The sequence below is a fragment of the Pristiophorus japonicus genome, chromosome 8 (assembly GCF_044704955.1).
Source record: "Pristiophorus japonicus isolate sPriJap1 chromosome 8, sPriJap1.hap1, whole genome shotgun sequence".
In the NCBI taxonomy this organism is placed as follows: Eukaryota; Metazoa; Chordata; class Chondrichthyes; family Pristiophoridae; genus Pristiophorus; species Pristiophorus japonicus.
Genome location: NC_091984.1, coordinates 179931455 through 180219812, shown reverse-complemented (window position 1 = coordinate 180219812; position 288358 = coordinate 179931455). Strand labels below are relative to the sequence as shown.

General features: G+C 45.0%; 4 protein-coding genes, 1 long non-coding RNA gene and 2 pseudogenes across 13 annotated transcripts; 4 read left to right on the top strand and 3 right to left on the bottom strand.

The window, feature by feature from the left end:
* Positions 1–53717: 53717 nt before the first annotated feature.
* lztr1 (leucine zipper like post translational regulator 1) lies at positions 53718–129314 on the top strand. Of its 3 annotated transcripts, none has more exons than XM_070887610.1 (21): positions 53718–53968; positions 58954–59016; positions 61153–61209; positions 62283–62362; positions 66578–66686; positions 69591–69674; positions 74377–74434; positions 78896–79035; positions 82547–82748; positions 85367–85411; positions 91794–91904; positions 92703–92795; positions 93065–93160; positions 94836–95001; positions 96740–96909; positions 97400–97556; positions 102714–102840; positions 114126–114275; positions 118072–118177; positions 120630–120710; positions 127373–129314. In XM_070887610.1, the coding sequence occupies exons 1-21, from the start codon at positions 53820–53822 to the stop codon at positions 127487–127489; spliced, it is 2361 nt and encodes a 786-aa protein (XP_070743711.1). In that variant the 5' UTR covers positions 53718–53819; the 3' UTR covers positions 127490–129314. The 3 variants fall into 3 exon arrangements, with proteins under 3 accessions (XP_070743711.1, XP_070743713.1, XP_070743712.1); XM_070887611.1 differs by lacking the exon at positions 53718–53968 and adding an exon at positions 59838–59906; XM_070887612.1 differs by lacking the exons at positions 114126–114275; positions 118072–118177; positions 120630–120710; positions 127373–129314 and adding an exon at positions 113753–114113.
* LOC139268851 (uncharacterized) lies at positions 90584–156172 on the bottom strand. The gene is made up of 3 exons (XR_011594126.1): positions 156129–156172; positions 134420–134513; positions 90584–90611 (listed from the first exon to the last, which is right to left on the bottom strand). It is a non-coding gene; the product is annotated as an uncharacterized lncRNA (long non-coding RNA).
* LOC139268849 (mitochondrial fission regulator 1-like) lies at positions 155772–216841 on the top strand. Of its 2 annotated transcripts, none has more exons than XM_070887618.1 (7): positions 155772–156166; positions 161464–161692; positions 162337–162460; positions 204107–204309; positions 204666–204742; positions 212756–212872; positions 216353–216841. In XM_070887618.1, the coding sequence occupies exons 2-7, from the start codon at positions 161471–161473 to the stop codon at positions 216552–216554; spliced, it is 945 nt and encodes a 314-aa protein (XP_070743719.1). In that variant the 5' UTR covers positions 155772–156166; positions 161464–161470; the 3' UTR covers positions 216555–216841. The 2 variants fall into 2 exon arrangements, with proteins under 2 accessions (XP_070743719.1, XP_070743718.1); XM_070887617.1 differs by having other exon boundaries at positions 155772–156170.
* On the bottom strand, positions 162809–180125 carry LOC139268850 (hydroxysteroid 11-beta-dehydrogenase 1-like protein A; annotated as a pseudogene).
* Positions 215742–237720, bottom strand: sirt4 (sirtuin 4). 4 transcript variants are annotated; one of them, XR_011594125.1, is made up of 4 exons: positions 237677–237720; positions 234915–235709; positions 231031–231364; positions 215742–215912 (listed from the first exon to the last, which is right to left on the bottom strand). XR_011594125.1 is itself a non-coding variant. In XM_070887614.1 (4 exons), exons 2-3 carry the CDS (start codon positions 235707–235709, stop codon positions 231212–231214), a joined length of 948 nt encoding a protein of 315 aa, XP_070743715.1. In that variant the 5' UTR covers positions 237677–237720; the 3' UTR covers positions 215742–215912; positions 231174–231211. The 4 variants fall into 4 exon arrangements, 3 of the variants coding, with proteins under 3 accessions (XP_070743715.1, XP_070743714.1, XP_070743716.1); XM_070887614.1 differs by having other exon boundaries at positions 231174–231364; XM_070887613.1 differs by lacking the exon at positions 215742–215912 and having other exon boundaries at positions 226457–231364; positions 234915–235948; positions 237677–237711.
* Positions 237721–237865: 145 nt separating this feature from the next.
* On the top strand, positions 237866–268928 carry ctu1 (cytosolic thiouridylase subunit 1 homolog (S. pombe)). 3 transcript variants are annotated; one of them, XM_070886298.1, is made up of 3 exons: positions 237866–237912; positions 257286–257793; positions 267442–268928. In XM_070886298.1, exons 2-3 carry the CDS (start codon positions 257298–257300, stop codon positions 267969–267971), a joined length of 1026 nt encoding a protein of 341 aa, XP_070742399.1. In that variant the 5' UTR covers positions 237866–237912; positions 257286–257297; the 3' UTR covers positions 267972–268928. The 3 variants fall into 3 exon arrangements, with proteins under 3 accessions (XP_070742399.1, XP_070742400.1, XP_070742401.1); XM_070886299.1 differs by lacking the exon at positions 237866–237912 and adding an exon at positions 237928–237970; XM_070886300.1 differs by lacking the exon at positions 237866–237912 and having other exon boundaries at positions 257238–257793.
* Positions 251094–251268, top strand: LOC139269854 (U1 spliceosomal RNA; annotated as a pseudogene).
* Positions 268929–288358: the final 19430 nt, after the last annotated feature.

Below are 288358 nucleotides of genomic sequence, written 5' to 3'. Positions count from 1 at the left end.
GAGTAGGCCATTCGGCCCTTCTAGCCTGCACCGCCATTCAATGAGTTCATGGCTGAACATTCAACTTCAGTACCCCATTCCTGCTTTCTCGCCATACCCCTTGATCCCCCTAGCAGTAAGGACCTCATCTAACTCCTTTTTGAATATATTTAGTGAATTGGCCTCAACAACTTTCTGTGGTAGAGAATTCCACAGGTTCACCACTCTCTGGGTGAAGAAGTTCCTCCGCATCTCGGTCCTAAATGGCTTACCCCTTATCCTTAGACTGTGACCCCTGCTTCTGGACTTCCCCAACATTGGGAACATTCTTCCTGCATCTAACCTGTCTAACCCCGTCAGAATTTTATATGTTTCTATGAGGTCCCCTCTCATTCTTCTGAACTCCAGTGAATACAAGCCCAGTTGATCCAGTCTTTCTTGATAGGTCAGTCCCGCCATCCCGGGAATCAGTCTGGTGAACCTTCGCTGCACTCCCTCAATAGCAAGAATGTCCTTCCTCAGGTTAGGAGACCAAAACTGTACACAATACTCCAGGTGTGGCCTCACCAATGCCCTGTACAACTGTAGCAACACCTCCCTGCCCCTGTACTCAAATCCCCTTGCTATGAAGGCCAACATGCCATTTGCTTTCTTAACCGCCTGCTGCACCTGCATGCCAACCTTCAATGACTGATGTACCATGACACCCAGGTCTCTTTGCACCTCCCCTTTTCCTAATCTGTCACCATTCAGATAATAGTCTGTCTCTCTGTTTTTACCACCAAAGTGGATAACCTCACATTTATCCACATTATACTTCATCTGCCATGCATTTGCCCACTCACCTAACCTATCCAAGTCGCTCTGCAGCCTCACAGCATCCTCCTCGCAGCTCACACTGCCACCCAACTTAGTGTCATCCGCAAACTTGGAGATACTACACTCAATCCCCTCATCTAAATCATTAATGTACAGTGTAAACAGCTGGGGCCCCAGCACAGAACCCTGCGGTACCCCACTAGTCACTGCCTGCCATTTTGAAAAGTACCCATTTACTCCTACTCTTTGCTTCCTGTCTGACAACCAGTTCTCAATCCATGTCAGTACACTACCCCCAATCCCATGTGCTCTAACTTTGCACATCAATCTCTTGTGTGGGACCTTGTCGAACGCCTTCTGAAAGTCCAAATATACCACATCAACTGGTTCTCCCTTATCCACTCTACTGGAAACATCCTCAAAAAATTCCAGAAGATTTGTCAAGCATGATTTCCCTTTCACAAATCCATGCTGACTTGGACCTATCATGTCACCTCTTTCCAAATGCACTGCTATGACATCCTTAATAATTGATTCCATCATTTTACCCACTACCGATGTCAGGCTGACCGGTCTATAATTCCCTGTTTTCTCTCTCCCTCCTTTTTTAAAAAGTGGGGTTACATTGGCTACCCTCCACTCCATAGGAACTGATCCAGAGTCAATGGAATGTTGGAAAATGACTGTCAACGCATCCACTATTTCCAAGGCCACCTCCTTAAGTACTCTGGGATGCAGTCCATCAGGCCCTGGGGATTTATCGGCCTTCAATCCCATCAATTTCCCCAACACAATTTCCCGGCTAATAAGGATTTCCCTCAGTTCCTCCTCCTTACTAGACCCCCCGACCCCTTTTATAACCGGAAGGTTGTTCGTGTCCTCCTTCGTGAATACCGAACCAAAGTACTTGTTCAATTGGTCCGCCATTTCTTTGTTCCCCGTTATGACTTCCCCTGATTCTGACTGCAGGGGACCTACGTTTGTCTTTACTAACCTTTTTCTCTTTACATATCTATAGAAACTTTTGCAATCCGTCTTAATGTTCCCTGCAAGCTTCTTCTCATACTCCATTTTCCCTGCCCTAATCAAACCCTTTGTCCTCCTCTGCTGAGTTCTAAATTTCTCCCAGTCCCCAGGTTCGCTGCTATTTCTGGCCAATTTGTATGCCACTTCCTTGGCTTTAATACTATCCCTGATTTCCCTTGATAGCCACGGTTGAGCCACCTTCCCTTTTTTATTTCTATGCCAGACAGGAATGTACAATTGTTGTAGTTCATCCATGCGGTCTCTAAATGTCTGCCATTGCCCATCCACAGTCAACCCCTTAAGTATCATTCGCCAATCCATCTCAGCCAATTCACGCCTCATACCTTCAAAGTTAGCCTTCTTTAAGTTCTGGACCATGGTCTCTGAATTAACTGTTTCATTCTCCATCCTAATGCAGAATTCCACCATATTATGGTCACTCTTCCCCAAGGGGCCTCGCACAACGAGATTGCTAATTAATCCTTTCTCATTACATAACACCCAGTCTAAGATGGCCTCCCCCCTAGTTGGTTCCTCGACATATTGGTCTAAAAAACCATCCCTTATGCACTCCAGAAAATCCTCCTCCACCGTATTGCTTCCAGTTTGGTTAGCCCAATCTATGTGCATATTAAAGTCACCCATTATAACTGCTGCACCTTTATTGCACGCACCCCTAATTTCCTGTTTGATGCCCTCCCCAACATCACTACTACTGTTTGGAGGTCTGTACACAACTCCCACTAACGTTTTTTGCCCTTTGGTGTTCTGCAGCTCTACCCATATAGATTCCACATCATCCAAGCTAATGTCCTTCCTAACTATTGCCTTAATCTCCTCCTTAACCAGCAATGCTACCCCACCTCCTTTTCCTTTTATTCTATCCTTCCTGAATGTTGAATACCCCTGGATGTTGAGTTCCCAGCCCTGCTCATCCTGGAGCCACGTCTCCGTAATCCCAATCACATCATATTTGTTAACATCTATTTGCACAGTTAATTCATCCACCTTATTGCGGATACTCCTTGCATTAAGACACAAAGCCTTTAGGCTTGTTTTTTTAACACCCTCTGTCCTTTTAGAATTTTGCTGTACAATGGCCCTTTTTGTTCTTTGCCTTGGGTTTCTCTGCCCTCCACTTTTCCTCATCTCCTTTCTGTCTTTTGTTTTTGCCTCCTTTTTGTTTCCCTCTATCTCCCTGCATTGGTTCCCATCCCCCTGCCATATTAGTTTAACTCCTCCCCAACAGCACTAGCAAACACTCCCCCGAGGACATTGGTTCCGATTCTGCCCAGGTGCAGACCGTCCGGATTGTACTGGTCCCACCTCCCCCAGAACCGGTTCCAATGCCCCAGGAATTTGAATCCCTCCCTGCTGCACCATTGCTCAAGCCACGTATTCATCTGAGCTATCCTGCGATTCCTACTCTGACTAGCACGTGGCACTGGTAGCAATCCCGAGATTACTACTTTTGAGGTCCTACTTTTTAATTTAGCTCCTAGCTCCTTAAATTCATTTCGTAGTTCATGTGGAGCACATAATAATATGTCCTTACTATACAGTACAAATGCACACAAGGCCCATACTAGAGAGAAGGTCACTCTGTGACCAGTAACCTTTGTCAGCACTGAAGAGGAGAAGATGAGTGGAGCTTCCCCTTTTATATCTGAAAATCCAGGTTAGGAGTGTCTCCCACAAGTTCACCACCTAGTGGTCAGTGTTCTCACGGTGTACAACTTAGGTCAGCTTATACATGAATTACAATGACAGTAGAATACATGACATCACCTCCCCCCAAAGTCTTATTGCGATCACAGGTTAAGTCTCTCTGGTGGTTTACGCTCTCTTGTAGAGCGCCTGAGTTGGGGCTCTGGTTGTTGGCCACTGGCCTGAGTGTCTGCGGTGCCTCAGGGATGTCCAGACTGCCCACAGTGACTGGGCTCTCCTCCACTTGGTTCCGGTGTTCGGTCACCTGTGGTGGAGTAAACTCTACATCGTGTTCTTCCTCTGCTTCTTCTATGGGGTTGCTGAACCTTCTTTTTGTTTGATCCACGTGTTTGCGGCAGATTTGTCCATTGGTAAGTTTAACTACCAGAATCATATTCCCCTCTTTGGCAATCACAGTGTCTGCGATTTGGGCCCTGCAGCGTAGTTGAGGACAAAGACAGGGTCATTGACATCAATACATCGCACGCTCGCATTCCCGTCATGGTAGTCACATTGTGACCGGCGCCTGCTCTCAACAATTTCTTTCATGTTGGGGTGTATAAGGGAGAACCTGGTTTTGAGCGTCCTTTTCATTAGCAGCTCTGCGGGTGGAACCCCTGTGAGTGAGTGTGGTCGGGATCTATTGGCCAACAGGAGGCGTGATAAGCGGCTTTGTAGGGAACCCCCTTAGATTCTGAGCATCCCCTGTTTGATTATCTGCACTGCTCGTTCCGCCTGGCCATTTGAGGCCGGTTTGAACTGTGCCGTTCTGACATGGTTGATACCATTTCCTGCCATGAAGTCCTGGAATTCAATGCTTGCAAAGCATGGGCCATTGTCGCTGACCAAGACGTCCGGTAGACCATGGGCGGCGAACATTGCCCATAGACTTTCTACCGTGGCAGAGGATGTGCTTGAATTGAGAATGTCACACTCAATCCATTTGGAGTAGGCGTCTACTACAACCAAAAACATTTTTCCCATGAAAGGACCTGCGTAGTCCACATGGATGTGTGACCATGGCTTGGCGGGCCAGGACCAGGGGCTAAGGGGGTTTCCCTGGGCGCATTGCCCATCTGGACACACGTGTTGCACCTGCGAACACAAAATTCCAGGTCTGCATCTATCCCTGGCCACCAAACGTGTGACCTGGCACTTGCCTTCATCATGACAATGCCCGGGTGCTCATTGTGGAGTTCTTGGATGAACGCCTCTCTGCCCATCTGGGGCATGACTACTCGGTTACCCCATAGTAGGCAATCGGCCTGAATCGAGAGTTCATCCTTGCGCCTGTGAAATGGTTTAAATTCCTCACTATTAGTCCAGACTTTGATTTGACGGGCTGTCACAGGTGAGCCTTCACTTTCGAAAGCTTCAACGGCCATGACCATCTCAGCAGCATGCTCGGTTGCCCCCTTGGTGGTGGCTAGTGGGAGCCTGCTGAGTGCATCGACGCAGTTTTCAGTGCCTGGTCTGTGTCGAATTGTATAGTCATAGGCAGCTAACGTGAGTGCCCACCTCTGTATGCGGGCCAGCGTATTTGCATTTATGGCCTTGTTGTCAGCCAAAAGGGACGTTAGGGGTTTGTGATCTGTTTCCAGCTCAAATTTCCTGCCAAACAGGTACTGGTGCATTTTTCTTACTGCATATACACATGCAAGCGCTTCCTTTTCTACCATCCTGTAGCCCCTTTCTGCCTGGGACAGACTTCTGAAGGTAACTGACCCTTGGCATTAACATGCTGCAACACACACTCGACCCCATAGGACGACGCATCGCACGTTAAAACAAGTTTCTTACATGGGTCATATAGCATTAACAGATTGTTGGAGCATAACAAATTGCGTGCTCTATCAAAAGCCCTTTCCTGGCTGTCCCCCCAGACCCATTTGCGACCTTTGCGTAGGAGCACGTGTAGCGGCTCTAACAGCGTGCTCAATTTGGGAAGAAAGTTACCAAAATAGTTCAGGAGCCCCAGGAACGAACGCAGCTTCGTCGTGTTATGGGGTTTGGGTGCTCTTGACCACCTACCGCCTGGCGGTGACCCCTTTTCTGCCCTGCGGCAGCGTGGCCCCCGCCGGTCGATGCCCTCGACAGCTTTGCGAGGCAGGAAACCGCCAGTGGCTAGTCGCTGAGGCCGCACTCAAATAGTGAAAGACGGCACCTCTGACAGTGAGGCGCACCCTCAATACTGCACTGGAGTGGTACCAGAACTTCAGTTATGTGGAGAGACTAGAGAACTGGGGTTGTTCAACTTATAGCATAGGAGGTAAAGAGAGATATAATAGAGGTGTTCCAAATTATGAAGCGTTTTGATAGAGTAAATAAGGAGAAACAGTTTCTAGTAACGTAGGGTTGGAAACATGAGGACACAGGTTTAAGGTAATTGGCAAAAGAACCAGAAGGGCCTTGAGGAGAATGTTTTTACACAGTGAGTTGTTATGATCTAGAATGCACTACCTGAAGGAGTGATCGAAGCAAATTTAATAGTAACTTTCAAAAAGGTATTGGTTATATAGTTAAAAACTAAACATTTGAAAGGCTATGGGGAAAGAACAGGTGAGTGGGACTAATTGGATAGTTCTTTCAAAGAGCCGACACGGGCACGATGGCTTCAATCTGTGTTGTATCATTCTATTATTGGAACTGGGAAACTGCATTTCCCAATGCAGTTTCCCTGCATTGCACAACTGGGCCAGAAAACATGGCTGATGGAGCCGCCAGCATTCCTGCCTCAGGAGGATCCTGGAAAAATCACCTCTTGTGCTTTCTTCCCCACTCCACCACAGGTGGTAATGTCACCTCATTGACTTTACACTGCTGCTGCTGAAGCCAGGACATAAAAACATAAGAACATAAGCAATAGGAGCAGGAGTAGGCCATTTTGCCCTTGAGCCTGCTCCGCCATTCAATTAGATCATGGCTGATCTGATCCTGGCCTCAACTCCAGTTTCCCGACCGCTCCCCATAACCCTTGATGCACTCATCATTCAAAAATCTGTCGATCTCCACCTTAAATATATTCAAAGACCCAGCCTCCACAGCTCTCTGGAGCAGAGAATGCCAAAGATTCACAATCCTCTGAGAGAAGAAATTCCTCCTCATTTCTATTTTAAATGGGCGACCCCTTCTTCTGAACCTATGCCCCTCAGATCTAGCTTCCCCCATGAGGGGCAACATCCTCTCTGCATCTACCCTGTCAAGCTCCCTCAGAATCTGATATGTTTCAATAAGATCACCTCTCATTCTTCTAAACTCGAAGGAGTATAGGCCCAACCTGCTCAACCGTTCTTCATATGACAACCCCTTCATCTTAGGAATCAACCGAGTGAACCTTCTCTGAACTGCCTCCAATGCAAGTATATCCTTCCTTAAATAAGGAAACCAAAACCATATGCAGTACTCCAGGTGTGGTCTTACCAATGCCCTGTACAGTTACAGCAGGACTTCCCTACTTTTATACGCCTTTGCAATAAAGGCCAACATTCCATTTGCCTACCTGATTACTTGCTGTACCTGCATACTAACATTTTGCGTTTTATGCACAAGAACCCCCAGATCCATCTGAACTACAGCATTTTGTAATCATTCCCCATTTAAATAATAATTTGCTTTTTTATTTTTCCTATCAAAATGGATATCCTCACATTTTCCCACATTATAGTCCATCTTGCCCACTCACTGAGCCTATCGATACCCCTTTGTAGATTTTGTGCATCATCCTCACAACTTGCTTTCCAAGCTATCTTTATATCATCAGCAAATTTGGCTACGTTACACTCGGTCCCTTCATCCAAGTCATTAATATAAATTGTAAATAGTTCAGGCACCAGCACTAATCCCTGTGGCACCCCACTAGTTACTGTTTGCCAACGTGAAAATTATCCATTTATCCTGACTCTCTGTTTTCTGTTAGTTAGCCAATCCTCTATCCATAGAAACATAGAAAATAGGTGTAGGATAGGCCATTCGGCCCTTCGAGCCTGCACCACCATTTAATAAGATCATGGCTGATCATCACCTCAGTACCCCTTTCCTGCTTTCCCTCCACACCCCTTGATCCCTTTAGCCGTAAGGGCCATATCTAACTCCCTCTTGAATATATCCAACGAACTGGCATCAACAACTCTCTGTTGTAGAGAATTCCACAAGTTAACAACTCTCTGAGTGAAGAAGTTTCTCCTCATCTCGGTCCTAAATAGCTTACCCCTTATCTTTAGACTGTGTCCCCTGGTTCTGGACGTCCCCAACATCGGGAACATTCTTCCTGCATCTAACCTGTCCAGGCCCAGTCGATCCAGTCTCTCCTCATATGTCAGTCCTGCCTTCTCAGGAATCAGTCTGGTGAACCTTTGCTGCACTCCCTCATTAGCAAGAACGTCCTTCCTCAGATTAGGAAACCAAAATTGAACACAATATTCTAGGTGAGGCCTCACCAAGACCCTGTACAACTGCAGTAAGACCTCCCTGCTCCTATAGTTAAATCCCCTAGCTATGAAGGCCAACTTGCCATTTGCCTTCTTCACCGCCTGCTGTACCTGCATGCCAACTTTCAATGACTGATGTACCATGACACCCAGGTCTCGTTGCACCTCCCCTTTTCCTAATCTGCCGCCATTCAGATAATATTCTGCCTTCGTGTTTTTGCCACCAAAGTGGATAACCTCACAATTATCGACATTATACTGCATCTGCCATTCATTTGCCCACTCACCTAACCTGTCCAAGTCATCCTGCAGCCTCTTAGCATCCTCCTCACAGCTCACACCACCACCCAGCATAGTGTCATCTGCAAACTTGAAGATATTACACTCAATTCCTTCATCTAAATCATTGATGTATATTGTAAATAGCTGGGGGCCCAGCACTGAGCCCTGTGGCACCCCACCAGTCACTGCCTGCCATTCTGAAAAAGACCCGTTTATCCCAACTCTCTGCTTCCTGTTGGCTTCCTGTCTGCCAACCACTTCTCTATCCATGTCAATACATTACCCCCAATACCATGTGCCTTAATTTTGCACACCAATCTCTCGTGTGGGACCTTGTCAAAAGCCTTTTGAAACTCCAAATACACCACATCCACTGGTTCTCCCTTGTCCACTCTACTAGTTACATCCTCAAAAAATTCCAGAAGATTTGTCAAGCATGATTTTCCTTTCATAAATCCATGCTGACTTTGACCGATCCTGTCACTGCTTTTCAAATGTGCTGCTACTTCATCTTTAATAATTGATTCCAACATTTTCCCCACTACTGATGTCAGGCTAACCGGTCTATAATTCATTGTTTTCTCTCTCCCTCCTTTCTTAAAAAGTGGTGTTACATTAGCTACCCTCCATTCTATAGGAACTGATCCAGAGTCAATAGACTGCTGGAAAATGATCACCAATGTATCCACTATTTCTAGGGCCACTTCCTTAAGTACTCTGGGATGCAGACTATCAGACCCCGGGATTTATTGGCCTTCAATCCCATCAATTTCCCTAACACAATTTCCTGACTAATAAGGATTTTCTTCAATTCAATTAGTCCTTTCTCATTACACATCACCCAGTCTAGGATGGCCAGCCCTCTAGTTGGTTCCTCGACATATTGGTCTAGAAAACCATCCCTAATACACTTCAGGAAATCCTCCTCCACCGTATTGCTACCAGTTTGGTTAGCCCAATCTATATGTAGATTAAAGTCACCCATGATAACTGCTGTACCTTTATTGCATGCATCCCTAATTTCTTGTTTGATGCTGTCCCCAACCTCACTACTACTGTTTGGTGGTCTGTACACAACTCCCACTCGCGTTTTCTGACCTTTGGTATTCTGCAGCTCTACCCATACAGATTCCACATCATCCAAGCTAATATCCTTCCTTACCATGGTGTTAATTTCCTCTTTAACTAGCAATTTTAACCCACCTCCTTTTCCTTTCTGTCTATCCTTCCTGAATGTTTAATACCCCTGGATGTTGAGTTCCCATCCTTTTCTCCGTAACCTCCTTGTCTGGAGCCATGTCTCCGTAATTATATCATATTCATTAATAGCTGCCTGCGCAGTTAATTGTTCCACCCTATTACGAATACTCCTCGCATTGAGGCACAGAGCCTTCAGGCTTGTCTTTTTGTCCCTTTAGAATTTTGCTGTAATGTGGCCCTTTTTGATTTTTGCCTTGGGATTCTCTGCCCTCCACTTTTACTTTTCTTCTTTCTATCTTTTGCTTCTGCCCCCATTCTACTTCCCTCTGTCTCCCTGCATAGGTTCCCATCCCCCTGCCATATTAGTTTAACCCCTCCCCAACAGCACTAGCAAACACTCACCCTAGGACATTGGTTCCGGTCCTGCCCAGGTGCAGACTGTCCGGTCTGTACTGGTTCTACCTCCCCCAGAACCGGTTCCAATATCCCAGGAATTTGAATCCCACCCTCCTGCACCACTCTTCAAGCCATGTATTCACCTTAGCTATCCTGAAATTGCTACTCTGACTAGCATGTGACACTGGTAGCATCCTGAGATTACTACCTTTTAGGTCCTACTTTTTAATTTAACTTCTAGCTCCCTAAATTCAGCTTGTAGGACCTCATCCCGTTTTTTACCTATATCGTTGGTACCTATATGCACCACGACAACTGGCTGTTCACCCTCCCCCTCCAAAATGTCCTGCAGCGGTTTCAAGACATCCTTGACCTTTGCACCAGGGAGGCAACATACCATCCTGGAATCTCAATTGCGGCCGCAGAAATGTCTATCTATTCCCCTTACAAGAGAATCTCCTACCACTATAGCTCTCCCACTCTTTTTCCTGCCCTCCTGTGCAGCAGAGCCACCCATGGAGCCATAAACTTGGCTGCTGCTGCCCTCCCCTGGTGAGTCATCCCCCCCAACAGCACCCAAGGCATTGTATCTGTTTTGGAGAGGGATGACCACAGGGGATCCCTGCACTTCCTTCCATCCACTGCTCTGCCTGATGGTCACCCATTCCCTATCTACCTGAGTAACCTTTACCTGCGCTGTGACCAACTCACTAAAGGTGCTATTCACGACATCCTCAGCATCGTGGATGCTCCAGAGTGAATCCATGCGCAGCTGCAGTGCCGCAATGTGGTCTGTCAGGAGCTGCAGCTGGATACACTTCCCGCACATGTAGTCGCCAGGGAGACTGGAAGCGTCCCTGGCTTCCCACATAGCACAGGAGGAGCATGACATGGATCTGGGCTCTCCTGCCATGGTTTAACCCTTAATTAATTTAATTTGGCAGCAATGCCAAAGGTTTCTTACTGATAAAGGAAAAGAAAAAGAAGAAAAACTACTCACCAATCACCAATCACTTACCCTCTTGGCTGTGACGTCACCCTTCGATTTCTTTTTACTTCTTTTTTGCCTTCTCTCCCTGCTGCAGCTACACCAGCTGGCTGCTTGGGCTGCCGCTCTTCCTCGACGTTGGGCCTTTTATAGGCTTCCCCCAGATTCCCGCTGCTCGGACTGCCGCTCCTCCTCGACATTGGGCCTTTTATAGGCCTCCCCCAGATTCCCGCTGCTCAAACTGCCACTCTTCCTCGACATTGGGCCTTTTATAGGCCTCCCCCGGATTCCCGCTGCTCAAACTGCCGCTCTTCCTCGGTGTTGGGCCTTTTATAGGCCTCCCCCAGATTCCCGCTGCTCGGACTGCCGCTCCTCCTCGACGTTGGGCCTTTTATAGGCCTCCCCCGGACTCCCGCTGCTCTATGCTAATATATTACCCCCAACCCCATGAGCTTTTATCTTGTGCAGTAACCTTTTGTGTGGCACCTTATCGAATACTTTTTGGAAATCCAAATATACGGCATCAACTGGTTCTCCTTTATCCACTCTGCTAATTACTCTAGCAGATTTGTCAAAGATGATTTCACTTTCTTAATGCTTGACTGCATTATGATTTTCTAAATGTCCTGCTACTACTTCCTTAATGATGGACTCCAGCATTTTCCCAATGACAGATGTTAGGCTAACTGGTCTATAGTTTCCTGTTTTCTGTCTCCCTCCTTTCTTGAATAGGCGCGCTAAATTTGCAGTTTTCAGGTCCGCTGGGGCCTCCCCAGAATCCAGGGAATTTTGGTAGATTACAACCAATGCATCCAGCATCTCTGCAGCCACTTCTTTTAAGACCCTAGGATGCAAGCCATCAGGTCCAGGGTACTTGACAACCTTTAGTCCCATTAATTTGCCTAGTACTTTATCTCTAGTGATAGTGATAAAGTACCCCCTCCTCCCGCAATAGCTCCTTGATTATTAATTATTGGGATATTTTTAGTGTCCTCTACTGTGAAGACCGATACAAAATATTTGTTCAAAGTGTCTGCTAATGGCAGTATAGAATGGCTATTAACATCTCTGTGTGAGCCAATGAGTTATATTGTGTCAGCCGCCGGGTTGGATGATGGCGGGACTTATGACAGGACTCACAGCAAACAGTATATTTTACAGCAAACTCGGCAAACAGAGTCTGTTTAACACCACACTAAAGAAAGTCTTTCATGGTTTCAGGACGTCCTAAAGCACTTTACAGCCTTTTGAAGTGCAGTCACTGTTATAATGTCGGAAATGCGCCAGCTCCCACAAACAGCAATGTGATAATGACCAGATAATCTGTTTTAGTGATGTTGATTGAGGGATAAATATTGGCTAGGACGCTGGGGATAACTCCCTGTTAGTCTTTGAAATAGGGTCATGGGATCTTTTATGTTCACCTGCGAGGGCAGATGGGGCCTTGGTTTAATGTCTCATCTGAAAAATGGCATCTCCAACAGTGTAGCGCTCCCTCAGAGTTTCAGCCGAGATTTTTGTGCTCAAGTCCCTGGAGTGGGACTTGTACCTACAACTTTGCGACTCAGAGGCAAGAGTGCTACCAATTGAGCCATGGCTGACACACTAGGCGCTGTGTGTGCACTAGGTCCATGCAGCAGAACAGGTCTCCAGTCGTCTTGGGTAATCCTTGCCACTGGACAAAGACCTAGCTCTGTCAAGCCCGTGTGGTGGCTGGTGTACAAGGGCCACCACACGTTAAAAAAATCCACAAACAAGCATCTTCCACCCTTCAGAATGTAGTTCAGGACCTGGAATTTTAGTTCCTCCATTGCAACACCTGTGAACTTATCCTTTTTTGGCGTGGAAGCAAGTCATCCTCGTTTCGAGGGACTAACTATGATGATGGCTGACACATTACCACAGCAAGCAGGCTACAGAGTCTCCACAAACTCATGACCGAAACTGCAGTAAAGTCTTCCTATAAAAGCAGGGTGATTTCTCCAACAAAATGCAGTGAGTGGAGGACATTTACGTACAATTTATGCATGTAAAATCAATCCCAGTCACTACAGGCATGATTGACAGGGGAATTAACCAATCACCTTCATTCAGGCTAGGAATAGTGGTGTCACTACATGCAACCATAAAGTAATGGGCATATTAATTGCCAGCAATTTTGGCTTTGTGACAATGTAATCACCGTCGCCAACGGAAGTGATCAGAATTCCAGTCTCACCACAAGTAATGGCCCTGAAATTCCGGTTTGGCCTTCCCATGGGCATTTTAGAGAAAAAATACGCACCTACCTTAAGCTGGTGCCCACGTTGGACCTTCCGATGCTGTGGCCTCCTTCGACTGCGATTTACAGCGCATGCATGTCGACGCGTGCGCAGGCCTCGAGCAGGACTCACATAGCACTGGGCAGCCAATCAGGTAAGGTATCACAGTAATAGGAGTTCCGCAGGGTCCTAAACTCATATTACTATGATTGTAATAGAGCCCAAAACACCCAAAACACAGCCCCAAAAACCCAATACAAAATAAAAAATAGAAAATAATTACACTATATTCATTTAACTTAAAGTTATTAATGTCTTAAAAAAAATAATTTCCCGATTTTTAAAAAAGTTTTTTAAAATAAACTTACCATTGTGGGGAGGCTTTTTAATGATAAAATATGTTTTAATAACTTTATTTTTATATGATTTTGTGTTTTTTTAAAACACTTGCACCTGCAAAAGTAGGCTATGCACCTGCTTTTTCAGGCGCAAGATGTTTGAGAACATTTGTAAGCGTAAATATCGGAAATTTCCACTTACAAATGTCCTCGCTCCCAAGATGCGGCCATCTGTCAAGCCAGAAACTTGACAGATCGGAAGTGCCGGTTCCCAGCGCATGCGCATTGCGCACTGGAAACCAGCATTTCCGATGCCTTCCCAGGTCCGTAGGAACTCTGTACGGACCCGGGGAGGCCGGAATTTCAGGGCCAATATCTTTACAGTTCATTGTGATATTTGGGGAGGATATTGAGGGAGAGTGGCACGATTGGAAGTGCCGTCTTTCAGATGAGACATTAAACCGATGCCTCGTCTCCGATATGAGGTGGACATAAAAGATCCCGTGGCACTATTTCGAAGAAGAACAAGTGGAGTTCTCCCCAGTGACCTGGCCAATATTTATCCCTCAGCCAACACTTAAGAAAGATTATCTGGTCAACTATTTCACAACCATTTGTGGGGCCTTGCTCTATGCAAATTTGCTGCTGCATTTGCCACATTGCAACTTCATTGGCTGTAAAATGCTTCGGAATGTTCTAAGATCATGAATGGCGCTATATAAAATCGGGTTGTTTCTTTTCTTTTTAGTAATAAGGCCACTGGCCTAGAATTTCTGTTGGGCGAATGTCAGTGGGGAGGGGGGGGGAAGTTCTTCCAATGTTCTGCTGAAACGTTGGTGGGAGAGCAGCGTAACTCCCAGGGCCGGCCTTTTATGCTGTTTCTCTGGGGCTCCCACCCATCTGCCGCTGAAGTTACAGTAGGAGGTCCGGAGAACTCCTCGTGCAATTTTGCCTGGCCATTCGGATCTCCATTGGCAGGAGAGCAGCAGAAACTCTGGACAAACGGTGTAAGCAATTGTCTTTATGTGTTTACGCTGTTTCTCCAGGGGGGGGGGGGGGTGGGAGGGGTGCTGGTCTCCCGCCAGGGAAAATGCCCGAGAAATTTCCAGGTGTGACTACTTGCACTGGATGGAAACTTAAATTGCAGTTTCAATGTACACCTAAGAGGCTCTTCTATGTTCTCGCACTCCCTCCCCCGACATATCAGAGCTCCAGCGATGAATTATCGCACTCTTCACTGATTGGGTAGTGGGGTCTTAAATGCATCCCCAGAATGATCTTAAGTAACACACACACATACAAAATTAAATCAAGTGCTATTAATTTCTGTCTTTCTTATAGCAGTCTCTTGTGCTGAAAGTTGCTTGTTTTTTCCCTTCCTTCATCCTAGTCAGCAAAGAGTAACTTTAAAAAAATGAACACAAATAACTCGGTCCAAAGTAAACAGATTAAATGTTCAACTTGTGTAAGTCCCCAAGAAGCCCAGTTCCCACTCCTGCAGACAACTCCCAGCCCTGTGTAGTCGTCTGTCACTATCCTCAGACGCAAACTATTTTCGGGAGTTAGGACTAAAAATTGTAGTGGACCGCAAAGAATCCTGGGCTATAAATCGTGGGAAAGAACTACAAATAGAACAGTTTTGTTAACAGAACCTATATACAGTACTTAAAGGTGGAAAATATGTGGTTCAATAACAATCTTTGGAATGTTGGAGTTCTTGTGAAACATGCTGGCTTTAGTTTTCCATACCAAGTCGGAGATGCCATATTTAAACATTTTTTCCAGACTGACTGGGCCATAGGCAGTGGCAGCTATATACAAAGTTCAGCAGTGAGGGTGGAGTGCATTACATTCATAAGAATTAGGAGCAGGAGTAGGCCACACAGCCTCTCAAGCCTGCTCGCCATTCAATAAGATCACGGCTGATCTTCGACCTCAACTCCACCTTCTTGCCCGATCGCCGAGAATCCAAAAGTCTATCTATCTCAGCCTTAAATATACCCAATGACTGAGCATCCACAGCCCTTTGGTGTAGAGAATTCCAAAGATTCACAACCCTCTGAATGAAGAAATTTCACCTCATCTCAGTCGGTCTCCTGACCAATATCTATACCTCAATCAACATAACAAAAATAGATTAGCTGTTTTTTATTGCATTGCTGTTTGTGGGAGTTTGCTGTGTGCAAGTTGTCTGCCGCGTTTCTTACATTACAACAGTGAATACACTTCAAAAAATACTTCATTTGCTGTAAAGCGCTTTAAGACGTCCGTTGGTTGTGAAAGGCGCTATAGAAATGCAAGTCTTTCTTTCCAGTCTTTTAAATGGTCGATCCCTTATCTTGAGTCCATGATCCCTAGTTTTAGACTCTCCAGCCAGGGAAAACAGCCTCGCAACATCTACACTGTCAAGCCTTCTAAGAGTTTTATATGTTTCAATGAGATCACCTCTCATCTTCTAAAGTCCAGAGAATATAGGTCCATTCTACTCAATCTCTCCTCATAGGACAGCTCTTCCATCCCAGGAAACAAGCTCATGAAACTTTGTTGCACTGCGACTAAAGCAAGTATATCCTTCCTTAGGTAAGGAGAAGAATCTGTACACAGTACTCCAAGTGTGATCTCACCAAAGCCTATATAAAAGCAACAAGACTTCCTTAAACTTATATTCGAACCGTATTGCAATAAAAGCCATCATACTATTTGCCTTCCTAATTGCTTGCTGTACCTGCATGTTAATTTCCTGTGATTCATGTACAAGGACAACCAAATCCCTTTGCACAACAACATTTGCTAGTCTCTCAACTTTTAAAAAATATTCTGCTTTTCTATTCTTCCTACTAAATTGGATAATTTCACATTTCCCCACATTATGTGCCATCTTCTTGCCCACTCACTTAACCTATCTACATCCCTATGCAGCCTCTTTGTGTCTTCCTCACAGCTTACTTTCCCACCTAGCTTTGTATCATCTGCAAACTTGGATGCATTACACTCAATACCCTAATTCAAGTCATTGGTACAGATTGTAAATAGCTGAAGCCCAAGCATCCCTGTGGTACCCCATTAGTTACAAACCTGAAAATGACCCGTTTATTCCTACTCTCTGTTTTCTGTCCATTGACCATTCCTCAGTCCCAGCTAATATATTACCACATTCCAATGAGCCTTAATCTTGTGTAACAACCTCTGTGTGGCACCTTATTGAATGCCTTTTGAAAATCTAAATATACTACATCCACTGGTTCCCCCTTATCCACGCTGCTAGTTAAACCTTCAAAAAACTCTGATAGATTTGTCAATCACAATTTCCCTTTCATAAAATTATGTTGACTCTGCCTAATCATATTATGATTTTCTAAGTGCCCTGTTACCATCATCATCATCATCATCATCATAGGCAGTCCCTTGAATTCCACTCTAAAAGTGAGTTCTCAGGTGACTGTACAGTCCAATACGGGAATTACAGTCTCTGTCACAGGTGGGGCAGACAGTGGTTGAATGAAACGGTGGGTGGGGAGTCTGGTTTGCTGCATGCTCCTTCCGCTGTCTGCGCTTGATTTCTGCATGCTCTCAGCACTGAGACTCGAGGTGCTCAGTGTCCTCCCAGATGTACTTCCTCCACTTAGGGCGGTCTTGGGCCAGGGATTCCCAGGTGCTGGTGGGGATGTTGCATTTTATCAAGGAGGCTTTGAGGGTGCCTTTGAAACGTTTCCTCTGCCCACCTGGGGCTCACTTGTCGTGTAGGAGTGCCAAGTATAGCGCTTGCTTTGGGAGTCTTGTGTCGGGCATGTGGATGATGTGGCCCACCCAACGGAGCTGGTCGAGTGTGGTCAGTGCTTCGATGCTGGGATGTTGGCCTGATCGAGAACACTGATGTTGGTGCATCTATCCTCCCAGTGGATTTGCAGGATCTTGCGGAGGCAGCGCTGGTGGTACTTCTCCAGTGCTTTGAGGTGACTACTGTATATGGTCCACGTTTCTGAGGCATATAGGAGGGTGGGTATCACTACTACCCGTAGACCATAAGCTGAGTGCCAGATTTGAGGTTCTGGTCTTCAAACACTCTCTTCCTCAGGCGACCGAAGGCTGCGCTGGAGCACTGGAGGCGGTGTTGGACCTCATCGTCGATGTCTGCCCTTGCTGATAGTAGGCTCCCAAGGTTTGTAAAAAGGACCACGTTGACCAAGGCCGTGCCATGGATTTTGATGACCGGGGGGCAGTGCTGTGAGGCGGGGTCAGGTTGCTGGAGGACCTTTGTCTTACGGATGTTTAGTTTCAGGCCCATGCTTTTGTACGCCTCGGTGAGACAGACCAGGAGATCAGGAGCTAATAAACCGCAAGCGCAGTACATTTCTGAACTTAAAGCAGCCCTGTTACCATGTCGCTAATAATAGATTCTAGCATTCAGGATAATGCACAAGATTATGCTCCCAGCCATCAAAGCAATGCCCCTGTGCACTAGTGGGCACTACTTTAAACTCAAGGAAGCTTGAGGAATAGCACCAAATCTCTCCAGTCGGCACTTTACAGCCATCTGGCCGTAACATTGACTTTAATGGCTTCAGGCCTTAACCACTGCTCAGATTTTCTCTCCCACAGTAGATGTTGGTAATGTAGGATGGCACAGCAGAGCAACTGGGAATGAGAGAGGTTGTCGGCTAGTGGTTGGGATGGAGATCCACTATCAATACACTGCCAGTGGGTGGTCCGCACCCTTGGCGTCCACCTGTCTTTCTTCCGCTGCATTCCTGGGCTACAAGAGCTTTCTCCATATTGCCAGATTTTCCCTGCTTCCCTCTACTTCTGCTAATCTGCAGTAACCATTCACACATCCTCTGGACACATCTCTCATTATCACCCCACTTTGCCTTGCATCATCATCACTTCTGTCGCTTCGTCATCAGCTGTTCTCCACTCAATCATGGAAACATAGAAACATAGAAATTTACAGCGCAGAAGGAAGCCATTTCGGCCCATCGTGTCTACGCCGGCCGACAAAGAGCCCCACGGCCCTTCGTCAGCAGCCCTAAAGGTTACATACAAACCCATGAACAATGACGGAAAGGCAAAGAGCACCCAGCCCAATCAGTCTGCCCCACACCACTGCAACACCCTTTATAGTAAAAACATCTACAATCCACCCCAACTGGAGCCATGTGATAGAAACATAGAAAATAGTTGCAGGAGTAGGCCATTCGGCCCTTCGAGCCTGCACCGCCATTCAATATGATCATGGCTGATCATGTAACCTCAGTACCCCACCCCTGCCTTCTCTCCATACCCACTGATCCTTTTAGCCGTAAGGGACAAATCTTCTAGAATTTTTTGAGGATGTAACTAGTAGAGTGGACAAGGGAGAACCAGTGGATGTGGTGTATTTGGACTTTCAAAAGGCTTTTGACAAGGTACCACATAAGAGATTTGTATGCAAAATTAAAGCACATGGTATTGCGGGTAATGTATTGACATGGATAGAGAACTGGTTGGCAGACAGGAAGCAAAGACTAGGAATAAATGGGTCCTTTTCCGAATGGCAGTCAGTGATTAGTAGGGTACCGCAAGGTTCAGTGCTGGGCCCGCAGCTATTTACAATATACATTAATGATTTGGACGAAGGAATTGAATGTAATATCTCCAAGTTTGCAGATGACACCAAGCTGGGTGGCAGTGTGAGCTGTGAGGAGGATGCTAAGAGGCTGCAGGGTGACTTGGACAGGTTAGGTGAGTGGGCAACTGCATGGCAGATGCAGTATAATGTAGACAAATGTGAGGTTATCCATTTTGGTGGCAAAAACGGAGGCAAAATATTATCTGAATGGTGACAGATTAGTAAAAGGGGAGGTGTAACGAGACCTGGGTGTCATGGTACATCAGTCATTGAAAGTTGGCATGCAGGTACAGCAGGCGGTGAAGAAGGCAAATGGCATGTTGGCCTTCATAGCGAGAGAATTTGAGTATAGGAGCAGGGAGGTTTTACTGCAGTTGTACATGGCCTTGGTGAGGCCTCGCCTTGAATATTGTGTACAGTTTTGGTCTCCTAATCTGAGGTAGGACATTCTTGCTATTGAGGGAGTGCAGCGAATGTTCACCAGACTGATTCCCGGGATGGCAGGACTGACATATGAAGAAAGACTGGATCGATAAGGCTTATATTCACTGGAATTTAGAAGAATGAGAGGGGATCGCATAGAAACATATAAAATTCTGATAGGATTGGACAGATTAGATGCAGGAAGAATGTTTCTGATGTTGGGGAAGTCCAGAACCAGGGGTCACAGTCTAAGGATAAGGGGTAAGCCATTTAGTAAAGTTGTTAAGGCCAGTTTGTTAGATATATTCAAAAGGGAGTTAGATGTGGCCCTTACGGCTAACGGGATCAAAGGGTATGGAGAGAAAGCAGGAATGGGGTACTTAAATTGCATGATCAGCCATGATCATATTGAATGGTGGTACAGGCTCGAAGGACCGAATGGCCTACTGCTGCATCTATTTTCTATGTTTCTATGTTTCTAACTCCCTTTTGAATATGTCTAATGAACTGGACTCAACAACTTTCTGTGGCAGAGAATTCCACAGGTTCACAACTCTCTGGGTGAAAATGACCACCAATGCATCTACTATTTCTAGGGCCACTTCCTTAAGTACTCTGGGTTGCAGACTATCAGGCCCTGGGGGTTTATCAGCTTTCAGTCCCTTCAATTTAACTAACACCATTTCCTGACTAATCGGGATTTCCCTCAGTTCCCCCTTCTCGCTAGACCCTTGGTCCCCTAATATTTTCGGGAGGTTACTTGTGTCTTTCTTACTGAAGACAAAACCAAAGTATTTGTTCAGCTAGTCTGCCATTTCCTTGTTCCCCATTATGAATTCACCTGAATCTGACTGCAAGGGACCTACATTAGTCTTCACTAATCTTTATCTCTTCACATACCTAGAGAAGTTTTTGCAGTCAGTTTTTATGTTCCTGCAAGCTTATCTCATACTCTATTTTTCCCCTCCTAATTAGATCCTTTGTCCTCCTCTGCTGAATTCTAAATTTCTCCCAGTCTTCAGGTTTGCTGCTTTTTCTGGCCAATTTATATGCCGCTTCCTTGGATTTAACACTTTCGCTAATTTCCCTTGTTAGCCACGGTTGAGCCACTTTCCCTTTTTTATTCTTACGCCACACAGGGATGTACAATTGTTGTAGTTCATCCATGTGATCTTTAAATGTCTGCCATTGCCTATCCACTATCAACCCTTCAAGTATCATTCGCCAGTCTATCCTAGCCAGTTCACATCTCATACCGTCGAAGTTTCCTTTCTTTAAGTTCAGAACCCTAATCTCTGAATTAACTGTGTCACTCTCCATCTTAATGAAGAATTCTACCATATTATGGTCACTCTTCCCCAAGGGGACCCGCAAGACCAGACTGCTAATTAATCCTCTCTCGTTACACAAGACCCAGTCTAGTTTGGCCTGCTCTCTAGTTGGTTCCTCGAAATATTGGTCAAGAAAACCATCCCTTATACACTCCAGGAAATCCTCCTCCACAATATTGCTACCAGTTTGGTTAGCCCAATCAATATGTAGATTAAAGTCACCCATGATAACTGCTGTACCCTTATTGCACGCGTCCCTAATATCCTGTTTGATGCCATCCCCAAGCTCCCTACTACTGTTTGGTGGTCTGTACACAACTCCCACTAATGTTTTCTGCCCTTTGGTATTTTGCAGCTTTACCCATATAGATTCCACATCATCTACGCTAATGTCCTTCCTTACTATTGCGTTAATCTCCTCTTTAACCAGTAATGCTACCCCACTTCCTTTTCCTTCCTGTCTGTCCTTCCTGAATATTGAATACCCCTGGATGTTGAGTTCCCAGCCTTGGTTACCCTGCAGCCATGTCTACATAATCCCAATTACATCATATCCGTTAACAGCTATCTGCGCAGTCAATTCATCCATCTTATTATGAATGCTCCTCGCATTGAGACTCAGAACCTCCTGGGAGAGGCAAAAACCAGATAATAACCCAGGCCAATTTAGGGAGAAAAAATCTGGGAAAATTCCCCTCCAACCCATTCAGGCGATCGAAACTGGCCGTGTTATATTCCCTGCGCGACCAACAAAAGATCATCTAGTCTGATCCCAAATACCAACTCTAGGTCCATAACCCTGCAGGTTACTGCACTTTAAGTGCCCATCCAACCATCTCTTAAAAGTGGTGAGGGTTTCTGCATTCACCACTCTTCCAGGCAGTGCGTTCCAGATCCCCACAACCCTCTGCGTAAAGAAGCCCCCCCTCAAATCTCCTCTAAACCTTCCACCAACCACCATAAAACTATGCCCCCTCATAATAGCCCCCTCCACCAATGGAAATAGACCCTTACTATCCACTATATCCAGGCCCCTAAATATTTTGTACAGCTCGATGAGGTCTCCTCTCAACCTCCTCTGTTCCAATGAGAACAAACTCAGCCTATCCAATCCGTCCTCATAACTAAGATTCTCCATTCCAGGCAGCATCACCGACCTCTCCATTTTTCTTTCCCTGCCCCCTTTTTCCCTAGCTCTATTCCTCTTTATAAGCTGTTCATTTCCAACATCTTGTCGTTCTGACCTGAAACGTTAACCATACCTTCTCCTCGCCAGTGATGCTGCCTGACCTGCTGCGTGTTTCCAGCACTTTCTCTTTGTATTTCAGATTTCCAGTGTTTTGCTTGCTGTCTGCTACTTTACAGGGGAATCTCGCTGGGTTGGAGTCAGTGCAGGTTCTGCACCTGTCAGTCTCTGTGAGCGGTGAGCGTGAATTTCTGTTGTCAGGCTCATTCAAATATTTTGGCCAGGCCCCCAGGAGTATTGTTGCTGTGCTGGTGTGGGGTGGGGTGGGGGTGGGAGAAGAACAGGGTAAGGGCTACAGCACCTCTTATCGTATCGCATGACCGCAGGAAGACCTAGCCCATTGTGATTTTAAAAATTACAATTCGAACCTTGCTTAGTCCAATCAATCATTCTGAAATTGATTTCAATTGCAAATTGGCTCTTTAACTTTCAATCACCCTCCCCTGCCACCTGAGCAATGCTGGATACCAGGAGGACAACCAGTACCAGCCTGTAGATGCCAGGTGGCCAATTTGCATCTCCAGGCTAATGCCTATTATTTTCTGCTATGTTCTTCTCTCCCACCCCTACCAATTTAATGAGTTTCATCACAGTCAGGCTTTCCTGACACCCAGCATTGCTCAGATGCTGATGCTGGAAAATACATTGGATGATGTATCATTTGAAGGCACCCGCTGAAATAGGGGCAGACATCCACTATCACTTCTGGAGGTGGACTTCGGAAGGATCAGCAGAATCACTTCCTGTTACTATTCCCTCTCCAGACCGTCCTGCTACTGCCCAAAATTGGGTGAAAAGTCCAGGCCTTAAGGTGTTCAATGTGGAAAAAAAGCCTGGTGCTGATATGAGGGGAAATTTTCTGCTCAAGCTGCAATAGAAGTGAACCAGCCACAGGTGCAAGGAAAAGACCTCCTGGTATTTCTCAAGTTCCACTCAATTAATTCGTTATGCAGGGCTCTCAATGCTGATTGGGCCATGTGCTGGGTGTATGAAAGCCATGCGGGGCCACAGCAAAACACAGCAACTGCTACCTCTTAAAGAGGTACCTGCGCTTCCTGTTGTGGTGAAACATTCACTATTTAGGTTTTTTTTCCCGGAGGGGTCTAGACAGAATAGAGAGAAACTGTTCTCATTGGTGGAAGGGTGGAGAACCAAAGTACACAGATTTAAGGTGATTGGCAGAAGAACCAAAGGCGACATGAGGAAAAAGTTTTTTTACGCGGCGAAGGGTTAGGATCTGGAATGCACAGCCTGAAAGGGTGATGGAGGCAGATTCAATCTTGGCTTTCAAAAGAGAATTGGATAAGTATCGGAAGGAAAGAAAATTGCAGGGCTACGGGGATAGGGCAGGGGGAGTGGGACTAGCTGAAATGCTCTTACAGAGAGCCGGCACAGGCTCGATGGGCCGAATGGCCTCCTTCTGTGCTGTAAACATTCTATGATTCTATGATTCAGATCGTTCAGGGTATCTGAGGAGACAGCAAAGACTCTGGGGGGGAAGGGGGGACAGGCTCGGAGGGGGCATGATCTGCTCCCTTGTCTGCAAAGATAGGTGATCCAAAGGAGTTCTGCCATCCTTAGCTCAGAGAAAACACTCCTTCGAAGGCAGCTGTCCAGGCTTCTTCGGTGGATTTCCAGAGCAGGTCAATGAGATAGACAATCCATGATGTGAAAAATATTCAACACCTTGAAGAAGTTTTCCAAGGTAAGCGTATGCTGAAGTTCTCGCTTTCCAGTCTTCTGGAATGGCATGGTAGCAACAGACGTTTTCACCTCTATCACCTGCATACTGACATGGGAGGCTTTGCTTATCTTTAGCTCACCCTTTTGACCCGTCAAGCACCATCACTAAGCAACTCACATTCATGCATGACACATCTTTCACATTCCAAGCAAACCTTTTAGTGATGGTGGGAAGGGCCAGAAAGATTCCCATCAACAACTGTTGTATTTTCTTGCACTATTATTTTGGGAGGCACAGAAGCCAATTGCATGGCGATGGCAGGGCTCAGGAAACAGCTAACATTCAACAATCACTTTATCTGAGAGAAAGAGCTTACTGAAGGGAGAGACTAATAAAGGAAAGAACTTTCATTTATACAGCACCTTTCACACCTTCAGTATGTTCCAAAGCCCTTCACAGCCAATGAAGTACTTTTGAAGTGCAGTCACTATTGCAAAGTAGGCAAATACAGTCGCCAATATGTGCACAGCAAGGACCTGCAAACAGCAATGAGATAGATACATGACCAAAACATCTATTTTCATTATGTTAGTTGAGGGATAAATGTTGGCTTGGACAACTCAACAACAAAACTTGCATTTATATAGCACCTTTAACATAGTAAAACATCTCAAGGCACTTCACAAGCACCAAGCCACAGAAATAAATATTAGGACAGGTGAACAAAGGCTTGGTCAAAGAGGTAGGTGTTAAGGAGCATCTTAAAGAAGGAGAGAGAGATACAGAGGTACAGAGGTGCAGAGGTTTAGGAATGGAATTCCAGAGATTAGCGCCGAGGCTGCTGGAGGGACAGCCGTCAATGGTGGAGCGATGAAAATTTAGGATCCACAAGAGGCCAGAATAGCAGGAGCGCAGGATCTTGGAGCATCGTAGGACTGGAGGAGGTTACAGAGGAGGTGACTCCTCTGCTGTTCTTCAAATAGTGCCAGGGGATCTTTTACTCCCACTTGAGAGGGCAGATAGAGCACCTCATACAATTCCCTCAGTACTGCACTGAAGTGTCAGCCTATATATGGTCCAATTCTGGATAAGAGCTGTCGAGCAGTGATTCAGCTCTTTTTTTTCCCCTGTTAATTCAATAATTGACTAGCTGAGTAGTTCTGTATATATCAAATAGGGAATCAATGCGAGGGATCTACAGCTTCCTCGATTAGCACTGGCCACTTAACTTATGAGTATTGTGAGTTATGCTCGGCAGACAGGTCATTTGTTTTGCCCAAAACACTGGTTATTTGATTTTTTTTTTCTAGAGATTTAGGTCCTGAAATTCTAAGCCATTTTCAGCAGTCCTCCAATGTCAAATCGCGGGCAGTCTGACCAGAAAATTGTGATGGAAGCAGTTTCTGTTGGCTTTCTGTCCACAAATCGATTCCCCTCGAACCTCCTACTGCAACTTAGTCCTTCACGCTGAAGATCCGTGCACTGAATTAAAATAAGTGAGGCCCAATGGTGCTGTAGCCCATAATTTCCTGGATTTAAATTCGCAATGCACTGAGGATAAGTTAGAATGAGAAATATAAAGGCACAGCTATTGCCAGGATCAGCGGAGACTGGCAGAATGAGGAGTTTTCTGGCAGGAGGCTGTAGCTGGGAATGGTAGCAGCAGTTTTCTTCGCATTCAGTCTCGACAGCCTTGTACTTGTTTCTGACTGCCTGTGGGAGTGCAAGACCACTGGGTGACTTTGACCCACTCCACCCCCACCCCCGACCATCTCCACCACACCCACAATGAGGGCTCCTCAGGAGAATATATGGCATCTCCTATGGGCCCAGCTTTTATGCTATCAAGGCTGAGGAGCAGGAGAAGGTGGACAAAAGAAGAGTGAGGCATCACTAAAGGAAGATGCACCCCACCAGATATTACCCCTCCATCAAAACAATGTATTGGAAGAATGCGCTTCGCCAAAGATGCAAAAGGGGACCTCTGCCACTACTGCATGAGGACCTGTAGCCATAGTCAATCTGCCCAAACTTCTTTAACTGTGGCTATGAAGACAATGATTGCATACAACTTTCATGGCACTGGGTCATTTTAGGCAGCCGTGGGAGATCTCTGTACTATCAGCCAGGGAGCAGTATGGACATGGGCTCATCAGCTGATGGACTTTTTAGGACATATGAGGAATTCACGCAGTTTGGCATCACAGCAAGGCAACAGCGAAACAGGGGCCATCCATTTTCATGAGCTTGCTGGCTTTCCCACGGTCCAGGGTGCAACAGATGACACCCATGTTACTTTGTGAGCTTAGTGTACAGATTGTTGTGTGACAACATGCAAACGATCTGGCATGTCAGTACAAGATTAGCTGAAAGTTGTCATGACACATTCATCATTTTAGTGTCCAAAGCACCAAGGCAAGAAAATAGAGTGGCTAGTGTATTACCTTGCCTGGTCAGGTTATTGTATGTTTTGTGGCACTAGTCTGTAGTTTTGAGGGTAACATAGTTAGCACTCAATGCCAGTACCATCTCCCTCCACATGGCATGAGAACACTTTTAGTGCGTTCCTCTCATGGAGATCATGCATTCTTACTCCTGAAGTTAGGGTCTTGAGCCCATAAATCTAGGCGGACACTCCAGTGCAGTGCTGCACTGTCGGAGGTGCTGACTTTCAGATGCGACATTAAACCGAGGCCCCGCTGCTCTCTCAGGTGGACGTAAAAGATCCCATGGCACTATTTCGAATAAGAGCAGGGGAGTTATCCCAGGTGTCCTGGCTAATATTTATTCTTCAATCAACATAACAAAAAAAACAGATTATCTGGTCATTTATCATAATGCTCTATGTGGGAGCTTGATGTGCACAAATTGGCTGCCGCATTTCCCACATTACAACAGTGACTACACTCCAAAAAGTACTTCATCGGCTGTAAAGCACTTTGAGACGTCTGGTGGTCATGAAAGGCACTATATAAATGTAAGTCATTCTTTCTTTCTTCCTCACCTTTTCAATCTCCACAAGGATGGTTTGGAGATTGGCCTCACTGAAGTTATGAGCTTTAATCCCACCTGATCCTGCAATGGAAGACATTCTTGCAAAGTGGGTCAAAAATCACACACGAGCCATCCAGAGCAGCTACCCAACAGCAAACTCAGTGATCCAAATACTTTCCTATTACCCCAGCCTGCTCCTCCAATCTTCAACCAAACACAGCTTTTTAAAGACTGCACTCTAATTTCTAAGCACTCCCACAGGCTTGTTATTCTCATTTTACAATTGGAATCTACCAATGGATCTGTAAATCAGCTGACCGATGCGATTCTGACAGTGCATCAGAAGGTGCAACTCTAGACTCATTTGAGCAAATCTGACACAACTCACCATGTAGAATTTCTGGGTATTGAATTTTAGAAAGTTTCATTTGGTTGTTAACTTAGATTTTTATTGATTTAGGGCAAATCTATTGTGGAGGCTGTGCGGCAAGCTTGGTGAAGTCACTTGAAGCTGTCTGAACCTACTGAAATAGCATTATTCATTTAATGGAAGTTTTATTTGTGGTTATTCACCTCTTGGGAGGGGCTAAAAGGATTGCATAGACCAGGCTTTTATTCCCTTGAGTACAGAAGATTAAGGGTCGATCTAATTGAGGTGTTTAAGATGATTAAAGGATTTGATAGGGTACATAGAGAGGAAATACTTCCTCTTGTGGGGGAGTCCAGAATAAGGGGGCAGAACCTTAAAATTATAGCTAGGCCATTCGGGGGTAATGTCAGGAAGCATTTCTTCACACAGAGGGTATTGGAAATCTGGAACTCATGACCCAAAAAACTGTTGAGGCCGGGGTCAATTGAAAATTTCTAAACTGAGATAGATAGTTGTTTGTTAGGCAAGGGTAATGGAACCAAGGCAGGTAGATGGAGGTAAGGTACAGATAAGCCAGGATCTAATTGAATGGTGGAACAGATTCAATGATCTATTCCTGTTTCTATGGGAGATTTAACAGGTTTGACAGAATCAAGAGCAATAATACTGTGTGAAGGTGTTGCTAGATGGTCAACTGGAATTATCTCATTCTATACATTCCAATGACCTTACTTCAAATATTTTCTCATGGTTGTGAAGCCACAGAAATATCATCCTACTAAATGTTGGTCAGTAATCATGAAGAGCTATCAGGCAGAATCAAATATACTCTTCCACTCAGCTTGGTAAAGAGGGGGCAGTGTATTTTACAACTTAATCACAAAGTCTAGGGGTGAGAGGAGCGGATTTGGTATCAAACAGCGAGAGCAGAGGCGCTATAAAGAGAGAAGCAGTGCGAGCAGGAAGTGCAGCGGCGGCGGAACCTTCGATGATTTCCAAAAAAACAAGGAGTGATCTCACAGAAGGTAGGTGATTGGTTGGTGAGTATTAAGGCTTTTTCTCTCTAGCCTAGGACAGTGGTTTAAACTATAACGTACTATATTAAATTTATAGTTTAACTAGATAAACTAATTAATATAGCTATAACTAATCTTTGAACTAATGAAATAAATAAAATATGGCTAGACTGAGATATGGCAGGGTAGGTTGTGTGTCCGGACTGCAGTATGTGGGAGCTTGTGGACAGTGAGACTGTACGAGCAAACACATCTGCAGGAGATGTCTCCATCTCGAATCTCTCCGGCTCAGAGTCATTGAGCTGGAGTGCGAGTTGGAGACATTCTGACACATAATGGTGGGATGCTTGAAGCTGGCCACCTGGGCGGTAAGCATTTTGAGCCCCATTACTGCCCCTCTGGGATGTTAACAGGGGCACAATCCAAATGAAAATCCAGCCCCAGGAGTCTAAAAAGATGGTTAAACATAAAGTGAGAGGAAATCCTATAAAAAATATGAGTTAAACTGTTTCTACAGCAACCTACACAGTGTCCGTAATAAACCAGGGGAGCTGGAAGCAATCATGTGTTGTGAGGAACCAGACATAGTAGGGATTACTGAGACATGGCTACAGAACAATCAGGACTGGAAACATTGCAGGGTATAACATATTTAGAAAAGATAGACAGGGAAAAAGGTGGCGTGGAGTAGCTGCACTTATCAGGGATAACATAATGGCAGTAGAAAAAAGAGACGCAGCTATCAGCAAGACAAAAATAGAATCCATGTGGATAGAGATAAAAGATAATAAAGGATGAGATCGATTTAGACTTTGGAATCAAAAACACAATTTCTAAATTTGCAGATGACACCGAATTGGGGGGAAAGCGGACAGTCAGTACTGAGGAGGACTGCAACAAATTACAGGAGGACATTAATAGAAACATAGACATAGAAAATAGGTGCAGGAGTAGGCCATTCGGCCCTCGAGCCCGCACCGCCATTCAATAAGATCATGGCTGATCTTTCCCTCAGTACCCCTTTCCTGCTTTCTCTCCATACCCCTTGATCCCCTTAGCCGTAAGGGCCATATCTACCTCCCTCTTGAATATATCCAATGAACTGGCATCAACAACTTTCTGCGGTTCATTTGATATATTCAAGAGAGAGGGGGAGACATGGGGTGGGGTGGGGCGGGGGGACAGGGAGGGGGAGACATGAGGGGGAGAGGGAGGGGGAGACATGGGGGGGAGAGGGAGGGGGAGACATTGGGGGGGAAGAGGGAGGGGGAGACATGGGGGGGAGAGGGGGGGAGACATGGGGGGGAGAGGGAGGAGGAGACATGGGGGGGGAGAGGGAGGGGGAGACATGGGGGGGGGGGAGGGAGATTGAAAACGAACTGGACCGGCTTCTGCGGTAAAGCATAATTTCTCCCGTGGAATTCAGCAACTGGGCAAGTCCCATCGTCCCCGTCATGAAGCCTGATGGATCAGTGCGAATCTGTGGGGATTACAAGTCTACCATAAACAGAGTCTCCCTACAGGACCAATACCCGCTGCCCAGAGCGGAGGACCTATTTGCCACGTTGGCTGGAGGAAAACTTTTCTCGAAACTTGACCTCACATCTGCGTATATGACGCAAGAACTGACCGAAGAGTCTAAGCTACTCACCACCATCAACACACATCAAGGCCTTTTTGTGTACAATCGATGCCCGTGCTGCATCAGGTCGGCAGCTGCTATATTCCAGTGCAACATGGAAAGTCTGCTCAAGTCCATCCTGGGGACGGTTGTATTTCAAGATGACATACTCATCACGGGCAGGGACACCGACTCTCATCTCCGCAATCTTGAGGAAGTACTAAGTCGATTGGATCGGGTAGGCCTAAGAGTTAAGAAATCTAAGTGTCTGTTTCTCGCACCTGAGGTTGAATTTTTGGGCAGAAGGATTGCCGCTGATGGAATCTGCCCAACCGAATCCAAAACCGAAGCAATTCGCCTGGCATCCAGGCTCCGTAATGTCTCGGAACTGCGCGCCTTTCTCGGGCTACTCAATTACTTTGGGAACTTTATGCAGAACTTGAGCATGCTGCTGGAGCCTCTCCACGTGCTACTCAGAAAGGGGTGCGATTGGTTTTGGGGGGACGCCCAAGAATGCGCCTTCAATAAGGCACGCAACCTTCTATGTTCCAAGAGTGTTTTAGCCTTTTTTGACCCAGGTAAAAAGTTAGTCCTTACGTGTGATGCGTCAGCGTGCGGGGTCGGGTGCATTTTACAGCACGTCAATGATGTGGGTAAATTGCAGCCTGTTGCTTATGCCTCCAGGTCACTTTCGCGGGCGGAGCGCGGGTACGGTATGGTTGAGAAGGAGGCGCTCGCGTGCGTGTACGGTGTCAAAAAGATGCACCAATACCTTTTCAGGGCCAAGTTTGCGTTAGAAACCGACCACAAACCCCTCACGTCCCTACTATCCGAGTGCAAGGCAATCAACGCCAATGCCTCGGCGCGCATTCAGCACTCATGCTGGCGGCTTACGACTACATGATAAGGCACAGACCAGGCACAGACAACTGTGCCGACGCGCTTAGCAGGCTACCCCTGGCGACCACAGAAGGGTCCGACGAACAGGACTGTGAGATGGTCATGGCAATCAATGCCTTTGAATCCATAGGTTCGCCCATGACGGCTTGCCAAATCAGGGCCTGGACGACCAGGGACCCCACGTTATCTCTCGTTAAAAGATGCGTTTTAACCAGTGACTGGGCAGAGGCTCACGATGCCTGCCCCAAGGAGGTCAAACGCTTCCATAGGCGCATGCATGAACTCTCACTACAGGCAGACTGCCTGATGTGGGGCAACCAAGTAGTTACGAGGCAGGGAGGCGTTTGTCCAGGAGCTCCATCGCGAGCACCCGGGGATTGTCCTTATGAAGGCCATAGCCAGATCTCATGTCTGGTGGCCTGGCATTGACGCGGACTTGGAGCTCTGCGTCCGTCGGTGCACCATTTGTGCCCAACTCAGTAATGCCCCCAGGGAGGCCCCCCCTAAGCCCCTGGCCCACCAAACCGTGGTCACGTGTGTATGTAGACTATGCGGGCCCATTCATGGGCAAAATGTTCCTCATAGTCGTTGATGCATTTTCAAAATGGATCGAGTGCATCATTTTAAACTCGAGCACCACCTCCACCACTGTGGAGAGCCTTAGAACCATGTTTGCAACACACGGCATTCCTGACATATTGGTCAGTGATAATGGTTCGTGCTTCACCAGCGCAGAATTTCACGATTTTATGTTGACCATGGTATAAATCACGTTAAGACGGCATCTTTCAAGCCGGCCTCCAATGGCCAGGAGGAGCGAGTAGTGCAGATCATTAAACAAGGCATGCTCAGAATCCAAGGTCCCACGCTGCAGAGCCGCCTGTCGCGACTGCTGCTGGCATACAGATCTCGTCCGCATTCGTTGACTGGGGTTCCCCCTGTGCAACTATTGATGAAACGAACCTTAAAGACTAGGCTCTCGTTAATCCTCCCAGACATGCATGAAATTGTTGAGGCTAAACGTCAAAAGCTAACTGAGTACCATGACCGAAATTCGAGGGGGAGGTGGAATGAGATAGGGAACAAAGTGTTTGTGCTAAACTATGGCCGGGGTCCCAATGGCTTGCAGGGACAAAAACAGACAAAGAGGGAAACAGGCTACTGGTTGTACAAATGGACAATGGCCAAACCTGCCGGAGGCATGTAGACCAAGTAAAAAGTAGATTCACTGATAACACTGAAGAATCAGAGGCAGACTACAATGTGGAACTCACACCACACCTGGTGGACAGACAGGTGGAACAACCTGAGGAAAGGGCAGTCTCAACAGACAGCCCAGGCGAGATACCAGCAATCACACCGAACGAAACAGACAGCCCAGGCGAGATACCAGCAATCACACCGAACGAAAAACAGGCACCAAGGCAAACAACTGAACCACAACTAAGACGCTCCACGTGAGAGCGCAGACCACCTGAGAGACTGAATCTATAAAGGCAATAAGACCTTAGGGGAGGGTGATGTCATGTATCTCACATTACTCTATATAACTGTATCTTACCATGCTATACATGACTGTAACTGGATATGACCTGTAACAATAAGCATACCTTACCACCAGGGGTGCACTTGCAGGAGATACTCCATACCTGTCCCACTATGGTATATAAAGGGAGGTCTCAGGCAAGTGCGGGACTGGAGAGCTGTGAATTAAAAGGTGCAGGTCCTGAGTGACCTTGACTTCAGCATGTGTCTCGTGTAAGTCAGTACATTAGAGTCAGGACTTAACAGGTATACATATTATAAAAGGCTGAACAGGCTGGGTCTCTTTTCTCTTGCAAAAATAAGGCTGAAGGGTGACCTAATAGAGGTCTTTAAAATTATGAAAGGTTTTAAAAGAGTGAATACAAAGAGAATATTTCCACTTGTGGTGAAGAGCATAACTAGAGGCCATCAATATAAGATAGTCACCAAGGGAATTCAGAAGAAACTTATTTCTCCAACGAGTGATGAGAATGTGGAACTCGCTACCACAGGGAGTGGTTGAAGTGAATAGTATAGATGCATTTAAACGGAGGCTAGACAAATATGAGGGAGAAGAGAATAGAGGATTATGCTGATAGATTTAGATGAGGAAAGATGGGAGGAGGCTCGAGTGAAGCAGAAACGTGGCATGGAATGCTTGGGCTGAAAGGCCTGTTTCTGTGCCATATATCCTTTGTAATCCTATGTAAAAATTGCGTGGCACTCCATTTGGGGCGATAACTTTTCAGGGAGCGCGAAAGTATCACTGGGCAAAAAAGATTTACTGGTGCCCGGAACTTACGCTTTACAGGCTCCTTCCCTCCCTTAAAGGGACGGGCCATTGCTGAGATAAATGAATCTTCAGACTCTGTCTGTTGGGCCATGGCATTTGCGTTATGTGCATGGCAGCCCCAAGCACTCTAAGAGAGTACAGGGCTGAGCAATCGCGGGGGCAAAAGAAATCAGGAGGCACCAGAATGGGGAGATAAATAAATTTTACCCTACCTGACCACCACTGCCTTTAAATGTCGCTCCCCAGGCGGCCAGCTGAGGTGACAATGCCTCCTGCAGCTGCCTTTGTTGATGCTCGGCGATGCTGCAGGGGGCGGGAGCGAATATTACATCTGGAGCACTAACGGGACGTTGTGCACCAGATGACGTCACGATCTACGGGGTGCAAAAGAGTGAGGCAGTAAGTGTTAGCGGGGAAGTTCGCGGGAGTCGATGATTTCGCCGCGCCCGGTCGGTAACCCCTTAGTGCCCTGTTACCGTCCCCTTCAGGTTCTAACGGGAGGCGCAAATCAGGCCAATTTCTCCCCCTGGGTCCTAAAGATGAATGTATAGTATTCTACCACAACACAGAGAATCTTTTTCAGCACTCAATATATCGTAATGGTTTTTGTCTCTTTAGGACAAACCATGTTGCTTCCAGATAAACACCTCATTTGTTATTCGAAAAATGTTTTGCTTCAGATAAAAATACTTCAGATAAGAAAAGATAGTAAATTATTTTTCGACTGCCATTGAAACATACATTCAGCAACTCAGTCAAAACATGCTGAGAGCACACTTAACAAAAACATCTATTTTACACAACCCGATTCGGCTCTAAATAGCCCCCAGGCTATTTCCATCGTCTTGTGAGATGCTCAAGCTATTTTTGAAGAATGTTCAACATGTCACACAAATGTAGCTGTTTAATAAGCTTCAGCTCACAGATGAGACCATTTGTCAATATTTTTTGATATTTACTTTAAAAACTGTATCAAATTCTGACAGATATAAAAAAGAACTATGCTTCCTATGTGTGGCTTACACTCAATGCTCTCACACATCTCCGAGCAGCCAATAGGGATACGTATTGTCCTGGGAACAGGTTCTTAAGTATGTGGTGGTGCAAGGGGAAAAATTCTATAAGAAAGGAGTGAATGGGCAGAAGTTTTGTCCACTTAGATTCTAAGCAATGCAAGTGAATGGAAGGCATTTGTTGCAATAGGATTCTTTATAAAGGAGTACACATTGTTCACAAAAAGAACTGGGAGGAGTTTTGTCCATTGGACATATATTCAATGGGGATAGATTTGAAGAGGTTTGGTTCACTGGAAATGTATACAGAGGGATTGACTGGGGTGTACTTAGTCCATTGGAAATTTATACAATGGAAATGGAGGGAAGAGGTTTGATCTTGAAATTACAAATCTATCCTTCGATCAGAAGAACTACAATGGGAGCCCCAGTTTATGACAGTTATTATTGGCCAAATGGAAATGTTGCTGTACTCTTTACACTTGTGCCATCTTGTGGTCAACATTTGATAGCTTCACTATGATCTCTCTCTCATTCTCAGAGTTATTGTGTTTGTGACAAAGTGACAAATAACATCTGTTGTTTCAAAAGTGTTAATGAGGCGGTGTTTCCATATAAAAGAAACAATGTGACCATAACAATGAAGCTACATTAAAAGTTTCAAATTATCCAATCTTCTTGAGTGCATTTTTCATACTCTGCCATTGGTTTATTAAAAATATGAGGTCAAAATAATGCAGCTTTAGCACCAGGCAGATCTGGTAATATGATGATGCAGTGCTGTCTGAAATTGTGTCAATCTCTGTGTTTAAAGTCCCTTTTGTGATTTGTTGCTTTAATGAACATCAAGAGCACTCTTTAACTGGAGAGAGAACAGGAGAGAGAGAGAAGCAAAGTGACGAGAAGAAAGAAAGAGACGACGAAGGGGGAGAGAGAGACGAAAAGGGGGAGAGAAAGAGAAAGTGAGAGAACAAAAGAGAAAGAAAAAGAGAAACAAAGAGAAAGAGAGAAAGAGAGAAAGAGAGAAAGAGAGAAAGAGAAAGATAGCTAAGGTACTGCTCTTCAGGCAATGCTGGCTGGAACAGTAGATCCTATGGGTAACTGCATAATTTCTATGCAACTTGAAATTCTTTCTCCTGAAGTAGCAAAATCACAAAAGACAAATGAAATGAAGGTACACAGGAAGGTAGAAGATTCAGGGTTGATCTTATTGAGTTGATTTAAATGATAAAGACATTCAATGGGGTAGATGCAGAGAAGCTATTTCCACTAGTGGGGAAATCCAGAACAAGGGGGCATAACCTTAAAATTAGAGCGAGGCCATTTAGGAGTGAAATCAGGAAGCACTTTTACACACACAGGGTAGTGAAAATGTGGAACACTCTTCCACAAAAGGCTGTTGCTGCTGCGTCAATTGAAATTTGAAAGACTGAGATGGATATTAAGAGTATCACTTGATACATAGAAACATAGAAACATAGAAAAATAGGTGCAGGAGTAGGCCATTCGGCCCTTCGATATGGAACAACTGCGGGTACATGGAGTTCAGATGCAGATCAGCCATGATCTAATTGAATGGCGGAGCTGGCTTGAGGCACTGAATGAACTACTCCTGTTCCTATGTACAGAATTAGCAAACTTCCCTAGCTTTCATCGAGTCCTCCCCCATGGTCACTCTAAGATCAGCTGAGTTCGGACTGGGCATAAGGGAGACACACTCTCCCCAATGCTTTTGGAAGCTAAAATAACTCAAGATGAATATGTTCATTCCCTAAACACATAAAATGGAAAAATTGGCAATCCAACTCCAACTCTTTAGCTGTCAAGATCAGAAAACTGTTTGGACTAGGATTTACATGAGTGAAAAAAGTGGAACTGATTGCAAGCAGTGAAACACACTGAGTTAAGTTCATGTTGTGAATTAGCTGATCTCCCATGACATTGCTCATAGGTAGTCTGCAGCATAGTTATGATGTTTAGCTGTCAAAATGGATATATGTTTAACCTGGCCTGCCCCATTAAGTTTACTGCTCAGCTATCCCTGTAGGAAAATGTTCTAAATGGCCATATCCTAAAGTGAAATAAACACTAACTGCTGGAGAAAGTTTTAATAGATTGCAACTGCTTGTAAATCCCCAGTTCTTACCCCTGAGAAGAGACCAGATTATCAAGGTCAGAAAAACCAGCATGAAAAGACCAACTTTCTTTCTATCTTTTTATATTTTTTGACACTTTAGGATGCGATATCAAAGCATGATGTCATAACAGAGGAGATTACAGGGTGATTTCATAGAGGTGTTTAAAATTATGAAGGGATATGACAAGAGTAGATAGTGATTGAGGGGTCTGGAATGAGGGGACATAGATACAGGATTAAATGAAAGACATTTGGGACACAGAGCAACAACAACTTGTATTAACATAGAAAAACATCCAGGATGCTTCACAAAGGCGCAATCAGGCAAAAGTGTGGAAGAAATCTTTTTAGACAGGGATGTGTGTGTGTTGCTGTGTAATTCACTCCTGGAATTAGTCATTGATGCAGGGAGCATGTCAACTTTTAACAGGTTAAATAGATGTTTGAAGGAAAGGGAGATTGACACTGTCAGAGGGATTAACAGGCGAACCGGCCAGGAACATGGTTATGTGAGGGTTATAGTGGACAATATCAATCACATATTGGCCTGCATAACCACCTACCATGAACTTACGCTCCCTTCTTTGTTGACACCATCATCTTCGAGTACAACAGGAACACTATTAATGGGATAATGGGAAAAGTGCAGGCACATGGGATTAGGACTACAGCTCACATGGAGAATAAACACCAACATAGACTGGCCACACAACTTGTTTCCATGCTGTAATTTCTATGCAAGTGTGTTGGATGTGCACTAGATGCCAGATGTATATACATAGATAGATGACATATCAAAATAGGCTACATTTTGAAACCAAGCTAGAGTGAGGGTCACTCCAAATGAGTGAGACTTAACAGGTCTGTTAAAGGTGGCAAGGGAAACATGCACCTAGAGGGCTTAGAAAAGGCTATATAATTGCGAAGCATTTAAAAATAATTGGATAAATATCTGATTAGCAATGGGATTATAAGAAGTTGGCAAATTTGGGAGGCAAATTTGTGTGTAACATGATTGTTCCTTAAGTACCAAGGTGTGGAAATTGGGTTGTCCAACGCCTCAGTTAGCGGCCAGGAGGGGCGTTAATGCATACTTATTAGCTTACTGACCGGGCGTGCAGCTTGCAGCGCCCTACCAGAAAATTTAGTTGAGGTTTAACGGCGGCGCCAAATGCTAGCGAATGACTGCTGATTATCAGTCAGATCATGACTTCGGTCCTGGTGCAATGACCACACTTGCGACCCGCTCGCTAAATTAGGTGCGGCTGCCTCATTTAGCGACCGCCACTAATCACGTCTGAAAAATCAGTTGGTACAACCTTCCATAGTCGTTAACTGGTGGCTACTTAGTGCTTCCCTCTGAGGTCACAGTCAGTGCAATGTTTACACAATGCATGGTGCATGAAACTCCAAGTTTGCAGTGGCAGACAGATCTAACAGTACAGCTTGATAACAAGTGAAGTTGAAAACTTTAATAGGTGCATTACTATCCCGCTGGCCTGGCCAAGCCCCCCTGGCCAAACCCCTCCCTGGTGCCTCAGTGGGTGCCAAGGCAGCCTCACTAGACCTCGTAGTGTCCCTCTCCTCTAAGTGAAGGAGAGGGACGTTGCTACGCTTCAGTGTGATGCGGCACATCCACATCGTGGTGATGGACATCACCCCGTTCTCAACGTAAACCCGCCTCACACAGCAGCCCAAAGCGGTGGGAGACGGTGATAACGTTATTGATCAGAATTTCCTGCCTCTTTCCTCCGACTCCCCGTGGACGGTCATAATTCAAATTACCTGCTTCAAACAGGGCGGAGGGCAATTTCCAGCCCACAGATTCAGCATCACTTCCAGGGGTTTCAACTCAAATGCTTTGGCATTGAAATCCTGTTCACCTCAGGCTGTGGATATGGTGAGCAACAATTCAGCCAACATCCCTCATGGCAGATCCCATCCCACCGATAGAATACACATGCCTCCAACATTTGCTTTCAATATATCACAGTACCTTGCATTTGTCCATAATCCAACGTCATTTACAACCAATCAGTTCCGACAAGCTCTTTGCTTTCCCTTCCACAATGTGTACTCCTGTCTGCGTTGAGAATGCAAATCCAGTTTATGTAAGAGGATGGAAGGTAAATGGGGTAATCTGTAGCTTTGTTTTTAATTTAACTTTCGGAGAAAAAGAAAAAATTTTTCATAACAAGTTACACTTACAGGGTGCCTTCAACATAGCAAAACATGTCAAGGAGGTGAGTGGAACTTGGACAATGAGTAGAAATTGGGAGAAGGTGAGAGTTAAAGACAAGCGGCTGAATTTTCGGCTTTGATGATTTTGGGGGTGGTAATGGCGGCGGGGTGATAAAGTTTGCGCCCGGGAACAGTTTGCACCTCAGTAATTAAAATTGGGCAGCTGGGCTGAGAGTCAGGTGGCGCAGCACTAAGACGTTGTACACCTCTCTTGGGCGCTAGTATGGGAAATTCCCAAGCTAAAGAGCCGGGCCAGGAGCGCTCCAAGAGACTTCTGGGGAGTAAAAAAATCTAAAAAGAAACCCACAAAAACATTCCCAAAACATTGCCCACGCCACTACAATTCCAGATAAATTGCAAAAAAAATTAAAAGGAAAAACAATCACACTTAGCTTAGGAGTCCATTACTTACCTCTCTGCAGTCGGTATCGTTGGACCGTCTGATTTCCCAGGCGTTCATTGCGGGGCGCGCTACAGAACAACGGGTTCAGCTGAAGTCAAAATATGCGCCAGTGTTGCAACCAGAGGCATTGCAGACGGGTGCAGCTCTTCCGGGCGGTGCTGCTGTGCACCATCACAAAACCGGACCCGAGGAGCGCTACAGGGCACTGGAGGTTGACCGCCCACCCAGAAGACCTCACCGCCACCATTGCCGCCGCTTTTGGGTGAAAAACGGAGCGCAAAAGACCCGTAAATCTGCCCCTTAGGTTTTAATAGGATTGTCAACTCTGGAGGTTTGATCACATAACATTCTGACTACATGACATGTACAAAAGCTATTGTATTTACCTTATAAAGGTTGGGTCCCCTGTAGTTGAGTATCTTTGTTTGTGGTTTTGCGCCAGTAGCTGTTGTGTGAGATGTTCCAAGAACGAGGAAGACATCCGCGAGCAGGTGAAGAAGGAAACCAAAGGTGAGGGAGTGATTCGCAGAGGGGAAATCAGAAGTGGGAGCATCTAATGGTAATTCACTGAAATTACACTGATAACTAATAGTTATACTGGTACTCAGATTTCCCTCTTAACCAACCAACCTATAGCTAGTAGTATTCCTACAGTGCACCATTAGTCACCCTGAAACAACAATCAGAATATCTCTGCGCTGCACAAGGCGTGGTCAGGCTCCCAGTCAATGGCATTTTTCATAGGCCCCATCTCTCCCCCTATGTTTGTGGACTCGGGTTCCATGTGAAGGTGACAACTTTGAACTGGGATCCTCAATCGGAGCCGATCTATACTTGGACTTCACATGTCAAAACCAACCGGCACAGACCAACCAGCATCAAATGGAGAGATCGCACAAAGGGCAGTGGGCTTGGCGTTTGGTGCACTTCTCACAAGGCAAGTCATCCTAAATTTAGCTCAGGACCAACATTACTAAACCACTTGTTGGGCTCGAACTCAATAAGGGAGAGTTTTCATAGAATGATATAAATTACAGCACAGGAGGAGGCCATTCAGCCTTCGGTACCTGTACCTGTACTGGCGATCTCTCCTGCAACCGTATTTCCCTCATATCTTTTTACAAACCTCCTTTTTAAATATTTATCCCATTGAATTTTAAGTGTTGTTGTAGTCTCTACCTCAATAGTCACTTGTGGTGAAGGATCCAATGGCCTAATAGCCTTCAATTCAAGTACCTTCCTCCTTGGTTCTTCCAATCAGAATCCTTGGTGTCCATCCATTTCCATGTTCCCCACTTGCTCACCAATGGAAACCATCTTTTACTGTTTCCCCACAGTAACATCCCCAGGTTTCCCTCTGCCCTTTACTGGCACCTCCTCTATTGGTACTGCTCCTACTTATCCCATTGCTGCTGCTCCCAGCCCTCCAAGGAATGCTGGCCTCCACAGCCACCTCATTCCCCAGTCTCCCTCTCGTCACCCTCCGCCGACTCCACAGTCTCCCTCTCTCTCTCCCCCCGACCCATGCTCCGCAACCCACAGTCTCCCCCTGCCTGAGCACCCAATACCCTCGACCCACACCCCCCCTCCCCCGAGTCCGACCCTCAGTATCCCTCTCTCCCCATGCCCAAGCACCCACTACCACCCGACGCCCCCCCCCTCCCCGAGTCCGACCCTCAGTCTCCCTCTCTCCCCCTGCCCGAGCACCAGTCTCCCCGGGCCCTAATCCCTTTCTCCTCTTAGCGCCCTAGTCCCTTTCTCTTCACTGGCCCCCATCCTCCAGTCTGCCATATTGCCATCCGGCCTAGGTGGGTGACCCCAATGGGAGGCTCTCTATGAAGGAGTCCTTCCCTGCAACATCGGGGATAGAATCATAGAAATTTATGCACAGAAGGAGGCCATTTGGCCCATCGTATCTGAGTCGGCCAAAAAAGAGCTATCCAGCCTAATCCCACCTTCCAGGTCTTGGTCCGTAGCCTTGTAGATTACGCCACTTTAAGAGCATATCTAAGAAGTGATGAGGGCTTCTACCTCTACTACCCTTTCAGGCAGCGAGTTCCAGACCCCCACCACCTTCTGGATGAAAAAAGTTCTCCTCAACTTCCCTCTAATCCTTCTTCCAGTTACTTTAAAATCTGGGCTGGAGAGTGTTGGAGAGTTTTTAAGCACCTTCACGGACTCCTAAGTTGTGTGTGATTTTTGCGGCCCATGGAGTCCACAGCCCATGTCCACTTGCAGTGTGAGAGGCTGCAGCTCTTGTAATGTTACCTGAAGGGGCTGCTCCTCAATCTTTGGTTACACTTTAGCCCCACTCTGCTAATCTTTGGCCGCCCGGTGCGGAGGAGGAATGGGTAAGTTGAGGCATCCTCTTGTGGGCTTGTTCCTGGGTTTGGCTAAAACTGAAATTTGTAGATCCAGGACTAGCGGGGCCTTCTTGGGAGCGGGAGGGTTATCGCTCTGGCCGCCTTGGTCTGATCCGTGCCCGGGAGGCCCTGGAGTGGGAGCATGTGGTGTCCACGAGTGCACTTGATGCCTTCCGCAACCAATGGGCACCGCAGGGTATAGAGCATCTTGTAGACATCAATAATAGTATTGCGAACCCCACCGCTTCATAAATCAGGAGACAAACTCTTAAAAATCATGAGACCTGGTATAGAAATCATGAGTTGCTATTTTTTTCAAACATAAACCAATATAGGTTGACAGTTCATTTATAAACCTCATTAGGGGTTTTATTTAATCTCTAACAGGTCACAGCTCTTTACAAAAACTCTCTTACTGCATCAGAAAATGCTTTCCAAAATTCTAAACAAAAATTTAAGACTTTGTAATGCTCGTTTTTTCAGTCTCACCGAAGCGTGACAGTGTGAATGATATTGATGTGGGGTCTGACGGTGGGTGAGATTTGGGCTCAGGCTGCTGTGGGCTCGGTACACAGGACTGTCCCTGGAGTGACGGCCACAGTCCTGCTCCCCAGCTCACGGTCTGCCCTATTGGCTGTTTACTATTCCCATCACAGCACCATCAGCTGCCTGTGCCGTCTTCAATGAACGAAGTGATACGATGTAAGATGCTCACTGACCTGCTGAGCATGCTTAGTATTTCCTGAGCGTTTCAGACCATGTGCTCTGAAGCTGCAGAATAAGTTCGACAAAGCCGCCAAGGAGTTTGTGAAACAGTCCAATGTTTTGAGCTCCCAGTTATTATATTTATATATTTCTACCATTTTGATTCACATTCCTGATGTTCACAATGTCTCCTTAATGTAGGCAAAAGTAAGGTCAAAAGTGTGGACCTAAAACGGATAGAACAGGGTACTTTGTAAGTGGTGAAAAGCTAAAAACAGTGGAGGTCCAAAGAGACTTAGGGTTCCAGATACATAGATCATTAAAATTCATGAACAAGTACAGAAAATAATCAAATAGGCTAATGGAATGCTGGCCTTTATATCTAGGGGACTAGAGTACAAGGGTGAAGAAGTTATAAGAACATAACAGAAGAAAAAGGAACAGGAGTAGGCGATATGGCCCCTCGAGCCTGCTCCGCCATTTAATACGATCATGGCTGATCCAAACATGGACTCAGGTCCACTTCCCTGCCCGGTCCCCATAACTCTTATTCGCTTATTGTTTAAGAAAATGTCTATTTCTGTCTTAAATGTATTCAATGTCCCAGCTTCCACAGCTCTCTGAGGTAGCGAATTCCACAGATCCACAATCCTCTGAGAGAAGAAATTTCTCCTCATCTCTGTTTTAAATGGGCGGCCCATTATTCTAAGATTATGCCCTCTAGTTCTAGTCTCCCCCATCAGTGGAAACATCCTCTCTGCATCCACCTTGTCAAGCCCCCTCATAATCTTATACGTTTCGATAAGATCACCTCTCATTCTTCCGAATTCCAATGAGTAGAGACCCAACCTACTCAACCTTTCATCATAAGTTAACCCCCTCATCTCTGGAATCAACCATGTGAACCTTCTCTAAACTGCCTCCAAAGCAAGTATATCCTTTCGTAAATATGGAAACCAAAACTACGCGCAGTATTCCAGGTGTGGCCTCACCAATACCCTGTACAACTGTAGCAAGGCTTCCCTGCTTTTATACTCCATCCACTTTGCAATAAATGTTATATATGCAGACTATAGATATACTCTCTGTGTAGTCACTGTATAGTTGCATAAGATGGTGACATGTTACCTGATGTACTATCAATAAGGTTTACACTGTGTATATACTATGCTGTCACCACTAGAGGTTGCAACTGATGGAGACCGGGGTTTCCTGCCCCTGTTGCAGAGGCTGTCCACCAGAGGGCACTGCGGTGGGAGACCTGAGGGTCACCTGCATAGTTGTGCAGGGCCTAGTATAAAAGGCTGCCCACCATGCTTGTGCCTCACTCTGGAGTTATGAATAAAGGACCAAGGTCACTACAGTTTGAGTACAACACATTGCCTCGTGGAGTCATTCATAAGTGCATTACAGACATAACAATAAAGGCCAAGATTCCACTGGCCTTCCTGATCACTTGCTGTACCTGCATACTAACCTTTTGTGTTTCATGCACAAGTACCCCCAGGTCCCGCTGTACTGCAGCACTTTGCAATCTTTCTCCATTGAAATAATAATTTGCTCTTTGATGTTTTCTGCCAAAGTGCATAACCTCACACTTTCCAACATTATACTCCATCTGCCAAATTTTTGCTCACTCACTTAGCTTGCCTATGTCCTTTTGCATATTTTTTGTGTCCTCCTCACACATTTGCTTTTCCTCCCATCTTTGTATCGTCAGCAAACTTGGCTACGTTACACTCGGTCCCTTCCTCCAAGTCGTTAATATAGATTGTAAATAGCTGGGGTCCCAGCACTGATCCCTGCAGCACCCCACTGATTGTCAACCCGAGAATGAACCATTTATCCCTACTCTCTGTTTTCTGTTCATTAGCCAATCCTCTATCCATGCTAATATATTACCCCCAACCCCGTGAACTTTTATCTTGTGCAGTAACCTTTTATGTAGCACCTGCAGCTATAAAAAAAAACTCTGGTTCGACCACACCTGGAGTACTGTGAGCAGTTCTGGGCACCACTACTTGGGAAGGATGTATTGGCCTTGGAGGGAGTGCAGCGTAGGTTTACCAGAATGATACCTGGATTTCAAGGGTTAAATTATGAGGAGAAATTACACAAATTAGGGTTGTATTCCCTAGAATTTAGAAGGTTAAGGGGTGATCTGATCAAAGTTTTCAGGATATAAAGGGGAACAGAGAGGTAGATAGAGAGAAACTATATTATTAGTTTGGGGATTCTAGGACGAGGGGGCATAGTCTAAAAGTTTGAGCCAAACCTTTCAGGAGTGAAATTTGGAAACACTTCTACACACAAAGGGTGGTATAAGTTTGGAACTCTCTTCCACAAATGTCAATTGGTGCTAGATCAATTGTTAATTTTACTTTTTGTTAACTAAAGCTTGTCAGAGATATGGGGCAAAGGCAGGTATATGGAGTTCGGTTTCAGATCAGCCGTGATCTCATTGAATGGCGGAACAGGCTCGAGGGGTTCCTATGTTCCTATATTCCTTTCATCTCTGAATGAGTGGCAGTTCTCGCTCGTATCATCTCACTCCTGATAATGCTTCCAGCCCTTGAAGCACATTCCACGCTCTTTCATTTACATGATTTGAATTGAAGTGGTATGGGAAAGCAGCCCATGAAGTGCTGCCTCTGGCCGGGTCCCCAGCAACATGAGCCACGAGTCGGGAGAGCGCGGGGTGCACGCGCCGCATAAATGCAACACCCGCTACTGAAGGATCCAATCCCTGTGTGCATGCCCTCCCTAGGGAGCATTCCAATCTCCGTGGTCCATGTTGAGCGGCGCTGCCAGGCACTGACCAATCTAAGTACTGTCGGGCTGTTCAACATTCGCCTAGCGTCATTGCATTGTTCCCCGAGGGGAAAAAACATGATATCTCGCGGTTGGATCGCGAGTTGGGTTAAATTTTCAATAAAAATTGCGTGTCTTGCGATTAATCTGTGAGAGTTGTGATTTTGACTTAGTTGGAGTGGTATCCCTTTGTTTTTAGGGGCACATGACGCTTAGTTTGGCATCTTTTAGTTTGATTTTTGTTATGTATGCAATAAAGGTACAAACTGAGTACTGTTCTGCTTTATTATGGCCCAAAGTGCCTGACTCACAAAATGGCTGTCCTTTTATACCAGAGCAGCACCATGTGCATGGTTGCTCAGTGGCCTCCAACAATGACACCATCTGGTGGCTACAAGCAGCATGTACATATATGACAATTCTACCATCCTATAATTAGTGGGGCCTTGAAAGAGGCACTTGTTGTGATGATTCTGGTTTGGTGACTCTGGGGCAACCCAGTGTCGCCCTTATTAGTCCGCCCCTCCAGTCCCTCTCTCCCCAGTACAGATTCCCTGCTCCCGAGCTCCCTGCAGACTCGATGACATCATTGAGCCGCTAGCTTAGGAGCAGCGGCCGGTGACATCATGGAGCTGGGGGTGGGACGGGGCTACTACGGCAGGAAATTCAAAGTGTGAACATCTCCCACGCTGCGAGCTCCAGGCTTCATTCCAGGAGACTCACAGGCCATCCTAGCTGTTCAGAAAGTTTCTGAAGATGGATGGGGTGGGGTGGGGTGGGGGGGTGGGAGAGAGGGAGAGAGAGATAAAGCAAGATTGTGGAGTTTTAAAGAGAGAAATTCCAGCTTGCAAGGCTCTGATGACTTAATAGGGAAAACTTGGGCTGCCCCAGGTTTATTGCACCTGACACTATTTGATCGATGTAACTATTTGTACTGCAGTTTTTTTGACAGACAGGTTTATGTCAGGCACCCCTCCCCGGCCCCCCATGCCCGTACTGTTCTTTTTTGACAGACATGCGGCAAGCCCCGCCCACTGTCAAGCTCGGTCCCCCACCGACCCCCCCCCCACCCCGCCTCCTGGCCCGAATCATTACCTCCACGTGGTGTCGAGAAGCAGGACCTGTGGCTCCGACTCTCTCTCCCCGCCCCCACCCCCACTCCCCCCCGCCACCCCCAGCCAGCGTGGGGCTGAGAGCGCGAGAGAGGCTGGGGGGGGGGGGTTGGGGAGCGAGGGAGACTGGAGGAGAGTGAGAGAGGCTGGGAGGAGAGAGAGAGAGAGAGAGAGAGAGAGATACTGGGGGGAGAGAGAGAGACTGGGGGAGAGGGAGACTGGGGGAGAGGGAGAGAGGCTGGGGGAGAGGGAGACTGGGGGAGAGGGAGGGAGGCTAGGGGGAGAGTGAGAGAGGCTGGGGGAGAGAGGGAGACTGGTGGAGAGAGGGAGACTACGGGAGAGGGAGAGAGGCTGGGAGGAGAGAGAGAGATACTGGGGGTAAAGAGAGATACTGGGGGGAGAGAGAGACTGGGGCAGAGGGAGACTGAGGGAGAGTGAACGAGACGGGGGAGAGGGAGAGAGGCTGGGAGGAGAGAGAGAGATACTGGGGGGAAAGAGAGATACTGGGGGGAAAGTGAGAGAGGCTGGGGGAAGAGGGAGACTGGGGGAGGGGGAGGCTGGGGGATGAGTGAGAGAGGCTGGGGGAGAGAGGGTGACTGGGTGGAGAGAGAGGAGACTGGGGGGAGAGAGAGGAGACTGGGGGGAGAGAGAGAGAGACTGGGGGGAGAGAGAGAGAGTCTGGGAGGAGAATGAGAGAGGCTGGAAGGAGAGTGAGAGAGGCTGGGGGAAGAAGGAGACTGGGGGAGGGGGAGGCTGGGGGATGAGTGAGAGAGGCTGGGGGGAGAGAGGGAGACTGGGGGAGAGGGAGAGAGGCTGGGAGGAGAGAGAGAGACTGGGGGGAGAGAGAGAGACTGGGGGGAGAGAGAGAGACTTGGGGAGAGGGAGGCTGGGGGAAGAGTGAGAGAGGCTGGGAGGAGAGTGAGAAAGGCTGGGAGGAGAGTGAGAGAGGCTGGGAGGAGAGTGAGAGAGGCTGGGAGAGAGTGAGAGAGGCTGGGAGGAGAATGAGAGAGGCTGGAAGGAGAGTGAGAGAGGCTGGGGGAGAGAGAGAGACAGGGGTGGGGGGAGAGTGAGAGAGGCTGGGGGGAGAGACACGGGTGGGAGGAAGATGGATCACATCAGGAATGAGTGACCATAACATGGTTGAATTTCAAATTCAGTTGGAGGGTGAGAAAATTGGATCTCAAGCCAGTGTCCGAAGCTTAAATAAAGGAGACTACAAAGTCTCGTGTCTGGCGAACTATGTGGCCTGCCCAGCGGAGCTGATCAAGTGTGGTCAGTGCTTCAATGCTGGGGATGTTGGCCTGATTGAGGACGATACTGTTGGTGTGTCTGTCCTCCCAGGGGATTTGTAGGATCATGCGGAGACATCGTTGGTGGTATTTCTACAGCGACTTGATGTGTCTACTGTATATGGTCAATGTTTCTGAGCCATACAGGAGGGCAGGTATTACTACAGCTCTGTAGACCATGAGCTTGGTGGCAGTTTTGAGAACCTAGTCTTCAAACACTCTTCCTCAGGCGACCAAAGACTGCGCTGGCACACTGGAGGTGGTGTTGGATCTCGTCGTCAATGCCTGCCCTTGTTGATAGGAGGCTCCCGAGATATGGGAAGTAATCCACGTTATCTAGGGCTGCGCCGTGATGACTGGGGGACAGTGCTGTGCGATAAGGACAGGCTGGTGGAGGACCTTTGACTTGCTGGTGTTTAGCGTAAGGCCCATGCTTTCGTACGCCTCAGTAAATACATCGACTATGTCTTGGAGTTCAGCCTCCGAATGTGCGCAGACGCAGGCGTCGTCCGCGTGCTGCAGCTTGACGACAGAGGTTGGGGTGATCTTGGACCTGGCCTGGAGACGCCGAAGGTTGAACAGCTTCCCACTGGTTCTGTAATTTAGTTCCACTCCAGCGGAGAGCTTGTCGACTGTGAAGTGGAGCATGGCAGCGAGGAAGATTGAGAAGAGGGTTGGGGTGATGACGCAGCCATGTTTGACCCTGGTCCGGACGTGGATTGGTTCTGTAATGAATCCGTTGATAAGGATCACAGCCTGCATATCGTCGTGGAGCAGGTGGAGGATGGTGACGAACTTTTGGGGGCATCCGAAACGGAGGAGAACGCTCCATAGACCCTTGCGGTTGAGTGTCAAAGGCCTTTGGTAAGGTCGAAGGAGGCCATGTGTGAGGGCTGGTGCTGTTCCCTGCATTTTTCCTGCAACTGTCGCGCTGCAAAAATCATGTCCGTTGTGCCCCGAAGGGGACGAAATCTGCACTGCGACTCTGGGAGGAGCTCCTCAGCCACCGGGAGAAAAAGGTTGAGGAGGATTCTGGCGATGACCTTCCCAGTGGCTGATAACAGGGAGATTCCTCTGTAGTTGCCACAGTCGGACTTGTCCCCTTTTTTAAAGATGGTCACGATCACTGCATCTCTGAGATCTCCCGGCATGCTCTCCTCCCTCCAGATGAGAGAGATGAGGACAGGTATTCACGCCAGTAGTGCCTCTCCACCATACTTCAGTGCCTTAGCAGGGATTCTATCCGCTCCCGAAGCCTTGTTGTTCTTAAGCTGCCTTATGGCTTTTCCTATCTCGTGCAGTGTTGGGGTTTTAATGAGGTGGTGGCGAGTAGCAGCTGCGGGATGGAGTCGAGTACACTCCATCCCGTCAAAGGCAGAGTCTCGGTTGAGGAGATCTTCGAAGTGCTCCTTCCAACGGGCCCTGACTGCCTCGGTGTCTTTGATGAGTGTTTCCCCATTCTTGGCCCACAGTGGAGTGGGGCCTTGAGTGTTTGGGCCGTAGGTGGCCTTGACTGCGATGAAGAATCCACACACACATCATGGCTGTCAGTCAGCTGCTGTATCTCCTGTGCTTTCTCCATCCACCATCTGTTCTTTAGGTCCCAGGTTTTTTGTTGAATCTCAGCCTTGAGCCGCCTGTAATGTTGCTTTGCTGCTCCGGAGTTGGGTTGTTGCTTAAGGCTCAGAATTGCACTGTGTTTGCAATCTATTAGCTCTTGGATCTCCTGATCATTCTCATCAAACCAGTCCTGGTGTTTTCTGGTTGAGTGACCGAGCATCTCTTTGCAGGCAGTGGTTATGAAGACCTGGAGGGTAGACCAAGCGCTGTGGGCATTCTGCATCTCGGGGTCATCAAGGCATGCCAGGTTAGCTGTGAAGCGCTGACTGTATAGGGCTCTCTTAGTTGGGTCTTTAAGTGCCCCGTCATTGACTTTTTTTGCGGCACTGCTTCTGCTGCCACCTCCGCTTTGGGGCTATGATGTCAATGATGCATCGGATTAGGCGGTGGTCCATCCAGCATTCGCCAGCTCCTGTCATGGCGCGGGTGATGCGCACATCCTTGCGATCCTTGGCTCAGATGATGACATAGTCGAGCATGTGCCAGTGTTTGGAGCGAGGGTGTTACCACGATGTCTTGTATTTGTCCCTCTGGCGGAACAAGGTGTTGGTGATGACAAGTTTATGTTCTAGACATTTTGTCAGTTGAGTACAGCTGGAGTTGGCTTTCCCTACCCCCTCTCTGCCAATCACGCCTCCCCAGAGGACTGTGTCCTTTCCAACCCTGACATTGAAGTCAACGAGGAGGATCAGTTTGTCATCCTTGGGGAGGCAGGACAGGGGTTTTTCGAGGTTGGAGTAGAAACCCTCTTTGGTCTCATCTGGTGCATCGAGTGTTGGGGCGTACGCACTAATGACTGTGGTGCATTGATTCCGGGATAGGGTGAGTCGAAGAGTCATGAAGCGTTCGGTAACCCCACAGCGGGAGTCTTTGAGGCGGTCGACCAGCTCGTTTTTGATGGTAAAGCCGACTCCGTGGGGGCGCCGTTCTTCCTCTGGTTTCCCTTTCTAGAAGAAGGTGTAACCTCCACCTTATTCCTTGAGCAGGCCTTCCCCTGCCCGGCGGGTCTTGCTTAGGGCAGCGATGTCGATATCAAAGCGTATAAGTACCCGGGCAACTATAGGGTGCGGCATCCCGGCCTGTCGCTATTGGGGTTGCGCCGAGCTTGCGGCCAACATCTCGCCATAGGCAATTAGGCTCATACAGCAGAGCCTGGTCTCCAGTCGTCTTGGACCCACTTGCTACTGGATCAAAACCTTGCTCAGCTAAGCCTGTGTGGTAGCCGGTGTGCAACGGCCACCCCACATTAAAAGAACTCACGCACAGGCAACTTCCACTCCTCTAACATGAAGTTCGGGACCTGGAACATCACGACCCTCATGGACACAAACAATATCCCAACAGTGGATAATAAAGGGCTATAGGGAGGGAGGAACTTAATACAATCACTAAATCGGTAAAATAATGGGACTAAAGGCGGACAAGTCCCCTGGACCTGATGTCTTACATCCTCGGTTACTTTTAAGAAGTGGCTGCAGAGGTAGTGGATGTATTGGTTGTAATCTACCAAAATTCCCTGGATTCTAGGGCGTTCCCAGCGGATTGAAAAACCACAAATGTAACGCCCCTATTTAAAAAAGGAGGCAGACAAAAAGCAAGAAACAATAGACCAATAGATCAGGAAGGCGAATGGAATGTTGGTCTTCATTGCTAGAAGGATGGAGTACAAAAGCAGGGAGGTCCTTCTGCAACTATACTAGCATCTGGAGTACTGCGTGCAGTTTTGGTCACCTTACTTAAAGAAGGATATACTAGCTTTGGAGCGGGTACAGAGACGATTCACTAGGCTGATTCCGGAGATGAGGGGGTTACCTTATGATGATAGATTGAGTAGACTGGATCTTTACTCATTGGAGTTCAGAAGGATGAGGGGTGATCTTATAAAAACATTTAAAATAATGAAAGGAATAGACAAGATAGAGGCAGAGAGGTTGTTTCCACTAGTCGGGGAGACTAGAACTAGTGGGCACAGCCTCAAAATACGGGGGAGCCAAATTTAAAACCGAGTTGAGAAGGAATTTCTTCTCCCAGAGGGTTGTGAATCTGTGGAATTCTCTGCCCAAGGAAGCAGTTGAGGCTAGCTCATTGAATGTATTCAAGTCACAGATAGATAGATTTTTAATCAATAAGGGAATTAAGGGTTATAGGGAGCGGGCGGGTAAGTGGAGCTGAGTCCACGGCCAGATCAGCCATGATCTTGTTGAATGGCGGAGCAGGCTCGAGGGGCTAGATGGCCTACTCCTGTTCCTAATTCTTATGTTCTTATGTTCTTATGTAGCCTTACATCTGTCGTTGGGAAAATGCTGCAGTCCATTATTAAAGAAGCAGTAGCAGGACATTTGGAAAAGCATAATTCAATCAAGCAGAGTCAGCATGGTTTTATGAAAGGGAAATCATGTTTAACAAATTTGCTGGAGTTCTTTGAGGATGTAACAAGCAGGGTGGATAAGGGGGAACCAGTGGATATGGTTTATTTGGATTTCCAGAAGGCATTCGATAAGATGCCACATAAAATGTTACTGACAAGATAAAAGTTCACGGGGCTGGGGGTAATATATTACCATGGATAGAGGATTGGCTAACTAACAGAAAACAGAGAGTCGGGATAAATGGGTCATTTTCTGGTTGGCAAACCGTAACTAGTGGATTGCTGGGGCCTCAACTATTTACAATCTATATTAATGACTTGGATGAAGGGATCGAGTGTAATGTAGCCAAGTTTGCTGATGATGCAAAGATGGGTGGGAAAGCAATTTGTGAGGAGGACACAAAAAATCTGCAAAGGGATATAGACAGGCTAAGTGAGTGGGCAAACATTTGGCAGATGGAGTATAATGTAGAAAAATATGAGGTTATCCACTTTGACAGAAAAACTAGAAAAACAAATTATAATTTAAATAGAGAAAAATTGCAAAGTGCTTCAGTACAGTGGGACCTGGGGTCCTTGTGCATGAAAAACAAAAAGTGAGCATGCAGGTACAGCAAGTAATCAGGAAGGCAAATGGAATGTTGGCCTTTATTGCAAAGGGGATAGAGTAAAAAGCAGAGAAGTCCTGCTACAATTGTACAGGGTATTGGTGAGGCCATATCTGGAGTACTGCGTACAGTTTTGGTCTTTGTATTTAAGAACAGATACACTTCCACTGGAGGCTGTTCAGAGAAGGTTCACTAGGTTGATTCTGGAGATGAGGGGGTTGACTTATGAAGATAGGTTGAGTAGGTTGGGTCTATTGCAGTTCAAAAGAATGAGAAGTGATCTTATCGAAACATATAAGATAATGAGGGGGCTCGATAAGGTGGATGCAGAGAGGATATTTTCACTCATAGGGCAAACTAAAACTAGGGGACATCATCTCAGATTAAGGGGCCGCCCATTTAAAACTGAGATGAGGAGGAATTTCTTCTCTCAGAGGGTTGTAAATCTATGGAATTCTCTGCCCCAGAGAGCTGTGGAGGCTGGGTCATTGAATATACTTAAGGCCGCTATAGACAGATTTTTGAGCGATATGGGAGTAAAGAGTTATGAGGAGGAGGCAGGGAAGTGGAGCTGAGTCCTCGATCAGATCAACCATGATCTTATTGAATGGCGGAGCAGGCTCGAGGGGCCGGGTGGCCTACTCCTCCTCCTATTTTTTATGTTCTTCCAACCCCCTACAAGGAACATCGTTGGAATGGATGATATCCAGAAGTCACGACATTGTCACTATTCACTTCATACCCAATAGACCTGTTAACAATCCGTACACAATGCCTGCCCTATCTATGATGGGGTGGGGCGGGAAGGATGCACTTGCACTGGTGTAAGGCACTTGGGCTGGGGGAGGCATGCACTTGGACTGGGGTAAGGCACTTTGGTTGGCCCTTGCTGTCTTTTGGGGAGCTCTGCCCTCTGTCACTTCAGATCAGCCATGATCATAATAAATGGCGGAGCAGGCTCGAGGGGCCGTATGGCCTACTCCTGCTCCTATTTCTTGTGTTCTTATGAAGTCAAAGTGGATCAAGTTACAATTTGCAAAGTCAGTGAAACCTTGGGATGGGCGGTTCCAGTTACACATTCCTGTGAAACTTCAGCATGTGGCTTATCCTCCAGGTTCACTAGGTTGATTCCAGAAATGAGGGAGTTGACTTATGAAGTTAGGTTGAGTAGGTTGGGCCTATACACATTGGAGTTCAGAAAAATGAGAGGTGATCTTATTGAAACATATAAGATAATGAGGGGGCTCGACAAGGTGGATACAGAGAGGATATTTCCACTTATAGGGGAAACTAAAACCAGGGGACATAGTCTCAGACTAAGAGGCCGCCCATTTAAAACAGAGACGAGGAAAAGTTTCTTCTTTCAGAGGGTTGTAATTCTATGGAATTCTCTGCCCCAGAGAACTGTGGAGGCTGGGTCGCTGAATATATTTAAGGCGGAGATAGAAAGATTTTTGAGCAATAAGGGAGTAAAGGGTTATGGGGAGTGGGCAGGGAAGTGGAGCTGAGTCCATCATCAGATCGGCCATGATCTTATTGAATGGTGGAGCAGGCTCAAGGGGCCAATGGTCTACTCCTGCTCCTATTTCTTGTGTTCTTATGGGACCAATCATAGACAAAGGGTGGAGCATGGTGGCCATTTTGACAGTACAAATAAGCACATCCCTATCTGATCTATTGCAAAAGCAAAATACTAAGGATGCTGGAAACTGAAATAAAGAATGAAAATGCTGGAAATCTCAGCGGGTCAGGCAGCATCTGTGGAAAGAAATAGAGTTAACATTTCAGGTCAATGACCCTTCATCAGAAGTGGCAAAAGTTCGAAATGTAACAGATTCTTAAGGAAGTGTAAGGGGGAGTGGAAAAAAGAACAAAAGGGAAGTTCTCTCCTCCCTTCCACCCCATTACAGACCTTCCCACGCGGTGCACTGTGGGAGTTGCAGTTCCTTGTCTCTCGGGGCCATCTTTCGATCCCGACAGTCCGCGCGGCGCTAGATGCACTGTGGGTGTTGTAGTCCTTTATCCACACGCATCCCATTGGTTTACGGCACGCGTGGCCCAATGGGACTCCATCTCCCGGCCAGCCCTGCGATCTGGCGGCTTGAGACGGCCGCTGGCGATGATGGCGGCGGGATTGTTGCTGCGGGCTCCGGTATTTCTCTGAAAGGAAATCGGAAGTGGCGGCGACAGAGACTCTGGCCGTTGTCTCCGGGGCCATGGAGGGGAAGTCGAAGGTGGCCCCAAGCGTGGATTTCGATCACAGTTGCTCGGACAGTGTCGAATATTTGACCCTGAACTTCGGGCCTTTCGAGACGGTGCACCGCTGGCGGAGGCTGCCGCCCTGCGATGAGTTTGTGGGAGCCAGGTAACGAGAGCCGACGGCAGCGGCTTCAATCCATCCAGTCGGGAGCTTCTTCCACTTACTCGTCCCCTTTAATGTGTCCTTTTCCCCCAAACCACCCGTTAGGATCACCATAAAGCCCTCTCACCATGACCTCTTCTGATCCCGTATAAACGCCTTACTGCACCCACATACCTCAATAACCCCACACTAAAGGAACAATAGAGCAGCTATTGTGCTGCTGAGTGTACATTACAGGCCACCAAGTGGGAGGAAATAGAAGAGCAAATTTGCAGGCACATTTTTGAAAAATGTGGGGAAATTTCAATTATCTTAATATAGACTAGAAAAATTACAATGTAAAGGTCATTGGGGAAGTCATAACGGGGAACAAAGAAATGGCAGACCAATTGAACAAGTACTTTGGTTCGGTATTCACTAAGGAGGACACAAACAACCTTGCGGATATAAAAGGGGTCGGAGGGTCTAGTAAGAAGGAGGAACTGAGGGAAATCCTTATTAGTCGGGAAGTTGTGTTGGGGAAATTGATGGAATTGAAGGCCGATAAATCCCCAGGGCCTGATGGATTGCATCCCAGAGTACTTAAGGAGGTGGCCTTGGAAATAGCGAATGCATTGACAGTCATTTTCCAACATTCCATTGACTCTGGATCAGTTCCTATCGAGTGGAGGGTAGCCACTTTTTAAAAAAGGAGGGAGAGAGAAAACAGAGAATTATAGACCGGTCAGCCTGACCTCAGTAGTGGGTAAAATGATGGAATCAATTATTAAGGATGTCATAGCAGCGCATTTGGAAAGAGGTGACATGATAGGTCCAAGTCAGCATGGATTTGTGAAAGGGAAATCATGCTTGACAAATCTTCTGGAATTTTTTGAGGATGTTTCCAGTAGAGTGGACAAGGGAGAACCAGTTGATGTGGTATATTTGGACTTTCAGAAGGCTTTCGACAAGGTCCCACACAGATTAATGTGCAAAGTTAAAGCACATGGGATTGGGGGTAGTGTGCTGACATGGATTGAGAACTGGTTGTCAGACAGGAAGCAAAGAGTAGGAGTAAATGGGTACTTTTCAGAATGGCAGGCAGTGACTAGTGGAGTACCGCAAGGTTCTGTGCTGGGGCCCCAGCTGTTTACATTGTACATTAATGATTTGGACGAGGGGATTAAATGTAGTATCTCCAAATTTGCAGATGACACGAAGTTGGGTGGTAGTGTGAGCTGCGAGGAGGATGCTATGAGGCTGCAGAGTGACTTGGATAGGTTAGGTGAGTGGGCAAATGCATAGCAGATGAAATATAATGTGGATAAATGTGAGGTTACCCACTTTGGTGGTAAAAACAGAGAGACAGACTATTATCTGAATGGTGACAGATTAGGAAAAGGGGAGGTGCAACGATACCTGGGTGTCATGGTACATCAGTCATTGAAGGTTGGCATGAAGGTACAGCGGGCGGTAAAGAAAGAAAATGGCATGTTGGCCTTCATAGTGAGGGGATTTGAGTACAGGGTCAGGGAGGTGTTGTTACAGTTGTACAGGGCCTTGGTGAGGCCACACCTGGAGTATTGTGTACAGTTTTGGTCTCCGAACTTGAGGAAGGACATTCTTGCTATTGAGGGAGTGCAGCGAAGGTTCACCAGACTGATTCCCGGGATGGAGGGACTGACATATCAAAAAAGACTGGATCAACTGGGCTTGTATTCACTGGAGTTCAGAAGAATGAGAGGGGATCTCATAGAAACGTTTAAAATTCTGACGATTTTAGACAGGTTAGATGCAGGAAGAATGTTCCCAATGTTGGGGAAGTCCAGAACCAGGGGTCACAGTCTAAGGATAAGGGGGAAGCCATTTAGGACCGAGATGAGGAGAGACATCTTCATCCAGAGAGTGGTGAACCTGTGGAATTCTCTACCACAAAGTTGTTGAGGCCAATTCACTAAATATATTCAAAAAGGAGTTAGATGTAGTCCTTACTACTAGGGGGATCAAGGGGTATGGCAAGAAAGCAGGAATGGGGTACTGAAGTTGCATGTTCAGCCATGAACTCATTGAATGGCGGTGCAGGCTCGAAGGGCCGAATGGCCTACTCCTGCACCTATTTTCTATGTTTCTATGTCAAAGAGGGGTAAGAATTCCTGGCGTGTCCACAAGAAGTTTCTTGATCAGTATGTTTTCAGCCCAACGAGGAAGGATGCAGTGCTAGATCTCTTCTGGGGAATGAATTGGGGCAAATGGATCATATTTCAGTAGCGAAACACTTGGGGAAACAGTGATCACGATAACATTAGGTTTAGAGTAGTTATGGACTACTGGAGGAGGACTACTCAACTGGAGGAGGACTAATTTCAATGAGTTGGAGATCTGGGCCAGATGGATTGGAGTCTTAAGATTTGCAGGTAAAACAGTAAATAAGCAATGGGAGGCCTTCACAAAGAAGATAGTTCAGGTGCAGACTAAACACGTTCCTATGAGTGGAAAATGAAGGGCATCCACAGCTAGAGCTCCTCGGATGACTAAAGGTATAGAGAATAAATGAAATTGAAAAAGGAGGCTTTTGATAAATGTCAGGCTCATAATACAGTAGAGATCCAAGCTGAATGCAAAGTACAGAGGAGAACTGGAAAAGGTAATGAGGGACAGAGAGAGTGTCTGAGAATAGATTAGTGGGTAACATAAAAGCGAACCCAGAAGTATTTTATAAACCTACAAGTAGTAAAAGCTGGTCAAAGGGATGGTGGGACTGATGTGGGACCAAAAGCAGATCTTACTGTGGAGGCGGCAAAAGGCATGGCTGAAGTACTAAATGAATACTTTACATCTGTCATCACTAAAGGAAATGATGCTGCCAGTGTAACGGAAAAGGAGGAGGTGGTAGAGAAATTGGATATCATAGTGCAAGTACTTAAAACGTTTGCAGTGCTCAAAGTTGAAAAGTCCCTGGTTTGGGTAAAATGCATCCTAGGTTTCTGAGGGAAGTAAGGGTGGAGATAGTGGAGGCTCGGGCCACAATCTTCCAATTCTCCTTTGATATGGGAGTGGTGCCAGAGGATTGGAGGACTGCAAATGTTGCACTCCTGTTTTTAAAAAAAGGACAGGGCAACTACAGGCCAGTCAGCCTAACGGTGGTGGGTAACTTTTAGAGGCAATGACCTAAGACAAAATTAAATGTTGTTTGGAACAATATGAGTTAATAAATGACAGCAAGCATGGATTTATTAAAGGCAAATTGTGTTGACTAACTTGATTGAGTTCTTTTAATGAAGTGATGGGTAGGTTTATGAAGGTGTGGGTGGACTTTCAAAAGGTGTTTGATAAAGTACCAAACAATATATTTGTTAGCAAAATTGAAGGTTATGGGATGAACGGGGCAGTGGCACTGTGGGTACAAAATTGGCTAAGAGATAGAAAGCAGGTAGTACTGGTCAACGGTTGTTTCTCAGACTGGAGGGAAGTGTACAGTGATGTTCCCCAGGGGTCACAATTAGGACCATTGCTCCATATATTAATGTCTTGGATTTGGATAAATAGGGCATAATTTCAAAGTCTGCAGATGATACAAAACTTGGAAATGTTGTAAACAGTGAGGAGGATAGTAACAGACATCAGAGGGATATAGACAGACTGGTAAAATGGGCAGACATGTGGTGGATGCAAATTAACAGAGAAGTGTAAAGTGGTGCATTTTTACAGGAAGGATGAGAGGGAATATAAACTAAATGGTACAATTTTAAAAGGGGTGCAGGAACAGAGAGACCTGTGTGTGTGTGTACACAAATCTTTGGTGGCAGGACAAGTTGGGAAGGCTGTTAAAAATGGAATCCTTGGTTTTATTAATAGAGGCATAGAGCAAAAATTCAAGGAATTATGCTAAACCTTTTATAAAACACTGGTTAGGCGTCAGCTGGAGTATTGTGTTTAATTCTGGGCACCTTTAGGAAATGTCAAGGCCTTGCAGAGGGTGCAGAAGAGATTTACTGGAATGGTACCAGGGATGAGGAACTTTAGTTATGTTTGAATGGCTGGAGAAGCTGGGTTGTTATCCTTAGAGCAGAGAAGATTAATGGGAGATTTGATATATGTTCAAAATCATGAATGGTTTTGATGGAGTAAATAAGGCAAAACTGTTTTCAGTGGCAGTGGGGTCGGTAACCAGAGGATGCAGATTTATGGTGATTGGCTAAAGAACCAGCAACGACATGAGGAAATGTTTTTTACACAGCGAGTTGTGATCTGGAAAGGGTGGTGGAAGCAGATTCAATAGTAACATTCCAACGGGAATTGGATAAATACGTGAAGAGAAAAAAATCACTGAGCTATGGGGAAAGAGCAAAGGAGTGGGATTAATTGGATAGCTTTCAAAGAGTCGGCACAGGTATGATGGGCCCCATAGCCTCTTCTGTGTATCATTCATGATAATCCCTCAATAAACCCCATACTGTATACAAATCCATCAATAACCCCATATAATCATCTTACTGCATACAAAATCCCTCCAAATAAACCCCATACTACATATAACTCCCTTAATAATCCTCACACAAACCATTAGTAAGCCCAAACTCTTCAGTACATTCTCTCTCGCCTATGAATCCTTCAGTAACCCCCTCCTACATTACAACAGTGTCTATACAAAAATAATTAATTGGCTGTAAAAGGCTTTTGATCGTCCTGAGGCTGTGAAAAGTGCTTTGTAAATGCTTCTTACCACAAGTCCCTCAGTAATCCCGTGGGCTTCGTTAGTAACCAGTTCCCCTATAAATTTTGCTGTAACCCACTTCCCTTCACTGGCATTAATAAATAAACTCCCATTTCAGATCTGAGAGGTGGAAGGGGTGAGTTCCACTGTTGCAGCTGGTCCCCCTCAGAGTGACGTTCAATATGTGTTAGCTCAGTATTTAGGGACAATTATCTAGGATCTCCTTTTGTATGTGAAAATATTGAGACATTTACCCTGTGGAATTGTTATTGATGCTTGTGTTCTCTCTCTTCAGACGAAGCAAGCATACTGTTGTGGCCTATAAGGATGCAATCTATGTGTTTGGAGGGGACAACGGGTATGTACTGAACTAATCCCATTGAGGAACGTGAGCCAATAATTTTTAAAAATGCATCATGTAGATATAGAAACAATTCTAGAACCAAAGCTGATTTTTAAGTGTGTATGTATATTGAGTCAACCCAATATGATGCACCACAATTATAGACCTAATGAGCAGGGTAGCATTTGGTGCAGTGATATGTATTGTGCTTATCACTGGACCTTACAGAGACGGATGGGGCTGGCTGAGTTTGAGTTGCAGTTGCTGTTGCAACTATTTTCAGAATAGACGATTTGGATGTTAACAATTGAGCAGAGGTGCATGGAAGGAAGTACTCTCCTAGTGAAGATCTTTAGCAGTTCCAACCTATTAAATCTATAATGTAAAAAAAAATTGTGTACACATGAACAAAGGCAACCACTTGGAATGTACCGACAAACTCTCCAACAAAACAGAAAATAGTCCTGCCACAATATCTACTTTCTCTTAATTGGTCAGTGTATTAACTCAACCAATGTTTTCTTTGCATCCGTTTATAGTCACACATTTATCCTGCTGCTACAGCGTATAACATTGTTTTACATGGTGTACATATAAAACAGTGTGTACTTTGACTAATCTGGATCAGTGCCACAGGAGATTCACTAAACTAATAAACACATGACCATCATACTTGAGATGTCACACTTTGTTACAGATGCAAAGCAATCGTAAGAGAGAAATAACAGCCAGTCATTTCACACTGCCATTTTTTGACCTCTGGAAGGGGCGAGCGATTTACAACCTCTTAATTGAGAGAGAGAGAGAGCTATCACTTGCCTTCTAATTGACCCTAGGATGCCTGAAGAGGAATTGATCTCTGGATAATGTTCCTGTCCTTGTAGAGCAATTTCCTTTGACTTGCGGTAAGCAGCACCACAGGAGATGTACTAGAGTTTGTGAATCTACAATGAATATTGTGCAGTGACATGTCGGGTAATTTGCACTTATTCCATCGCAGCAGATAATGTAAATGGTGGCATGGAAACCAACAGTATTTGCAAGTTTAATCTTATATTTTTGGGATGCTCATGTTGAGAAATGGAACACTTTTCCTCCTTTTTGCCCCAGGTGTCAGTTTTCAGTCCTTTCAGGTTGGATATACCATGGGTTTCATGCAGAGTAAGTGGGCCGCTACACTGACCCATGGTCCAGTGGTTAAAGAACGTGAGATTGCCTGAGTTGTGTACTTTTTAAAGAGTAAAATTCGGTGTGCTGGGTTGCGTGCTTTTATTCAGGACGTTATTTTGAACATTAACTGCTGGGCTATCATCAGATACTTGCAGGCCAGTTACTGTTTAGGTTGTATGTAGGATAAAGTTTCATGTCACTTCCAGGAGAGCAATAATATGAGCTAGTTAGATGGTAAGCTCCCTCAACACTGCTCCACGTGATCTTCTGTTCTTTCTGAAAGAGATTGTACATTTTTGATGAATTGTTCTATAGATTTGCACCTACTCAGAATTGCTGAGTTGATTGTATCTCAAAATCATAAGAGGCCCTTTTCAAACTAGCAAAGAACATTTCACCCCTCAGTTTGGCTTGCATTCAAGCCTAGCAATAAATTAGCTTTTTGAAACTTTTAGTGCAGATGATTCTTCCATTGGCACAAATAATCTGTCAAATTTAAGTGTGCTAATCTGCATGAACTAAATAGAATAGCCCCATTCCGTTGAGATGAAAATATAACCATTTGTTTTCCAGTCTAATATAGCTGTAAAATACAGGACAAGAACATGATCAGGGTGTTCTTGTGCACTTGGGCATTATTGAATTTTACAGGATTTGAAGGACTCTAGAACACTGCGGACAATTTTTTTTTTGGCATCATTTGAAATCCTTTGAGCATTGGAAGTCAAGTACTTGCCAATAAAAAAAAAAAAGGCCAAGTTGGTAAGTATAATTTGTTAAAGATACCAAAAGGCATTTGCAGATTGCTGCACTGCTCTATAGCATAATTCAGCATCGATTTTAGTATTGTTGCAGCATGGGTGTAGGTGAATCCTTCAGATACACAAAAAAGTATTGCTTGAGGGGAAGGGAGGGAACCCAATGAAACCGAATTGACCTTCCACGTTGAATGATCTTTCAGCTCTCTTGTTTTTTTTTCAGAAAGAACATGTTAAATGACCTGTTAAGATTTGATGTGAAGGACTGCTCTTGGTGCAGGTTTGTACAGCGACAATATGCATTTATACAACGCTTTGAATGGAAATGAAAAGCCCAAGAGGCTTCACAAATCAGCATGAGGAAGTGGGATTCTGGCCCAGGAAGAGTGACCAAAAGATTTAATAGAATAAATGGGTTTTGGAGGGAGATCAGATAGTAAGATGAAGGTGGCTGAGGCCTCCACCATCAATGGTGTGGAAAAGTGGGGGGTCGGGGGTGATACATAATAGGACAGTAGGAGACCTGATGTATCGTATGATCCAGGATTGACTACTTGAATACTTTCTTTCTCCCTCTTGCTTTCTCTTTCCCTTTCCCTCTTGCTTTTTCTTTCTCTTTCTCACTTACTTGCTTTCCCTTCTAGCTCTCTTACTTTCTCTTTCCCTCTCGCTTTTTCTTTCTTTTTCTCTCTCGCTTTCTTTCTCTCTCTTTTTCTCTCTCGCTTTCTTTCTTTCTCTCTCACTTTCTCTCTTCCCATGATTTTATCTTTTCCTATGGTCCAATGTTAAGGGATCACTATTTCCTCTTGCTCTCTTCTGATGTCCAGAGTCGATGAGTGAAAGTTGGTGATATCCTACTCTGAAATAAGATCTTCACCAACACTGAAATTGCGACTGGATTAGGTCATTTTGGCTAACTGGAATCTGTATTCAGTCCAGCATTTAAGGACCATAATATAACTTAATTGTGCATTTGATGAAAAAAAAATCTTACTGCCAGTGGGGTCAGGTGAACCTTAATTGGCCACTACCAATGGGCACTTTAATGGTAGCCCATTATCTGCAAATAATCGGGACACTGGTTTGTGGTGGTTGAATAAATCAAATTTATTGCGTAGGATCCAGGACTTCTACCAGTCGATCCGTCAATTTTTGGTGAATATTGCAAGTCATTGATCTTGAAAATAATCAATACCAACTTGCTAGTGTGTTTCCAATGTTTACTCCACAGTGTGTAATATAAGAGCTTTGCTGTTATGCAACTAACTTTTGTTGTCTGTTGATTTTATTTTAAAGAGTAGTTCTTAGTAACATTGAAAACGATGTTGATTTGTTTCTGGCTTTCTTGGTCAGGGCTTTCACAACAGGGACTCCACCTGCACCTAGATACCATCACTCAGCTGTTGTGTACGGAAGCAGCATGTTTGTGTTTGGTAAGTCACGCTAATGGGCAGGGTTCTGGGGATACGTCATGGATTTCTGCTCTCGGGTGACTTATTTCATCTTTAACTTTAGATTCTGACAGTTGAATATATCTGGTCACTGTTCTAAAGCTAGAGAAAATGATCACACTAATCTAATCTTGAGGCCCTTTTTTATTCATCCCTCTTGCCTTTCCCCCTCATGCCTCACCCAGCATTAGCGAATGAGAGTCCTGACCGATCAGTGGAAAGTAACTGGCGCATGCTTATTATTGTCATTAAAATATTCTACACTGGCGGTGCTCCTAGACCTTGTCTTTTCTGTATATTTTTCCTGTATGTGTGAATTCTGATTCCGATCTAAATGTTCTGTACAATTGCACCACCAGAAGGATTCCAATAGCATTGCTGTTCTAGCCCTCTGTTGATTATTAATAATGAAAAATATGTCTTAAGCAATTTACTAAAGGCACCACATTGAAACATATAATCAAAGTAAGAGTTTGCAACCTGACCCCTTTTCTAGCAAAATGTTTTTCAGGTAACTGGGACTGGATTTTTGATAGATCTATAATGCAGGACAGCAGTGAATTGAAAAGACCAGGACATTAGTCAGATTAAGTTTGAAAAAAAACAGTACTTGGCTTCTACCATGCTTGTGTTTCACATGCCTGTAAATTGTCGAAGGGAAGATTTGTATAAGGAAGGAGTTTCAATTTTGAGGTCCTGTGTAAGAAAGTTAGACTAAAGGAGATCACTCCAGTCTTGATTTCAACATAACGATGCAGGGAGACTATGGGGCCAAGTTTCAGCCTGAGTTGCTCCTGTTTTTTTGGAGCAACTGGTTTAGGATGGAGTATCTTAGAAATTGCAATTCTCGGCATTTAGTTTGCTCCAGTTCTAGTCAGTTAAGAACAGTTTCAGTTTGGAACAGATTGTTTTTTTCAAAAGGGGGTGTGTCCGGTCACTTACGCCCGTTTTGAAAGTTTAGGCAGTGAAAACATACTCCAAACTAACTTAGAATGGAGTAAGTGTAGATTTTTGTACGCTCAGAAAAACCTTGTCAACACTTAGAAAATCAGGCGTAGGTTACAAATCAGGCATAGGGAATGGGGGGGTGGGGGTGGGGGTTTAAAGGGAAGTTTACAAACATTAAACACTTCAGTTTTACAAATAAAGAGCCATCATCAATAATAAATGATAAATACATCAATAAATCAACCAATAAATCAAGCAAAAAAATTTAATAAAAAATAAAAAAAAAATTAAAAATCAATAAATAAAAATTTTCTACTTACCGACTGCAGCACCGGGAGCCCTCCAACAGCGTGCTGAGATGCCGCCCTTAGTGTGTCTCTGTCAGTGTCTCTATCACTGTCTGTCTGTTTGTGTCTCACTCTCTGTCTGTCAGTGTCTGTGTTTCTGACAGCGAGAGGAGGGGGGCAGTGGGAGAGAGGGGGGGTAGAAGAGGGGGGGAGGAAGAGGGGGAGGGAGAGAAGGGAGAGGAGAAAGGAGAGGGAGGCTGAACGGGCCCGACCCAAGACTTCGGGCGGGGCCCGCCCCCAGCACTGGATTTACAGGTAGGTGGTGTCGAGTCGGGTCCGGGGTCCCGCGGGGGGGGCCGGTCCGGTCCGGAGGTCGGGTCGGGGGTGGGGAGTCGGGTCGGGTCCGGGGGAGGGGGGGGTCGTCCGGGGCAGGGGTCAGGTCCATTGGGGAGGGGGGGAGGGGTCCGGTCCGGGGGTCGGGTCCGGTCCGGGGTGGTGGGGAGGGGGGAGCGCGGGTCCGGTCGGAAGGAAGCAGGAGCTGGGCCTGCGAGGCAGCCTTATCCACGCAGCCCCAGTGAGGCCATTCGGCCAGGGCTAGGGGCTGCGTGCTTCGGGCCCCTCCCACACAGTTTTGGCTGCCTGGAGCTACTGCCCATGCCTGCCCACTGTAGCGCATGTGCAGAGGTTCCGGCACTGTTCTCAGCGCAGGGACCTGGCTCTGCCCCCCACAGCTCGTGCTGCGCCGCGCCCAGCTCCAGAGGACCTGCAGGGAGCCGAGAATCGGAAAGTATTTTTTAGGCGCACTTTGTGGCGCGAAAAACGGGTGTCCAGGTCGGGGCTGCGCTGTTCTAGGCGTGACCCGAAACTTGGGCCCTATAATAACATACTGTAATTTGTTCTAAACAAAAGCAACTACCAATGGAACAATGAAGGGTGCTCTGAATCCTGCCTTAATTTATGCTAACTTCCTGAAATTGTGATTTCGGACAGTAGATAAATTGTTTGTGCACTTGAGTAAATATCGTAGCTTTAATGTGAGGCAATGGGCTGATTCATTGGCATTGCAAGCGGATTTTCTCACTGGGAAGTTTACAGGTACTTGTGAATCTGTGGAATTCTCTGCCCAAGGAAGCAGTTGAGACTAGCTCATTGAATGTATTCAAATCACAGATAGATTTTTAACCAATAAGGGAATTAAGGTTATGGGGAGCGAACGGGTAAGTGGAGCTGAGTCCACGGCCAGATCAGCCATGATCTTTTTGAATGGCGGAGCAGGCTCGAGGGGCTAGATGGCCTACTCCTGTTCCTAATTCTTATGTTCTTATGTTCTTATGTTGCTGTGTTGAGGTTTTTATTAAATTAACATCAGATCTTGCAAAACCTGGAAAAAACCTATGCCAAGAAAAAGAACCTTAAATTATGTTGCTGTTATTTTAATACAGTTATAATGACTCTTTGGGCCCAACATTGCCCAAGCCGTTTTTTCGGCGTACTGACCTGAAGTGTGCTGACTTTGCGCGCTGGAAAGGGCGCCAGAAAAAAGGGGCCCCATCCTGACCGCTCTTCGGAGTCCCCAGAGTCGTGGCGTGGCGTGGAGACTGAAGGGGGGAGGGTGGGTGCGGAGCAACAGGCCAGCGCAGAAAGCACTGATGGCATCAGCGCACATGCTCCTGCCCTCCCAGCGTGTTCTGTAGGCTGTGAGCAGGACCTGATGCTCGCAGCCCCTATCCCCGGCCGAAGGGCTGCCCGTTCTCGCCGTACCCTATCCCTGGCCGAGTGGCCTCCCGCACCGGCCGGCCGGCCCGCTGAGTTCCCGGGCGAGGTAGGACTTTGGTTCTCTTTTTTATTTTGTGGCTGTGCTTGAGACTTTTGATTGGGGGAGGGGGAGGAGGAGGAGGAGGAGGAGAGTTTTGGGAGGGTTGTGGGAGAGAAAGATTGTTTTGTATACCAGCATCTCTCTCTCTCTCTCTCTCTGGCTACGCCCTCCTCCCTCCCCCCATGACATTGCGGCCAGTAGCTCGTATTTCTCCGGTAGGATTTACTTCATTTTTATTAGTATTTTAATTGTTTGAGCTTTTCCTTGCAATGTTTGGTGCTTGGTTGTTGAGGTCCTCTCCAGTTCCTTTCCCTGCCCTATAATGTCTGCCGAATGTGCATTGCTTTTTCTTCACTGCCTGCAAGGCTTTTCAGAGCTGGCCACATACACTGACCTAAGTGGATTTGGAGTAAGTTTTTGCTGGCCAAAGTGGCATAAATGTCCAAATCTGGCATAATTGTCTGGTTACGCCCCCTTATGAAAAAAAAACTGACCTAAAAAAAATTGTACCTAACTGACTTACTCTGGAGCAAATTTTGGGGGGAAAGTGGCATTTTTTAACTTAAGCCAGAAAAAACAACTTATTCCAAAAAAATTGATTCAAGTCATGGCCAATGTTGGGCCCATTGTAAGGGAGATAAGGATTTGTATAGTTAAAGAATTTGAATTTATACAGCGCCTTTCAGGATTTCTCGATCAATGAAGTACTTTAGAGTTGTAGTCATTGTTGTAATGGAGGGTGAACACAGTAGGGGTAAATAGTGGCCAGGAAATGAGGAGAGCACCCCTGTCCCTCTTCGAAATGTGCCATGGGATCTTTTACATCCACTTGAGAGGGCAGACAGAGCCTCGATTTAATGTTTCATCTGAAAGATGGCACCTCCGACAGTGCAGTACACCCTCCGTACAACACTGAAGTATCAGCCGAGATTATGCGCTCAAGGCTTTGGAGTTGGTCTTGGCCCACAACCCTCTGACTCAGGTGTGAGTGCTACAATTGAGCCAGAATAGTTAGATTCTGCAAATCGTGTTGAAAAATTAATGTGTAGTTCAAAGCTGGAAGCAATGTTCTGGTACAGGTAGAAGGGACCTGGGTTATGATGCCTACAGTTCAACAATGATCATGAGTTATCTTTCCCTGAATAGGTGGCTACACTGGAGACATTTATTCCAATTCCAACCTGCAGAACAAGAATGATCTGTTTGAGTACAAGTTTGCCACAGGCCAGTGGACAGAATGGAAAGTAGAGGGCAGGTGAGGTTTGTCAGTTATTGTGTTGATGCTGACCATTCTGAAGGAGAACATTTAGCACCATGATATATGTGAGTTTGGGGGTGTAGGGATAGGTGTGATAAGATGTTATAATGAAGCTTCTTCCTGTGCTGCAAGGATTTATGTTCTGGGTAAACTTCAAATCGCCTTTAATTGACTGAGACTGCTTGTCACCTGTTGGAAACCAGATATATAGGTGCATGTTTTACCACTCTAGCAACTTAATGACGTGGTGTGACTTTATCCAAATTTTGTAGCTGACTTACTTTCATTAGACAGGTTTAAAAAATAAATGGCAAAGCCTGTGTATATATGATTTAAAATTCCCATTTCTTAATTGTCCTCCACTGCATGCACGTTTGTCTGCAAGAAGGTCAGCACAAAACCCTCCCCAAGACTATTTTATTATGACCAGGAATGGGGAAGAGTGTTAATGTGCCACGGGGTGATTTATCTTTTGAATCCCTCACTCCCATCTCCACCCTTGAGATAGTGCACTCCTGTATAGAATGCAAGCCAAAACCTGTAAAATGTACTTCAATATATATTTGGTCATTTAACTGGATTATTACCTAATAAGTGTACATTTTATAGTAATTTATCCCTTCAATATGGATATCATTCTACATCAAATATATGGAACAGACTCATCATCATAGGCAGTCCCTTGAAATCGAGGAGGACTTGCTTCCACTCCCAAAGTGAGTTCTTTGATGGCTGAACAGTCCGATACGAGAGCCACAGACCCTGTTACAGGTGGGACAGACATTTGTCGGGGGAAGGGGTCGGTAGGGCTGGTTTGCCGCGTGCTCCTTCCACTGCCTGCGCCTGGCCTCTTCATACTCCTTGCTTCGAGCCTCAGAGAGCTCAACGCCCTCCCAGATGGACTTTCTCCACCTCGGGCGGTCTGCGGCCAGGGTCTCCCAGGTGTCAATGGTGATGTCGCACTTTACCAGGGAGGCTTTGAGAGTGTCCTTATAACGTTTCCGCTGTCCTCCTTTGGCTCGTTTACCATGAAGGAGCTCTGCATAAAGCATTTGCTTAGGGAGTCTCGTATCTGGCATGCGTACTATGTGGCCTGCCCAGCGAAGCTGATCGAATGTGGTCAGTGCTTCAATACTGGGGATGTTAGCCTGGTCGAGGGCACTTATGTTGGTGCGCCTGTCCTCCCAGAAGATTTGCAGGATCTTGCGGAGACATCGTTGGTGATATATCTCCAGTGACTTGAGGTGCCTCCTGTACATCGTCCATGCCTCAGACCCATACAGGAGGGCAGATATTATTACAGCCCTGTAGACCATGAGTTTGGTGGTAGATTTGAGGGCCTGGTCTTCAAACAATCTTCCGCATGTGGCCGAAGGCTGCACTGGCGCACTGGAGGCGATGCTGAATCTCCACATCAATGTCTGCCTTTGTTGATAAGAGGCTCCCGAGATATGGGAAATGGTCCACGTTGTCCAGGGCCACGCCGTGGATCTTGATGATTGGAGGGCAGTGCTGTGCGGCGATGACCGGCTGGTGAAGGACCTTTGTCTTACGGATGTTAGGCGTAAGGCCCATGCTTTCATATGCCTCAGTGAATACATTGACTATATCCTGGAGTTCAGCCTCTGAATGTGCACAGACGCAGGCATCGTTCGCATACTGCAGCTCAATGACAGAGGTTGGGGTGATCTTGGACCTGGCCTGGAGGCGGCGTAGGTTAAACAGCTTCCCACTGGTTCTGTAGTTTAATTCCACTCCAGCGGGGAGCTTGTTGACTGTGAGGTGGAGCATGGTGGCAAGGAAGATTGAGAAGAGGGTTGGAACGATAACGCAGCCCGTTTGACCCCGGTCTGGACGTGGATTGGGTCTGTAATGGATCAGTAGGTAAGGATCACGGCCTGCATGTCATCGTGAAGCAGGCGAAGGATGTAGACAAACTTTTGGGGGCATCCGAAATGGAGGAGGACACTCCATAGACCCTCATAGTTCACAGTGTCAAAGGCCTTTGTAAGATCGAAAAAGGCCATGTATAAGGGCTGGTGCTGCTCCCTGCATTTTTCCTGCAACCAGCGCGCTGTAACGATCATGTCTGTTGTGCCCCGTAGGGGACGAAATCCGCATTGTGATCAATCAAGATCTCCTCAATCAAGACTCTGCCTTTGACTCGAGTGTTCTCGATTCCATCCTGCAGCATGCCACCCGCCACCAACTCAGTGAAACTCCAACGTTGCACAAGGTTGGCAAAGGCATACAACAGCTTAAGAATAACAAGGCTACAGGTGTGGATGGAATCCCTGCTGAGGCACTAAAATATGGCGGAGAGGCGGATACATGACCTCATCTCTCTCATCTCGAGGGAGGAGAGCATGCTGGGAGATCTCAGATACAGTGATTGTGACCATTTTTTAAAAGGGGGAAAAGTCCAACTGCGGCAACTACAGGGATCTCCCTGCTTTCAGCCACTGGGAAAGTTGTCGCTCGAGTTCTCCTCAATCGTCTTCACCCTGTGGCCGAGGAGCTCCTCCCGGAATCACAATGCGAACAGACTAGTCATTCATGTCTGCCAGGACACACATCACTATCAAAACAATACAGCAACCCACAAGCATCTATGTATGAGTTATTTCTTTCAGATGATTGCTATAATCCATTAAAGCTTCATGCCATCATCTGCTCCTTAATTAGAATCCTAGCTTGTAGCCCACTCTTCAGGCACCTCTTTCATATGTAAACCATCTGAACTCCTCAACTGGATATGTGCTGTAACTCCTTGATGGTGGTCCATTGCTAGATGAATATATGTCTCATGCTCTGCAAATACTGCTGCATGTCTATAACAGTGAGTAATTTACTGATTTGTTACATAGAAATTTTCAGCTGGAAAATGTATTTTTAATGCAGGTTGCCAGTTGCAAGATCAGCTCATGGAGCCACAGTTTATAGCGACAAACTCTGGATCTTTGCGGGCTACGACGGTAATGCAAGGTAAGGTGGACACTAAATGAGAACAGTTTCTTAAAGTGCTAGCTTGTTGGTTTAAATTACAACATTGACCAGCAATTGGCACTCAAATATCCAATTATACTATATTCTTGTCAGGCATAAGATCACGATGGACTAAAACATTATACAGAACCAGGCACCATGTAATAAGGCTAACTGTGAGGACCATATCCAGCTTGGTTTTCCTTGTTACTGTGTGTGGACTGTAACCAGACATTATTTAACAATATGATTGCCTTCTATTTCTAGACCGACTGCTCATTGCAAATTTAAGACAGAAAATTGGGACTTGATAAAATTTACGTGGCATGGCTTTGCCATGAATTTGCTTGCATCAGGATTGCATATATTGCCTGAGGTCGAAGGGTAACGGCCAGTCCCTGGAAGCACTGAAGTGATGGGTTATTAGGCTGATCCCTAGTGTTAGAGAGCTGAGTTCCGTGAAAAGTAAGAACCAAAAAATTGGCTTTTTGGCCTTCAAAAAGGATGAATGAGCAAGTCTCTGTCTGGCGTAAAAATAAAAAAGGGAAGGTGGCTCAACTGTGGCTATCAAGGGAAATCAGGGATAGTATTAAAGCAGAGGAAGTGGCATACAAATTGGCCAGAAATAGCAGGGGGACTGGGAGAAATTTAGAATACATCAGAGGAGGACAAAGGGTTTGATTAGGGCAGGGAAAATAGAGTACGAGAGGAAGCTTGCAGGGAACATTAAGACGGACTGCAAAAGCTTCCATTGATATGTAAAGAGAAAAAGGTTAGTAAAGACAAACGTAGGTCCCCTGCAGTCAGAATCAGGGGAAGTCATAACGGGGAACAAGGAAATGGCAGACCAATTGAACAAGTACTTTGGTTCGGTATTCACTAAGGAGGACACAAACAACCTTCCGGATATAAAAGGGGTCAGAGGGTCTAGTAAGAAGGAGGAACTGAAGGAAATCCTTATTAGTCGGGAAATTGATGGGATTGAAGGCCGATAAATCCCCAGGGCCTGATGGACTGCATCCCAGAGTACTTAAGGAGGTGGCCTTGGAAATAGTGGATGCATTGACAGTCATTTTCCAACATTCCATAGACTCATGATCAGTTCCTATGGAGTGGAACCCCACTTTTTAAAAAAAAAAGGAAGGGGGAGAGAGAAAACGGAATTATAGACCGGCCTGACATCGGTAGTGGGTAAAATGATGGAATCAATTATTAAGGATGTCATCGCAGCGCATTTGGAAAGAGGTGACATGATAGGTGCAAGTCAGCATGGATTTGTGAAAGGGAAATCATGCTTGACAAATCTTCTGGAATTTTTTGAGGAGTTTCCAGTAGAGTGGACAAGGGAGAACCAGTTGATGTGGTGTATTTGGACTTTCAGAAGGCTTTCGACAAGGTCCCACACAAGAGGTTAATGTGCAAAGTTAAAGCACATGGGATTGGGGGTAGTGTGCTGACGTGGATTGAGAACTGGTTGGAAGACAGGAAGCAAAGAGTAGGAGTAAATGGGTACTTTTCAGAATGGCAGGCAGTGACTAGTGGGGTACCGCAAGGTTCTGTGCTGGAGCCCCAGCTGTTTACATTGAACCTTAATGATTTAGACGAGGGGATTAAAAATGTAATATCTCCAAATTTGCGGATGACTAAGTTGGGTGGCAGTGTGAGCTGCGAGGAGGATGCTATGAGGCTGCAGAGTGGCTTGGATAGGTTAGGTGAGTGGGCAAATGCATGGCAGGTGAAGTATAATGTGGATAAATGTGAGGTTATCCACTTTGGTGGTAAAAACAGAGAGACAGCCTATTATCTGAATGGTGACAGATTGGGAAAAGGGGAGGTGCAACGAGACCTGGGTGTCATGGTGCATCAGTCATTGAAGGTTGGCATGCAGGTACAGCAGGCAGTTAAGAAAGCAAATGGTATGTTGGCCTTCATAGCGAGGGGATTTGAGTACAGGGGCAGGGAGGTGTTACTACAGTTGTACAGGGCCTTGGTGAGGCCACACCTGGAGTATTGTGTACAGTTTTGGTCTCCGAACTTGAAGAAGGACATTCTTGCTATTGAGGGAGTGCAGCGAAGGTTCACCAGACTGATTCCCGGAATGGCGGGACTGGCATATCAAGAAAGACTGGATCAACTGGGCTTGTATTCACTGGAGTTCAGAAGAATGAGAGGGGATCTCATAGAAACATTTAAAATTCTGGCGGGTTTAGACAGTTTAGATGCAGGAAGAATGTTCCCAATGTTGGGGAAGTCCAGAACCAGGGGTCACAGTCTAAGGATAAGGGGTAAGCCATTTAGGACCGAGATGAGGAGAAACTTCTTCACCCAGAGAATGGTGAACCTGTGGAATTCTCTACCACAAAGTTGTTGAGGCCAATTCATTAAATATATTCAAAAAGGAGTTAGATGTAGTCCTTACTACTAGGGGGATCAAGGGGTAAGGAATGGGGTACTGAAGTTGCATGTTCAGCCATAAACTCATTGAATGGCGGTGCAGGCTCGAAGGGCTGAATGGCCTGCTCCTGCACCTGTTTTCTATGTTTCTATGTTTACTTTTTATAGAAGTATGTAAAATACTCAGTGGTGTAGAAAAGCTTAATCTTAAGCACTTGATTGCAGGACAGTTGCAAACTGGTAAGAGGCACGTTCAGGGCTGATGTCACGAAGCACTTGTCACAAAGAGCGAATAATACCTGGAATGTTCTTCAAGGAAGGGCATCAGAGGCAAAAACCCTGGAGTTATTCAGTCAATTAGATGCTGCAATTGGGGTTGGGAATCATTTTGTGGAAGAATGAGCAAGATGGACCTCATCTGTACTTGCCTTTAGTGATTCAACAGCCACCTATTTTATTGTATTTATTCCTTTTTGCAACTGCTCTCCTCTCGGCTAGAAACCAGGACAAGCAGAATGTGAGAAACTCCCAAAGATTCTGTTTCAGATGCTATTCTTTGCAGCTTCAGGAGCCACACCCGTGTGGAGTGTCTTGGTCCGAGCACAGTATTATACTGACCTATGCGAGTGTTCTTCCCGGTAGTGGAGAATCCAAAGCCCAGAAAATATAGTAAAGTAGAAAATAATAGAGTAAGTCCAGCACACTAATGTTGCAGTAGCTGTTTGGAAGTGAGACCTGTCTGTTTTTTTAAAAAGACTATTCTTTTAGTAGATGGTTAACTTTTGATTTTCTTGAACAAATTGATACACAGCAGAGCAAAAAAAGAGCCAAAAGTTAGTATATTTGACTCCTGATTCTCTTTCTCTTTGCCGCTCGCTTATGTTGCCACTGAGGACTGTGGAGTCGTCTGGGCTGTATTACTTCAAGTTTGGGTGTCTACAGGCCCCTGAAAATCCTTGGTGTTCTGTGTACACAAGAACATAAGAAAAGTCAAGTAAAAGGAAAACTCATCCCTCTCGTACCCAATCTCCTTGGTATCCAACTGTTTTTTGAACAACTTGAATGTTTTTTCTCTCTGATATTCTACCTAGAAGACTATTCCAACCCTTTACCTGTCTGAGGAAAGAAGTTCTTCCTGATGTATCTGTTTTATATTTACTTGTTAATTTGAATTCTCTAGTTCAACTTTCCTGTCTGTCTTTGAAGTAATATTCTGGCTTTATTTTGCTGATCACTTAATACTTCATATACCTTGAGATTCCTCCTGTCCCCTTAACCACCTTTTTAGCTCATCTAATCTTCCACATAACCTTTCCCTCGCACTTACAATCAATCTTCTCAATGCCTGTACATTTTTTGGCATGGTGACCTGAACGCAATAATCCCATGTATGATCTGACCAGTGCAGTGTGGAGCTTTAGCATAACCTCTAGAGACTGCACAAAATTACATTCTACTCTCCTGGCTATATATATCTCAAAATTCTACAGGATCATTTGATCAATGACCTCGCCAGTAAATTTGATAATATTACAGAAAGCAGAATAACTGCAAATGCTGGAAATCTGTTATAAAAACAGAAAATGCTGGAAACACTTAGCAGTTCAGATAGCATCTGTGGAGAGAGGAAGTTATGGGGTAGCATTTCAGGTCGATAACCTTTCATCATGGGTTAACCCTACCTTCCTTTCTCCACAAATGCTGCCTGACCTGCTGAGTGTTTCCAGCATTCTTTGTTTTTTTTTATAGATAATATTACAGTTACTTTTAGTGTGCAGATCATTTTTGTTAGCAACAGGGCTTCAAGTATCGACTGCAGTATTCAAGCCCATAGCGATATTCCACGGCTCGCAAGTAACCTTTCGTATGCTTCATTTTTAAAACAACCTCTTTTGCTAGATCCATCTCTTAGGCACTTTTGTACCTCTAAAACCGTTTTACCTGTTTTGGCAAGCCTTCACCCACAATTTGCTGCTCCTTTTTTCTCCTATATACTTTGTTGAGTTTATTTTTCTTCTTCCTATTTTAATTTCCCTACTCATTCATTCTGGGGACTTCATTTTCTTGGGAACATATCATTTGCATTTACTCAACACTAATGGAGCTTCCTCAATCTTGCAGCAGAACATCTCAGTTAATTTCTTTCAGTTCATCCCTCAGAAATTTGTCTTTTTTAAATCATTCCTGACTTCATACTCAAACTGGCAACAATTCACGCTGTGATGTGTGAAACTCATTTTAGATTAACAAGGTATTGCACATTAACAGGACTCTCAACACTGAAATCTACTTATTTTTCTTCCGTCAGGCTGAATGACATGTGGACCATTGGTCTCCAGGATAGAGAGATGGCATGCTGGGATGAAGTAAGAAGTTACAAACGTAGCAATTAAGTGGAATTACAACTATTTTTTAAAAGTTTGAAAACAAAAGGCTAAATACAATGAACCCCATAGAATATTGTTTTCTGTTTGATTTTTGAAATACATTTCCTGCCCTTTTGTATCTGGGAACTTTTTTGGTGGGGAGGGAGGGACTATGGCATACATGGTATCTTTGTATGAGAGTATACAGATGTAGTGTATTGTATTTGGAAGCAAATGTGCCTGTATTGTTTTAACACAAAGGCTGACTGAGAACTAAGGATTAATCTAGCAGGCTTCCTTTGGTGAGATGTGTCTCAAGTAAACTTCCCTTATAAACAAAAAAAATCTCATACATTTCTGGGTTTATTCCTCTCAGGGTTGTAACATTTGCAATGCTCCAGTACTGTGGCACCACCCTAATATCGAAGGAGGATTGGAAGATTGTGGCCAGAGCCATCACAATTTCCACCCTTCCCTCAGCAACCTAGGATACATCCCATCTGGACCAGGTGTCTTTTCTACTTTGAGCATGGCCAACCTTTTACCTACCTCCTCTTTATCTATTTTTATCCTATCCATTATGGCTAATAACTCCTCCTTTACTGCTACATTGGCAGCATTCTTTTTAGTGAAGACAGATGCAAAGTACTCATTTAGTACTTAAGCCATGCCCTTTGCCTCTACTGGAAGAACTCATTTTTAGTCCCTAATCATAAGAACATAAGAATTAGGAACAGGAGTAGGCCATCTAGCCCCTCGAGCCTGCTCCGCCATTCAACAAGATCATGGCTGATCTGGCCGTGGACTCAGCTCCACTTACCCGCCCGCTCCCCATAACCCTTAATTCCCTTATTGGTTAAAAATCTATCTATCTGTGACTTGAATACATTCGATGAGCTAGCCTCAACTGCTTCCTTGGGCAGAGAATTCCACAGATTCACAACCCTCTGGGAGAAGAAATTCCCTCTCAACTCAGTTTTAAATTGGCTCCCCCGTATTTTGAGGCTGTGCCCCCTAGTTCTAGTCTCCCCGACCAGTGGAAACAACCTCTCTGCCTCTATCTTGTCTATCCCTTTCATTATTTTAAATGTTTCTATAAGATCATCCCTTATCCTTCTGAACTCCAATGAGTAAAGACCCAGTCTACTCAATCTATCATCATAAGGTAACCCCCTCATCTCCGGAATCAGCCTAGTGAATCGTCTCTGTACCCCCTCCAAAGCCAGTATATCCTTCCTTAAGTAAGGCAACCAAAACTGCACGCAGTACTCCAGCTGCGGCCTCACCTATACCCTATACAGTTGCAGAAGGACCTCCCTGCTTTTGTACTCCATCCCTCTCGCAATGAAGGCCAACATTCCATTCGCCTTCCTGATTACCTGCTGCACCTGCAAACTAACTTTTTGGGTTTCATGCACAAGGACCCCCAGGTCCCTCTGCACTGCAGCATGTTGTAATTTCTCCCCATTCAAATAATATTCCCTTTTACTATTTTTTTTTCCCAAGGTGGATGACCTCACACTTTCCGACATTGTATTCCATCTGCCAAACCTTAGCCCATTCGCTTAACCTATCTAAATCTCTTTGCAGCCTCTCTGTGTCCTCTACACGACCCGCTTTCCCACTAATCTTTGTGTCATCTGCAAATTTTGTTACACTACTCTCTGTCCCCTCTTCCAGGTCATCTATGTATATTGTAAACAGTTGTGGTCCCAGCACCGATCCCTGTGGCACACCACTAATCACCGATTTCCAACCCGAAAAGGACCCATTTATCCCGACTCTCTGCTTTCTGTTGGCCAGCCAATTCTCGATCCATGCTAATACATTTCCTCTGACTCCGCGTACCTTTATCAATCCCACCCTTCCTTTGATTGCCCTTTTACTACTTATGTGTTTAGAAAAGACTTTTGGGTTCCCTATGTTAATCTATTCTCGTACTTTCTCTTTGCCCCCCCTTATTGCCATTTTTAAATCTCTGTACTTTCTGCATTTATTTTGGTTCTCTACTGTATTATGAACCTTACATTTGTAACAAAGCCTCCTTTTTCTGTTTCATTTTAATCTCCATATCTTTATAGACATACAAGGTGTTACAGCTTTGGATGCACTTCCTTTCCTCCTTGTAGCAATCTGTCTACTCTGTACCCGAACTATCTCCTCTGTTGTTCAATTACTGTTGCCTAATCACTTTTGATTCCAATCCACCTGGACCAGATCCCTTTTTAACTCACTGAAATTAACCCACCTTTTTGTTTGATTGGCTTGATCGTCTCTTTCCTTTTCCATAACTATTGTATTATGATCACTGTTCCCCAAATGTTCCCTGATTGAAACATGCACCACTTGCTCCATTTCATTCTCCAGAACTAGATCCATCACTCCTTCCTTCCTTTCTCATTGAGCTGGAAACACACTGATCAAGAAAGTTCTCTTGTACACGTTTCAGGAATTCCTCCCCTTTTCCCTTTACACTGTTATTATCCCAGTCTATATTAGGATAATTAAAGTTCCCCAGTATCATTACTCTGCAGTTTTGCATCTTTCTGAAATTTGCTCCTCCATCTCCTTCCCACTATTTGGTGGCCTAAAGTATACACCCAGTAGTGTAATAGCATCTCTATTGTTTCTTAATTCCAAACGAAATAGATTCTGTCTTTGACTCCTCAACTACATCATCCCTCTTCAGTTTTATTACAGTTTCTTTGATCAATATTGCCATCCTTCCCCCCCCCCCCCCCATCTTTTTTCCTTCCCTATCTTTCCTGGGTATAGTGTAGCCAGGAATATTACGTACCCAATCCTCTCCTCTTTTGAGCCTGGTCTCTGTTACTGCAACTATATCATAGTCCCATGTGGTGACGTGTGCCTGCAGCTCAGCAACCTTATTTACCACACCAAGTATATTTCAGCACATATACTCCAAACCCAGCTTAAATTGCAACTGTCTGATACCTCCTATTTCTGAACTATTTTCTACTGTACTGCTATTCGTGTCTCCCAGTCCTCTGTGCACCTTGTTTCCCCTCTCAAATGTTTCATCCTGGTGTCCATCCCCTGTCAAATTAATTTAAACCCTCCTTCACAGCACTAGTTAACCTCCCTGCGAGGACATTGGTCCCAGCCCTGTTGAGGTGCAACCCGTCCATCATGGTCCCCCAGATCTGATCCCATTGCTCCATAAATCTGAAGCCGTCCTCCTGCATCATGTCTCCAGCCACACGTTTACCTGTTTTATCCTACTATTCCTATACTCACTATCGTGTGGTGCTGGGAGTAATCCAGAGATTAATACCTTTTTTAGGTCCTGCTTTTTAACTTCCACCCCTAGTTCCTGAAACTTTGCGTGCAGGACCTTGACCCTTTTTCTTTCACATGGACCACGACTTCTGGTTGTCCTACTTATCCCTCCCCCCCCCGCCCAATGTTCTGCACCCTCTCTGATGTCCTTTACTTTGGCACTCGGGAGGCAATATACAGTGCAGGCCTCGCAGGAACTGCTAGTCCAATAACTATAGTGGCGATGGGAAAAGTCCTCTACGAAACATTACAGTGATACAATTGTCTTGCAGAGGAAACCTCCTCTCTTGGTACTGGTGTTCCATTTTGTGTATAGGTTAGGAAAATAAGCAAGTCTGAAAACGACTTGATAGTGAAGGAAGGGGTTTATTCAAACCCATCAGAGGTAATCAAGCTTCCTGGTGGGAACTGGGGATCAAAGTACTGTGGAATTGGTGGAGTTCTCCTCCTCTTCTAGGAGGTTGAGGACCTTGATTTGAGAGTAAGGGGAAAGTGTTTTATCCCCCATTTTTTCCACAACATTTTATTCCAAGTGCAGTAGAACTACTCTAGTGTGGTTTCCCTTAATATGTTTGAGGGTACACATGGTGGTTTATTGGGACAGGCAAATTCCATCTATCCAGTTCGGTGAGATGATTGCTCCTTGTGTACCAGTTATGACTTTGTTAGATGAGACAGTCAGTTCATTATAAAGAATTGGCTTCCATCGAGGTGTACTGACAAATGGATTCAAGTCCAGCATTTTTTGGTAGATCAGCCTGGTGTACATCAGAACCAGAGCTGAAAATATTGAGTAATCAATGAGGTAAACAGCTCTGTGGTCTATGGGAACTTCCTAAAGAGACACTTGTTATTGAGTGATATCCTAGACCCAGCAGCCTTTTATCGAATAAGAAAATCGATAACTTGCAGAAGGTATAGTTAACAGCAACGCCCCCCCCCTCAATAATAAAATAATCAGGTAGCAGGTTACTCATATCTAGTTTGTAAAGAAAGCAATAGTGTTTACCTTTTATTGGAGTAGGTTGCTGAAAGTCCTTAAGAGGAAAGTGGAAAAAGTCCAATTGAGAGGCAAAGGTTTACAGTGCTAGAAGAATTTGGGTTTGCAATACCGTTCAGTAGGCTGTATCTCAAATGAAATCTGCTGTGTCTTTGTTTTAGATCGAGCAGAGTGGAGAGATCCCTCCTTCATGCTGTAACTTTCCTGTGGCTGTCTGCAAGGACAAGATGTTTGTTTTCTCAGGACAGAGCGGAGCAAAGATCACCAATAATCTTTTTCAATTTGAATTCAAGGAAAAAGTGTACGTGCTCAATAATTATTCTTTCTAATCACTCTTGTCCTTAATAAACTAGTGAAATGGTTATTACATTGCCAGAGGCCCTGAGGAAAGGAAACTAGGTCAGGAAAGATGTGATTTGGGGGAGGAACTCTCTTGTTTTCTCATCAAACCGATGTAGAAATTACTCAGCAGCACATTTACTGCAATGCTGGTCACTTGGGAGATGTAAAAATGTCTTTATTGAATATAAGGAATGGTGCTTATATTTTGTAACTTAACATTAATGTATGATATAACTTGAGTAAAGAGTCCATTTCTTGATGTAGGCCCTTAGCCTACTCGCTATTGAATTGATTCCTGTGTCGGCTGCAGTCTAATCTTGTGTGTTCCTTAAAGACCAGAATATCTGTGCGCACGGTACCATTGCGAAAGCTGTTTGAGAACAAGTAGCGTGAACAAGAGTCTGTTCGCGACAGTACACATCAGTGCCGCAAAGCAATAGCTTACTAATATCCCAGTTCTCCTTCTCCCCTCTGAAATTTGCTGTTAATTGCGAGATAACCCGTACCCACGCCACTCACAATGCTGATTCGTGCAGTATAACGGAATTATTAACATTACCAGAAAACAGACAGAAAGGCAGAAGGCTCTTTGGAACATTTATCTGTGGTTCAGAAGAGTAAAAGGTTCTACTTTGATGGAACAAATGTTCTTATTTGTGGTTATTCTGCAAAGAGGCCCTCAAATTTTCATTGCAAGCACAAAGTCGCTAGTGTCCAACAAAAGGGTAAGGAATTAATTATGGTCTAACTTTGATTTTATTAATAAGGCGATGTGTCGAATGCTGCTCAGTACTGAAGGGACTTTAACTGGTTACTGCTCCTGACCTGCTGATTAATTCATGTGATTTATGACCATTTATTAAATAATCCTGCGGTTGCAATTTTTCTAATGGATTTCCCTGTACATCACAATAAGGCTTGGCAAACCACAGAAAGGAAACCGTTTTAGAAACAAGTTGCACAAAATATAAGAAAATATCTGACACAGAACAATGTTACTTTGCTTTCTTTTGTAAAAGCTACACAGCAAACTGAGAAATACAAATATGAAGGTTATTTGGTCATGTCTTGCGGCATCTGTACATTCTGCTGAACTTCCCCTTTACATTTAAATGAACAGCTGGAGCATACACACAATACTTAGGAACAATGATTGATGATTCCCTTGTCAGGGAAACCATAGCTGATGAATAACGTGGTCAATGACCACACAGCAAGTCTCCCTTCCTGTTCACACGGTGTCTCATTGTAGGTCTATCCTCCTCATTGCTCCCATTTACAGTGTATGATGCCAAGCTCCCTACAGATTTGTTGAACTTCAGATCTTGCGATCTGCAACCTCCCCACATACAAAGTAATACAGAGTGTACTGTATCTCTGCACCTGTTTCTAGGGATAGAATCTTAAAAAATCTGAAGATGTTGGTGCTGGTGAAGATAGTACTCTTGGTCCAAAGTGTTCTGGCAGAGTACAATCATTCCTAATTCAGATTGTTGCAGCAATTTGTTACAAAATGAACAGGGGAGAGAGTGGGGGGTGGGGGAGGAGAGAGAGACTGGGAGGGGAGAGAGAGAGACTGGGTGTTGGGGGTGGGGGGGGGGGGGGCGCAGAGAGAGAAAGAGAGAGAGAGACCTACCAGTTGTGTCATTGAAGTTGTTTGTTTTTAATGTTATTTTATGTTCCTTTTAATCTACCTCTGCATTTTTGTCATGTTGCTGTGTAATATATATCTGTTTCTGAACCCTTATTTATTAATGGCAAGATGTTCTGCTCGCCACGTTGACTTCTTCATCCAGTATGTGCAAATGGTTCTTTTTCAATTATATTGTTACCGGACCAGTAATCCAGAGAACATGAGTTCAAATCCCACCATGGTAGTTTGAGAATTTAAATTCAGTTTTGAAAATCTGGAAATAAAAAGATGCTATAAGTAAAAGTGACCATGAAGCTGTCAGATTGTTGTAAAAATCCAACTGGCTCACGAATGTGCTGTAGAGAAGGAACCCTATCGTCCTTACCTGGTCTGACCTATATGTGACTCCAGTCCCACATCACTGTGGCTGAATCTTAACTGCCCCCTGAAGTGGCCTAGCACACCATTCATCACCCCACCTTCTCTGGGCAGCTAGGGATAGGAAATAAATGCTGGTCTTGCCAGTGATGTCTACATCCCAAGATGGTGCAGTGGGTCAGATGCTGATCGTTTGCCTCCATCCTGGGTTTGAATCCAACCCAGCTTGATTGCATTAAAATCTTCTGATTATAATAGGCATGTGTGAACGGAGCTTTTGTTTGTATAAAAAAAAAAGAACATCCTAATTTGGTAATTATTTCTATAAAATTTGCAGTCTTACTGAAAGTATAAAGCTTGGGAAGTTTAAAAAAAGAAACACACACACACTGACTTCAAGGTTGGGGTTAGAACATGTTTTCGGTGACTAGCAAATGGCTTTACTGACTGAGTGATGGATGCATGGCATTCTCAACTGGCAGCATGTTTCTGGTGTTAGGTGGCTCCAGATCTGCCCCCATTCCAGTCCAAAGTCACATCCTTCATAAAAGTGAATGAAGCTGCCCATGGAAACAGGCAGCTCCTTGTTCGTGATGTCAATGGAGTTACCTGGAGAAAAATGAACCAAAATATTAGTGGGGTTATTTTTGTGAAAGGGTGAAAACAGGCGGTGACACGCAGCACCAGGTTTCATGATGGCTCAGGGACCGAGTGAGAGGGTATACAGGTTCAGAAGCGGCACTGGGCGTCCTGGTGGAGGAGGTCCAGAAGAGGAGGGACATCAAGTACCTGCAGGGTTGAAGAAGTTCACCGCGCCCTCCTGTCCCCTCTCCTGCGGCAGTTGGTGCTGCTCTGCCTGGCCTCGTATCTCATCCCTCCTGCAGACCCCGGGGCGCCTCTAGCAAGATACCCATGACTCCCTTTTACCTAGTGACTCCTATAAGGTAGAGTAGCACAGCACTCATACTTTTGGTGAAATCGTCAGGGAATTTCTAGATTAAATGTTGATCGAGTGTTAGTGAAGTTTTGACAAAGTGTCCCAGAAAGTCTCCCGATGTGTTTCAAAAGTCCTCTTCATACCTCCAGCCATAAGTGAACATTAAAAGATATAATATTCTTTTAAGTAGCGCTCAATCCTCAGCAACAACTTGTTTGCTCCCAATCAGCTGGTCGCTGCTAGGAGAGCGTGTTAAATCAAATGCTACACCAGAATGTCATGCAGCCTTGTTATTGAGTGCTAGGGGCAATTTAAGTGGCAATCATCATGGCAACGATCCTCCTGGCTGCTGTTGCTAGCACAAGCGGCAACCCCTTTACCAAGATGGCGTCTTGTGCTAAACAGGCTAAACGGTGTTTTGGTTCAAGACTCCACCTTGATCACATCAGAGGCTCTTTAATTTTGGATAGCAAGTTGTTATTAATTGCAAATAATTTAAATTTGTTTTGTGTTCTTGTGCAGCTGGGCAAGAATTCCTACTGAGCACTTACTCCGAGGCTCCCCTCCCCCTCCTCAAAGGCGGTATGGCCACACCATGGTGGCATTTGACCGACATCTCTACGTGTTTGGTGGTGCTGCAGATAACACATTGCCTAATGAGCTACATTGCTACGATGTGGACTCTCAGACGTGGGAGGTCATCCAACCCAGCCCAGACAGTGAGGTGAATTGAGTTGTGTACACTACTCAAATACATGGAGAAGAAATTGTCTCATTTTCATTGTGTTTTAAAATACACTATGATCTCATTTTTCAATTGTTCTTTACAGACCATGGGTAATTCAAGCAATTTTAAGTTGCAAAAGATGTTCTTCGAAAGCTCTCTGATATGTCGCGTGACTTCTCATAACAGTGATGTTTATATGGAACCCCCCTATCTTTTATTAATTCCTAGGATGTAGGCGCCGCGGACAAGGCCAGCATTTATTGCCCATCCCTAATTGCCCTTGAGAAGGAGGTGGTGAGTTGCCGCCTTGAACCGTTGCATTCCTTGTGGTGAAGGTACTCTGTCCCCCTCCCTTATCTCACCTCCCCTACCCATGGTCAATGTTGAGTTCTTTTCCTCTTGCCATTGGTTACTTTCATGCCTTTGCTGCAAGTGAGAGCATGAATGTTTGTGCCTTCGAGTTGGCTTTGCAATACATAAGAATGTAAGAAAGAGGAGCAGGACTAGGCCATTTGGCCCCTGGAGCCTGCTCTGCCAATCAAGATCATGGCTGATCTGATCTTGGGCTCAGCTCCGCTTCCCTGCCTGCTCCCCATAACCCTTCACTCCCTTATAGCTCAAAAGTCTTGTCGATCTCCACCTTAAATATATTCAATGACCCAGCTCACACAGCTCTCTGGGGCAGAGGATTCCATGGATTTACAGCCCCTCTGAGAAAAGAAATTCCTCCTCATTTCTGTTTTAAATGGGCGACCCCTCATTCTGAAACTATGCCCACGAGTTCTAGATTCCCCCACGAGGGAAAACATCCTCTCTGCATCTACCTCGTCGAGCCCCCTCAGTATCTTGTATGTTTCAATAAGATCACCGTTAAACTCCATATGAATATAGACCCAACATGCTCAACCTTTCTTCATGTCAACCCCTTCATCTCAGAAATCAACCTTGTGAACTGCCTCCAATGCAAGTATATCCCTCCTTAAATAAGGAGATCAAAACTGTACGCAGTACTCTAGGTGCAGTTTTCCACCCCCACTGTGCCTCTTGCTCCCCTTTCGGGGATGTGACTATTTTTTGACATCTCTTTTTAGCACAGAATCCTTTTTGTAACTCTTCTTAGCCTGTTTTCAGCATTTTTTTTTAAATTGACCGATCATAATTAATATGGATAGTTTATATTGGTTCATTATGTCACCTAAAAGAAGTTGACTATTGCAAGATCAATGTCTCTTGTATAGATTGATGCTCTGTTCAATTCTGTATTTGGTCGCCTAGGTTATTTGTAGTAGCTAAAGGTTATTCTCATTTTGCAAACGAGCACTGGACCTAAATTGAGTTATCTTGATATGTACATTTGTAAACGACCAATACATTTTGCTTACACAGTATCGCTTTTTGGAATCCATGTTATACCAGAACATACTGGCGATAATGTATTTATTTTAATGTAGCAGTGGAAATGTTGTTTTGTGTATTGCAGAATACACAACTGCGCAAAGAACATTTTGTTTTCCAAAGAGTGAGTTTACATGTAGTGTTGAATATTTTTGTATTTAACATATGAAAACGTCTCTTCATTTATTTCCCCCTCTCAAAAGTCTGTTCTTCATGCATGTAAAAATGTATCCCAGCTTCGAGATAATTTCATGTTTTCCTGACCCAACAATTGTTCACATCTATACAGGTATGGCACAGTACAGATACGAAACACATCTTCGTGCTACTAAAGGGGATATAGTTTACTCTTGAAATGCATATTTCACGTGTGCCTGACTACATTGGTCGATAGAAAGTGCTTGCCATTACATGTTCAGTAGGAGTATTAGTGCTTTGCTGAGATAGTGTAAGTGAGGGGATTTCTCCTATCTGACTGGCCAGGTTAGTGGAGGGAGTGAGATTATGCAAATAGTCCAACCAAGATTGTTATTTTGGGATTAAAAACAAAATGCAGGAAATGTACAAGTCGTTGACCTCCATGAAGAGATGAGACAGCTCATGACCTTTCAGGTGTGTGCCTTTCATCAGAAGACAGGTAGACACCTGAAACATCACAACCTGCCTTTCTCTTTGCAGATGTTGACTGATCTGTGTGTTTCCAGTATTTACAGTTTTTTTTTAATTTAAAGGTTATTTTGGGACTTTGAGTGTGCTTGTGCTGGGTCCAGGGTGTTCTCCGTCTCCATTTCACAGCACACCACTCAGTGGTATAATTGTTGAAACAGCAAAACTGAGTATCACACAGCGTTCCGCTCAGCAGCATTGTCCTTGGTTCTGTAAAGTAGAAACTCTTTGCTGTGATTGCAAGCCTGAGCACTTGTGTGTGTTGTGTTACAAGGTTGAAAAGATGTGAATTGCAGAAAAATAAATTTTCTGCAGCCTTGTATTGGGAAACTGCTGATCATAATATTACATAAAACTGCATAGAATACACAGCACCAATACAGGGCATTCAGCCCAGCTAGTCTGTACTGGTGTTTATAATCCACCCGAGTCTCCTCCCATTCCATCTATCTGTAATATTCTGTCTAATATGTTCCTATTTTTTTTTTACGTGCCATAATATTCCAGTGTATAATTCTCACCTTCGTGTATGTTTTACTGTCTTCAAAATACAGGGGAGCAACTTGTACACAGAGGCAACTTATGATCCAGATTTTATGGTAAGTTGCTTATTCCATCAGTGCTACACCATGTATGTGTAAAACACTACATTTTTGGAGTTGACTCATAGTTTCTAATGAAATGAATGAAAGATTTGGGGAGGAGGGAGGGGAGTTATTGTGTACGACCAGTTTGCAAAGTGCTCCAAGATTTAAACCAGTACATTGTGAAAGGTTTGACTTTTCACAATATAGTACCTGTTTCATAAGTATTGTGGTATTTCCTCTGGAAGAGGAAGAGGACCCATTATCTGTATACAGAGCTTTAAAGCCATTGTTTCGTGTTATCAGTCTCATTAACGATACACCTTCCCTTGTAAGTGGAGAGACAGCAGTCTTGCAAATTTGTTTGTTTTGGCATTAAGTCAGGGGTACAGCATTTAGTCACAGTACAGAATGTTCCTTCAGAGCTTTTGGGTTTAAGATAATGATTTCTTCCATTCGTTACTGTATTGTGGTGAGGCAGATGCAGTACATTTCTGCCAGACTTATTCATGAGTCTGACGCTTTTTATACATGACTTCAGTGTTTTTAGGAACATGCAGAGTTTGAAGGTGCGCCAATTGGAGGAGGGAAAATGAAGATGCATGTGAGGGGCACTGGGTACAAGCACGCAATTATTCAGGGTGTTTGCGTCAAAAAAATGTGCTAATCTATTTCCGCTTGTTCTGCTTGGCACTTGAAGTCAAAACATTTATTGCTACAATATGTTTGCTATTTTTTGTACTACATTTAATGTTTCTGTTCTGGTAAGTTAAAGCTAGCTCTGTATCAGAACTTGTGCTAGGGAGCCTGTCACAGTAACGTTGGCTCAAAAGCAAAAGCTGAGGTGGAACACTCAATGACTTCGGAAACCCTAGTCCAGACCACCAGTAGGTGTCATCAATACTGCAGGTATAGATTTTTCCATAAACCGAGTCTTGACAAAGGGTTTTCAATAAATTCTGAAATGGGGATATTATGAACCATTCGGCATGTTTAAAATATAACTAGTGGATCTCCGTTGACATTGCACACCAAGGCAATAAGGCAACAGTCCAGTTACTCTTGTGTCGTTCTCCATGCAAATGTGGGTACATTCAATCATGGCAGGGAATCTAGATGAATTATAATGCAGATTTCAATGGTGTGGCATTTTCCCTGTTGTAGACCTACACTAGCTTATTTTAAGCACCTAAAGTAAAAGCAGGAAAAATAAAACTTGAGAAACATTGTTTTTTTTAGCTTATCATTGTCTTCTCACACAGTTCAAGGTTAATCTCTAAATGTAACTGCCAAAGGCAACAGTTAGTAATGGGCTTCATAACATGTTGAGGCTGAACAAACTGCTTTATGACCATCTCTGGGAATAACATTGCTGTACTAATATGATTCATTTGGATTTGATTTACTTGTTTTGACGCAGTAAAGTTCACCTGACAAAACCTTGGACTACTGTCCAAGCTGTTAGCAACACTGATATCCGATGAATTTGTTACTTCCATAATGGAACGGCAAAAGTAATTAATCGGACACTAATATCCCCGAAACCGCATCCCCCCTTTGCCACAAATCCACCGTGCAGCTTAGTCCTGGACCTTGCGCGTGGTTCACAGGAATCCTTTACATTGTATGCCCATAACTTCTGAACCGTCTGTTTAGAGACTAGTCTTAATAAGTCTCAAGCTTAACCTCTATTGGGATTTTGCTGTCATTGCAGAAAGACCTAAACCTATTTCATCCCTGATCAGCTTAGTCTTCGAAGACTGTGCCCAGGCAAAAGTTGCCATTCACCACTTACTGATATGGAATTGGAACAGATGCCCCTTGAATTTTCCAATCAATACCTCGAGATCTCCCATTGAGCCATACAATGCTATAATTCTGCATTTGGGGCAGTAATATTCTACTAATTAGCCCATTGTCCAAGATGGTGAGTAGGGTGTCAGCAGCACTGTATCATTAGCAAAAAGGAACACTGCAATATTTTTGTAAAAGCCCGGGTCAGACACTTCCATGTCTGTTCCTTACAATGCCATTCAACATAATTGAATCGGATGTGTGGCAGTAAGCCTTATTCGTCTTTCAAGAGAGATGGGTTCAGTGGGTCTATCCTCTACTCTGTAATGGATCTTCGATCTGGAGTACACATCTTGGATAAAATGCAACACTTGGCTTCCAGTAATGCTTTAAAGGCCCTCTGCTTTCGCTTGACTGCTCCTTCCTTTTGCAGTTATCTTCACACTGTTTATTGGAATGGCTGAACATATACAATGCTTGCATGTGTGCATTTGCTTAGAAGTTATTGACACCAGGATTAAGATGGAGGACCAGGAGCAAGTATTGCCAATGACACTTTGCCATGGCACCCAGGAAACCTACCTCCTGGGGAAAGATTCAGTGCCTCTTGGCAGCATTGGTGCCAGATTGTCTTATTTATTTATTTGTGTACGGGATGTGGATGTCACTGGCACGGTCGTCATTTATTACCCATCCCAAATTGCACCTTGAGAAGGTGGTGGTGAGCCACCTTCTTGAACTGCTGCAGTCTATGTGGTGAAGGTACTCCCACAATGCTGATTTTGTTGTAGTGGTTTGGTATAACTGAGCTAGGGCATTTCAGAGGACAGTTAAAAGTCAATCACATTGCTGTGGGTCTGGAGTCACATATAGGCCAGACCGAGTAAGGGAGGCAGATATCCTTCCCTAAAAAGACATTGGTGAAACACTTGGGTTTTTCCGATAATCCGGTAGTTTTATAGTCATCGTGACTGATACTAACATTTTTTTAATTCCAGATTTATTTAATTAACCAAATTTAAATTCCCCAACTGCCATGGTGGGATTTGAACTCTCATCCAGAATATTAGTCCCGGAATATTAGCTGGATTACTAGTCCAGTAACATAACCACTTTGCTACTGTACACTATAGGGTTTACCTCTGGCAATTTTGCTTTCAATCCAGGGTATTAGAACTGCAAACTATCATTTTTGTGTCAGCAAAAATGTGTGTGCGCGCATGTGCGTGTGCTTCTGGTCATTTTCCTGATCTGCCGTAGTATCTAGGTGGTGGGCCGGGGACTATGATTTACATATTTTAGACAGCTATTTGCATATTACTCTGTGATTTTTGACAAAGTTTCCATATAACGAATGATTTTATACAGGCAGGATGGTGCTGCAGCCCAATGGAGTGCGAACGTGTTTACCATGGAGTGGTGGGGAGCAGGACAATATCTTTCATTCTCCACATGCTGAATTTCTGACCTTAACTGTGCTGTTGAGGGTAGATGCTAGATGCGTTCCCACAGGACGATGGTCCCATCAGGATCAGACGAGTGCTACTGCATCTCGCAATGCTTTCTTTGGAGTCATCTGATGCCTCTGCATCCACAATGAGAAAGAAAACAAAATGAGCGTGGAATACAATCTGCTGCTTGGCCTCTGGGCTGAGGGTGCTTCATGATGCTGTTTCATGGGGACTTAAAAGGGTAAAACAATTCTGAATTGATAAGTGCTTCTAGTTTGTTGTCTGGTATAGTTGAACAGCCATTCTTTTTAAATGAGGTGTTCGAAGCCTGTTGGACTTTTGTAGGACGAAGATACCCTTATCAAAGTAAAGTGAGCTTGACGAGGACATAAAACTCTAATCATGCTTGGGTGTTCTCAAATGTCTGTTTCATTTCCGCCCCCCCCCCCCCCCCCCCCTCTCCACTCGCCATCCCCTCGCATGACAGTTGGAAGTGAAAGGGTAAACTTATTGGTTGAGTTAGTGAAGATGATCTCGTCTCTGCTGTTTTGGTTAAGATCAAGTGAACAGTCCATGTGGGATTAAATGAGCTAGATGTAGATCAGTGGGTTGTACATTCAATCCCTAAGAGAAAAGCTTGTTGTTTTCCAGAGCGTGATTGTAATACAGTTCAGTACTTATCTGTGGAGGTGATTCATAATCACAGCCCCTCAATGTTTAGTATGAAGCTTGCTAGCACTATCCAGTGGCATAAAAGTAGCACTGCAGTCACATTATCACAAGGAGTAATCCACCTTTCAGCATTGTGCAGCTTCCATGCCATAATGGGCAACGGTTTTGACTTGAGAACACCTGAGGTGTTGTTGGATGGTGTTAAGCAGGCATAAAAGTTCAGCTATTGTAGGAGCAAATTCGGCAGATTAAAAAATAATGCAATTTGTTTTTCTTCCCTTTTTGGTATCCTGGGGCTGTAAATAATTTCCTGAATGAGAGGGCAGACAGACCTGTGACACTGCTGCTTTGTCAATTACCTGCCAATGTAGAGCAAAAGCAATCTGGTGTGATGCTATCGCTCACGTTTTCTCAATCTTTCTGGGCAAATGCTAAGCCTCCGAACAAAAGCATGGTTGAGATCAATACTTGGGCAGGCTTTTGTGATCAGATGCAAACATCCTTATACCACATTGCTCAAACCCATTGCTACTGTGCCTTTTTTTGTTTGCATTCGCTGCAACATGTAACCTTATCTGTTTCTTAACAGCTTTGGATTGGAGAACAGGGAACAAAAAAAGTAAACCACATTCTCATAGTTGAGCAAGTGCACAAGCTTGTAAGAATAGATCATTCTAGTTCCGGATATAAGTCGCTACTTTTGCAAATTGAGAATGTGAGCTAAAAGGAGGATAAAACCATCAGAGATGCACCGTTGGGATAAAAAGAAACCGAGCTTTGCTCCCAGAAAATCATTCCATATTTACTCTTACTAAAATGTGTGTAGTTCTTTTTATTTTTTATTTTATTTTCTCTCTTGTGGGTCAAGTGTTGTTCCATAGTTGATAAAAATGGGTGTGCAGATTGCTTGTTTCACAATTCTTTGCCAGTGAGAATTTTGAGGAAGTGCGGAAGACTCACCAGTTTGTCTCCATTTTTGTTCCTGCGATTTCCCTTGCCATCTTCTCTTCAATGCACGATTGAATTCCGAGAACTGTGTGGAGCATTGAGGGTGCAAATCCAAATCCTACCGCTCTGTGGCAGGTGTTGGGGTATACCAATGCACTGCTCCGCCATGCTGGCCTGTTGTAATTGTGCCCATAGTCCCAGGCTCAGATTGATATGGTCCCAATTTTTCACTTTTAGTGGCGGGGTGGTTGAGTGTTGAAGCTGTATATGTGTTTGTGTAGTCACCTCTCTTCATGTACAGCCTATAAATTATTTTTTGGAAGTCCTCACATCACATCAAGTGCGGCAAGCTGAAAGTTTAAAAAAAACGTAGCCATACATCCAGAAATTCCCAGCATACGCTCTTTTTAGAAAAAAAATCTCCTTTGCGTACTCCCAATTCCTGTGCTGGTTGCGAGGAGAAATATGAAGTAGTGTTGGGGATCAATCCCTGTTTGAATCTTCCTTTTCCCTGTGGGAAATGCTCTTTCTCCGAAAGCACAACTGAGATTGAAAGCTGGAGCCACAAGCTTATTATCTACAGCTTGATGGCTGAGAGCCCACACACGGTCATCTCACTGCCTTACTTGTGATTAATTTGGAAGCATTCTCACAATTATCAACTTAGTTTGCTACTTTTGTAGCTATTCGTATCAGCTAATCAAAGTGCTGCTTCAGAAAATTACTAGTTTCTCACAGAGCTCTTAATGTTCCCATTTAATTCTCTGCTCCTGAGCTCTATTGATCTATTACAAGGTTCCAGATTGCAGTGATGACCATGTTGTGTTTCACCACTGGTGTGAGTACTTTATAGCATTTTTTTTGGAAGGGCTTCCCCTAATTTTAATACTGATGATCAATAAATGGATGAGGACATCCATTAGCTGGGAATGCTAGCGGGAAAAACAGTAGGGTTGGGTTGCTGGAATTTCTGAGTGCATGTTCTCTCTTTCATCCCCCCTCCCCCGCCTCCATCTCCCACTGTCAATCCCTAATGGGTTCAAGCACTGGAGGTCGCATATTGTGGGGATTGGAAATAGTGAAGGGGTAAGGCGAGAGAGAAAAATTATTTAGTTTGGCATTGTCACAATGATATAAAAAATGAAACGTTAACACTTAGTGCAGTAGTGTACTTTCCTGAAATTGGGGTTGATGCACACTTATGGAGCAGAATAAAGAGATTTTTAAAATGCATTAAATTTGTGCTATATCCAACTCGCGTGCGAGTGCTTGATGTGACTGAATAGAGGAAGCTTTGCCTTTAACCAAACTCTTGGTTTACCTGACTTGAGAGCACTTTATATTGGCAGTGGGTATATAAATTAAAGTTCTTCCGATTCCAATCACAGCAACAATATCCCTATATCTTCCTCCTGCCCCCCCACCTCCCCCCTAGTAAAAGATTTTTCAATACCATTAGTGAAAGAAAGAGTAGACAAGTGACCTTAAAAGTTACTTCAGCCCTGAAATGCTTTCATCCTTTCAATTTTCAGATGCCAAGTGGAAGACTTTTCCATGCTGCAGCAGTTATTTCTGACGCTATGTATATCTTTGGTGGGACAGTGGACAACAATGTGAGGAGTGGAGAGATGTATCGGTTTCAGGTAGGCAATGAGCCAAATGTTTGCACACACACAGTTACACGCATTAGGCCCTATTGTATAAAACAAGTGGTGCCTGATGCAAATGATGAGCACTAAATCTCGAAGAATGGCTAGTTAGCAATGTGCGACAAGGCTGAAGTTAACTCATATCCTAAATTATAAAAGTGAAGCTGAAGATGGTTCAACATGTTCACTGGGCTTTAATGTATATCACTGCTTTCAAGTACACTTTAAGTAGTTATTCCTTGTATTAAACGTGTGAAGAAACCTAGAGGTCTTGAACATTTGCACAGCTCACTGTAGTTATACTGCACTATGTGACTTTGGCAAAATTACTATGCTGCATGATTTGCACTGCCATATTGTATGTTTTTTATTCAAAAGATTAATCATTGCAGTATTAAAGAACAAAAAAAAATGTAAGAATGTGAGTCATTGCTGGATTGTAGTGTGATAGGTTATGGACAATTGAGGCATCACACAAGCATAAATACAAGATGGTTACTAATAAATTCTAATGGGAAAAGAATGGGGAACTCGCTACCATTGGAAGTGATTGAGGAAAATGGCTCAGATGCTTTCAAAAGGAAACTAGACGAGTACATGAGAGAAAAGGGAATTGAAAGGCTGAGATGAGGTAGATGGAATGGGAGGAGACTCGTGTAGAGTAAAAACACAAGCACATACTAGTTGGGCCGATTGGCCTGTTTCCATGCTGTTTATTCCATGTAATTCTGTGCTGTCGGTGTGCAGCACCTACACACGTTGCATATTCAAATCTCTGACTTTCAATTCCAGTTTTCCTGTTATCCAAAATGCACTTTACATGAAGATTATGGGAGGCTGTGGGAGAACAGGCAGTTCTGTGATGTGGAATTCATCCTAGGAGAGGTAAGAGATTTTGTACTAATCTTGATTCACACCAATGTTTTCAGCCGTGTTGAAATTGGTTAATGTGGGAAGGGAAGATTGCTTTTAAAAGAAGATTGAGTGTTGCAATTTGAGAACTTTGTCCTTTCAGTACTGGAACTTGGCGTGATCCAGTGCAGTCAGATGATTCTTCAATTTGTTTTATCATTCTTTAAGACCTCATCTACCCTAGTTGATGATGTGTCCTAAGGATGGAGTATTAATCATCATTATGTCTAACCTGATACCAGAAAGAAGAGCGAGTTAAAGGGCATATAGCACTTGTCACAGCTCGAAGCAAGTGGTTACGAAAGAAAATTACCCAGGCCAGAGATCGGCTGAAGCAGGTAGGTAACCTATGAATTAATTAAAACACTCTAGGACTGTTGAATAGCCTTTACTGTGCTTTGCAGAGCTGGTCTCCCAAATGTTGCTGAAAATTGCACCATTTGAAAGAGAGAAATCCAGATGTCTGCATCATGTGTTAAACCCTGATTAACATTGAAGTCAGTGGCAAAGTAAAACTGGCTGCCGAATCACTCAACCTGTTTCACGCCACTGGGATAGACCAATTTCTCAATGAGTGGTTTAACCGATGCATTATGCATATCCTACCTTTATTAGTTGCTTTTCTACAATGTTTAGATACTGCTAGAGTCCATTATTACTCCTGGGTGTCTCTTTTTGAGTTACCCGGTACTAATTCTATTCCATTCATTTCTGTATTTATGTTGCACGTTACTTTGTCCTATTGAAGCATGGGTGGGACTGCACTCGCCTAGTTCCATTCTTATCTATCTAATCGCAGCCAGAAAATCTCCTCTTCTCACTCACATCGTTACCTCTGGTGTTCCCCAAGGATCTGTCCTTGGTCCCCTCTTATTTCTCATCTATATTCTGCCCCTTGGCGATATCATCTGAAAACACAGAGTCAGTTTCCACATCTACGCTGACGACACCCAGCTCTACCTCTCTACCACTTCTCTCGACCCCTCCACGGTCTCTAAATTGTCAGATTGCTTGTCCAACATAAAGTACTGGATGAGCAGAAATTTCTCCAGTTACATATTGGGAAGACCAAAGCCATTATCTTTGGTCCCCGACACAAACTGCATTCACTAACCACTGACTCCATCCCTCTCCCTAGCATCAATCTGAGGGTGAACAACACTATTCGCAATCTTGGTGTCATATTTGACCCTGAAATGAGTTTTCAGCCACATAACTAAAACCGTCTTTATCCACCTCCATAACATTGCCCTCCTCCGCCCCTGCCTCAGCTCTTCTGCTGAAACCCTCATTCATGTCTTTGTTACCTCTAGACTTGACTACTCCAACTCTCTCATGGCTGGTCTCCCACACTCTACACAACGTAAACTTCAAGTCATCCAAAACTCAGCAGTCCGAGTCCTAACTCGCATCAAGTCACGATCACCCATGACCCCTGTGCTTTCTGACCGACATTGGCTACCAGTTAAACAATGTCTCGATTTCAAAATTTTCATTCTTGTTTACAAATCCCTCCATGGCCTCGCTCCTCCCTATCTCTAATCTTTTTCAGCCTCAACCCCACGAAATGCCTGTGCTGCTCAAATTCTGGCCTCTTGAACATCCCTCATTATAACTGCTCAACCATCGGTGGCCGTGCCTTCAGTTGCCTGGGCCCTAAGCTCTGGAACTCCCTCCCTAAATCTCTCTACCTCTCTCTCCTCCTTTAAGTTGCTCCTTCAAACCTCCCTCTTTAACCAAGCTTTTGGTCATCTGCCTTAATTTCTTCTTTTGTGGCTCAGTATCAAATTTATCTGTTTTGTCATATAACACTGCTGTGAAGTGCCTTGGGATGTTTTACTACATTAAAGGCGCTATATAAATAAAAGTTATTATTATTGTTAATGGTGAAAATAATGACATTTGTGAATGTTCTCTTAATGTCAATTGGCAAATGGCCACTTTCTTCCTGCACTATGAATTTGACCTTGATTTTAATATTTTACCCCAATATATGTACCTCCTGGCCATCAGAAAGCCAAGCAGGAGACCGCAGTTGAAGAAGAAACAGCAGGCACTAACTTGAAACCAACACGGTCCCTCCTTCAGCTGGAGGTGGTGATCCGTGAAGCTGAGGCACAGCCGTTTGAGATCCTAATGCAGTTTCTCTACACAGACAAAATCAAGTACCCACGGAAAGGTAACGTTCAATTTTCTGCTGCCAAATAAAACCCCTCTAAATCCTATATTTTTAAAATTAGACCTCCCCTGCTTGTTTGTTTTCAGACATTATTGAGGGCACTCTGATTGCTTACTCCTTTCTAAACTCATTCAGAATTAGTTTTATCCACAGAATTGCTCAAACTTTTCCATTTTTATGGATGTACTTAATTATTTTCTGCAGTGACTCCATTAGTAGAAACAGCACGCAAAAGAGCCATGTAGTCAGGTTTGATTTGCAGTTTGTTATTTAGTTTTAACCAGGGTGGCACCAGGGACAGCACCTCTGGGCTAGTCGGGAAAATCAGCCAACATTCCCACTGCTGATCATTATCCATCAATCACCGCTGTTAACATAGAAACATAGAAAATAGGAGCAGTAGTAGGAGTCTGCACCGTCATTCAATATGATCATGGCTGATCCTCTACTAAGTGTGTGGGTGTGGATATCAAGGATAGGATCTGGCTCATTTGCAGTGCTGCCATGTTTGAATAACCAGCCAACATTTACTGGCTAAACTTGCACAAAGAAAATGACCACCTTCACATTACAGGAGGGCAGCAGCGCCAATGGAACTGCACCCTAACAGCAGTCGATATCTGCGGGGGTGGGGGGGGCGAGGGGAGAAATCTGACAGAAAATATTCCAAGAAAGGCTCTCAGAATTCATTTTTGTGGTTTTCCCTCATTTTGGGCTGATCTTATTTAAGCAGAATATAACTCTAATACTTCCTATGATGGTATATTTTTTGGATAGTAAATGACTGACATAAGTGTATCTGTTGCTCATTTCATGTTCTGCACTTTTAAATGACGTGGCTTTGCTGGATGCTGTCCATGTAGTTTTTGAGCTGAGCATTGACCACAAATCGAATGTGACAGTAAATTTGTGGATCTCCTGTGGCATTGCAGACTTCCGTGTAAATTGTAATTAGAAGATTCGCTGTAGAGCAGTTTGCGCAACACACTTAGATTTTTATTTGCTTGAACTTGTGTTTCCTATTGCTATGTGTGGTTTTCTAGTGGTATCAGTAAAAATGACCGTGAAGCTGTGGGATTGTCATTTAAAAACCTAACTAGTTCAATAATGTCCTTTTAGGGAAGGAAACCTCCCGTCCTTGCCCGTTCAGACCTCTATGTATCTCCAGTCCCACACCAACATGGTTGACTCTTATCTCCCCTCTGAAGTGGCTGAGCAAGCTTCTCAGTTACATCAAACTACATAGCAGTTTGAGAAGGCCCACCACCACCTCCTCAGGGCAATTAATGATGGGCAATAAATGGCCCACATCCCGAGAATGGGAAAAAAAAGGAACCAGAATGAAACTCGAGAGATAAGAATGTGCCCCTGTCTGTGTTCCAAGTAAGTAAGGATTTGTTTATATCCTTGTCTTAAATATTCCCATTTTTAAGTGCCTTTTCCTGTGCACATCATGGGCTGAGTACCTTACAATACATAGTATTATAGCTTTCTGCTCCTTTCACAGGTGCCAACAAAACTTTTATTTTTACTTATTTTAAAAAGAAAATTAGGTGAATATTCTGCTCATCAATATGAGCAATGATGGTGGGGAACGGAAATATTTCCACTTTCTACTTTCCTGTCAACATAAAGCACTTCCAGGTCAGATACTATATGGATTAAGCACCAAATCCTGCTCCTGAACAAATTGTCATGGCTGAAATATTTACACTGTGTTTTCTTCTATGTCATGTAGGTCACGTGCAGGATGTCTTGCTGATAATGGATGTTTACAAGCTGGCCCTGAGCTTTCACCTGGCTCGACTGGAACAGCTGTGCTTACAGTACATCGAGGCCTCCGTCGACCTTCAGAATGTGCTCACTGTGTGCGAGAATGCTAACAAATTACAGTTGGACCAGCTAAAGGTATGTGTCCCATGCGGTGAGGACAAAACAGCTAAATGGCTTCATATAAAAGTGATATTTGCCATTTACAATCTCACTGTTCCTACCACAGGGAGTTAACCTGTTTGCCCACTGTATTGCATATGCATTGAGCTATTGGGTAGTCTGTACCCAGCAGAGAGATTAATCGCTTCACTGTTTAATTAGCTTCTAAGCCAGCTGTTTCCAGCCTAGTGATTAACATTACAGCTGGACCGGTGACTGCTTGATGTTAGCACTTGCTACCAAAGGTACAAAGGTGTCCCATTCCCTAACACTGACTTCAGTTACCTGGGATGAATAGCATCTCTCTTAAGCAGCAAAAAAAATCAATGCCATTCTTGCAATATCAGCACTTCCAGGTTAGATATTATATGGATTAAGCACCAAATACTCTGTGTACACTGAATCATTTCAGGAACTGTTCCACTTTGCAGAGATGGGAATTGTTTCAATATCCTTTTTGTTTCAGGAGTACTGTCTGAATTTTGTGGTGAAAGAATCGCACTTTAACCAAGTGATAATGACCAAAGAATTTGAGCATCTTTCCACCTGCTTAATAGTGGAGATTGTAAGAAGGAAGCATCAGCCCCCGACACGAGTACATTCTGATCAGCCTGTTGATATAGGTAATATGTGTGAAATAAACATTTCTTGCACTCAATTCTATTTGATAGTTCAATGCAAGCGAGGGAATGGAAGACCAGCAGGAAGAGTAGTGCAAGGAAGGTAGTGCAGGGGTCCCCTGTGGTCATCCCACTGCAAAACAGATACACTGCTTTGAGTGCTGTTGAGGGGGATGACTCATCAGGAGTGGGCAGCAGCAGCCAAGTTCATGGCACCGTGGCTGGCTCTGTTGCACAGGAGGGCAGGAAAAAGAGTGGGCGAGCGATAGTGATAGGGGATTCAATTGTAAGGGGAATAGATAGGCGTTTCTGCGGCCGCAACCGAGACTCCAGGATGGTATGTTGCCTCCCTGGTGCAAGGGTCAAGGATGTCTCGGAGCGGGTGCAGGACATTCTAAAAAGGGAGGGAGAACAGCCAGTTGTCGTGGTGCACGTTGGTACCAATGACATAGGTAAAAAAAAGGGATGAATTCCTACGAAATGAATTTAAGGAGCTAGGAGCTAAATTAAAAAGTAGGACCTCAAAAGTAGTAATCTCGGGATTGCTACCAGTGCCACGTGCTAGTCAGAGTAGGAATCGCAGGATAGCTCAGATGAATACGTGGCTTGAGCAATGGTGCAGCAGGGAGGGATTCAAATTCCTGGGGCATTGGAACCGATTCTGGGGGAGGTGGGACCAGTACAATCCGGACGGTCTGCACCTGGGCAGAATCGGAACCAATGTCCTCGGGGGAGTGTTTGCTAGTGCTGTTGGGGAGGAGTTAAACTAATATGGCAGGGGGATGGGAACCAATGCAGGGAGATAGAGGGAAACAAAAAGGAGGCAAAAACAAAAGACAGAAAGGAGATGAGGAAAAGTGGAGGGCAGAGAAACCCAAGGCAAAGAACAAAAAGGGCCATTGTACAGCAAAATTCTAAAAGGACAGAGGGTGTTAAAAAAACAAGCCTAAAGGCTTTGTGTCTTAATGCAAGGGAGTATCCGCAATAAGGTGGATGAATTAACTGTGCAAATAGATGTTAACAAATATGATGTGATTGGGATTACGGAGACGTGGCTCCAGGATGAGCAGGGCTGGGAACTCAACATCCAGGGGTATTCAACATTCAGGAAGGATAGAATAAAAGGAAAAGGAGGTGGGGTAGCATTGCTGGTTAAGGAGGAGATTAAGGCAATAGTTAGGAAGGACATTAGCTTGGATGATGTGGAATCTATATGGGTAGAGCTGCAGAACACCAAAGGGCAAAAAACGTTAGTGGGAGTTGTGTACAGACCTCCAAACAGTAGTAGTGATGTTGGGGAGGGCATCAAACAGGAAATTAGGGATGCGTGCAATAAAGGTGCAGCAGTTATAATGGGTGACTTTAATATGCACATAGATTGGGCTAACCAAACTGGAAGCAATACGGTGGAGGAGGATTTTCTGGAGTGCATAAGGGATGGTTTTTTAGACCAATATGTCGAGGAACCAACTAGGGGGGAGGCCATCTTAGACTGGGTGTTATGTAATGAGAAAGGATTAATTAGCAATCTCGTTGTGCGAGGCCCCTTGGGGAAGAGTGACCATAATATGGTGGAATTCTGCATTAGGATGGAGAATGAAACAGTTAATTCAGAGACCATGGTCCAGAACTTAAAGAAGGCTAACTTTGAAGGTATGAGGCGTGAATTGGCTGAGATGGATTGGCGAATGATACTTAAGGGGTTGACTGTGGATGGGCAATGGCAGACATTTAGAGACCACATGGATGAACTACAACAATTGTACATTCCTGTCTGGCATAGAAATAAAAAAGGGAAGGTGGCTCAACCGTGGCTATCAAGGGAAATCAGGGATAGTATTAAAGCCAAGGAAGTGGCATACAAATTGGCCAGAAATAGCAGCGAACCTGGGGACTGGGAGAAATTTAGAACTCAGCAGAGGAGGACAAAGGGTTTGATTAGGGCAGGGAAAATGGAGTATGAGAAGAAGCTTGCAGGGAACATTAAGACGGATTGCAAAAGTTTCTATAGATATGTAAAGAGAAAAAGGTTAGTAAAGACAAACGTAGGTCCCCTGCAGTCAGAATCAGGGGAAGTCATAACGGGGAACAAAGAAATGGCGGACCAATTGAACAAGTACTTTGGTTCGGTATTCACGAAGGAGGACACGAACAACCTTCCGGTTATAAAAGGGGTCGGGGGGTCTAGTAAGGAGGAGGAACTGAGGGAAATCCTTATTAGCCGGGAAATTGTGTTGGGGAAATTGATGGGATTGAAGGCCGATAAATCCCCAGGGCCTGATGGACTGCATCCCAGAGTACTTAAGGAGGTGGCCTTGGAAATAGTGGATGCGTTGACAGTCATTTTCCAACATTCCATTGACTCTGGATCAGTTCCTATGGAGTGGAGGGTAGCCAATGTAACCCCACTTTTTAAAAAAGGAGGGAGAGAGAAAACAGGGAATTATAGACCGGTCAGCCTGACATCGGTAGTGGGTAAAATGATGGAATCAATTATTAAGGATGTCATAGCAGTGCATTTGGAAAGAGGTGACATGATAGGTCCAAGTCAGCATGGATTTGTGAAAGGGAAATCATGCTTGACAAATCTTCTGGAATTTTTTGAGGATGTTTCCAGTAGAGTGGATAAGGGAGAACCAGTTGATGTGGTATATTTGGACTTTCAGAAGGCGTTCGACAAGGTCCCACACAAGAGATTGATGTGCAAAGTTAGAGCACATGGGATTGGGGGTAGTGTACTGACATGGATTGAGAACTGGTTGTCAGACAGGAAGCAAAGAGTAGGAGTAAATGGGTACTTTTCAGAATGGCAGGCAGTGACTAGTGGGGTACCGCAAGGTTCTGTGCTGGGGCCCCAGCTGTTTACACTGTACATTAATGATTTAGATGAGGGGATTAAATGTAGTATCTCCAAATTTGCGGATGACACTAAGTTGGGTGGCAGTGTGAGCTGCGAGGAGGATGCTGTGAGGCTGCAGAGCGACTTGGATAGGTTAGGTGAGTGGGCAAATGCATGGCAGATGAAGTATAATGTGGATAAATGTGAGGTTATCCACTTTGGTGGTAAAAACAGAGAGACAGACTATTATCTGAATGGTGACAGATTAGGAAAAGGGGAGGTGCAAAGAGACCTGGGTGTCATGGTACATCAGTCATTGAAGGTTGGCATGCAGGTGCAGCAGGCGGTTAAGAAAGCAAATGGCATGTTGGCCTTCATAGCAAGGGGATTTGAGTACAGGGGCAGGGAGGTATTGCTACAGTTGTACAGGGCATTGGTGAGGCCACACCTGGAGTATTGTGTACAGTTTTGGTCTCCTAACCTGAGGAAGGACATTCTTGCTATTGAGGGAGTGCAGCGAAGGTTCACCAGACTGATTCCCGGGATGGCGGGACTGACCTATCAAGAAAGACTGGATCAACTGGGCTTGTATTCACTGGAGTTCAGAAGAATGAGAGGGGACCTCATAGAAACATATAAAATTCTGACGGGGTTAGACAGGTTAGATGCAGGAAGAATGTTCCCAATGTTGGGGAAGTCCAGAACCAGGGGTCACAGTCTAAGGATAAGGGGTAAGCCATTTAGGACCGAGATGCGGAGGAACTTCTTCACCCAGAGAGTGGTGAACCTGTGGAATTCTCTACCACAGAAAGTTGTTGAGGCCAATTCACTAAATATATTCAAAAAGGAGTTAGATGAGGTCCTTACTGCTAGGGGGATCAAGGGGTATGGCGAGAAAGCAGGAATGGGGTACTGAAGTTGAATGTTCAGCCATGAACTCATTGAATGGCGGTGCAGGCTGGAAGGGCCGAATGGCCTACTCCTGCACCTATTTTCTATGTTTCTATGTTTCTATAGTTTTCTGCCTTTCTGTTTTTCACTACTTCCACTATGTAAAGATATGCAAAATATTCCCCAATCTTGATTGCTGGCTTCTGCAACTCAATAACCTACTGATATAACTGGATCAAGACCTAGCTCTGTCAAGCCCGTGTAGTGACTGATGTGCATCGGCCACCCCACGTTAAAAGAATCCATGCACAGGCATCTTCCACCTTTCAGTATGTAGTTCCGGACTGAGATTGTCAGGTCCCTCATTGAAACACCTGTGAACTCATCTATTTTTGGTGTAGAAGCGGGTCATCCTCGATATGAGGGACTGCCTAATACTATATACTACTATAACTGGTCCTGGGTTATTCACCCCAACTGTTGCCCTCACGGTGGGGAGGTACTTGTTGCTTCTTAATATTTATTTCTGAAAGTCTGGTCAATATCAGAAATCAAGTTTGGCCACTCTTGTTTGGGATAGAAAAAGCAAGCCTGGGAGGAAATCGGAGATTTCTGGAAGAATGAGGTTTGACTGCAGGAGATGATGGGATGCAATGCAGTGGTCCAGGAGCAATGAAGCTTGAATCTGGCTCCATTTGGCCCAGACAAAGGTGTGACTGACTATAGTCTGTCCACTGCAAGTCCCAAAGCGTTTTACAGCCAATGACGTACTTTTTGAAGTGTAGTCACTGTTATAATGTAACAGTTCTATTCTCCATACTATAAGAAGGATATAGAGCCACTGAAGAAGGTGCAAAAAAGATTCACTGCGAGGTTAAACGAAAGATTGAACAGGCGGGGGCTCTTTGCTCTGGAAAAGAGAAGATCAGATTATGAAAGGGATTGATAAGGTTTCCACTTGCAGGGGAAACCAGAACTAGGGACCATAAATATAAGATAGTCACTAATAAATCCAGTAGAGAATTCAGGAGAAACTTCTTTACCCAGAGAGTGGTTAGAATTTGGATTGGCCTACCACAAGGAGTAGGTGAGGTAACTAGCATAGATGCTTGTAAGGAGAAGCTAGATAAACACATGAGGTCGAAAGGAATAGAAGGATATGTTGAAAGGGTTAGATGAAGAAAGTTTATGGAGGTACGTGCAGAGCGTAAACGTGGGCATGGACCTGTTGGGCCGAATGGTCTGCTTCTGTGCTGTAAATACTATGTATTCTCACTGCCCTCCGATTGCATGTCAGTGAACTTCAATGCTTGTGGTTTATTAAATCTATTGTCGATTTGCAAGGATTTTTTTTGAATTATGTTTGTTGGAATTGACCAGCAGGATACATTTTTCTTTTGACCTATAATTGTTTTTTATTTTACTGTCAGGCACCTCTCTGATCCAGGATATGAAGAGCTATCTGGAAGGAGCAGGCATGGAATTCTGTGACATAACCCTACTGTTGGATGGACATCCCAGGCCAGCCCACAAAGCAATCCTAGCTGCCCGTTCCAGGTCAGTAATAAATGAAACATTAACTCCTCTACCAATCACTTTGCAGATGACCACTGGACTTTCTCTTGGCAGTAACGTTGAATGCCGTTCGTAACTGAGGAAGTTGTGTCCTCCATGATTTTATGTCAGTGAGTTTTCAGACATTTGCCCGGAATTTGTGGTGGGTACTTTTGAAACTGACCGCAACTTCAGGATGTAGCGCATGTGCATCATAATGTGGAAATCCTGAAGTTGCGGTCAATCATTCACTGCTCCAATACTGGCCAATCCCGTGGAAAAGATGAATAGATGAAGCACATAAGAGTGCCAATAATGTCTGTTTTTAGGATTGCCTGTTACGGTTTTTATATGCGATGCAGTAGCTTTTTGTAGATTTGGAAACTGCTGTGTGTGTGACATGAGCAGCATAATATTTTAACTAGTATGTATCTCCAGAAGAAATACAAGATTTAAAATGGATGGCATAGTAAGATTTTCACTGATTAGGCTCATTCCTTTATTTCTATTTCCTTTTTAAAAGGTTTTGTTACAGGCATGCATACATTATTGGGCACCTTTTTAAAACAACCTTGTTTAAACCCACAGTGACTGCACAAGCTGGGATTAAGTATAATTGTAAATTTCACCATACTCCTATAATTCTACAATTGCTATTTAACTCCATTTTACAACATGTATGTTGCAGAGACTGATGTGCAAAATCCATCTCTTTCTGGCTTTATTTTGTATATTGCTCAATTTAAAGGAGCAATAGGTTTTATAACTGGCTCAAAAGTATTAACAATACCTTTTTATATGACATTAGCTCATTAAATTTCAACTTGTATTGGAATTGTATACATTTACAAAAATATTTTGATATTAATTATCAGAGTATTCATAACTTTATTTTTTTAAACTGAGTGCCTGCAGAGCTGCTGTTGCTAATGTGAACATGGGAATTCAGCCAGGAAATGAAAATTTAACGGCGCTGGGGCCCATGAGCATTCCATAAATTACTTCTGCATTGTGCACAGACTTAATGAAACTAAATTAAACAAACTAAAATCTCAGTACTTTTACTTGTCAGCTGTAGCAAAGATCTGGCATGGACATGATAGGTCAAATGGTCTCGATCTGCACTGTAAACTTTTATGGTTAAGCAGTGACATTGCCAGGGAATGTTATTCCCACTGGGAAAGCAATCACTTCGTATCACAGTAGTAATGCTCCTGAGGTTTTTAAAAAAAAAAACAGTTTACATTTATATAATTCTTCTCATGCACTTTACAAGACGGAGAAAATAAGTGGTCACTAGCAAGAGCAAGAAGTTATTCGTGGGATCGATCGCGCAGTTAGTGTTTTTTCATATGGCTTTTAAAATCGGAGAAGAAAATGGCAAGGTGGAGCGATCTGGGGAGGCAATTCCGTAGGGAAGGGGCGCAGTGGCTGAAGAAATAGCCACTAGCAGTGGAGTAAACATAGAAACATAGAAAATAGGTGCAGGAGTAGGCCATTTAGCCCTTCGAGCCTGCACCGCCATTCAATGAGTTCATGGCTGAACGTGCAACTTCAGTCCCACATTCCTGCTTTCTCGCCATACCCCTTGATCCCCCTAGTAGTAAGGACTTCATCTTTCTCCTTTTTGAATATATTTAGTGAATTGGCCTCAACAACTTTCTGTGGTAGAGAATTCCACAGGTTCACCACTCTGGGTGAAGAAGTTTCTCCTCATCTCGGTCCTAAATGGCTTACCCCTTATCCTTAGACTGTGACCCTTAGTTCTGGACTTCCCCAACATTGGGAATATTCTTCCTGCGTCTAACCTGTCTAAACCCGTCAGAATTTTAAATGTTTCTATGAGATCCCCTCTCATTCTTCTGAACTCCAGTGAATACAAGCCCAGTTGATCCAGTCTTTCTTGATATGTCAGTCCCGCCATCCCGGGAATCAGTCTGGTGAACCTTCGCTGTACTCCCTCAATAGCAAGAATGTCCTTCCTCAAGTTAGGAGACCAAAACTGTACACAATACTCCAGGTGTGGCCTCACCAAGGCCCTGTACAACTGTAGTAACACATCCCTGCCCCTGTACTCGAATCCCCTCGCTATGAAGGCCAACATGCCATTTGCCTTCTTAACTGTCTGCTGTACCTACATGCCAACCTTCAATGACTGATGTACCATGACACCCAGGTCTCGTTGCACCTCCCCTTTTCCTAATGTGTCACCATTCAGCTAATAGTCTGTCTCTCTGTTTTTACCACCAAAGTGGATAACCTCACATTTATCCACATTATACTTCATCTGCCATGCATTTGCCCACTCACCTAACCTATCCAAGTCACTCTTCAGCCTCATAGCATCCTCCTCGCAGCTCACACTGCCACCCAACTTAGTGTCATCCGCAAATTTGGAGATACTACATTTAATCCCTTCGTCTAAATCATTAATGTACAATGTAAACAGCTGGGGCCCCAGCACAGAACCTTGCGGTACCCCACTAGTCACTGCCTGCCATTCTGAAAAGTACCCATTTACTCCTACTCTTTGCTTCCTGTTTGCCAACCAGTTCTCAATCCACGTCAGCACACTACCCCCAATCCCATGTGCTTTAACTTTGTACATTAATCTCTTGTGTGGGACCTTGTCGAAAGCCTTCTGAAAATCCAAATACATCACATCAACTGGTTCTCCCTTGTCCACTCTACTGGAAACATCCTCAAAAAATTCCAGAAGATTTGTCAAGCATGATTTCCCTTTCACAAATCCATGCTGACTTGCACCTATCATGTCACCTCTTTCCAAATGCGCTGCTATGACATCCTTAATAATTGATTCCATCATTTTACCCACTACCGATATCAGGCTGACCGGTCTATAATTCCCTATTTTCTCTCTCCCTCCTTTTTTTAAAAGTGGGGTTACATTGGCTACCCTCCACTCCATAGGAACTGATCAAGAATCTATGGAATGTTGGAAAATGACTGTCAATGCATCTGCTATTTCCAAGGCCACCTCCTTAAGTACTCTGGGATGCAGACCATCAGGCCCTGGGGATTTATCGGCCTTCAATCCCATCAATTTCCCCAACACAATTTCCCGACTAATGAGGACTTCCCTCAGTTCCTCCTTCTTACTAGACCCTCTGACCCCTTTTATATCGGGAAGGTTGTTTCTGTCCTCCTTAGTGAATACTGAACCAAAGTACTTGTTCAATTGGTCTGCCATTTCTTTGTTCCCCGTTATGACTTCCCCTGATTCTGACTGCAGGGGACCTACGTTTGTCTTTACTAACCTTTTTCTCTTTACATATCTATAGAAGCTTATGCAGTCCGTTTTAATGTTACCTGCAAGCTTCCTCTCGTACTCTATTTTCCCTGCCCTAATCAAACCCTTTGTCCTCCTCTGCTGAGTTATAAATTTCTCCCAGTCCCTGGGTTCGCTGCTATTTCTGGCCAATTTGTATGCCACTTCCTTGGCTTTAATACTATCCCTGATTTCCCTTGATAGCCACGGTTGAGAGCCACCTTCCCTTTTTTATTTTTATGCCAGACAGGGATGCATAATTGTTGTAGTTCATCCATGCGGTCTCTAAATTGCCCATCCACTGTCAATCCCTTAAATATCATTCGCCAATCAATCCTAGCCAATTCACGCCTCATACCTTCAAAGTTACACTTCTTTAAGTTCTGGACCATGGTCCCTGAATTAACTGTTTCCATCTCCAGCCTAATGTAGAATTCCCCCATATTATGGTCACTGTTCCCCAAGTGGCCTCGCACAACGAGATTGCTAATTAATCCTCTCTCATTACACAACACCCAGTCTAAGATTGCCTCTCCCCTAGTTGATTCCTCGACATATTGGTCTAGAAAACCATCCCTTATGCACTCCAGGAAATCCTCCTCCACCGTATTGCTTCCAGTTTGGTTAGCCCAATCTATATGCATATTAAAGTCACCCATGATAACTGCTGCACCTTTATTGCATGCACCCCTAATTTCCTGATTGATGCCCTCCCCAACATCACTACTACTGTTTGGAAGTTTGTACACAACTCCCACTCGCGTTTTCTGCCCTTTGGTATTCCGTAGCTCCACCCATACCGATTCCACGTCACCCAAGCTAATGTCTTTCCTTACAATTGCATTAATTTCCTCTTTAACCAGCAACGCCACCCCGCCTCCTTTTCCTTAATATTTGTCTTTCCTAAATGTTGAATACTCTTGGATATTGAGTTCCGAGCCTTGGTCACCCTGGAGCCATGTCTCCGTGATGCTGTCTGCACAGTTAATTCGTCCACCTTATTCCGAATACTCCTCGCATTGAGGCACAGAGCCTTCAGGCTTGCCTTTTTAATACACTTTGACCCTTGAGAATTTTGCTGTAAAGTGGCCCTTTTTGTTTTTTGCCTTGGGTTTCTCTGCCTTCCCCTTTTACTCATCTCCTTTCTGTCTTTTGCTTCTGTCTCCATTTTGCTTCCCTCTGTCTCCCTGCATTGGTTCCCATCCCCCTGCCATATTAGTTTAATTCCTTCCCAACAGCATTAGCAAACACTCCCCCTAGGACATTGGTTCCGGTCCTGCCTAGGTGCAGACTGTCCGGTTTGTACTGGTCCCACCTCCCCCAGAACCGGTTCCAATGCCCCAGGAATTTGAATCCCTCCCTGCTGCACCACTGCTCAAGCCACGTATTCATCTGAGCTATCCTGCGATTCCTACTCTGACTAGCACGTGGCACTGGTAGCAATCCCGAGATTACTACTTTTGAGGTCCTACTTTTTAATTTAGCTCCTAGCTGGGAGTGGGAGTGGCAACAAGAGGTAATCTGATGTACATAACAGCGGGGTGATGTGGGGATGTATGGCTGCAGGAGGTTTCTGAGGTTGGCTGGAGTGATGCCATGGAGAGATTCGAAAGCGAGAATGAAGAACTTCAAATTAGTTTTTCAGGCCACGGAGATTTAAAAAAAAACTAATTACAGAAAAGTTAATTATTAGGGTTACGCTGAGCATGGGTTCATGGAACGAGAGGATACCGTCTCAGAACTGAGATGAGCAGGCAGGTGCCAAATTGAGGCTGTGATGTTTCCTGGTAAGGGAACAAAGTTCATCTCGATAGTCCAGCTTGAGTGATATCATGCCTTCTAGCAGTTATCTCAAGATGGTCTCATACAGCACAGAAGGAGGCCATTCGGCCCATTGTGCCTGTGCCGGCTCTTTGGTAGAGCTATCCAATTAATCCCACTCCTTTGCTCTTTCCCCATAGCCCTGTAATTTTTTTCCTTTCAAATATTTATTCAGTTCCCTTTTGAATGTTAATATTAAATCTGTTTCCTCCGTCCTTTCAGGCAGTGCTTTCCAGATCACAACAATTCGCTGTGTTTTTAAAAAAAAAAATGTTTCCTCATGTCACCTCTCATTTTGCCAATCACCTTAATTCTATGTCTGCTTGTTACTGACCGGCATTGAAACCAGTTTCTCTTTATTTACTCTTATCAAACCAGTTCATGATTTTGAACACCTCTATCAAATCTCTTAAACCTTCTCTGCTCTGTGGAGAACAACCGCAGCTTCTCCAGTCTCCACATAACTGAAGCCCCTCATTCCTGGTACCATTCTAGTAAATCTCTTCTGCACCCTCTCCAAGGCCTTGACATCCTTCCTAAAGTGTGGTGCCCATATTAGAACACAACACTTCAGCTGAGACCTGACCCCCAGCTCTCTCTGTTCCTGCACCTCTTAAAATTGTTCATATTGTCTCTCCTCATTCTTCCTACCAAAATGTATCACTTCACACTTCTCTGCGTTAAATTTCATCTGCCATATGTCTGCCCTTTCACCAGTCTGTCTATGTCCTGTGGAAGTCTGTTACTATCCACCTCATTGTTTATTACATTTCCGAGTTTCTTATGATCTGCAAACTTTGTAATTATGCCCTGTATACCCAAGTCCAGGTCATTTGTAAAAAATCAAAAAGAACAGTGGCCTAATATCTATCCCTGGGAAACACCACTGTATACTTTCCTCCAGTCTGAAAAACAACCGTTCACCACGACTATTTGCTTTCAGTCCTTTCGCCAATTTTGTATCCATGCTGCCACTGTCCCATTAATTCCCTGGGCTTTAATTTTACTTACAAGTCTTATTAAGTGGTACTTTGTCAAACACTTTTTGAAAGTCCATATAATGTAACAACAACCGCACTATACTCATCAACTCTCTCCGTTACTTCATCAAAGTACTGTATCACTTAGGCAAACACGATTTTCCTTTAACAAATCCATGCTGACTTTCATTTATCAGTCCATACTTTTCCAAATACCAGTTCATCTGGCCCTGGATTATTGTCTCAAGAAGTTTCCTCACACCGACGTTAGGCTGACTAGCCTATCGTTGCCAGGTTTATCCCCCTCCCCTTTTTTAAACAAGGGTGTAACATTTGCAATCTCCAGTCCTCTGACACCACTCCCCCTAGCCAAGGAGGATTGCATGATTGTGGCCAGAGCCTCTGCAATTTCCACCCTTACTTCCCTCAGTAACCTAGGCTGCATCCCATCCGGACTGGGTGACTTTTTCTACTTTGAGGACTGCCAATCTTTTAAGTACCTCCTTTTTATCTATTTTCATCCTACCCCATATTGTTACTGCATCTTCCTTCACTGCTACATTGGCAGAATCCTGTTTTCTAGTGAAGACAGTTGCAAAGTACTCATTTAGTACTTCAGCCATGCCTTCTGCCTCCATGAGATGATCTTTCTGGTCCCTAATTTGTCCCGCCCTTTAACCACCCTTTTACTATATATGTGTTTATAAAAGACTTTGGGGTTCCCTTTTATGCTCGCCATTAATCTATTCCCATTCTCTCTCTTTGCCTCTCTTATTTCCTTTTTTAGATCTGCTCCATATTTTCTATATTCATCGTGGTTCTACAATTGTCATAAGTCTCCTTTTTTCTGTCTCATTTTAACCTCTATATCTTTAGTCATCCAAGGAACTCTTTGGATGCCCTTCCTTTCCCCCTCGTAGGAATGTGTCTACTCTCACCGAATCATTTCCTCTTTCAAGGCCTCCCATTGTTCAATTACTGTTTAGTCTACCAATTTTTGATTCCATTCCACCTGGGCCAGATTTCTTTTCAACTCCCTGAAATTAGCCCTCCTTCAGTTAAGTATTTTTATGCTTGATTGTACCATGACCTGTTCCATCACTATTCAAAACTTAATGATATTATTGTCACTGTTATTGATAGGCGTCTCAGAGCAGGCTGTCTGCCTGCTCAAACATAGAGGCATATCCAGGTGAATGGGCATATGGGGATAATTTGCTTACCCTAGAAAAGTTACCAATTTAAGAAAACAGTTGTGCATTTTTTTTTTGTTTATCTTCCCTTTTTTCTGTTTCGCTGCCTATAGTTTAACTTATTTGAAGCATTCTTGCTATTTTCAGTAAAGCTTGACAGCTTTCTTCTGCTTCCTGCCAACCCATTGTCAATTTTTAAGTTGGATCCCACATGGTTTCTGAAATTGTCTGTGCTTGAAAACTGGTTCTAAAGCCAAGTTTTTCAGCTCGTCATATGATGAATTTTTAAAGTATAATAACTTTTTTTTAAAAAATGATTGGTCTGCCAAAATCAGGAAGCACAAAGTACCTGAGGTAAATGAGCAAGGCAAAACAAATTATTTCTCAACAGTGGTGCTTGGGAGGAGAGGTGGTTAAATAACTTAAAAGGAAATAAAATGTTACCCTCTCATAAATTGGCAGATACGTTCAGGGTAAATCTCACTGTACTCTATCTCACATTAAAAGAATGCTCCTACTGGACTAGCGTGACATTTTTCAGCCCTTTTCATCTTTGAGAACAGAAATATGGCCAATTTGATGCTGTTGACTTGCACCCTTTGAGTTGAGACTGCCAGCAGATCAAGGAGACTTCCATCACGTCCGTCTACACTGCATTCAAATCCGGGTTCCTGGGTGAATGGGTAGCAGAATATGTAGAGTACATGACAGTGCAAAGTACTCATGGCTATTGGAAAGCATGGGTTTGAAGGCCAATGGCCTTTTCCCTTTGCTCTTCAGTTTTTCTACCTCAAATGCTGTGAACATTTGTTGCTGACTTGTATGTTGCTTTTATAAATATTTAATTTTGATTTTGTTCCAAAGTCTGTGTTTTAAAAACTGTTGCTTTTAACAATCTATTTGGGTGTTGATTGCTTTTCCCCAATTGATTTGGTCTGTGAGAGCCATGTTGCTGTTAGTATGATCAGTCATGTAATTTCCATGAAACAATTACATGAGATCCACTTCCTGCTTGACCCTATTCCCACGAAACTGCTGACCACCCAACTTCCTTTTTTGGCTCCCATGATAGCTGACATTGTTAATGGTTCCCTCTCCTCGGGTACTGTCCCCCTCTCCTTCAAATCTGCCGTCATTACCCCTCTCCTCAAAAAAACAAACCCTTGACCCCATTGTGCTTGCAAGCTAACGTCCCACCTCCAACCTTCCTTTCCTCTCAAGCCCTTGAACGTGCTGTCGCCTCCCAAATCCGTGCCCATCTTTCCCGGAACTCCATGTTTGAATCCCTTCAATCCAGTTTCCACCCATGCCACAGTAATGAAATGGCTCTCATCAAAGTCACAAATTACATCCTTTGTGACTGTGGCAAAGGTAAACTATCCCCCCTCGTCCTTCTCGACCTGTCTGCAGCCTTTGACACAGCTGAGCACTCCATCCTTCTCCAACGCCTCTCCACCATCGTCCAGCTGGGTGGGACTGCACTCATCTGGTTCCATTCTTATCTATATAATTGTAGCCCGAAAATCACATGCAACGGCTTCTCTTCCCGGTCCCGCATCGTTACCTCTGGAATCCCCAAGGATCTATCCTTGGGCCCTCCTATTTCTCATCTATATGCTGCCTTTTGTCAACATCATCCGAAAACATGGCGTCAGTTTCCACATGCACGCTAACGACACCCAGCTCTACCTCACCACCACTTCTCTCGACCCCTCCATGGTCTCTAAATATCCAGTACTGGGTGAGCAGAAATTTTCTCCAATTGAATATTGGGAAAACTGAAGCCACAAACTCTGTTCCCGAGCTCCATCCCTCACCCCAACTTCTGTCTGAGGCTGAACCAGACTGTTCACAACCTTGGTGTCACATTTGACCCTGAAATTACCTATCGAACACATATCCGAAGCATAACTAAGACTGAATATTTCCACCTCCATAACATCAACCGTCTCTGCCTTTGCCTCTGCTCATCTACTGCTGAAGCCCTCATCCATGCCTTTGTTACCACTAGACTTGACTATTCCAATGCACTCCTGGCTGGCCTCCCACTTTCTACTCTGCGTAAGCTAGAGGTGATCCAAAACTCGGCTGCCCGTGTCCTAACTCATATCAAGTCCCGCTCACCCATCACCCCTGTGCTCGCTGACCTACATTGGCTCCTGGTTATGCAAGGCCTTGATTTCAATATTCTCATCCTTGTTTTCAAATGCCTCCAAAGCCTCGCCCCTCTCTATCTCTGTAATCTTCTCCAGCCCCACAACCCCCCAATATGTCTCCGCTCCTCTAATTCTGCCCTCTTCAGCATCCCTGATTATAATCACTCAATCATTGGTGGCCGTGCCTTCTGTTGCCTTGGCCCTAAGCTCTGGAATTCCCTCCCTAAACCTCTCTGCCTCTCTACCTCTCTTTCCTCATTCAAGATGCTCCTTAAAACCTACCTCTTTGACCAAGCTTTTGTTCACCTGCCCTAATGTTTCCTTATGCAGCTTGGTGTCAAATTTTTTGTTTCATAATACTCCTGTGAAGCGCCTTAAAACGTTGCACTACGTTAAAGGCGCTATATAAATACAAGTTGTTGTTGCAATATCATTTGCTACCCAGCTCCTGGTTCCCACAGATCTCCAAACCCCTCTTGACCTTGCCTCTCATGTGCACCAGAGTCTTCAGACTTGCCGCTTGCTCATGCCGTGCTCATTGACCTTCCTATATTTGCCTTTTGCCTTGGGGTGGGCACTACTCCTTGGGTAGCTCCAGCCTAAAGCCGCAACCCAAGTCTGCGTTGCTGCCACCTGGCTCCACCAGACTTGCACCCACCAGGTCTTCCACTTTCTTGACCTCAGTGCAGGGTTTGCTGCTTTCTTCCAGCAAAAGCAGCTGTTTCACACCCAGGAGCAGTTTGCAAATGAGGAGCAGCCACCTCCAAACAGCAGACTGAAGAGGAGTGTCGGAAGTCCAGGAAGGTGCCTGGATGGCTGCCGACTCCAGAGCAGAGGCTTAGAATTCTGTGATTTGGGGAAAAGAAGATATTGGAACCTCACCACAGCTAATTAATTGTATAATAAAATGGGGCCAGTTTTGGTGACAGTTTCAGTTTATAAGCAAGACAAGTGTTGTCCAAGCTGCATTCCAGGTTCATTAGTAAAGCCAAGGGAGATCCACTACCATTAATAAAAAATCTGGATGATAGTTTATTGTCTCAAAAGAGCCTTAAAATACAAGTCATGAAAGCTGCTACGGTATCCCTACCGCACCCCCTCGCCCCCAAAATAAATTACAACGTGACTTCCTCTATTAAAGATTTTTAGCTTTCGAAAATTATTTTCAAGCAAATTTTAACACGTCGTCTGAATGCTGCCCTTGAGCACATCTGATTCCACCACCTCTCCATGCTGTCTTCAGGTCGGGAACAACATCAGCCGCAATAGTGCGTGTATCAGCTCTCTGTACCATGTGATCCTGGGCTGGGTGGACTGCAAGTATTAAGGAATGTACTCTTAAGGTCCCTCTAACACAAGCAGTTCAGGTTTAATTAAGTTGTATCGAAATTAGATCATTTTACTTTTGTTTCTCATTTGGCAGATTTAATGACAGAATTGCAACATTAACAGGTTTCTTTTGCAAATCTATTTTAGTGATGTTGATTGAGGGATAAATATTGGCCAGGACACATGGGGTAACTCCCCTGCTCTTCTTCAAAATAGTGCCATGGAATCTTTTACGTCCACCTGAGAGAGCAAATGGGGCCTCGGTTTAACATCTCATCCGAAAGACGACATCTCTGACAGTGCAATGCTCCCTCAGTGGAGTGTCGGCCTAGATTTTTGTGCTCAAGTCTCTGGAGCGGAACACGAGCCCACAACCTTCTGACTCAGAGGCGAGGGCGCTATCAACTGAGCCACAGTTGACACTATTTATTGTATTATATTAGAGACTTTGACCTGATGGTAAATGTACACTAATGTGATCTTGCTTTGATTATTGGTTTCTGTCTGTGATGTTTCTTAGTTATTTTGAAGCAATGTTCCGATCTTTCATGCCTGAAGATGGGCAGGTTAATATCTCCATTGGCGAAATGGTACCAAGTCGACAAGCTTTCGAGTCACTCCTTCGTTATGTGTACTATGGTGAAGTCAACATGCCCCCAGAGGATTCACTGTATCCTTCTTTTGCACATGACTTACACAGCAACATTGCCATCTTTTCCCTACTAGGCTTGAACTTCTGAACAAATTAGTGGCACTGTGCATTAATGCTCTATCATGCTATACTGTGAGTAGTAAAGTACAGATTCTCACCTGTAGTTCATCGCAAGCTCATACTTCTGGTCATATTCTCAGTGGATGGAGCAAGTGGAGGCTAGTTGTTTTTCCAAAAGAACCAGGGGAAAAATCGAGTGAAAACTGGAATGTGGATCACCTTGGACCAGTCTTGGGAGCAGTGTAACCTTTTCCCCTTTGACTGGGAAATGCTGGCAGGGAGGAAAAAATACATGAAAAATAAGAACTAAAAGAGAATGATTTCAAAATGCATTGTAGACCTGTGAACCTTACGTTTTGTGACATTTCACTTTCAATGATGGCCATCCAGACCAATAGAAACAAATTAACTAATAGCTGATGTATGATGACATGATATGAATAAGTTAAAATATAAAGAAGTACAGTTGCGGGAAAACACCTTTGTTATCTCCGCCTGTAAGCCTTTGTTTAATATATTCTGGGATTGCCATCCTCCGACTGTGCTACTTCCTGAATTTATAAATGGAACGATGTGCCAAAATGTATGTGCTGAGTAGAATATTCACAGAATCAGAGAATGGTTATAGCACAGAAGAAGGTCATTTGGCCCGTTGAGCCCGTGCCTGCTCTCTGCAAGAGTACCTCAGCTAGTCCCACTCTCCACCCTTTCATCGTAGCCCTGCAAATTATTTTCTTTCAGGTACTTATCCAACTCTCTTTCGAAACAGTGATTCAGTCTGCCTCCACCTCCCTTTCAGGCAGTGCATTCCAGATCCTAACAACTCGCTGTGTAAAAAAAAAAAGTTATTTCTTATGTCGCCTTTGGTTCTTTTGTCAATCACCTGAAATCTGTGTCCTCTGGTTCTCGACCCTTCTGCCAATGTGAACAATTTCTCTCTCATACATTGTCCAGACCCCTCATGATTTTGAACATCTCTATCAAATCTCCTCCCCATCTTCTCTGCTCTAAGGAGAACAACCCCAGCTTCTGCAGTCTATCCACGTAATTGAAGTCCCTCATCCCTGGAATCATTCTTGTTGTGGAGTATTAAAAATATAACACTCGACACCGAAAGGTCTTTTATAGAGTAAAGCGTTGTTTATTAAAACCTGATTATTCAAGGGAGATTCGGCCTTATCAGTACCGTTACTGAGTGCTCTCAACGCCGATCTCATAGGACAAGCTACGCAGTTACATTTTTATACATTTCAAATACAGTCAAAATGGTGGAACTACGCGGGGAAGTATTTCATTGGTTATTTGCCACCAGTCCCCGCCCACCTGTTACTAATACATTGGTTAATACAGGTTACAGGCAATATCATTGGTTACAGTAATTTCTAATTCTATTGGTTACAGTGATTTCTAATTGGTACATCACTCTTGTTACGGGAAAAGCTCCCCTCCCCTATAGATTATGTGTTACTTTTCTGGGAACGTCTTCCCAGGCTAACTTCTGTCACCCATTTCAAAGAGGCCTTGTGTCTGTTATCCCGTGTGACTGGAACATTGCGGTCTTCTCTCATTATTACCGTGAGCTGACTACATAAATCCTGTGGGTGTTCTTATCTCCGAAGAGAATTTCTCTGACCTATGTTTTAACTTAATGGCTGCAATGTGGGATTCAGCTATTCTATCATGAATGCATTTAAACCTTTCTCTGCCTTTCTTACTTTGTATTTTAATTACACCGAATTACTTTACCCCGAATTAAGGTTTTTCGTTTTTACAATTCTCTTAATCTTTTCTGCAGCTTCTCTCAGACTTTCACATCCTTTTTAAAGTGTGGTGCCCAGAATTGGACACAATACTTCAGATAAGGCTGAAACAATGTTTTATACAGGTTCATCATAATTTCCACGCTTTTGTACTCTATACCTCTATTCATGAAGCCCAGGATCCCATAAGCTTTTTTAACTGCTTTCTCAACCTGCCCTGTCACTTTCAATGATTTGTGCACATATACCCCTCGGTCACTCTGTTCATTCATCCCGTTTACAATTGTACCCTTTAGTTTATATTTCCTCTCATTCTTTCTATCAAAATATATCACTTCACACTTTTCTGCGTTAAATTTCATCTGCCACATGTCCGTCCATTCCACCAGCCTGTCTATGTCCTCTTGAAATCTATCACTATCCTCCTCATTGTTCATTATACTTCCAAGTTTTGTGTCATCTATAAATTTTGAAATTGTGCCCTGTACACCCACATCCAAGTCATTAATAAAAGTCAAGAAAAGCAGTGGTCCTAGCACCAACCCCTGGGGAACACCACTGTGTTCCTTCCTCCAGTCCGAGAAACAACTGTTCACTGCTACTCTGTTTCCTGTCACTTAGCCAATTTTGTATCCATGCTGTCACTGTACCTTTTATTCCATGGGCTTCAACTTTGCTGGCAAGCCTATTATTTGGCACTTTGTCGAATGCCTTTTGGAAGTCTTATGTACACCATGTCAACCGCATTGTCCTCATCAACCCTCTCTATTAGCTCGTCACAAAACTCAATCAAGTTGGTCAAACACAATTTGCCTTGTTACTAAAAGCTTCCCCACTACCGACATTAAACTGGCTGGCCTGTAATTGCTGGATTTATCTTTACACCCTTTTTTGAACAAGAGTGTAACATTTGCAGTTCTCCAGTCCTCTGGCACCACCCCTGTTTCGAAGGAGGTTTGGAAGATTATGGCCCGTATCTCCATGATTTCTACCTTCACTTCACTCAGCGTCCTAGGATGCATCCCATCTGGTCTTGATGACTTTCAAGTACTGCCAGCCTTTCTAGTACCTTGTCTTTATTCATTCTTATCCTGTCCAGTATCTCCTCTACATCCTTCTTTACTATGTCTATGGCAGCATCTTCCTTGGTGAAGACAGATGCAAATTACTCAATTAGTACCTCAGCCATACCCTCTGCCTCCATACATAGATCTCCTTTTTTGGTCCCTAATCGGTCCAACCCCTCTTAGTACCCGTTTACTATTTATATGCCTATAGAAGACTTTTGGATTACCTTTTATGTTGGCTGCCATTCTATTCTCATACCCTCTCTTTACCGCTCTTATTTTCTTTTTCACTTCTCTGAACTTGCTATATTTAGCCTGATTCTCAGATGTATTCTCAACCTGACATCAGTCATATGTGTTCTTTTTCTGCTTCATCTTACTCTCTATTGCAGGAAATGCTACATGTAACACTGCTTCTGAAGTGACTGTATTCTCTCCCAGGTGGGTTGAGTAAGGTGCTGAAAAGATCAGACTATTTTGAACTGCCTGCACAGTGAGATATTGATTTGAACTGCTGTATCTGAGGGAGGAGAGGTGGAGTACAGATATCCTGCACTGAGGCAACAAAGTGGATTATCCAGACTATTCTCTTGCCTCTCCTAATGGTTGGTTACAGATAGCTGTTGGCAGAGGTCTCCGAGAGAGAATGGCACAGCTGGGGGTTGGGGGAGGAGGGAAGATAGACTCGAGAGGAAAACTGTAACTGGGTGATCGTTTTCAGCATGTATGTGGGGGGTGGGGGAGGAAGAGAAAGAAAGAAGGGCGGGGAATGCTGATATGTACCCTTACCCTTGCAGCTCCTTGTGTAATCAAAGTAGCAGGAACGGCTGTTTTCATTGTGCATGCGACTTTGAGTTGAGCTAAATTTGTACAGCCATTAATCCCATTTTCACTGTGAGACAGGTTTCTTTGACTTCTCTCTGACAGATACTTGTTTTCAGCGCCTTATTATTATGGCTTCACAAACAACAGACTGCAAGCCTATTGTAAGCAGAACCTGGAGATGAATGTGACGGTGGAGAATGTTCTGCAGGTGACTTGTCTTTTCTGCTTTCATTGTAAATATGCCACCAATTCTATTCAGACTATAACGTACATATTTCACATGACATTCTCACTGGGTTCCTGTTGCACATTAAAAAAATCAGAGGCAAATGACTGAATTCAAGGTTGTAAAGTGGGAGGTGGGTTTAAAGCAGTATATTTCCAATTCCAAAATACACCATTAAATCCAGTAGATGGCTGGATAAATTACAAATGTACTGCTGCAAAAGTTGCAGTACCTGAATTAGTTACATTAATAAAGTGTGTATGCATCAGATTTTGCAGCAAATCTAATATATTCAAATTTAGGAGAATGTAATAGTTTTTTTTTGCAGCAAAACCCTTTTCTACCTTCCCACAAGGATTAACTGCAGCTCAGAATTTCCATCCTGATAGTGCATCTGACAATTCTGCATGGAGTTAGTGCAAAGCATATCTATTAAGATATTATGCTAGAATTTATCCTTGCTCAGACTGTTCTTGTTTGCTGCCTTGCCTCATCGCAAGTCCCATGAAGGTGTTTCTGTCCAAAGAGCGCAAACTTGAGTGTATCTGGTGCAAGGCTGCTTTAACCATCCATCACCAGATGTGGCTGGACCATACCTAGGACTTATGAGTCTCATGGTCCTTTGCCAAAACCACACAAGATCATCCTGGAGAGCAAAAACTCTGCCAAAACCACACAAGATCATCCTGGAGAGCAAAAATAACTTCTGATTTTCTCATTAACCACTCTTCCCTACCCCTCCACCATTACCTGTAGCAACAAATGCAAGGAGCTCATGGATGTCATTTAGATTGAAATCTATTCAGTTGCCTCTGTTGTTTTTGCCCACCAAGCCATAGCTTCCTTCAGGCTAGCCCTGATCCAGTGCCTCCGTCTAGCTTCTCTCCCATCTCTCCTGTGTCATTGTCTAGTTCATCTTGTCTATGAAACCTCCTGCTTTCTTGATTCTATTCCCACTAAACTGTTGACCACTCAACTTCCCTTCCTGACCTCTATGCTAGCTAGTGTTGTAAATGGTTCCCTCTCCTAAGATGTTGTCCCTCTCCCTTTCAAAACATCAATCAACACGCCCCTCATCAAAAAAACATCCTCAACCCTGCTATCCATTAAACTCGCACATTCTCTAACCTCCCTTTCTCTGAAGTCCTTGAACATGTTGCCTCGTAAATCTGCCCGTCTCTCCTGCAGCTCCCTATTTGAATCTCTCCAATCAGGTTTCCACCTTTGCCACAGCATCAAAACGGCTCCAGCCAAAGAAATGCATGATATTTTTTATGACAGTGATCATGGTGCTTTGTCCTTCCTATCTGCGACCTTTGACATGGGTGACCATACCATCAGATCTAACTCCTCCCCTCCATTGACCAGCTCAGTGTGACTGCTCTCGCATGGTTTCACTCTAACCTATCCAATTGTAGCCAGAGCATTGCCAGCAATAGCTTCTCTTCCTGCCCCTCACCGTCACCTCTGGAGACCTGCAAAGATTTATCCCTAAACCCCCTTATCTATATTTTGCCTTTTGGCAAGATCATCCACATGCATGCTGACACCATCCAGCTCTACCTCCATCACCACTCGACCCCTTCGGTGACACTTTTGTCAGACTGCTTGTCCAACGTCAAGACTTGGATGAACAATCACTTCCTCTGTCTCAACATTGAGAAGACCGAAGCCATCATTATCAGCCCCTACCACAAACTCCAATTCCTTGCTGGCCACGCTCTGGCTGAACTGGACTGTTTGTAACCTTGGTGTCCTTTTCAACCCCAAGCTCAGCTTCCAACCCCATATCCTTTGTCACAAAGGCTCCCTACTTCTACTTCACCCAACTCTGCCCCATCCCTATCTCAGCCCATCTACTGCTGAAATCCCTATCATACATTTGTCATCTCCACAAGACTATTCCAATGCTCCACCGTCGGCCTTCCATCCTCTCAAATTCAGCTCATCTAAAACTCTGCTGCCCATATCCTGTCCTGCTTGCCATCTCCCGTTCCTGCTGATTTACATTGGCTCCCAGTTACCTGGTGTAACAAATTTTTAATTCTCATCCTTGTTTAAACTCCTTTGTGACCTCAATACTCCCTCTCTATAGCCTCTGCCATCCCTACAACTGCCCCCAAACTGTCCTTTCCTTTGATTCTGGCCTCTTGTCCATTCCCCTCTGCCGTTGCGCCACATTGGTGACTGCCTTCAGCTACCCAGGTCCTCGGCTCTGGAATTTTCTCCCTAAACTCCTCTGCTTTTCCATCTCCTTTAAGACACTCCTTTAACCACCTTTTGGCCATCCTCGATGGCTTTGGCTTTGACCATTTTTTATTACGCCAGCAAGTGCTGTGGATATTTTTTGACATTAAGGCACTATGCAAAATATTTAGTCAACAAAATTGTAAATAATGGTGCTAAATAATTTAGTGTTTCCCTGTCTCTTCAGATTCTGGAAGCAGCTGATAAGACTCAGGCCTTGGACATGAAGAAACATTGCCTCCATATTATTGTACATCATTTCACCAAGGTAGGTAGGATCCTGTTTGGCTCTGTGGGAGTCTGTTGTACTTTTATGCCATCTTGGCGACAGCAGTAAAGAGCCTATCCTTTCGATTCTGGCAGATCAAGATCTGCTTTCTTGGACAAATTTGGAATAGAAATGTTACAATGGGTTCAGAAAAATCTGACTAAAGATGTCTCACTGCTATGGTTGCTATATACATTACTTGTGTTCACAATATGGTTTTGAGTTTGTTTTTCTCCCCTCCCTCTTCCTGCTATACTTGTCTGACTGCCTGCCAAGGATCTATTGTTGAAACTTCCAACAGCTCAACATTAGCAAAACTGAGCCCTTCCCATTTAGCTCTCACCAGCACCTGTGTGCTTCTGGCACTGACTCTCCTCAATGTCCATGGCTGCCTACTTGGTTTGAGTCCATTTGTGCAAAATCTCAAAATTTTCTTTGACACTGAGCATTTTATTCCACCATCTTCAGGGTCCAGACGTTGCCTACATAACTTCTTCCCTCCCTTACTTTTGCCACTCCACTGTAAAAACCCACACCGTCATCAGCTCAAGGATTGATTGTTCCGGTGTGGTCCGTGCCGCTCTCTCTGCGTGTGCCGTTCACTAACTTCGGCTAATCCAGAGCTCTGTGACCCGAGTTCTTTTTCACACATCTGTCATCCTCATCCAGTTGCACTGGCTTCCGGTGCCCCATTTGAATCAACTTCAAGGTTCTTGTATTCAAACCCCTCGCATCTCAGCTGCCCTTCTGTGGGGAAGGATAATCTCGAAGGAGAGTCGCACTTGGGCTGCTCCAAAAGAACCTTCAAGCAACTGCTTCAAAACAATATTAGCAGAATTCTGAAGGCATGTTGCCTCCCTGCTTTTGTGCGCAGTTGGAGTACAGCCCAGGGAGAGTAAAGGCCTTTCATATTAGCAAAAATAATTGTGTATTGGATCACAAACATCTCTCTTATTTTACTCTGAATAAAGTAGCAAATATGTTTGGCTGTATTCATTTGGTATTATTTGGGGCCTGGAATTAGTTAATAGTCTTGTGGGCAGCTTTCTCAATGTCACTGAAACCACCCGAAGACTTCATCTAGGTTTGCCGTAACTAATAATCTTGACTTTGATTTACTCCTGGTAGATGTGCAGTAAAACAATTCACATTGCAGTGCCCTATTGGCATTGTTTCTGACCTAGATCAGGTCTGAACGTAGTAGTGAGCAACCAGTTTCCCCCCCACACATATTTTCCTTCCTGTGGAAAAGTCCCCAATGGTTTGTACCCAGCTCAGATCTGGAGTTCACCCAGTGACCAGTTCTATTCCACCAATGCTGCTCTGTAATAATTGGTAATTGAATCATATTGATAAGTGCACAATCATGTTGATTTTTCTCCTTTGCCCCTGTATAAATGCCTCACCTCTGGTCTGTCTCCCAGATACCTCGAGCAGAAATTGAGAGCTGACAGTTTGCAAAAGATCGAGTCCCAGTGCACTGGCAGCGCATTAGAGCCCTGGGACACTTGTGTTTATTATTGCCTGAAGAGAGGAGCCCTTAAAGATGTAACCCCACATAGCCCCATATTGTTAAAATCCAGAGATACCTGGTATGAACCATACTCTGTGTTAATACCAAGCAATTTAAAGATTTGACTTAAATTTTCAAATGGATTTACTACCATCACACTGGCATGCTAAAATGATCAATTATGTCACAGTATGCAACTGTGAAAGCTTTCAGCACAGGCTGTTTTGGTTGATGGGCTTATTCATGACTGGGGTTTAAATAATAAGAGTAATGACGCACTGCAGTTTATTCCATGTATTAAAGCCAAAAAGTAGCATAGCCATAATATTCTTTGTTTAGTGTGCTGGTAATTTGAACCTGCACCAAAGACAGCGGTAGCAAGACAAAGTGCTTTGAGAAAGTGGGCCCAAGAATTGCTTGATGACTACTCCATTCAGCAGTAGAGATATCACAATATGACTGATTATGATGTACCAAATATCGGGGTGGGGTAAGTGATGGTGTGCTTCAATATGAAATAGTGCAACATATTGAAGTTAAGATCTGATCATTAAGCATTAACTCGGATATGTACACTTTTTAAATTTGAAGTTAGTGGAATGGTATGTTTGAGAATGTGATAAACACACTTGGTGCAGGGTGCAAATATGCAACTGTGTTTGAGCACCAGAGTTTAATTAATACTGGAATTTCATAAGCTTTCTTTTTGTCCTGATCAGAGGACCTCATTGGGTTAGTGCGACGACAATGTATTATAGATATCTCAGCAAGTCAGCATAACATGATGTGACATCTGCACTTTAATGTGAAATAAAATATAAATTATTTTTAAAAACACTAACAAATGTGTTTATTCATGACCAGACCATCTGAATTTTTGACAGCTAAAATATACATTATACTTAAAAAAAAATAATAATAATAATTACTGCACCTTGTTCCCATGGTGTTTTAATGTGTTGATGTAAATCTTAAAATGTTTAAGCCAAAGTATTTGATTTTACAGCATTATATTTTGCCACAGTAGAAAAATGTATCTCTCAGCTCTTTGGCATCTCTGCAATCCTACAAAACTGATGAATGTAATATGCATGTATAACCTGATATTGCTGCAGTTGTTGCATCTTATTCTTTCCTATCAAAGTTAAACACATTTTCTGTGAGGCCTGTTGTTAGTTTGTTTGTTCTTCTGTGTCACTGAAAGCACTGTGCAGTGTTCTAGCAGAAGTATTTCAACTGCATGATGTGCTGAACTTGGTTGCCAGGTGAGCAGCCTGCTGCACCAAAGCACAATTGTTTTTTGTACAATTAGTCTCCTTCTCATTCCTTAACTCGAAGGTATATCAGTGTCCTTGCTCTTGGATGCTTACTGCTTAGATCAAGTGTCCTGTGGGTTGGGAATAAGAGCAAGAAGGGTATTCTAGGAATCTGAGACCGAATGTTACGCAGGTTAGGAAGATTCAAGGTTACATGGCTGGGTAGAGAGAAGGTTCTAAAAACTTTGTTTTGCTCCGCAAAAAGGATAATGTCTGTGTCCTGTGTGGAATATACAATATCTATGCTGCTGCTAGTCTCAAAACCACACTTGACCCCTTTGTCCTTGCAAACTACAGACACATCTTCAACCTCCCTTTCCTCTCCAAAGTCCTTGAACATGTTGTCGCCTCCCAAATCCGTGCCCATCTTTCCTGCAACATCATGTTTGAATCGCTCCAATCGGATTTCTGCCTCTGCCACAGTACTGAAATGGCCCATATCAAAGTCACAAAAGACATCTTATGTGTCTGTGACCATGATAAACTATCCCTCCTCATGACACATCTGCAGCCTTTGACCACGCCATCCTCCTCCAATGCCTCTCCTTTGTCATCCAGCTGCGTGGGATTGCACTCGCCTGATTCCATTCTTATCTATCCAACCATAGCCAGAGAATCACCTACAATGGCTTCTCTTCCCACCAAAACCGTTACCTCAGGTGTCCCTCAAGGATCTATCCTTGGGCTCCCTCCTATTTCTCATCTACATGCTGCCAGTTGGTGACATCATCCAAAAACATGTCATGCTCCACATGTACCCCATAGACACCCAGCTCTATCTCACTACCACCTCCCTCGACCCCTCCTCTCTGATTTGTCACATTACTTGTCTGACATCCAGTACTAGATAAGCAGACATTTCCTCCCAACTAAATATTGGGAAGACTTAAAAGCCATTGTCTTTGGTCCTTGCCGCAAAAGCCATTCGCTAGCCACCGACTCCATCCCTCTACCTGGCAACTGTCTGAGGCTGAACCAGACTGTTCACAACCTTGGTGACGTATTTGACCCCGAGATAAGATTTCGACCACACATCTGCTGCATCACCAGACCACTTGCTTCCATATTCGTAATATCCTCCACCACCTTAACTCATCTGCTGCTTAAACCCTCATCCATGCGTTTGTTACCTCTAGACTTGACAATTCCTGGCCGGCCTCCCATCATCCACCCTCCATAAACTTGAGCTCATCCAAAACTCTGTTGCTCTTTTCCTAATTCCTCAATTTTAAAATTCTCATCCTTGTTTTCAAATCTCTCGTGGCCTTGCCCATCCCTATTTCTGTTGCCTCCTCCAGCCTACAACCCTCAGATCTCTGCCCTCCTCCAATACTGGCCTGTTGTACGTATCCCCTATTTCAATCCCTCCATCATTGGTAGCCTTGCCTTCAGCTGTCGAAGTCCTACGCTCTGCAATTCCCTCCTTAAACCTCTCTGCCTCTCTCTCCTCCTCTAAGACATTCCTTAAAACCTATCTCTCTAACCAAGCTTTTGATCACCTGTTCTAATATCTCCCTATGTGGCTCAATGTCAAATTCTGTTTGATAACACTCTTGTGAAGCATCGTTGAATGTTTTACTACATTAAAGGCACTATATAAATGCAAGTTGTTGTTGTTGTTAGCCGCAGAATTTCAGTTTAACATCCTGTCACTGATTTCTGATGCTGTTCAGTTCACTTTGTTGTGTCGCGAATAGCCTTGTTAAACAAATTCTATGCAATAAAGATCTTGCAAATGTTGTAACAGTATGAATCTGAAAGAATTGTTTTTATGGTTGAATCCTTCAGTTAAATTAGTTCTTCATTGCAGATCGTTAGCAGCCACAAATGGCCATGTTTTGAATTTAGAATGCCGCCAAAGAAAATAACCAAGCATTGTCATCTTATTCTTCAAATAATGTCTTGAATCTTTATGAAACTTCATATACCTGTGCCTACTCTACAAATGCAGCTGTAAAACTGACTTGCACTCCTGTTTTCCCGAAGGGAGAGCACTAAGCAGGAATCACGTACCACCATGCTGTAGTGCAGGTGACTGCTACACACTATTTTGCTGCACCAAGAGCCATTGGATTCTCTGTTCATCATTTTATTCTATAGCTTTGTATATTCCTTGAATTGAAGCCCTCCTAACACCAAACAGTTTATACTAGCCTGTCAGTGTCTGCAAAATTTCATTTTGCTTCATATCATTCAGTATAAAATCTTACACAAAGTTACTTATGCAGTTGTCATGATGATTTTTAACACAATTCATACGAAACTAGAGGCTGCTCACGAACAATTTTTTTTTCATTAAGGTTTTGTTCTGAAAGCTTGAATTTGTCCCAAATCTTAATGTTAAGCTAGTTTTGTCATATCTTCATAACCAATTATTGCTGGTTTACATTTGCTGCACCAGATCATGTTGCAATTTCCTTCATATTTCGTGGTTAATGGTCCAGAGTAAACGTAGTCATTAAAGATTTGTAAGATACTTGCAGGAATTATTTTCCTCGAGCAAACTACATCCTAATGTATGACCTTTTCCCTTTATACAGTACCCATATGGCATCTGTCCTTAGTTTCTCCATTTGCATTCATAATTAGTGATTGAGAAGAAAACTGGAAAAACACATCTGCGTTTAATTTGCAGGAAGGATTTTCTTGTTTCTACTTGTCACTGATGTCAGCCAGTCAACTTTGAGTTTGCATTGTAATTTTCTACTAAAGGTTCCAAAGAAAATGCAGAACATCAGCCTGAAAGACAGAAATTGATCATAACCTTCTCCTCCCCACCACCAGTGCTTTTGGGATAAACAAAGAATGTCTTTAAGCCAGATTGATCACAAATCACTGCGTGGACAAACTCTGCAAATATTCCCCAAATCAGTATGAGGGTCCTGTGTGCTAACTCTGTGGCATACTACCAGGTGGAAACAAGAATCTCCTATGGACACTGGGTAAACCTAATACAAAACATGACCAGAAAAATGATTGGTTAATGAAATATGTCAGCTGCTATTCATAACTAGTGGGAAGAGAACGCTAATCACACTGCAAAATCTGCAGGTGTGGCATGGGCTGACTTTTAATCGTATTGTTTTTTAACAGGCATCTGCAAAACAGCCAGATGTAGTCAACTGTTTACAGTCACCAAATATTACATTTTGCACTTGGCTCCAGCTTCTGACATACAAAATGACAGAACCCTTCAGGTCTCTATATTGGTTCCTAGTTGGACAGCTTTTGGGAATGTACTCATAGGTACTGTATTTGGATACTGAATGAGACAAAAGATAGATGACTTCACTAAAGTAGTATTAGTTGTAATGTTCTGCAAGTCATTCCACAACCATTTCCCTGTGCACGTGGGTCTGGATGAGGAAGTGATGCCTGTTGATATAGGATTTTAATTTGTATAATTCCATGTTTCATAAAAGCTGAATGGCATTCATATATCTTGTGTTCCCCTTTTGATTGCTTAAGATACCTAGTGAATATTCAGTTTTAATAGGCATTTGTATTTGTGCTTTTTTTCCTCCGCTAAAATATACTGACCTGTTTTCTGCCAGACCAGAAGTTGTTTGGAGGTTAGTGGGGTGCAGCATGAAGGGCTCATGGGAGGTCCTGTAACCTACTCTGGTATTGGATCATTGCATGTTTCTGTTAATCTGGCACTTTGCTGTATCTCACTGATGCAGCTGAGATATTGTCTGTTGACCTTCATTGTTAAAAGAGATACAGATGGGACAGTCCAGATTTTGCTAAAAAGATTAATTCTGTATAAAATCCTGCTACATACCCCTCTTGTTGTTCCCTAATTTCTTAAATCCATTTTTTTCTTCCCTAAGGTCTCCAAGTTGCCCAACCTACGATCCCTAAGTCAAGCGCTGCTTCTCGACATCATCGAGTCATTAGCCAATCATATTTCAGACAAGCAGTGTGCAGAGCTGGGCTCTGATATGTGACAATTAATTTTAAACACTGATTCTCAAATTGTTTTAGAAACTTTGCTCTCTTGTGATCCAGATGAGTAGTATTTATTTATTAAATATATTAAGTAAAATAATTTTATGTAGGACAGTTAGGATACAAGGTTCAAGCTGTTTTGAAATCAGTGTTTGATTCATGTCCTTGGCTAATAGCTGGTGGAAAAAAGTATCGACGTCCCATCTTTTTGTTTGCTGGTTCAAACATAATATAGGTACAAGTAATTTTACTTTTTTTTTTTAAATTGACACATGGAGAAACTGTATCAGCCTTCACTCATAAGAGGACTTGCATAATTTAGTCATGACATTTAAAAAGAAGAAACCTATTTCACTTTTTGTCATGTATTTTCTTTTTGTCCTTCTAAAGTTATAAATGGAATGAATAAGACTGACATTCCAAGTGTGCATGTGAAGGGCACTATCAGTCTCACTGGCTCAATTGCCCAGTAGCTTTGAGTTTGTCTAATTCACTGTTACTGTTGTGCGATACGAGAGTGCCCAGAGTCAGTCATTGAGATTCCAGGATTGTATCTGGAGTCTTTTCAATTTATGTCAGCTTATGAATATATGTAAAGTATTCATTGATTAAGACTGTATGTAAATGAATGCAGATGGTTTTGTTCAGTGGGCTCTGATGTCATAAAGATCCCACTTGGTTCCCACCAGGCATCTCAATTGACAAGCTTTGTACAGTATCAAAATATAGAAATCGATAGAGCCATGGCATTGATTATCATGACTGTTGTAATAATGTTTACGGGAATTGTGTAAAGACTTGTTCATACCACATATGTAACTTGATGGCTGGTGTTCTGACAGTAAAAAAAAATCACACTATCAACAGATCCTACATATGAAAAGATTTGAAAACGAGGAACATTAATGTGGCTCCCATCTCCTCTCCTAGCAGCTAATTATGTTGAATCTTTTGCCTGGTTTTTATTTCTGTTGCTGTTTTGCATTGCATCTTGGTCCTGACTAGAAAAATTCCTGCAAAACATCTTTTTCACTGCTGGCTATGATAAAAGTTAGATGAAGAGATTACTTTATCGCTCGTCACTTAGAAGTGAGACATAATCTCCGTCAAGTGATAACTAATTAAAAAAATATGCCACAAAAAAGCACTCGCACGGAGCAAGCAGTTGGTGGCAGATGTTTAATTTGTTGGGCAGTCCACATATTCATCGGGCTGTGCACCGCATGGTGGATGTTCTCGGTGAATCATGGACTTCTCGCTTGTGTCTGACGTTAACTGCAATTCCTAGGACTTCAGTCACCAAAAGTAGTTTTTAAACATCCTTAACTGTCACCCTTGGAAAAATAACCAGAAGTAGTATGTATTGGTGATTATTTATATCAGTTGCTCTTGAATTGCATTTACAATTTGTCATTATGATATTATGTAGTTCTAAGTCAGACTCTGGATTAAACAAAGTAAAGCCAGTGACTGCAATCCTACACTGAGAAGGTGGTCATAACCTTTCCAATGTTATGTCCCTCTCAACACTTGGGTTAATTGCTGCACAATGTTTTTTTTGGGGGGGGCAGGGGAAGTTTGGGAAAAGGAGTTTAGACTGAGGCAAATGTATTCCAAAGCCTATTAAATAAAGTGATCAAAATTCACTTCAATATTATGTATGTTACAAAATGTTTAATTGTGTAACTGTAATGACATTGTGAAGATTAATCAATGTGTAAAGTAACTTGTACATATCATTAATGTTGCATTATTCTGTTTCTTGTGCCTAGTGTAGGCTCTGTTGTGTAGTAATCATAACAGTATAAAATAAGCTGTCGTGCATTTGTATTTATTTGTGGTCATTTTGTATGTAGAATAGTGGAGAATCTGGGATATGACGGGTATATCCTGTGCAGAGCTGTGGAAACCCAAGGAACTCGCCACATAAACAGCAGATAGGTTGTATTTGTAAAGGAGCAATGGAATGAACAAAAAAATAACCAATAATTTGGGATAAAAACCAACATTCAGCTTATTGCAGTCCAGTGATGTTCAGTCTATACTTGTAGCTTCCTCGTATGGTCTTATCTCAGCTGTGACTTTTTTAAGAGGTAGGACCAAGCAGAAGCCAGATTCTTTCCCAAAGGGAGGGTGGAAAAATGAGGCTGAGTCACCCTGGATTACTGTCACACCCCACTTGACGACAGAGGAGGAGAGAGGTCACAAATATATGAACCTATGGTACTGATGACTGCCTGTTGTCTTACAGCAGCTGGTAAATCCCACGTTGAAAGAGCAATACTAACCTCTCCTGCATCTTAAAGCAGAAGTTCCAGCATTGCCAGAACGTGGCATGCGGCGCAGATGGTTTATCGTTAATTGCTCCATCAGGGATTGGGACCCGTGAAGAAAACAGGTGAGTGGCAGGAGTATATAAACTATAAAATACAGCGGGACTTCCAGGCACTGGTGAAGTGATGGGAGTTAGAAATTCCAAGTTGTCAGCATGACGAGCAGATTCAGGTCTAGATCCGAGAATCGATGCTATGCTTCAGGTGGTACCAAGTGGGGACAGAGTTTAGTTGAGATTCGACTGCGTTTACAGATGCCTGATTGTGAACTGCCTTGAAGGATGGAGCTGGGAACTGCTTAAACCTGTGGCACTTCAGCTGCAGGGATTCCTTTAGCAAGGCAACAAATGGAGAGTGGCAAATTCAAAAGTAATCTTTCAGCTTGGTATCCTTCATGGCACACTGATGCTTTTGGGTTGAATAAGGAGTCACCGATGGCATCAGTTGGCACAGATGTTGATTCCAGTTAAAGGAACAATAGGATTAAAACCTTTCTTAAATTCAACCACTAGGGCGGAACGTGTAGGATGCTCTCTTTGGAGCATAAATTCAAGTTGACAGATGGTTTATGGAGAGAAAACAAAAGGCAAACTACTCTGCCACCTTATGCCTGAAAGTAAGGCATTGAAGGCATTTATTGTGTCCTGTGAAGGAAAATGGCATGTGAGCACTTACTGCAGGGATTTCAGCTATTCAAAGTCAATTTGAAGATTTAAAGTGTAAATATTTATCTCAATTAACAGTAATCAAAACACATTAACTGCTCATTTATCTCATTGCTGTTTGTGGAATCGTCCTGTGTTCAGACTGCTGTGTTTCACTACAATACAAGTGACTGCACTTCAGGAATAATTAATTGGCTATGAACAACATTAGGTGTCCTAAGGATGTGAAAGGTGCTACATAAATGTACGTCTTTTCATTCCTTCTTAACCCACTATTTAGGAAGTGGTTCATTCACACCATTCCAAATCAAAGGACCTGTAGTATTGCTTTTTTCCAGAAATAGAATCAATAGGAATAGAGCATGGAAGGAGGCCATGTGACCCATTGAGCCTGTACCAGCTCTCTGAAAGCTACCAATTACTCCATTGCATTTTCCCCATAGCCCTGCAAATTTTTCCTTTTTAAGTAGAGATCAAATTCCTTTTTGAACACAATAACTTGCATTTGTATAACGTAGTACAACATCCCAAGGCACATCACAGATGCATTATCAAACAAAATTTAACACTGGCTACATGAGATATTCGGGCGGATTACCAAAAGCTTGGTCAAAGAGGTAGGTTTTAAGACGAGAGAGGCAGAGGGATTTAGGGATGGAATTCCAGAGATTAGGGCCGAGGCAGCTCAAGGCTCTGCCGCCAATGGTGCCGCGATTAAAATTGGCAATGCGCATTAGGCCAGAATTGGAGGAGCTCTGATATCTCGGGTGGATGAGGTTATGGAGATAGGGAGAGGTGAGGTTATGGAAATAAGGGGTGAGGCCATGGAGAAATTTGAAAACAAGGATGAGAATTTTAAAATCGAAGTGTTGCTTAACCAGGAGCCATTGTAGGTCAGCGAGCACAGGGATGATGGGTGAATGGGACCTGATGTGAGTTAGGATACGGCCAGCAAAGTTTTGGATGAGCTCAAGTTTATGTGGGGTGGAAGATGGTGACTAGGGAACGTAGTTTGCGGCGGGACCTGAAGACAATGGCTTCGGTGTTCCCAATATTTAATTGGAGAAAATTTCTGTGCATCCAATACTGGATTTCTGACGAGCAGTGTGACAAATCGGAGACAGTGGAGGGTTCTAGAGAGTTACTATTGAATCTGATGCATTCCAGATCATAACCACTCGCTAAGTGAAAAATAAATTCTCTCCTCCCCTGGCTTTTTTGCCAATTATTTTAAACCTGTATCCTTTGATTACTGACCTGCCTGCCAGTGAAACATTTTCTCCCTATTTACTCCCATCGAGCTGAGGTCTAACCAGCGATTTGGGGTATGTTTAATTGATTCCCCAGTAGCAAACAAAAGTTTCTCCAGTATGTGGCCTTTCAAGATGCATAATCTTTTTCTTTTGATCAAATGAATGGATAAGAGCTTATAGGTGGGTACATTTGATTTAAAAGGAATCAAAATTGTTTTGAATTGTGTATGTGGTCTGAAATCAAATTGCTTTTCTTCAGATATCTGGCTATGTGATTTTGATATCATGTGGTTAGCTGGTACTTGATCTAGAATCATTGCACATCCTTGTGTGGTGTAAGAATAAAAAAGGGAAGGTGGCTCAACCGTGGCTAACAAGGGAAATTAGGGAAAGTGTTAAATCCAAGGAAGAGGCATATAAATTGGCCAGAAAAAGCAGCAAACCCAAGGACTGGGAGAAATTTAGAATTCAGCAGAGGAGGACTAAGGGTTTAATTAGGAGGGGGAAAATAGAGTATGAGAGTAAGCTTGCAGGGAACATAAAAACTGACTGCAAAAGCTCCTACAGATATGTGAAGAGAAAAGAATTAGTGAAGACTAATGTAGGTCCCTTGCAGTCAGAATCAGGAGAATTCATAATGGGAAACAAGGAAATGGCAGACCAATTGAACAAATACTTTGGTTCTGTTTTCATTAAGGAAGACACAAATAACCTCCCGAAAATACGAGGGGACCGAGGGTCTAGCGAGAAGGGGGAAGGAACTGAGGGAAATCCTTACTAGTCAGGAAATAGTGTTAGGGAAATTTAAGGGACTGAAGGCCGATAAATCCCCAGGGCCTGATAGTCTGCATTTCAGAGTACTTAAGGAAGTGGCCCTAGAAATAGTAGATGCATTGGTGGTCATTTTCCAACATTCCATGGACTCTGGTTCAGTTCTTATGGATTGGAGGGTAGCTAATGTAACCCCACTTTTTAAAAAAGGAGGGAGAGAGAAAACGGCATTATAGACCGGTTAACCTGATATCGGTGGTGGGGAAAATGCTGGAATCAATTATTAAAGATGTAATAGCGCATTTCGAAAGCAGTGACATGATCGGTCCAAGTCAGCATGGATTTATGAAAGGGAAATCATGCTTGACAAATCTAGAGTTTTTTGAGGATGTAACTAGTAGAGTGGATGTGGTGTATTTGGACTTTCAAAAGGCTTTTGACAAGGCCCCACACAAGAGATTAGTGTGCAAAATTAAGGCACACGGTATTGAGGGTAATGTATTGACATGGATAGAGAACTGGTTGGCAGACAGGAAGCAAAGAGTGGGAATAAACGGGCCCTTTTCAGAATGGCAGGCAGTGACTAGTGGTGTGCCACAGGGTTCAGTGCTGGGACCCCAGCTATTTACAATATACATTAATGATTTAGACGAAGAAATTGAATGTAATATCTCCAAGTTTGCAGATGACACTTAGCTGGGTGGCAGTACGAGCTGCGAGGAGGATGTTAGGAGGCTGCAGGGGAGACCTGGACAGGTTAGGCGAATGGGCAAATGCATGGCAGATGCAGTATAATTTGGGTAAGTGTGAGGTTATCCACTTTGGTGGCAAAAACACAAAGGCAGATTACCTGAATGATGACAGATTAGTAAAAGGGGAGGTGCAACGAGACCTGGGTACATCAGTCATTGAAGGTAGGCATGCAATTACAGCAGGCAGTAAAGAAAGCAAATGGCATGTTGGCCTTCATAGCGAGAGGATTTGAGTATAAGAGCAGGGAGGTCTTACTGCAGTTGTACAGGGCCTTGGTGAGACCACACCTTGAGTATTGTGTGCAGTTTTGGTCTCCTAACCTGAGGAAATACATTGTTTCTATTGAGGGAGTGCAGCGAAGGTTCACCAGACTGATTGCTGGGATGGCAGGACTGACATGAAGAAAGACTGAATTGACTAGGCTTGTATTCACTGGAATTTAGAAGAATGAGAGGGGATCTCATAGAAACATAAAATTCTGACAGGATTGGACAGGTTATATGCAGGAAGAATGTTCCTGATGTTGGAGAAGTCCAGAACCAGAGGTCACAGTCTAAGGATAAGGGGTAAGCCATTTAGGATCGAGGTGAGGAGAAACTTCTTCAGAGAATTGTGAACCTGTGGAATTCTCTATCACAGAAAGTTGTTGAGGCCAGTTCGTTAGATATATTCAAAAGGAAGTTAGATGTGGCTCTTGCGGCTAAAGGGATCAAGGGGTATGGAGAGAAAGCAGGAATGAGGTACTGAAGTTGCATGATCAGCCATGATCACATTGATTGGTGGTGCAGGCTCAAAGGGTCAAATGGCCTACTCCTGCATCTACTTTCTATGTTTCTATAGCACAGAAGGGGCCGTTGAGCAAGAACAGGGACTTGTCCAATTCCCTTTTGAAAGCCGCGATTGAAAATCGGAAATTTGACCTGTGACTTGAAATGTGAAGTGTAGCTCCCTCTGCTGATGTAACTTGGGACCAGACCTCAATTACTGGCGAAAATTCTCTTCCCTCAGAGCAGTTACATTAACATTAATAATTGTGTTCTAATTATTTATCTATCTAAATTATTCTTCAATTAGCAAGAAAATAAAGCATTTTTAAGTGCAGTTTAAAAGCAATATTTTTTTCAAGTCCTACTCGTTCAATTTACATTTCGTACCCGTTTCGTGCCAGCTTTTCCATGCAGAGGTTCTTGTCAGTTACCACCAATGTTCCTGCACCAATCGCTAGGTCCTGCGCAGGCCGCTCACCTGCTGGAAGAGATATGATTTAAATTTAAAATAAATGTAAAGGGACTGCACAACGGGAAAAAATTAGCGGAAACATACATTTTCATATTTTAATATGTTTAGGATCAATGTTGTTCACACACAGCTCACAGCAACTTTTGATTGCTGTTAATTTTCCTCAGAATATAAATAGTGTTGTTGGTAGAGGTTCATGCAGGTTGTCCCACTTAATTATTGTTGGTTATAAAAACGAATGCTGGAAATCTCAGCGGTTCAGGCAGCATCTGTGGAGAGAAAGACAAAGTTAATGTTTCGGGTCGATGACCCTTCGTCAGAATTGGCGAATGTTCGAAAAGATCACATTCTTAAGCACAAAGGGGGAGGGGAAAAAAGAACAAAAGGGAAGGTCTGTGATAGGGTGGAAGGCAGGAGAGATTAGAGAGACAAAAGGGATGGGCCAAATTGAACTGGTAATGACAGAAGTTAGAAAAAGGTTAATCTGGATAGGATGTGAATGGTGGTGTAATAACCAGCTGCCAATAGAGACAAACCAAAAAAAACAAACAAAAAACATAAGTTTGTGGTGGTCTGGCGGGGGTGAAGGGAGCCAAATATGGCCAGAGGTTATGCTCTGAAATTGTTGAACTCGATGTTGAGTCCAGAAGATGTTGCATTGTTGGTGGTGCTTTTGCAACGGGGTTGTTTCTTAACCAGACAGTCTTGCTTCAAATTTCATTGCGGATAACTGCTGAATTAGAGATACAACACACAACAAAAAATGCCCTGGCTGGCCACATTCATGCACTTGTTTATGTGCAATTTGGGTGACTCAAGTGCTTTTCTGAGTGCTGTAGCTCTGAATACTGCAGCTGTACAAATATTGCCGAGAGTAACTGACATACCTTTTGTTGCATGTTGGCTTTGGATGGAAATATCACTAGTGTATAATTTGCGTGAAGCATGTCGGACTGCCCTTTCCCAGTGTTATGTGCAACCAGAGTGTGTATGTTCTGTGGTACCTCACTTATACTGCTCCTGTTGGATTCTGGGCCCCCCTTGAGGAAGTCCTGATTGCTGATTAGCAAGTGATCAGGAAGGCCAATGGAATCTTGGCCTTTATTGCAAAGGGGTGGAGTATAAAAAGTAGGGCAGTCTTGCTACAGTTATACAGGGTATTGATGAGGCCACACTTAGAATACCATGCAGTTTTGGCTTCCATATTTATGAAAGGATATACTTGCTTTGGAGGCAGTTCAGAGAAGGTTCACTAGGTTGATTCCAGAGATGAGGGGGTTGACATGAGGAAAGGTTGAGTAGGTTGGGCCTCTACTCATTGGAATTCAGAAGAATGAGAGGTGATCTTATCGAAACATATAAGATTATGAGGGGGCTTGACAAGGTGGATGCAGAAAGGATGTTTCCACTGATAGGGGAGACTAGAACTAGGGGGCATAATCTTAGAATAAGGGGCCTCCCATTTAAAACTGAGATGAGGAGGAACAACTTTTTCGCAGAGGGTTGTAAATCTGGAACTCGCTGCCTCAGAGAGCTGTGGAAGCTGGGACATTGAATAATTTTAAGACAGAGAGATAGACAGTTTCTTAACTGATAAGGGGTTATGGGGAGCGGGCAGGGAAGTGGATCTGAGTCCATGATCGGATCAGCTATGATCATATTAAATGGCGGAGCAGGCTCGAGGGGCCGTATGGCCTACTCCTGCTCCTATTTCTTATGTCCCCTTGGAGGATAAGAGACACTCAGCCGTTTCTCTGGAATGTGTAATTCCCTGCCTATGTAATCAGTGACTTTGCAAAGTGTAATTCGAGCCATTTTGATTGCTGGGATCACCCTCGTGGCTTAAGACCTCCCCCGCCCCCAAACAAATTCCTGCCACCACCACCCAAGTTCCTGAATGTTGTAAACGGCTGTCTTGCTCTTTTCGCTTTGTTGCTTTTAACATCGAATCACCCGCACACACTCAGTTGTAGTAAAGGCCGGATCTTTATTTTGACATTCACAAGCCAACAACTCTGCTTGCAAAGGCAGCTCTTCCAGAAGTTACACACCTTTCGAGATTCCAGTGTCTCTACAGTCCATAAGAGTCTGTGACAAAAGCCAGTTCCATCTTTTATATCTAAAAAGCCTTTGTCTAAATGCAAAGAGTAAGAGTTCAATCATGGCTAACTGCTTTCTGGATCGTTTAACATACAGACTATTATTCCCACCGTAACAAGGTACTCAAATACTTAACATTACTTGTTTAACCTACAGATGTCATTAAATAGTAACAAAGTAACACTCAAATACTTAACATACAGACATCATCAAATCGCTTAGTCATGAATTTCCATTATATCCACCGTAACAAGGTATTCAAATATTTATCAAGACATGACACGTCACTCATCTCAATGGCTGGAAGGCATCACATTTTCTAACAGTCTCTTTTCGATCCAAACTTCCAATCTTGTTTTTTAATCCAAACTTCAGACCGTATGCTGAAGCAAAGAGTTCAGAAAGGCGGGACCCCGTGCTTCCACACTGAACTCCCTGCCCCGCTACAAGTTCTGAACCACCTCCCCGCCCCCAAGCCCAAGTTCCGGACCTTCCTCCACCCGCTAGTCTCCCTCTGCCCAAGTTCCACCTCCACGGATTCATGACCATCTACCCCCAACAAATTCTTGACCTTCTCCCCGCCCCCCCCCCCCCCCCCCATTGATGGGGCATTGTGTGTGGGTCACAGATTGTTAACCGGTTTATTAGGTATGAGGTGAATAGTGACAGTGTCGTGACTTCTGGATTTCATCCAGTCTTACCATCTGGATCACGTACTCGCTCTCAACTTCCTTCCACCGACCCCACCCCATCCCCACCCCCTTAGGCCTAGATCACGTTCTTCCGCTATCCCCACTGTGCTCTCTGCAATCTTTAAGCCCCCCCCCACTGCCCCCAATTCCTCTCCCTCCGATCCCCCTCTCTCCTCCAGTCCCCCTCTCTTCTCCAATCCACCTCTCTCTCTATCCCCCCTCTCTTTCCAAACCCCCGCCCACCCGCCTCAATCTCTCTCGCTCTCTCCAACCCCCCTTCTTTCTCTCCAAACCCCCCTTCTTTCTCTCCAAACCCCCCTCTCTCTTTCTCTCCAAACCCCCCTCTCTTTCTCTCCAAACCCCCCCCTCTCTTTCTCTCCAAACCCCCCCCCTCTCTCTTTCTCTCCAAATCCCCCTCTCTCTTTCTCTCCAAACCCCCTTCCCTCTCTCCAACTCCCCCCCCCCCTCCCTCTCTCCAACTCCCCCCCCTCCCTCTCTCCAACTCCCCCCCCTCCCTCTCTCCAACTCCCCCCCCCTCCCTCTCTCCAACTCCCCCCCCCTCCCTCTCTCCAACTCCCCCCCCCTCCCTCTCTCCAACTCCCCCCCCCCCCCTCTCTCCAACTCCCCCCCCCCTCCTCTCTCCAACTCCCCCCCCTCCCTCTCTCCAACTCCCCCCCCTCCCACTCTCCAACTCCCCCCACCCCACAACCCCCCCATCACCTCTCCAACCCCCCCTCCACCTCTCCAACCCACCCTGCTCTCTCCAAACCCCCCCTCACTCTCCAACCCCCCCTTCTGTCTCCAACCCATCCCCGCTTCTCTCGCCAACCCCCCCCACTCTCGCTCGCTCTCTCTCTCTCTCCAACCCCCCCTCCCTCTCTCCAACCCCCCTCCCTCTCTCCAACCCCCCTCCCTCTCTCCAACCCCCCCTCCCTCTCTCCAACCCCCCCTCCCTCTCTCCAACCCCCCCTCCCTCTCTCCAACCCCCTCTCCCTCTCTCCAACCCCCCCTCCCTCTCTCCAACCCCCCCTCCCTCTCTCCAACCCCCCCTCCCTCTCTCCAACCCCCCCTCCCTCTCTCCAACCCTCCCTCCCTCTCTCCAACCCCCCCTCCCTCTCTCCAACCCCCCCTCCCTCTCTCCAACCCCCCCTCCCTCTCTCTCCAACCCCCCCTCCCTCCCTCTCCAATCCCCCCTCCCCTCCCTCTCCAATCCCCCCTCCCTCCCTCCCTCTCCAATCCCCCTCCCTCTCCAATCCCCCCTCCCTCCCTCCCTCTCCAATCCCCCCTCCCTCCCTCCCTCTCCAATCCCCCTCCCTCCCTCCCTCCCTCTCCATTCCCCCCCCCTCCCCTCCCTCCCTCTCTCTCCAATCCCCCCCTCCCTCCCTCTCCAATCCCCCCCCCTCCCTCCCTCCCTCCCTCCCTCTCCAATCCCCCCCCCCCCTCCCTCCCTCCTCCTCCAATCCCCCCCCCTCCCTCCCTCTCCAATCCCCCCCCCTCCCTCCCTCTCCAATCCCCCCCCCCTCCCTCTCCAATCCCCCCCCCTCCCTCCCTCTCCAATCCCCCCCCCCCTCCCCCCTCCCTCCCTCTCCAGTCCCCCCTCCAACCACCCCCTCCCCTCTCCAATCCCCCCATCCCTTTCCAACCCCTCCTCCCTCCCCCTCTCCAACCCCCCCTCTCCAACCCCCCCTCTCTCCCTCCCCCCCTCCCCCCCGTCTCTCTCTCTCCCCCCCTCGCTCTCTCCAACCCACCCTTCTCTCTCCAACCCACCCCCGCTTCTCTCGCTAACCCCACCGCTCGCGCTCTCTCTCTCTCTCTCTCTCTCTCTCTCTCTCTCCAAACTCCCCTCTCTCCAAACTCCCCCCTCCCTCTCTCTCTCTCCAAACCCCCCCCTTCCTCTCTCTCTCTCCAAACCCCCCCCTCCCTCTCTCTCTCTCCAAACCCCCCCCTCCCTCTCTCTCTCTCTCTCTCCAAACCCCCCCTCCCTCCCTCCCCCTCTCCCTCCCTCCCCCTCTCCCTCCCCTCCCCCCCTCTCCCTCCCCTCCCCCTCCCCTCCCCTCCCCCCCCTCCCTCTCCTCCCCCTCCCTCTCCTCCCCCCTCTCCCTCCCTCCCCCCCTCTCCCTCTCTCCCTCCCCCCCCTCCCTCTCTAACCCTCCTTCCTCTCTAACCCTCCTTCTCTCTAACCCTCCTTCTCTCTCCAACCCCCCCTTCCTTCTCTCTCCACCCCCCCTTCCTTCTCTCTCCACCCCCCCTTCCTTCTCTCTCCAACCCCCCCTTCCTTCTCTCTCCAACCCCCCCTTCCTTCTCTCTCCAACCCCCCCTTCCTTCTCTCTCTCCGACCCCGCCCCCCTCGCTCTCCGACCCCACCCCCTCTCTCTCTCTCTCTCTCTCTCTCTCGCTCCGACCCCGCCCCCCTCTCTCTTCGACGCCCCCACCTTCTCTCTCTCCAATCTTGACCAGGGTCTTCTCCCGCGGAGTTGAACAAAGCATAGCCCACGCTGCACTGCAGCCAATACTGCACATCTGCGACTAGATCTCGGTGATAGCCCGCATACGCAGAAGGATACAAAAATGTTTGCAGATAATCACTTAAAATACTCTTTGTTTTATTCTTCTACTTTGAAAGAGGCTAGTTAGCCCATCAGGCCCATGCCAGCTCCCTGAAAGAGCTATCTATTCACATCTCTGCCCTTTTCCCTGTACCCTCTTAAATGCAAGAGTTTTTTGGGACTGCCTCAATCGACCTATTTTTTCATCATGCTCCTGTCGTACTGAACCTATTCTTTTTGACTTTCTTATCCGCCCTCCCCTCCCCTATTGTCCAGTTCTTGCCCACCTACATCTGTGACTCTTCTGACACCCTGTTGCACTTTTAACAAATTCCAGTTTTCTGGTCCTAAATGTCTCCCTTTTTCATTTCGGCATACAATCCCTTTACATCTCCATCCGTCACCAGGATGTCTTGCAGGCTTCTTCCTTGAACAGTGGCCCAACCAGTCTTCATCCACTACCTCTTCTGTCGGCTAAACTTATTTTCACATTCAACAACTTTTTCTTCAACTCTACTCACTTTCTGCAGATAAAAAGTTTCACTATGGGAACCCATATGAGTCATAGCCAAACCTGACTTTCTGTAGTAAATATTGAACACTTTGTTCAAGTCCTACTCAGATCGCCTTCCCTGTCCTCTTTCTGTTGCACTCAGTGCTGACTCCTGCTCGCGCCCTAATTGGGAGAATTTCATTCACTTTGCTTCAAATATCCACCTTTTGCCTTTTACATGGTTGACTCTTCTCTTCCTTTCCTCGGCTTCTCTCTCTCTCCTCGGCTTCTCTCTCTCCCTCTCTGAGATGAGCTTTCTACTGACATCCATTATGCAACTTCCCACAACAGAATTTCTGAAATGTTCAAGGATTTCCCTTCACTGAGAAGACCCTTGACTGAGTACACCTCACTTCCTATCCTTTCTATTCTCCTATTCGCCCCCGTTCCCCCCCCCCACCCGCCCAGACCCCCCGAAGCATGATAGGGGGGTCTCATTTTTCACCCCACCAGCCTCTGAATTTTGCTAGTCATTTTACACTATTGTCAACACATTCCCACCACCAAATACATTTGCCCTCCTGCTTTCTGAAATGACCATTCCCTCTTCCAACACTTTCTCCTGGCATCTTTCCATTCAAGTGTCGGAAGTGTAACACTTGCCTATTCATTTCCCTGTACACCACTGTGGAGTGGTCCCAAACACTCCTGGTTGAGACAGCAATTTACTTGTACTTTCTCCAACCTACTAATATATGGAGAGGTCAAATACAGGTGGCCGCTATGTTGAACACTTGTTCTGTCCACAAGTGTGACCCCTAAGCTCCCCGTCACCTGTCACTAATTTCTCATCCCACTCTGGCCGCCTACACTGTTACAATGAATTCAATGCAAGCTCAAGGAAAAGCACCTTATAGAAACATAGAAAATAGGTGCAGGAGTAGGCCATTCGGCCTTTCGAGCCTGCACCGCCATTCAATAAGATCATGGCTGATCATTCCCTCAGTACCCCTTTCCTGATTTCTCTCCATACCTTTGATCCCCTTAGCCATAAGGGCCATATCTACAAAGCACTTTACAGTCCTCTGGCCTTAACACGGACGTTAAAAACTTCATATCTTAACCATAGCTCCTACTTTCTCTTCAGCAGGAAGTGCTGGCAATGTAGGGTGGGCATGCTGGCCTTCTGGGGTTGAGAAGAAGTGGGTTGGTGCTTTGGGTGGGGACTTGCTGTTGGAAAACCATGCTGACATGGTCGTCTGCAACCTTGCTGGCAACCTGTTTTCTCTTGTACCAGTCTCCTGGGCTGCTGATATCTGATAGTTTTTCTTGCTTTTCTTTCTACCATCCCCATTCCCCCACTTCTTTCAGCTGCTTACGCAGTCTCTGTGTCTTGTATATTTCTTTGATTTTGCTCATGCCCCCTACTGTCTCATGCTAATGTTACTTCTGCATTTAACCAACTATTTTGCACTCTTAACAGTTTACAGGTCATTCTATTTTCTTGTATGTTTTTCTCTTCTCCCTTGCCTTTGTTCTGTTCCTTGCTAAATGTTGTTCATTGGTAATATCTACCAGTATTGACAAATAGTCTGCACCCAAACATTTGTCTGTTCTCAACTGATGCTGCCTGACCTGCTGCTTGTTGTCAGCAGGAGCAGTTTTTCAGCATCTGCTGTATTTTGCTTTTCATTTCATTTCATTGAAGCACCAAATGAATCAAAATCTTAATTGTCTTTTACTTTTGTCCATTTCTACTCCTTCCTTTTAGTTTTTCTATCTTTTCATTGTTTTGCTCTTTTTTTAATAATTCTTTTATAGTTGTCAATTTGTCAACTCTCTTTCTAGACATGAACAGTTTTAAGCTGTTTCCTTCTTGTACATTTGATTATCCTTCAGCATTTTTCATACTGTTTCAATTAACTGACTACTTCCATAACACAATGGAAGAGTTACCTTTCACTCCATTATTTTATTTGAGAATCACATTTTAGTAGTACATAATGAAGGTGTTGGTTCACTCCAGTTGTTCTGAAAGACAACACAATGAAACACAATTAAAATATATTAACACTTAAAAATAAACCCATGCATGTACAAATTGAAAGTATTTAAATGTGTGCACTTTGCTGTAGGCAGGTGAGGTGCAACAGGTTTGGTACTGGAGTTCAAAAGAATAAAACACAAACTTTACAGCCTCGTTCATTTTTAGATGGCAACAGTTACTCATTTAATGGAAAACTTTTGTTGATACTTTTTGTGCCCCAAAAAATGGCAGAGATTTTGGGTCAGATGTAGCTGCCCTTGCGAGTTCCGAGAGGTTGTGAGGTCGTGAGTTCCGAGAGGTCAGGAGGTCTGATGAGCAGGAGGCCCGAAGGTTGGTGAGGATTTCAATTCTGTCGAGTCAGGAGGTCGGCGAGTCAGTCAGTAAGGCCCTGTGATCGGCGAGTCGGTAAGGCCCCGAGGTCGGTGAGACGGGAGGTCAGCGAGTCGGTAAGGCCCTGTGGTCAGCAAGTCGGTAGTCGGGAGGTCGGCGAGTCGGTAAGGCCCTGAGGTCAGCGAGTTGGGAGGTCGGTGAATAGGTAGGCCCTGTGAGGTTGGCGAATAGGTCGGTCCTGTGAGGTCGGTGAGTTCGGAGACCGGGAGATCGGAGGTCAGTGAGGTGAGTTGGTAAGTAGCTCTCTTTTCTCTATTTCTTTTAGGTTTGGAGTTCGGAGGCCGAGAGATTGGGAGGCCACAGATGTCGGTGAGTTAGTAAGTAGCTCTCTTTTCTCTTAAGTAGATTGTAAACTAGATAAGGCTGACTAGAGGGATGGCAGTGCAGCTCAGTCCCATGGAGTGCACATTCTGAGGCATGTGGGAAGTCCTGGATGCTTTGCGCAGCCTGTACAACCATGTGTGCAGGAGGTGTCTACTGCTTCAACTGCTCGAGCTCCGCGTTTCGGAACTGGAGCAGCGGGTGGAGTCAATAAGGTGCATCCGCAAGGCTGTGAACTACGTGGATAGCATGTTTCAGGAGGTCGTCACCCCGCAGCTTAAAGGCGTGCAAGTAGAGGGGAAGCAGGTGACCACCAGACATAGTAAGTGTGCTAGGCAGGTAGCGCAGGAGCCCCCCGTGAGTCCATCTCGCTTTCAAACCAATATTCACTTCTGAGTATCGGTAAGGACGATGGTGCCTCTGGGGAGTGCAACCAGAGCCAATTCGAAGGCACCACGGGTGGCTCAGCTGCACAGGGGGGAGGGACGAAGAAATAAAGAGCCCTAATGATGGGGGATTCTATAGTTAGGAGAACAGACAGGCATTTCTGCGACCGTAGACGTGCCTCCCTGGTGCCAGGGTCAAGGATGTCACAGAGTGGACGCAGGGCATCCTGGGGGGGGGGGGGCGGTAAACAGCTAGAGGTCGTGGTCCATATCTGGACCAAATACATTGGTAAAATAAGAGATGAGGTCCAACGAAGAATTCAGGGAGCTAGGAAGAAAATTAAAGGGTAGGACCTCAAATGTAGTAATCTCCGGGTTACTACCGGTACCACGTGTTAATGAGTATAATAGAAGGATAGAGAGGATGAATACGTGGCTGGAAAGTTGGTGTAGGAGGGAGGGCTTTAAATTCTTGAGGCATTGGGACCACTTCTGGGGGAGATGGGACTTGTACAAACCGGACGGGTTGCACCTCAACCGTGCCGGGACCAATATGCTCGTGAGGAGTTTTGCTAGTGCTGTTGGGGAGAGTTTAAACTAGCTTGGCAGGAGGATGGGAACCTGAGAACTAATTCAAAAGGGAAGGAAGTAAAGCAGAAATTGGATAGAAAGAATCTAGAAAGCGAATCTGTAGGACAGAGGAAACAGGGCTTAGTATGTAGTAAGCAAGGCGGTCTTTCTATGCTGAATGGTATATACTTTAATGCAAGGAGTATCGTGAATAAGGCAGATGAGCTAAGAGCACAGGGAGTATGACATTATAGCCATTACAGAAACATGGCTGAAAGAGGGGCAGGTTTGGCAGATCAATATTCCTGGCTACAGGATTTTTAGACAAAACAGAGAGGGGGTTAAAAAGGGTGGGGGGGGGGGGGAGGGTTGCGGTACTGATTAAAGAAACTATTACAGAGGTGAGGAGGGATGATATGTTAGAGGGATCATCAAATGAGGCCATAAAGGTTGAATTGAAAAATAAAAAAGGGGCGATCACACTGCTGGGCGCGTATTATAGACCCCCAAACAGTGGGAGGGAGATAGAGGAGCAAATATGTAGGCAAATTGCTGTAAAGTCCAAAAACCATAGGGTAGTAATAGTAGGGGATTTTAACTATCTAAATATTGATTGGGACAAATTTAGTGTGAGGGGTATAGGGGGTGCGGAATTCTTGAAATGCATTCAAGATAACTTTTTTAGTCAGTATGTAGCAAGCCCAACTTGGGGAATGAAGCTGGGCAGGTTGAAGGGGTATTAATGGGAGAGCACTTGGGTGCCAGTGACCATAATTCAGTCAGATTCAAGTTGATTATAGATAAGGACAAGAATAGGCCTGGAATAAAATTTCCGAACTGGGGAAAAGTTAATTTTGCTAAGTTAAGGAGTGATTTGGCCATGGTGGACTGGAAACAGCTACTTGTGGGTAAATCAGTGTCGGAACAGTGGGAGGTATTCAAGGAGGAAATCCAGAAGGCTCAGGCCAAACATGTGCCCTTAAAGAATAAGGTTGGGAAAAATAATTCGAGAGACCTCTGGACGTCTAGGGACTGACAGGGGAGGATAAAGGAAAAAAAAGAGACGCTAATGTCATATACCAACGGCTAAATACAATAGAATCTTTAGAGGAATATAGAAAGTTAAGAGGCAAAATTAAAAAGATTAGGAATGCTAAGAGAGAGCATGAGAAATTCTTGGCCAGTAAAATTAAGAAAAACCCTAAGATGTTCTATAAATATATTAAGTTTAGGAGGGTAACTAAAGAAAGGGTAGGGCCTATTCGAGACCATGACAGTAATCTTTGTGTGGAGGTGGAAGATGTTGGGAGGGTTCTTAACGAATACTTTGCATCTGTTTTCACAAAGGAAAGGGGCAATGCAGATACTGCTATCGAGGAGGAGTGTGATATTCTGAATGAAATAAATATAGTGAGAGAGGAAGTATTAAGGGGTTTAGCAGCTTTGAAAGTAGATAAGTCCCCAGGCCCGGATGAAATGCATCCCAGGCGGTTGAGCGAAGTAAAAGAGGAAATAGCAAAGTCTTTGACCATCATTTTCCAGTCCTTTTTGGATCTGGGCATTGTGCCGGACAATTGGAGAACTGCTAATGCAGTACCCTTGTTTAACAAGTGAGAAAGGGATAGGCTGAGTAATTACAGGTCTGTCAGCCTAACCTCAGTGGTGGGAAAGTTATTGGAAAAAATCCTGAAAGATGGGATAAATCTCCATTTGGAAAGGCAAGGATTAATTAGGGACATTCAGCACATATTTGTTCAGGGAAGATCGTGTTTGACTAACCTGATTGAATTTTTTGAGGAGATAACCAAGAGGATTGATGAGGGTAGTGCGTATGATGTAGTATATATGGACTTTAGCAAAGCTTTTGATAAGGTCCCTCATGGTAGACTGGTCATGAAGGTTAAAGCCCATGGGATACAGGGCAAAGTGTCAAGTTGGATCCAAAATTGGCTTGGAGGGAGGAAGCAAAGGGTAATGATTGATGTTTTTGTGACTGGAAGGATGTTTCCAGTGGGGTTCCACAGGGCTCAGTACTGGGACCCTTGCTCTTTGTGGTATATATCAACGATTTAGATTTGAATATAGGGAGTACGAGTACGAGTAAGAAGTTTGCAGACGATACTAAAATTGGCTATGTGGTTGATAATGAAGAGGAAAGTCATGGGCTGCAGGAGGATATCAATCTACTGGTCAGGTGGGCAGAACAGTGGCAAATGGAATTTAATTCCGAGAAGTGTGAGGTGATGCGCTTTGAGAGGGCGAATAAGGAAGCGGTAGGCCACTTAATAGTGGGTGGATGAACAAAGGGACCTTGGAGTGCTTGTCCACAGAACTCTTTTGGGAGGAAACTAAAACATTAAATCTTTAAATCGTGCCCCCCCCCCCCCCCGATCTGGGGGATGCACCAAACATTTACAAGGACTTTTTTTTTGTTTTTGTTTTTTTGGGCACTAAAATCATTTTTTTTTCTCCTAGTGCCCCATATAAAAGGGGAGGGGGACACTAAAAACACCGGCAATTAAAACAAATGAAACTTTAAAACTTAAAATCAAATTAAAATTTGGTTGCCGGGGGTGACGATGCACTCCAGTCCCTCCGGCGCCCACCTCTCGCGGAAGGCCGCGAGCATACCGGTGGACACCGCGTACTCCATCTCCAAGGACACCCTGGCGCGGATGTACGCGCGGAAGAGAGGCAGGCAGTCAGGCTGAATGACCCCCTCGACCGCCCGCTGCCTGGATCGGCTGATGGCACCCTTGGCCGTGCCCAGGAGCAGTCCTATGAGGAGGCCCTCGGACCTACCCGCTCCCCTCCGCACAGGGTGCCCAAAGATCAGGAGTGTGGGACTGAAGTGCAGCCAGAATTTCAGGAGCAGCCCCTTTAAATAATAAAACAGGGGCTGCAATCTCATGCATTCAATAAAAACATGGAACACGGACTCTTCCAGACTGCAGAAATTGCAGGTGGCCTGGGAGCTCGTGAACCGGCTTAAAAATTTATTGCATGGCACTGCTCCGTGCACCACCCTCCAGGCCAAGTCCCCTATAAATAGTGGGAGGACTCCCGCGTAGAGTGCCCTCCATCGGGGACCCCCGCCTCCTCCGGACGGCAAGATGGTACGCCATGGCGTGTCCAGACGGCAGGCGAGGATGGCAAAGTTGACAGTGCGCAGGAGCAGCCCGTACAGGAAACCCCTCCGCGCGGAACTGAAAGGCACGGAGGGGATTTCCTCGAGGGGGCTCAAGTTGTGAGGCGCCGGCTCCCGAGGGAGGTTCCGGGGTTTGGCGCCGATGAGGAATTCTGTCCGGATTGGGGTCAGTTCGGACGGGATCTCCCCACGTGCTTGAGCCTCCTCGACACACCTGAGTCGGGGCCCAGAGCTGTTTTTAGCGACTCGATGGCATCGGCCGCGCGGCGGACGTTGGCGGAATTTAGGCGCCGCGCCAGCGTGTCTGGCGCCATCCAGCCCGCTCCTCTGCCATCGAGCAGGTCCCTGACCCTGGTCACCTCACCAGCCACAGCCCTCTCGTCCGACCGCCACCTGAAATCTCGGTCGTGGAGGTACGGATTCCCGAGCAGCGGCTCCTGCAGGACAGCTGCCACTCCAGCCGGTGGAGAGCTGCGCTTGGTGGAGACTTTGTTCCAGACCCTGGTGAGTTCCTTGTAAAAGACAGGCAGCTCCTGGAAGGCGGTCCTGACGCCCCCCCCCCCCAAGCTCACAAACAGGAGCTGCGTGTCGTAGTTGAGGCCGTGCTGCTGGCGGAAGAAATACGTCACCAGAGCACGCCACCTAGGAGGGGGCTCGACGTAAAGGTATCTCTGCAGGGTCTGAAGACGGAAAGTTGCGAGCTGGGTGCTGACGTACACCAACGACTGACCGCCCTCCCCAAGCGGGAGACTCAAGACCGCGGCAGAGACCCAGTGCTTCCTGTTGTTCCAGAAGAAGTCCACCAGCTTCTTCTGTATCTTGGTGACAAACGCAGGGGGAGGGGTCAAACTGACCAGCCGGTACCACAACATGGCGGCCACCAGCTGGTTTAGACTAGCGCTCGACCCCTGTAGGACAGCACTCGGAGCAGTCCTGTCCAGCGCCCTAGGCGAGCGGTGACCTTGGCCTCCAGCTCTTGCCAGTTCGCCGGCCAGGCTTCCTCGTCTGGGCTAAGGTAGACTCCCAGATAGACGAGATGGGTCGTGCTCCAGGCAAAAGGCCTGAGCTCCTCCGGCAGGGAGTCCACCCGCCACTGACCCACCAGGAGTCCGGAACATTTCTCCCAGTTGATCCTGGCGGAGGATGTGGCCGAGTAAATCTCCTGACACTCTCGCATCCTCCGCAGGTCAGCGGGATCCTCTACCGCGAGGAGCACATCATCGGCTAAGCCGAGAGGACGACCTCCACGCCCGGCCCTTGCAGAGCCAGTCCCGTCCGCAGGAGGCGCAGGAAAGGCTCCACACAGATGGCATATAACTGGCCGGACATGAGGCATCCCTGGCGCACTCCTCTCCCAAAGCGAAGGGGCGCCGTCAAGGACCCGTTAACCTTTATCAGACACTCCGCGGCTACAAAAGTCAGATCTGGGCGACGAAATGCGTCCCGAACCCGAAAGCGCGCAGAGTCCCGAACAGATAGTCGTGATCCACCCTGTCGAACGCCTTCTCTTGGTCGAGAGATAGGAAGGCGACCGACAGACCAGCCTCCTGGGAATGATGGATGAGGTCCCGGACCAGATGGATGTTATCGTGGATTGTCCGGCCCGGGACCGTGTAGGACTGGTCGGGGTGGATCATGTGGTCCAGCACGGCGCCAAGGCGAGCAGACATCGCCCTGGCGAAGATTTTGTAGTCCGTGCTGAGGAGGGAGACCGGGCACCAGTTCTTAAGGAGGCGGAGATCGCCCTTCTTCGGCAGCAGGATGATGACTGCCCTGCGCCAAGAGAGGGGTATCTCCCCGGTCACCAGACTTTCCCCCAGGACCCGCGCGTAGTCACCCCCCAGGACGTCCCAGAACGCCCTGTGGAACTCCACGGTCAGCCCATCCAGCCCCGGGGCTTTTCCCCTCGAGAGCCGGTTGGGGGCGTCGGTCAGCTCCGCCAGGCTTAGCGGAGCCTCCAGATTTTCGGCGCCCTCCGGGCTGACCTTCGACAGGTCCTCCCACAAAACTCTACGCGCTTCCTCGCTGGACGGCTCCGGAGAGAACAGAGCCACGTAATATTCACGGGCCCTGTTGTTGACGCCCTCCGGATCCGAGACGAGAGAGCTGTCGTCGGCCAGCAGCGTCAAGAGCTGCTTACGGACAATCTGTCTTTTTTCCAGCGAGTAGAAGAAGGGGGAGCCGCGGTCCAGATCTCGCAGGAACCGGATCCGCGACCTCACGAACGCGCCTCGGGACCCGACGAGCTGCAGGTCCTTCAGCACGTCCTTCTTCGCTTCGTACACCATCCGCAGGGCCGGGTCCTCGACGACTTGACCGAGACGGGATTCCAGGTCGAGCATCTCTTTTTCTAGGCACCCAACCCTGGCCGCCCGCCTCTTGGTCGACCCCCTCGCGTACTCTTGACAGAAGACGCGGACGTGAGCCTTGCCCACGTCCCACCATAGCCTCAAGGAGGGGAAGCCCCCCTGCTTCCTTCTCCAGTCGGCCCAGAAATGACGGAACGAGTCCTGGAACCGCACGTCCTCCAGCAGCTGGTTGTTAAAATGCCAGTACGCGGACCCCATCCTCGCGCGGAGCGAAGCGAGCTCCGCCCACACCAGGTGGTGGTCCAAACACGGCACCGGCCGCATGGAGGCCGCCGGGACACAGGAAACGTACGCCCGAGACACGTAAAGGCGGTCGACTCTGGACCATCCTACTCCAGGCCTCACCCAAGTAAAGGCGCTGGAGTCGGGATGGAGATTTCGCCAGACGTTCACCAAGTCGAAGGACCCGACCAGGTCCCTCAACTTCTCCATCACCGTTATGCTCTGCGGGGCACTGGAGCGGTCCCTCGCCTCGAGGGTGCATTTAAAATCCCCCCCGAGGACAATGCAGTCGACGGAGCCAAGAAGAGCAGACACTTCTTCGAAGAAGCGCGTTTGCTGCGGGCCGGGCTGAGGGGCGTACACGTTCACGAGATGGAGCGGCACATCCCCAAGGCGAACCGTCACATGCAGCAAGCGGCCTGGCATGGGCTCCTCGACCCCCAAGATCTCCGGCTGAAAATACGGGGCCAACAAGATGGCCACCCCACAAGAAGTGGTAGTGAGGTGGCTCATGCGGACCTCTCCTTGCCATTCCAGGAGCCACGTGGCTTCGTCTCCCGCAACGGTCTGGGTTTCTTGCAGGAAGCACACCGCATATTTCCCCTCCTGCAGGAGCGAAAAATTGTTAAATCTATGGTGTGCCTCTCTGCCACCGTTGATGTTGAGGCTGGCTATGGTTATCTTCATGACAAAAGCACAGTGCAATCTCTACCTAACCTATTGTGGGGGGTGGGGGGGTGGGGAAGAGAGAGTGGAGTCGTTTGTTGACCTCCACTCCTTCAGCAGCCCAGCGAGGAACCCTTTGAGGCGGCGCAGCTCAAGGCCTTGCGTCTTTGATAAGGGCCCGCCCGCGGCCATGGTTTTAGCGGCGGCGCGCACGGACGCGACGAGTAGCCCCGGCTCGGACCATCTTTCCCGGGCCAGATGAGTTCGGTTGCGGCGACCCTGGCTCTGGACCAAAAAGTCCCGGAGTTCCTTTGCAGGAATGAGGGGGGACTCAGCGGCGGGCACGAGGAGATCCACCGCCTCACTGGCGATAGTCTCGAGATTTTCTCCCTCATCCCCCACCGAGTCCCCGTCCCCCTCCGGGAGGTCGCCGCCAGCAGCCGGCCCGTCGACCGCACGAGGTACGGCAAATGGCCCAGCCGCTCCATCCGACCCTGGCTCTGCCCCGATCCCACCCCCAGGATCGTCGGCAGAGGAGTCTCCACTGGGCTCTTTTAAAAGTGGTGCTGGGTCAGGAAGTGACAGCGGAAGAGGTTCCTCCTCAGCCCCAGGAACCGGGGAACACGGAGAGACGTGGCCAAGTAATGTTCCAGGTCCTCCAAGTACCTCAGCTCCAAAGTCGGGGGCGAGGGTTGTTGTTCTTCCCCCTCCCCGCCGCCATCCCCCGGCCCAGCATGTACAGAATCGTTAAAATTATTCATAATTTCCGTTTCTTCCGGGCCGAGCGACACCCGGGGGAAGTTGGTTAATAGCTGGGCGGGCTCAGGTTCGGCCTTTTTGGCCCCGCCCGCCTCAGTCCCCGGGACGCTCGACCTGGCGGCAATGCATTCCTCCGCTGGCCCCACGCCCCCCCACGACAGGTAGATCTTCCACGCCATCCCCGGGAGGCAGAGGTTGGGCAGCCTTGACTGTCTCACCCTCCCCGGGGACAGATTCCTCCTGCCTACGGCGCAGTTTGGGGGCGCTGGTGGGGGACGCGGCGGGCACCGACTCCTCCGCGGAGGGATGTTGTTCCCCCTCCGCCTCATTGGAGCGGCGCCTCCTTTTGTTCCTGGGGGGGGCGCGCGGAGGCAGGGAGACCTCCATGTCTGCCGAGGCCTCCCGTTCCACCCCCCCCCCTTTTTCTTTTCTTGCCCGCGCCCGAGCCCCTGTGATACTGGTCAAGGGCTCGGGCACGGGCTCAGGGCACCCCGCGCTTGCCGATGTCAGGGTTGGGCTGAGCGCGGTGTTCAAGCTGTCTGGCGCACTGAGGGGACCCGCCTTGAGATGTTTCGCCTTCCTCCGCGCCTTCCTTCCGATCGGACGCTCTCCCTCCCCCCCGCCGGAGGCCGTGAAAACAAAGGCCCCCGACGATGCCCGCGCACCCACAGCTCCCGGCACGTGGACGCTACTAGGGGGAGGGGTGGCGGCGACGCCAGCCTTGGCCGCCTTTGGCGGTTTGGCGGCTTTGGAGGCAGGGCAGTTCTTGCGAACGTGCCCCACCTCCCTGCAGGCATGGCACCGCACGCCGTCCGACATCCAAAAGACGCGGTAGGCAGTCCCCTCGTGCACCACATTAAAATTGCCCTCCGTCGTCTCCTCCCGCGCCAGCCGGACAAAGAGCTGGCGGCGGAAGGAGAACACATGGCGCAGGCTGTTCTCCCTGAGGCCGAGCGGTATGGGGTTGATCCCCGACCTTTCCTCCCCCAGTTGGTGTAGGTGAGGGAGGAGGAGCTCAGCGGGAACAAAGGGCGGGACGTTTGAAATGATGACCCTCTGCGCGGTGGCCTCGAGAGGGTCCACCGGCAGGAATGTCCCGCCCACCGTGAGCCCCTTTTCAAGGGCTAGGGACACCACCCGCTCCGACCCCAGGAAGAACACGGCCTTCCCAGACATCTTGGAGGCTGCGACAATGGCCGAGGGGCCGACTACCCCAGCCATCGCCCGCACGCACTCCTCAATGCTCATTGTGGGGTGAGTGTAGCTCTTGACCCCGTGTTTTTTTGTTATCAGTCTGAATGGTGGCAGGGCAGCAGGAGGCGCCGTGGATGTGGACGCCGCCTGCGCATATGTCTTTGCTGGCCCTGCCACCGGCGTGGATGGGGTCGCCATCACGGGGTCCCTTTAAGGGCTACACCCACCCCAAAGTCACAGGCCTTAATGGTCTTTAATTGGCCTCGTTGGTTTTTTGAGCAGAGGGAGCTCTTAATGGGGCACACCTCTCCCCTAATTAACGAATGGGGAGGGGCCTTGCTCCCTCTGCTCAGTTGTCTTAATTGTTTTTAAAATTAGGAGGAAAGGGCTCAGAGAGGGGAGATACAGAGATAGAGAGGGAGAGATAGAGAGGGGGGGGTGGGAAAGAGGGAAGCTGTGAGGGCAGGTCTCCCCTCACAGCAATGGGTGGGTGTTTCTTGGGGTGCACTCCCCAGATGGCAAAAAACAGTCTTTGTAGAATGGTCTTCGGGTGGGGGGGAGAAGATGTCTTCACCTGGGGTAGCTGGAGCCACCCAGGCACACACTCCCAACGATGTTTAATAGGGTAATTAGTACTACTTCAGCCAGGTAGCTCCAGCTATCCCAGGCTAGGCAATGGGGGAGGGGTGCTTCAGTGATGTGTGGGGCCTAGCTGTAAGCAAGACCCCCACACACACTTCCACACACACACCCCGCGATGTTCCGGCCCTCAAGTTGTCTTCTTTCCTCCCCCCACCGATACAACAAAGTCTTTTGGGGAATGCACCAAAACACACCCACCTGTCGAAGATTGTAGAAACAACTCTCCCTCCTTCCACACTGAATGGTGTTTCCTCAGGTTGTTCTTTTCCCCCTCTCTCCAACTCTCTGTAGTTGTAATAAGTGATAAATTTTCTGCTCTCCTCCTCTCCCTCTGGACATTGAGTTGTAGTAAGCCAGCCCTCTCCTCCTCTTCCTGGGCTGGTCTCAGGGCTCACTCCAGGCCTTCCAGGCAGGAGCAAAGCAGGGAGTTCCTTCTCTCACAACAGCAGAGCTCCAACTGAATAGGCCACGCCTCTAAAGCTCCACCATTGGTCCACAGATTCCCTGAAAGTAGCAGGCCAGGTGGATAAGGTGGTTAAGAAGGCATACGGAATGCTTGCCTTTAAGGGAGGTTATGCTTAAATTGTATAATATTTTGGTTAGGCCACAGCTGGAGTATTGCGTGCAGTTCTCGTCGCCGTATTAGAGGAAGGACGTGATTGCATTAGAGAGGGTGCAGAGGAGATTTACTAAGATGCTGCCTGCAATGGAGAATCTTAGTTATGAGATATTGGATGGATAGGCTGGGTTTGTCCTCATTGAAACAGAGGAGGTTGAGAGGAGACCTCATTGAGGTGTACAAAATATTGAGGGGCCTGGACATAGTGGATAGTAAGGCTCTATTTCCATTGGTGGAGGGGTCTATTATGAGGGGGCATCGTTTTAAGATGGTTGGTGGAAGGATTTGGGGAGGGGGCCGCCTTTACGCAGAGGGTTGTGGGGATCTGGAACTCATTGCCTGGAAGAGTGGTGGATGCAGAAACCCTCACCACTTTTAAGAGGTGGTTGGATGGGCACTTAAAGTGCAGTAACCTGCAAGGTTACAGACCTAGAGCTGGTAATTGGGATTCGACTGGATGACCTTTTGTTGGACGGAGCAGATATAATGGTAAGTACTGCATGGAATAGAATATTGCCAGGGTGATCTCCTGGACTAGTTTTGATCGCCTGGATGGGTCGGAGAGGAATTTTCCCAGATTTTTTCTCCCTATATTGGCCTGGGTTTTTATCTGGTTTTTGTCTCTCCCAGGAAATCACATGGCTCCAGTTGGGTTGGGGTGTAGAATGTTTTAGTATAGGGGTGTCACAGTTGTGGTGAGGCGGACTGGTTGGGGTGGGTGCTCTTTGCCTTTCCGTCATTGTTCATGGGTTTATATGTTGCCTTTAGGGCTGCTGACCAAGGGCTGTGTGGCTCTTTGTCGGCCGGCACGGACACGATGGGTCGAAATGGCCTCCTTCTGCACTGTAAATTTCTATATTTCTATGGATGAATTACTAAGGAAAGGCAATTGCTTGAAGTCAAAAACGAAGTCCTCATATCCTCTCTCTCTGGTTTTAGGTTGGGTAAACCCTGGTACTAGGTAGAGTTGGTACCTTTTTGGCCCATGATTTCATATTCTGAAAATTCCCCAGCCCCAGACGGGACTTTGAACAGTGGGTAGAGCCTGGAGAATGAGTTTGCTGAACAAACTTTCCTGCCAGGTGAACCAACGATTTATTTGTTGTACTTGTAATTTAGTATACTGTATTCGCTACTCACGATGCAGTCTTCTCTACATTGGGGAGACCAAATGCAGATTAGGTGACCGCTTGTGGAACACCTCAATTCAGTCCATATGCGTGACCCCGAGCTTCAGGTTACCGATCGGTTTAATTCTTCGTTTCACTGCCACTCTGACCTCTCGGCCTTCAGCCTCCTCCACTGTTCCAACCAAGCTCACCGTAAACTTGAGGAGCAGAAGCTCATCTTTCGATTAGGCACTTTAGTGCTTTCTGGACTCAACATTGAATTCAACAATTTCAGATCCTAACCTGTGCCCCTATTTTTTTTTAAGATGGCAGCTGTTGATTTTGTCATTCCCATTTACACCTCTTCTCGACTTAACTTTTGTTTCTTTATCTGTCCCATTTGCTTTGCACGTTCATACTTTTTTGTCATTTAATCTCTCCTGTCTTCCATCCTATCACTGACCTTCCCTTTTGTCCTTTCCTCTCCTTCTCTTTCCCTGTCCCTACATTTGCTTAAAATCTATTATCGAACCGAAACGTTCAAAATAACTCTCTCTCTCTCTCCTCAGATGCTGCCTGACCTGCTGAATATTTCCAGCATTTTTTGTTTTTATTTCAGATTTCCAAAATCTGCAATATCTTGCTTTTGTACAAAACATGTCTACTTGGTCACGGATGCCACCACCAGCCGTCCGCCCAGTGTTTTAATTTCAGACTTTTGCCATCAGTGTTCAATTATCAAAACGATACAACCGCCATCCTGCTGTCAGATTGCACAACAGGCGAGGGCAGCACCAGCTTGCTGCAACCAGCCGCTTGCTGCAACCAGCATGCACCGTACCAGCATGCACCGTACCAGCCTGCAGTGACAACACACTCCATTACCAAGATGGCGACCAACCAACAGAGCCGTCCCAGGGACCCGGCAACGAAGTCTTTTCCGATTGGTAGTTGGAAGCCTGATTGGTCAGTTGGATTTCCGGTAGTACCCGATTGGTTCATTCCAAAAGGAGGGAGATTTGATTTTTGTGCCGTTTGAAGGAAGCAGAAAGTGCCCGAGAGAGAGACCGGGGCCCGCGGACCGAGAGAGAGAGAGAGACCGGGGCCCGCGGATCGATCGATCGACCAACCGACCGAGAGAGAGAGAGAGAGAGAGACCGGGGCCCGCGGATCGACCGACCGACCGAGAGAGAGAGAGAGAGACCGGGGCCCGCGGATCGACCGACCGACCGAGAGAGAGAGAGAGAGAGGGAGACCGGGGCCCGCGGACCGAGAGAGAGAGAGAGAGACCGGGGCCCGCGGATCGACCGACCGAGAGAGAGAGAGAGAGACCGGGGCCGGAGTTATTTACCCGATTTCCAAGAACGAGCGGCACTGGTCGCGGTTAAGGCAGGTGCTGATGATTCTCCGAGTCCCTAGCTTTTTAAGGCAGCCGGGTTGCGATGGGAACCGGCTATGGTTTGTTATCAATGCAGGGAGCCCAGATACCGGGGGTTGTCCCTGTGCTCCAGAAAACTGATCAACATAAACATAGAAACATAGAATATAGGTGCAGGCGTAGGCCATTCGGCCCTTCGAGCCTGCACCACCATTCAATAAGATCATGGCTGATCATTCCCTCAGTACTAATTTCCTGCTTTCTCTCCATACCCCTTGATCCCCTTAGCCGTAAGGGCCATATCTAACTTCCCTCTTGAACCCTAACAACCCTGTCTGGCCCTGATCTCTGCTTTTTACGCATTTACTGTGATTAACGATGGCTCTCTGTGCCATGGGGTTTATTATTGAGCAAAGTAGCATTATTGCAATGTCATTTAGCAACATATGGAACATTATTATATGTCCAGTAATGAGCTTGGAGCCCTGCACATCTCTTTAACCAGCAATGCCACCCCGCCTCCTTTTCCTTTCTGTCTATCCTTCCTAAATGTTGAATACCTCTGGATGTTGAGTTCCCAGCCTTGGTCACCCTGGAGCCATGTCTCTGTGATGCCAATTACATCATATCCATTAACTGCTATCTGCACAGTTAATTCGTCTACCTTATTCCGAATACTCCTCGCATTGAGGCACAGAGCCTTCAGGTTTGTCTTTTAACACATTTTGCCCCTTTAGAATTTTGCTGCAATGTGGCCCTTTTTGTTTTTTGCCTTGGTTTTCTCTGCCCTCCACTTTTACTATTCTCCTTTCTATCTTTTGCTTCTGCCTCCATTTTATTTCCCTCCGTCTCCCTGCATGGTTCCCATCCCCCTGCCATATTAGTTTAACTCCTCCCCAACAGCATGAGCAAACACTCCTCCTCAGACATTGGTTCCGTCTTGCCCAAGTGCAGACCGTCCGGGCTAGAATAGACTGGCAAATAATACTTAAAGGGTTGACGGTGGATAGGCAATGGCAAACATTTAAAGATCACATGGATGAACTTCAACAATTGTACATCACTGTCTGGAGTAAACTAAAACGGGGAAGGTGGCTCAACCATGGCTAACAAGGGAAATTAAGGATAGTGTTAAATCCAAGAAAGAGGCATATAAATTGGCCAGAAGAAGCAGCAAACCTGAGGACTGGGAGAAATTTAGAATTGAACAGAGGAGGACTAAGGGTTTAATTAAGAGGGGGAAAATAGAGTACGAGAGGAAGCTTGCCGGGAACTTTAAAACTGACTGCAAAAGCTTCTATAGATATGTGAAGAGAAAAAATTAGTGAAGACAAACGTAGGTCCCTTGCAGACGGATTCAGGTGAACTTATAATGGGCAACAAAGAAATGGCAGACCAATTGAACAAATACTTTGGTTCTGTCTTCACGAAGGAAGACACAAATAACCTTTTGGATGTACTAGGGGACCGAGGGTCTAGTGAGAAGGACGAACTGAAGGATATCCTTATTGGGCGGGAAATTGTGTTCGGGAAATTGATGGGATTGAAGGCCGAAAAATCCCCGGGGCCTGATAGTCTGCATCCCAGAGTACTTAAGAAAGTAGCCCTAGAAATAGTGGATGCATTGGTGATCATTTTCCAACAGTCTATCGACTGGATCAATTCTTATAGACTGGAGGGTTGCGAATGTAACACCACTTTTTTAAAAAAGGAGGGAGGGAGAAAACGGGTAATTATAGACCGGTGAGCCTGACATCAGTAGTGGGGAAAATGTTGGAATCAATCATTAAGGATGAAATAGCAGCGCATTTGAAAAGCAGTGACAGGATCGGTCCAAGTCAGCATGGATTTGTGAAAGGGAAATCATGCTTAACAAATCTTCTAGAATTCTTTGAGGATGTAACTAGTAGAGTGGATAAAGGAGAACCAGTGGATGTGGTGTATTTGGACTTTCAGAAGGCTTTTGACCAGGTCCCACCCAAGAGATTAGTGTGCAAAATTATGGCACATGAGATTGGGGGTAATGTATTGACGTGGATAGAGAACTGGTTGGCAGACAGGAATCAGAGAGTGGGAATAGACGGGTCCTTTTCAGAATGGCAGGCAGTGATTAGTGGGGTACCGCAAGGTTCAGTGCTTGGACCCCAGCTATTTACAATATAGATTAATGATTTGGATGAAGGAATTGAGTGTAATATCTCCAAGTTTGCAGGTGGCAGTGTGAGCTATGAAGAGGATGCTAAGAGGCTGCAGAGTGACTTGGACAGGTTAGGTGAGTGGGCAAATGCATGGCAGATGCAGTATAATGTGGATAAGTGTGAGGTTATCCACTTTGGTGGCAAAAACACGAAGGCAGATTATTATCTGAATGGTGACAGATTAGTAAAAGGGGAGGTGCAACGAGATCTGGGTGTCATGGTACATCAGTCATTGAAAGTAGCTGTACAGGTACAGCAGGCAGTAAAGAAAGCAAATAGCATGTTGGCCTTCATAGCGAGAGGATTTGCATATAGGAGTAGTGGGGTCTTGCTGCAGTTGTACAGGGCCTTGGTAAGTCCACACCTTGAGTATTGTGTGCAGTTTTGGTCTCCTAATCTGAGGAAGGACATTCTTGTTATTGAGGGAGTGTAGCGAAGGTTCACCAGACTGATTCCCGGGATGGCAGGACTGACATCTGAAGAAAGACTGGATCGACTAGGCTTATATTCACTGGAATTTAGAAGAATGAGAGGGGATCTCATAGAAGCATATAAAATTCTGACGGGATTGGACAGGTTAGAAACATAGAAAATAGGTGCAGGAGTAGGCCATTCGGCCCTTCGAGCCTGCACCGCCATTCAATGAGTCCATGGCTGAACATGCAACTTCAGTACCCCATTCCTGCTTTCTCGCCATACCCCTTGATCCCCCTAGTAGTAAGGACTACATCTAACTCCTTTTTGAATATTTTTAGTGAATTGGTCTCAACAACTTTCTGTGGTAGAGAATTCCACAGGTTCACCACTCTCTGGGTGAAGAAGTTTCTCCTCATCTCAGTCCTAAATGGCTTTCCCCTTATCCTTAGACTGTGACCCCTAGTTCTGGACTTCCCCAACATTGGGAACATTCTATAGTTTCCTGCTTTTTGTCTGCCTCCTTTTTTAAATCGTGGTGTTACATTTGCAGTTTTCCAATCTGCTGGGATCACCCCAGAATCCAGAAAACTTTAGTAAATTACAACCAATGCATCCATTATCCCTATCGCTACTTCTCTTAAGGCCCTAAGATGCAAGCCATCAGGTCCAGGGGATTTATCTGCCCTGTGTACCCCCTCCTTAGTGATTGTGATGGTGTAAAGTTCCTCTCCCCTACCATTAGCCCCTTGACTATCCACTATTGGGATATTGTTTGTGTAAAGACTGATACAAAATATTTGTTCAGAATTTCTGCCATCTCCATGTTCCCCATTACTAATTCCCTGGTCTCGTCCTCTAAGGGACCAACATTTACTTTAGCCATTCTTTTCCTTTTTATATACTTATAGAAACTCTTGCTATCTGTTTTTATATTTCGTGCTCGTTTACTTTCATAGTCTACCTTCCCTTTCTTAATCATTTTTTTAGTCATTCTTCGCTGGCTTTTAAAAGCTTCCCAATCTTCTGTCCTCCCACTAGTTTTGGCCACTTTATATGCCCTTGTTTTTAATTGGATACTGTCCTTTATTTCTTTAGTTAGCCACCAATGGCTATCTTTTCTTTTACACCCTTTTCTCCTCACTGGAATATATCTTTCTTGAGAGTTGTGAAATATCTCCTTAAATGTACGCCACTGTTCATCAACCGTCCTACACTTCAATCTATTTTCCCAGTCCACTTTAGCCAACTCTGCCCTCATAACCTTCATAGTCTCCTTTATTTAAGCTTAGTATCCTGGTTTGAGATCCAACTTTCTCACCTTCCATCTGAATTTGAAATTCAATTTTGCTATGATCATTCATTCCAAGGGGATCCTTTACTAGGAGATTGTTTATTAATCCTGTCTCATTACACAGGACCAGATCTAAGATAGCCTGCCCCTTGGTTGGTTCCGTTACATACTGCTCAAGGAACCCGTCCCTTACGCACTCTCTGAACTCTTCCTCAAGACTACCCTGACCAATTTGATTTGTCCAATCAATATGGAGGTTAAAATCACCCATGATTGTTGCTGTTCCTTTTCACAAGCCCCCACTATTTCCTGGTTTATACTCCAACCAACAGAGTTGCTACTGTTAGGGCTCCTATAGCCAACGCCCACCAGTGACATTTTCCCCTTATTATTCCTTATCTCCACCCAAACTGTTTCAACATCCTGATCATTTGAGCCAATATGTTTTCTCACTATTGCAGTGATTCCATCCCTTATCAATAGAGCTCCTATATTCCCTCCACCTCCCGTGTTGTCTTTGCCTCAAATCAAATTATTCAATATCTCAACAACAATGACAACATGTATTTATGTAGCACCTTTAATGTAGTAAAACATCCCAAGGTGCTTCACAGGAGTATTATGAGACAAAACAAAATGCTCTCTAGCCTCCACAGTTCACAAATTTCAGCGAATCAAGAACTCTGCTGCCCAAGTCCTTTTACTACACAAAGACCTGCTCACCTGTCACTCCTATCCTCCACCACATCCACTGACTTCCTGTAGGCCACCAATTAGATTTCAGTATTCTTATCCTTGATTTGAAATCCCTTCGGGTCTGATGACACTTTTTTTCTTGTAAATTCTTCTCTGGCAGGCCAGTCCAGATCTACACCTTCAGTTCTTTTGTTGCCAGGTTGCTTCCTGTCCTTTACCACCTTCATCCCACAGTTGGAGGACAATCTTTCAGCTCCACGCTCTGTTTCAAAGATTCTTCTAAAATGACGTTGTCTTATTATCTCTCTGTCTTAGGTCTTTCACTCTCAATTCCTTTACTTCCTACACACAAGCTCCTCTCCCCTTTTATAAGTGGTCTGATACTTTTTGTATTGACAAAAAATGAAAAGAAAATTGCTAGTTCTGTCCGAGGGGCACAGTTTTTCTTGAAAAGCACTGGGTCAGACAGACTCCTGCTTAAGGTATAAGGAAACCCTACAAAATTGAGTAATTTCTGCTCTAACTCTCCCTGTTCCTTGTCATTCCTCTAATGTGTTTGTATAATTTTGTATTCTTCCATACAGTCAAATGATACCCTTGAGAAGTTTGATGAGGAAATAGTCTCTGAGCATATGTAGAATGAATTGGTCACTAAAATAAACATCTGTAATTCCTCCCTCCCATGACCCCCCCCACCCCCCCATAGAGTTGAGATGGAAACCCTGGAGGAATTTGACCAAGAATATCCAATGAGCAAGATGTTCTGTAAGCGCATGACCAAAGAAGAATTTGAGGCTGAAGCACTGACCTGTACGGAAAAGGCACTGCAGGAATTATTTCACACTATGGATCAGAACCCATTATTGTGTGAGAAAGTGGTGCGCAAACGCAAACAGACCGAACTGGAGAAGGCTGGGTTGAAATCCTTTATTAAGGTACTGTAAGCAACATAAACCATAGAAATAGGGCTCATTGCACTGGAAACCACTCCTTTTTACATTTTCTAACCACAATTCAACTTGCTTTATCCTCTCTTCCATCCTCACTAGTGTTGCTGACAGTGTTGTGTATACAACTAGCCAAGGTAATGCATGCAACGATGGTTACCTGATCAACTCCTAGCAGCTTATGACTTAAAGAAAGACTTACATTTATATAGCGCCTTTCACAACGTCAGCACGTTCCAAAGCACTTTACAACCAATGAAGTACTTTTAGTAATTTAGGAACGTGCGATCGAACTTCGAAAAATGCATAAATCTTAGACTAGATGTCGTCTGCAACTTCTATCTTTGGGTCTTGCACTTTATGCTATTTACTGTTAGATGGAGCTCTCGTCTGGGGTGGCAGATAATATGAGTGAAAGATTACATGGACAAATGTAATAGAAAGAAAGTTATAAGGGCAGGGGTTCATTGCAGCGTGGAATCTGAGCCAGATGTTTAGAGCCCAGGCCTGTCTTGAGGGTAGAGCACCAAACTTACTTTGTGTGCTGGTTTGCCAAAGCTTAAACTATTCCCTTCCAAGCATTAATTGTGCGTCAGGTCAAAGACTGGTAAATGTGAGCACTTTCTTTGCAGGCTAAATTTTTCTCGGCCGTGGATGGTCAGATGAACCGCTGCAATGCTGTTAAAATGGATGAGTTACAAGAAAGACTCCGACATTTGAAGGACGAGATGAGAAAAGTGCAGACGTACGCTTGCGGTAAGACCACCATTCTTAAAGCATGGTCAAAGCGTGTCGGTTGAATGAGGAGACGGGCAGGCAATCGCGAAGCAACCTATGAGTGTATTTGAGGGGATGTGAGTAGTTTCCCTTGCAACTGGCATTTAAGGTTGTTACTTTCTTACTTGGGATCGACAACTGCTGACCTTACATCACTATATAGTAACGTGGAGTGTGAATGTACGGGCAGGATTGAGTTAGCATGCTGCAGATTTTCATGTAATGTGCTGTTACTCTATATTTAATATTCCTTTGTATGGCCAGCCTCCGGCAGTGCATGCAGCTGCTTGTACAGACAAAGGCAAGTATCTACGATGCAATGGGGGCTGTTTGTGAAAGCTGTGTTGAGAGGGTCTCCAGTTTATAACTGGGTGGACTGATATTTAGAATGGTGTATTTGCAATTTTATGAATTCTAAACGCAGTCATGATATAAACCAGTGGACTCCAATATATATATACATGATCCAAAAAATTTGCCATCAGTCCTGGGATAATGTCTCAGTAGATTGAGAATTTTTATTCTCCAGAATGGACAGAAAACTTCTGGCATTCGTAGGACACCTGCTTTCACCACTTCAAGGGCGCACTCTTCCTTTGGCGCAGCAGCAAGTTTTATTTTATTTCCCATTGCTTTGATTACATTGTCTGTTGAAAGAAACACAAACTGAAGTGGGAGCCATGTCGGTAGTCCAGAGTAGATCTCAATGATTGGTCTGCAATGTGCAGATAACCTATAACCATGTTTTAAATGTATATTTGTGCTGTGTATCTCTACGGAGAGCAAGTGTTCTGCTTTATGACCACACCCTTGCACTGATTTGGTGTAGCATTTTCTCTATGTATGGGCAAGGGTTGGCATTATTTGTGCTACTGTTGGGGCTATGCACAACATACTTCACCCTGGCTTGCTTTTTGGTGAATTTAGTGCCCTCTGAGTTTATTGCTAGGTAACGGAACACTTGATTTTGGGCATCTAGTGTCAGAAGCAAGTCACATCCATCAAAAACCCGTGTTTTTCCCTCCAAAATACATCGGGAATTTGGAGCTATACAAGACTTGAATGAAGTACTCGTGGTTGAAGCAACTTGAGGTGATGATTATTGAATAATAATTGTGTTGGTACTTAAACAAGTGAAGTGACAATATTCTTTGCTCGACCTCAGTCATTACTGCACCATTGTGACTAATTAGTCTCGTCTCAAATCAGCCATCCTATGGCCTCTCAATTAAATTAATTAGTTCCATATTAGGGACAGTTTTGTGCAATGGATTCTTGCCCGGTTGGGGCCGGACTGGGGGACTTCCCTCCGCTAACAATTTGTATCAGTCTAAACTGGATTAGAATTCAAGTCACTGAGGTGAACGACCATTCTCTAACCCCCTGCATTATCTAGTTCCCCACAATTTGGCACTTGTATAAAATAGAACGTGTACTAGTGTACAATGAACTGCCTGATATTTGTTGTGCTGAGAATCATAGTTACATGGTGATAAAACTTGCATTCAGAAATGGTTTCTGCATTGCAAGAATCAACCTGTCACATTATAAAGTCTAAAATGGCTATTTGCATAGATACGGCTTGTATTCCCTTGAGTACAGAAGATTATAGGGTAAGCGAATTGAGTTGTTTAAGATTATTAAAATAATTGGGAGGGTAGAGAAAGAGTAACTATTTCCTCTGGTGAGGGGGTCCAGAACAAGGGGGCATAACCTTAAAATTAGAGCTATGCTGTTCAGGAAGCACTTCTTGACACAAAGGGTAGTGGAAATCTGGAATTCTCTTTCCCACAAAAAAGCTGTTGAGGCTGGGAGGGAGGGGGGGGGGGGTGTCAATTGAAAATTTTAAAACTGAGATTGATTTTTTTTGTTCGGCAAGGATATTCAGGGTTACGGAACCAAGGCGGGTAAATTGATCTAATTGAATGGCGAAAAAGGCTCAAGAGGCAGAATGGCCTCCTCCTGTTCATACCCTTGGGGTACCACTGCAGGGAGCAGCACCTGCTGCTGCAGGAGGGTGACGGCTGATTGCAGTGCGGGCGGGTATAGCAGGAGCAGCAAGAGTTCGTAGAGGGATGTGATCGGGGCCCAGGAGAGGCGTGAGTTCGGGGTCCAGGGGCAGCATGGGCCAGCCCACACTGATATGTGTGCGCACTAGGTCCGTGCAGCAGAGCTGGTCTTCAGTCGTCTTGGTTAATTCTGGCTACTGGACCAAGACCTAGCTCTGTCAAGCCTGTGTGGTGGCTGGTGTGCAACGGCCACCACAAGTTAAAGAAATCCACGTACAGGCATCTTCCACCCTTCAACATGTAGTTCGGGATCCGGAATATTAGGTCCTTCATTGAAACACCTGTGAACTCATCCCTTTTTGGTGTGGAAGCAAGTCATCCTCGTTTCGAAGGACTGCCTATGAATGAACCCTTGGGGGGTGGGTGCAGAGTGAAGTGTTCACAAACTTCAGGCCAGTGTTTCTGATTCCAGCCCAAGTTCAGCTCACTATTCACAGTTCTTTTCTTGGTATTCTTGATAAGAACCTCTGCTCTTACCTGTATCGATGTAGCCTAAAATTGCTATAGTGATGGAAACGTTGACTTGTTGCGTTCTCTGCGCAACGAGCTATTGAAACCTTCCAACGCAAACTTGGATGCAGAATAGACTGCATTGAAGGGCCGACCAATCCTTCCTGTGGGATCACCAACGTGGTAAAGAACATGATTGCTAGATTCAATCGTAAAATTCATTTCAAATCTTTGCAGGAGTATAGTATTGTGTATTCTTGAGGTCATCCAAAACTCAGCAGCCCGTGTACTAGCTCGCGCCAAGTCACGATCACCCATCACCCCTGTGCTTTCTGACCTACATTGGCTCCCGGTTAAACAATGCCTCGATTTCAAAATTCTCATTCTTGTTTACAAATCCCTCCATGGCCTCGCCCCTCCCTATCTCTGTAATCTTTTTCAGCATCATAACCCCACGAGATGTCTGTGCTCCTCAAATTCTGGCCTCTTGAAAATCCCTCATTATAACTGCTCAACCATCGGTGGCCATGCATTTAGCTGTTTGGGCTCTAAGCTCTGGAACTCTCTCCCTACCTCTCTACCTCTCTTCGCTCCTTTAAGATGCTCCTTAAACCCTACCTCTTTAAATAAGCTTTTGGTCATCTGCCTGAACAACAACTTTTGTGGCTCAGTGTCAAATTTATCTTTTTTGTCTTGTAACATTGTTGTGAAGCGCCTTGGGACGTTTTATATAAATAGAAGTTATTATTCTCCCTTCCCTTTGCCCAATCATTGGCGGCCAAGCTATTAGTCACCTAAGACCCATGCTCTGGAATTCTGTGTCTAAATCACTCTGCCTCCCTCTCATCATTTTAAGGCCATCTTAAAGCCAACTCTTCCTACATTAAAGGTTATATAAATGTAAGATGTTGTTGGGGTGTCTATTATAGCAAGTGTATGAAGATCTAGATTCCATATGGTACAGTTCTAATGAGAAGAGTTTGTGTGGCCAGAGCGAATTTGAAAATACAAGCCATGACTGCTGCAAGGTTTTTGTTGTAGTCAGTCTGCCTGCAAGAGATAATACAACTGTCTTGCAAGCAATCTTTTTCTCAGATTAAAAAACCGTGAGGCCTATCTAGCCTGACCATTGTAAAACAATTGAAGGGAACTAGAACTAGAATGAAGTCCTAACGTTTCCTGGCGGGAGGATTTGAATTTGAATTCTGCTCTCAGCCTTGATTTCTAGCACATTGTGCTGCTTATTGTTTTCAGTGGATGTAGTGGGGTTTTGATGAGCTGAGGTTGTATCTCTTACCGCTCAGTGATGACATGACGATGCTGCCCTGAGATTCCTTTAGCATGGACATGGCTGCACTGCTCAGTTGGACATAGCTGAGAAAATTGACAGTCAGATCGGTGACCACATGTTGCATTTCGCCTTTAAAATAGCCAAACTTTCCCATTTGTCCCATGTGGTTTAACACCAGATAGTCGAGTCCTCCTGGAAGATGAGTAAATCAGCAAAACAGAATCTCTCAGGAACAGAGACCATGCAAATAATTTGCTGAGAGTTCATGAGATGAGATGAACATTGTCACCCAGTGCCCATGAGATCTGACAGTGCTGGCCCGGATTCGTGCCAGCCAAGGCTCGAAATCCAGTTTGAAATTGGTGAAGCGGTGATTAGTAATGTTGTAATCACTTGTAATATTTTGCAATGAAAACTGGAAGTGTCTTATGGGCATTGACACAGCTAGCGAGCCCCAGGTGGGCAGAGGAAACGTTTCAAAGACACCCTCAAAGCCTCCTTGATAAAGTGCAACATCCCCACCGACTCCTGGGAATCCCTGGCCCACAACCACCAAAAATGGAAGAAGAGCATCCGGGAGGGTGCTGAGCACCTAGAGTCCCATCACCAAGAACCAGCAGAAACCAAGCGTAGACAATGGAAGGAGCATGCATCAACCCAGGCTCCTCACCCACCCTTTCCTTCAACCACTGCCTGCCCCACCTGTGACAGAGACTGTAGGTCCCGCATTGGACTCTTCAGTCACCTGAGAACTCACTTTTAGAGTGGAAGCAAGTCATCCTCGACTCCGAGGGACTGCCTATGATGATGATGAAGATTATGATAATAGCCCCACATTATTTAATTTTAGTCAGCTGGGGTTATAATCTCCCTCCTGTACCACATGAGCAGCTAAACCTGTAGTCCCGCCCACTTTATTGACTGCACCATGGTGGCTGAGTTCTCAGCCATGTTTCACTTCTGCTTCACTTTCATGTCCTGTTTCGTTTCTACTGATGCTTGGATTTTCTGGTTTGGAACCCCTCAACAGAATCCTGGGAAGCCCCGAATGTTCAAAGATTGCGAAGGGAAATTTAAACATGCGACTGATTGGGACTAGCAGTGCAAGGGCTTAAATGAGCAAAACGCATCAGTTTTAATGTCTAACTGACCAATTAGAAATGTACGTGTCGTATCATTGATGCATGCATGCAGGCAAGTGCAATACTGATGAAGTGTACTAGACTATTGTCGCTTTGGTTTCCTGATTCTCAACCAGTATATGTGCAGCCAACAGTATACTCTAGATAGCTAACCTCTTTCTTGGCTTTACAAGATATTCCTGTGGAGACTTTCATTTAATATGAATATATAGCAGAATGACGACTGACCTAGTTTCTCCTGTGTTTCCTTAATGACATTCTCTGCTGATGACAAATCACTCATTTCGGAGAGGAGGTAATCTGCCGAGGCGGCACCCAGTTCCAGGCAGCGTTGTTTCACCTAGAGTAGAAGTGGGATGGATGCAAATGCTGAATAGCTGTACTTTGTGTTTGTTTTGTCATTCTCTGCCAAATTTAAAATATAACCAGAGGAAAAGGGGTTTCATGTCCAGGCAAATGTTGTTGACGGTAATTGCCGCCTAGTGCATGACAGACTGGAATAACCATCTCCTTGGTCGGCTGCACCCAGAATTTGTGAAGCTGGAAACTTATTTCCCAGCGTTGCAGCAGGCTGGAACATGTTTTCTTTTGCCTTTATACTGTTAAAGTTGCGTTGAAATTTGTTCTGTGTCCGGTGTCTAATCACATTGTTTTCTTTATCTCTAGTTAGAAATAGTACTGTGGCTTTGTGACAGACGGCACAGTTATGTAACACATCCCATCCTACTGTGATGTATGTGCTTGGGTTCTCTTGGCAGCATGTTGTGCAGTACACATTGTAACTGAGTGTGTTCTCCCCCGATACCCAATCTCAAACAGATTATCAAACTGAGGAGGGAGGTAGTATTTGGCCTCGGGAAGAGTTTCCTTGCTTGCCTTATTGTCACGAAGTGGTATTTGTTATGGGGGGTGGTTAAAAAGCTAGGTGAGATCTGAGAATATGTTAGCCTGGTATACTGGGTAACCTCTGCTCTTCGATTAAAGCCATAGGATCTTTAAATGTCCACCGGAACAGGCAGACAGGACCTTGGGTTACCATCTAGGGTCTCATCTGCTGGGCAGCACCTCTGAAAATAGAACATACCCTCAGTATTGCACGAGAGTGTCAGCTGAGATGACATGCTTCATTCTTGCGGTAGGACTTGAACCATGACCACCTGCAATTATTCTTGTTCAATTCCATTTTAAAGATTAGTTGAGAGTACTATGAGGATAGGATGGACACTGTGAACAAGAATTGCTCTTTAAAGGGACCACCTTATGGTGTCTGGAATCTGGATCTTGTATCAGTGCCTAGAATTCAGGGTAACATTGGCTGGAACCAGAATAGTTGCAAAATTGCAGATGAATCTCCCAGGCCATGGGTGCACTGTATGAGGAATTGGAATTATTTGGGAAGCAAATTTTTCTGAGGATCTGAATTCTCTTAACTACCAGGCATTAATAATCCACAGTTTTTAAAGGAATTTAGAATCATAGATTAGTTACTGCACGGAATAAGGCCATTTGGCCCGTCAAGCCCATGCCAGTTCTCTGCAAGATGTCTCAGCTAGTCCCACTCCACCACCCTTTCCTCATAGCCCTGCATTTTTTTTTTCTTTTAGGTCCTTATCCAACTCCCTTTTGAAAGCAGTGATTGAGTCTGCCTCCACCACCCTTTCAGGCAGTGCATTCCAGATCCTAACCACTCGCTGTGTTTTAAAAAAAAAAAAATGTTTTTTTAAATTCTAAGTCGCCTTTGGTTCTTTTGTCAGTCACCTTAAATCTGTGTCTTCTGGTTCTCGACATTTCTGCCAATGGGAACAGTTTCTCTCTATCTACTCTGTCCAGACGCCTCATGATTTTGAGTACCTGTCAAATCTCTTCTCAACCTTCTCTGCTTTAAAGAGAAAAACCCAGCTTCTCCAGTCTATCCACGTAACTGAAGTTCTTCATCCCTGGAACCATTCTTGTCAATCTTTTCTGCACCCTCTCTAAGGCCTTCACGTCCTTCCTAAAGTGCGATGCCCAAAATTGGACACAATACTCCAGTTGAAGCCGAACCAGTGTTTCATGCAGGTTCATAATAATTTCCAAGCCGAGGAGGCGGGAGCTCGGAGCAGCGCGAGTCCGGGGTCGGCGAGAGGCCTATAAAGGCCAGCGGGAGTCGAGCAGTTCGAGCAGTCAGTCGAGGAGGCGGGAGCTCGGAGCAGCGCGAGTCCGGGGTCGGCGAGAAGCCTATAAAGGCCAGCGGGAGTCGAGCAGTTCGAGCAGTCAGTCGAGGAGGCGGGAGCTCGGAGCAGCGCGAGTCCGGGGTCGGCGAGAGGCCTATAAAGGCCAGCGGGAGCTCGGAGCAGTCAGTCGAGGAGGCGGGAGCTCGGAGCAGCGCGAGTCCGGGGTCGGCGAGAGGCCTATAAAGGCCAGCGGGAGTCGAGCAGTCAGTCGAGGAGGCGGGAGCTCGGAGCAGCGCGAGTACGGGGTCGGCGAGAGGCGTGCCGGTGCAGCTACAGGGAGAAGGCAAAGATACAAAGGTGACGTCACAGCCTAGGGGGTAAGTGATTGGCTGGTGATTGGTGAGTAGCTTTTCTTTCTCTTCTTATATTGGTCAGTAACTTTTAACATTGTTATTACCAGTTTAAGTGTATCTAAGGGTTAAGACATGGCAGGAGAGCTCGGTCGGGTGTTATGCTCCTCCTGTACCATGTGGGAACTCAGGGACACTTCCGGTGTCCCTGACGACTACGTGTGCGGGAAGTGTATCCACCTCCAGCTCCTGACGGACCGTGTTGCGGAATTGGAGCTGAGGGTGGATTTACTCTGGAGCATCCACGATGCTGAGAATGACGTGAGTATCACGTGTAGTGAGTTGGTCTTACCGCAGGGAAAGGGTCCACAGCCAGATAGGGAATGGAAGACCAGCAGGAAGAGCAGTGCAAGGAAGGTAGTGCAGGGGTCCCCTGTGGTCATCCCCCTGCAAAACAGATACACCGCTTTGGGTACTGTTGAGGGGGATGACTCATCAGGGGAGGGCAGCAGCAGCCAAGTTCATGGCACCGTGGCTGGCTCTGCTGCACAGGAGGGCAAGAAAAAGAGTGGGAGAGCGATAGTGATAGGGGATTCAATTGTGAGGGGAATAGATAGGCGTTTCTGCGGCCGCAACCGAGACTCCAGGATGGTATGTTGCCTCCCTGGTGCAAGGGTCAAGGATGTCTCGGAGCGGGTGCAGGACATTCTGAAATGGGAGGGAGAACAGCCAGTTGTCGTGGTGCACATTGGTACCAACGACATAGGTAAAAAAAAAGGGATGAGGTCCTACGAAACGAATTTAAGGAGCTAGGAGCTAAATTAAAAAGTAGGACCTCAAAAGTAGTAATCTCGGGATTGCTACCAGTGCCACGTGATAGTCAGAGTAGGAATCGCAGGATAGCGCAGATGAATACGTGGCTTGAGCAGTGGTGCAGCAGGGAGGGATTCAAATTCCTGGGGCATTGGGACCGGTTCTGGGGGAGGTGGGACCAGTACAAACCGGACGGTCTGCACCTGGGCAGGACCGGAACCAATGTCCTAGGGGGAGTGTTTGCTAGTGCTGTTGGGGAGGATTTAAACTAATATGGCAGGGGGAAGGGAACCAATGCAGGGAGACAGAGGGAAACAAAAAGGAGACAAAAGCAAAAGACAGAAAGGAGATGAGGAAAAGTGGAGGGCAGAGAAACCCAAGGCAAAGAACAAAAAGGGCCACTGTACAGCAAAATTCTAAAAGGACAAAGGGTGTTAATAAAACAAGCCTGAAGGCTTTGTGTCTTAATGCAAGGAGTATCCGCAATAAGGTGGATGAATTAATTGTGCAAATAGATGTTAACAAATATGATGTGATTGGGATTACGGAGACGTGGCTCCAGGATGATCAGGGCTGGGAACTCAACATTCAGGGGTATTCAACATTCAGGAAGGATAGAATAAAAGGAAAAGGAGGTGGGGTAGCATTGCTGGTTAAAGAGGAGATTAATGCAATAGTTAGGAAAGACATTAGCTTGGATGATGTGGAATCTATATGGGTAGAGCTGCAGAACACCAAAGGGCAAAAAACGTTAGTAGGAGTTGTGTACAGACCTCCAAACAGTAATAGGGATGTTGGGGAGGGCATCAAACAGGAAATTAGGGGTGCATGCAATAAAGGTGTAGCAGTTATAATGGGTGACTTTAATATGCACATAGATTGGGCTAGCCAAACTGGAAGCAATACGGTGGAGGAGGATTTCCTGGAGTGCATAAGGGATGGTTTTCTAGACCAATATGTTGAGGAACCAACTAGGGGGGAGGCCATCTTAGACTGGGTGTTGTGTAATGAGAGAGGATTAATTAGCAATCTCATTGTGCGAGGCCCCTTGGGGAAGAGTGACCATAATATGGTGGAATTCTGCATTAGGATGGAGAATGAAACAGTAAATTCAGAGACCATGGTCCAGAACTTAAAGAAGGGTAACTTTGAAGGTATGAGGCGTGAATTGGCTCGGATAGATTGGCGAATGATACTTAGGGGGTTGACTGTGGATGGCCAATGGCAGACATTTAGAGACCGCATGGATGAATTACAACAATTGTACATTCCTGTCTGGCGTAAAAATAGAAAAGGGAAGGTGGCTCAACCGTGGCTATCTAGGGAAATCAGGGATAGTATTAAAGCCAAGGAAGTGGCATACAAATTGGCCAGAAATAGCAGCGAACCTGGGGACTGGGAGAAATTTAGAACTCAGCAGAGGAGGACAAAGGGTTTGATTAGGGCAGGGAAAATGGAGTACGAGAAGAAGCTTGCAGGGAACATTAAGGCGGATTGCAAAAGTTTCTATAGGTATGTAAAGAGAAAAAGGTTGGTGAAGACAAACGTAGGTCCCCTGCAGTCAGAATCAGGGGAAGTCATAACGGGGAACAAAGAAATGGCAGACCAATTGAACAAGTACTTTGGTTCGGTATTCACTAAGGAGGATACAAACAACCTTCCGGATATAAAAGGGGTCAGAGGGTCTAGTAAGGAGGGGGAACTGAGGGAAATCTTTATTAGTTGGTAAATTGTGTTGGGGAAATTGATGGGATTGAAGGCCGATAAATCCCCAGGGCCTGATGGACTGCATCCCAGAGTACTTAAGGAGGTGGCCTTGGAAATAGCGGATGCATTGACAGTCATTTTCCAACATTCCATTGACTCTGGATCAGTTCCTATGGAGTGGAGGGTAGCCAATGTAACCCCACTTTTTAAAAAAGGAGGGAGAGAGAAAACAGGGAATTATAGACCGGTCAGCCTGACCTCAGTAGTGGGTAAAATGATGGAATCAATTATTAAGGATGTCATAGCAGTGCATCTGGAAAATGGTGACATGATAGGTCCAAGTCAGCATGGATTTGTGAAAGGGAAATCATGCTTGACAAATCTTCTGGAATTTTTTGAGGATGTTTCCAGTAAAGTGGACAAAGGAGAACCAGTTGATGTGGTATATTTGGACTTTCAGAAGGCTTTCGACAAGGTCCCACACAAGAGATTAATGTGCAAAGTTAAAGCACATGGGATTGGGGGTAGTGTGCTGACGTGGATTGAGAACTGGTTGTCAGACAGGAAGCAAAGAGTAGGAGTAAACGGGTACTTTTCAGAATGGCAGGCAGTGACTAGTGGAGTGCCGCAAGGTTCTGTGCTGGGGCCCCAGCTGTTTACATTGTACATTAATGATTTAGACGAGGGGATTAAATGCAGTATCTCCAAATTTGCGGATGATACTAAGTTGGGTGGCAGTGTGAGCTGCGAGGAGGATGCTATTAGGCTGCAGAGTGACTTGGATAGGTTAGGTGAGTGGGCAAATGCATGGCAGATGAAGTATAATGTGGATAAATGTGAGGTTATCCACTTTGGTGGTAAAAACAGAGAGACAGACTATTATCTGAATGGTGACAGATTAGGAAAAGGGAAGGTGCAACGAGACCTGGTTGTCATGGTACATCAGTCATTGAAGGTTAGCATGCAGGTACAGCAGGCGGTTACGAAAGCAAATGGCATGTTGGCCTTCATAGCGAGGGGATTTGAATACAGGGGCAGGGAGGTGTTGCTACAGTTGTACAGGGCCTTGGTGAGGCCACACCTGGAGTATTGTGTACAGTTTTGGTCTCCTAACTTGAGGAAGGACATTCTTGCTATTGAGGGAGTGCAGCGAAGGTTCACCAGACTGATTCCCGGGATGGCGGGACTGACCTATCAAGAAAGATTGGATCAACTGGGCTTGTATTCATTGGAGTTCAGAAGAATGAGAGGGGACCTCATAGAAACGTTTAAAATTCTGACGGGTTTAGACAGGTTAGATGCAGAAAGAATGTTCCCAATGTTGGGGAAGTCCAGAACCAGGGGTCACAGTCTGAGGATAAGGGGTAAGCCATTTAGGACCGAGATGAGGAGAAACTTCTTCACCCAGAGAGTGGTGAACCTGTGGAATTCTCTACCACAGAAAGTAGTTGAGGCCAATTCACTAAATATATTCAAAAGGGAGTTAGATGAAGTCCTTACTACTCGGGGGATCAAGGGTTATGGCGAGAAAGCAGGAAGGGGGTACTGAAGTTTCATGTTCAGCCATGAACTCATTGAATGGCGGTGCAGGCTAGAAGGGCTGAATGGCCTGCTCCTGCACCTATTTTCTATGTTTCTATGTTTTATACTCTATACCTCTATTCATGAAGCCCAGGATCCCGTAAGCTTTTTTTAACCGCTTTCTCAACCTGCCCTGACACCTTAAACGATTTGTGCGTATGTACCCCTAGGTCTCTGTTCATGCACCCTGTTTAGGATTGTACCCTTTAGTTTATATTTCCTTACATTTTGGTAGAACGAGAATCACTTCGCATTTTTCTGTTAAATTTCATCTGCCATGTGTCTGCCCATTCCACCAGCCTGTCTATTTGCTTAATAACCTCTAATATCACTGGTACGAAACTAGACATGTCAGCAATTGTAACTTACGGAGTTGCTATTTTGCTCAGCTGCCCATAAATCTATCATGAAGCAGCAATTACACAGATCAAGGAACTGCAGTGGCAAGGTAGAGATTGAAGTATTTTAAATGAAGGGATGGATCTGAAATGTAGTACTGTATGACTGCTCCAAAAACAACTAGTTATAATTAACTGAAGTGAGATTAATTTTGACTCATTACTGAGTAGAGAGAAGTGAATCTTTAATTATTGTCGAGTTGATTTTTTGTGTTTGCCACTCGCAAATGAGCTGGTCAGTACTTCACTAGTTTTTGCTTGGTTTTTCTGTGGTGATTCTATATGTGAAGTCTTTGTCCAAAAGATGGGTATACCCTGCTAATTTGTGTCTGACTTTCTCAGATCCCATGAACAAGACGGTGGGTAGTTATACCATACTTTTGTCACTATTTTGAGATGAGTCTCCATTTTGTGCCAAAGACTGAATATTCTTGCTGCTTATGTTTCAGATTTTTCAGTATTGCAGTACTTTGAGATGATACCACTGCTGGTGGGGTGGAGTGGTCATTAGCACTGTACCTTCTGGCTTATTATTAATATGTGACTATACCTTCTGTAATCGTTCTCTCCTAACGGTCACAATGACGTGTGCTCCCATCCTGGAAAAGTGATAGGCAATTTGTTCTCCAATCCCAGTGCTCGAACCAGTCACAAGAACCCGTTTTCCACGAACCTTCTCTACAATACAACATTTTAGACAGAAGATTTGAGATTGTTGACATTTTTCTTGATGGAGAACGGAGGAAATTTGTGGTCAGCAGAATTAATTGCATTTATATAGCACATTTAACAACCTCTGGATGTTCCAAAGCACTTTACAGCCAATTATGTAGTTTTGAAGTGTAGTCCCTGTCGTAATGCAGGAAATGCAGCAGCCAATTTGTGCACACACACTGGATATGGCAAGTGCTAGGGAATTGTATACTTTTCCCCTCTGCACCAATATTCAGGTTCAAGCCGTCCCCAGGCCTTGAATACCACAGGTTATTTAAATTATAAAGTTTCTTCTCTTTCCCCAAGCTTTTATACATTGCTGTGCCACAGATATACCCTGTAGGGGCAAATGTCCTTATTTGCGAGTTGCAGACCAGAAGCTTAATTTGAAAGATTTGACCTTTTAATATGAACTGAAGAGCTATGGTGAAGCAAAAGCAAAAGATACATGTGAGAATCAAATCATTTCTTTATTTTAAATACTAACAGGCAAAGTTGTGGCAAACAAACACCTGTAGCAGGGAACTAGAGCTGGAAGGCATGGAACTGCCACATTGACTACAGGAAGGGGAAATCATATGGACAGGATAATGCAATGTACTCTTGAATGGGTCAAAACCCCTCAAGAAACTGGGATTTACTGATTTGAGAGATGGCCAATGTGAACAAATGAGGATATCTGTACTCTCAGTACTGTTCATTATAGGCTGTCACGATGTACAGTGTAGCAGTAACTGTAGAATCAAGGACTTAAACATTTTGTTGCAAAATGAACTGTTAAATAATTGCCAGAGAGTTGAGATTGTGATCACTTTCGTTTTTCTATTCTGCTACACTTCACAACCAGTCTGGTTTTGGACTTCCCCAACATTGGGAACATTCTTCCTGCATCTAACCTGTCCAGTTCCATCAGAATTTTATATGTTTCTATGAGATCCCCTCTCATCCTTCTAAACTCCAGTGAATACAGGCCCAGTCGATCCAGTCTCTCCTCCCATGTCAGTCCTGCCATCCCGGGAATCAGTCTGGTGAACCTTCGCTGCACTTCCTCAATAGCAAGAACGTCCTTCCTCAGATTAGGAGACGAAAACTGAACACACTATTCCAGGTGAGGCCTCTCCAAGGCCCTGTATAACTGCAAGACCTCCCTGCTCCTATACTCATCCCCTAGCTATGAAGGTCAACATGCCATTTGTCGCCTTCACCGCCTGCTGTACCTGCATGCCAACTTTCAATGACTGATGTACCATGACTCCCAGATCTCATTGCACCTCACCTTTTCCTAATCTGCTGCCATTCAGATAATCTAACTTCGTGTTTTTGCCCCAAAAGTGCATAACCTCACATTTATCCACATTATACTGCATCTGCCATGCATTTGCCCACTCACCTAACCTGTCCAAGTCACCCTGCAGCCTCTTGGCATCCTCCTCACAGCTCACACTGTCACCCAGCTTAGTGTCATCTGCAAACTTGGAGATATTACACTTAATTCCTTAATCTATAATCATTGATGTATATTGTAAATAGCTGGGGTCCCAGCACTGAGCTCTGCAGCACCCCACGAATCACTGCCTGCCATTCTGAAAAGGACACGTTTATCCCGACTCTGCTTCCTGTCTGCCAACTGGTTCTCTATCCACGTCAATACATTACCCCCAATACCATGTGCTTTAATTTTGCACACCCATCTCTTGTGCGGGACTTTGTCAAAAGCCTTTTGAAAGTCCAAATACATCACATCCACTGGTTCTCCCCTGTCCAATCTACTAGTTACATCCTCAAAAAATTCTAGAAGATTTGTCAAGCATAATTTTCCTTTCGTAAATCCATGCTGACTTGGACCGATCCTGTCACTGTTTTCCAAATGCGCTGCTATTTCATCTTTAATAATTGATTCCAACATTTTCCCCACAACTGGCCTATAATGCCCCGTTTTCTCTCTCCCTCCTTTCTTAAAAAGTGGTGTTATGTCAGCTACCCTCCAGTCCATAGGAATGGAACCAGAGTCGATAGACTGCTGGAAAATGATCACCAATGCATCCACTATTTCTAGGGGCACTTCCTTAAGTACTCTGGGATGCAGACTATCAGGCCCTGGGGATTTATCAGCCTTCAATCTCATCAATTTCCCTAATACAATTTCCTGACTAAAAAGGATTTCCTTCAGTTCCTCCTTCTCACTAGACCCTCGGTCCCCTAGTATTTCCAGAAGGTTATTTGTGTCTTGGTCTGCCATTTCTTTGTTCCCCATTATAAATTCACCTGATTCTGTCTGCAAGGGACCTACGTTTGTCTTCACTAATCTTTTTCTCGTCACACATCTATAGAAGCTTTTGCAATCAGTTTTTATGTTCCCAGCAAGCTTCCTCTCATACTCTATTTTCCCCCCTCTTAATTAAACCCTTTGTCCTCCTCTGCTGAATTCTAAATTTCTCCCAGTCCTCAGGTTTGCTGCTTTTTCTGGCCAATTTATATGCTTCTTCCTTGTTTTCTGCTGCAGCCTTGGTTATTGAGACTCGGATAATGGATTTACAACAACACCGTCAGAAATTAATTTGATATCCTGTGATGAAGTCACCAATTTGCAGTTCTTGCAGAAAAGGTGATAAAATTGATTTATACAATAGGATTCCCCATAACACCAGTATAAAAGCAGCCTAATATCAAATGGATGGTATTGCAGAATATAGTTGACAAAACACAGGTAAAAATCTGTCTTAAAAATAGAATTTGGCTACTTTAATACTGAAATAGTCAAACCAGTGTCCCTATGTAAGGCTGAGTAATCTCAAATTGCTGTGTGCAGATTACAGAATGAGTTTTAAAATCTTGGCAGTGTGAATTACCTCTTTCAGAGCTTTAGTGTAATATAATACTTTAGGTTTTTATTTGTTATATGGACATCAGCCTTTTCCATTCTGCATAAAATCTGCGAATTTTCTCACAAATCGTAGAGGAAATGGAGCTGAACAAAGTCCTAGAATTTAAACTATTGATTTGTAATCACAGTGAGCCTCTAATTGTTTGGTTAAAGTTGCAATTGCAAACATTGCTTAAATGCTCATCGTTCCACTTTAGTGGAAAGGGTTAAAGCAACCTCGAGGGGCATTTAAAGAAAGAAAGACGCATTTATATAGCTCCATTCATGACCACCGGACGTCTCAAAGTGTTTTACAGCCAATGAAGTACTTTTGGCGTGTAGTCACTGTTGTAATGTAGGAAAAGTGGCAGCCAATTAGCGCACAGCAAGCTCCCACAAACAGCAATGTGATAATGCCCAGGTAATCTCTTTTTTAGTGATGTTGGTTGAGGGATAAATATTGGCCAGGACACCGGGGATAACTCACCTGCTCTTCGTCGAAATAGCGACATGAAATCTTTTACGTTCACCTGGTTAAATGTCTCATCCGAAAGGCACCTCCGACAGTGAGGCACACCCTCAGCTCTGCACTGGAGCGTCAACCTAGATTTATGTGCTCAAGTCCCTGGAGTGGGACTTGACCCCACAACCTTCTGACTCTGAGGCAAGTGTGCTAGCCCCTGAGCCACAGCTGGCACAAACAAATCTGCTTATTGTTAGCAATATGCAGATTTAGCCACATCAGCGGGTGTTCTGCAATCTTTAGCTGCTGTTATATTGCTGTTTTTAAAAAGAATCTGGACAGTGAATCCCAGAAAGCTTACTTTCATCCCACATATCGGGGGCTAGCCCTTTTGTGCAGGTCTTAGCATAACATAGAAGCAGCTTTTCAGCTCACAGTATAGTACAGAACAAAGATTTTGAGGACTTGTGCTTTTTTGAAGGTTTCAGATCTAGTCATAACTTTGTCTGCCCTTGATGTCCTCAGAATGCTGAATTTGGCATTTTAATTAAGTCGACCTTGGCTCACTGGCAGCATTCTCACCTCTTGAGTACAGAAACTAGGCTGAAACTCCAGTGCAGTACTGAAGGAATGCCAAACTATCTGAAATGCTATCCTTTTGACGGTGCCCAGTCTGCTGGGTGAACATAAAGTACCCATGGCACTATTTGAAGAAGAGCAGGGGAGTTCTCCTGGAGAGATTTTCTTGTCATTATCTCATTGCTGTTTGTGAGACCTTGGTGTGCACAAATTGTCTGCTGCATTTTTCTAAATAACAGCACTGATTATACTGCTGCGGTGCAGGCGTTCCTCAGGTCCGTGCCCTTGACGCAACAATCTTCAGCTGCTTCATCAATGACTTTCCCTCCATCATAAGGTCAGAAGTGGGGATGTTCGCTGATGATTGTACAGTGTCCAGTTCCATTCAAAATTCCTCAGATAATGAAGCAGTCCATGTCCACATGCAGCAAGACCTGGACAACATTCAGGCTTGGGCTGATAAGTGGCAAGTAACATTTGTGCCACATAAGTGCCAGGCAATGACCATCGCCAACAAGAGAGTGTCTAACCACTTCCCCTTGACATTCAATGACATTACAATTGTTGAATCCGCCTCCATCAACAATGGGATTCACCATTGACCAGAGACTTAACTGGACAAGCCACATAAATACTGTGGCTACAAGAGCAGGTCAGAAGCTGGGTATTCTGCAGCGAGTGACTCGCCTCCTTAATCCCCAAAGCCTTTCCACTACCTAAAAAGCACAAGTCAGGAATGTGATGGGATACTCTCCACTTGCCTGGATGAGTGCAGCTCCAACAACACTCGAAGTTTAACAACACCCAGGACAAAGCAGACTGCTTGATTGGCACTCTCTCCACCACTGATGCAACGTGGCTGCAGTGTGTACCATCTACAAGATGCACAGCTCAGAGTCTAAAATTCACTGCAATAGTGTGTACTGAGAAATATCGGTGGAGCTATGCATTTCAGTACTCGTATAGATCTGATACAAGGGAATACAGCTACTTACCTGCACTGAAGGAGCCTGGCATGAAAAGATAATAAACAACCAGCAGAATCGCAGCAGGCAACAGCAAATTCTTTACTCCAGCCATGGTACAGGAAATCTGTGCTTCTCTGGATTCTGGACTGTGCAAGCGAATGCTGTGGGAAGTCTGTGCATTCTGGTTTGATAGGTTGAAAGAAGTGTTTCGAACAAGTCAAGGTCTTGCAAGGAGTCAGTTGGCAGGTAATCAAGAATTGTATCGCAATTAAATCTGACACGTTGTAACTTGTATGACAGGAGAACCTGGGAACAAAAGTTAACAGCAGCTTTTGCACACTGCAGAAGTCAAGCTGCCCCCATTTTGCACGCTTGTTGCATTTGTTCATTGAGAAAGAGCTGGTGAGCAATGTAATACACATCTTGCAGAGTTGGTTTTTTAAAAAAACCTCGCACAAGTCTGATTGCACTCGTGGAGAATCAAGTATCTTAATACAGTGAAAAAAAATGTGATGTACAGTGTCAATACTTAAATAACTTCCTCATGATTGTTGGTTGTGTATTATACCATTGGATCCACTACAAATCTATTGCACTTAGGTTATTTATACAGCTGGGATACCTGGTGGGGAGTATTATCTGGTTATATTTCGGGTACAGACTGGGTCATAGGAGTACTCTCAAATGTAAGGTTACTTCCCTCCCCAGACAAGAATGAAAGTATATGGAATGTATAAATATTCAATATTGCATTTATGTAGCGCTTTCCAAGCTTCACCCTACACAAATTTCAACTTTTAAAACCTTCGCTGCCCCCATTCTGTCGCCCACACAGTCCCATTAGCCCATAATGCGTCCTTCACGACCTCCACTGGCTCCCTGTCCTCCATTGTAATGAATTCAAAATCCTTGTCCTCATTTACAAACCAGAACCACAAAACCATTTGGTTATCTCAGGTTTTCCATCTTGCTCTGCATACAAAGGTTATCTGTTAATATATCTTCCTTCTACACAAAAGGACATGGGTTACTATCAGATACTCGCACTGACGTTCCAACTTCAGTAAACCTACCCTGATAACAGTAAAGGTTTTACTGGTGAAAATGATATAGATATAACAGTGCAATAACATACTGCCGAGCTCAATAGAACCTCAATGGTTTATAGCAAAACGTTTGACAAGACTGGAAGAACAGGGAGGGGGCAATGTGCTGGAAGCCAGAGTTTAAAGGTTATGCGGTAATACTAGGGCTGAAGGAGATTTGTGTGGGGAGGGGGGGGAGTTGACTTGGTTTTGGGGGGATTTGTGAATGAGAAGGGATTTTGAGGGTCAGAGGTCCAAATTTAGGTGAGTTGCAATGTGGGCAGCGAAGATTAGGATGATTTGGAGCTCATGTAGGTTGCAGTGTTCCCTCTAATTTTTGGGGCGGGCCGCATGGCTTCTTTAACGCATATGCGGAGGGACTCCGGATGGAAGCATAGTTTGTATCGTCGTATGTGCAAATTCACAGGATGCTGTCATTTCTGCTGAATTTCTGCCCCACTGCATTGCTTTAAAGGAACCAAATGCCCCAGGTGATCCTAGGATGCTGAGGGAGGTTAAGGACAAAATCGCGGATGTACTGGCCATAATATTCCAATTCTCCTTAGTGGTGGTGCCAGGGGACTCGAGAATTGCAAATGTTACACCCTTGTTCAAAAAAGGATGTAAGGATAAACCAAGCGACTACAGGCCAGTCATTTTAACCTCTGTAATAGGGAAGCTTTTAGAAACGATAATTTGGGACAAAATTAAGAGTCACTTGGGCAAGTGTAGATTAATTAAGGAATGCCAGCACGGATTTGTTTCAGGCAAATCGCATTTAACTAACTCTATTGAGTTTTTCAATGAGGTAACAGAGAGAGTTGATGATGGCAATGCACTTTACGTGTGTACATGGACTTCCAAAAGGTGTTTGATAATGTGAAAGAAAGACTTGCCTTTCACGACCACCAGATGTCTCAAAGTGCTTTACAGCCAATGAAGTATTTTTGGAGTGTAGTCACTGTTGTAATGTGGGAAACACGGCAGCCAATCTGCGCACAACAAGCTCCCACAAACAGCAGTGTGATACTGACCAAATAATCTATTTTTGTTGTGTTGATTGAGGGATAAATATAGGCCACCACACCAGCGATAACTCCCCTGCAGTTTTTCAAAATAGTGCCATAGGATCTTTTACGTCCACTGCAGAGAGCAGATGGGGCCTCCGTTTACATAAAAACATAAGAACATAAGAAATAGGAGTAGACCATACGGCCCCACGAGCCTGCTCCGCCATTTATTACGATCATGGCTGATCCGATCATGGACTCGGGTCCACTTCTCTACCCGCTCTCCATAACCTCTTATTTCCTTATCGTTTAAGAAACTGTCTATTTCTGTCTTAAATTTATTCAATGTCGCAGCTTCCACAGCTCTCTCAGGCAGCGAATTCCACAGATCCACAACCCTCAGAGAAGAAATTTCTCCTCATCTCAGTTTTAAATGGGTAGCCCCTTATTCTAAGATTGTGACCCTCTAGTTCTAGTCTCCCCCATCAGTGGAAACATCCTCTCTGCATCCACCCCGTCAAGCCCTCTCATTGGGGTCAAGTTTCAGCCTGAGTTGCTCCTATTTTTTTTGGAGCAACTAGTTTAGAATGGAGTATCTTAGAAATTGCAATTCTCGGCATTTAGTTTGCTCCAGTTCTAATGAGTTAGAACAGTTTCATTTTAGAACAGATTTTTTTTTTCAACAGGGGGCGTGTCCGGCTACTTACACCTGTTTTGCAAGTTTAGGCAGCGAAAACTTACTCCAAACTAACCTAGAATGGAGTAAGTGTAGATTTTTGTACACTCAGAAAAACTTTGCCTACGCTTAAAAATCAGGCATAAGGAAGAGAGATGGGGAGGGAAGTTTACAAACATGAAACACATCACTTTTACAAAAAGAGCCATCATCAATAATACATGATAGATAAATCAATAAATCAACCAATAAATCAATCCAAAAAAAATGTAAAATAATTTAAAAATCAATAAATAAAAAATTAAGTTTCTACTCCCCGACTGCAGCATCGGGCCCCCACCCCCAGTGTGTCTTTCTCTCTGTCTCTGTCAGTGTCTTGGTGTTTGTGACAGCGAGGGATGGAGGAAGGGGGGAGGAGAGGGAGTGAGGGGAGGAGAGAAGAGAAGGGAGAGGAGAGGGGGGGGGAGAGAAGGGAGAGGAGAGGGGGGGAGGGGAGAGGAGAGGGGGGGGAGAGAAGGGAGAGGAGAGGGGGGGAGAAGGGAGAGGGGAGAGGAGAGGGGGGGGGAGAAGGGAGAGGAGAGAGGGGGAGAAGGGAGAGGAGAGAGGGGGAGAAGGGAGAGGAGAGGAGAGGGGGGGAGAAGGGAGAGGAGAGGAGGGTGGGGGGAAGGGAGAGGAGAGGAGGGTGGGGGGAAGGGAGAGGAGAGGAGGGTGGGGGGAAGGGAGAGGAGAGGAGGGTGGGGGGAAGGGAGAGGAGAGGAGGGTGGGGGGAAGGGAGAGGAGAGGAGGGTGGGGGGAAGGGAGAGGAGAGGAGGGTGGGGGGAAGGGAGAGGAGAGGAGGGTGGGGGGAAGGGAGAGGAGAGGAGGGTGGGGGGAAGGGAGAGGAGAGGAGGGTGGGGGGAAGGGAGAGGAGAGGAGGGTGGGGGGAAGGGAGAGGAGAGGAGGGTGGGGGGAAGGGAGAGGAGAGGAGGGTGGGGGGAAGGGAGAGGAGAGGAGGGTGGTAGGGGGGGGGAGGGGAAGAGAGGGGTGGGGGGAAGGAGAGGAGAGGAGAGGAGGGTAGGGGGGGAGAGGAGGGAAGGGAGAGGAGAGGGGGGGAGAAAGGAGAGAAGAGGAGAGGAGGGGAAGAGGCGGGAGGGGGGGAAGGAGGAGGGCAGAGGAGAGGGAGGGGGGGCAGAGGAGGAGGGAGGGGGGGGAGGAGAGGGGAGGGGGGGCAGAGGAGAGGGGAGGGGGGGCAGAGGAGAGGGGAGGGGGGGCAGAGGAGAGGGGAGGGGGGCAGAGGAGAGGGGAAGGGGGCAGAGGAGAGGGGAAGGGGGCAGAGGAGAGGAGAGAGGGGGAAAGGGGGAGGGGGGATGGGAAGGAGGAGAGGAGGGGGGGGAGGAGAGGAGAGTGGGGGAAGGACGGTTGAACAGGTTCCCACTGGTTCTGTAGTTTAGTTCCATTCCAGCGGGGAACTTGAGTGTGAGGTGGAGCATTGCAGCGAGGAAGATCGAGAAGAGGGTTGGCGCCATATAATTTCAATATAGATAAGTGTGAGGTGGTGCATTTTGTTAGGAGGAATAAGGAGGTTACCTGCTCCTTGGAATATAAGAGTCTAAATGGAGTAGAGGTGCAAAGGGATCTGCGGTATAGATTCACAAATCATTAAAAGTAGCAACGCAGGTTAAAAAAGGCCATAAAAGTGCAAATAAAGCACTTTCTCGAAGAATAGAGTTCAAAAGCAGAAAATTTATGTGAAATCTGTATCAAACCTGTCTGTCTCATGATTTGAGATGGTGCGGTGGCATCATGGCATTACTGTACATATGCTTTTAAGTGATTGCTTTCGTTGTAAAAGTTGTAAAATTTGCCCACTGACGAAAAGGTCACGTTCAAACATGTTCATGGTCCACTCAGTACCAAAAATAACTAGGGGGAACATTGACCAGGAACACTGCTTTTCTTCTTGTATATTAATGACTTGAACTTGGGAGTACAGGGCACAATTTCAAAATTTGCAGATGACACAAAACTTGGAAATATAATGAACAGTGAGGAGGATAGCAATAGGCTTCAAGAAGACATAGACAGTGTGGTGAAATGGGTGGACACGTGGCAGATGAAATTTAACGCAGAAAAGTGAGAAGTGATACATTTAGGTAGGAAGACCAAGGAGAGGCAATATAAACTAAAGGGTACAATCTGAAAGGGGGTGCATGAATAGACAGACCTGGGGGTATATGTGTACAAATCATTGAAGGTGGTAGGGTAGGTTGAGAAAGCAGTTTAAAAAGCAAACTGTATACTGGGCTATATAAATAGAGGCAGAGTACAAAAGCAAGTAAGTTATGATGTATAAAACACTGGTTCAGCCTCAACTGGAGTATTGTGCCAAATTCTGGGCGCCGCACTTTGGGAGGCATGTGAAGGCCTTGGCGAGGGTGCAGAAAAGATTTACGAGAATAATTCCAGGGATGAGGGACTTCAGTTACATAGGTAGACTAGAGAAGCTGGGCTTGTTCGCCTTAAAGTGGAGAAAGTTGAGAGGAAATTTGATGGAAGTAGTCAAAATCATGAGGTGTCTAAACAGAGTAGATAGAGAAACTGTTCCCATGGGCAGAAGGGTTAAGAACCAGCAGACACAATTTAAGGTGAGTGGCAAAAGAACCAAAGGCGATGAGGTAAAACGTTTTTACGCAGCGAGTGGTTAGGATCTGGAATGTACTGCCTGAAAGGGTGGTGGAGGCAGACTCAATTGTGGCTTTCAAAAGGGAATTGGATAAGTACCTGAAGGATAAAGATTTGAAGGGTTATAGGGAAAGGACAGGGAAGTGGGATGAGCTGCAGTGCTCTTGCAGAGAGCCGGCACAGGCGCGACAGGCCAAATGGCGGCCTCCTGTGCTGTAACCATTCTATGATTAGATTTTCAACAAGATTCAGAATTGGGAGATTGAGAGGTACCTCTGGTCCAGCTGACTTCTTAGTTAATATGGAGATCTTCGCCTTCCCTCCTGCAGTGGCACTGGGCTTTGCTTGTGGTCCACCAGGCGCAGGGCAAATCACTTCCCAATGCACTGCCTTTTAAATATTTTTACTGAAGTCTGCTTGCAGAGAGTGAGTTCCAAGAGCCTGAGAAAGGGATATGCGCATAAATTATCATGTTTTTCTTCCTGCACAATATTCAATATTTGAGTTTAAAAAAAAATTGTTCATGGGATGTGGACGTCGCTGGCAAGGCCAGCATTTAATGCCCATCCATAATTGCCCTTGAGAAGGTGGTGATGAGCTGCCTTCTAGAACCGCTGCAGTCCTTGTGGTAAAGGTTCTCCCACAGTGCTGTTACAGAGGGAGTTCCAGGATTTTGACCCCGCGACGATGCAGGAATGCCCGATATACTTCCAAGTCAGGATGGTGTGTGAATTGGAGGGGGAGCTTGGAGGTGGTGATGTTCCCATGCACCTGCTGCCCTGGTCCTGCTAGGCAGTATAGGTCACAGGTTTGGGAGGTGCTGCTGAAGAAGCCTTGGCGATTTCCTGCAGTGCATCTTGTAGATGGGACACACTGCAACCATGGTGCGCCAGTGGTGAAGGGAATGAATGTTTAAGGTAGTGGATGGGGTGCCAATCAAGCGAGCTGCCTTGTTCTGGATGATGTCGAGCTTCTTGAGTGTTGTTGGAGCTGCACTCATCCAGGCCAGTGGCGAATATTCCATCACATTCCTGACTTGTGCCTTGTAGATGGTGGAAAGGCTTTGAGGAGTCAGGAGGTGAGACACGCCGCAGAATACCCAGCCTTTGACCTGTTCTTGTTGCCACAGTATTTGTGTAGCTGGTCCCCCAGGATGTTGGGGGATTCAGCAATGGTAATGCCATTGAATGTCAAGGGGTGGTGGTTAGACTCTTGCTTGTTGGAGATGGTCTTTGCCTGGCACTTGTTTGGCACGAATGTTACTTGTCAATTATCAACCCACGCCTCAATGTCGTTCAGGCCTTGCTGCATGTGTGCATGGACTGTTTCATTATCTGAGGCGTTGCGAATGGCACTGGATACTGTGCAGTCATCAGCGAACATCTCCACTTCCGACCTTATGATAAAGGGAAGGTCATTGATGAAGCAGCTGAAGATAGTTGGGCCTAGGACACCAGGCTGAGGAACTGCTGCAGCGATGTCCTGGGACTGGAAGGATTGACCTCCAACAGCTACAACCAAATCCCTTTGTGCTAGGTATGGCTCCAGCCATTGGAGAGTTTACCACCTGATTCCCATTGACTTCAATTTCACTAAGGCTCCTTGATGCCAGATTCTGTCAAATGCTGCCTTGATGTTAGGGGCAGTCACTCTCACCTCACCTCTGGAATTCAGTTCTTTTGTCCATGTTTGGACCAAAGCTGTAATGAGGTCTGGAGCCGAGTGGTCCTGGCAGAACCCAAACTGAGCATCGGTGAGCAGGTTATTGTTGAGGAAGTGCTGCTTGATAGCACTGTCGATGACCCCTTCCATCACTTTGCTGACAATTGAGAGTAGACTGATGGGGTGGTAATTGGCTGAACTGTATTAACCCTGCTTTTTGTGGACAAGACATACCTGGGCAGTTTTCCACATTGTCGGATAGATGCCAGTGTTGTAGCTGCACTGGAACGGCTTGGCTAGAGGCGTGGCTAGTTCTGGAGCACAAGTCTTCAACACGGCAGCCGAGATGTTGTTGGGGCCCATAGCCTTTGCTGTATCCAGTACGCTCAGCTGTTTCTTGGTATCATGTGGAGTGAAGCGAATTAGCTGAAGACTGGCTTCTGCGATGGTGGGGGCGGGTATGGATCATCCACTTGACATTTCTGGCTGAAGATGGTTGCAGACGCATCAGACTTGTCTTTTGCGCTCATGTGCTGAACTCCGCCATCATTGAGGATGGGGATATTCATGGAGCCTCCTCCAGTTAGTTGTTTAATGGTCCACCACCAGTCACGACTGGATGTGGCAGGACTGCAGAGCTTTGATCCATTGATTGTGGGATTGCTTAGCCCTGTCTATACTATGCTGCTGCTTTTTAGCATGCATATAGTCCTGTGTTGCAGCTTCCCCAGGTTGACACCTCATTTTAGGTATGCCTGGCATGTGCTTCTTCACTCCTCATTGAATCAGGGTTGGTCCCCTGGCTTGATGGTAATGGAATAGTGGTGGAAATGCCAGACTGTGAGGCTACAGATTAGAAACATAGAAAATAGGTGCAGGAGTAAGCCATTCGGCCCTTCGAGCCTGCACCACCATTCAATATGATCATGGCTGATCATGCAACATCAGTACCCCATTCCTGCTTTCTCTGCATACCCTTTGATTCCTTTAGCCGTAAAGGCCACATCTAACTCCCTTTTGAATATATCTAACGAACTGGCCTCAACAACTTTCTGTGGTAGAGAATTCCACAGGTTCACAATTCTCTGAATGAAGAAGTTTCTCCTCATCTCAGTCCTAAATGGCTTACCCCTTATCCTTCAACTGTGACCCCTGGTTCTGGACTTCCCCAACAACGGGAACATTGTTCCTGCATCTAATCTGTCCAATCCCGTCAGAATTTTATATGTTTCTATGCGATCCCCCCCCTCATTCTTCTAAATTCTAGTTGATCCAGTCTTTCTTCATGTCAATCCTGCCATCCCGGGAATCAGTCTGGTGAACCTTCGCTGCACTCCCTCAATAGCAAGAATGTCCTTCCTCAGATTAGGAGACCAAAACTGTACACAATATTCAAGGTGTGGCCTCACCAAGGCCTTGTACAACCGCAGTAAGACCTCCCTGCTCCTATATTCAAATCCTATCGCTTTGAAGGCCAACATGCCATTTGCCTTCTTTACCGCCTGCTGTACCTGCATGCCAACTTTCAATGACTGATGTACCATGACACCCAGGTCTTGTTGCACCTCCTCTTTTCCTAATCTGTCACCATTCAGATTGTTATGTATGAATAAAGAGTCTGACTAGATACTGTGAGCTCAAAGTAATGTGTGACCTTAGTCTTTATTGCAGGCCTCCAGAGTGCCTCTCCAGCCTGTGAGGCCTCCTTAAGTACAGGTCCTCCCAAGGGATTGTGGGATCCCTTAGGACTCCAGGGGATGAGCTCTCTGGTGGCTACACATGGTATTTGCAGGTTTGCAAAAAAAAAACATTTCTCCATTTCCCCCCCCTCCCCCAAAGTCAATAGTGTAACTATTTACAGGGTGAGTCGATCTGGGGCCTTTCTTTCCCTGGTTGATCATCTCGGTGCAAATGCTGGTTTTGGTGAATCGTTTGTTGGGCCCTCGCTGGGTTGCTGTGCAGCTGGCCTTGCTGGTGTGGTGAGTCCTCCTGGGCTGTTGCGGGTGATGGGTTCTGCTTCGTGGTCAACCACGGTGTTGGTTGCTACTGGTGTGTATGTTAGGGGGTCAAAGAAGGTAGGGTCTAATGTGGGTTGCTCTGGATAGTCTTTGAATCTGAGTTTGATTTGGGCCAAGTGTTTCCGGTAGATGAGTCCATTTGAAAGTTTGACCTGAAACACCCTACTCCCCTCTTTGGCCACAACAGTGCCAGGAAGCCACTTGGAACCTTGTCCATAGTTCAAAACAAATACAGGATCATTCATTTAAATTTCGCGTGACACATTTGCGTTATCATGATATGTACTTTGTTGAAGCCGCCTGCTCTCTACCTGTAGATCAGGGTGGACTAACGAGTGCCTTATCTTAAGTGTCCTTTTCATGAGCAATTCAGCGGGTGGAATCCCAGTGAGCGAGTGGGGTCTCGTGCGGTAGCTAAGCAGGACTCGGGATAGGCGAGTCTGCAGTGAGCCTTCAGTTACCCTCTTCAAGCTCTGCTTGATGGTTTGTACTGCTCTCTCTGCCTGACCATTGGATGCTGGTTTGACTGGGGCAGATGTAACATGTTTGATCCCATTACGGGTCATGAACTCTTTGAACTCGGCACTGGTGAAACATGGCCCGTTGTTGCTCACAAGGACATCAGGCAGGCCGTGCGTGGCAAACATAGAAACATAGAAACATAGAAAATAGGTGCAGGAGCAGGCCATTCAGCCCTTCTAGCCTGCACCGCCATTCAACGAGTTCATGGCTGAACATGAAACTTCAGTACCCACTTCCTGCTTTCACGCCATACCCCTTGATCCCCCGAGTACTAAGGACTTCATCTAACTCCCTTTTGAATATATTTAGTGAATTGGCCTCAACTACTTCCTGTGGTAGAGAATTCCACAGGTTCACCACTCTCTGGGTGAAGAAGTTTCTCCTTATCTCGGTCCTAAATGGCTTACCCCTTATCCTTAGACTGTGACCCCTGGTTCTGGACTTCCCCAACATTGGGAACATTCTTCCTGCATCCAACCTGTCCAAACCCGTCAGAATTTTAAACGTTTCTATGAGGTCCCCTCTCACTCTTCTGAACTCCAGTGAATACAAGCCCAGTTGATTCAGTCTTTCTTGATAGGTCAGTCCCACCATCCCGGGAATCAGTCTGGTGAATCTTCGCTGCACTCCCTCAACAGCAAGTATGTCATTCCTCAAGTTAGGAGACCAAAACTGTACACAATACTCCAGGTGTGGCCTCACCAAGGCCCTGTACAACTGTAGCAACACCTCCCTGCCCTTGTACTCAAATCCCCTCGCTATGAAGGCCAACATGCCATTTGCTTTCTTAACCGCCTGCTGTACCTGCATGCCAACCTTCAATGACTGATGTACCATGACACCCAGGTCTCGTTGCACCTTCCCTTTTCCTAATCTGTCACCATTCAGATAATAGTCTGTCTCTCTGTTTTTACCACCAAAGTGGATAACCTCACATTTATCCACATTATACTTCATCTGCCACGCATTTGCCCACTCACCTAACCTATCCAAGTCACTCTGTAGCCTCATAGCATCCTCCTCGCAGCTCACACTGCCACCCAACTTAGTGTCATCCGCAAATTTGGAGATACTACATTTAATCCCTTCGTCTAAATCATTAATGTATAATGTAAACAGCTGGGGCCCCAGCACAGAACCCTGCGGTACCCCACTAGTCACTGCCTGCCATTCCGAAAAGTACCCATTTACTCCTACTCTTTGCTTCCTGTCTGACAACCAGTTCTCAATCCACGTCAGCACACTACCCCCAATCCCATGTGCTTTAACTTTGCACATTAATCTCCTGTGTGGGACCTTGTCGAAAGCCTTCTGAAAGTCCAAATATACCACATCAACTGGTACTCCTTTGTCCACTTTATTGGAAACATCCTCAAAAAATTCCAGAAGATTTGTCAAGCATGATCTCCCTTTTACAAATCCATGCTGACTTGGACCTATCATGTCACCATTTTCCAAATGCGCTGCTATGACATCCTTAATAATTGATTCCATCATTTTACCCACTACTGAGGTCAGGCTGACCGGTCTATAATTCCCTGCTTTCTCTCTCCCTCCTTTTTTAAAAAGTGGGGTTACATTGGCTACCCTCCACTCGATAGGAACTGATCCAGAGTCAATGGAATGTTGGAAAATGACTGTCAATGCATCCGCTATTTCCAAGGCCACCTCCTTAAGTACTCTGGGATGCAGTCCATCAGGCCCTGGGGATTTATCGGCCTTCAATCCCATCAATTTCCCCAACACAATTTCCCGACTAATAAAGATTTCCCTCAGTTCCTCCTCTTTAATAGACCCTCTGACCACTTTTATATCCGGAAGGTTGTTTGTGTCCTCCTTAGTGAATACTGAACCAAAGTACTTGTTCAATTGGTCTGCCATTTCTTTGTTCCCCGTTATGACTTCCCCTGATTCTGACTGCAGGGGACCTACGTTTGTTTTTACTAACCTCTTTCTCTTTACATACCTATAGAAACTTTTGCAATCCACCTTAATGTTCCCTGCAAGCTTCTTCTCGTACTCCATTTTCCCTGCCCTAATCAAACCCTTTGTCCTCCTCTGCTGAGTTCTAAATTTCTCCCAGTCCTCAGGTTCGCTGCTATTTCTGGCCAATTTGTATGCCACTTCCTTGGCTTTAATACTATCCCTGATTTCCCTAGATAGCCACGGTTGAGCCACCTTCCCTTTTTTATTTTTACGCCAGACAGGAATGTACAATTGTTGTAATTCATCCATGCGTTCTCTAAATGTCTGCCATTGCCCATCCACAGTCAACCCCTTAAGTATCATTAGCCAATCTATCTTAGCCAATTCATGCCTCATACCTTCAAAGTTACCCTTCTTTAAGTTCTGGACCATGGTCTCTGAATTAACTGTTTCATTCTCCATCCTAATGCAGAATTCCACCATATTATGGTCACTCTTCCCCAAGGGGCCTCGCACAATGAGATTGCTAATTAATCCTCTCTCATTACACAACACCCAGTCTAAGATGGCCTCCCCCCTAGTTGGTTCCTCGACATATTGGTCTAGAAAACCATCCCTTATGCATTCCAGGAAATCCTCCTCCACCGTATTGCTTCCAGTTTGGCTAGCCCAATCTATGTGCATATTAAAGTCACCCATTATAACTGCTGCACCTTTATTGCATGCACTCCTAATTTCCTGTTTGATGCCCTCCCCAACATCACTACTACTGTTTGGAGGTCTGTACACAACTCCCACTAACGATTTTTGCCCTTTAGTGTTCTGCAGCTCCACCCATATAGATTCCACATCATCCAAGCTAATGTCTTTCCTAACTATTGCATTAATCTCCTCTTTAACCAGTAATGCTACCCCACCTCCTTTTCCTTTTATTCTATCCTTCCTGAATGTTGAATACCCCTGGATGTTGAGTTCCCAGCCCTGATCATCCTGGAGCCACGTCTCCGTAATCCCAATCACATCATATTTGTTAACATCTATTTGCACAATTAATTCATCCACCTTATTGCGGATACTCCTTGCATTAAGACACAAAGCCTTCAGGCTTGTTTTTTTAACACCCTTTGTCCTTTTAGAATTTTGCTGTACAGTGGCCCTTTTTGTTCTTTGCCTTGGGTTTCTCTGCCCTCCACTTTTCCTCATCTCCTTTCTGTCTTTTGCTTTTGCTTCCTTTTTGTCTCCCTCTGTCTCCCTGTATAGGTTCCCATCCCCCTGCAATATTAGTTTAACTCCTCCCCAACAGCACTAGCAAACACTCCCCCTAGGACATTGGTTCCGGACCTGCCCAGGTGCAGACCGTCCGGTTTGTACTGGTCCCACCTCCCCCAGAACCGGTTCCAATGCCCCAAGAATTTGAATCCCTCCCTGCTGCACCACTGCTCAAGCCATGTATTCATCTGCGCTATCCTGCGATTCCTACTCTGACTAGCACGTGGCACTGGTAGCAATCCCGAGATTACTACTTTTGAGGTCCTACTTTTTAATTTAGCTCCTAGCTCCTTAAATTCTTTTCGTAGGACCTCATCCCTTTTTTTACCTATGTCGTTGGTACCAATGTGCACCACGACAACTGGCTGTTCTCCCTCCCATTTCAGAATGTCCTGCACCCGCTCCGAGACATCCTTGACCCTTGCACCAGGGAGGCAACATACCATCCTGGAGTCTCGGTTGCGTCCGCAGAAACGCCTATCTATTCCCCTCACCATCGAATCCCCTATCACTATCGCGCTCCCACTCTTTTTCCTGCCCTCCTTTGCAGCAGAGCCACCTACGGTGCCATGAACTTGGCTGCTGCTGCCCTCCCCTGATGAGTCATCCTCCCCAACAGTACTCAAAGCAGTGTATCTGTTTTGCAGGGGGATGACCACAGGGGACTCCTGCACTATCTTTCTTGCACTGCTCTTCCTGTTGGTCTTCCATTCCATATCTGGCTGTGGACCCTTCTCCTGCGGTAAGACCAACTCACTACACGTGATACTCACGTCATTCTCAGCATCGTGGATGCTCCAGAGTGAATCCACCTTCAGCTCCAATTCTGCAACGCGGACCGTCAAGAGCTCGAGGCGGATACACTTCCCACACACGTAGTCGTCAGGGACACTGGAAGTGTCCCCGAGTTCCCGCATGGTACAGGAGGAGCATATCACATGACTGAGCTCTCCTGCCATGTCTTAACCTTAGATACCCTTAAATTGGTAATAACAATGTTATAGTTCACTTACTGATATAAAAAATAAAAGAAAAGCTACTCACCCAACACCAGCCAATCACTTACCCCATTGGCTGTGACGTCACTTTTTGATTACTTTCTACTTCTATTTTGCTTTCTCTCCCGCTGTAGCTGCACCAGTATGCTTTTGACAGGTCGCTCCCCTCTCACCAACTGCCGCTGGCTCTCGATCTCCCGCTGGGCTTTTGACAGGTCGCTCCCCTCTCACCAACTGCCGCTGGCTCTCGATCTCCCGCTGGGCTTTTGACAGGTCGCTCCCCTCTCACCAACTGCCGCTGGCTCGATCTCCCGCTGGGCTTTTGACAGGTCGCTCCCCTCTCACCAACTGCCGCTGGCTCGATCTCCCGCTGGGCTTTTGACAGGTCGCTCCCCTCTCACCAACTGCCGCTGGCTCGATCTCCCGCTGGGCTTTTGACAGGTCGCTCCCCTCTCACCAACTGCCGCTGGCTCGATCTCCCGCTGGGCTTTTGACAGGTCGCTCCCCTCTCACCAACTGCCGCTGGCTCGATCTCCCGCTGGGCTTTTGACAGGTCGCTCCCCTCTCACCAACTGCCGCTGGCTCGATCTCCCGCTGGGCTTTTGACAGGTCGCTCCCCTCTCACCAACTGCCGCTGGCTCGATCTCCCGCTGGGCTTTTGACAGGTCGCTCCCCTCTCACCAACTGCCGCTGGCTCGATCTCCCGCTGGGCTTTTGACAGGTCGCTCCCCTCTCACCAACTGCCGCTGGCTCGATCTCCCGCTGGGCTTTTGACAGGTCGCTCCCCTCTCACCAACTGCCGCTGGCTCGATCTCCCGCTGGGCTTTTGACAGGTCGCTCCCCTCTCACCAACTGCCGCTGGCTCGATCTCCCGCTGGGCTTTTGACAGGTCGCTCCCCTCTCACCAACTGCCGCTGGCTCGATCTCCCGCTGGGCTTTTGACAGGTCGCTCCCCTCTCACCAACTGCCGCTGGCTCGATCTCCCGCTGGGCTTTTGACAGGTCGCTCCCCTCTCACCAACATGGCCCGCAGGCTTTCAGTGGTGGCAGCGGACGTGCTTGCCGACATTATCTCACATTCAATCCCCACTTAGAGTATGCATCTACAACCACTAGGAACATTTTACCCAAAAACGGGCCTGCATGGTCAACATGGTCCCTGGACCACAGTTTGGAGGGCCAAGACCATAAACTTAGTGGCGTCTCCTTGGGTACATTGCTTAACTGCGAGCATGCGTTACATTTGTACACGCAGGACTCTTAGTCCGCATCGATACCGGGCCACCACGTGGGATCTGGCTATCGATTTCACCATTACAATGCCTGGGTGAGTACTATGGAGATCACTGACGAAAGTGTCCCTGCTCTTCTTGGGGACCACTACCCGATTACCCCACAGAAGGCAGTCTGCCTGTATAGACATTTCATCTTTGCGCCGCTGGTACGGCTTTATCTCTTCCTGCATTTCCAATTGGGACACTGGACCAGCTCCCGTGAAGCACCCAATTTTTTACTAGGGACAGTAAGGGGTCCTGGCTCGTCCAGGTTCTAATCTGTCGGGCTGTAACGGGTGATTGCTCACTCTCAAATGCTTCCATTACCATGACTAAATCTGCGGGCTGTGCCATTTCCGCCCCCGTGGTGGGCAGTGGCAGCCTACTGAGAGCATTGGCACAGTTTTCTGTGCCTGGCCTATGGCGGATGGCATAGTTGTATGTGGACAACATGAGCGCCCATCTCTGGATGCGGGCTGATGCATTTGTATTTATCCCCTTACTTTTGGGAAAATAGAGCTCTCAGTGGCTTATGGTCAGTTTCCAATTCAAATTTGAGCCCAAACAGATATTGATGCATTTTCTTTACCCCATATACACATGCTAACGCTTCTTTTTCAATCATGCTGTAGGCTCTCTCAGCCTTAGACAGACTTCTGGATGCATAAGCAACCAGTTGCAATTTCCCAGATTCATTAGCTTGTTGCAATAGACACCCGACCCCGTACTACAACGCATCACATGCTAGTACCAAACGCTTACATAAGAACAGAAGAATTAGGAACAGGAGTAGGCCATCTCGCCCCTCGAGCCTGCTCCGCCACTCAACAAGATCATGGCTGATCTGGCTGTGGACTCAGCTCCACTTACCCGCCCGCTCCCCATAACCCTTAATTCCCTTATTCGTTAAAAATCTATCTATCTGTGATTTGAATACATTCAATGAGCTAGCCTCAACTGCTTCCTTGGGCAGAGAATTCCACAGATTCAAAACCCTCCTGGGAGAAGAAATTCCTTCTCAACTCGGTTTTAAATTGGCTCCCCCGTATTTTGAGGCTGTGCCCCCTAGTTCTAGTCTCCCCGACCAGTGGAAATAACCTCTCTGCCTCTATCTTGTCTATCCCTTTCATTATTTTAAATGTTTCTATAAGATCACCCCTCATCCTTCTGAACTCCAACGAGTAAAGACCCAGTCCAGTCAATCTAGCATCATAAGGTAACCCCCTCATCTCCGGAATCGGCCTAGTGAATCGTCTCTGTACCCCCTCCAAAGCTAGTATATCCTTCCTTAAGTAAGGTGCACGCAGTACTCCAGGTGCGGCCTCACCAATACCCTATACAGTTGCAGCATGACCTCCCTGCTTTTGTACTCCATCCTTCTCGCAATGAAGGCCAACATTCCATTCGCCTTCCTGATTACCTGCTGCACCTGCAAACTAACTTTTTGGGATTCATGCACAAGGACCCCCAGGTCCCTCTGCACCACAGCATGTTGTAATTTCTCCCCATTCAAATAATATTCCCTTTTACTGTTTTTTTTTCCCAAAATGGATGACCTTACATTATCCGACATTGTATTCCATCTGCCAAACCTTAGCCCATTCCCTTAACCTATCTAAATCTCTTGGCAGCCTCTCTACATCCTCTACACAACCCGCTTTCCCATTAATCTTTGTGTCATCTCCAAATTTTGTTACACTACACTCTGTCCCCTCTTCTAGGTCATCTATGTATATTGTAAACAGTTGTGGTCCCAGCACCGATCCCTGTGGCACACCACTAACCACCGATTTCCAACCCGAAAAGGACCCATTTATCTCGACTCTGCTTTCTGTTCGGCAGCCAATTCTCTATCCATGCTAATACATTTCCTCTGACTCCGCGTACCTTTATCTTCTGCAGTAACCTTTTGTGTGGCACCTTATCGAATGCCTTTTGGAAATCTAAATACACCACATCCATCGGTACACCACATCCATCGGTACACCTCTATCCACCATGCTCGTTATATCCTCAAAGAATTCCAGTAAGTTAGTTAAACATGATTTCCCCTTCATGAATCCATGTTGCTTGATTGCACTATTCCTATCTAGATGTCCCGCTATTTCTTCCTTAATGATAGTTTCAAGCATTTTCCCCACTACAGATGTTAAACTAACCAGCCTATAGTTACCTGCCTTTTGTCTGCCCCCTTTTTTAAACAGAGGCGTTACATTAGCTGCTTTCCAATCCACTGGTACCTCCCCAGAGTCCAGAGAATTTTGGTAGATTATAACGAATGCATCTGCTATAACTTCCGCCATCTCTTTTAATACCCTGGGGTGCATTTCATCAGGACCAGGGGACTTGTCTACCTTGAGATCTATTAGCCTGTCCAGCACCACCCCCCTAGTGATGGTGATTGTCTCAAGGTCCTCCCTTCCCACATTCCCGTGGCCAGCAATTTTTGGCATGGTTTTTGTGTCTTCCACTGTGAAGACCGAAGCAAAATAATTGTTTAAGGTCTCAGCCATTTCCACATTTCCCATTATTAAATCCCCCTTCTCATCTTCTAAGGGACCAACATTTACTTTAGTCACTCTTTTCCGTTTTATATATCGGTAAAAGCTTTTACTAACTGTTTTTATGTTTTGTGCAAGTTTACTTTCGTAATCTATCTTTCCTTTCTTTATTGCTTTCTTAGTCATTCTTTGCTGTCGTTTAAAATTTTCCCTATCTTCTAGTTTCCCTGGATCATACAACACAAGCAATTTGTTTGAGCATAACAATTTTCTAGCTTTTACAAAGGCATTTTCTTGGCTTTTACCCCATACCCATTTGTCTCCTTTACACAGTAAGGCGTGCAGTGGTTCTAACAGTGTGCTGAGACCCGGTAAGAAGTTACCAAAGTAGTTCAGGAGTCCTAGAAACAACCGCAGCTCCGTCACGTTCTGTGGCCTCGGTGCATTTTCGATTGCCTCAGTCTTCAAATCGGTGGGCCTAATGCCGTCCGCCGCGATTCTTCTCCCCAGGAACTCCACTTCAAGCGCCAGGAAAACGCACTTCGAGCATTTTAACCTGAGCCCCATGCGGTTGTGTCGATTAAGAACCTCCTCCAGGTTCTGCAAATGCTCGACTGTGTCCCATCCTGTAACCAAGATGTCATCCTGGAAGATCACCGTGCGCGGGACCAACTTCAGTAAGTTTTCCATGTTTCTCTAGAATATCGCCGCGGCTGATCGAATCCCAAACGGGCATCTGTTGTAAATGAAGAGACCTTTGTGCATGTTGATGCAGGTGAGGCCCTTCGATGATTATTCCAGTTCCTGCGTCATGTAGACCGAGGTCAAGTCCAGCTTCGTGAACGTCTTTCCACCCACCAGTGTCGCAAGAAGGTCGTCTGCCTTTGACAGTGGGTATTGATCCTGCAGGGAGAAACGATTGATAGTTACTTTGTGATTGCCACAGATTCTGACGGTGCCGTCTCCCTTGAGGACTGGAATAATTAGACTGGCCCGCTCGTTGAATTTGATCGGCGAAATGATGCACTCTCGTTGCAGCCAGTCCAGCTCGATCTCCACCTCTCTCATCATGTATGGTACTGCTCTCGCCTTGTGATGGATGGGTCGCGCCGCCGGTATTAGGTGAATCTGCACTTTTGCTCCTTGGAACGTCCCGATGCCTGGTTCGAGCAACGAGGGGAACTTGATTAAGACCTGGGCACGCGAAGTGTCGTCAGCGGACGAGAGCGCACTGACGTCGTCCCAGTTCCAGCATATCTTTCCCAGCCAGCTCCTGCCCAGCAGCGTGGGACCATCGCCCCGGTACCACTCAGTGGTAGCTTGTGCACCGCTCAATCGTGGGAGACGTTTACAGTAGCACTACCGATTACGGGAATCAGTTCCTTTGTGTAAGTTCTCAGTTTAGTGCGAATGGGAGTTAGGACTGGCCTTGGGGCCTTGCTGCACCACAATTTATCGAAAGTCTTTTTGCTCATAATGGACTGGCTCGTGCCCGTGTCCAACTCCATTGACACCGGGAGTCCATTTAATTCAACCTTCAGCATTATTGGGGGACACTTTGTGGTAAATGTGTGCACCCCATATACTTCTGCCTCCTTGGTCTGAGACTCTGGTTTGTCGTGATCCGCTGTGGATCTGTCCTCTGCAACATAGTGGTTTGCAGGGTTTGCAGCTCGCCTGCACATACATTGGAGGTGTCCCATTGTTCCACAGCCCTTGCAAATGTGTCCTTTGAAGCGACATGAATGGAAATGATGATCACCCCCGCAGCGCCAACAAGGTGTTAATGGCCTTGCATTCATCACTCTGAGACATCTGCGGACGTGCAGCTGCAGGCATGTGAGGTCTGCCCTGTACGTTGCGATTTGAAAACATCACTTTGTTCACAGTACTTGTAGCAGCACTCCTGTGCTGTGAAATTTGCTTAGTATTGTCACTGGTGGCAATGAATGCCTGGGCTATTGCTATGGCTTTACTCAAGGTTGGGGTCTCTACAGTCAAAAGTTTGCGAAGTATCACTTCATGGCCAATGCCAAGTACAAAGAAGTCCTTGAGCATATGCTCCAAATGTCCTTCAAATTCACAATGTCCTGCAAGGCGTCTCAGCTCGGCGACATAGCTCGCCACTTCCTGGCCTTCAGTACCTCGCTGTCAGAACGCTTTCCTTCGGGTTCAGATGCTCCCGGACCAGTGTGCACAAATCATCGTACGATTTCTCTGTGGGTTTCGCTGGAGCAAGCATGTTTTTCATGAGGTCATACGTTGGTGCTCTGCAGACGGTGAGGAGAATCGCCCTTCGTTTGGCAGCGTTCGCTTCTCCTTCCAGCTCGTTGGCCACGCAGTATTGGTCGAGTCGCTCCACGAAGGTTTCCCAATCATCTCCCTCCGAAAATTTCTCCAGGATGCCCACTGTTCTCTGCATCGTTGGGTTCGTCATCTGTATCTCGTCGCCAGTTGTTATGTATGAATAAAGAGTCTGACTAGATACTGTGAGCTCAAAGTAAAGTGTGACCTTAGTCTTTTATTGCAGGTCTCCAAAGTGCCTCTCCAGTCTGTGAGCCCTCTGGTGTCTACACAAGGTATTTACAGGTTTAAATATGTAACACACACAATATTCTGCCTCCTTGTTTTTGCCACCGAAGTGGATAACCTCACATTGTGGTGGAATACAATTCTGCTGCTGCTGATGGCCCACACCGCCTCATGGATGCCCAGTTTTGAGCTGCTAGATATATTCTGGATCTATCCCATTTAGCTCGGTGGTAGTGCCACACAACACAATGGAGGGTGTCCTCAGTGTGAAGGCAGGTCTTAGACTCCACAGTGACTGTGTGGTGGTCACTGCTACCAATGCTGTCATGGACAGATGCATCTGCGACAGGTAGATTGGTAAAGACGAGGTCAAGTAAGTTTTTCCCTCGTGTTGGTTCTCACCTCATGTCGCAGGCCCAATCTAGCAGTTATGTCCTTCAGGACTCGGTCAGATCGGTCAGTAGTGAAGCTACCAAAGCTACTCTTCCTAATTAGCCACCCAAAGTACATTCTGTGCCCTTGCTACTCTCAGTGCTTATTCCAATTGGTGTTCAACACGGAGGAGTACTGATTCTTCAGCTGAGGGAGGGCGGTAGGAGGTAATCAGCTCGAGGTTTCCTTGCCTATGCTTGACCTGAAGCCACTCCCTTCTGACTGTATACCACTGTGCCGCCACCCCTGGTGGGTCTCTCCTGCCGGTGGGACAGGACATACCCAGGAATGGAGATAGAGGAGTTTGGGACATTGGCTGAAAGGTATGACTCTGTGAGTACGACAATGTCAGACTGTTGTTTGACTCGTCTGTGGGACAGCACTCCCAATTTTGGCACATGTTCGCAGATGTTGGTGAGGAGGACTTTGCAGGGTCGACGAGGCTGGGTGTGTCATTGTCGTGTCAGTATCTGGTGCCCTGAGGTCGATGCCAGGTGGTCTTCCGTTTTTTTAATTCTTATTGTTTCTTGTGGGTTTTTTACAACTGAGTGGGTTGTTGACCATTTCAGAGGTTAGTTAAGAGTCAACCACATTTTGTTGGGTATGGAATCATAGGCCAGACCAGGTAAGAAAGGCAGATTTCCTTAATGTCCTAGTGAACCAGATGGCTTTTACGAATATCCGATAGTTTTATGGTCACCATTATTGATGCTAGCTTTTTATTAACTGAATTTAAATTCCACAGCTACCGTGGTGGGATTTGAACTCACGTCTGGATCGTTAGTCTTGTAACAACCACTATGCTACCATTCCCTTTGAAGTTAGGAATCTTCAGCTCTGACTCATAAGAACATAAGAAATAGGAGCAGGAGTAAGGCATTTGGCCCCTTGAACCTGATCTTGGTTGATCTGATCTTGGCTTCAATTCCACTTCCCTGCCTGCTCCCCATAACCCTCAAGTCCCTTATCTTTCAAAAATCTGTCTATCTCCATCTTTAAATATATTCAATGACGCAGCCTCCACAACTCTGTGGGGTAGAGAATTCCAAAGATTCACGATCTTCTGAGAGAAGAAATTCCTCCTCATTTCCGTTTTAAATGGGCGATCCCTTATTCTGAAACTATGCCCCCTAGTTCTAGGTTCCCCCACGAGAGGAAACTTCCTCTCTGCATCTACCCTGTCAAGCCCCTTCAGAATCTTATATGTTTCAATAAGATCACCTCTAAGTCTTCTAAACTCCAATGAGTATAGGCCCAATCTGCTCAACCTTGCTTCATAAGATAACCTCTTCATCTCAGGAATCAACCGCACGAACCTTCTCTGAACTACCTCCAATGCAAGTATATCCCTCCTTAAATAAGGAGACCAAAACTGTACTCAGTACTCCAGGTGTGGTCTCACCAATGCCCTGTTCAGTTGTAGCAGGACTTCCTTACTGTTATACTCCATCCTCCTTGCAATAAAGGACAACTTTCCATTTGCCTTCCTAATGCTGTACCTGCATGCTAACTTTTTGTGTTTCATGTACAAGGACCCCCAGATCCCTCTGTACCTCAGCATTTTGTAATCTCTCCTCATTTAAATAGTAATTAGATTTTTTATTTTTCCTACTGAAGTGGATGACCTCACATTTTCCCACTTTATACGCCATCTGCCAAATTTTTGCCCCCTCACATAGCCTATCTATATCCCTTTGCCGATTCTTTGCGTCCTCCATACAACTTTATCACCTATCTTTGTATCATTAAATTTGACTACATTATATCGGTCCCTTCATCCAAGTCATTAACATAGATTGTAAATAGTTGAGGCCCCAGCACTGATCCCTGTGGCACCCCACTAGTTACAATTTGCCAACCTGAAAATTACTCATTTATCCCGACTCTCTGTTTTCTGTTAGTTAGCCAATCCTCTACCCATGCCAATTTATTATCCCCAACCCCGTGAGCTCTTATCTTGTGCAATAATCTTTTGTGTGGCACCTTATCGAATGCCTTCTGGAAATCCAAATACACGACATCTACTGGTTCCCCTTTATCCATCCTGCTCATTACATCCTCAAAGAACTCCAGCAAATTTGTCAAACATGATTTCCCTTTCATAAAACCATGCTGACTCTGCTCGACTGTTATGATTTTCTAAATGTCCTGCTGCTACTTCCTTAATAATGGACTCCAGCATTTTCCCAATGACAGATGTTAGGCTAACTGGTCTATAGTCTCTTGCTTTCTGTCTCCCTCCTTTCTTAAATAGGGGTGTTACATTTGCGGTTTTCCAATCCGCTGAGACCTCTCCAGAATCCAGGGAATTTTGGTAGATTACAACCAATGCATCCACTATCTCTGCAGCCACTTATTTTAAGACCAGAGAATGCAGGCCATCAGGTCCAGGGGACTTGGCCATTTTTAGTCCCATTAGTTTGCCTAGTACTTTTATCGAGTGTTAGTTGGACTCCTGCAAGAAGGTGGGGGTGTGTGGTCAGGCGAGATTTGGGCGGTTATAAATAAAACAAACTTAATTGGGTTGGGGGGTGTGGTGTCATGACATGACCTTTTCTAAAGACTTTGTAAGGAAAAAGTTTTGTCCCACCCATTGAGCTCTTTGATACCTGTCTAATCATTTATTACTCACCCTCCCACTCCCGGTTGACTACATGGAAGTGGAAGATATCGAGAGTTGGGACAAAAGTTGACCGGCAGATAGACGCATGCTCACTCTGCTCCGTGCAGTCCATGTGAATTGGCTTGGACGTCCAGAAACCAATTGCAATCTCAAAACATGCAAAAAGGAAACAGCAACAACTTGCATTTATATAGCGCTGTTAATGTAGTAAAATGTCCCAAAGTAAGTGTTATTTGGCCTACTGGGAAGAGGGGGCCTGGTCTCTGAGGGAGTGATAGTGTTCCTCTTGGTCATCTGTAAGGATGTGCATGAAATTAATTTTTTGTATAGTGTCAACCCAGAGTGTCTTAATGAGCATGAGCCACAACACAAAACTAATCACAGTTCTCCGCTAAATTGACAATTTCACTCAGAAGCTGTAAAGGTAGATTGTGTGGGAAATTGGGGGTAAAATCACTAATTTGATGGTGAGTGTTCTTTTGAAGGTGTAGTCGCGCTCATTCAAACAGAGAGAGTCGAGACATTTATCTGTCTGTCCTGTGCAATACCTGATAGGGAATTCCTTGTTGCTTTCCACAATGCTACCATTCCTCACTTGATGAGAAGATCAGTTTTACCCTACTCTATCCGAGCAGCCATCTCTAACCTGTGAACGCTTGGTACTGCTGTAATATTAATTGTAAAGAGAAATAGTCAGACCTGCCACCCTCTGGCCAGAATGAGCTAATATGGAATGGTCTAGAAAGAATGAGCAGCACTCAGAAGGTTGCCCCAGTCCACATCTCCGAATCTCTGCACAACTTCCTTTACAATTATGAAAGAACCAAAAGCTACAGTTAGCTGATTTAGGCATCATTGTAATATTTAGTGTTTATTTTGATATTTGTGTTTTTTAGAGGCTAAAGGTAGTGCACAAAGGACTTCCAAGCGACTGGCTGAAAAGCGACAGAAGGAGCAGGGTGAAGATTCTACAAGTACAGGTGCCTCACTACCTTTAGCTGCTGCCATTCCTCCTCCGCCTCCTCCACCACCACCTCTTCCATCTTCCAGTCGCCTGGTGCTTAAAACCCCTCTGAAAGATGAGACCAACCTCCACACAGTAAGTAACCAACCTCAAAAAGAAGCTATATGGTTGTGGATAAGTGATGAGTTTGATGCATGCTGTGCATTTTTTTTTGGTGGGGGGGGGGAAGAGGAGGAGAAGAGAGAAGGACACTATCACCAAACTGAAAGCTCTCTATACTAACCCATTAGAGAGAATAGTACATTTAGTCAGGAGGAGCTAGGAAGCCCTGCGTTTTTGACTTTTGAAAGAAAAACTTGCATGACCTCAGGATATCCCAAAGCACTTTACAACGAATGAAGTACATTTGAAGTGTAGTTGCTGTTGTAATGTAGGAAACTCGGCAACCGATTTGCAGACAGCAAATTTGAGACCTATTCCCTGTCTTGCAGAGAGAAGTGATGGTCTCGGCGACCCCAGATCTGCTGGAGAGTTACGGACTGGCCAGATTAAATCAACGTTGTAAAAGGTGAGAGGAAGGTGCATTGAATTTGAAGCATGTTACTGCACTTTGGAATTAGAATCCTGTATTTTGCTGGCGCTTCTCCCAATTCTCTTTAGCCTGCCTGCTGGTCAAGTGTTAGTTTATTGTGTGACAGGCGAGGACACCTTGCACCCTTGACTGAGAGCCCCACTCTGACTGCCCAATGACACTGACTGAGTGTGGCAACAAGAGGAAGTGAGGCGTTTTAAGCTTTTGTCATTGTGAGCCTTGAAGACCTTGTGTAAAATTTAAATCAATGTTCACATTTATTTTCCATATCACAAGTTGCTGATACTAGCAGATATTGATGCTCTGATTATCCACCAACGAGACAGCATATGTGGTTGTGTTAGCGAAAGGGCATGGAGGAATGTTGCAGCAAAAAATTAGGTTCAGATTCTTTCTTTGTGATTTAAAAAAATCCTTCATTGTGTTAAGTATTCGATATTCTGATTGAATAAATATTCCTCTAAAAGGGAAGGACGAAACTCTTCGGAAAACATTTTGGAGAGTATAGTTACCTGTGGTTATTTCTGTAAAGGCGTGCCAGACATTGAGATCATGTATCCTAATTTTTAAAGAAAATAAGATGAAAACTGGGATTTCTAGTGTACAAAGACAATGCACTGCGTTTGCCAAACTAACATACACCACTAGTCACTGCATTGTATGAATAACTCCCATTATTGCTCCAATATAGACACTCAGACCATCATGAGGTAAGAACTCTTTACTATATGTAGCGGTATTATAAATCTGATCCTGAAGATGTCCTTGATTTGGTACTTCTAGTGAAATCATAAAAGATGTTATTTTAGAATTTCCTTATATATACTGAATAGAGGAGATCTTCACAAATACATCTATGATCTTGCTACACAGAATGATGGAAATTCTCACTTTCATATGTAAGGTCCGAGTTCACATTGAGCATGGTGATGATAAGTGCCATTGCCTTGACTAAGAAAAGTGTCAGTGTTCTGGATATTAAATTCAATTGTGGGCATATGCAGCACAGAATGTGTGTTCATTTTCAGCTTTACCGAGATCAATGTGTAGAAATGTTCCTGGTTGAGCAACTAGGGAAAATGTAGGTGAGGTCATCCCCATTGTAATATATCTCTCACAAAATAACATCTCCATTAATGGATGGTATTCACTGTGAAATGTACCTAAACATGTTGCCATAGTTAAATCAGCAGCAAGGAATATTGCATAAAAACTGAGCATTGGGTTCAGGGTCTGTAACTCCTGTGCCTGCACAATCCCATGTAATTTGATAAGTTTCATGTCAAAGTCAAGTCCTCAAAAGTTTGACCCCCAAATACTCTGGAGATCTTGGATTGAAAGAGAATAGGGGTTTTCATGATGTCTGAAGATGCCTTTAGTTGGAGGGGTTAACAGGCCACTAAGTACTGACAGAATTCCAGTATGCTCGAATGTGAACTTTTATTGAGCAGTTAACCAGAGTTGAACCTATGGCCATCTGATTTACACAATTCAGTGCCTTTTACTCATTAGACCATCGGGGGAACTCCTTGAAACGTTCTTATCTTTACAAATGGGGATCCCTAGAGGATCACCACAGAAGTTTCCTAGTATATAATAGGGGTCTAGAAAATTCAATCCTTCAAAACTTCATCCCCGTGTGGGATGTAAACTTGTTGCACAAACCTCTGTTACCGCCTTTCCTTTTTCCCCATCAGCTCAACTCAAGGTACTTAGAAGCAGACAGGCCTGATCGGTTTCTTGTTTTCTTATCAATTCAACAAACTGCAGCCCTTGTTGGCAAAGTTTTCATACCTTATCTGATGAAACAAAAAATGGAATGGTATTTCATAACTGAAGTTCCTGTCTAAGCTGCTGTCTCTCATCCGGCTCAAAGTTCTAGTGCTACCCTTTCTCTTGCGTTTGAGAAGGAATGTCATTTCTATTAAGGGGATGTTGACATTTTTAATCCAGTTTCTATTGTGCATGAGCCTGAAGCACCATGGGTGGCCCAGCTGCGCAGGGAGGGAGGAAGAGTGAAAGAGCAATAGTGGTAGATAATTCGATAGTTGGGGAACAGACCAGCGCTTCTGCGGCCGCAGACATGACTCCAGGACGGTATGTTGCCTCCCTGGTGCCAGGGTCAAGGATGTTACTGAACGTCTGCAGAACATTCTGAGAGGGAGGGTGAACAGTCAGGGGTCGTGGTCGATATCGGCACCAATGACAAAGGTAGAAAGAGGGATGAGCTCCTGCAGGCAGATTTTATGGAGCTAGGAAAAAGCAGGACCCAAAAGGTAGTAATCTCCGGATTACTCTTGCTGCCACGTGCTAGTGAGTACAGAAATAGGAGGATAGCGCAGATTAATGCATGGCTGGAGAGATTGTGCAGGAGTGAGGGCTTTAGATTCCTGAGGCATTGGGACCATTTCTGGGGAAGGTGGGACCTGTACAAGCCCTTCAACAGGTCCGGGACTAATATCCTCGCGAGGGGAGGGGGTAGTTTGCTTGTGCTGTTTGGGAGAGTTTAAACTAGCTTGGCAGAGGGATGGCAATCTGAGAGATTCAGAAGGGAAAGATAAAAAGCTGGAAATGAAAGGCAGAAAAATAGTAAGCGAATTTGGATGACAGAGGAAACAAAGGCTAGAAAATAGACAACAAGAAAGTTTGGCAGTGCTCAATGGTATATATTTCAAAGCAAGGAGTCTCGGGAATAAGGCAGATGAGCTGAGGGCACAGAGTATGATATAGCTATTACTGAGACATGGCTGAAAGAAGGGCAGGAATGGCAGCTCAACATTCCTGGTTACAGGGTTTTCAGACGGGATAGAGAGGGGGTTGAAAAAGGAGGGGTGGTCGTAGTATTGATTGCAGAAGGAATTACAGCTGTGATAAGGGATGATATAGAAACATAGAAAATAGGTGCAGGAGTAGGCCATTCGGCCCTTCGAACCTGCACCGCCATTCAACAAGATAATGGCTGATCACCCACCCCAGCACCTCCCCCCCTCCCCACAACGCTCCACACACCCCCGACCCCCCCGCCCCCCCCCCAGCCGCAAGGACCACATCCAACTCCCTCCCGAACACATCCAATGAACTGGCATCAACAACTCTCCGCGGCAGGGAACCCCACAGGCCAACAACTCCCCGAGTGAAGAAGTCTCTCCCAATCCCAGCCCCAAACAGCCTACCCCCCCATCCCAAGAGCGTGCCACCCCCCGGCTCCGGACCCACCCAACAACGGGAACACTCCCCCCGCACCCAACACGCCCCGTCCTGTCAGAACCCTTCCCAAATGCTGAACACCCCCGGATGTCGCGCCCCCAGACCCGGCCACCCCGGAGCCATGCCCCCGCGACGCCAACCACACCACATCCACCAACCGCCATCTGCACAGTCAACCCGTCCACCCCACTCTGAACACTCCCCGCACCGAGGCACAGAGCCCCCAGGCCCGCCCCTCCAACACACTTTGCCCCCCCCCCAGACCTTCGCTGCAATGTGGCCCCTCCTGTGCCCCGCCCTGGGTTTCTCCGCCCCCCACCTCCACCACTCTTCCCTCTATCCCCCTCTCCCCTCATCTTCCCTTCCCGCACAGGCTCCCATCTTGGGGACGGTAACCTTCTGAGGCAGGGAATTTTAGCCCCCAGCGTGGAAGTCCTGCTCCTGCAGAATTGGCCTTACCACCCCTCAATGGAAGTGGAGTGCCATTTCCCACACTCCACTTCCTTTGGGGGCAGTTAACGGGGCACGACTGGATGCTCCTGCGACAGTTGGAACTGATGCTCTCCACTCTCCCGTCCTGTGACAGTTGGAACTGGTGCTCTCCACTCTCTGTCCTGTGACAGTTGGAACTGGTGCTCTCCACTCTCCCGTCCTGTGACAGTTGGAACTGGTGCTCTCCACTCTCTGTCCTGTGACAGTTGGAACTGGTGCTCTCCACTCTCCCGTCCTGTGACAGTTGGAACTGGTGCTCTCCACTCTCTGTCCTGTGACAGTTGGAACTGGTGCTCTCCACTCTCTGTCCTGTGACAGTTGGAACTGGTGCTCTCCACTCTCTGTCCTGTGACAGTTGGAACTGGTGCTCTCCACTCTCTGTCCTGCGACAGTTGGAACTGGTGCTCGCCACTCTCCCGTCCTGCGACAGTTGGAACTGGTGCTCGCCACTCTCTGACCTGTGACAGTTGGAACTGGTGCTCTCCACTCTCCCATCCTGTGACAGTTTGAACTGGTGCTCTCCACTCTCCCGTCCTGTGATAGTTGGAACTGGTGCTCGCCACTCTCTGACCTGTGACAGTTTGAACTGGTGCTCTCCACTCTCCTGTCCTGTGACAGTTGGAACTGGTGCTCTCCACTCTCCCGTCCTGTGACAGTTGGAACTGGTGCTCTCCATTCTCCCGTCCTGTGACAGTTGGAACTGGTGCTCTCCACTCTCTGTCCTGTGACAGTTTGAACTGGTGCTCTCCACTCTCCTGTCCTGTGACAGTTGGAACTGGTGCTCTCCACTCTCCCGTCCTGTGACAGTTGGAACTGGTGCTCTCCATTCTCCCGTCCTGTGACAGTTGGAACTGGTGCTCTCCACTCTCTGTCCTGTGACAGTTGGAACTGGTGCTCGCCACTCTCTGACCTGTGACAGTGGGAACTGGTGCTCTCCACTCTCCCGTCCTGTGACAGTTGGAACTGGTGCTCTCCACTCTCCCGTCCTGTGACAGTTGGAACTGGTGCTCTCCATTCTCCCGTCCTGTGACAGTTGGAACTGGTGCTCTCCACTCTCCCGTCCTGTGACAGTTGGAACTGGTGCTCTCCACTCTCCTGTCCTGTGACAGTTGGAACTGGTGCTCTCCACTCTCCCGTCCTGTGACAGTTGGAACTGGTGCTCTCCACTCTGACCTGTGACAGTTGGAACTGGTGCTCTCCACTCTCCCGTCCTGTGACAGTTGGAACTGGTGCTCTCCACTCTCCCGTCCTGTGACAGTTTGAACTGGTGCTCTCCACTCTCCCGTCCTGTGACAGTTGGAACTGGTGCTCTCCACTCTCCCGTCCTGTGACAGTTTGAACTGGTGCTCTCCACTCTCCCGTCCTGTGACAGTTTGAACTGGATATGTTAGAAGGATCAATCAAATTAGGCCATATGGGTTGAACCGAAGAACAAAAAAGGGGCAATCACACTGTTGGGAGTGTACTATAGACCCCCAAACAGTCAGAGGAAGATAGAAGAGCAAATATGTAGGCACATTTCTGAGAAATGCAAAAACAGTAGGGCGGTAATTGGGAATTTCAACTACCCTAACTGGGATAGAATGAGTGTGAAAGGTATAGAGGGAGCAGAATTCTTAAATGCATTCAGGAGAACATTTTTAGCCAGTGCATAGCAAGGCCAACAAGAGAGGGGCGGTTCTGGACTTAGTTTTAGGGAATTAAGTTGGGCAGGTGGAAGGGGTATCAGTGGGAGAGCATTTTGGTGGTAGTGATCCTAATTCAGTTAGATCTAGGGTAGATATGAAAAAGGACAAAGAGACTCCGGGAATAAAAGTTCCCAATTGAGGAAAATCTAATTTTACTAAGCTGAGATGTGATTTAGCCAAAGTGGACTGGAAACAGCTACTTGAAGGTAAATCAGTGTCAGAGCAGTGGGAGGCATTGAAGGAGGATGTAGTGAGGATTCAGAGCAGGTATGTTCCCTTAAAGAAAAAGGGTGGGACTAACCAATCTAGAGGCCCCTAGATGTCATGGGGCATTCAGGGTAGGATAATGGAAAAAAGGGAGGCTTATGACAGATACTGAGGGCTTAATATTACAGAAGCCCTGGAGGAGCGAAGAAAGTGCAGGGTGAAATTAAAAAGGAAATTAGGAAAGCAAAGAGAGTGCATGAAAAAATATTGGCAAGTAAAATCAAGGAAAACGCAGATGTTTTATAAATATGTTAAGAGAAAGAGGATAGCTAAAGAAAGAATAGGGCCTATTGGGGACATAAAAGTAACCTATGTGTGGGGGCGGAAGACATGGGTATGGTTCTAAATGAGTACTTTGCGTCTGTTTTCACAAGAGGGACAATGCAGACATTGCAATCGGGGAGGAGGAGTGTGAAAAATTAGATGAAATAAACATAGTGAGAGAGCAAGTATTAAGGGGTTTAGCATCTTTGCAAGTGAATAAATCACCAGTCCCGGATGAAATGCATCGCAGGCTGTTAAGGGAAGTAAGAAAGGAAATAGCAGAGGCTCTGACCATTTTTCAATCCTGTCTGGCTACAGGTATGGTGCTGGAGGACTGGAGGATTGCTAACATTGTACCATTGTTTAAAAAGGGAGGAAGGGATAGCAAGTAATTACAGGCCAGTCAGTCTAACCTTGGTGGTGGAAAAATAATTGGAAAAAATTCTGAGGGACAGGATAAATCTTCATTTAAAAAGACGGATTAATCAAGGACAGTCAGCATGGATTTGTTCAGGGAAGGTCGTGTCTGACTAACTTGATTGAATTTTTTAGGAGGTAACAAGGGACGTCTGAGGGTAGTGCGTTTGATGTAGTCCATATGGATTTTAGCAAGGCTTTTCATAAGGTCCCACATGGCAGACAGGTCACGAAAGTAAAAGCTCATGGAACCAAGGCAAAGTGGCAAGTTGGATCCAAAATTGGCTCAGAGGCAGGAAGCAAAGAGTAATGGTCAATGGGTGTTTTTGTGACTGGAACGCTGTTTCCAGTGGGATCCCGCATGGCTCAGTGCTGGGTCCTTTGCTTTTTGTGATATATATCAATGATTTTGACTTGAATGTAGGGGGTATGATCAAGAAGTTTGCAGATGCTACAAAAATTTGCCGTGTGGTTGATAATGAAAGTTGTAGACCGCAGAAAGGTATCGATGGACAGAACAGTGGCAAATGGAATTCAATCCGGAGATGTGAGGTAATTTGAGGAGGGTTAACAAGGCAAGGGAATACACAATAAATGGCAGGACACTGAGAAGTGTAGAGGAATAGAGAGACCTTGGAGTGCATGTCTACAGATCCCTGAAGGTAGCAGGACAGGTAGATAAGCTGGTTAAGAAGGCATATGGGACACTTGCCTTTATTAGCCGAGATATAGAATACAGGAGCAGGGAGGTTCTGCTTGAACTGTATAAAACACTGATGAGGCCACAGCTAGAGTACTGGGCTCAGTTCTGGTCGCATTACTGGAAAGATGTGACTGCACCAGAGAGGGTACAGAGGAGATTTACGAGAAGTTGCCTGGACTGGAGAATTTTAGCTATAAGGAAAGATTGGATAGGCTGGGGTTGTTTTCTTTGGAACGGAGGAGGCTGAGGGGAGACCTAGTTGAGGTGTATAAAATTATGAGGGTCCTAGATAGAATGGATAGGAAGGACCTATTCCCCTTAGCAGAGGGGTCAATAACCAGGGGCCATAGATTGAAAGTAAGTGGTAGGAGGTTTAGAGGGGATTTGAGGAGAAATGTGTTTACCCAGAGGGTGGTGGGGGTCTGGAACTCATTGCCTGAAAGTAGATGCAGAAACCCTCATAGCATTTAAAAAATACTTGAAGTGCCGTAACCCACAAGGCGACGGGCCAAGAGCTGGAAAGTGGGATTAAGCTAGCTCTTTGTCAGCTGACACAAACACGATGGACCGAATGGCCTCCTCCTGTGCTGTAAATATCACACAGCTGTCCCTAATCTGACACTCATCCCACGCAGAGGCACCATAGGACAGCTTCTGTGGGAAATGAAACTCGTGTCACACTGATGTAGTCGGGGCTGCTCTGCTGAGGTTTGGCTGATGCACATTGTTGGGCAGATAGAGGAAACTTTATTCTGTGTCTGGCTATACCTGCCCTGGAAATGCTTGCTGCATTCAGGCACTGGGTACCTGAAGTGGGAAAGGTTTCACTTCCCTGCACAAGACAGGAGATCAAAATCTAAATTTCTAATATGAAATAACCATACTCGTTTTATTGACAACTGTGTATTTTTAGTCACTTTATGGATTTACTTTTAAATGATGTGTTTGTAGTATTGGGGATCTGAAAGTTTCTGAGAGTGACCACAGCATTCAACCTGTCAAAAGTATCCACACTGAGCTGCTGGCTGCAAACCATTTTAAGAGGCTACGTTCAACAGGCGTCCATAGGTACGTAGAAAGCTTTTATAGAAACATAGAAAATAGGTGCAGGAGTAGGCCATTCAGCCCTTCTAGCCTGCACCGCCATTCAATGAGTTCATGGCTGAACATGCAACTTCAGTACCCCCTTCCTGCTTTCTCGCCATACCCCTTGATCCCCCGAGTAGTAAGGACTTCATCTAACTCCCTTTTGAATATATTTAGTGAATTGGCCTCAACTACTTTCTGTGGTAGAGAATTCCACAGGTTCACCACTCTCTGGGTGAAGAAGTTTCTCCTCATCTCGGTCCTAAATGGCTTACCCCTTATCCTTAGACTGTGACCCCTGGTTCTGGACTTCCCCAACATTGGGAACATTCTTCCTGCATCTAACCTGTCTAAACCCATCAGAATTTTAAAAGTTTTCTATGAGGTCCCCTCTCATTCTTCTGAACTCCAGTGAATACAAGCCCAGTTGATCCAGTCTTTCTTGATAGTTCAGTCCCACCATCCCGGGATTCAGTCTGGTGAATCTTCGCTGCACTCCCTCAATAGCAAGAATGTCCTTCCTCAAGTTAGGAGACCAAAACTGTACACAATACTCCAGGTGTAGCCTCACCAAGGCCCTGTACAACTGTAGCCACACCTCCCTGCCCCTGTACTCAAATCCCCTCGCTATGAAGGCCAACATGCCATTTGCTTTCTTAACCGCCTGCTGTACCTGCATGCCAACCTTCAATGACTGATGTACCATGACACCCAGGTCTCGTTGCACCTCCCCTTTTCCTAATCTGTCACCATTCAGATAATAGTCTGTCTCTCTGTTTTTACCACCAAAGTGGATAACCTCACATTTATCCACATTATACTTCATCTGCCATGCATTTGCCCACTCACCTAACCTATCCAAGTCACTCTGCAGCCTCATAGCATCCTCCTCGCAGCTCACACTGCCACACAACTTAGTGTCATCCGCAAATTTGGAGATACTACATTTAATCCCCTCGTCTAAATCATTAATGTACATTGTAAACAACTGGGGCCCCAGCACAGAACCTTGCGGTACCCACTAGTCACTGCCTGCCATTCTGAAAAGTACCCATTTACTCCTACTCTTTGCTTCCTGTCTGACAACCAGTTCTCAATCCACATCAGCACACTACCCCCAATCCCATGTGCTTTAACTTTGCACATTAATCTCTTGTGTGGGACCTTGTTGAAAGCCTTCTGAAAGTCCAAATATACCACATCAACTGGTTCTCCTTTGTCCATTTTACTGGAAACATCCTCAAAAAATTCCAGAAGGTTTGTCAAGCATAATTTCCCTTTCACAAATCCATGCTGACTTGGACCTATCATGTCACCATTTTCCAAATGCACTGCTATGACATCCTTAATAATTGATTCCATCATTTTACCCACTACTGAGGTCAGGCTGACCGGTCTATAATTCCCTATTTTCTCTCTTCCCTCCTTTTTTAAAAAGTGGGGTTACATTGGCTATCCTCCACTCCATAGGAACTGATCCAGAGTCAATGGAATGTTGGAAAATGACTGTCAATGCATCCACTATTTCCAAGGCCACCTCCTTAAGTACTCTGGGATGCAGTCCATCAGGCCCTGGGGATTTATCGGCCTTCAATCCCATCAATTTCCTCAACACAATTTCCCGACTAATAAAGATTTCCCTCAGTTCCTCCTCCTTACTAGACCCTCTGACCCCTTTTATATCGGGAAGGTTGTTGGTGTCCTCCTTAGTGAATACCGAACCAAAGTACTTGTTCAATTGGTCTGCCATTTCTTTGTTCCCTGTTATGACTTCCCCTGATTCTGACTGCAGGGAACCTACGTTTGTCTTTACTAACCTTTTTCTCTTTACATATCTATAGAAACTTTTGCAATCCGCCTTAATGTTCCCTGCAATCTTCTTCTCGTACTCCATTTTCCCTGCCCTAATCAAACCCTTTGTCCTCCTCTGCTGAGTTCTAAATTTCTCCCAGTCCCCGGGTTCGCTGCTATTTCTGGCCAATTTATATGCCACTTCCTTGGCTTTAATACTATCCCTGATTTCCCTTGATAGCCACGGTTGAGCCACCTTCCCTTTTTTATTTTTACACCAGACAGGAATGTACAATTGTTGTAGTTCATCCATGCGGTCTCTAAATGTCTGCCATTGCCCATCCACAGTCAACCTCTTAAGTATCATTCGCCAATCTATCCTAGCCAATTCACGCCTCATACCTTCAAAGTTACCCTTCTTTAAGTTCTGGACCATGGTCTCTGAATTAACTGTTTTATTCTCCATCCTAATGCAGAATTCCACCATATAATGGTCACTCTTCCACAAGGGGCCTCGCACAATGAGATTGCTAATTAATCCTCTCTCATTACACAACACCCAGTCTAAGATGGCCTCCCCCCTAGTTTTGTTTTAATGTTTACCTGCAAAAGTGATCTGACGGATTCCACTCTGTTACCCCATGCCTTTTTAATTAGTGACATAATGTAGAACTGTAGTAATGCAGGTATCTTGGAAAATGGATATTGATGTTTTTCATGATACACAAAGCCCTGGAGATTTTATACTGGAGCAAGTCTGAGCATTCCCAATGTCCTAATGCTTGATGCTCAGTCCTCCATTTGAACTTCTGTGTAAAAAGGACTGAGTTCCTTACAGATCTCTCTGCTATCTTTCTCCATCTTACAGCTGTTAGCTCATCCCTTCTTCGTTTGTGTTATGTGCTGGAGTTCACAGTAAAGTGAGAAGTCACAAGGATTAGGGGAGGTACAAATAATGCTGAACTGATCGGGAAAGTCAAAAATGGTTCATTTAGGCCACAGATCAGCAGAGTTGGGTAAAACAGGAGAGCACTTTCATCTAAGTAAACAAGGACATACATTACACGCAAATTGCTTGCTGGATTTATTTCAAGTCTTCTGGTAAATGCTGCATAATTTGTACATCACTTCAGAATGGCTTCCTGTATTGCACACACATTGCTTGCTGGATTATTGCAAGTCGTCTTCTGGTAAATGCTGTGCAACTTTTGCATCGCTTCAGAATGGTTTCCTGTCAACAAAAACAGTTATTAACACTTTAAACTCGCATTGTGATTGTAGCGCTTTCTTGGTAAGAAACAGCTTTAGATTCATTGTATGAGGATGTGGCTTTGTGACCTTGAACCAACTGTTAATTTTGAATTCGCTCTATTTTTAAAAAGCTGTGATGATTGTTTGACATTGGTTTAAGTGTGATTTTTAGCACACTGGTACCAATGTGCTTTAATGTGCAATATGCTTCATCTGTGATGCACTCAACTAATCACCTCCAATTGCTTCAATTCCTATTGCATCACACGTACAATATGCCGCTCTCGATGTTCTGTATTTAATTCTGAAAATAAGGCATGCTAGCAGTAACTTCATTTTTGTTGTGTTTTGGACTAATTAGATGTCAAAATATTGCTGTTTGTTCTAAAGAACAATCTCCTGCCTCCTGCTCTTTTTTAGGTCTCCAGGTGGAACTCCGTCCAAAATCCCCAAGAGCCAGTCAGCACAGGAAGGTGAAGTGAGCTCCCCTGCATCTGCCTTTAACACAACATTGCTGAATAAATTTCGCAATACAAAGAGCCCAATTGAGAGTGCTCCACGATCGCCATCCACCAGCGACAGTGATAACTCTGGATTTGCCACACCTCCAGGGACCCCGTGAGAGAGACAGCCTGCGTCTCTTCTTCTAAGAGTGACTGAAACCTATGGTTCTGCCTCTCATTAAGGAATCATATTGAGCCGGAAAAGGTTTTACCTTAAACTTCTGAACTTGGTCAAAGATTGATATAAAGATGGTGTGAGCCTATGTAATAGACGCACTCATTACTGCTGATGATCCAAAACAACTCTAGGGGAAAAAACCCTTACTTTTAAAACAGACGACAAAAATAATTTCATCCACTTGTTCCTACTGCTCCATCTGTTTCAGTGTCAATTGTGGCTCAGTGAGTAGCACACTCACCTTTGAGTCAGAAGGTTGTGGGTTCAAGTTCCACTCCAGGGACTTGAGCGCACAAATCTAGGCTGACACTCCAGTGCAGTGCTGAGGGAGTGCTGCACTGTCGGAGGTGCCGTCTTTTGGACGAGACGTTAAACCGAGGCCCCGTCTGCCTTCTCAGATGGACGTAAAAGATCCCATGGCACTATTTTGAAGAAGAGCAGGGGAGTTATTCCCGGTGTCATGGCTAATATTTATCCCTCGACCAACATAGCAAAAACAGATTATCTGGTCTTTATCACGTTGCTGTTTGTGGGAACTTGCTGTGTGCAAATTGGCTGCCGCGTTTCCCACATTACAACAGTGACTACACTCCAAAAGTACTTCATTGCCTGTAAAGCGCTTTGAGGCGTCTGGTGGTCGTGAAAAGCGCTATATAAATGCAAGTCTTTCTTCTGTTTATTCTACTTTGGGGGGAAAAAACTGTTACAAAACTCAATATTAACAAGCATTACTAGCATCTGGGACAATCTTATTACTTTAGAATGCAGTGTACTTCTAAATGAATCTTTGCAAAGTCAATCACCACACTGGTATATCTTAAATAGCATAGATCTCCTCTAAGAATCTTAAAGGCAGTGGTTTTCAAACTTTCCTATGTGGGGAGCCCCTGCTAATATTTGAAACACACCTGGGCACCTTTTTTCCTTACCCTTAAGTGATGTGATGCAAATTGTGCCCGGACACCCCTTAGTAATGTAATTTATTTTTTTTACTTGTTATTTTTCTACAGAACTGCTAAAATTACTGCAATGTATTATAATCCATTAATTGTTCAATATTTATAAAATACATAGCTCCATTTCTTGGTGCGCTGACTTGTAATTTGAACAGGATTATTTCCATGGTTGCCAAAAGTGCACTTTTTCTGTTTACACGTTTTCAAACTTGAGGGCTAATCCGTGACCAGTTTAATTAAATACTTATCTGCCATCTGAAGTTCAAGTTACTGGATTGTGACTAATGGGGGCATCACAAAGGGAGGGTATTAAGGTGCAGCAGGAGGCTCCTACCATGAGAAGACAAAGATATACTCCATGTCCTGGGCCATAGATAATAGTTGAGCATGCTACCTGAATGGTAAAGCATCGTTCAAAACAATTCTTGAAGTCCATCATCAGCTTTGTGGTCCATCCCCTGGTCAGCAGATCACCCTACTCCTTTCTCAATACAATCTCAAAGGTGCTTCTTAGATGTGGCCTTCATTCACTGCTTCCCTTGCAGAACTCTTGGTAACTAATCACAAACTTCCAAAGAGTCTGTACATCTCAGTTTGGAAACCATTGTCTTTGGAGGGCTGCTGAAAAGGATTCTGTCCTGAGAATCTGTACCAGTGTAATGGTCTGCAGGATTAAGCAACAAAACTAAACCAGTGATATATGTAAATGCTTTTAAAGGAATTTCCAAATGGTTTTGAGGACTTTATAAGCAAGCTTTAATATTGAATCATATTCTGGTTTTATCTAAGGGTTTATGCCAAAGAATTTATTCTAAATGAATGAATGAATGGAATTCTGTTTTATATCGTGCAATCTTGCATTTCGATATATTACGTCTGACTAATTTAATCAGTTACCAAAAATCTTTATTTTACACAGTACCAAATATATGTACTTGTATTAGTCAAACTTTTGCACATGAATGTACAATTTCAGTATGCATAGGGTGCCCCCTCTGTTGTATCACGGTATTGAAAAGTCTCCTGTTTTGGTCACAGTGCTTCTGGACAGAAGAATTCTTTCTGCCCATGTCCATCAGGTTTCAAACATATTGCTCAGTAATTTTTTTACACTGTATATGTGGTGCCGTGCTGCAGGGTGACACAATGCAGGTTTGATTCCTCTATTATAAGAGCATAAGAAATAGGATCCAGGAGTAGGCCATTCCGTCCTTTAAGCCTGCTCTGCCATTCAATAAGATCATGACTGATCTTCTACCTCAACTCCACCTTCCTCCACTATCCCTGAATCCCTTGATTCCCTTAGTATCCAAAATCGATCAGTCTTGAATATACTCAACGACTGAGCAGCCACAGCCCTTTGGGGTAGAGAATTCCAAATATTCATAACCATTTGAGTGAAGAAATTTCTCCTTATCTCAGTCCTGAATAGTCGACCTCTTATTCTGAGACTGTGACCGCTGGTTCTAGAGTTCACAGCCAGGTGAAATATAAGAACATAAGAAATAGGAGCAGGAGTAGGCCATTTGGCCACTCGAGCCTGCTCCGCCATTCAATAAGATCATGGCTGATCTGATCATGGACTCAGCTCCACTTCCCTGCCCGCTCCCCATAACCTTTACTCCTTTATCGGCCAAAAATCTGTCTATCTCCGCCTTAAATATATTCAATGACCCAGCCTCCACCGCTCTCTAGGGCAGAGAATTCCATAGATTTACAACCCTCAGAGAAGAAATTTCTCCTCATCTCAGTTTTAAATCGGTGACCCCTTATTCTGAGACTATGTTCCCTAGTTTTAGTTTTAGTTTCCCCTATGAGTGGAAATATACTCTCTGCATTCACCTTATCGAGCCCCCTCATTATCTTGTATGTTTCGATAAGATCACCTCTTTCTTCTGAACTCCAATATGTATAGGCCCAACCTACTCTACTCATATGTCAACCCCCTCATCTCTGGAATCAACCTAGTCAACCTTCTCTGAACAGCATCCAATGCAAGTATATCCTTCCTTAAATACGGAGACCAAAACTGTATGCAGTACTCCAGGTGTGGCCTTACCAATACCCTGTACAGCTGTAGCAGGACTTCTCTGCTTTTATACTCTATCCCCCTTGCAATAAAGGCCAACATTCCATTTGCCTTCCTGATTACTTGCTGTACTTGAATATTAACTTTTTGAGTTTTGTGCACAAGGACCTCCAGGTCCCTCTGTACAGCAGCACTTTACAATTTTTCTACATTTAAATTATAATTTGCTTTTACTCCATGCATCCAATCTGTCAAGCTCCTTAAGAATTTTATACGTTTCAATGAGATCACCTCTTATTCTTTTGAACTCTTAGGGAATATAGGCCGAGTCTACTCAATTTCTCCTCAGGACAATCTTCCCCCATTCCCCAACCCCCATCCCAGGAATCAGTTTAGTGAACCTTTGTTGCATTCACTCTCTAAGGCAAGTATATCCTTCCTTGGGAATGGAAAACAAAACAGTACACAGTACTCCAGGTGTGGTCTCACCTGCTCCCTAAATAATTGCAGTAAAGCTTCTTTACTCTTGTACTCCAATTTTTTTGTACTAAAGACTAACATATAATTTGCTTGCTGTACCTTTGTGATTTAGAAACATAGAAAATAGGTGCAGGAGTAGGCCATTCGGCCCTTTGAGCCTGCACTACCATTCAATAAGATCATGGCTGATCATTCCCTCAGTACCTCTTTCCTACTTTCTCTCCATACCCCTTGATCCCCTTAGCCATAAGGGCCAAATCTAACTCCCTCTTGAATATATCCAATGAACTGGCATCAACAACTCTGCGGCAGGGAATTCCACAGGTTAACAACCTTCTGAGTGAAGAAGTTCTAAATGGCCTCAACTCAGTCCTAAATGGCCTACCCCTTATCCTAAGACTGTCCCCCCTGGTTCTGGACTTCCCCAACATCGGGAACATTCTACCTGCATCTAACTTGTCCCGTCCTGTCAGAATCTTATAAGTTTCTATGAGATCCCCTCTCATCCTTCTAAACTCCAATGTATAAAGGCCCAGTTGATCCAGTCTCTCCTCATTTGTATACAAGGACACCCAGGTCCCTCTGAATACCAACATTTTCCAGTCTCTCGCCATTTAAAAAAAAAATTCTGCTTTTCTAATTTTCCTGCCAAAGTGGTAACCTCACATTTCTGCACTCACTTAACCCGTCTATATCCCTTTGCAGGCTCTTAGCGTCATCCACACTACTTACTTTCCCACCTAGCTTTGTATCGTCAACAAACTTGGATACCTTACACTCGGTCCCCTCATCCAGGTAATTGATATAGATTGTAAATTGCTGTGACCCCAGCACTGATCCTTGTGGCACCCCTCTAGTTACAGCCTGCCAACCCAAAAGTGACCTGTTTATTCCTACTCTCAAACGATGCTAATATATTGCCCCTAATTATGAGTCCCTAATTTGAGCTGTGCTATTGTGGAGGTGCTGAGCAGAGACCAAGTTCCACCATGCTGGGGGTGGAGGAGAGGAGCGAAAGAGAACGTCCTATCTGCTTATGTTTACTTCTTGGTAGTTAGCTCAGAGTAGCATTAATAAATGTATAAAGTTCTGTGTGATGTGTGGTTCCATGAGGGAAAAATGGGGGGAAAGTAAGAGAAATACCCTCAATACATAGAAATACATAAAAATCACAGCATGGAAAAAGACCATTCACCCCAACCAGTCTGTACTGGCGTATACCTTCCATGTGAGCATATAGTTCCAATCACATTTACCCATCCTGTTCTCCTAGCTCTTCAACTCCTTTTCTTACATCAAATTATCCAATCTAATCTTGAATGTTGACTTTGTTTCTGCCTCAACCAGTAACCCTGGAAGTGAATTTCCTTTCTGTGTAAAGAAGTTTCCTTTTATAAATCTCTCTTATTTAATCTTGTATCTATTCCTCTTCGTTCCATACCCTTCAACTACTTGAAGCAGTCTGCTTCTATCTATCCTGTGCCATCCATCATAATTTTAAAAACTAATATATCACCCCATAATCTGTAATGGTTCTAGTGAAAAAGGACCCAAATTTTTGGTCATGTGAACCTATACTGTCCTTGCAGAATGCTAGTGCTTTGTACTCCATATCATTGTGCTTTTATCGACAGTGATCTAACTCTGAGGTACAGAAATTCTTTACAATTAGTGTGGAGGTGGATTAAATTCAAATCCATGCAGGAGAGTGGCCTTGAGAATTTAATGAAGCAGGTTTTCAGTATAGTAAATATTTTGATTCTACTAACGAGTTCTGTATTATGAATTTCGCACAAAGAAATTTTAAATTAACCCAATGTTTAAAGGGGACTAGGATACTTGCGAGGCAAAGCCTGATCTGATTCTCCTCCCTTGGGGCTCAAATTTGGCCCCTGCCGATTTTTGCGCCACACACCCGAGATGCACCGACTTCGGAGGATAAAAACAGCGCCAAAAAGTTGTCCCCGCATTCTGGCTGCTCTGTGGCCTCTCCCATGGCTGGGGGCGGAGCTAGGGCCCTGCGCTCAAGAGTGCCGTCAGCTCAACGCATGTGCACTGGAGGTTTCGCGCATGCGCAGTAGCTCCTATACACCGTGGGACCCGATGTCCCACTCCTATCCCAGGCCGAGTGGTGTCACGATGCGCGTCGGATTGCTGCATGCCACAGAGTGTCCCGGGCCGAGGTAGGACTTGAGTTTTATTTTTTATTTATTGATGGTTGTGCTTTGTTTAGTGAGGAAAATTTTGATGTGGAGGGGGGAGGGGCGGGTGTGTGGGGGAGGGGGGGGGGGAGTGTTTTGATTTTGGGGGGTAGGTGGAGAGTTTTGATGATGGGGGGGGGGAAGAGGAGGAGGAGAGCGAGAGGAATTTTGATATGGGGGGAGGGGTGGAGAGAGAGAGAGAGAGAGAGAGTGTTTTGATTGGGGGGGGGGCGATTATTTGGATATTTTGAAAAAATTATGTAAATATGTTTTGTCTCTTTACTACTTTCATTTTTGTAGTTTAAGCTTCCATGAATGCTTCTGTTGTATAGTAAATTAACTTTGCGAAGTTTGTCATATGTCCAGTATAGCTGTTTGATCCTATTCACATTCTTTAGTCAAGTCATTAAGTACCTACCTGCGCTAATTTCTTAACTCTCCAAGGGTTTTCTGTGCGGCCACAAGTGGCCACATACGCTGGCCTAAGTTAGTTTGGAGCAACTATTAGCTGTGCAAACTGGCTTAAATGGCCAAAACGGGTAGGCGTAGGTTGCTGGTAACGCCCCCTTTTGGGAAAAAAGAAACTAAAAAAAAATCATAACTAACTCACTTACACTAGCGTAAACTGAATGTAGAATGGGGATTTTTAAGATACTCCAGAAAAATCAAGTTGCTCCAAAATAAATGGAGCATCTCCTGGGCAAATTTGGACCCTATATCCCTGTATTATATTCAGCAACGGAAGATATTGTACTCCATTGAGTTTAGATGGTTGAGTGGTGATCTAATCGAGGTATTTAAAATGATAAAGGGATTCAGTAGGGTAAATTGGGACTTGTTCGACTGGAACATAAATGGTTAATATGATTTTCAGGTTTTCCAAATTAAGGAAGGTTTTTGGTGGGTGAACGATTGTTTCCACCGATTGGAAAGAATATAACATAAGGAATAGGTGCAGGAGTCGGCCATTTTGCCCTTCGAGCCTGCTCCGCCATTGAATAAGATTATGGCTGATCCGATCATGGACTCAGCTCCACTTCCCTGCCCGCTCCCCATAACTCTTTATTCCCTTATCGCTCAAAAATCTGTCTATCTCCACCTTAAATATATTCAATGACCCAGCCTCCACAGCTCTCTGGGGCAGAGAATTCCATTGATTTACAACCCTGAGAGAAGAAATTCCTCCTCATCTGTTTTAAATGGGTGACCCCTTATTTTGAACCTATGTCTCCCCTAGTTTTAGTTTCCCCTATGTCTCCCCTAGTTTTAGTTTCCCCTATGAGTAGAAATATTCTCCCTGCATCCACCTTGTCGAGCCCCCTCATTATCTTGTATGTTTCAATAAGATTCTTCAATCTCATTCTTCTGAACTGCAATGTGTATAGGCCCAACCTACTCAACCTATCTTCATAAGTCAACCCTCTCATCTCCGGAATCAACCAAGTGAATCTTCTCTGAACAGCCTCCAATACAAGTATATCCTTCCTTAAATATGGAGACCAAAACTGTACACAGTACTCTAGGTGTGTCCTCACCAATACTCTATACAGTTGTAGCAGGACTTCTCTGCTTTTATATTCTATCCCCCTTGCAATAAAGGCCAACATTCCATTTGCCTTCCTGATTACTTGCTGTACCTGCATTCTAACTTTGTGTTTCATGCACAAGGACCCCCAGGTCTCTGTACTGCAGCACTTTGTAATTTTTCTCCATTTAAATTATAATTTGCTTTTTTATTTTTCCTACCAAAGTGGATAACCTCACATTTTCCCACATTATACTCCATCTGCCAAATTTTTGCCCACTCACTTAACCTGTCTATATCCCTTTGTGGATTTTTTGTGTCCTCCTCACAATTTGCTTTCCCAAAGACTGAAGATTATTACTGGAAGGGGGTTAGAAAATATTTGAATTTATTGCAACATGGAATGCCAAACCACAAATGGCTATTGATGCGGAGACTATAACAATTTAAAAGTGAATTGGGTAGGTATTTGAAAAGGAAGAATATAAAAGGATATGGGAAAAGGACAGGTATTGGAGTACATTGTTCCAATTAAGGAACTAGCAAATGGCTTCCTTTTATACTGAAATTGTCAATGGTGTTGTCTTTAGGAAGAGATGTTAAACCGAGGCCCCATCTACCTGTTTAGGTAGACATGAAAGATACAATGGCACTATTCAAAGAGCAAGGAGCTCTTCTGGTGTCCTGGACAACATTTATTAATCAACAAAACCAAAAACAGATTAACTGGTCATTTATCTCATTGGCTGTTTGTGGGACCTTGCTGTGCACATATTGGTTGCCACATTTGCTTACAAAATAATGGTTCCAAACACTTCTAAATAATTCATTGACTGGAGCACTTTAGTATATGCTGAGGATGTGAAAGGTACTATCTAAATACAAGTCTTAATTTCTGTAATTCTAAGATTGTTGTTCCTTTGTTAAATTTAACTTTTGAATAATGGAATCTGGCCATTTTACTTTATTACTTTATAATTTGTACTAGAACATCTGTGAAATTCTGCCTAAAAGGAAATGTAGATGCTTTCCATGATGGTAATGCTGTGTGTCGTCCATCTGCTGATCAGCTTCAGCAAACTTCAGGCAATCTTCTGAAGATTCTTTTGCATACCTCAGACTATCGAGACTGTTGAGATGGTTCTTGCACAAATGCCTCCAGTAACGGAAGCTTTGTTCTACTGTATAATGGGGATTTACAAATATAGAATAGTGGAATTTTATGCTGAGGATCCTTCTACAGCAGTTGCATTTACAATTTTTAAACAAATATCTATTAAAACTCAAGGTAAAGTTCAGTGGATTCAATACTCAGGAATTTAAATTAAATGAGCTGCTCAATAGCTAAACAAATAGTTCTCAACCCATTTTTACATTCTGGAAAAACAGATTTTATAGACTCTTTATTTCCTGGATTCTTCCTTTAAATGTCTGTGACTTTGTGCATGAGCTTTGCAAACTAACCCATGATTTGTCTCATGGAAGAATTAGTTGGCATATTGCTCTATGATAAATCTCTGCCATCCAGCTGTAAATTCTGCTAATGTTTGTGAAGAATGCTTTCATGCAATTTAAACTAGCAGCCTCATCTGAACTTTGCTTGCTTCATGTAACTGCTTTTAATGCATAAAAGGAATACAAAATAAAACTATATTTTATTGTTTACTATTGTTATTCTTCATTAAAAGCTACTGTTATTAAAAAGTACTCAAATGGAATCTCTAGCACTGGGCTCCATCTCCTAAAGGCATGGGCTGTTTTCTGGGGCTTACGGTACCTCACCCAGTGGTGTTTCTTCATTTGTGAACCTTGGTGTAAAGCTGTTGACTATTCAACTTAAGGAAGCATCACAGCCAGACCAGATCTTGTGTTCACATGGCATCCAGGTATCCTCCCAATTGCAGCAGTGATCACTAGATCATGTTCAGGAGCAGGAACCCTGGACACATTATCTCTTGTGCCGTTCCAGCTCACATCAGCAATAACACAGCCTGTTAAATTCTCGTCTGTACGGTTGTTGCATGAACCTGTTGAAGCATTGGGGAAGCTTTCACTGAAGTATGATTCAGTTGGAATCTACTCTGGCTCACTTTGCTAAACAAACCTGCATAATGGAACAAGGGGCCAGCTGCCAATGTAATAAATTTAGTTCAGCTTAATTTTTGATGCTATTCTTGTATGGCCTTTCACTCGAGGGTAACTTTGGCCCTTTTGTTTAATTGAATACTGTTCTAATTGTACTTTCTATTACTAGCCAATTTATTATAAAAGTAATACTTACATTTATAAACTATTGTAGCAAAATACAGTGTATTGTCCATGGCAATTTTTAAATAGTACCTTTGGGGTAAAAACAAAGTTCATTTAAAAGGAAATAACCTGTCTGCTTGATCCCATAAATTGCTTAATATTTCTCATTATTTTCAGCTGCCATTTTTTTTTTACTCGCTCTAATTTCTACTATCTAAATCAAGGGTTTTAACAAAATTTTTAAATTGCATTTCAAATGACACAATTACATTGATTCATTGAATTGTCATTTGGGTCTTTATATGACTGTTAATTCCTGGATTCTTTTACCTCAATCTGGTTCAGTAAAATTACTGAGTCGAATACCTCTTGTGCTTTGAACAAAGCAATCTTTATTACCGGCCAGTAAGACCTATCAGACAGAAGATATACTCTCTGGATAGAGCATACACACTCCCTACGGATAGGTGAAGTTACATCGTAAAGCGTCAACAGTTATACAGTTTTGAAATCAGATAACAAAATACAATTAGATTGACATTCTAACTCAGCCACTCATTAGTCAATCTATATGAGATGTTTTTTATGAAAGCTCAAGCATTGCCTCTAAATGTTTCAATCTAGTGGTGTGACTATTAACTGAGACCTTGCAATTCTGCAGATTTATTTCATGTTACAATTAGATGTTATTGGCAGGATTAGTGACTTGAAACCTTGAGAAAGACTGTTAGCTATGCTGATGTTGCACTATTTGCAATCTGACATTCTCCCAGCTATTCTTCCATGGCTTATACATTTTCATATATCCCGTTTACTTTACTGTCCTTAATTCCATATATTCCGGACAGATATCCACATGACTTCATGAAAGTTTTTACTTAAATCATTTTAATTTGATTTATTTTTATAATTAGTTGAATTGTGAAAGCAAACAAAGCTGCTTTGAGGGACAATGTTGAGAAAGGACAGGAGAAAGGAAGCTGGTTGAGGAGGAGGAGGCGCCTCGCTTGTCTGCAGGAGTGTTCAGGTTAAGCTGAGTGACCGGAACACGGAAAGTAGGGCATTCAATGGATCATTCAAAGTGGGGGAAGGGGTAATTATGTTGAGAAGGTGAAACAATAGGGGACACAATGAGCAATGGGGTGAAGTAAGTAAAGGTGACTAAAAATCTGAACAAGTCCTGCTCAACCTTCACCCCATCATTGAACGACATTGGCTCCTGCTGCCCCAACAACTTCCACAAAATACTCTCACAGTATTATTGTTTAACTCCCTTCATGGCATCACCCTCCGAATGCTGCCATTAGCAGATCCTGAAGAAACTGGAGCTTTAACATAAAATGGATTCCTTAATACAACCTTTCTTGGCAGCACTCATAACACACACATTCGCCACAAACCCCCAGCCCAAATGTTCCCACTTAAAATGACAGGAACAACTCCTTACTCAACACTTGATACTGTGAAAATAAATACTTACTGACATTTAACCTAACTGCTTACGGATTTTATAGTTATGACCTTTAGTCTTACCATCTCTATCCATTTCAAATTGCCTATTAAACCTGAATGTAAAGCTTTTCATCACTTTAAAAATCTCAATTGTATCCCCCTATGTGCCTGCTTTTCTCTAGTAAATCCCTAATTTTCAGAGCCTATCCTCGTAACTGAGCGCACTAAATTTTAGTATAATTCTGGTATTCCTCTTCACCTTTTCCCCATTCATGGGAACCAAAACTGGATGCCAAACTCCAAGTGCAGGTATACAGATCGGAACCTTTCATAATCTAAGATAGTACTCATTATTTTGTACTCAATGGTCTGTGTAATACAACTGAAAACTCTATTCGCTTTCCCTATAGCTACTTCACGCTATTTGTGCACCATGTAGCTCTGCAACAGGCAAGATACACTGACATATCAGCACTTAATTAATTTTGGAACAAAAATATTACAAAAAATAGTTTTGAGGACAAAATGAGCATAGGATATAATTTGTGGAACTCAGCATGGTTACTAACAGCGAGGTTGATAGTCTGTACATATACAGCTTGAAATTTATGGGTATTTTGTAACAATTTATAAGCAGAAACAAGCTTCAAAAAGTTTAGAATACAAGTTTTTTTAAGCTAGTCATAGACAAAAGCGCACAACCTTAACACAGTGTCATATGCAATCAGTAGTTATCTACTGGGGTGTATATTTGCAGGATTCCTGGGAGATACACAACTTTGGACATTTAAGTGAGAAAAAATTGAGGGGGAAGATTTGAAGAGGGAACATAGACAAAATAAGCTTGAATTTATTCCATACCAATCCCTGCTCCCATGAGATTCTGGATTGGCTAAAAGGCGAGAACCCAAACGACATGAACACCATACAATTTTTCACTTTTACATGGATCTTCAGGGGTTTCCTGTGCCGTGGCGAAACAGCAATGTGGAAGTGGAAATGTAAACATACTGCCTTTCAAAACCCAACATAGATTCCCTCCCCACCAACAAGAGTCCCCTGATTAACAATGAGTGAGATCAGAGGGATGGTGGAAAGCAGTTCAATTAATGCTCCAGTACAGTACCTCAACCTTAAAATTTGAAAATTAATGTTATCATTTGTAGATTACAAAACATTCTAGCAGATGCAGATGTACGTTCACTAGTCAAATATTTCTAACAAAAGTCCTCATCTTTGTAAGATGTATTGAGGTAGTGAGGAGCTGAGCCATACCGACCAGGAGGATTCCTGGACTGTGCAGAGATAGCTGATCTCAGCCTTTGAAAAGGGTTGGAGGGCTCGAATCTGCCTCTGGCCTTCCAGGCGAGGATGGGGAAATTAGCTAGGATTGCTATTGTGACCCTACAGTAAGTGTATGGCTCAGCTCCTGATGCTGCAAAATGCTCAATGATTCTTGCAAAATCAAACCTAGGTTCCTGTTGCTTTGCCGAATCACTGATGAGGTAATGCTGGACGCAGAACATGTTCGTATCTTGTCTGTGTGTTAGTGCCAAACAAAAAACGTAAGTAAAAAGTGTCTCTTTTGAGATCTTAAATAGGAATATTATTTCATTTATAACTAAAATGAATATTCATTCCCATAAAATATTTACCTATGAATATTAATAAAATAATTAGATCACGGGCACAGCACAATGGACCAAATGGCCGCCTTTTGTGCTGTATGATTCTATGATTACATGTTTGACAGTTGGGAGTATGTAAAAGATTCTGATATTAACATTGTCCTCATTAATTATGTATTTATCATTGCACTGAATATACATTATACATAAATGAAAGGTATTTAAATGTGCTATATACCTGCAATCTGCTCCCCAAAACACCACTTAAAATCACAGAAGAGTTTGCCTTTTTCAGTCACCATAAATTGGTGGCCTTGACTATGATCACAGCTCGAGAACTTGATTTCAAAATTAACAAGCCTTAAGTGAGACTACAGAGGGATAATTTTCTTTCCCTGGATACCAATAATTAAAGGGAGTGGAGTCCCAGGAAAAGTAGCTAATGTGTTAACTCCTTTAAAAAGTAAATTGATTAATATCTGACTGAGCAGCATTGAAGATTATAACCACAGTTGATCAAACACTTTTCAGAACATTAACATTCCTGTCTCCTGCTGGGAGAGATTGTAGGACTATTATTTGTGAAATGTAACAGATGATGGTTAAACAAGACATTGATGCTGGATTACCTTTAGGGGCCAGTAAGAAGTCTAAAATAGTTTTTTATCTTTGTAAAAAATGCTCATGATTATTGAACTCATGTAGTTAAATAAGTTGAAGACCATGCATGGCAATGTGAATCATATGTGATCTGTTGAAAGAACAGAATTATCCCATATACATAAAAGATCTACCTCTCGTGGAATATGAGTAGTTTTATCAAGTTAAAATTTATGGGCCGCAATCTTTTCCGCCCATATATGTAAAGGGATTTTTACAACAAATTGGTAGTTATTGCACTCCATTTCTCAGGAAAACATTCTGGATCTTTATAAACACCAGATACATCCTAGATATATGGAAAATATCCCAGTGAGTGAGAAGTTGGGGATAAAAACCCACAGGTGCTACTTGCACCACAACTACTATGTTTTCTATACACCTTCAACTATACCACCCTTCTTTGTGTTCCTTGCATATAACTTAAAAATAATACTTCAATGGCACTGCTAATGGCTAGTCTGAGAGCTGGAGGTCAATTGCGATGTTTAGACCGGGTGTTTAACATGGCTTTTCTCTTTAAGGCTGTTGCTCAGATAAGTAAACATATTCTACCTAGTGCCCATTGTGTACACTGTGACTTCACTCTGCTGCATTTTAATTTGATAAAACCACTCATATTCCACTAGAGGTAGATCTTTCATGCATATGGGATAATTCAGCACCTCGCACTGTTCTGCTTTAAATTGCCACGGTTATTAGGCCAAGAGATAGAAAGAAATGTTTATATTTAGACATATCCCTTTAACCAAGCTTTTGGTCATCTGCCTTAATTTCTTTTGTGGCTTGGTGTCAAATGTATCTGTTTTATCTTGTTACACTGTTTTGAAGTGCCTTGGAATGTTTTACTGCATTAAAGGCGCTATATAAATAAAAGTTATTATTTCATCATTGATCATAAGAATTTGTTTACGTGCTGAGTTAGAAACAGGTTAATATTAAAACAGGAGAACTTCCAGATGATTTTGCTGTTAAGTACATAAAGTCTAGAGAGAGAGAAAGAGAAGACTATTTTTGGCTTATTAAGCTCACTCCATCCAGAGCCTTATGTATGATTATTAAACCATGGAATCCTCCATTCACACCCCGCCCCTTGTTTCCCTATTTTAAAGGAACATCCCTATCTCCTTATCTGGGAGTCTGTTCCAAATGTCCACAATCCACATGTTAAATCTATGCCCAACGAAACAGTAACTCGTGGAGAAACATACCAATAGTAGTGAGCGGAATACCTACCATGTTAATCAGTGTACTTGTAACTATAAGTGACTATTGTTAAAGAACTGTGTGCCACTAACAGTCCCTGAAAGAAGAGCAAAGACTCCTGTACTTTGCATTCCGACTGATACACAGATAATCTGTTCTTCACTTAATATTACCAGTATCGGGGAGTTTTCCAGTCTGCAGCATTACAATCTCAAAAGGGAAGGATACACGACAACACCTCTCCACATCGAGCACTGATTTTCAGAGTGGCCAGTGTATCTGCTCTGGTAATCCCAATGTTCACTAATGCAGTTGGTAACTTCTTCTCATATGCTGCAATGATGAACCTATATCCAGAATACACCTATTAATGGAGAACAAAAATAATCAGCAATTTTCATTTATAAGCCTCCCGGGCATGTATGATGCATAAGGGTGGATCTGAACCCAACCCAAAGTCTGGAGTTGAAGACTATTCCTGCACATGATATAAGCCAACCCCTGAGGCATCAGCCCTGGATCAGTGGTAGCACACTCACCTCGGAACCAAAAAGCCCCACTCCAGAGACTTGAGCACAAAATCTAGGCTGATACTCTAGAGCAGTTCTGAGGGAATGCTGTACTGTCTGAGGTGCCGCCTTTTGGATGAGACGCTAAGCTGAGGACCCATCTGCCCTCTCTCGTGAGCATACAAAAGTATCCACATTTCAACTGGTTGTAAAGTGCTTTGGGATGTCCTGAGGTTGTGAAAGGCACTATATAAATGCAAGTCTTTTTTTAAATGGATTCCATGCCACTATTTCAAAGAGGAGCAGGGGAGTTCTCCATGGTGTTCTGGCTAATATTTATCCCTCAACACCTTTTTTAAAAAAAAACGATCTAGTCATTATCACATTGCTGTTTGTGGGAGCTTGCTGTGTGCAAATTGGCTGCTGTGTTTCCTGCGTTACAACATCGACTACACTTCAAAAAGTACTTCATGTCAATAAAAAAAGCTTTGGGATGTCCTTGGGTCATGAATATATATTTTCTTTTTGACCTACTTACCTCAATTAGTTTTCAATTTCTGAAACATTCACAAAAAATGACAGGTGATGTCCCAGCTTATATGGGAAATGAAATGCCACAATTAATTTACAATCTCTAGAACAAGCATATCCCCTAGACCTATTATTATAGAATGATATAGCACAGAAGGAGGCCATTCAACCTCTTTTGAAGAGCTATCCAATTAGTTCCAATCAGCTGTTCTTTCCCCATAGCTGTGTAATTATTTCCGTTTCAATAGTTATCAAATTCCCTTTTGAAAGTTACTATTGAATCTGCTTCGCAGTGTGTTCCACATCATAACAACTCTGTAAAAAAAAAAAAAAAAAAAAAAAAAAAATTTCATCTCCACTCTGGTTCTTTTGCCAATTACCTTAAATCTGTATTTCCCTCATCCCTGGTACCAATATATTAAATCTCTCCAAGGCCTTGACATCCTTCCCAAAATGTGCCCAGAATTTGGCACTATACTCCAGCTGAAGCCTAACCAGTAATTTATAACAGTTTAGCGAAATAATTATGTCCCTCGATAGGAAAAGTGCAATAATGTTTATTATATTAGCAATGCTGCTTTATACCTGCACAGCAAGGTATTCCAGGCGAGTATTCATTTTATACCACTGTTTTTAAATTGGCGCAACCTTCTGTGTTTTCAACTTTTATGCTTTGGTGCAGGGTTGAGGCGGGGCTGGCGGGGTGTTCTCCAAGGGGTGCATAGTGGCTTTTATCAACACAAGCATGATTTAGGTTGCATGTGTGAGTGCAGAATTTAAGAAAGTGCTTAGGGCCAGAAGCATAAACATAGAAAATAGGTGCAGGAGTAGGCAATTTGGCCCTTCTAGCATGCACCACCATTCAATACGATCATGGCTGATCATGCAACTTTAGTACCCCAATCCTGCTTTCTCTCCATACCCCTTGATCCCTTTAGCCGTAAGGCCACATCCAATTCCCTTGTGAATATATCTAACGAACTGGCTTCAACAACTTTCTGTGGTAGAGAATTCCACAGGTTCACAATTCTCTGAATGAAGAAGTTTCTCCTCCTCTCGATCCTAAATGGCTTACCCCTTAGACTGTGACTCCTGGTTCTGGACTTCCCCAACATCGGGAACATTCTTCTTGCATCTAATCTGTCCAATCCTGTCAGAATTTTATATGTTTCTATGAGATCCCCTCTCATTCTTCTAAATTCCAATGACTATCAGCCTAGTTGATCCAGTCCTTCCTCATATGTCAGTCCTGCCATCCTGGGAATCAGTCTGGTGAATCTTCGCTGCACTCCCTCAGTAGCAAGAATGTCCTTCCTCAGATTCGGAGACCAAAACTGTACACAATATTCAAAGTGTGGCCTCACCAAGGCCCTGTACAACTGCAGTAAGACCTCCCTGCTCCTGTACTCAAATTTTCTCAGTATGAAGGCTAACATGCCATTTGCCGCCTTCACCGCCTGCTGTACCTGCATGCCAACTTTCAATGACTGATGTACCATGATACCCAGGTCTCGTTGCACCTCCCCTTTTCCTAATTGTCACCATTCAGATAATATTCTGCCTTCCTGTTTTTGCCACCAGAGTGGATAACCTCACATTTATCTACATTATACTGCATCTGCCATACATTTGCCCACTTGCCTAACCTGTGCAAGTCACTCTGCAGCCTCTTAGCATCTTCCTCACAGCTCTCACTGCCACCCAGCTTAGTGTCATCTGCAAACTTGGAGATATTACATTCAATTCCTTCGTCTAAATCATTAATGTATATTGTAAATAGCTGGGGTCCCAGCACCGAACCTTGCATTAGCCCACTAGTCACTGCCTGCCATTCTGAAAAGGACCCGTTTATTCCTACTCTTTGCTTCCTATCTGCCAACAGTTCTATATCCACGTCAGTATATTACCCCCAATACCATGTGCTTTAATTTTGCACACTAATCTCTTGTGTGGGACCTTGTCAAAAGCATTTTGAAAGTCCAAGTACACCACATCCACTGATTCTCCCTTGTCCACTCTACTAGTTACATCCCTAAAAAATTCTAGAAGATTTGTCAAACGTGATTTCCCTTTCATAAATCCATGCTAACTTGGACCGATCCTGTCACTGCTTTCCAACTGTGCTGCTATTACATCTTTAATATGATGGTCAATCCCCCCAAAATATAATTTTATGATATTGGATCTCCAGTCAATGATATTCAGAAAACATCTCAAATGTATGTAAACAGTTTCAGAAAGATGTGAATGGATACAGGTCAATGGGCCAATTGGCCTTTCTGGGTGGGGCAGGTTAGGGCTTTGACCTTTGTTCCTCCTGCATAGGGTAAATAGCATGTCTCAGCAACTCCACATTTGGTATGTATGTATCCAAGTGAAAGTTGTTCCTATACCTGTGTAAATTAAGAGAATGTTTGTTTAGTTTCATTCAATAGTTCTGCAATTAAAACCACACTGTCTACGTTATAAAGAGAACAGTCAGCAGCTCACTATAGCCAGTGGATTACAGAACAACTGGAGTTAGAAAATATAAAAGTGGGAAATCTAAATTTATATCCTTAGTAACTAATTTGGATTAAATAAATCTTGAACCAACTGATCCTTATTCTGGTTCTAGACTCTCCAGCCAGTCTGGTTCTAGATTGTCAAGCCCCTTAACAATTTTATATGTTTCAATGAGATCGCCTCTTATTCTTCTAAACTCTCAAGTTGTTCATACTAACAGATTATGGTGCCCTGATTTAGGATTTATTCACCAATGAGGCAGCTCTTTGCAAACCTCCAAGCCTTGGTTTCCAGGCTGGAATGTCAGGGATAAAGAGCCACAGGTTGGACATCCCCACCATAAAGTCTTTGGTAATCTCAGCCTCTTACCTGCAGAGAAGAGCCTGCCACCAGAACTGCATCCGACTCAGCCACACGCTCATAGACAAAATTTACTTTCTCTTTGTTCACAGTGTCTCCAAAAAAGGTGACATCAGGTTTCAGGATACCGCCACAACTCTCACATGAGGGAACATTAAAATTCTGAATTTGATCATCGGTCAGGAAAACGTCCCCATCTGGAGCTATTCCGTGTGCTTCTTCAGTCCAGCCAGGATTCAGAGCTGCAAATTTTTCTTGAAGATGAGGCCTAGGCATTATGTTTCCACAGTCAAGACAGATCACCCTGTGAGAACAGCCGTGAAGCTCCGTCAGGCGCTGGCTTCCTGCCTTTGTGTGCAAAGCATCCACATTCTGAGTCACCAGCCAGTGCAACTTCCCCAGGTTCTCCCATTTACGCAAAACATTGTGCGTTACATTTGGCTGGAAGGAACAAAACTGCGGCCAGCCAACATAATTCCGTGCCCAGTACCTCTGCCTGCCCTTGGCACTGCGGACGAACTCAGAGTGCTGAATGGGACGCCTTGCTGTCCGAGCGTAGAGCCCCACACCCTCAGAGCGATAATCGGGAATTCCAGACTCTGTCGAAACCCCTGCTCCAGTCAGCACAAACAGCTTCTTGGACTGAAACACAAACTCCTGAAGTTCCTCCAAATCAATACAGTCCAAAGGAAGGCTAGAAGGAACAAATGCCAAATTGGAAGCAGCGACTGAACTGTAGTTCTTGCAGGTTCGCTGCAGAATCAGGCATTTCTCAGCAACTGTAAATACAGACAGCAACCGCATCTAGGGATAAACATAATGCGGAGTCAGGGGATAAGTAGAGGAATGGATAACTAGATAGCTTCAAGACAGAAAGCAGAGAGGAGGGGTAATTGGTAGCTATTCACAGTGGCAGAAGGTGTTCCATAAGGATCAGTGCTGTTCATAATTTATAGTAACGATTTAGACTTTGGAATCAAAAACACAATTTCTAAATTTCCAGATGACACCAAATTGAGGGGGATAGTCAATACTGAGAAGGGCTGCAACAAATTACAAAAAGACATTAATAAACTTGAAGAACGGGCATATAATTGACACATGAAATTCAACACAGATAAATGTGATCTTACATTTTGGTAAGAAAAAAGGTCACATATTACTTGGAAAATACGAATCTAAGTGGGGTAGAAGAGCAATGGGATACAAATACCTGTACACAAATCATTGAAAGTACCAACACAGGTTAAAAAAGCAAACCAAGCACTAGGGTTTATTTGCAGAGGGATTGAACTGAAAAATAGAGAAGTTATGCTAAACTTGTACTGAACCTTAGTTAGACTACACTAATAGATTATGGTGTCCTGATTTAGGATTTATTCACCAATGAGGCAGCTCTTTACAAACCTCCAGGCCTTGGTTTTCAGGCTGGACTGTCGGAGCTACCATAAAGTCTTTGGTAATCTCAGCCATTCACCTGCAGAGAAGAGCCTGCCACCAGAACTGCATCCTACTCAGCCACACGCTCATAGACAAAATTTGCTTTCTCTTTGTTCACAGTGTCGCCAAAAAAGGTGACATCAGGTTTCGGGATATCGCCACAACTCTCACATGAGCAAGCACAATGGGGTCAAGGGTTTTTTTTTGAGAAGGGTGATTACTGCAGCTTTGAAAGAGAGGGGGACAGTATCTGAGGAGAACCGTTAACAATGTCGGCTAACATGGGAGTGAAAAAAGGAAGTTGGGTGGTCAGCAGTTTAGTGGTAATAGGGTCATGTGAGCAGGAAGTGGGTCTCATGGACAAGATGAGTGTGGAGAGGTTAAGAGGGGAGATCAGAGAGAAACTAGAGAAAGATGCGAGTTTAGGGCAGGGGGAGCCTCAGAGAAAGTTTGGCCGGGTGGGCTAGGGGAAGGAAGGGAACTCGCAGAGGCAGCTGATCGGATGGTCTCAATCTTTGATACAAAGAATTCAATGTGCTCAAGGTAGATGCTGAGATGTTTCCGCTGATTGGAGTGTCTAGAACTTGGGGGTAATGTATCAGGATGTAGGTTGGCCATTTAAGACTGAGATGAGGAGAAATTTCTTCACTCAGAGGGTTGTAAATTTTTGGAAGCTGAATCGTTGAGTATATTCAAGGCTGAGATAGATAGATTTTTGGACTCTAGGGGAATCAAGGGATATGGCAGGAAAGTGGAGTTTAGGTTGAGGATTAGCCCTAATCTTATTGAATGGCAGAGCAGGCTGGAGGAGCCACATGGCTTGCTCCTGCTCCCAATTCTAATAAGAATATAAGAAATAGGAACAGGAGTAGACCATACGGCCCCTCGAGCCTGCTCTGCCATTCAATAAGCTCATGGCTGATCTGATCATGGATTCAGCTCCACTTCCCTGCCCGCTCCCCATAACCCCTTCTCGTTTAAGAAACTGTCTGTGTAATCTCACTGATTGGTGGAACAAGCTAGAGGGACCAAGCTGAAATGACCTCTTCCTGTTCCTATAAAAGTCCCAGGTTTGATCCCCTGATTTAGAACCGATTTCCAAAATCGTTTTGTTTGCTGCTGCAACAGCTTCAAGAAAGATTTGCATTTATGAAATGCCTTTCAGGACTTCGAAAAGTGCTTTACAGCCAATGATGGGAGTACTTTTGAAGTGTAGTCACTGTTGTAATGTAATCAAGGTCAGATTAGCTGACGGTAACTCGCCAGACTTCCCGTGACTCCGAAGGGAAGTGGCAGACTGGCAAATATCCCCACCCTTGTCAGCAACTCACCTTTGCGATCTCTCCGCCTGACAGCAGGCCGGCGCTACCATGGAAATACTGCAAGTCCCACCATGCACCGCGAGCGGCGGTGGTGTACAGCCATTGGTCAAATTGCTAGGATCACGAGATCTGATAAACTGCACGTGCCGACATACTGACCAATAGAAGGCAAGAAGGGCCCGGGTCGGCGCCCCGCCCCCTGGTTCTGACCACTGAGGAGCCGGCGACGATCCGGGACACTTCAGGTATGGCGGCGTTCCGAGCCGGCAAGCGGCGGATCAGATTGACATTTGTGGCTGACAGGTTGGGCAAGGCCTCCATCCCTTTGGGGGTCGAGTCCTAGGGCTCTCGTGTGGCGGGGCTGTTCCCAGAAGAAGCGACAGAGCCTGTCGGCTGACAGGAGCTGTGGGGACGGGCCTGGTTATACGGGCAAGGCAGCGTGTAGTGGGACACTGGGGCCGAGTGAGTGAGTGAGAGGTGTACGTGGGGACGCTTGGGTTGTGTGACCTCTGCTGCATGATAACTCTTTGAAATCGTCTCTGTTGCCCTATATATTGATTGCCTTGTCTCCACAAAGTAGTTTTAGTATTGTATGCAGATATTACATACTCCACACTTGGGAGTACTACGTGCAATTCTGATCGCCATATTATAAAAAGGATATAGAGGCACTGAGGAGGATGTAGAGAAGATGTACAGGGATACTACCAGGTATGCCCCCTCATTTCTATCAGGAAAGTATGAACAGATCGGGTCTCTTTACTCAGAAGACTGAGGGGTGACCTAATAGAGGTCTACAAAATTCTGAAAGATTTTGATAGAATAGCTACAGAGAGTGTTTCCACTTGTGGGGGAAGAGCAAAACTAGAGGCCATCAATATAAGATAGTCACCAAGAAATCAAATAGGGAATTCAGAAGAAATATTTTTACTCCGAGTGGTGAGAATGTGGAACCTACTACCACAAGGAGTGGTTGAAGCAGATAGTATAGATACATTTAAGGGACGGCTAGATAAGCTTTTGAGGGAGAAGTGAATAGAGGGTTATGCTGATAGAGTTAGATGAGGAATGGCAGGAGCAGGCTCGAGTGGAGCACAAACGCAGGCATGGACTGGTTGCTTTAAATGGCCTATTTCTGTGACGTATGTCCGATGTAATTTACTGCATGGAAACAGGCCAATTGGCCCAACTGGTCTGTGTGGGTGTTTAAGCTTTGCATAAGCCTCCTCCCAGTTTAATTGCCTCTTCCCACTTTGTCCCCCTGTCCTTCTAATCCCTTCCCAGCACATCCCTCTGTGATACCACTTGTCATGTATCTCATATCACTGTATATAACTGTATCTTACCATGCTATATACATGACTGTAACTAGATATGACCTATAACCACAAGCATACCTTACCACCAGGGGTGCACTTTCAGGAGACACTGCACACCTATCCCACACAGGTATATAAAGGCAGGTCTCCGGCAAGTGAGGCATTCCAGAGCTGTGAAATAAAGGTGCAGGTCCTGAGTGACCTTGACTTCAACATGTGTCTCGTGTAAGTCTGTACTGCAGGGTCAGGACCTTACAGTGGCGATGAGGATGGGATCACAGAATGGCTACCAACGGCTCGGATGAGAAATACAATGCTGGAGATAATTGGGAGGACTTTATAGAAAGGCTCCAGCAAAGCTTTGAAACCAAAGACTGGTTGGGCAACGATAAGGCAGACAAGAGAAGAGCCCATCTCTTGACCAGCTGTGGCTCGAAAACATACGCCTTAATGCAGGACCTGCTGGCACCCGAGAAACCAGCAAGCAAGTCATTTGAAGAGTTGAGCACACTGGTGAGAGACCACTTGAAGCCAGCGAGCAGCCTACACATGGCCAGACACAGGTTCTACAACTGCAGACGCTGTGTGGGCCAGAGCATACCTGACTTTGTGGCAGAACTTCGGAGGCTGGCTAGTTTATGTGGGTTCTCCGATGAACTAAGGAGAGAAGTACTGAGAGACTTTTTTATTGAAGGAATAGGCCACGCAGGCATATTCCGAAAGCTCATACAGACCAAGAACTTGATCCTAGAGGCAGTAGCACTGGTCGCTCAGACATTCTTGGCAGGAGAAGAAGAAACAAGGTTGATCTATACTGCGGGTACGACAACTAACGAAACATTGGAACAAGGGGTTCACGGCATGAAACAAGCCGCTACCCGCACACACAGACAAAGGCAGGAGAGCAACCCTTCAACAGCAGGCAGTGGCGCCAGAAGCCATCAAGGTTCACATGAACGGCCATTCACACCTCATCAACCCACAATGCGAGCAATCAACTACAAACTGAGAGAAGCTCAAGAGAGATCAGCCAGACGCAGCTCATCCTTCGGAAACAATGGAAGTGGTCTGTGCTGGAGATGTGGGGGAAGGCACTCATCAAGGGGGTGTCGATTTCAGCATGCCGTTTGCAGAAACTGCAACTATACAGGACATCTGGCCCGCATGTGCAGAAAAACAGCAGTTCGGCTAGTATACGAATCGGAAGGGTCGGAAAGCGGCCCAGAAGACAGTGGGGACAGTGCCCGGGACACCGAGGTACAGCGGGTCAACACGATCAATGTCCACTGTTCTTACAACAAAGATGCTTCCAATAATGATGAGGGTCCTACTCAACGCGATACCCGTCAACATGGAACTGGACACGGGAGCGAGTCAATCTCTAATGAGCGTCCAACAATGTGAACAGCTGTGGCCATACAAAAGCAACAGACCAAAACTCTCAAGGGTCGACACCAAACTAAGGACTTACACCAAAGAAATCGTCCCAGTCCTTGGCAGCGCCATGCTCTCAGTCACACACAAAGGGACGGTGAACTGACTTCCCCTGTGGATTGTCCCTGGAGATCTCCTAGCATTATTGGGGAAGAAGCTGGCTGGCAAAACTTAATTGGAAATGGGATGATGTTCACGCCATGTCATCAGAGGAACGGACCTCTTGCTCAACAGTTCTAAGTCGATTTGAACATCTCTTTCAGCCAGGTGTGGGCACCTTCAAAGGGGCTAAAGTTAAAATCTACATCACACAGGATGCTAGACCGGTCCATCACCAGGCTAGAGCTGTGCCTTATGTGATGAGGGAAAAGATTGAACATAAACTGGACCGGCTTCTGCGGGAAGGCATTATCTCATCAGTGGAATTTAGCGACTGGGCAAGTCCTATCGTCCCCGTCATGAAGCCTGATGGACCCGTACGAATCTGTGGGGATTGCAAATCTACCATAAACAGAGTCTCCCTACAGGACCAATACCCGCTGCCCAGAGCGGAGGACCTATTTGTCACATTGGCTGGAGGAAAACTTTTCTCGAAACTAGACCTCACATCTGCGTATATGACGCAAGAACTGACAGAGTCTAAGCTACTCACCACCATCAACACACATCGAGGCCGTTTCATGTACAATCGATGTCCATTTGGCATCAGGTCGGCAGCTGCTATATTCTAGCGCAACATGGAGAGTCTGCTCCAGTCCATCCCGGGGACGGTTGTGTTTCAAGACGACCTACTCATCACGGGCAGGGACACCGACTCCCATCTCCGCAATTTGGAGGAAGTACTAAAACGATTGGATCGGGTAGGCCGAAGAGTTAAGAAATCCAAGTGTCTGTTTCTCGCGCCCGAGGTTGAATTTTTGGGCAGAAGGATTGCCGCTGATGGAATCCACCCAACAGAATCCGAAACCGAAGCAATTCATCTGGCGCCCAGGCCCCGGAATGTCTCGGAACTGCGCGCCTTTCTCGGGCTACTCAATTACTTTGGGAACTTTATGCAGAACTTGAGCACACTGCTGGAGCCTCTCCACGTGCTACTCAGAAGGGGTGCGATTGGTTTTGGGGGGACGCCCAAGAATGCGCCTTCAATAAGGCACGCAACCTTCTATGTTCCAACAGTGTTTTGACTTTTTTTGACCCAGGTAAAAAGCTAGTTCTTACATGTGATGCATCAGCGTACGGGGTCAGGTGCGTTTTACAGCATGTCAATGGTGCGGGTAAATTACAACCCATTGCTTATGCCTCCAGGTCACTTTCGCGGGCGGAGCGCGGGTACGGTATAGTGGAGAAGGAGGCGCTTGCGTGCGTGTACAGTGTCAAAAAGATGCACCAATACCTTTTCGGGGCCAAGTTCGCATTAGAAACAGACCACAAACCCCTCACGTCCCTGCTATCCGAGAACAAGGCAATAAACGCCAACGCCTCGGCACGCATTCAACGGTGGGCACTCATGCTGGCGTCTTACGACTGCACAATAAGGCACAGACAACTGTGCCGACGCGCTTAGCAGGCTACCCCTGGCGACCACGGAAGGGTCCGACGCGCAGGACTGAGATGGTCATGGCAATCAATGCCTTTGAGTCCACAAGTTCGCCCATGACGGCTCGCCAAATCAGAGCCTAGACGACCAGCGACCCCACGTTATCCTTAGTCAAAAGATGTGTTTTAACTGGTGACTGGGCAGAGGCTTGCGATGCCTGCCCCGAGGAGATCAAACCTTTCCGTAGGCTCATGCATGAACTATCACTACAGGCAGACTGCCTGATGTGGGGCAGCTGAGTGGTCATGCCTTTTCAAGGCAGAGAGGTGTTTGTCCAGGAGCTCCACCGCGAGCACACGGGAATCGTTCTCATGAAGGCCATAGCCAGATCCCACATCTGGTGGCCCAGCATTGACACGGACTTGGAGCTCTGCGTCCAACGGTGCACCATTTGTGCCCAACTCAGTGAGGCCCCCCTGAGCCCTGGCCCACCAAACCATGGTCGCAGGTGCACGTAGACTATGCGGGCCCATTCATGGGCAAAATGTTTCTCGTAGTCATCGATGCATTTTCCAAGTGGATCGAATGCACCATTTTAAACTCGAGCACCACCTCCACCACTGTAGAGAGCCTGAGAACCATGGTTGCAATGCACGGAATTCCTGACATATTGGTCAGTGATAATGATCCGTGCTTCATCAGCGCAGAATTCCAAGATTTTATAGTTGACCACGGCATAAATCATGATACGACGGCACCGTTCAAGCCAGCCTCCAATGGCCAGGCAGAGCGAGCAGTGCAAATCATTAAACAAGGCATGCTCAAAATCCAAGGTCCTATGCTACAGAGCCGCCTGTCGCTACTGCTGCTGGCATACAGATCTCGTCCGCATTCGTTGACTGGGGTTCCCCCCGTGCAACTATTGATGAAACGGACCTTAAAGACTAGGCTCTCGTTAATCCTCCAGACATGCATGAAATTGCTGAGGCAAAGCGCTGGAAGCAAACTGAGTACCATGACCGAAATTCGAGGAGGAGGTGGAATGGGATAGGGGACAAAGTGTTTGTGCTAAACTATGGCAGGGGTTCCAAATGGCTTGCAGGGACAGTAACAGGCAAGGAAGGAAACAGGCTACTGGTGGTACAAATGGACAATAGCCAAACCTGCCGGAGGTATGTAGACCAAGTAAAAAGTAGATTCACCAACAACACTGCAGAACCAGAGGCAGACTACAATGTGGAACTCACACCACACCTGGTGAACAGACAGAGGGAACAACCTGAGGAAAGGGCAGTCTCAACAGACAGCCCAGGCGCGATACCAGCAATCATACTGAACGAAACAGACAGCCCAGGCGAGATACCAGCAATCACACCGAAAGAAGAACAGGCACCAAGGCAAACAACTGAACCACAACTAAGACGCTCCACGCAAGAGCGTAGACTACCTGAGAGACTGAATCTATAAGGACAATAAGACCTTGGGGGAGGGTGATGTCATGTATCTCACACCACTGTATATAACTATCTTACCATGCTATACATGACTGTAACTAGATATGACCTGTAACTACAAGCATACCTTACCACCAGGGGTGCACTTGCAGGAGACACTGCACACCTGTCCCACACAGGTATATAAAGGCAGGTCTCCGGCAAGTGAGGCATTCCAGAGCTGTGAAATAAAGGTGCAGGTCCTGAGTGACCTTGACTTCAACATGTGTCTCGTGTAAGTCTGTACTGCAGGGTCAGGACTTTACACCACTTACAACTTTTTGTCAGTACAATATGCTTTATGTTTTGTAGCCATCTTTCAATCCATTCTGCTGGGCCCTGTTACCACATGCCCTGATCTTTGTCACGTATCTCTTATTGGATACTTTATTGAAGGCCTTGTGATATATATGAAATTTCAGATCTACTGCAATGTTCTCGTTTACTCTTGCTGTTATTTCTTCAAATAATTCTGTAAGATTTCTTAAGCAGGACCATCCTTTTTGAAATCCCTGCTGATTTTATTTTATTGACCATCTCTAGATGTTTTGTTATCTGATCTTTTAGCAAAGATTCTAGTATCTATCCTACCACTGATGAGCTAACTGGCCACAGTTGAGGAAAGAAATGATATTGAGGCTAAAAAAGCAGGGTAAATGAATGCAGTTACTGGACTAGTAATTCTGAAGCCTGCAAGTTTTATTGATTGCTGCTCTACACTGGTTAGACATGTTGCTGATTCAATTCTGCACAGAATCCACAATTTTAGACGTGTCAGCTTGATTCCATTGGTAGTTCAATCCCGAGTCAGAAAATTGTGGCTTTAAACCTCATTAGAGACTTGGCACATAAAGTAGGCTGACATTTTAGAACAGTACTGTTGTTTGATAACGCTCCTGTAAACCCATTTAATACATTAAAGGCGTTCTATGCTGAGAAAATTCTGCATTGTCGGAGGTGCTATCTTTCGGATGAGACGATATGCACTCCAAGCATGAGGCTATACAATGATGGTGTAGATTTACTCACTTGTAGGGATGGATTTTCTAACAGCTCCTTTTCTGTTTCTTAACTCTGACCAACTACATTCAGTCTTTGAACCCTTTAGTCCCTCTGTAGAATTGTAATATTATCCTTGATCAATACTGCCACTGAGTATAGATGGTACAGCACCATTACCACAACACACGCAAGATTCAAGATTCGTTGTAAAATGAAAATGGCATCTCGAAACGTATTCCACCAGCAGATGCAACAAAGAAGCCAAGTCGGTTTTCTTGAAACGCGGTCTGGTTACTTACCTTCCCTTCTTTATCACTCTTGAATACATTGTAGCCAAGAATGTTTAGTTCCCATTCCTGCCCATGTTTAAGCCAAGTCTCCATTATAGACACACAAACCGGCCGGGTTACACTTGAACAGCGCTGGGCCCAATATCCTCGCGGGGAGTTTTGCTAGTGCTGTTGTGGAGAGTTGAAACTAATTTGGCAGGGGGATGGGAATCTGAGAACAAATTCAATAGGGAAGGAAGAAAATCTGAAATTGGATAGCAAGAAAGTAGAAAGTGAATCTGTAAGACAGAGGAAACTAGGATTAGTAAGTAGTAATCCAGGAGATCTTCTTGTGCTAAATGGTATATACTTTAATACAAGGAGTATAGCGAATAAAGCAGCTGAGCTAAGAACACAGGTAGACACTTGGGAGTATGACATTATAGCCATTACAGAGACATGGCTGAAAGAGGGCAAGATGTGGCAGCTCAATATTCCTGGTTACAGGATTTTTAGACATGCCAGAGAGGGAAGTAAAAAGTGGGGGGGGGGTAATGGTATTGATTAAAGAAATGATTACAGCGGTGAGGAGGGATGATATGTTGGAGGGATCATCAAATGAGGCCATATAGGTCGAATTGAAAAATAAAAAAGGGACGATCACGCTGCTGGGTGTGTATTATAGACCCCCTAACAGTGGGAAGGAAATAGAGGAGCAAATATGTAGCCAATTTTATGTGAACTCCAAAGACCATAAGGCAATAATAGTAGTGGATTTTAACTATCCTAATATTGATTGGGACAAATATAGTATGAAGGGTATAGAGGGTGCGGAATTCTTAAAATGCATTCAAGAGAACTTTTTTAGGCCGTATGCAGCAAGTCCAACACGAGAGGAGGCGGTTTTGGTTTTTGGGAATGGAGCTGGGCAGGTGGAAGGGGTATTAGTGGGCGAGCACTTGGGTGCCAGTTACCATAATTCAGTCAGATTCAAGATAGTTATGGATAAGGACATGGCTAGACCAGGAATAAAAGTCCCAAATTGGGGAAAAGCTAATTTTGCGAAGTTTTGAAGTGATTTGGCCACAGTGGACTGGAAACAGCTACTTGTAGGTAAATCAGTGTCGGAACAATGGGAGGCATTCAAGGAGAAGATCCGGAGGGCTCAGGCCAAACATGTGCCCTTAAAGATAAAGGGTGGGAATAACAATTCTAGAGCACCCTGGATGTTGAGAGACTTACAGGGGAGGATAAGGGAAAAAAGAGAAGCTTACATCATATAACGACGGCTAAATACTGTAGAATCTTTGGAGGAATATAGAAAGTTCAGAGGTAAAATTAAAAAGGTTATTAGGAATGCTAAGAGAGAGCTTCAGAAATTCTTGGCAAGCAAAATTAAGGAAAACCCAAAGATGTTCTATAAATATATTAAGAGCAAGAGGACACCTAAAGACAGGGTAGAGCCTATTGGAGACCATGAGGGTAACCTCTGTGTCGAGGCAGAAGATGTTGGTATGGTTCTTAATGAATACTTTGTGTGTCTGTTTTCACAAAGGAAAGGGGCAATGCAGATACTGCTATCGAGGAGGTGTGTGAAATTCTGGCTGAAATAAACAAAGTGAGAGAGGAGGTATTAAAGGGTTTAGCAGCTTTGAAAGTAGTTAAGTCCCCAGGCCCAGATGAAATGCGTCCCAGGCTGTTGAGCGAAGTAAAAGAGGAAATAGCAGAGGCCTTGACCATCATTTTCCAGTTTTCTTTGGATTTGGGCACGGTAATGGAGGACTGCAAATGTGGTACCCTTGTTTAAGAAGGGAGAAAGGGACAGGCTGAGTAATTACAGGCCTGTCAGCCGAACCGCAGTAGTGGGAAAATTATTGGAAAAAATCCTGAAAGACAGGATAAATCTACATTTAATTAGGGACAATCAGCACGGATTTGTGAAAGGAAGATCTTGTTTGACTAATTTGATTGAATTTTTCACGGAGGTAACCAGGAGTGTCGATGAGGGTAGTACGTACAATGTAGTGTATATGGATTTTAGCAAAGCTTTTGATAAGGTCCCACATGGTAGACTGGTCACAAAGGTTAAAGTCCATGGGATCCAGGGCAAAGTGGCAAGTTGGATCCAAAATTGGCTTAGAGGTAGGAAGCAAAGGGTAATGGTTGATATTTTTGTGACTGGAAGGATGTTTCCAATGGGTTTCTGTCGGGCTCAGTACTGGGTCCCTTGCTTTTTGTGGTATACATCAATGATCTAGATTTTAATATAGTGAGTATGATTAAGAAGTTTGCAGAGGACACTAAAATTGGCTGTGTGGTTGATAATGACGAGGAAAGCCATGGACTGCAGGAGGATATTAATCTACTGATCAGGTAGGAAGATGGAATTTGATTCAGAGAAATGAGGTAATGCACTTGGGGACGGCTAATAAGGAAAGGGTATACACATTAAATGGTAGGCCACTTAGAAGTGTAGATGAACAAAGGGACCTTGGAGTGCTTGTCCACAGATCCCTGAAAGTAGTAGGCCAGGTGGATAAGGTGGTTAAGAAGGTATGCGAAATACTTGCCTTTATTGGCTGAGGCATGGGATACAAGAGCAGGGAGGTTATGCTTAAATTGTATAATACTCTGGTTAGGCCATAGCTGGAATACTGCGTGCAGTTCTGGTCACCGTATTATAGAAAGGACGTGATTGCACTAGAGAGGGTGCAGAGGAGATTTACTAGGATGCTGCCTGGAATGAAGAATCTTAGCTATGAGGACAGATTGGATAGGCTGGATTTGTTCTAATTGGAACACAGGAGGCTGAGAGGAAACCTCATTGAGGTGTATAAAATTCTGAACGGCCTGAATAAAGTAGATAGCACGGGCCTATTTCCCTTGATGGAGGGTTCAATTACGAGGTGGCATTGTTTTAAGGTGGAAGGTTCAGAGGGGATTTGAGTGGAAGCTTTTTCACGCAGAGGATTGTGGGGATCTGGAACTCTCTGCCTGGAAGGGTGGTGGATGCAGATACCCTCACCACATTTAAAAGGTGCTTGGATGGACACTTGAAGTGCTGTAACCTGCAGGGTTACGGACTGAGAGCTGGTAAGTGGGATTAGAGTGGAGAACCTCTTGTTGGCTGGTGCATATACGATGGTAAGTACTGCAGGGTGACCTCCTGGACTAGTTTCGATCGCCTGGATGGGTCGGTGAGAAATTTTCCCAGATTTTTTTCCCTAATTGGCCTGGGTTTTTATCTTTTTTTGCCTCTCCCAGGAGATCGCATGGCTCCAGTTGGGGGTGGATTGTAAAATGTTGCGATGCAAGGGGTGTCGCAGTTGTGTGGGGCGGACTGGTTGGGCCGGATGCTCTTTACCTTTCTGCCATTGTTCATTGTTCATAGGTTTATATGTAACCTTCAGGGCTGCTGACCGAGGGCCGTGTGACCCGCGGACACGATGAGCTGAAATAGTCTCCTCATATAAACCCATGTGTAGGCTGACCATGCATCCCCGGATTAGGTACAGTGTCCCCTGACAAAAAACTCACCAGTTCAGGGAACTCATCCCCAAGTAGAGCTATATTCATTGGTCTGCTGGTCGATAGGAATTGGATTTTAACTTTATTTTTGGATAACCTGGAAAAATTCAATCTTTTTTTTAATTAAAAACTTGAACATGCAGAAACCCTGGGGGGGGGGGGGGGAGCGGGTGGGTGGGGGGAGCTTCTCATCCAGTTCGCACTTGGTTTGAGCTCGGGAACGGATTCCAGGTGATGGTTGAACGGAGGCGACGATGGTGGCCTCAGCTTCTCATAATGCAGCGTGACAGAGAAAAGGCCCCATCGATAGCTTAGGCCGCACTGCACTCTGGTGGATTGAGTCACCTGACCCCACGTTTTGGCTCGTAGTGACTGGCCAGAGAGTGGAACCTTTAAAATGCGCGGGAGAATCCGAGGGCACGGTGAGAGCTGGTGGGTGAGTGGATATACTTTACCCCCGACATCAGTTCGTGGTTTTTTTTTTAATGAATAAGGCAAACCCTAAATTCTCCCACCGGGAAGAGGTTTCTGAGACAAGGGTGTCCTTGAATGGAAAATCTCAGTCTGTTTGGAACAGATTTAAAATTGAGAAATTAAGGGTTAGGGTATTCAGGGATGAGTATAGATGGTACAGCACTATTGCCAGACCAGATTCGAGATTCAGTGTAAAGTGAAAATTGCATTGTCTCCACTAGCAGAAGCAACAAAGTTGTCATGCTGGCTTTCCTAGCTGCTTTGCTATGTTTCCACCCTGTGTCTCCCCAGATTCAGTTTAGAAAATATGGTCACCCTACCCAAATGTCAACTTACACCTGCAGCTCGTCAAGCTTTTTAACACTCCTCGCATTAACGTAAATGCATTCCAACACAATGCTAGTTGGCTTTGCTTTTTCTCCCTCCATCTAATTCCTGCTCTTTCTACACTATTCTTTATTCTGTTGCCTTTTATCCCTGCACCTTGTCTCTCCTCTCTGCAGCTGCATCCTGGTGCCTCTTCCCCAGCCAAATTAGTTTAAAGCCTCCAGCACAGCACTTGTTAACCTCCCCTCAAAGACATTGGTCCCTGTCCTGTTCAGGTGTAATCCGTCTGCCTTGTAAAGGCCACTCCTGCCCCAGAACTAGTCCCCTTGCCCCAGAAATCTGAAGCACCACTTCTCCAACAACGCATTATCCTGCACTTTCATCCTGCTTCTGTACTCACTAGGGCATGGCACTCGGAGTAATCCAAAGATTTCCCCCTTTGAGGTCCTGTATTGTAATCGTTTTCCTAGCTCTTGAAACTGTACCTGTAGGACCTTAATCCTTTTCCTACCTATATCATTGGTTCCAACATGGACCACGCCTTCTGGCTCTTCCCCTTCCCCTTGCAGAATGTCCTGCACCCGTTCAGTGATATCCTTTACCCCGGCACCAGAAAGGTAACACACCATTCGGGATTCACGCCCGTGGTTGCAGAAGTGCTTTCCTATTCCCCACTATCCAGGCTCAATAGCAACTGCATTCTTACACTTTTTTGTGCCCCTCTGAGCAGCCCAATCTCCCATTGTGCGTGGATTTGCTTCTGACTGCACTCCTCCAAGGTGTCATCACCCTCACTGGTATTCAACACTGAGTGGCTGTTCATAGTTTGTGAGTGCCACTCTCTCACAGGATTTCTCCGCACTGCCTGCCTATTCCTCTTAGTATGCCTGGTGGTCACCCATTCGCTCTCCTCCTGAACTCTCTGTAGCTGCCGGGTGACTGCCTCCTGAAACATGCTATCTGCAAATTTTAGCTTCCCGTATGCACTATAGTGACGCCAGCCGCCCCTCAAGTTCAGAAACTCTGAGCTCGGGCAGTTGGCGGCACCTCCTACATATGTGGTTTATCAGGACACAGTGTTCTGGAGTTCCCACATTGCATGCGATGGCCCCAGCTGTCCAGCCATGTTAGCTACGTTACTTAAAATTCTTTGTTTGGTTTTAAGTCTATTTAACTGTTTATCCAGCATTAAAACTCTAACCACTAATAAAAACATAACCAAACAACAAAATACTTAAACTAACACTAACCTCCAAATACTTCTCCTAAATACTTGTCTGTAATTCCTCGGGCTCTATCATCCACGCTGGTTGTGATGTCATAAGAACATAAGTACATAAGAATCTAAGAACATAAGAATTAGGAACAGGAGTAGGCCATCTAGCCCCTCGAGCCTGCTCCGCCATTCAACAAGATCATGGCTGATCTGGCCGTGGACTCAGCTCCACTTACCCGCCCGCTCCCCAAAACCCTTAATTCCCTTATTGGTTAAAAATATATCCATCTGTGATTTGAATACATTCAATGAGCTAGCCTCAACTGCTTCCTTGGGCAGAGAATTCCACAGATTCACAAGCCTCTGGGAGAAGAAATTCCTTCTCAACTCAGTTTTAAATTGGCTCCCCTGTATTTTGAGGCTGTGCCCCCTAGTTCTAGTCTCCCCGACCAGTGGAAACAACCTCTCTGCCTCTATCTTGTCTATCCCTTTCATTATTTTAAATGTTTCTATAAGATCACCCCTCATACTTCTGAACTCCAACGAGTAAAAACCCAGTCTACTCAATCTATCATCATAAGATAACCCCCTCATCTCCGGAATCAGCCTAGTGAATCGTCTCTGTACCCCCTCCAAAGCTAGTATATCCTTCCTTAAGTAAGGTGACCAAAACTGCACGCAGTACTCCAGGTGCGGCCTCACTAATACCTTGTACAGTTGCAGCAGGACCTCCCTGCTTTTGTACTCCATCCCTCTCGCAATGATGGCCAACATTCCATTCACCTTCCTGATTACCTACTGCACCTGCAAACTAACTTTTTGGAATTATACTTACCTGGCAGGGGAGTAACCATGATCAAGAAGGTTGTTTTCCCAGGACGAGGCTAGCCCATTGCACTTCGGGTGTGCTGACGCCTGCGATGTCCCCAAATGCCGGATACTCGACTGTAAAATTTGTGGTAGTGGGGGAATCAAAAAGAGTTTCATGCACAAGGACCCCCAGGTCCCTCTGCACCGCAGCATGTTGTAATTTCTCCCTATTCAAATAATATTCCCTTTTACTGTGTTTTTTTCCCAAGGTGAATGACCTCACATTATCCGACATTGTATTCCATCTGCCAAACCTTAGCCCATTCGCTTAACCTATCTAAATCTCTTTGCAGCCTTTCTGTGTCCTCTACACAACCCGCTTTCCCAATAACCTTTGTGTCGTCTGCAAATTTTGTTACACTACACTCTGTCCCCTCTTCCAGGTCATCTATGTATATTGTAAACAGTTGTGGTCCCAGCACCGATCCCTGTGGCACACCACTAACCACCGATTGCCAACCTGAAAAGGACCCATTTATCCCAACTCTCTGCTTTCTGTTAGTTAGCTAATTCTCGATCCATGCTAATACATTTCCTCTGACTCCGCGTACCTTTATCTTCTGCAGTAACCTTTTGTGTGGCACCTTATCGAATGCCTTTTGGAAATCCAAATACACCACATCCATCGGTACACCTCTATCCACCATGCTTGTTATATCCTCAAAGAATTCCAGTAAATTAGTTAAACATGATTTCCCCTTCATGAATCCATGTTGCGTCTGCTTGATTGCACTATTCCTATCTCGATGTCCCACTATTTCTTCCTTAATGATAGTGTCAAGCATTTTCCCCACTACAGATGTTAAACTAACCGGCCTATAGTTACCTGCCTATTGTCTGCCCCCTTTTTTAAACAGAGGCGTTACATTAGCTGCTTTCCAATCCGATGGTACCTCCCCAGAGTCCAGAGAATTTTGGTAGATTATAACGAATGCATCTGCTATAACTTCCGCCATCTCTTTTAATACCCTGGGATGAATTTCATCAGGACCAGGGGACTTGTCTACCTCGAGTCCCATTAGCCTGTCCAGCACTACCTCCCTAGTGATGGTGATTGTCTCAAGGTCCTCCCTTCCCGCATTCCCGTGACCAGCAATTTTTGACATGGTTTTTGTGTCTTCCACTGTGAAGACCGAAGCAAAATAATTGTTTACAGTCTCAGCCATTTCCACATTTCCCATTATTAAATCCCCCTTCTCATCTTCTAAGGGACCAACATTTACTTTAGTCACTCTTTTCCGTTTTATATATTGGTAAAAGCTTTTACTATCTGTTTTTATGTTTTGCACAAATTTACTTTTGTAATCTATCTTTCCTTTCTTTATTGCTTTCTTAGTCATTCTTTGCTGTCGTTTAAAATTTTCCCAATCTTCTCGTTTCCCACTAACCTTGGCCACCTTTTGCGCATTGGTTTTTAATTTGATACTCTCCTTTATTTCCTTGGTTATCCACGGCTGGTTATCCCTTCTCTTACCACCCTTCTTTTTCACTGGAATATATTTTTGTTGAGCACTATGAAAGAGCTCCTTAAAAGTCCTCCACTGTTCCTCAGTTGTGCCACCGTTTAGTCTGTGTTCCCAGTCTACTTTAGCCAACTCTGCCCTCATCCCACTGTAGTCCCCTTTGTTTAAGCATAGTACGCTCATTTGAGACACTACTTCCTCAACCTCAATCTGTATTACAAATTCAACTATACTGTGATCACTCATTCCGAGAGGATCTTTTACTTGGAGATCGTTTATTATTCCTGTCTCATTACACAGGACCAGATCTAAGATAGCTTGTTCCCTTGTAGGTTCTGTAACATACTGTTCTAAGAAACAATCCTTTATGCATTCTATGAATTCCTCCTCAAGGCTACCCCGTGCGATTTGATTTGACCAATCGATATGTAGGTTAAAATCCCCCATGATTACTGCCGTTCCTTTTTCACTTGCCTCCATTAGTCCCTTGATTATTTTCCGCCCCACCGTGAAGTTATTTATTTGGGGGCCTGTAAACTACGCCCAGCAGTGACTTTTTCCCCTTGCTATCTCTAATCTCCAGCCACAATGATTCAACATTTTGTTCATTGGAGCCAATATCGTCTCTCACAACTGCCCTGATATCATCCTTTATTAACAGAGCTACCCCACCTCCTTTCCCTTCTTGTCTATCTTTCCGAATTGTCAGATACCCCTGTATGTTTAATTTCCAGTCTTGGCCACCCTGCAACCACATTTCAGTAATGGCCACCAAATCATACCCATTTGTAATGATTTGTGCTGTCAACTCATTTACTTTGTTTCGAATGCTGCATGCGTTTAGGTAAAGTGTTTTAATACTAGTTTTTAAACCATAATTTTTAGTTTTGACCCCTCCTGCAGCCCCTTTATATTCATACATATTGTCCCTTCCTATCACGTTGTCACTTCTTCAGCTTTTCTAAGCCTCTGAAAATCATGGGTTCATAGCACATAATCAAGGCTGATACTCCAGTGCAGTGTTGAGGGAGCGCTGCACTATCGGAGGTGCTGCCTTTCGGGGCCTCGATTTAACTTCTCATCCAAAAGACAGCACCTCCGATAGTGCAGCGCTCCCTCAGTACTGCACTGGAGTATCAGTGTAGACTATGTGCTATGAAGCCATGATTTTCAGAGGCTTAGAAAAGCTGAAGAAGTGACATCACAACCATAACAGATTCCATGGCACTATTTTGAAGAGCTAGGAAGTCCTGTCCAATATTTATCCCTCCATCAACATCACAAAAACAGATTATCTGGTCATTATCACATTGCTGTATGTGAGAGCTTGCTGTGTGCAAATTGATTGCCCCATTTCCTACATTACAACAGTGACTATACTTCATTGGCTGTAAAGTGCTTTGGGATGACCTGAGGTTGAGAAAGACGCTATATGAATGCAAGTCTTTTAGCTCTCTGCTGCCTGTGCTATAGCTTTTCTATTATCACTGAGAAGATGTGTAAGAACTTCCAAGAGCTGAAGCACAGAAACCATTGTCTGAACTTCCCATTTATGCAACCATCACAAGATTGATGGAAATAAGACGAACCATTCAGCGCCTAGAGCCATTTTTTCTATTTTGGAACATCATTGCTCTTAAAAAGGCACACAGAACCCAACAGGTGCACCAGGAAGAACACGTTATTTCCTGGTATCATTAAAGCTGTTGCACACACAGAAACACAGCAGGTCAATAGAAAACACACATTAGCATTTCAGACGGTGTTCTTCATAACTGCAGACGAAGATAAGTAAGCATTTTAAAAGAATTGGAACAAAAGGGTGGAGGGAGCCAACAAGACAATAAGTTATTGCAATCACAAAAGGGAAGTTAATGGGTGAAGGCTTGCAGCCTGCTTAAAGTGAAAGGTGGCTCACTTGTTAACCTAATTTTTACTGCAGTATCTGTTCTGTGTGTCTTTTTTAATTTCCCTTTACCCTTCCCTTTTTTTCTGATTCTATTAAGCCACTTGCACCTTTCAATCTTTAGGCACGACATGCTGTTCCTCTGCTGTCCCTATAGACATGCAATGAGAAGCAGCATTATTGCAAGTTGCACGTTACTCCTTGTAACACATTTCACTGGACAAACATGGCGTGCCATGATGATAAAATACTTGCTAAATTCTCTAATGACAGAATGCCTGAGTCTGTGACATTCATTTGGGCGAAGAGAAAGTTGCACTATGGGTACTAACCTGGAGTTGCAGGTTTGGCATCAGCACGTCCCCCTCCAGTGGGCTGACAAAAGTGGTGCCACACAGTTTTCAGGTTTAATCCCTCCGAAAGGTTCAGGGCTTCATTTTGGGTGTGCCGTTACCAATCTTTATCCCCTCCCTGCTGTAAGCTTTTTCCTGAAATCATGATTAGGTTTGTGACCATTTCATGAGTCCTGCCATTGCTATGCAGTTGGCTCCTGTACTTTCCAAAACAAGAGTGCAGGAACATGCCGTGTACAAGTGAGGGTTGGAGATTTTTATGGCCTCACCCATTATCATTGAAAAGTTTCTTTGGCGTGTGAAAGTTATGCAAAACATGAAGGTTGGTTGGCCTGTGTTGCATAGACAAAGGGTTGCCACAAAATCATCAAGCCTCCCATGTAAAGATGCTGCTGCTGAAAATGTGTGTTACTACCATGTTATACAAGAACAGTGTTAGGAAAAAGCTTAACATGCATACCGTGGCAAATTTCTTAAAGGTGTTAAAATTCTTAAACTTCTAAGATAATGACCTGTGACACTGCATTGATCTGCTCTGCTATCTCCCTCCATTAGCCCAGCAATTGCCTTCTGAAGAAGGTGCCCCTCTATACTCAAAATAGCAAACATCCTTTGCCTTGACTTCAACAGCATAACTTCTTGGATTCCATATAAACAGGGAGCAGTGCTCCCTCCACACTGGGATGTGACAGACTCCTGACATTTCTACAGCTCAGCAACAGCAAGGCTAAAATAATAATCACAATGCAAGTGCAGGTGCCCCAGCTGCCTTTTTGAACTGCTGGTTCAGATTTTCCTTGCCCCTGCACATTCCCAGTGCCAAACATAATCTGTGCTGGGACACTGAATAATTGATCAAATGAGGGCGGGCCTCAGAAATGCTGAGTCCCCTCTTTGTGCCCGTAACGTAGAATGTGCCTACAGATTTCCGTGTACTTGGTACTTGGAAAATCTTCCCGTTACTAGTTGCTCGCATGCAAGGTTAATGTAATTGTCAAAGCAATTATTACAAACAAAACAATAATCTTGTTTCCTCCTTGTAACAGCAGCACATCTTTCACTGTCCTTAACTTACAATAAGGGGTTATGGAGAGCGGGCAGGGAAGTGGACCTGAGTCCATGATCGGACCAGCCATGATTGTATTAAATGGCGGAGCAGGCTCGAGGGGGCTTATGGCCTTCTCCTGCTCCTATTTCTTATGTTCTTATGGAATGCATTACAATAGTTCTGAGTTTACATCAAGGAATAAACTATTATGCAATCCTTTTTAATGGAAGCAATGTTAATTTTGCTCTGAGTCACTGGTGTTAGTATTGAATTAGGATCACGTGGATTTTGCAGTGTTGCATAATTCTGGCACACCTTCACTGGCGCAAGCCGCCTGCCCAGTACCAGGATGTGCCCTTGATCTGATCTGAGCTGATTTCCCCATTCTCCCAGCATCAAGCCACTTTGCATGTTTAGGTGGGCTTCCTAGCCTCAGCCAAATAATCTACGGAGAATGAAATGCGGGGGAATGGTGCAACAGGCTTTGAAAGGCCCTTGTGCTGCCTTACACAGTAACTTTTTTTAAAAATTCAAATTGTCCAAAAAAGACACCTTACCACATGCATCAGTTGTCCTGGCTGTGTGGTTTTTTGGACCTTTTTAAATATAATTACTGCCCTCTGAATGCCAGGGACGAACTGGTATTTCTTGCACCCAGCATTGCCACAGTGCACATGGCTACTCTTTATCCCATTGTAGCTTGAGCGGAAAATCGGACTGTCATCTTGATCTGTGGAAGTATTTGCAGCTTAATTTTCAGCGGATTTTCAAGTTGCGCTAGTAGTGACCACCGGTTTTCTAGTTGCAACATTTGAATGAGGCCCTGATGGCATAATTTAGCTGCTCCTACAGTAATAGCACTGAGTCATAAAACCGCCCATATAAAATGGGCTTTTGGGGTTGTGTTGTATGCAGCAGTTTTTTTAAAGAGGCTTATAAGTGGTTAGAATGCGGAACTCTCTACCACAAGGCAAAGTTGATACGAATATCATAGATGCATTTAAGGGGAGGCTAGATAAACACATGAGGGAGAAAGGAATAGAAGGATATGTTGATGGGGTTAGCTGAAGGGTGGGAGGGGGGTGGGCGGCTCATGCCGAGCATAAACACCGCCGTGGACCTGTTGAGCCAAATGGCCTGTTTTTGTGCTGTTAATATTTTGTAATACTTATTGCTATATTTTGAAGCTAGTTTTCCTTTTTACCCTCTCAGCACTTGTGCAGCCAACAAAAGCCAGCATGGACTGGTTGGGCTAAATGGCCCGATTCTGTGCCATATATCCTATGTAAATGTGTACAAATATTCAGGCCTAATTAAAATAGCTTTTGTTGGCTGCACATCAGACATGCCCAGTCATTTTATTTTGTTTACTCTTTCAGATCAGCTCCAACATGCCAGTACCCTGCAGCAGCTGTGACAAGAAGGCGGCAGTCCTCAGGCGGCCCAAAACAGGCCACTCGCTTTGCAAAGAGTGCTTCTTCTGGGCCTTTGAAGAGGAGGCTCATCAAACTATCATATCTGCAAAGCTATTCCAGCGGGGAGAGACCATTGGAATCGGTGCTTCCGGTGGGAAAGACTCAACCGTTCTGGCTCACGTTCTGAAAGTGTTAAATGAGCGGTATAATTACGGGTTAAATCTGATGCTGCTCTCCGTGGACGAAGGCATCAGTGGTTATCGTGATGATTCCTTAGAAACGGTAAAGAGAAATCAGCAACAGTACAATCTGCCTCTCAAGATCGTTTCTTACGAAGAGCTGTATGGTTGGACAATGGACCAGATTGTGAAGAAAGTTGGTTTGAAGAATAACTGCACATTCTGTGGGGTCTTCAGACGGCAAGCTCTTGACCGCGGGGCCATGATGCTGAAGGTAGACAAGGTCTGCACAGGTAACACATCAGCAACTTCCCATTCATCTGGGCCTTTTTAACGTGAGTCTTGTTGAGGACTTCATCAAAATTGGCAATTAACACCTTAGCTTCCAGTTAATTTTCTGTTTTTTTTTTTTGTTTTGTAGCCTTGCCCACATCAGATTAAAAAAATGTCTCCTGCTTTTTCTTTTTGTTTATGACGCAAACCTATAGGGCATGACACGGTGACTTTCAGATGATGCCTGATTCAGGGGTTTCAATATTTTAGAATGATTGACGCTCCACATGTCTTACAAAACAGTTGTTTCCTCCCTCTGTTTTTAAGTTATTGTATTTTCTTAGTCTTGATTAGTCTGAGAGCTTTGTAAGATCTGCTCCAAAGATTCTGCCAGTCCCATGTTGTACTAGCTGTATATAGCTGTGTAGAGTGGCTTGATATAAATCCCTCCACCCCATCCCATTGACTCTTTTTCGCCTCTCTGTCATCGTCCCCCGCCCCTCTTAGTTTTTGCTTGCTGGTTTCCCATGATAGTGGAGGATCTGGCTGTTTGGAGAATCGCTGCTCTACATCCATATTGTGCCACTTAATGACACATTATTTTTGACAACAACTGCTTGCACTTATGTGACACCTTTTTCCATAAAATGTTCTCAGCATCATTCACCAAGTTGGCCGAGGATTAATTCGAATGCTGGCACGTTAAACAAAGTAAAAGTGTTAAGAGTAAATTGGAACGGTATAAAGCATTGGAGCTGTGCTTGCATTAATGCAAGCAGTCTGACAAATAAAATGCGTGAACTGGAAGATCTTGCAGGGGTTGATAGATTGGACATCATTAGTATTACAGCGACACCATGGAATAAGTCCGATGAATGAATGGGATGCATATCTGAAAGATATAAATTGTTTAGAAGAGACTGCATTGGGAGAAAAGGAGATGGTATGACAGTATATATATAAACTCCAGTATTGAGGCACAGATGAGAGAGAAAAAAAGACCAATGCAGCAACTTGCCTTTATATGCCAAAAGAATGTGTCTGACCACTTGATAAAGGGAAGGGGATAGCCAAGAAGTGAAGAAATTTGGGAGAAACTGGGAAGAGACCAAAAGCACTGATGAGGACACCGGTGTAATTGATAGCAGGATGCTAAGTACAAAGGCAAAGTTATTTGTCTCTAGACAGGCTCTAGAACAAGCACATCTCCGAGACCCATTATTAATAGAATGATGCAGCACAAAAGGAGGCCATTGGGCCTGTGCCGGTTCGTTGAAAGAGCTGTTAGATCTCTTAATTCCCAATGAAATACGAACTCCGGTTGTAGTTTTAATGTAACTTTATTCTGGCAGCAGCAACAAGCTTCTGGCTTTAAGCCAGGCCTTTGACCATCTGAGACCACATGGCCAAAATGGCTGTACTTATACCTGGTTCAATTTACAGAAAAAACTCGCCGCCTTTGACCTTATTGGCTCAATTGATAGTCTTTTAACCTTTAATTGGCTCGCTACCCAAGGTCCGAAAATGTCAAGTTGATTGATGACTTAATGCAATGTGGTCTGTGTTTTTTCAAAACTGCAGCCAGGCTGCAGAGCTTGAATTCTCTATCAATCCCCCCTTTGATTCTTTCACAAACTGAATCATAAAACATCAGTTATCACTGGTTAAACATTCTACAAAATAATTTCATATATGTTAAAGAGTTTCCTTCTAAAATTTGTTGATGTGTTTTGCCACATGTCCGGACTAGTAACTTCCACACAAATTTACACCAACCCGAGTTCCATCGTGGCCACAATGGAAGTCTGGTTTTAGTTGGTTGATTTAACCTTATTCCAATTTAATCCAAATCAATATCTTAATTCAACCAGTAAACAACCTTCCCTTAAGCATAACATACCCCTGTGCCATGTACAGACGGTCTGCTGGGACCTGCAAGGTGTCTCACATGCGGGACAGCAGCTACAGCCGCCTGGTTGCAACAACATTTAATTAACATAAACAAACAATATAAAAGTAAAACAATTATAACAAATAGAATTAAACCTTCCACCTTTGAAGTTCCTATTGAACCTAGCCATTCAGTGGCTCCGCTCCACAAAGTGGGGTTGCTTAAGTTTTTCTACCTCCTTTTTGGCTATGCTCCGCTAAGTGGGTAATTTCTTCATAGCTATCTGGGATATATGTGCAACACTCAGTTCCGAGTAGGGCGCAAGTACCTCCCTTTTCAGCCAGGATGTAATCAAGGGCCAGTTTATTCTGTAGGGCTACTGTGCGGATTGCTACCATTTCTGCTTTGATTTTAACTAGGGCCTCTGAGGTATCATTGGCTACCCGTTCCACAACGGATGCCATATTAATGGATTCCCTTGCCAGTTTGGCGGTCCCATACCTGGGGATCAGAATGGCAAAGAACCTCTGTTTCTGTGATAGCTCTCTTAGGACGGTATAAATGTTCCGACAGTGACTTTATATGATACATATAAGGCACAATGTAGGCTAAATAGCAGAATCCTATCCAATTCTGGGGCAGCCAAGGTTAGGCCTTGTGGCCACGCACCCAATAGGTGCCATTATAGGCAATGAAGGTTAGCTGTTTCTTTGTCAGCAACACTCCGGGGCCTGTCCAGGCTTTTCCATCTGTTTTATTCAGAATTCCCGTTACGTTAAAAATTCCCACATCGGCCCAGTTTGGACGGTTCCGTGGCTTGATTATATTATAATTCCAGGAGCAGTTACTATACCCCATATTTTGGCCTCCTTTGATGTTTCTAATCAGACAGACCAATTCCCCCGGTCTTCCTATTCCCGTTGTATTAGTGATAACAAAAAATGGGGGCCGTTTGGAATTATTGTGGCATGGTTGGTATCCCCCTTCAAAGGTAGTCAGATTGTAACCTGCTGACTTCCATTTACATGCCCAGTTTTCCGTATCCTGAAACGCCTTGCCTGTTTTTGTTTTGATTAATTATCCACTCAGCCGTTTCCGAGATATTCAAGGGAACTGGCCTCAAGGGAATCCCTCCCTTTGAGTGAATAGGAATATGCGCACACACCCAACAACTAGAAATGTTACCTTGTTTGCATAAATGTATGACATATATAAAAAGGTATTTACATGTAATTCCCTTGCTACCCTACTATTTCCCTTTGGTGCAGAGGGCCGGCTAGTAAGAAGTAGGCAAATGCCTAGAATACCTACAATCAGTAATACAGTAAATTTATACATTTTGGCAAAAAGTAATTGTCCTTATTAGATTTCAGCTTCAGTTACGGGTGCTCGTTTAACGTGTGAAGCGTGGACCCAGGCTTTCTTTCCTTGGACTTTAACAGCTGCCTGGGTGGTCAGTAACACTTGATAAGGTCCCTCCCACTTGGCACCCAAAGGTTCTTTATGCAACTTTTTCACATACACCCAGACTCCCGGGATGATGTTGTGTCCTCCTTCGGGTGGATTACCCCAAGCTGCCGATACCTGTCGGGAAACAGAACTAATAGCATTGGTTAGGTTCTGACAGTATGATAACAAAGTGTCACTCATTAAGTGAACATCAGCTTTCCTTAAATCAAAAGTTCCTGGCAGCGACATGGGTCTTCCTGTTATAATTTCAAATGGCCTTAGATCTGTAGTTCTGTTCGGGGTTGCCCTAATGCTACATAGCAGTATTGGTAGTGCCTGGGGCCATGATGTTCCCTCTTGGTGATATTTGGCAAGCTGTTGTTTCAGAGTTCGATTCATTCGCTCTACTTGTCCTGATGATTGTGGATGATAAGGACAGTGTAAATCCCACGTAATGTTCAGTAACCTACAGACTTCTTGGCAGACAGCACCTGTGAAGTGTGTTCCCTGATCTGAGTCAATGCTACTCGGGACTCCCCATCGGGGAATGTAATCCTTACACAAGACCTTTGCAGTGTGATTGGCTGTGGCTCTTTTAGTTGGGACAGCTTCTACCCATCTAGAGAATCTATCGACCATGACAAGAATGTTAGTGTATCCTTGGCATGAAGGAAGAGATGTATAATCAACCTGCAGATGCTGGAATGGTCCGATAGGCGCAGGGGGCCTCAGTTGGGGCATTACCGTGATGGATCCAGAATTATTTTCTGGCAGACTGCTACCAGCTGGGCATGTTTTTTAAATCCCCGACCCCACCAGCTTTTCTGGAACCGTGCCGTCATCTGTTGTGAGGCCAAGTGTCCCCACGAGTGGATCTGTTGGGCTAAAAAAGGCATAAGCGCTTGTGGCGCGACTGGCTTGTTGGTAACTCTGTCTCCAGCCACCATCTTCACATAGCTTAATTCCTGTCTCAATCCTTGTCCATTTTCCTCTCGGGAGCACTCGCTTTGCATTGTTTGAAGGTCTCGTGTCAGAGTCCTGAGTGCTTTCAATCTGCACATCTGTATTGGTTCTTCTGGAGGAACGCCCTGTGAGGCGGCATCTTTAGCTGCCTGGTTGGCTAGGGCATTTCCCTGTGCTTCTGTGGTATTTTCCTTGGTATGGGCCTTACACTTCAGGATGGACACTTCCTGAGGTAATTGTATGGCCTCTAGTAAGTCTCTGACTTATCTTCCATTTCGGATAGGTGTACCAGCAGCAGTGAGGAATCCACTTTTCCGCCATAACAGACCAAAGTCGTGAGCGACTCCAAAAGCATAACGCGAATCTGTGTAGACATTAGCTGTCTGTCCTTCTGCTATTCGACATGCTCCTGACAGGGCCCCTAACTCGGCCTGTTGTGCTGACGTTCCTGAGGGTAAACATCCTTTTGCCACTACCTCACATAAGGTTGTAACTGCCCATCCTGCTTTTCTGGTACCATTGTCAACAAAGGAGGAACCATCTGTAAACAGGATGAGGTCTGGGTTGTGCAGAGACTCCTCTGCTGCTAAGGCTGCTTCTTCTGTTTCTTTTAAAATCTCCACGCAGTCATGCTCTTCACATTCTCCCCCCTCTTGCTCCCTTGATTCTGACATCGGGAGCATAGTTGCGGGATTAACCGGGCTGGCCCGGACGATATGGAGATTAGGAGCTTCCAAAACTGCTGTCCAGCGGGTCCATCTAGCTGCCGTCACCTGAGACATTCTATTCATAGACTGCAAAGCGTGTAGGGTGTGGGGACACTTGACAATCAGCTTTTGGTCGAGGACTAGACCCGCAGTGATCATTACCGCTCGACATGTAGCTTCCATGGCCCTTCGGCAACTTCCCTATCCGAGGGCTACCGCATCCAGTTTTGCCGAATAATAGCCAATAGGTCTTTGCCGATTCCCATGTTCTTGTGTCAGTATAGCTGTCATATATCCTTCTTTCTCATGGACAAACAGGGTAAATGGCTTACCACTGTCGGAGATTCCCAGAGCCGGTGCCGAACACAAAGCCTTTTTCAAACTCAGGAAGGCCTCTTGCTGTTCCTCAGTGAGGGTGATGGCTTCTTTAGAGGCATGTTTCCCCTTTAAAATATCATTCAATGGCTGAGCAAGCTGTGTGAAGGAGTCAATCCAATTTCTGTTAAAGTTACACAATCCCAAAAAAGACCTCAGTTCCTGAATAGTGGTGGGTTGTTTAGCAGCCCGAATGGCTGCAGTTCTATCCTGGGTAACTTCTCTCTTTCCTTGTGAAATCTTTTGTCCCAGGTATACAACATCTTCTTGGGATATTTGTGCTTTGTCGATGCTGGCTTTATGTCCTTTCAGCCAAAGGTGGTCCAGCAAAGCTCGTAAATCTTGTTCATGTTGTTCTTCCGTGTTTGAAGCTAGCAGGATATCGTCTGCATATTGGATGACTGTGGATGACAGGGGAGGTAATTCTCGCAAATGGCTTTGTAAAGCCATGTGGAATACCGTAGGGCTGTTGTGGAAACCCTGCGGTAACCGGGTCCAAGTATACTGTTGTCTTTGGACCGTGAAAGCAAATCACTGTTGAACCTCCGGTGCTAGAGGCACCGACCAAAATCCGTTGGCCATATCTATAACCGAGAAATATTTATGTTCCGGTTTGAGGGCATTAAAAATGGTGGAGGGATCTGCGACCAAAGGAGCTTTTTTGATCAATACACTGGTTAGCTTTCCTATAATCGACAGTCAAACGCCAAGTCTCATTAGATTTAGTCACTCGGGGCTATTGGAGGAGCTATGCATTTTAATAAGCACCCCTTGTTTCTCCAATTGCTGAATAACCGGTAAGATTCCCGCGATGGCAGTTGGACTGATTAGTGCATGGAGGCTTGGTGCCGGTAAATGACGCAGGCTCCATCTGGAGTAGGCCACAATTGTTCTTATCTTTAGCCCATATCGGGTGTTCCTTCAATTCTTCTTTCTTCAAAATTCTAATTGATCATGTCACCTGACCATCCTCGAAATGCAACGATGAATCTACTTGGATTAGAGCGTCCATTCCCAAAAGGGGTTGATCTACTGGGCCTATCCAGACCGGCGTGGTTAATTCATGTGGACCCAGCCCTATAAGTACCGGTGTTGTCCTTTTAATTTCCATTTAATGGCCCCCAACTCTATAGACTATACGTGCCCTACCATCCAACGGCAAAAAGTCTCCATATTGTAGGGGTAAGCATGTTCATTCCGCCCCTGTGTTTAAAAGACAGTCCACATCCTATCGCCCACCCTCACAGTTATATATAGCCCATCTCCCCTCTGTTGCATTAGTGCGAGGAGGGGGGCCAGGGTGGGCTCTAATCGTCTTTTGCTATCCCAAGTAACTCCTTCTGTTGTTGTATTGTCAGTCGCTTAAATGCTTCTATGAGGTCATTATCTTGTGACAAGCCTGGTTTGTTGGCTGAATTGTATCCCTGGCTGTGTCCTCTTTCCCAGCCATGACCTTTCTGTTTTGCCCTGCACATCTTGGCCCAGTGACCTTCTTTCCCACAATAATGACATTTTCCGGGTAATTTTCCTAATAACTGTTTATCAGAATCCTGGGATTTCCATCCCACAGCCTGCAGGGCTCGGACTTTAGCTCCCATATCCCGATCTAATTGGTTACATCGATCCACCAATGCTGCAAAGGTAGTTCCTCTACCTTCCCAGTCCGGTAACACTACCTTAAGCATTTTGAACAGTTCTGGCTTTAGACCTGCCACGAAAGCTGCTTTCAGGGGTCCAAACACTTGTTCATCCATTTCCTCATCCGTATTATTCATACCCGAATGTTCTAGCCACGTGCATCTAAACCACTCGTCATACTCCAGGACCTCCTCTGTTCCTTTCTGTTGGCAGGCTGCAATTTTTCCCCAGTCTGTCTTCGCTGGACTGAAGGCTTGCAGCCAGTGTTTAATCGCCTCCCATCCTGCGTTTAATTCTTGCTCATCCTGCCCCAAAGCTTCTTCTACCTTGTCGTGCAATTTTCTTCCTTGTGTTTTTGGCACCATTATGGTCAAAATTTGCACTCCGTCCCACGGATGAAGTTGATATATATTTCTTAAGCGGTCCAAATGGTCCCACGTTTTCACTCCCCCTTTCTTTGGATTGGGCAACTCCTTGGACCATTTATCAATTTTCTCTGGGTCTGCCGGATCATGAAATAAGTATTCTGCATACACCCTTTTCCTCGTTTTTTTGGTTCCGCCCTCATCCGCAGTCTCTTCTGATTTGACTACAACTCGTCTTTTTTTAAACGGGGCAAAGCACACCCCTAATTCTTCATCCTCCGACTCTGTATCATCAGAGGATTCAGAATCCGTATCTATTCCTCGGTCGTGTCTTCGGGTTTGCGCTTTTAATTTATCCAAACGTGGGTACCCTGGGAATTGACCGATACATTTTCCTTTTCCGATTACTGTTTCTTGACCTAATGATTTTTTCCATTCTTTAATTTCACCTTTAAGATCTTTAACTTCCATTTCCGACTTTTCAAGTTCAAGTCTTTTCTGTCGCAGCTGTGCACAAACAGCTTGCAATTGGTCCTTTGTACTGGTCAGTTCTCGATCATGTTGGGAACGCATTATAATTTCATTCCGCTTTCGGATCTGTCCCATAACGGCTAGGGACCATCTAGTTCGCTCTTTATTTTTCATACGGGTCGTTTTTCCCCAGACCCTTTTAATCTCGTCCAAGGACCATTGTCCTTTGGAGGTTCCGTACTTTTGTTCGATCTTAATACAGGTTTTAGATAAGTCGAATTGTTGCTCTATGTATTCTTTCAACTGTTGGAGGATTTCATCTATCGAAACCTCAAGTGGTGCCTGCCCACCTTTTACAGTTGTAGGCAATTCTTTGCTCTTATCTCCTGCTGCCATAATACTGATTTCTTTACTGGGGTCTCGAGTCACAGGCTTTCCAGCCGATCAGTGGGTCGGTGATTAATTAACTAACACACCGCCGAAGTTAGACGTCTATGGGACCTCGAGCCGACTACCAACCAGAGGGTTTGCAAACTGGAGGCTTTCGGAATCGCATAGAAGGAGAGGCGAATTTAGACTTTTGACCGAGGACTTTTATAAAGAGGAGGCCTACCTCAGTATGTAGGTCCGATGTCCAAAATTCAGTTTCTTCCCTCAGCGATCGTGTTCGTGACGCCAAAATTGTTAGATCTCTTAATTCCCAATGAAATACGAACTCCGGTTGTAGTTTTAATGTAACTTTATTCTGGCAGCAGCAACAAGCTTCTGGCTTTAAGCCAGGCCTTTGTCCTTCTGAGACCACATGGCCAAAATGGTTGTACCTGGTTCAATTTACAGAAAAGAACTTGCCTTCTTTGACCTTATTGGCTCAATTGATAGTCTTTTAACCTTTAATTGGCTCGCTACCCAAGGTCCTAAAATGGCAAGTTGATTGATGACTCAATGCAATGTGGTCTGTGTTTTTTCAAAACTGCAGCCGGGCTGCAGAGCTTGAATTCTCGATCAGAGCTATCCAATTAGTCCCACTCCCCCGCTCTTTCCTCATAGCCCTGCAAATTTTTCCTTTTCAAGTATTTATCCAATTCTCATTTGAAAGTTGTTGTTGAATCTGCCACCGCCACCCTTTCCAGCAGTGCATTCCAGATCGCAACAACTCACTGTGTTAAAAAGTTTCTCCTCATTCGCCCCCCGCCCCCCCCCCCAAACTTTTTTGCCAATTATTTTAAATGTGTCCTCTGGTTACCGACCCTCCTCCCAGTGGAAACAGTTTCTAGAATGGCTGAAAGGTCAGCCTCTGAGGGTGATGCGGAGAGGCTGAGGAACAAGCAGTAATCTGGAGTCAGACGAATGAAGGGGTTTGGACTGGGATGAGTGACTAGAGAAAAAAAAGCTCCAAAATAGGAAGAATAAGACCATGGACGGATTTGAAAATAAGGATGTAGACCATGAAATTAACTCACTGGGATTCAGGGCCGAGGGAAGGATAGGTGTGTACAACTTTGGGAAAGCACTGTGGGTGCAGAGTACAGGATTAGTTGAACTTGGCCATTTGTGACATGATCCCTCCCAAATTAATAATTGCACTTGTATAACAATTATTTCAAGGCATCTCAAAAGCCCTTTACACAATGAATTTGTTTTTTTCTCCAAAGTACAGTGACTTGTTGAGATGCCTGATTGGCCTTGATTTGGAGCCCAACTCATGATGTGGGCTCCTGTCATGCTGCTGCACAGTGTCCATCCAGGGATAAATATTATATCTGTGGGTCGAAGGATTAACGACAGCCTCCTTTTCCCCCTTTCTGCCAGGTCACAATGCCGATGACGTAGCCGAGACTGTCCTGATGAATTTCCTGCGTGGAGACATTGCTCGACTCCGCCGCTGCACCTCGATTGCCACGGGCAGCGAGGGGGCCATCCCACGCTGCAAACCACTCAAGTACGCTTATGAGAAAGAGATTGTGCTATACGCGTACTTCAAGAAGCTAGACTACTTCTCCACAGAATGTGTGTATTCCCCTAACGCATACCGGGGCTATGCCCGCGCTTTCCTGAAAGACCTGGAATCCATCCGGGCCAGTGCCATCATGGATGTGATTCACTCGGGTGAGAACCTGTCTGTCAAGGAAGATGTGAAGATGCCCACGCAGGGCACCTGCAGTCGCTGTGGGTACATTTCCAGCCAGAAGCTCTGCAAGGCTTGTGTTCTGCTGGAGGGACTGAACCGTGGGCTGCCTAAACTTGGTATCGGCAAGCATCACAAGTTACACAGCCGACTGCTGAACAAGGAGCCACTCACTGAGGAAGAAGAGAAGAAACTAAGACCAGTGAATTTCTGAACACGTGCATTCAACTTGGCATTTAATTTTAAACCCTCTGCAGATCATCAGGCCGAGGCCCACCTTAACTTGTTAACGAGCCAGTGATGATGGGTTTACTGTATCTAATCTCCGTCATAATGGGCACTGGATAGAACTGCTGGTATCGATTAGCTTTAACCACCGAATATTTTACCCTGCTATCATGTTGATGTGTGCCACTTTCTGAATATTTTTATAACGTGGAATTTTAATTTTTTTTAAAATTGAATTGCAGAGGCTGACTGCCATCGCTTTATAGCGTTCAGATAAATATTTGTAGGGATGTGGGATCTAGTGCTGAAAGGACAGCACCATTCTACTCTTCTATAAATTTAACTAAAAATGGATGTCTGTCTCTTGGAAAGCACAGAAATTCTTAAGAAAAATATTAGATTAAAAACCATATGCAGTAGTTGAGCAGTAAAAGGTTATTTATAATTTGCATTCCCAGGTTATGAAATTTGTATTTAAGTATGACTTGTGTACCAGGTTTTATGATAATTACGGGGAAAAAAAGAACTTGCACCCAGAATGATGGAATGAAAATCTCCCTTTTTTTCTAATTAGAAGGGCCCTATATGTGAAATAAATGCGGTAACTATTAACTCTGTTCCTATCTCATGTACGCCCAGAGCTCCAACCTCTACTGGTTTGGCTCTACGTGCTGTAAAATTTGGCAAATTCACTAGGAAGCGCAAACATTTGCAATAATGCAGTGGTGGTGGGGGTTGAAAGGAGAAAGGAAGGGTTAGGTTATACATTTTGAGGCAGAGTAAGGGAGCATCACTGCATTAGCTCTGCTATATTGACACAATCTGGGAGTGCTTGATTTAAAAAATTTGGAAATGGATTCCAATTGCCTACACTGAGATCTTTCTCCTTGCTGAGCTCTGTGTTGATGTGGGACGTTCTCTACACACTAAATCCAAATCATGATTGGAGCTGATTTGGGCAAGGGGGGGAATGGGCTGATTTGGGCAAGGGGGGGAATGGGCTGATTTGGGCAAGGGGGGGAATGGGCTGATTTGGGGGAGGGGGGTTGGGCTGATTTGGGGAAGGGAGGGTGAGCAGGTGCTGCTCCCTGGGGAAGGAGGATAAATCAGATTGCAAGTAAGCCAAGGGCATTTCTGTTCTTGGCCGAGCAGTTGCCGAAGGCCAGCGTGACTGGCTGCCCTTCCAGCTACACAGTAGATAGAACTTAAAATATGGATTCAAAATATGGATATGCAGTGGTACTGAGTATTTTAGCCTCACGGATACCTGTGTTCATTCTGGACCCCTCTCTTATGCACTGTTCACTGACTGGATACTGGAGCATCATAGGCTGCAGAATTTACAGTTGCTACCACAGATATGTTTCTCCTTGGGCTGAGGACTGATGATAGTCCCTCTTCACTGGGACAGATGGGCAGATTTGAATTCATGACCATAGTCCTCATTTTTCTTGATATGAGCAAGTCTTTTGCCAATTTTAAAGTTTTTTTTTCTATTTCATTAGAAATAAGTGATTTTAATGTTTTAGCCCTCAGTTCCAGGGGTGGTAGGGGTGTTCCAGTGATTGTTGGGGGAATGGTTTACAATGATGTCTGCACTCAACACTGTGCCCTGGGTATGCAGCCTGGTGTGACTGTACATGATACACCTGTGTTTAACTCGGGTGGAGATGGTACAGAATCTATCCATTTAGTTTTATATTTATTGTCATTAACTTCCGGATTTATTTTAATAAAATAATTATGATTATTTAATAAATTGAAAGTCATTTGTTTTAGATACATCCTATTAATAATGTACACCATATCAACCAAACCTTGTCAGAAATCAACTGTTACTGTAAACCTCCTATTGAAACGAGTTTCAGCAAACGAAATGCTGTTCTTAGTGGGCAAAACTCACACCCAGTGGGTGACAGAGTGGATCCTCTTCTGAGCTTGGGGAAGTCAAGAAGGAGCTTTTCTCTACATCTATCCATGCTGTACCTAACCTGGGAGTGCTGGATGCTGATACTGGCTGTCTGTCTGAAATGAATAATGTCCCATGCCCCAGCACCAACATTTCTTGCCTTCACAGAGTTCACCAGGTAAAAAGTAAAATAAACCTCTGCCTGGCCAGGAGCTGAAACCTCACCAAGGCTAATCCCTCCACTAAAACTTGTTTGCTGGACCTGATGAGTTAGGGTTTGACTGTAAACTAGAAGTTTGTATTGAAACCGTAGATCTTGCAAACTGCAATTCTAAAGCAGATTATTATTCTAGAACTTTTTTCCAATTACCAATTTTCAAAAATGTATTTTCCATTTCTTACTATCCCATTAGTCTGAGCCCCGGTGACCAACCTCGACTCTCCCATTATATTTATAGATAACATCACGGCACTTTATCCGTGCAACAGCTTCAGTGGTTTTGTGATCTTCACTGCAGGAGAGAAAAAGCTCTCATTTTTTTATTCTCAAAAATCTAGCAATGTTTTTCTGAAGACTTGAGAAATGTTCTCTAACTTTGAGATACTTTCTGCCTTTAGGGTCTTCTTAGGTTGTAGAAAGCCATTTCTATTTGATCAATATTTTTGCAGAGTACGTTTAGTGTCTCCTGTTGATGGACAGTTTTGTGACCAAGAAAAAACAAAGCAGCTTCAGAGGCTCACAGACATTGTTCAAACTAAAACGGTTGTTAACTCGAGAGGGAAGGTCAGCAGATGGGTGAAGAACACAAGTTCTTCTGTTTTTAAAAAAAAAAGTTACTTTCCATGGGGACACATTGAGAAGGTGCTGCCATCTGGAGCAATGAGCTCAAGTTACAGTTCATCGTCAAAGTTGACAGGTTCTGATGTAGCACTGCAAAATATCAGAAAACAAATGTATGAAGGAAAAGTACGGCTCCCAGCCAACATTGGGCATCATTCCTAGCGAAGCGCAGCAATACCTAGCTCTAACGTGATCTATCTTAGTAGTTCCTGATGCTAAGTAATCTTGATATCTGCATCGGTGTTCAGTTTGTAGCCTTGTGCATGGCAGCAAGTTGGAAATGGCCATTGTCTGACCTCCTCCTTGGGTTGGGGAAGAAGCCAATATCAGTGCAGCCGCCACCTATGGAAAGAGACAACCATACCTGCAGGGATTATCATGGACCTTCGTGAAGAAAATTAGTTATAATTCTGTGTGGGTTGCATAGATCAGACGAATTAAATTCGCTTCCCAAAAGACCACCTCAGTTAACGTTTCCCTCTCCTCCCATTCCCCTGGATGCAGAGAACATCCATATGGTATGTGGACTACAATAAATTAAGTCAAAAGGTGGATTACTTTAGATGAGTAGTTCTTTGCATGAAGGCTATTGTCCACATATCAGACTTTTCATCCTTCTATACAGGTTTGTGGATCTCTTGGCAGTGACTATTTCATAAGAACATAAGAAATAGAAGCTGGAGTAAGCCATTTGGCCCTTTGAGCCTGCTCTGCCATTCAACAAAATCATGGCTGATCTTCTACCTCAACTCTACCTTCCTGCACTATCTCCAAGGGCTAGACTTTCCACTTTTGTGCAGATCGCTCAAAAATGGGCATTATTTCCAGCGTGGGCGGTAAATATGGGTTTTGAGGTCGGCGGATTATCGCCCATTTTCAAAACCCTAACTTTCCATTTTTTTTAAATGGCCGATACAGCGAGCGATCTGAAATGGGAGTTAGCATTAAATTTTTTGATCTTCTGCCATAAAGTGTCAGCATCCATAGCAAAACCAAAAGCACTGCTTAAGCACTCCAATGGTTTTCTCGACTATATTGAATGTGCCTCTGTGGCTCTCATTGTATCGCTTCTCGGCTTCGGTGTGGGTGTCACGCAGGGGTGTCATCAGCCAGGTGGTGAGGCCAGATCCTTTGTCACCAAGCATCCAGCATTGACCTTGTGGCCTACTGGCAAACATGTCATATACAGCGCTCTCACGCAGGATGTGAGCATCATGGATGTTGCCCGGAAATTTGGCACTCACTGCCATAATTATTTGCTGGTGGTCAACAATGAGTTGCACATTCAAGGAGTGAAATCCCTTTCGGTTCCGAAAAACCTCTGCATCCTGAAAAGGTGCCCGCATGGTGATATGCGTACAGTCTATTGCTCCCTGCACCTTGGGGAAGTTAGCTATTCGTAAAGCCCTTTCAGTCTGAGCCTCCCTGGTTATAGGCAGTATTATTAAATCTTGGTGTTAATTACATGCCGAAAGTAACGCTAGGCGATATTATGGACGTTGGTTTCGCTCATTCTGATCTTTCTGCCCAAATAAAGTGGGCGGGCGGTATTTTTTATTGCCATTAAGTTCATGCCAAAAGTAACACTCGCCGATAAGTGAATGAGGAATGGGTGTTAGTTTCCATTTTGTGGCTATATGGGTGTTATACCTCATTTCAGCGTTAAAATGGATGTTAAGTGGGCGGTATGCATGCAAAAATAATGGAAAGTCTAGCCCCATATCCCTTAATTTCTAGTTCCACAGCTCCCTGGGGTAAAGAATTCCAAAGATTTCAGTCCTAAATGGTTGACCCCATGTTCTAGATTCCCCAGCCAGGGAAAACATTTTCTCAGTCAAGCCCCTTAAGAATTTTATATGTTTCAATTAGATCACCTCTCATTCTTCTAAACATTCGGGAATACCAGCCTAGTCGTCTCAATCTCTCCTCATAGTGCAATTTCCTCATCCCAGGAACCAGTCTGTGAACCTTCATTGCACTCCACAAATATGTTTTTTTTGGGTAAGGAGACTAGAACTATACACAGTACTCCAGGTGTGGCCTGTATAATTGTAGTAATTTCATTAGGTGTGATTATCCATTGATACCAATTAATATAGGTATAGGTTTAATATCCTCTTCTCTGCATCAACATTTTTTTTTACACAAAATGTTATATCCTTTGTGTATTTTTTGATTGGTGTTGATACTATTCTGTTATTTTCATTGTATTTTAAAGGCATATGAGTACTTTCCCCAGTTGCATTATTTGTCTTACTCAGAGACAAAAAACTGGCATTGTGGATCAGCTGCCGTTCTGGAAACCGCTCGATTTTCATTTCCATTGACTTCCTTTTCTTTTTCCAATGTTTCTCCTGAATGAGCTGATTCTGACTGGAGTATATTTTCATGGGTGCCTGAAGACCACACTATCTTGCCTCAAGTGCCCACTGTATTTGTGAACCTTGACTGAGTGTCAACAGTTCAATTTAATCTTGGCTTTCAAAATAGACATATTCTTTATAATAAAACCTATTGCATTTGTCATGTATGTTGAGCTTCTTGTTTGTCAAAACTGTTGAATGCTTCCTACCCCAAAACATTCTACCCAGTCACATTTCAGAAAAAGATATTCTCCATAATCATTCCCCACTTGCCTCATTATATGCCCTTAAAATGTATTAACGAGCAATTTTTTTAAATCACAAACTTATCCAAAATTTCACTACCAACAACTTTTTCCTGTGAGCAAATAGCATGAACATTCTGTAATAACAGGACACTCTCATTTCACGCCTACTCCAGCTGATTTCTGACTTTGAGGCCTCCTGACAAGACCACAGTTCCCTGGAGGGCCAGGGAGCCAGGGTTGCAAAGCAAATATTAACCAAACTCCTTATGCGCAAAGGTCTCCAGTTATCTCCCATATGAAAACTGAGTTGAATTCCTGCCTTTATTTTCTGAACCACTTAGTTGAGGGAAGTAAATGGGGAAACAGGCCAGTGTTTGTACAACTGTGCACTAAATCAAGTACTATGACAGCTGTGCAGAGGAGAAACTGTGAACTTAAATAACAGGGGCTCAATTTTCCTGTCTGCTGATTTTTGGCACCCGGGAGGACGAACGGCCGATTTTTTTTTGTGCCCGATTGCACTGGACAAAAAAAGTACAACTTTCGCCAAAGTGACATTTCATTTTGCCGCTGTGGTGCCCAAAGTTAAGTCTGGGAGTGGAACTTCAAGTGTGCACCAAAAAATCTGTGAACATGCGCCAAAAAATCCCCCCACTTTTTCCATGTGACTGGTGTGACCGCACATCCACAGTGAACTCCCTGGTCTGGATCAAGACCTTGTGAGAACACGTTGGGATCGGAGCTGGATCTGGACATTTAAATTTTAGCTGCAGAAGCTGGATCCAAGGGTAGGGGAAGGGGAAGGGCCAAGAGATTTCTAGCAGAAGAAATTGAGCCCCTGATAGACAGAATTGAGAGGAGATGGGTGGCTAGAATTTCCTATCAGCCCGCCAGCGCCCGATTGCCGGCCAAAAGACCGTTAAGATTAGGAAGTTTTCACTGGCGATAAAAATTCACAAAAAAAAAATCGGCCGAGTGAAAAAACATGGGCGTTGCACCCCCATTCTGGGCGAAAAAGTGCAATTTAGGGTCGATTGGGCGGTTCCTAAATAAAATGGGCGATAATTTTAAAAATCAATAAAATTTTACCCCATGGCTGCAGGTTGGGCCTAGCAACAGAAAAACAAAAATAATTTTTCAAAGAACAGCACATTTTAAAAAAATCATAAAAACTTTCTCAAGACCCTTTTAAACTAAATCACCATGCAGATTTTTAAAATAATTAGTAAAAAACCAATTACTAACCTTTTTCTTGCAGAGCTACTCGCCTACCTCCCAACTCCGTTGATCCTTGTGGATGTTTTTTCATACTCGCCTACGGGTCACCGCTCAGCCAATTATCGATCGCGCCTTGGCGATCTCAGGATGGTGCACGACAGTGATCCGCTTCCCAGCGGTACCTCGAAACCGCCGGCGTAACTCGGATAGAAAATTTTCCACTTATCTGCTTGGCGCCCACAATGGCCAATACCGCCCAGAAACCAGGCGGTATGCCATTGGAGATTCCAGCCTTTGATGTGCTTGAGAACAAAGGGAAAATGGGACAAAAACTGAAACCTTCTCTACTAACAAAACTTTGGGACCAAATTGCAGAAGAGTTTAATGCAGTGGCCATGACCCCGAGAAGCGGCATGCAGGTCAAAAAGAAGTGGCAGGATCTTGGCTAAGCAGTTACTGTAAGTAATATTTTTATTTATGCCCTGCAATTACAGTTGTAAATGTGACTAATATGTGTGTGTGTGTGTGGCCACCACAGCAGAAGGACCCTCTCTTTTTAAAAAGTTCCATTTTCATCTTTGCAGAGGAAGATATCACAGATCAACTGAGAAAGCGCAAAAGCTGGAGGAGGTGCGCCAAGTAGGCTGCAACTAACAGCCATTGAACAGAGGATCGCTGATATGATTAAATCTCGCAAGGGAAGATCAACCACCAATGTGGACGCTGGGCTCAGGTTATCGAGAGAAGGTAAGCCCTGCAAGTTGCACAGTCTGGGTTGGCATCATGGTCTTTGAAAAGAGCCTCACTGTGTGACCCATGTACTCATGTCACCCTGCCCCCTCCCCTGCTGCTAATCAAACATCTGCTCTGATATGTTTTGCCGATGTTGCACATCAGGAAGAGAGGGAAGCTGAAGCTGAAGTAGAAGTAGAAGCAGAGCATGATCAGGAAACTGTCAGTCCAGATATTCTTCTTCAACACCAGGACGAGGATGAGCTGGAGAATGAAGGGCAGCAGGAAGACCCCAATACAGAAATGTTTACATTGGAATTGGAGCCGGTGAACCCCCTTCGGGCGCCAGGCCCTTTGCTGAGCAAGACATTTGACCAATATTTCATGGTGTACAGTCTGAAGCTGCGGGTCCCAGTGGGTTGCAGCAAGCCACACGGGAGACGGCCGAGGAGGGTGGGAAGTAGAGCTTAACCTGAAATGCAGGATGCAGGGGACATAGGACAGCTCATGGGAATGAATGGGGAGAGTATTGAGCTAACGAGATCGCTCCTGGACACCATGGGTGGGGTGAGGGTAGAATTAGCGGGAATGTCAGTAGAAATAGCAACACTGTCCGAAGGAATGGGAGCAGTGTCGGTACAGATGAGGGAGGGAATGTCGATGATAGTTGCTGCAATAAGTGGACACACCCAGGCTGTCATTGCCCAACAGCAATTAGCAGCATCAACTGCTGACACACACTTTCCAATCCCCAGACCAACCTCCGGTAGTGTTTTCATCCACAGGCTGAAGAGTCCAAAAAGGAACCGGGCCTTCCACAATGCTGTCTGCTTAGGTCTGTCCCTGTCCAACCCCACCAACAACAAATGCGCCTTTGCGCAGAAAACAGAAAAAACCTTGGGGTCGGGGGGAGAAAGCAGAAGTCTGCAACAATGGGCGGGGTAGAGGGGGCAAGAGGGGCGCACAGCGCTACGATCTTTGAATAAGGGAGATGGCTGCAGCTCGAGTTTGTTTGTTGCTGCTACTTATTGTTTTCATCATTTGAAAAGTTTAAAGTTTGATACAAATTTTTTTATTAAAGTTAAGTAAAACTGTACAAATGTTTAATAAATCTAATTATTTTTTAAATTTAAGCTGAATACTGCACATTATTTTTTGAATTAAAGCAACATAAACCAACACAATATTATATACATTATTATGGATATTATTGTTTCACAGTAACAGATGCAAAGAGTCAACACTGTCGGGCCGTTTAGCCTCCAAGCAGCAAAGCAATCATGGATTAGCCGCTGACGCAAGCCTCTAGCTTATAGGTGCATGAGGCCGCCTCCTCCGCCATCGTCCTGCGGGTTGAGGTGGTGGCATGGGTTCATCCTCCTCCTCCTGTTGCTGGTCCTCCTCATCCTCCTGCTGCTCCTCCCCCTCCTCGTCGTCCTTGTTGTCAGCCTCCTCCTCGTCCTCCTACCAACCATTCCCCCCCACCCCTCCCACTGCCCTTCTCCCATCAGAAGGATCTTCAATGTCCAGGGCCTGGCCCCTCATGATGGCCAAGTTGTGCAACATGCAGCACATGACAGTGAATGGGGTGAGGGGCGATTTGTAGGCAGCCTGCAGAGTGGTACATGCATCGGAAACGCTGCTTCAGTACGTCAATTGTCCGCTCTATGATGCTCGATGTCGTTATGTGCAACATGTTGTACCGGCTTTCTGGCTCAGTGCGGGGATTGCGTAGAGGGGGTCATAAGCCAGGTGGCGAGCCCGTACCCTTTGTCCCCGAGCAACCAGCTCCTGAAATATCGCAGGTATAACGCTCTCACATAGGATGAAAACATCATGGATGCTACCTGGGTATTTGGTATCCACTGCCATGATCCGATGCAGATCGTCGCAGACGAGCTGCGCATTTAGGAATGGAACTCTTTCCTGTTCCGATAAACCTTAGAGTGGTCCAATGGTGCTCTCAAGGCAATGGGGCTACAGTCGATCGCACCCTGTATCTTTGGGAAGCCAGCAATTCTAGAGAACCCCACAACCCTGTCTCGCATTGCTTGCATGGTCATAGGAAAATTGATAAACTGGTCCCTTTTGGTATACAGTGCAGCAGTCACCTGTCGAATGCAGCAATGTGTGGCATGCTGCGAGATGCAGTACATGCCCCCAGTTGCTGCTTGAAATGAGCCAGAAGCATAGAAGGCAAGTGCTGCAGTGACCTTCACTTCCACAGGTAGGGCAGTCCTACAGCCAAGAAGTAGCTGGATGTCTGCCCTGATTAGCTAGCAGATCTCAGTGATGACCTCCTTTCTAAATCGCAGCCTGCGAATGCAGTCTGCCTCACTCGGGTGTAGGTCTGAGCGCTTGTCCCTGTAGATTCGATCAGGGTATGGCCTCCTCCCCATTAATGCCCAAGCGATCTGTTTTGGCAATGGTGGCGTCATATTATCCGCCGCCTCCGCATGGCATGCATGCAAATCAACCTTATTACATGAGGCATAGTAATAGCTGCACCCATAATTATTATTCTTAATATTGTTATTCTTGTTATTATGGGACAGTACTTATTGAAGCACTCACATCTTTGCTGGGTGACATCCTAGTAGAACGGACCACATCCTGGTCTGTGCATGCACAACGCTAAACTCTGTCTCTATGGAGACGATGCACAGTGATTTATGGCACTTTAATTATAGCTTTTGCCGAAATGCGTATGTTTGCTGCTATGCCGTCTTTGTGCCGTCTCCGGTGCACAGTTCGGAGTGCATGCGGGCAGGATTGCTCCCTCGGCCGGATAGAAACACAGGAGCTCGGCGCACCACACGCCTCCGCGTTTCTTTCCAAGCTGGGCCCTGGGGGTGGAATCCAAGCGCCGAGCTCCTGTGCTTGCCTCTGGCCGAGGGAGTGATCCTTCGGCCGGCACTCCTCTAACCCGTGCCTGGAGCCCCGTGAGCAGAAATTCTGTGATGTGGTGGAGTCGCCATTTGCCCATTCTCAAAAACATTCTGTGGGAAAAATTAACTTTCCGAGTTATTTTCCGAGTTCCCTCTGCAAAAATCATCATGAATTTGAGTTTTAAATTGTCTTCTTCCCTCGCTCCAAAATCTCAAATATACTCAGCGCGATTTCTTTAAGTTAACGTAGGGTCTTTCTGATCAGTACTCAAGGCTACTGTGTGCCGCCCTAAAAAAAATCGGTGTTGGCAAAAATCAGTTACATGGCCAAAAAGCGCCAAAAACGGCGTGGAAATCAGTTTTCAACCAGACCTGCGGCAAAAAATCTGGCACTGACAATCGCCGTCGGAATACAAACTTTGAAGAAAGTTACAAAATCAAGAATGCTCAAAAAAAAAACAGCGGACGCCAAAAAAACGGTGCCCAATGGTGGCGAAAATAAAGCCTCAAGAGTGTGAAGAATGAGACCACAGACAGACAGGCTTCGAGACTGAGGGAATAAGTGGGAGAGAGCAAGGATTCTACTTCTGATCATAACGTGCTGAGTAAAGCTCAGCAGCTTCTATGTAAGAAGCCAAGCCGGATGGTCTGCACCCAGACAGGACCGGCACTGATGTCCTAGGCAGAGTGTTTGCTAGTGCTGGTTGGGGAGGGTTTAAACTAATATGGCAGGGAGATGGAAATCTATGCAGGGAGGCAGAGGGAAGTAAAAAGGGGGCAGAAGCAAAAGGTAGGAAGAAGAAAAGCAAGAGTGGAGGGCAGAGAAATCAAGGGCAAAAATCAAAAAGGGCCACATTACAACATAATTCTAAAAGGACAAAAAGTGTTTAAAAAAAACAAGCCTGAAGGCTCTGGGTCTCAATCAGAGTGGATGAATTGACTGCACAGATAGCTGTTAACGAATATATTGTAATTGGTATTACGGAGACATGGTTCCAAGGTAACCAAGGCTAGGAACTCAACATCCAGGGGTATTCTATATTCAGGAAGGACAGACAGGAAGGCAAAGGAGGTGGGGTAGTGTACTGGTTAATGAGGAGATTAACACAATAGTAAGGAAGGACATTAACGTGGATGATGTGGAATCTATATGGGTAGAGCTGCGAAACACCAAAGGGCAGAAAACGTTAGTGGGAATTGTGTACAGACCACCAAATAGTAGTAGGGAGGTTGGGGATGGCATCAAACAGGAAATTAGGGACACATGCAATAAGGGTACATGATAAGCAGTTATCATGAGTGACTTTAATCTATATATTGATTGGGCTAACCAAATTGGTAGCAATACTGTGGAGGAGGATTTCCTGGAGTGTATAAGGGATGGTTTTCTAGACCAATATGTTGAGGAACCAACTAGAGAGCAGGCCATCCTAGACTGGGTCTTGTGTAACGAGAGAGGATTAATTAGCAATCTGGTCATGCGGGGCCCCTTGGGGAAGAGTGACCATAATATGGTAGAATTCTTCATTAAGATGGAGAGTGACACAGTTAATTCAGAGACTAGGGTCCTGAACTTAAAGAAAGGAAACTTTGACGGTATGAGATGTGAATTGGCTCGAATAGACTGGAGAATGATACTTAAAGGGTTGACGGTGGATAGGCAATAGCAGACATTTAAATATCACATGGATGAACTACAAGAATTGTACATCCTGTGTAAGAATAAAAAAGGGAAGGTGGCTCAACCGTGGCTAACAAGGGAAATTAGGGAAAGTGTTAAATCCAAGGAAGAGGCATATAAATTGGCCTGAAAAAGCAGCAAACCTGAGGCCTGGGAGAAATTTAGAATTCAGCAGGGGAGGACTAAGGGTTTCATTAGGAGGGGGAAAATAGAGAATGAGAGTAAGCTTGCAGGGAACATAAAAACTGACTTCAAAAGCTTCTATAGATATGTGAAGAGATAAAGATTAGTGAAGACTAATGTAGACAGAATCAGGTGAATTCATAATGGGGAACAAGGAAATGGCAGACCAATTGAACAAATACTTTGGTTCTGTCTTCATTAAGGAAGACAGGAATAACCTCCCGAAAATACTAGGGGACCTAGCGCAAAGGAAGAACTGAGGGAAATCCTTATTAGTCAGGAAATGGTGTTTGGGAAATTGAAGGGACTGAAGGCCGATAAATCCCCAGGGCCTGATGGTCTGCATCCCAGAGTACTTAAGGAAGTGGCCCTAGAAATAGTAGATGCATTGGTGGTCATTTTCCAACATTTCATGGAGTCTGGTTCAGTTCCTATGGATTGGAGGGTAGCTAATGTCACCCCACTTTTTAAAAAAGGAGGGAGAGAGACAACAGGGAATCATAGACCGGTTAGCCTGACATCGGTGGTGGGGGAAAAAGATGGAATCAATTATTAAAGATGTAATAGCAGCGCATTTGGAAAACTGTGACAAGATTGGTCCAAGTCAGCATGGATTTATGAAAGGGAAATCATGCTTAACAAATCTTCTAGAGTTTTTTAAGGATGTAACTATTACAGTGGGTAAGGGAGAACCAGTGGATGTGGTGTATTTGGACTTTCAAAAGGCTTTTGACAAGGACCCACACAAGAGATTAGTGTGCAAAATTAAGGCACATGGTATTGGGGGTAATGTATTGACATGGATAGAGAACTGGTTGGCAGACAGAAAGCAAAGAGTGGGAATAAACAGGTCCTTTTTAGAATGGCAGGTAGTGACTAGTGGGGTGCTGCAGGGTTCAGTGCTGGGACCCCAGCTATTTACAATATACATTAATGATTTAGATGAAGGAATTGAATGTAATATCTCCAAGTTTGCAGATGACACTAAGCTGGGTGGCAGTGCCAGCTGCGAGGAGGATGCTAGGAGGTTGCAGGGGCAAATACATGGCAGATGCAGTATAATGTGGATAAATGTGAGATTTTTCACTTTGGTGGCAAAAACAGGAAGGCAGATTATTATCTGAATGCGGACAGATTAGTAAAAGGGGAGGTGCAACGATACCTGGGTGTCATGGTACATGAGTCATTGAAAGTTGGCATGCAGGTACAGCAGGCAGTGAAGAAGGCAAATGGCATATTGGCCTTCATAGCTAGGGGATTTGAGTATAGGAACAGGGAGGTCTTACTGCAGTTGTACAGGGCCTTGGTGAGGCCTCACTTGGAATATTGTGTTCAGTTTTGGTCTCCTAATCTGAGGAAGGACGTTCTTGCTATTGAGGGAGTTCAGTGAAGGTTCACCAGACTGATTCCCAGATGGCAGGACTGACATATGAGGAGAGACTGGATCGACTGGACCTGTATTCACTGCAGTTTAGAAACATATAAAATTCTGACGGGACTGGACAGGTTAGATGCTGGAAGAATGTTCCCGATGTTGGGGAAGTCCAGAACCAGGAGACATAGTCTAAGGATAAGGGGTAAGCCATGTAGGACTGAGATGAGGAGAAACTTCTTCACTCAGAGAGTTGTTAACCTGTGGAATTCCCTACCGCAGAGAGTTGTTGATGCCAGTTCATTGGATATATTCAAGGGAGAGTTAGATATGGCCCTTATGGCTAAAGGGATCAAGGGGTATGGAGAGAAAGCAGGAAAGGCGTACTGAGGTGAATGATCAGCCATGATGCTATTGAATGGTGGTGCAGGCTCGAAGGGCCGAATGGCCTACTCCTACACCTATTTTCTTTGTTTCTATGTTTCTAAAGGGATCAAGGGTTATGGAGAAAAAGCAGGAATGGGGTACTGAAGTTGTATGATCAGCCATAATCATATTGAATCGTGGTGCAGGCTCGAAGGGCCAAATGGCCTACTCCTGCACCTATTTTCCATGTTTTCTATGTTTCTATAGCAGTCAATGAGCAATGTCACAGAAGATTAATTATATTACTATCTTAGAAAGAATAGGGCAACCGTCATAAATGGTTTGTTAATGCAGTAAATTTAAGATTGCACTGCAGCCGTATCAGTTCCTCTGGGATGTTTATTTTATTTCATTGACGCTTTGCACTTTAATAAGGAAATCATACAGTAATGATTGCGCTTGAATTTGAGGTCGACATAATGCAAAGTAGGACACAGCCAAGTCTGATTGCACTGTATGACTCATACCTACACAGCAGAACATAAGCAATGCTATAGTTTCCAAAGTTATTTCTGTAATCATTTGCTAATTTATCTCCGATTGAGCCATTTAATAGTCTTCATTATAAACAATATTTCAAGTGACATTTCCAGCTCCCTTGATGGCTCTTTTGATAATTACATTGTCCAGAGTGTGATTATATATATGAAACAAGAAGAATATAAGAATTAGGAACAGGAGTAGGCCATACAGCTGTTCGAGCCTGCTCCGCCATTCAGTAAGATTGTGGCTGATCTTCAACCTCAACTCCACTTTCCCGTCCGATCCCCATATCCATTAATTCCCCTAGAGTTCAAAAATCTATCAATCTCAATCTTAAATACACTCAATGATTCAGCATTCGCAATCCTTTCGGGTAGGGAATTCACAACCCTCAGAGTGAAGAAATTCCTCCTCATTTCAGTCTTAAATGGCCGACCCCTTATCCTGAGACTATGCCCCCTATTTCTAGACTCTTCAGCTGGGGAAACAACCTCTCAGCATCCACCCTGTCAATCCCCCTCAGAATCTTATATGTTTCAATGAGATCACCTCTTATTCTAAACTCCAGAGATTATAGGCCCAATCTACTCAATCTCTCCTCATAGGACAGCCCTCTCATCCCAGGGATCAATCTAGTGAACCTTTGTTGTACCGCTTCTAAGGCATGTATGTCCTTTTTCAGATAAGACCAAAACTGTGCACAGTACGTCAGGTGTGGTCTCACCAAAGCCCTGTACAATTGTAGTATGACTTCCTTACTCTTGTACTCCAACCGCCTTGCAATAACGGCTAACATACCATTTGTCTTCCGAATTGCTTGCTGTACCTACATGTTGATTGTCTGTGTTTCCTGTACAAGTACACGAAAATCTTTCTGACCACCAACATTTTTAAAATATTCTGTTTTTCTATTCTTCCTACCAAAGTGAATAACTTCACATTTCCCTACGTTATATTCCCACTGCCCACTCACTTAGTCTAACTATATCCCTTTGCAAGCTCTTTGTGTTCTCCTCACAGCTTACTTTCCGACCTCGCTTTGTATCGTCAGCAAACATGGATGCATTGCATTCAGTCCTTCATCTAAGTCAGTAATATACATTGTCAATAGCTGAGGCCCAAGCACTGATCCTTGCAGCACCCCACTAGTTACAGCCTGCCAACCGGAAAATGACCCATTTATCCCTACTCTCTGTTTGCTACCCATTAACCAATCCTCTATCCATGCTAATATATTATTCCCAACCCCATGTGCCCTTATCTTACATAACAACCATTTATGTGGCACCTTATCGAATGTCTTTTGAAAATCCAAATATACTACATCTACTGGTTCCCCTTTATCTATCCTGCTAGTTACATCCTCAAAAAATTCTAATAAATTTGATAAACACAATTTCCCTTTCATAAAACCATGTTGGCTCTGCCTAATCATAGTATGATTTTCTAAGTGCCCTGTTACCATTTCCTTAATAATGAATTCCAGAATTTTTCCGATGACTGATGTCAGGCTAACTGACCGGTAGTCCCCTGTTTTCTCTCTCCCTCCTTTCTTGAATAGCGGCGTTACAATAGCTACCTTCCAATCTGCTGGAACCGTTCTTGAATCTAGGCAATTTTGGAAGATCACAACCAATGCATCCACTATCTCTGCAGTCACCTCTTTTATAACCTTAGGATGTAGACCATCAGGTCCATGGGACTTGTCGGCTTTTAATCCCATTAGTTTCTCAAGTCATTTCTCTCTACTGATATTAATTACTTTAAGTTCCTCATTCTTATTAGCCCCTTGGTTCCACACTATTTTTGGAATGCTTTTTGTGTCTTCTACTGTGAAGACAGATACAAAATATTTGTTTAAAAAGTGTCTGCTATGCTTACTTTTGCTACTCCCTTTCTTTTTACATATTTGTAGAAGCTCTGACAATGTGTTTTATTATTTCTTGCAGTTTACTCTCGTATTCTATTTTCTCCTGTATTTCCTTTATCCGTACACTCGGTCCATACCTCAAAGAATTCTCTTAAATTTGCCAAAGATAATTCTAAACTGATATGATTCAATGTTAATAGTTAATACAATTAAATGCATGTTTTGTAGAAATGTACATTGCTTTTTAAAAAATGAAACTACGTACAGTGCCATGCTGTGCTGCCTGTGGTGTACGCAGATACACGGTGATTCTGTTTTGAGGTCTAGTTTTTTAAAATCACATTCAATGAGCTTTCTTGAAATTGTACAAAAATAACCGTTGATGTTTGCCAACTGATACTGGCACTGTAATTAGCACCTCAGGCAATGTGATAGTCACACTGTGTTCATGCCTGTTGTTCTATACTAATTATTAACAGTTTCAGGGCAATTAGAGCAGATGCCAGTTTTAGAGAAACAGAAGAATCTGCTCCTGTCTGATCTCTGGTGCTGGTTTGTATTCACGACCACCACATTCGAGTTGCTATCATCATCCTGCATGGAGGAGAAATCCCAGCTCCTTGTGCAACACCACTGCTTGCTGTTGGTGGCAGTCATGAGCTCAATGCTGGCCTCAGTCAGTCTTTACTTATGTCACCTTGTGGTGAACTCAATATATTCCCTCTGCCATAAGGGTAGTGAATTCCTGGCCTCATTGCTCTGCCTGACCTGATCAATATATTTCCTCTTTGTCTCTGTCTGCAGAGCAGCTAAGAATCTAAGGTAGTCCAGAAAGGAGAAGCCTAAGGGACTGGCAAGCTAAATTCAACCTGCAGATAGAGGTGGGGTGGGTATATCTTTGTACAGAGGCGAGGAAAGCCTTGCTTCCTTGTTGTCTCCTCACCAAATCAACTTTGTGTGGGTTGCCTCTGCCACCAGATGGCAATGTGGTGCTTAGCAGATCTGCAAACCAGTTGGTGAGGTTCATGGAATTTTATGGGAGCATTCATCCCAAAGAATAGTTTGACTGCCTGCGTAGGCCTCTAATGTTTGTAACTGACCCCAATTCACTATGTGTGGTTCAGTCCTACTCTCATTAAAATAATATTGAAGCTTTCACTCGAGGTGCAGTGAGTCATGCAGCGAGAGCCAATGTAGGTTCCAAATTCCAGACACCAGAATGGAAGTTACTAGAAGGAACAAAACGTGCAATTTTTTTTTCCTAATTTCTCATTTTCATTGAGGAGCAAAAAATGTACTTTCCACACAACCTTTTTCAGTGAAGCTGCCACACATAATGATGCTCACTACTTTAGGGGATGTCACTGCCACCACATGATGTCTATTTGTTTATTTATCTTCACTCTTCCTTGCAGGAGAGATCAGTAAATACAGCTTCAGTCTTGTGAAATGCATGTTGGCAGTGTGTACAGGTCTTCCAGATAGCACAGAGCTTCCTGTGTGCACAGGAATCCTTGTTAAAATCTATGCTTAAAATAGAATGTTAAAAAAAGATTATTCAACCCACTGATCTTTGATCGTATCTCTGCTGCCTTTCGGTTTTCATAATTTCTCGTCCCTACTCACAGTAAGATCAAAGGGCAATTTTATTACCCTTTTTTAAAAATTACTAGTTGATCACTGGTGGCATAGCATAATGGGAGTCAAGACCAAGAACAATATTCAGGTCAAACAGGACGAGAGGACAGGCGTTAACTGAACCCAGGCAAGGGTGGAGGGAGGTGAGAGAGGAGGAGATGGGGAGACGGAGATGGGAGCAGAGTTGATGATGAAAAAGAAGGGGGTAGTAATGACGAGTGGGGAAAAGAAGGGAGGAGGAGATGAGTAGAGTGAGATAGTAGAGAGGAGGGGATGGTGAGGAGGATGGAGAAGGGAATGGGGATGGTGAAGATTGAGGGGAGGGGGAAGAGGAAAAGGACGGGGAAGAAAAAGAGGAGGAAGACGGGGGAGGATGGTAGTATGTTTTGGGATGATATGGTGTATATAGAACAATTTCACAGGGCCCATGTTGAAGCTCTATGGAGTGGGAGCAGTGGTACAATGGTGATTCCCCTTAGTGAGGTGGGTGCAAGGGTTGAAATGCTGCTGGAGGAAGGGGTAAAGGTCAAAACACTTATCAGTGAACAGGGAGTTGGTGTTTGCAAAAACAGAGTGAGCAGAGGAACGGCGTTAGCAAGTGTGCAGTCGGTTGCGTGGGAGGTTAAGCAGGTAAGTGAATGGATGGGTGGGAGCAATAATAGCTGGTGGGGTCAGGTGATTGGGCCACCAACTGCAGAAAGGGGAGGAGAGAGGGGGGGGGAGATCAGAGGGAGAGAGAGGGGTGATCAGAGGGGAGGGGAGAGGGGGGGAGATCAGAGGGAGAGAGAGGGGTGATCAGAGGGAGGAGAGAGAGGAGAAGATCAGAGGGAGAGAGGGGAAAAGAGAGGAGGTGATCGGGGGATGGTGGAGAGAGAGAGAGAGAGACGGGAGAGAGAGGGGGGGAGTAAAGAGTACAGAGATCAAAGTGGGGATGGCAGAAGAACGTGATGCAGTTCTAAAGGGGGGGGGCAATAGGGGAAGGAGGTCAGGAATTTGGGCAGGAACTTCTCTGGGGGTGGGAGAGGGTCTTAACCCATGAGAGTGTGCCCTGTCTGTTCCATGTGAGCTTGGGTCTGTCTGGAGTCAGCAGTCAGAACGGCTCAAATTACACTTTTGAGCAAAGAGAAACTGCTGGGTGTGTCTCATCCTCCAAGGGAACCAATCAGCAATCAGGATTTATCATCAAGGGACCCAATCAGAGTTTTAGGTGTTACAAATAACCACGTCTGTATAATAGATGTTGCTCAAGGACAACCCTCTCCTTACCTGCCGTCTGGATCAATCGTTCCTTCGCTGATATGAGAAGCACAGTTTAGGAGCAATGGCTGCACATGATTGGGAAGGGTTGTGTGCTTGTGTGCAAATAAACTGAAAAAGGCAGCATTTGTAAATTACCCTCTCCCCCCCCCGCCAATAAACTCACCATTAGACACACTTGCAGTGCCTCATAGTCTTTTAGGTAGCATTTAGTTTGCGCTAACACACAGGAAAGGCTACATTGGAATATTTTTTTTTAAATTTAGATCAAGAGCTGGGAACCCTGGGACAGAAGACAGCAACAGATTCGCCACCATTATCGCAGCTTCAGGACAGGGAAATGCACTGCCACAAGTCAGTGTTTAAAGGTGCATTTACACTGCGACAAAGCAATTTCAGATTCTCACTGACACTAAATCTGTAAACAGGGCCTAAGCTGACTCTAGATCAAAGTTTGTTGAGATTCCCCGTGTGGTGTCCTTACACCCTACTATAGAATCACACGAGGCATATACTGCAGACAAAGTCAATACGTGACTTGAATCTTTATTCCCAAGACCAAGAAGTGCTGACCCTGCGTGGGACCTCCCTTTATATACCTGGATGATCAGGTGAGGAGTGTCTCCCACAAGTTCACCCCCTGTGGCCAAGATGTGCATTACTCAGGTGTATACAGTGTACAGTGTTGTTACATAAGGGTTACAGTTATGTGAAGGTTACAAACATGACATCACCTCCCCCCAACGTCTTTGGGTCAAAGATTGAGTCTTTCAGGCAGTCGACGCTCTCTCGTAGAGCGCCGCAGTTGGGGCTCTGGTGGTTGGGCCTTGGGCATGCGTCTCTGTCGGCTGAGGTGATTCCGGCCTGTCCGAGCTGGCCGCAGGGACTGTGCATGCTGGTTAATGTCCTTGTTGCTCGTCCACTGGCAGTGGTGTGGGTTACATCTCATGATTTTTCTCAGGTTCCTCAGTGTCCATGCTGAACCTTTTCTTTACTTGGTCCAGATGTTTGCAGCATATCTGCCCATTGTTAAGTCTGACCACTATGACCCTATATCCCTTTTTGCCAATTACAGTACCCTCAAGCCATTTGGGTCCCAAAGCATGATTGAGAACGAACACAGGGTCATTGATTTCTATGCATCTCCCCACTGAGTTGCGATCATGGCACTCGATTTGGGACTGGCACTTGCCCTCAACAATGTCTGACAGGACTGGATGAATGAGGGACAGCCGCATTTTAAACGTACGTTTCATGAGTAGTT

Coding starts and splice junctions, on each gene's coding strand:
- lztr1 (XM_070887610.1), top strand. CDS start 53,820: ATGGAGGGGAAGTCGAAGGTGGCCCCAAGCGTGGATTTCGATCACAGT. Junction 66,687..69,590: donor GAATGGAAAGTAGAGGGCAG/GTGAGGTTTGTC, acceptor TTTTTAATGCAG/GTTGCCAGTTGCAAGATCAG. Junction 69,675..74,376: donor GGCTACGACGGTAATGCAAG/GTAAGGTGGACA, acceptor TTCTTCCGTCAG/GCTGAATGACATGTGGACCA.
- LOC139268849 (XM_070887618.1), top strand. CDS start 161,471: ATGGAAACCCTGGAGGAATTTGACCAAGAATATCCAATGAGCAAGATG. Junction 204,310..204,665: donor ATGAGACCAACCTCCACACA/GTAAGTAACCAA, acceptor CCTGTCTTGCAG/AGAGAAGTGATGGTCTCGGC. Junction 212,873..216,352: donor CGTTCAACAGGCGTCCATAG/GTACGTAGAAAG, acceptor GCTCTTTTTTAG/GTCTCCAGGTGGAACTCCGT.
- sirt4 (XM_070887614.1), bottom strand. CDS start 235,709: ATGCGGTTGCTGTCTGTATTTACAGTTGCTGAGAAATGCCTGATTCTG. Junction 231,365..234,914: donor TGGCAGGCTCTTCTCTGCAG/GTAAGAGGCTGA, acceptor CTCCATTAATAG/GTGTATTCTGGATATAGGTT.
- ctu1 (XM_070886298.1), top strand. CDS start 257,298: ATGCCAGTACCCTGCAGCAGCTGTGACAAGAAGGCGGCAGTCCTCAGG. Junction 257,794..267,441: donor GGTAGACAAGGTCTGCACAG/GTAACACATCAG, acceptor CCTTTCTGCCAG/GTCACAATGCCGATGACGTA.